Source organism: Canis lupus, chromosome 14 (genome assembly GCF_048164855.1).
Source record: "Canis lupus baileyi chromosome 14, mCanLup2.hap1, whole genome shotgun sequence".
Lineage (NCBI taxonomy): Eukaryota > Metazoa > Chordata > Mammalia > Carnivora > Canidae > Canis > Canis lupus.
The window spans coordinates 60,623,005-60,866,647 of record NC_132851.1 but is presented as its reverse complement, the minus strand read 5'-3'; the positions used below and the strand labels follow the sequence as shown (position 1 = coordinate 60,866,647).

At 35.7% G+C, this 243,643-nt stretch overlaps 3 protein-coding genes, 1 long non-coding RNA gene and 2 pseudogenes across 5 annotated transcripts; 4 read left to right on the top strand and 2 right to left on the bottom strand.

Annotated features, from left to right (window-relative positions):
• Positions 1 to 9,616: 9,616 nt before the first annotated feature.
• On the top strand, positions 9,617 to 30,714 carry LOC140603562 (transmembrane protease serine 11B-like; annotated as a pseudogene).
• A 10,798-nt stretch (positions 30,715 to 41,512) lies between these two features.
• Positions 41,513 to 58,343, top strand: LOC140603512 (transmembrane protease serine 11B-like protein). Its single transcript, XM_072773907.1, has 10 exons — positions 41,513 to 41,694; positions 47,835 to 47,950; positions 50,318 to 50,436; positions 50,535 to 50,602; positions 53,063 to 53,223; positions 53,924 to 53,962; positions 54,667 to 54,841; positions 55,813 to 56,072; positions 56,548 to 56,690; positions 57,498 to 58,343. Exons 1-10 carry the CDS (start codon positions 41,687 to 41,689, stop codon positions 57,657 to 57,659), a joined length of 1,251 nt encoding a protein of 416 aa, XP_072630008.1. The 5' UTR covers positions 41,513 to 41,686; the 3' UTR covers positions 57,660 to 58,343.
• A 10,739-nt stretch (positions 58,344 to 69,082) lies between these two features.
• On the top strand, positions 69,083 to 162,871 carry LOC140604155 (transmembrane protease serine 11F). Its single transcript, XM_072775241.1, has 11 exons — positions 69,083 to 69,245; positions 87,473 to 87,553; positions 119,737 to 119,888; positions 121,791 to 121,909; positions 139,858 to 139,925; positions 141,774 to 141,937; positions 144,163 to 144,201; positions 148,159 to 148,360; positions 152,531 to 152,790; positions 154,798 to 154,940; positions 159,196 to 162,871. Exons 2-11 carry the CDS (start codon positions 87,543 to 87,545, stop codon positions 159,352 to 159,354), a joined length of 1,317 nt encoding a protein of 438 aa, XP_072631342.1. The 5' UTR covers positions 69,083 to 69,245; positions 87,473 to 87,542; the 3' UTR covers positions 159,355 to 162,871.
• LOC140604156 (uncharacterized) lies at positions 79,790 to 157,868 on the bottom strand. 2 transcript variants are annotated; one of them, XR_012007183.1, is made up of 3 exons: positions 157,209 to 157,868; positions 125,098 to 125,173; positions 79,790 to 80,551 (listed from the first exon to the last, which is right to left on the bottom strand). It is a non-coding gene; the product is annotated as an uncharacterized lncRNA (long non-coding RNA). The 2 variants fall into 2 exon arrangements; XR_012007182.1 differs by lacking the exon at positions 79,790 to 80,551 and adding an exon at positions 122,851 to 124,513.
• On the bottom strand, positions 128,141 to 138,126 carry LOC140604333 (CUE domain-containing protein 2 pseudogene; annotated as a pseudogene).
• Positions 162,872 to 171,897: 9,026 nt separating the features above from the next.
• On the top strand, positions 171,898 to 219,621 carry LOC140603511 (transmembrane protease serine 11G-like). The gene is made up of 10 exons (XM_072773905.1): positions 171,898 to 172,006; positions 191,508 to 191,629; positions 192,967 to 193,085; positions 195,582 to 195,649; positions 196,263 to 196,423; positions 211,148 to 211,186; positions 212,369 to 212,540; positions 213,746 to 214,005; positions 215,469 to 215,611; positions 217,736 to 219,621. The coding sequence occupies exons 1-10, from the start codon at positions 171,996 to 171,998 to the stop codon at positions 217,895 to 217,897; spliced, it is 1,257 nt and encodes a 418-aa protein (XP_072630006.1). The 5' UTR covers positions 171,898 to 171,995; the 3' UTR covers positions 217,898 to 219,621.
• Positions 219,622 to 243,643: the final 24,022 nt, after the last annotated feature.

The window sequence follows — 243,643 nt, the reverse complement described above, 5'->3', positions numbered from 1 at the left end:
ACAGAGCCTGTGAAATGCAATTAGAAGATGTTCCCAAGTTGACACTGATTCATTAATCTATACCTCTTTGGCACAGCTGTAGCCAGCTTAAATAAACACAATCACTATAATGACTGCCCCACACATACCTTTGACTCCTATACTTCTCTTTTGCTTCACTGACCTATGGCACTTGCTTTTTAACCACAACCCTGATAAAATCCAAATCTCCACCTACTCTTTTTCTATACCACGCCATTGAACATGTTTGGAGAAAAAACACAAAACCACACCGACAGGTCTGACTTCAAACTCATGATCACAAATCTCCAGTACACTCTCAGCGCTTCCCCAACATCATGTGACACTTCGTTGTTCACCCTTCTATTCTTCCAGATGTCTATTTCACATCTTTTCCTCTCCTCCATTCCCCCTAACACCTCCTTCCTCATCCCCACTCTCCACTGATGATCTTGGTTCTCACCTTCCCTGAAAGTCAAGCATCCTGAAGAAACCCTCCGCCCACCTCTACTCACATGTCAGCAGCTGCTCCTGCACACTTGGCCTTCCTGCCTGTTGCCCCAGGTGCTCTGAAAGGCAATCCCTCCACCCATACACTAGATCCCAGCTTCTCTCACCTACTTAAGTAATTTGCTCCAGCAACTCTTCCGTCCCTTTCCTACATAGTCAGCTATTTTTTTGTGTGACTTCTTTGATCTTAAGCAAACAACAAACATATATAAATCCCCAAAATTATTTTGACTCCACTTCTCCACCAGCTGCTGCTTCAAGTCTTTGCAGGAAAGCTTTTTGAAGAAATCGGTCTATATTTACTATCTCTTAATACCTCTCCTTCCCTTATTCCTTAAGCACATTTCAATCAAGCTTTGGCTCCATCATTTCACTAAAACTGCTCTGCAAGGACATTAATAGTCTCCATGTTGCTAAATCTAATGGTAGAGTTCTCATCTTAAATGTGTCATCAATAGCATCTTGCACAGTTGATCTCTGCTTCCTCCTTCCTAAACCTTCCTTTTCTTTCAGGGCACCACATATTCCTGATTTCCTGCTACACTCAGACTTTGTACTCACAGGCTAGTCTCATTTTCTGGTTGCCCTCCTTGTCCTTAACCCCCTAATGTTCGCTGACTCTAGGGCCAAGACCTTGTTACTTTTCCTTGGTGATCTTCTTCAGTCTTATAGTTTTATTTAATTTTTAAAAAGGTTTTATTTATTTATTAGACACAGAGAGAACAAGCAGGGGGAGTATGAGAGGGAGAAGCAGACTCCCTGCTAAGCAGGGAGGCTGACATGGGCTCAACCCCAAGACTGCTGAGCCACCCAGGTGCCCCTGTGTCATGGTTTTAAATACCATCTACATGATGGCATTTCCAGGTTTTTGTCTTTAGTCCAGACCTCTCTCCTCAAATTCAAATTTCTATGTCCAATTGCCTATTGGTATCTGCATTAAGATGTCTAATAACCCTTTCAAACATAATCTGTCTAGTTTCCAAACGTGTTATATCCACTATCTGTCTCTGCACAGTCAAGTGCCATTCTTCCAGTTGTTCAGGCCCTAAACCTCTGAACTCCCATCTTTCACATCCCACATCTAAAAATTTTCTAGTATAACAATATTCTCTAGAATTTTGTCTAAACTCAAGCTCACTTGTCAGTTTGTAAATTAAACACCTGCTTCCTTTTGAAAAGAATATTATTTGCTACTTCTTCCATTCTCTGAAACTCCAAAATTCCAGAGACATTAGCTTCATTAGTTCAGTAATCATTTTCAGCTATTCTTGTTACTGTGGAATAGAGTTCATTCTGGAAAAATGAATATGGAAACATTTATAATAGCAGAGTAGCTTCCTAAAATCTTTCATTCCATTTGAGCTTCTGCCATTTAATTCCTGTTCGTGGTTGTACAAGGCAGCTTAGTTAGCCTATAGTTTATTTTATTGGTTCATTTACATCATGCTTTGCTTTCCCTAAGTATAGCTACCGTCTGTCACCACACAACACTATTACAATACCATTGACTATATTTCCTATGCTGTACCTTTCATCCCTGTGACTTATTCATTCCATAACCAGAAACCTGTATCTGCAGCTTACTCTTAAGACATCAGTTGAAAAAATCAACTTGTCTGGGCATTTAGTGGCACTCAAGAATTGGTCTCTGGTTTTCTCAACTGCTAAAATTTATATTTCCAGTACAACCTTTTCAATGAATTCCAGTCTCATATAAACAATTGCCCATTCAACAGCTCTGTATAGACACCTAAACACCCTCTCTAATGCAGCATGTCTAAAAATGAGGTCTTGATTTCCAATTTCAATTCCACATATTTTTCTGAGTGTTACCATCTCAGTGGCATCACCATGCAACCAACTGCTCAGGCACCAAACTTCCCACCACATTCAATCCATCAGCAGATCCTGCAAGCTCTATTTTCAAGATATACCAAACTTCAACAATTTCTTACTGCCTCTTCTGCAGTCCCCAAAACAATTTTTCTCACCTGGATAACTTCAACAGCCTTTTAAGTTTCTGTCTCTTGCTCCTATCCTACTCAGCGCTGACATTCAATTTCTTGCTTCACACAGAAGTCATTCAGAGCCTTTTGAAATATGTTTGATCATATCATTTTCTGTTTTAAAATCTTACAATGGCTTTCCACCAAACTTAGAATGAACTTCAAAGTTCTTATTTCATTTTATAAGGTTCAGTAAAAACCATTTTTCTTTGGCCATTACCTCTACAACTTTTTATTTTTCTGCTCTTTCTCTAATTCTTCAACTACTTTGGCCACTTTGCTGACCCTCAAGCATTTCATGAATTCTTCTGCTGCCACATTTTTGTTTTTTCTGCTTTTTCTACTGGAAAACTATTTCCCCAGATAGTCATGTGATTTCTCCTCCTCTTCATTTCATCCAAGTCTCTGCTCAGAGGTCGATGTCTCAGAAAAGCCTATGTTGACCACTGTAACTTGTATAATAGTTTCTGTTACCCATTTTCCTTTTATTCTATTTTACATATCTTTATAGCAATCATTTCTGCCTGACATTACACACACACACACACACAAACACACACAGTATAATCCAGTATAATCTCATTTTAGTTAATTATATCTATAAAGATTCTTTTTCCAAATAAGGTCATATTCTGAAGTTCCAGTTGGATGCAAATGTCTGGGGGGCAATAGTCAACCCAGCACAGTCCCCAAGACAAGCCACAGTCTTTTTGTATCCTTGGAAGCAACATCCTATCACCTCAGTAGCATAGAATTGGTAGAAATGTTAATAAGCCAATTCTACGCTCAGGGGAGGAGATTACACAGTGTGCAAATCCCAGGAGGTTGAGACCATTGAGACCCATTTTAGAGGCTCTCTCCCATGAGCATGGACTTGGAAGAGATCTTTGGAAGTTAAGACTCCACCCTACTGCTGTGATGATCTTAGCTTTGGTTCTCCTGAAAGCAGAACCTGAAACAATGACTTCCATGCAAATAGTTTCCTGGAAGTGATCCTAGAAATGGGGGATTCGGAAGGAATAGAGAAGGAAAAACCAAGACTTGGATGTGTTATTGAATTGGCACCTATGGAGGAATGGTGTTCTATCCCACAGAGATTTCTGAAGAGGCCTATAGAATACTACTCAGAATTATCCATCTGAGGAAATAAAGAAGGAACATTTCCCCTCACTGACTGAGAACTGACCCATGGTGAATTGCCTATTTGCATTTCCAGGTTGGGCAAATGGATTGGTCGATCTGGCTCCCATGGGCATCCTATGCTGAAGTTTTTAGAAGAGTCCTATGACACTTGAAGTGATGTCAGACAGAAGGTGTCTGAAGTCTATGCAGAACTATTTGCCATACTTGCATTTGGAATTGAGGTGAGGCCTAGAAGATATAAGGCAGTGCCCAAGAGATTCATGATAAAAGGGAGAGGCTAGAAAAAATTAGAAATTTAATGACAAAAGAGTTTTCTGTTTGAAGTCAGAGATAGTTCATCTACATAACCATCATATGTCTTCCCATTTTAGTTTTCCAGACTAAAAACTATACTATAACTCTTCTCCTGAGATCCAACCATTTCCTGCCCTAGAGTTATTGCTGATCAGATTAACTAACCATTGACTTACTCCCACATATAAATATTCCAATAAATATTCACATATACAAATATAATAGTCTTGTGATAAAGACATTGGTCCTAAGATATGGGCTATTAATTTATATCATAGTCTTTTCTTTTTTTATATTTGTGGTCCTAAAAAAATAAAAAGAAAATAAGCCAAAACAATGAAAGTGATTATCATCTCTAGATCATTGCTAACAGAAATATAACATAAGTCACACATGTATTTTAATTCTTTCATAGACACATTTAAAAAAGTAAAAAGAAACACGTGAAGTTAATTTTAATGATATATTTTAAACCCAATTGTGATATTGTGATTTATAATAAGAAATAGATATTTTGCTTCACAAGGGCCGAGGGTGGGTGGTCCCAAGATGGGCCATTTTGGCATGAAGATTATTCTGAATTAAAAAAGCAACTAAACCCCAGCAGATTCAGGAAGAGCCCTTCAATCCCCTCCTCAACTGCCTAGAAAGAATTTAGAAGGTTGATCTGCTCTAGGAAGAGAGTTATCACCATAACTCTGTTATTGTATAAAGTAGGTATGATTGATAGGAAGGAACCCAGCAAAGCCTTCCCTTTATTTCTTCAGACCTGCCTAAGGTGTGCCATAGTTTACTTATCCTGAATTGCAATTTCTCTTCTCTTTCTTTTTTTTTTTTTTTTTTCTCTTCTCTTTCTTTATAAACCCACTTTGCTGGCAAAATAACCAGCCATTTTATTTTTGGGGTCGACAAGAAAGCCCTAGTAGATCAAAAAACTGGACTTACTTTATTATTTCTGAAATAAGATTTACTAAGGATTATTCAAAGGCTGTAGTGTCCTAAAAATCATTTTATTTCAAATTAATTTTTTACTTATAGAAAGTTGCAAAACTAGTAAAAAGTGTTCTCTTAAATTACTTGCCCCATTATGTTTAATGCAAACATTTTGTATAACCATAGGACAACTATCAAGAACAGGAAATTAGCACTAGTACGATATTATTATTTAGACTACAGACCTTATTTGAGTTATCAAAAATATCTGGCAGGTAGGTACTAATAATTTCTTTCACTACTTTCAGAACATGTAAAAAACCCACTAGTCTTGTCCTTTCAGGATTAAAACCCTTCACAAGGAAATACAGTAACATTGTTAGCTCCTGGATTTGTTGTTGTTGTTAAAACTCATTTGAATACTCTTAGAACAATGTTTTTCACGTTTTGGTGTCTATAAACTTACTAAGGATATTTGTCAACAATTTGTCTTGGGCCCCATCCTTAAATCCATGTACAGTTGGGATGGGGGAGCCTAGGAATCTGCATTTTAAACAATCATTTGCTGGTGGATCACTCTTTGATGAACATGAGCTTATAGGCAGATTAGCAGAAATCAGTGTGGTATATTGGAGGGGTTTTGAAAGATCCTTTATCAACTTGATTTTTTTTTTTTTTTTCTTTTAAGAATGACTCACTAGGGGCACCTGGATGGCTCAGTTGGTTTTGCTTCTGTGTTCTGCTCAGGTCATGATATCCAGTTCCTGGAATTGAGTCCTGCGTCAGACTCCCTGCACAGTGGGGAGTCTGCTTCTCTCTCTCTCTCTCTCTCTCTCTCTCTTTCCCTATGCCCCGCCTCCCTGCTCATTTTCAATCTCTCTCAAATAAATAAAATCTTAAAAAAAAGAATGATTCACTAATACATTTTAAAAGAAGTTTTAGTATCAATTCATATATTTTACTATTAAAACATGCATGCATTACCTGGTAGAACACATAGGTTATCTATTCTTTTTTCCTGATATAAGTTGTTGTCCTATGAGGTAGCTACATGATGCAAGAGAGAATGGGAACACGATATAGGGTAGAACCCCAGTAGCCACAAACCCTATAAAGTGTCTCTAAGGCATTAAAATCAGTCCTACTGGCATCTCAGCCACTAGAGGTAGGGAATCAAATAGCTCACACTCAAAAGAAGTTAGTACAGCACCAAAATGTTCATACCTTCCCATTTTTTCCCCTCAATTTTCTACAGTCTATTATGCAAACACACATCAGTTGTTGATCCTAAACTCCTCTGGTGTACAGATTCTACATTTACCACCACTCCTGCCGCATTGTCCTCCTATCTACCTACTGGCCACTTAGAAACTTTGTAGGGCCAATCAATCATATATTCTAATACTATAAGGCATTACATTAATAATTGGGATATCATCTTAATAATATCTTTTTACATAAGCATATAGAGTTTAGTAATTTAATTTTGTGATGTTCAAGAAATTCAGATAACATTTTCAAGGAAACAACTTGTAGCAGAAAGCACGCACAGCAGTGATGATTTTATCAACACTAAAATATTTCTCTTATTAGTTCTAGCACTTCTTGTGGTGTAAATGAATAGATACTACTGATATCAGTTTTCTTCCTGTAAAGGGAAGCAGACTGATAAGAGCACAGAAGCTATTTTATAGTAGATGCTAAAAGACCACATCACACCCATAAATGCAGATACTCTTCTCTTACTATTTTTGTAATAATGAACTAAACCAAAAATCTCCAGAATTTATGGTAAGAAATATTATAATATATATTATTTACTGAAATCTCATATTTCCAGCAGTATCTATATATGGTGAAACTTATGTCTGAAGGGAGCATATAGAGTAAAATTGCTGCCTATAAATTGGGAAGAGAAGACAGTATTGTCAGAAAATGGAGAGAAGGGTAGTCTTCATCATTTACTAATGATGTTAGGGATTGACAGTAAGAAGTAGATTCTAGAATTCTCTTGGATTTTCTTTGGAATTGGAAAGTTCTGTTTGTCAGATGATGCATCTTAACTATCTGGTAATTGGGGTGACCATATGTGTTAGCTAATTGGTTTTATCCAGAGAAAAATAAAACTTTTCATACCTTTGTGATAGGACATTGCAAATATGAGCAAGGTACCGCTGAAGTTAGGCTCCTACCTTCCCACAGAAACTGGAGATAGGGGTGTCATCTCTTGAAATATTTCCATCTCAAAGATAAGACTTCAGGTCTTTGAGAAAGATATTCCTGGATCATAAAGCTGACATAAAGGTCTATCTAGGTTTTTTAAAAATGTAACTTAGGTGTAGAAATGAAACAGCAACTGCTATAATTTAAAAAATAAAACAGGGGCACCTGGGTAGCTCAGTGGATTAGGTGTCTGCCTTTGGCTCAGGTCATGATCCCAGGGTTAGGATTGAGTCCCATGTCAGGCTCCCTACTCAGCAGAGAGTCTGCCTCTCCCTTTTCCTCTGCTGTTCTCCCTTCCTCATTCTCTCTCACTCTTTCTGTGTCAAGTAAATAAATAAAATCTTAAAAAATAAAAATAAAACAATTGGCACAGTATCTTTAAGCCTTTGTTGTTATCATCTCTTTCCTGAACAAAGATACTTTATTTTCTTTGAGTAGATGAAGATTGTGTGGCTACTTTTTAAACCATCTAATTTTTTTTTTTAACATCTAATGCATAAGCCAAACTTGGTACAATGGACCTTCAATGAGGATCAATGGGACATCTATGTGATATTTGCTTTGTAAGTGCCAAGAAAATGTGGTAAGCAAGAATTAAAATAAGTCTTAAAAATAATGCTTTGTTGTGGTGTTGTTTTTTTTTTAGAATTGCTTCATCTGTTTTTCATTGTTATTAAAAATACTTTAAAAATAACTTGTTAATCAGTGATCAATAAGGAAATTGCTAATATCCAACATGAAAATTTCAGCTTTTAGCAATTTGATTTTTACATCTGCTGAAAACATTACTTAGATTTGCTATAATTTATTTAACCACTCGTATATTGATAGACACTTTAGCTATTTCTGATTTCCCCTAATTAATAGAATGCTGCAGGGAACATATTTGTATTTGTTAGGTAATTAATAAAATAAATAAAAAATCTTAAAAAAACAAAACAAAACTAGATATTCTCTCTCATAAGTTCCCAGAAAATAGATTCTATGTCAGAGATTTCTGTTTATGTGTTTATTGAATAGAGTTCACTGAAATAACACTGCTAAGACAGTGAGGTAAGCAGTATTGGCAAGAGGAGAACTTGCCATAAGGCTTTTAATCAATGTCAGACAGTGCTTTGAAGCTGACATATCTCCTTAGACATACACTGGCCTCTCTGACATGTACTAAATTGAAGAAAAGACTCTAGGGCTTTGAAACCAACTCCTCCCTCACTCATTGGCCAATTGTGACAGTACTCTTGGGCTGCTAAACAGAATATCATAGACTGGGTAGCTTGTAAGCAACAGATATTTATTTTTCACAGCTCTGGAGACTAGGAAGCCCCAGATCAAGGTGCTAGGAGATTTGGTACCTGGTGGGAACTTGCTTCTTGGTTCTTAGACTGCCATCTTCTCATTATGTCATTACATGGTAGGAGGGCCAAGGGAGGTCCTCAGGGTCTCTCTTATGAAAAAGACATTAATCTAATTTGTAAAGGCTCTGCCCTCATGACCAAATAACATATCAGGACTTCTACAAGTACTTTGTAGCTGAGCTATCTACATCCTTTCTTGCTGCCCTCCATACAATGGCCCCTCTCTAGGCAAAGTGATCTCCCTAAAACAAAAATTGATTAGATCATCCCCCTGCTTAAAATATCCAAATAGCTGTACATTGGTTTTAGGATGAAGATATCCTAACATGGCTTACCAGGCCTAATAGGATCTGGTCCCTGACTATCTCTCAGCTTTATCTCAGGCCATTGTCCCTTATTCAATGCTGAAAGCCACATTTGCCTTTCTTCACATACTCTTGAGCAGTATCCACTCTCTTCTTTTCCCGGTTTCTTATGGCTGCCACACACCTTGGCTTGTGGTCACATCACTCCAATCTCTGTCTCCATCTTTATACCTTTCTCCTCTTATGTGTCCAATTTCCCTCTGCTTCTCTCTTATAAGGACACATACAGTTAGATTTACAGACCACCTAAATTATTAAGGATGATCTCTCCATGTTAAGGTTTTTAACTTATATCTGCAAAGACTCTTTTTCCTTATAAGGTAACATTTCCAGGTTCCAGGGATTAGGACCTGATATCCGTTGGTAGCCATTATTCAGCCTACTACAGCTTCCATATAAATCCACAAGACATCACATGTAGAGTTATAGTAGCATACAACTTGATTTCAGGGAGCAGAGAGGATGATTAATTAATTAATGATTTGGAATTGGCAATGATGGGCAAGGAAATATCCTCTTCACTTATATGGACAACGGTAAAAAGGACTGGGGAGAAACCACTTTAAATGGAGGTGAAGAAATCTTTATACTGGAAGAAAATCAGGTTCCAACTAGAGCAAGAAGATGATGTTTGGAGAAGAAATTGAGGACATGAAGATTTTGCAGAAATCACACTGTGACTTCCAAAGCACACCCCAGCAGTCTTTAGAGAGTTGGAGAAAGGAATAAGAAGGACTCATATTAGAGAATGGGACAAGCCTGAACTGGGAGTTTAGAGATTCCTGAGATGAGTGATGTGAACAGTGATAAAGGGCAAGAGGAGATTAAACCTGATGGCCTTCAAGGCAATTGTGGTGAAAGGGGTGTAAGAATTGGCTTACAGAGAAAGAAGGTGGGAGGCTCTCCAAGAATATAGGAATCAAATGAGAAAAAAAAATATCCAGAAAAACTGAGTTGAATCCTTATCAAAATCAAGTGGGAAAAATATTTTCTTTTATAATTTTTATTAGTTACTATACTGTATGAAATTATTAGTTTTGTTTTATTTTTAATGTTTTAATAGCAACAGTGCCTCCAGAAAAGTAATCTTGTATTTAAAAATAAATATGAGGACAGTACTAAATAAATTGCACTCAGTATGCCATTTAAAAATGGATGTTTTTCCAAAGAGAAATATGTAGGCAGGACTCCAGATGGAAATCAAAGTTTACACCAGGAACTAAAATCTACCTCTGCAAATGGAATAATTCTGAAAGCATAATTAGAAGATCTATGTTAAAAAATATATATTTAAGGGAAGAGAACTCAATTGCCATTTGTGAAAGCACTCTTCAAAAAAACAACACAAAATAAAACTTGTGAAGTAGTATAAAATATTGGTAGTTTCAGAAAGCTGAAAACATATTGCAAACCATAATAAAGGGTATAGAATCTATAATTTGAGTAGTTTTTTTCTAAAGTACTTGCTAAGTATTCACTACTAAGGAGAAATTTGTGTTTAATTGAATCAACAAGATCAAATTTATCACATAAGTATATTTACCACTATAAAGATTTGAGACTAAATGTTTGACTGGTGATAGTGTATTTAAAATTCTATGTTTTGTTAATAAGTTTATTATTATAAAACATATAGGTTAATATGTTTTGAAATAATGAATACTCATTTTCTTTTTATGAAAATTCCACTTGAAAAATGCATTGGAATATGTTATCTCTTGGACATGTCAGTTTTCTTGGAAAAAGTCATTTAATTATAATAATATTTACATGTGTTAAAACATATTTGGTTTCTTTTTCTTTTTTTAAAAACAGATTTTATTTATTTATTCATGAGAGACACACACAGAGAGAGGCAGAGACATAGGCAGAAGCAGGGAACCCGATGTGGGACTCGATCCTGGATCCCAGGATCATGCCCTGGGCCAAAGGCAGACATTCAACTGCTGAGCCACCCAGGCGTCCCACATTTTTTATTTCTTTTATCACATGTTATCTCTTTAGGTGCAGATGAATTCTTTTTTCTGTCTTTTATATCTATCTCCAAAGTACCTAACAAGGTGCTGTGCAGTGTGGTAAATTTTCAGTACTTATTGTTGCCAGGGTCTTTATTTTGCTTTCGTACAGACAGAATTCCTTTTTAAATAACTTACATATTTTTATTTTTTCAGAAACTTGCTATGGAGTATAACACATAGAAAAGAATACAGAAGACAAATGTATAGATCAACGAACTGTCTGTCACAAAGCAACACTCATGTAATTACCACCTAATCAAGAAATAGTGCACTGCCAGAAGCAACATCCCACCTCCCCCCTAAAAAAATGTCCCCCAAGCAATGTGCCTTTTTCCTCTAAAAAGCAAACACTATCCTGGACTTCTAACGTTATATTTAAATCTAAGTGTTTGAATATTACAGAAATGGAGAGTACATATTATTTTGTGTCTGATTCTTTCATTTGTGAGAGTCATCTATGTTTCTGCATGTTTTGAAGTTTTTTTACTTGAAGTGCTGTAGAACATTTTACTGTATGAAAATACCGCAAAGTTTGTCGTCATTCTATTGTTGGTGGACAATTGGGTTTACACCTTGGAGCTAAGGTGAATGGTGTTGCTGGGAATGTTCTTATATGTAGTTTTGGTGCACATATGTATGCCATTTGTGGTGGGTTTAGAATAGTAGTGAAATTGCTGGCTTATAAGGCTTGTACAAATTCTGTTTTATAGAAACTGCCAAGCTGATTCCCAAAGTGGCTGCACCAATGTACACTCCCACCGGCTCCTCTACCCATCAACCCTTGGTATTATTAGTTTTTTTTAGTTTAAGCCCAAATGATCAGTATATAGTAGTTTTTTAATTTCCATTTCCTTGTTGAGTAACAGAGTTGAACATCTTTTTGTATGATTATGGACATTTATACATCTTATTTTTTTCTAAAGTGTCGATTAAAGTTTTTTTCTTTTTTCTATTGAGAAGTCTGCCTTTTAAAAATTAACTTACAGGAGAGCTTTATCTACTCTGCATATAATTTTTTTTTGTCAGAAAAATATATTGCAAAGGTAGTTTCCATTCTGTGGCTTGCATTTCAGATTCTTAACGGGTCTTTTGATAAATAGAGGAGTTCTAAACGTAGTCTATTTTATCAATTTTATCTTTTATGGTTAATACTTTTTGTGTGAAGACTTTGCTTTCTTCAAGATCATAAAGATCTTTTCCTAAATTGTCTTTTAAAGATTATTATTTTACCCTTTAAATTAAGATTTATGATCTCCCCAAAGTAGGAATATATTTTTTTCCCCTATAAAGATATCCAATTTTAGGCATAGAGCATATATTTACACTTAGGATGTTGGCTTTCCCATAGCAGACCTTGGATGCCATTTTGGACTCTGTTTCCTTTATACTCTCAGATATCCTTTTCAGCTTCTAAGACTCCCAGCATCCTTTGTCACAAATAACAGCTCCAAATAATAGGCTAACTTCTTTATGTTTATCTTTACCTAGATCTTGGCCCTGAAATCTTCATTGTCTTGTTAGCTCTATGATCTCTTCAAAAGAATTTTAACATATATTTTATTCATCTTTCTTACTATAATTATCAGAAGTGTTGGTCTAAATTGCTTGTCCATCATTATTGGAAATTCTAGTCCCATTTATTTAAAAATATAGTCTTGGGATCCCTGGGTGGCGCAGCGGTTTGGCGCCTGCCTTTGGCCCAGGGCGCGATCCTGGAGACCCGGGATCGAATCCCACGTCGGGCTCCCGGTGCATGGAGCCTGCTTCTCCCTCTGCCTGTGTCTCTGCCTGTGTGTGTGTGTGTGTGTGTGTGTGTGTGTGTGTGTGACTATCATAAATAAAATTAAAACAAAACAAAACAAAAAAAAAAACAAAAGGAAGAAGAGATACATATGAGGTCATTGATGTCTAATAGAAACACTTTCAAATCTTTTTTGTTTTAAAAATATCTATTTGACAGTAAACTTTATATAACATTTGTATTTGTTACAGATGATATTTCTATTAGCTGTTTCAAGAGATCAATTCCCGGGCAGCCCCTTGGCTCAGCGATTTAGCGCCACCTTCCATCCAGGTTGTGATCCTGGGAGACCCAGATCAAGTCCCATGTCCGGCTCCCTGCATGGGGCCTGCTTCTCCCTCTGCCTGTGTCTCTGCCTCTCTCTCTCTCTATGTCTCTCTCTCTCTCTCTGTCTGTCTCTAATAAATAAATAAAATCTAAAAAAAAAAAAAAAAAAAAAAAAGAAAGGAGAGATAAATTCCTGGCTCTCAGTGAATTGGTAAAATGGAAAGTTTATTTCAAGTTCATGCAAAGTCCAAAATGTGGTATATTTGAAAAAGGTAGGTAGCAATTCTTATGGTAATGATTATGTCAGCTTTGGAAACTTAAGTTTTTTTTCCTAAGAATTTGTTTACCTCATATAAATTTTAAAATTTATTTGCAATAACAGAGTTATTTCCTACCTTGTTTTATAATGCCAACATAACTTTGACTACAAACCTTAACAAGGACATTAAAAGACAGGAAAATTGTGCCATCCTCTCTCAGAAAGATGGATGTAAAAGTCCTAAACAAAACAGCATATGAAACCCAGTGATACATAAAATGTATGTTAAATTGCAATCAAGTTGAGATTATTCCAGAAATACAAAGTTGGTTTAACACTGAAATATCAATTAATGTGACTTACAACATGGATCGAATAAAGGTAGAAAAGAGGTATGGTTATCTTAATTATGTAAAAAAGCCTTTGATCAAATTCAAGTTCATTTATTATAAAATATATCAAACCAAAAACAGAAGATAACTTCCTTAATCTGATAAAGTGACAGCAAACATTCTTTTGAATGGTGAAACACTGAGAGCCTCTCCCTGAAATTGAGAGCAAAGGAAGGATACCTGCTATCACCATTTTTTTCAACACTGTACTAGAGTTCTGTGACACAAGGCTAAAACAATGAATCAGGCAACCAGTTGGCCAAAACAAAATAAAAAAATAAGCAATGGAAAAGAAGTAATAATTCTATTCTTATTTGCAGATGACTTGATGATGTAGGTGTATGGTAAATATTCAAAAGAATGTTCAAATTTTAAGAAATCAAATAAGTTTTCTGGAAAGAAGGTCAATATACAAAAATCAATTTTATTTCTATATGCCAGCAACAGATATAACATGAAATTTAAAGAATAATGCCATTTACAATAGGACAGAATAAATCAAATACAATTGACCTTAGAATAATTATAGGTTTGAACTGCACAGGTCCACTTACAGATTTTTACAGCACTATAAATGTATTTTCTCTCCCTTACAATTTTCTTAGTGATAATTTTCTTTTCTCTAGCTTACTTTATTCTAAGAACATAATGTATAATACATATAACATACAAAAGATGTATTAACTGTTTGTGTTGTTGGTAAGGCTTCCAGTCAACAGGAGGCTGTTAATAGTTAATTTTGGGGGGCTCAAGTTATATGTACATTTTCGACTGCATGGGGGGTGGGATGGTGTCAGCACGCATAAACCCTTTGTTGTTCAGGGTCAACTATATATGTACTCAATGCTATAAATTTCCTTCTATTCACTGCATCCCATAAATTTTGATAAGTTGTGTTTTGTTTTCATTTAGTTCCAGATGTTTTAAAATTTCTCTTGAGGGTTCTCTTGAATGACTGATGTTATTTAGTAGTATGTTATTTAATTTCCACATAACTTGGGATTTCCAGTTACCTCTCTGTTATTGCTATATCTAGTTTAATTTCATCATGGTGTGAGAGCTGACACTGTATGATTTCTGTTCAAGGTGTATTTTGTTGTCCATAATGTGATCTCTCTTGATAACTATTCCATGTGATCTTGAGAAGAATATGTACTCTATAGTTGTTGGATGAAGTAGTCTATAGATTCAATCATATTCAGTTGACTGATGGTGTCAAGTTCAACTATATTCTTACTGATTTTCTGTCTGCTGGATCTGTCCATTTCTGATACAGATGTGTTTCTATGTAGGTCTGTGGTGATGCATTCATCTATTTCTCCTTGCAGTTCTATTGCTCTTTGCCTCATGTAATTTGACACCATAGTTAGGTACATACACATTAAGGATTGTTATGTCCTTTCAAAGGCATTCTTCATTTCTGTTATAGTGTTGTTTTCATTTTTTTTAACCTCTAGCATTTCATTGTTGAATTTCCATCTCTCCGTTTACATTTCCCATCTGTTCTTGCATGTCCTCTACTATATCCATTAAAGCTGTCAGCATATCAACCATAGTTGTTTTAATGTCAACCATAGTTGTATAATAATTCCAACATCCCTATCATGTCTGGTCCCGATGCTTGCTCTCTGTCTCTTCAAATTGAGAGGATTTTTTTCTTTTGTTTTTTAGCCTTTGGGAATGTCTTGTAAATTTTCCCTCATAGCCAGACATGATGTACCAGGTAAAAGGAACTACTATAACTCCGAAGAGGAAACCCAAAATGAGTATAATTATTCTCACTGGTAATTAGGGAAATTTAAATGTAAATCACAATGAAATACAATTTCATTTACATCAGAGTGAATGCAATAGTAGTTATATTAAAAATGATACCCTGTGAAAAATCATTTGTCAGAAACTTCTGCTGAATTGTAGCTGATGTCAACTGAGGAAGAAGCCAGCATAATGGACCTGGTCAAACACAGAGTTAGGATTATCCATTTACCACAAGGCTGTTTCTTGGGTACACCTTCTGGTGACCAATCTAGGAGTAGGTTATTATTTTTTTTCTTTAAACACATAAGCCAAGATAGTTTGTGATTCCCTTGATGACTCCTATCTTGAAACTATAGAAATATGGTAGTCATTAATACTAGTCAGACAAGTTTCATCGTATTTGTTCTCACTGTCCCTGACAACACCACAACAATCAGAGTACTATGGACAGGTAAATGGAATTTTAGTTTGGAGATTAAGTCTACAAACCCTAGCAAGTTATTAGAATATTTTCTAGCTTTTTGTTAACTTCCTGCTCTCTCTAATTTAGTTTTTTTCTGGACACCGCTAAAAAACATACTACTGTTTCTGAGGTCTAAAGGCTCTGCAAAGTCAGAAAACTTCAGGAAGTTGGAAAAAAGTAATCCAATCAGCAAATTTTGCTTACTTTTTTAAAAATAAGAACACTACAATTTTTGTTCTCTAATAATATAATTTAACTCATATTTTCTAGTAAGAAAATATTTTCTTGGAAGTAATTAAAAAATATAAAATCCATTATAGATTTTTGGAATAATGTATTTTATAACCCAGGTCCTGAATTGGCAGCTGGTAGACTGCAGAGGGTCCTCAAAACTTCATAGATTTTCTATTTTTTTTGACTTTATTTATTTATTCATGAGAGACACAGAGAGAGGCAGAGACATAGGCAGAGGGATAAGCAGGCTCCATGCAGTGATCCCCACGTGGAATAGAACCCCGGGACTCCAGGATCATGCCCTGAGCCAAAGGCAGACAGACGCTCAACCGCTGAGCCACCCAGGAGTCCCACTTCGTAGATTTTCAAATGAATTCCCTCTATAGGCTCTCTACTTTTCCAGAATTGCAGAGGAAAGTTAGAGGTGAGGCCATTCAATCCATTTGATCATCAATTTCTCTTATTCACAACTCTTTCCCTAATAAAGTCCTCTATGAAAAAAAAAAAGATTTATCTTCATCAAACTTGGGCAATTTTGCTTTGGAATCTTACTTTAACGCTCTTCACTGTATAAGAAAATTCAAGTGCATCTAATTCAAGTGGCCCATAAATGAAATTCTAATAAATGAAAACTACAGTTATTAAAATGCTTTGCAGTTTAACTGCTAATGCAATATCAGAAGGTGGTTATAAGAAATCTGATCTAGGAAATGATATCTCATATGGACTGTGGATATAAACTATAGTGAGACTAACGCTTTAAAATTGTGAATCATACAGTTACCATTATTTTTATTGACATTATTGTAATTTGATTAAGTGGAATGTTTGATTATGCCAGAATAGTGATAATCCCTTACTTAAATTCCATTCTATACAACAATGAGGTAGGTATAGTTTAATTAAGTATATGGAGTTGATTAAATTTATTGAAGATTAATTTTTAACCTTTTTTTGTTGTTGTTAAATTGTTCATTCTGGAATGCAGAGTTATGTCTTTAAAAATGGCCAAATTAATTTGGTAAAAGAGAAAGTAAATTGTTTCATGAATGGAACTTTTAAAATATTTAGAACATCATTTAAATAATTTCAGCTATTAATAAAAAAATAATCAATTCCTAGAGTCCATGCATCACATTTACTAGAGGAAAGGTTGAATAAAACATAAATTACCGTGATTTTGTTAGGTATAAAAGTATTTCCTTAATTATTTATGATAGGAAGAAATCCATACAGAAGGGGAAAAGAACCATCAGTGCTATAGTCAACAAAATGTATTCTTTAAGCTGTAACATAGTAATTACTTGTATAGAAACCATTTCAGGCTGGTTCAAGTCACCATTCAGGCTACATAATGTTAAAGTCCCTTAAACTAATTTGCACGTCTCAGACGAAGCTACCAGACTAAGTTACAACTGGCTAATCCAAAACAAATTTGAGACCTCAATATCACAGAAAACATTTCTAGTTATTAGAAGACCTTTATTATCAGATAGTCATAAGGTTAGAAATAGCTATTAATTACCTTAATTGAATATTCCTTTTATGTTTATTCCCCGGGAACTCCAGATGCTATTCATCTAGTGTAAGAAACATAATACCTGAGTAGCTTGTTTGCTCTGATGAGATTAAACAGCAGGATTCCAATATGAAAGCATACATGGAATGCACCTGAAATAGGGAGTTTCTTTGAAGAGCTTTGGCAAATAATTCTGGTTCTGGGAAACACTAATTAACAAGTCATCAAAGGAGTATAAAGAAGAGGTAGGATTAAGAATAGAGAGCAGAGCAGAGAGGAAATAAGACTGGGTGGAGTTGCACAGTTGTGTCATAAGGTAATATTTTTTTTAAAGAACTTATCTACCTAAAAATAAACTGGTCCTAGAGGGATCAAAACATAAAGATTCTAATATTCATAGGGAATATATAATGGGCTAAATATATCCCCTAATTACAAATTCTTCTGTTTTGTAAGTTTTGTTTAGGACAATGTGGAATACAAAAGATTGAGGATGCAGCTAAGGCTGTTCTGAAATCTGAAATCAGATTTTTATGTGTTTGTTATAGCTCTTCCTCCAAATTAGCAATTTCATGACATCATGTCTTTCAAAATATGAAGGATAACTAGTGTCCGAATTTCATATATATTAGACTGAGGGTAGCCATAAGACCTAATTGTAAACCTAGACCACTCCATTTGGATAATGCCAAGTCACCATATTTTCTGATTATTTTTCATCTAATTGATTGGTTTTGATGATGAAACTTACCTGTCTCTTAATTTATATTATACAAATAATCCATTTTATTGTAGAAACATTAGGAAATGTAGTTAAGAAAAAAGTAAACAGGGCACCTGGGTGGCTCAGTCAGTTGAGTGCCTTCAGCTCAGGTCATGATCCCGGGTTCCTGGGATCAAGACCCACATCAGGATCCCTGCTCTGGAAGGAGTCTGCTTCTCACTCTACCTCTACACCCCTCCCTCCCTCTGTCTCCCATCAATAAATAAATAAAAGCGGTTTGGCGCCTGCCTTTGGCCCAGGGCGCGATCCTGGAGACCCGGGATCGAATCCCACGTCGGGCTCCCGGTGCATGGAGCCTGCTTCTCCCTCTGCCTGTGTCTCTGCCTCTCTCTCTCTCTCTCTCTCTGTGACTATGACTATCATAAATAAATAAAAACAAATATTAAAATAAATAAATAAATAAATAAATAAATAAATAAATAAAATCTTAAAACAACAACAAAAAAAGAAAAAAAGACAAGAAAAAAAATCTACCCATAATCTCATAACATGGGATAACTGTGGTAGACATCATGATATTCCCTTCCACATTTAATTAAAATTTGTAAATGGTTAAACTACATGTTTGTTTATACATGTATATGTGTCCATGAATATGATGTGACTATAGCCACAAAATACAGACTACACCTAGTGTTTTGTAACCTGCTTTAGATAAATAAAAAAAGCAAATCAATTTCTCTCCAGCAACATGAGGATAGAAACCACATAGATCTTGCTCACTGCTTTATCCCCAGAAGCTAACACAGTACTCAAATCTGATTTGTTAAATGAATGAGCATTAGGGTCTATCCTCTTTAAGTTTAAAGGCTTCTGCATTTCATGCTAGCATAGAGGCCTAATCATAATTTATAAATTACGTTGCATGAGCTGAAGGAGAGCCAGGTAAATTTAGAATATCTATCATCTGATTTGAGCAATTTTCTTCCTTTCACAGGTATGGCATATCCTCCCAGAAAAGATCTTGGCCAGTATGGATAGTGATCCTTATTTTTCTTGGAGTGACAGCAATCTTGGAAGCAACTATTCTTGTTCATTTTCTGGCAGTTAGTCAGTATTGACTATTTTTCATTTTCACCCTTACTACTAAATCTCCTTTTATTTTTAGAAATTGATAAGAAACAACATGAATATTAAATTTCTTCATGGAAATTTTCTCAAATCTATTTACTATGTTATTTCAATATAATAATTCTCTATTATTGAATACCCGGATTTACAAATGTTTTTGAATCAAATGCCTCCTTGACCCACTCCGTAACTTATAATATACTTAGTAATATACTACCAACTATGAGAGTATGTGCAAGACTGAAAAATTCAATATTTTGGGGCCAAAATGCATTGTCCGTAAAGGAGCTTGTGCAGAAGGTTAGTAGTTGAATTGTTATACATTTTAGTAAACATATCTAAAAATTTGGAAATCCCTACTCTTTTTAGCTCATTTCTGTTTTTTTTTCTGAAAGGAAATTTTATTATTTTATTTTTTTAATAATAAATTTATTTTTTATTGGTGTTCAATTTGCCAACATACAGAATAACACCCAGTGCTCATCACATTTCTGGTTATTAAGACATAATTGCTAAATAGCAATGGATAATTCATAAGTGCCTCATTTAAAAAAAATTAAATTCAATTTAATTAACATGCAGTGTATTATTAGTTTCAGAGGTAATTTAGTGATTCTTCAGTTGCATAGAACACCCAGTGCTTATTACATCAAGTGCTCTCCTTAATGCCCATCACCCCACCTACCTCCCCGCTAGCAGCCCTCAGTTTGTTTCCTGTAGTTATGTGTAAAATCATATGGTATTTGTCTTTCTCTGACTCACTTATTTTGTTTTGCATAATACCTTCTAGTTCTATCCTTGTCATTGCAAATGGTAAGATTTCATTCTTTTTGATGGCTGAGTAATACATATACCACCTCTTCTTTATCCATTCACCTGTCAATGGATATCTGGACTTTTTCCATAATTTGACTATTGTGGACATTGCTGCTATAGCAGCAATGGGGTCTAGGTGCCCCTACAATTCACTATGTTTGTATCCTTTGTATAAATATCTAATAGTGCAATTGATGGGTCATAGGGTAATTCTTTTTTTTTTTACTTTTTTGTGGAACTTCTATACTGTCTTCCAGAGTGGCTGCACCAGTTTACATTCCCACCAACAGTGTAAGAGGGTTCCCCTTTCTCTGCAGCCTCACCAACATTCATTGTTTCCTGAGTTGTTAATTTTAGCTATTCTGACTGGTGTGAAGTGGTATCTCATCGTGATTTTGATTTGTATTTCTCTGATGCCCAGTGATGTTGACCATTTTTTCATGTGTCTGTTGTCTATTTGTATGTCTTCTTTGGAGAAATATCTGTTAATGTCTTCTGCCCATTTCTTGACTGGATTCTGTGTTTTTTGGGGCAATGAGTTTGATAAGCTTTTTCTAGATTTTGGATGCTAGCCCTTTATCTGATGAGACAGATATCTTCTTGCAAATATCTTCTCCCATTCTGTAGGCTGCCTTTTAATTTTGTTGATTGTTTCCTTTGCTGTGCAAAAGCCTTTTTATCTTTATGAGGTCCCAATAGTTCATTTTGCTTTTGGTGCCCTTGCCCTTGAAGATGTGTTTAGCAAGAAGTTATTGTATCCAACGTCAAAGAAGGTGCTGCCTGTGTTTTCCTTTAGGATTTTGATGGATTCCTGTCTCATATTTGGGCCTTTCATTCACACAAATGTCTCATCTAATAGATAGTAGAAGTGACTGAATGTTTATAAAAATTTGATCTTTATTTTTAAAATTAACACTACATTCAGAAAGCTTGTTTTTAAATCCTTAAATTTGTGTAGCTATTTAATGTTTTCAAAGAAATTTGACACCCATTATTCCACTTGATCCTCATAATAATCTTTTGAGCTAGGGAGGATAGAGGGTGTACATCATCTAGAAAGTGAATGGGAATGTTTGTAATGTTTCCTGTATCAGAAGTGGTTAGAAAGAGTAACTGGGTAATCACTAGGCTAAGAATTTAGATTACGTATGAAAATTAGGTTTCAGGGCAGCCCCGGTGGCCCAGTGGTTTAGCGCTGCCTTCGGCCCGGGGTGTGCTCCTGGCAACCTGGGATGGAGTCCCACATCGAGCTCCCTGCATGAAACTTGCTTCTCCCTTTGTGTCTCTGCCTCTCCCTCTCTCTCTCTCTGTGTCTGTCATGAATAAATAAATAAAATCGAAAAGAAAAGAAAATTAGGTTTCATCTACAGTACACACTCAGATGGTTTGTTAGTGGTTGCCTGGATTGCTGTTTTGAGGTGAATATTGAGGGTATTCCTGGCTTCAGTGGGGCAGTGACATCTATTATCATATGAAGAAAGGGTGGTGATCACTTCATCAATACTGGGTAGTTGCCATTTCTAGAATGAGTGAATATCCACTCCCTTTCATTGCTTTCCTCTTCCTTTCTCTCACCCTCTAATTATTTAAAAATCTGGGTCAAACGTTAATTTTGAGACCAAGATATGAGGGACTAAAGGCTACTTGTTATTTTAAAATTCTTTGAGTATTTCTTTGTTTCGCAGGAAAGATTTTCTATTACCAAGGTGATTTTCATATTTCTGGAGTTACATACAATGATAGCTGTGAGAATGGAGCTTCACAAGTCAGCACAGATACGAGCAAAAATATAGAGACTAAGGTAAGTCCAAGATTTCTTTTAATAATTTCATAATAAATTTGTTTGGAACAGATATGGTGACTACTTTGTTTCTTTCTCTTGACAGATGTCTGATGCTTTTTAAAATTCTAGTATATATAAGGAATATATCAACGCTCAGGTCATCAAAATTCTGTAAGTACAAATTCAATCAGGATCTTATGGAAAGGAAGGTAGATGATATGTCACATCAGCCATAGTTTTAACAGCAATAGAAAAAATACAAAGAGAGAAGGAAAGAAGGAAAAAAAGAAAGAGAAAGAAAGAAAGAAAGAAAGAAAGAAAGAAAGGTAAAGAAAGAATTCTCCATAAATTAAAATGCTATTGCAATTAAACTTCTGTTCAGAGTAGGAACTGTTTTGTACAAATCTGTAATCTCCATACTTGAAGGGGAATTTTAAGGTTGTTGATCGCAGTCAGCCTCAACTGACTACTATGATGAAGGATAATTGTAACTTTAGAAAACAGAACCCCATCTGATTATTTTGCTTCTCACATACTAGCCTCTCCTTCTCCCATCCACACCCATCTGGCCATACCTTTCCTAAAATAATCTTTTGGTCTCTTTAGTAATCATTATCACTATAATGACCATGAAGCAAAGTGAATTTAAACATCATTTAAGATAACATTTGTCCAAATATGTCTTTGAAATATGCTTGAGTTTGGTGGTAGTCAGGAGGGTTGCAGAGGGGAAGGGTATCTGGAGCATGGGGGATGAGGGATAAAGGGAGAGTATACTTATATTTTGGTAATGGCCAGTATCCATTTTAGGGGAATTCTGAACTTCCAAAACAAAACAAAAATATCCAGCTGGACAAAAAACCCAACCAACTAACCTACTTACCAACAGACAAACAAAAACCTTTAAAAACCCTTCTATTGAAAATAGAGTTGTGGGTATTTTTAAAAATTGTGATTTGGTTTGAAAAATCTCCCAAAATGAATTAATCTCCTTCCCTAATTAATAAAAAGGATTAATAAAACATATAATATATATAAAATATATAATTATATATTATTATAATATATTCATATATTATTAATTTATAATAAATAAATATATATATATATATATAAAATGGAGAGTCTCTTTATCCTATAGAGGCATCTTTCTGAGCTTTCCCGTTGTACAGATCTATTGGGGTAGAGATGTATAAGAAATTATAGGTAGAAGCTTAGTCTGGCTCCTGAATATACAGTAGGTGTTCTTTTTTGAATGCTGCCTGGTCCTGAATTTATCTCTTCATCTAAAGTTATTAGAAAATATCTGTACAGGGATGCCTGGGTGGCTCAGCGGTTGAGCGTCTGCCTTTGGCCCAGGGTGTGATCCTGGAGTCCTGGGATCAAGTCCCACATCAGGCTCCCTGCATGGAGCCTGCTTCTCCCTCTGCCTGTGTCTCTGCCTCTCTCTCTCTCTCTCTCTGTCTCTCTCTGTCTCTCATGAATAAATAAAATCTTTAAAAAAAAGATATCTGTACAAAGACATGGTTTTTACTGTTATAATAAAATCTTACATCAATCATTTGTTGGCCAGTACTCAGTTTCTCACATATTGGAAATATTCTGAGTTCTAGTTTGTAGTTCACATCTTTTCACATGACCAATACCTCTGAACCAGTTAGAAGATTTTTAGAGACCCTTGCACTTTATACACTTTGAGACAATATCTGTGTACTGTTCTTTAATATATCTAATGGAAATAATATAATTGAAATATAGGAAATTCAATGTGTTCACAAAACATCTACAAAAATAAAAAAAGAGCACACTAGAGCATTTCAGTTATTTCTAGTCCTGATCGCAATGGCTCAAATGTACAGTTGCAGCTGACATTCAAATTTCCTCCAGCAAAGAGGAATAGCATGAAGACTGCAATTGAAGCTATCTTATATCAGATATTGAAAGACAACATGGCATCCTGGAATGCAGTCTCTAATTCCATTAGACTCATAGGCATTTCACTTTTTCCCTTTATTTTCTATTACTTAGGTTTCTGGACTTTTTGAAAGAAAGTACTAGGGAAAAAAATTAACCAGGAGTTTCAGGAATTTGCTTTGGGAAAAAAAATATACTTCTCAAATTCTGGTATGCCTACCAATGAGTTGGCATATAAGGGGCAGTGGCGTAAAATCTTTGACAAGTGATAGGAAGGAAGGCTAAATGTGGGCTTGCATGTAAACTTGGAAGGCTTCACATTTATGTATGAAAAAGGGGGTCAAGGATCCTAATTGAAGTATTATTCCTCCTTTCCCTCTACTCTTGTCAGGGTTTCATTATAGGAAACAGACTGTGCTTACTTGATCATTCAGTGTGGAGATTGCCAGGTAAGAAGGGAGTTGGGGATACGGAGTTCTCACTGCTTCTTGTGGAAGAATGGGAATGATACTAACAAAGAAAAAAATTGTCTAGAATAATGTTCTAGAAAACAAAGGAAGAAAATGATAGGATCTTGCCTCAGTACAGAAAGTGAAGTCTGTAAAGATCTTGAAGATCTTGCAAAGGTCTTGAAACTCTCACTTGGATTGTTAAAAGACCTGTTAGGTGATAAGCATGTAGTTCAGAGCCTCGTTTTGTGGTTCTCTCAGATTGACAGTTGATCCTAGTGTCCTTGAAGGCTACCAAGGCCGACAACTGCCAGTTATAGCTCCTTTGCCTCAGAATACCTGTCACCAGTTGACCACTCATGAGAAGTGAGTTTGAGATAGAACTTCTCAAAAGAACACTACGATTGCTATGTGGGTAGCAGTTGCTAAAGAAGGCTGCCCTTCTATGTCTCAGGGGTTTAGAGTCAGCACTTGGTGGGTCTTCTTGTAGTTCCTTACTCTTTCTCTTTAAAATCTCTTCCCAGGGGCACCTGGGTGGCTCAGTTGGTTAAACATCTGACTCTTGGTTTCTGCTCAGGACATGGTCTCAGGGTCATGAGATCGATCCCTGAAATGAGCTCTACACTCATCCAGGAGTCTGCTTCAGACTCTCCCTCCTCCATCTGCCCCTCCCCCCTACTTACACTGTTTCTCTCTAATAAATGGGTGAATCTTTTGAAAAAAAAAAAAAAAGTCTCTTCCCAATAGGAAAGAGACTTGAATTTAAGTCAAATTCTTAAAATTTCATAAATCAGCCATAGTTATGAGATGACTCTAAAGAGAAGAATAGGCCCAATGAAATGAAAATTTAATTGGAATTTTTTCCTTTGTAGATAACAGTATTTCAGAGAGATGAGAATTATCATAAGGAAAGATATCCAAAGATAATTAATTCCGTGCCCCTCTTTTAGTGAGAATATAAACTTCTCACCTTAGTAAATATTTTACTGCCACTATTACAAAATTGAGAGCTTTGTTTATTTCCTTTTCCTCTTTCCTATACTACCTGGTAGACATGTGGAGAGATGGTTAAAATATAACAAGTAGGAGAGAGAGGGGCTGGTAACTGATATGTGAACTAGTCTGAATAGTTAAATATTGAGTGTAATTGGGCTAGGAAAGTTAGCATGTATGTTCTTGGATTGAAGATAATTGCTTAATGATATTTTATTTTATTTTTTTTTTTTTAATTTCAGAAATTAGCAAAGCTAATGTTGAAAAAATTACCAACAACTGTAAGTTTAGAAACTATGATAAATTTAACACATTCCACAAATATTTCTCTATCATTATTCTAAAAAGTGTCTTGAAATATATTGTTTGGAAATCCATTAAATAGTCTGCCAAAATTATTGTATAAACCAGATATATATGGAATTTCATTTTGAAAAACACTGACCTATGAATTTTAACATTTGTAAGGAGTTGTCCAAAAGAATGAAATGAGAACTGATTTCAAAGAATTGAATCATGAGTGAAAACTATCATATCTGAGTAAGTTAAAATAAAAAAGATTGAAGGTATAAAAAGACAACTTAAGATAATAAGAAAATATAAAAGTAGGCTATATCAAATACATTTATTATAAGATAAAAAAATAGTTCTGTGTCTTTTAAATGAATTCTTTTTAGGGCATCATATTGCCCACAAGATACATTTATGCATTCATTTATTCAATGGATTATTTATGGCATATCTATTATCTACATGGAACTTTACAGATAGCATTTCATATGCTGTGTAAGATGCCGACATTATGAAGTAAAGTCTCCACCTTCCAGAAATTTGCAATCTACTTGGAGAGACGATAATTGTAACAAATAGATAAAATAAATTTTGTCAAAAGGTAATTGAGGGATCCCTGGGTGGTGCAGCGGTTTGGCGCCTGCCTTTGGCCCAGGGCGCGATTCTGGAGACCCGGGATCGAATCCCACGTCGGGCTCCCGGTGCATGGAGCCTGCTTCTCCCTCTGCCTGTGTCTCTGCCTCTCTCTCTCTCTCTCTGTGACTATCATAAATAAATTAAAAAAAAATTAAAAAGGTGATTGAGAGTGAAAAAGAGGATAAGTAAAAGTTACCAAACCAAGACGAAGTTGGGTACCATGATCACGGGATAGTCCAGAGAAGGCACAACAAGCTTAGTAGATGCTGAACAATCATTCAAGGGTTTCAAATAATGTTTTAAGATGTGTTTCTTGTAAAGCATAATCAAAGATAGTTGCTCTTATGTAAATAAATCCTTTCTTCAGGTTGTGGAAGACCAACCAACAGTATCACAGCAGACAACTGAATTGTGAATGGGAAGAATGCTCTGGTGGGGGCATGGCCATGGCAAGGCAGCATGCAATGGAAAGGTCAACACAATTGTGTGGCATCTCTTATCAGCAGCTGGTGGCTATTATTGGCAGTTCACTGCTTTGCTGAGTGAGTGTGAAAGTCTGGCTAAATGTAAGATTCAGGTACAGGCCTATTTTTTTGATTATTTGTGGGGATTGACCTAAGTGACCTAAATATGTGAACATTCACCAAGGCCAAATGAAATTTATAATTACCTGAATAACTGAAGAGGAACAGAGGCATTTAAATTTGTCGAAAAGGAAGGGCACCACGGTGGCACAGTTGGCTGAGTATCCAACTCTTGGTTTCATCTCAGGTCGTGATCTCAGGGTGAAATGGAGCCTTGCATCAGGCTCCATGCTCAACATGGAGTCCGCTTAAATTTGTCTCTCCCCCTCCCTTTGTCTTCCCCCCATGCTTGCACACGTTCACTCTCTTTCTCTTTCTCTCCCTCTCTAAAATAAGTAAAGAAATCTTTAAAAAATTGTCAAAGAGGAAAAGTGAGTAGAAGTAATTCACATTTTCCAAATAGCTACTTTGGCCTGACGTTAAATACTTTATTTACATCATTTTATTTAATCATAACAATAAATATGCATGGAAGGTATAATTTAAAGATGGAGAAACTAGAGTTCAGAAATGGTGCTGTAACTTGGCAAAGGTGATACAGCTACTAAAGAACAGAAGTTGAATGTGACCCCAGGTATGGCTGACTCCAGTTACTGTGTGTTTATTTGTCTTGCCCTCTAGGAGTTTACTACCTAACCAAAGATATTTGAATGAGATATACTGGAGGTACTCGTCAGCATAGAGTAGTAATATACCACATATACAATAACACAGTAAATTCTGTGAAAATTTGATGAGGAAGGAAAACATAGCCAGCTGACAGATGAAGATGGTAATATATGACCCAGACCCTAAAGATTAAAGATTTGATTGATAGGATGGGTAGATGGGAAAGAACAATACGCATTTTGAATTTGGAAAACCACCTTCTTCAGATGTCTTAGGTGGAACAACAAAAGTTGTGTTCTCTAGACAGTAAACAAAAAAGAGCAATTTGAAGTAGAGAAGATTTGTTAAAAGAAACATTAGAAAATGCACTCCAGGGATCCCTGGGTGGCTCAACGGTTTGATGCCTGCCTTTGGCCCAGGGCGTGGTCCTGGAGTCCCGGAATTGAGTCCCGCATTGGGTTCCCGGCATGGAGCCTACTTCTCCCTCTGCCTGTGTCTCTGCCTCTCTCTCTCTCTATGTCTATCATGAATAAATAAATAAAATCTTGAAAAAAAAAGAAAAAGAAAATACACTCCAAAAATTTGTTGTGTTGCCTGGGCACATTTCTAGTTGACAAGATGCTTACTTCCTGAGGAAGTCTTTCTTACAAAGCATGGTTGCAGGATTTGTCTTTGAAGCAATTTTCAAAAAGTAGTCCATAGATAGGGGACCACCAGAGGACTCGTTAGAAGTGTGGATCCTTAAGCATCACACCAGGGCTTTTAAATATAAATCTTAAGATGTGGAGCCTGAATTGATTCTAAGGCAGTAGAGTTTAAGAAACACATTGAGTGTATGGAGTCACTGAGGGTTTTAGAATGTGAGAAGGATTGAAGAATGTTGCCATTACATGAAGGTCTTGAAAAATAAAAACAAAACAAAAACAAAAATAGCACCTGACATTTTAAGGGAAGGGGAGATAAGTTAATGGGATGTTAAGTCCTAAACTGAGAAAGAGTTTCAGTGGGGAGCTAGAGAAATGATCAGAAAATTTAAATTAGAAACCAAGATGCCACGGACTTGGTAAACATAATAAGGTGATTGAGTAAGAACAAGTGGCTATTTTTTTATGTACAAAGATGCCCAGAGCCTGCCACAGGCTCTTGGAATCCAGGGTATTCGGCAATAAGAGTGATTATGGGCCCCATCCACTGAGGCAGCTCATATGACTCCTACCCAAGTCAGAAACTGGTGAGGCTTTAGTAGTAGAAAACATCAATGGCTCTAGTTAGGAGGATTTGCAGAAATCTGACAGCTCTAATAGTCCTGAGCACTATTTTATTTGCCACATCTCTGAGTCAAAGACATCTTTAAAAATAAAAATTTAGCGTTTTCTAGTGTTGGTGGTGAGCCTACTTCATGCCTTATAGTTATGAGATAATGACACTATGAATGCTGTTGTCACACAAAAACTGCATGTATTTTAATCAAATTTTGTCTTCCAGGAAAAATAATTCAGACGATTGGACTGTCAATTTTGGAACTGTAGTAAATAAAGCATATATGACACAGAAAGTCCAAAACATTATTTTTCATGAAAATTATAGCACGGCTGGGGTTTATAATGATATTGCCCTCATGCAGCTTGCTGAAGAAGTCTTTTTCACAAAGTACATTTGTAGGATTTGTCTTCCTGAAGCCAAAATGAAGCTCTCAGAAAATGCCAGCGTTGTAGTTATAGGATGGGGAACACTTTATGTGAACGGTAAGTTTTTCTGTAAAAAGGTAATAGCTTTGTGGGAATAATTATTTAAACCATCAATCACTCTCTTATGCAATTTATCACTCAGTAAATATTCCAAAAAGAAAACCAAGTGGTGGAACCAAATTGTCTTCAATTTCTAAAATACCTCTGGGGATAAAAATTGGAAAAATTGGAGTTATGTGTGAGGCAGCCAGCTGTAATAAACACCAGAAAGGGACCAATCTATGTTGAGACTGGCCTGGCTCTTGCTGACCAAAAGAATCTACTTTATTCTATAGATGTTCTTTGTCTCAACAATCAAGGATTAAGATCCCCATAATATGCAGAATGTATTGCCTTTAGGTCCCCTTCCAGTGATACTTCAACAAGCCTCTGTGAAGATTATTGACAACAAAGTTTGCAATGCTCCACATGCATTATCTGGCACCATGACTGACAAAATGCTATGTGCTGGATTTATGTCAGGAAAAGCTAATGTGTGTCAGGTATGTCTAGACATATTATCAAATCATTTTCTCCCTAACTACTAATTAAATGGAAGTTTTTATAAACAAAATGTTTTGTGTGTAGTAATGATTTCCATAGAGTAGCTTATTTTGATCCACATAATGGATGTTTATTAATCCCAGTTATGTATCAGACACCAGCCTAGATGCTGGGAGGCACTGGTGAACAAAATCCCTCCTCTCATGGAGTTTTCAGCCTAGGAATCCATACCAAGGATAATACTGACACGGTAATAAAATAAATTTGGCCTTATTTTCTAGGCAATCAGCAGAATAGAATGCTGCGTCTTCCTTATCAGGAGATATGGCAGGAGATCTAGCATGTGCACATGTCACCCATTCCTCAGGCTTCATTATGCAACAGCCAAATCATTTTCTTCATAGTCAAGGCTAAACTCATTGGAAGGTCTGCCCAATCTAGCATATGGCGGCTGTAGGCGATATATTCTGGTTTGGAGTTGCCCTGGGTTTTGAAGAAACCCAAGTTCCATAGTTTGTTGTTATTGTTGTTTTTTTTTTTTTTTTTTTTTTTTAGTATTTATTTGAAAGAAAGAGACAGAGCATGGGCAGGGGGAGGAAGCAGAGGGAGAGGGAGAAGCAGACTCTCCACTGAGCAGGGAGCCTAACCTGGGGCTCGATCCCAGGACCCTGAGTTCATGACCTGAGCTGAAAGCACTGACTGAGCCACTCAGGCACCCCTAAGTTCCACAGTTCTGAACCTAAAAGAGGATGGACTCTTTTCAGAGCCTAGAGTCTTTTGGTAAGTCCAGAGAAGCAGTAAAAAGAAATTCTTTGATGGGACAAGAAACATGTCTTCCTATCTTCTTCTAGAATGATTCTGATGGACCACTAGCTTACTTGGACTCTAGAAATATCTGACACCTTGTTGACATAGTAAGCTGGGGTGATGGATGAGCTAAAAAGAATAAGCCAGGCATTTATACCTGAGTGACTGCTTATCGTGATTGGATTACTTCCCAGATGGGGCTCTGAAAGAAAAGTAACTTTGGAATGGAATATAAAGACAACAGTAGGGTATTCCTATCCATTGCTTCAAGTCTTTTTCTTTTGATTGTTGATAAATCCTTTTATGTCCAAATACATAAAGGTCTTCATCAATATTTAATTATACCAATAACATTATCCATTCATTTATTAATTTAAATAATATAGGAAATAGGAAGAAAAAAAAGAAAAGATGGCCAAAATATTTTTATTAATTGCCTTGTTCTCATTTATCTTATCATTATATTCAGAATTTTACCTTAATTTATTTTTCAGAAATTAAAAAATACACATTTTGTTAATATAAGAACATATATGGGTCTAGCAAATAAATTATTTTTCATTCAGTGCATAAATTATAATTGTATTTTATTAAACTGGAATATGTCAAATAAATAATATACATTCATTTTTTATTTATATGTGAGATAGTTTGTGTACCTTGTATAATCATACAGTGTTGGAGTGGAGAAGGCATATGAGCTAGAAGAAGCTTCTCAATTTATAGACAAGGAAACTAAAGACTAGAGAGGAAAAATTATTCTCTTAAAGTCCCTCTTCAGTGGTGACCCTCACGTGAACTTCCTCTGCTAGAATTTAGATCCAAAATTAGTCAAGAGTTTAAAAATAATTTTTAGGTTGCAATGATTTATATGACATTTTCTTCATGTCATCTTTTTGTCATTTTTGTTTGCCTTCCCTTGTAGCAAAAATAATGTGAGGTCTCTAAGGGCAGGGGACTGTGTGACACCTCCTGTAATAAATGCCCTTGCAGTGCATATACAAATAAGTGTATAAGGGCTGACTTAGTAGTCTATGCAAATAATATACCTTTTATAATTTCCCAAAATAAAATAAGTAGCTAAAATTTTTGAAAGCAGCTAAAATAAACTAGAAAAAAATACTCCTTTCTTCAATTACTTGTGACGTTACTCTTTCATTATGATAAGGTATGAATCAAATGATATGTATGATGACAAACCAATCCATAGCATATTTATTGAGCACCTAAAATGTTCCAGGAGCTATCAGTATCTTCTTTCAAGCATGCTGCATTTAGTGAATAAAGATGGGCAATAAACATATAAACAATAACATAAAACATATAAATAAGAAAATACTGGGTTGTGATAAATGTAATGAAGAAAACAAAAAGTAATATGATAAACAAAGGTGAAGCAGATGAGGGGTACTTGAGACTGGACAGTCTGAATAACTTTTCCAAGAGAGTAGCATTTGAGCTGTACCTAGGTAATGAAGAAGCAAAATATATACCCGGGAGAAGAGAAATCCAAAGGGAACAAGTGTAAAGTCTTTGAGATAGAAATAAGAAGGTAGACGTGTGGGTAGAAACAAGGCAAACATGACTGAAGTCTTGAGGGTAAATGAGAGATGGTAGAAAGGAGCATATGAAGAGGTGATTGGGGACCAAGTCAAATAGGGCTTTGTAAAGACCTTGGATTTTCTTTTACCAGCAGTGAGGGACCCTGGAGTTTTCTAAGCAGATGCGGGAGTGAGATTATCTAATATCATACTTTGGAGGATCGCTTTAACTTTGATGAAGAGAGTCGGCTGGAGTTGGGAGTGAAGGTACATAATGAAAATCAGGAAGACAGATGAGAAAGCTGTTGCACTTGTCCTGGCAAGAAATGAACGCATATTCACCCTCTTCCTTGGGGTTCAGGAACTTATCTAGGTAGGATAATATAAGGAATCCTTTCATAAGGCAACTCAAGGTGGAAGAAAAAGGGCATAGACCTATTTAGTATAACACCACTATTAAGAGATATAAGAGGTATTATTATTGCCTCTTTGTCTTGTAGATACTTAATTCAGAAGCCAGATACCTGCGAACTTATTTCCTTCCTCCCCAGCCTTATGAGCTTAGTGTCTTAGTTAGCTTGGGATGCTAAAATAAATCACCATAGACTTAGTGGCTTCAACAATATACATTTATTTCTTATAGTTTTGAGGCTAGGAAGTCCAAGATTAAGGTGCCAACAGATCTGGTCTTTGGTAAGGACATGACCTAAGGCTCCAGCTTCAAATACCATAATATTGGGGATTAGAGTTTCAACATATGAATTTTGAGGAGGCGCAAACATTCAGTCCATAGACCATAGATCTCAGTCTGTTTCTGGTTTCTTCTGGGGGGAAAATCAGTTAGAACTGAGTGGGTGATTACCGCAGCACAGAAGTGATGGGAAGTGTTAGAGTTTTTATCTTTTATCTAGCTTCAAATTAGCCAACTAGTTTTAGCTTTTTTTTTTCCCTAAGATTTTATTTATTTATTCATAAGACACACAGAGAGAGGCAGAAACAGAGGCAGAGGGAGAGGCAGGCTCCCTGCAGGGAGCCTGTTGTGGGACTCAATCCTGGGACTCTGGGATCTCAACCTGAACCAAAGGCAGACGCTCAACCACTGAGCCACCCAGGTGCCCCTAGTTTTAGCTTTAAGAAAGAACTATTAATAATGGCTTCCTTGTTCAAGGATTGTATTTTTTTTTTTTTTAAGATTCATTTGAGAGAGAGCGAACGAGCAAGAGTATGCATGAGTGAGGAGCACAAGGAGAAGGAGTGAATCTTCAACAGACTCTCTGCTGAGCATGGAGCTTCTACTCAAACTCTGGGTTCCCATGACCCATGAGATCATGACCTGAGCTGAAACCAAGATTCAGATGCATAACTGACTGAGCCACCCAGGTGCCCTGAGAATTGTATTTATAATAGAAATATCTCCCATCATTTTCTCTCTGTCTTAGGTCTTTTAACTCATAAGCCAGTATTTTGTTCAGACTTTCATATTAATGCATTAAAGGAATACCCTCACTGAAAAGTGAGCCAGAAAAGAGAAGGTGAAGTGATGCAAAATATAGATAATTATTTTAAATTTATTTTTTTTAATTTAGTCTTAGACATAGGCCTATGGTCCAAAGCACTCTGGAAACTCTATTCCACTGACTGGAGTTTTTCTTGCATAGCTCACAAATATCTTCATGTTCTCCTTACTGAGTTTAAATTTAAATACTATGATCAACCCTTTACCCCCACTGCCCTTGCCCCTTTCTCTATACACCACTTAGCCTGGCAAAACCACAAATTTGGTTATATCCCACTCTCCAACTTTCTGGTATATGATACTGTTTGCTGACAGCAGCTGGAGAAAAATGCACACCATGCTGACTAGTCTCACTTTAAAATCATGATCCCAAACCTCAAATGGGTCCTTAACACTCCTTGAAAATCATTCTGGACTTCTGTTGTCCAATTCCCTCTCATTCTCCTAAATAACTCCTTCATTCCTCTCCTTAACTTCCACAGTTTCTTCTCGTTGACAGTTTTGCTAGCACCTGATGATTTTGCTCATTATTTTACCAAGAAAACAGAAGGAATCAGATGAGAGCTTCTACTAGTGCTTACCATAAAAATCCATTAACCTATTTGTTTCTTGAAAGTCAATAGAGACAAGTGAAGTCTGGAGCTAAATTGCCCGTGTTCAAATCTTAGCTTTGCCACTTACCAGATGTGTGACCTCATGCAAATGCTTGGACATCACCATGTCTTGTTTTCCTTGATATGACATGGGGATAAGAACAGTATCTACTTCATGGTGTTGTTGTGGAGTTTTGAAGAAGTTAACAAATGCAATGCATCTCAAACACATAGCAAATGCAAGATAGAGATTAGCTATTATTGTCATCTGTCTGCCCTTTTGTTACAGTAAATCAACTGTTGGATCAACACCAATCTAAGGCCAAACTCTACGCCTGTGATATCCTATTTCCATAGACCCAGTAATTCTATAAAATTTCCCAGATAAAAACAAAGGTCTTTTTTAAAAAACCCTATATCTCCTTCCTGCCATATTTCTCTACAAATATGGTTGAAAGTGTTGTTTCACCTCTTTTCCTTCTATTTTCCTAAACTCACTCCAATCAAGATAGCGACTCAGATACTGCTCTAAAACCACATTTCTCAAGATTATCAGTACATTCCATGTTGCCAGCTCCAATGCTCAATTCTCAGTCTTCCTCTTACTTAGCCTGTCAATAGCTTTTAGTACTATGGATCATGCAGTATTATACACTTGCTTTTCCCTTATTATTTTTTAAAAAGATTTTATTTATTTATTTGAGAGAGAGAGAGAGAAAGGAAGAGAGAGAAAGAGAGACAGAGCGCACACAAGCAGGGGGAGTAGCAAGACAGAAGCAAGCTTCTTGCTGAGCAGAGACCCTAACGTTCTGTTCCAGGACCGTGGGATCATGACCTAAGCTGAAAGCAGGTACTTATCTGACTGAGCACCGAGGTGTCCCTTCTTTTATTTTTTTTTAATCGGAGTGTAGTTGACATACAGTGTTATATTAGTTTGAGGTGTACAACATATTGATTTGACAGTTATATATGAGATGTATATATGTATATATATATACATATAATAAAGATATAATAAATATATACATTATGAAATGCTTGCCACAATAAGTCACCATCTGTTACCATATAAAAATTTATTACAATACTATTGACTATATTCCCTATGCTGCACCTTTCACCCCATAACATTTATTTTATAAATGGAAGTTTTTACCTCTCAATCCTCTTCAACTAGTTTGCTCGTCCCCCTATCCTCCACCCCTCTGGCTGCCACCAGTTTGTTTGCTGTGTTTATGAGTCTGTTTCTGTTTTTTGTTTGTTTGTTTTGTTTTTTAGATTCCACATAAGTGAAATTCAGATTTGCAGTTTATAGCGATTAATTAAAGGATTCCAGAAAAGACAATTATATATTATTATATAATATGTTGTGTTTTCTACAATTATTATATTTAATTATGAAAAGAAAACCTCATCATATTTTCTTATGTTGTTTCCTCAAAATATTTGTCTTCATTTAAAATTTGTCATAGTTGATACTCATGGTTCTGTAAAGAAACTTCTATTTTCTCTAAAATAGAGGAGTATGTATCATGTGAAAATTCAATTAAATAATCATCCCTGATTTTATAAGCCTATGTTTATGCTTTTTAAGTCGCACTTATCTCTGAAAAAGTCATTCAGCAGGGCAGGAATTACTAGCCAGAGTAATGAGAGATTGTCCCCACATTTTTCTCCCAAGTCATTTGATGAAAAGAATTAGGAGGAATCAAAGCAGCCACAATCAGAGCAGGGACAAAGTCTTAGTCATCAGGGAGAATTAGTATAAGAGCACTTCTCTCTACCGCTTACCATTCTACTCCACCCTGGTCTCAACACCCTTAGAGAATAAAACCTACACTCTATTATGATCTGCAAATCCATTAAAAGTATGATTCACTTTTCCCATTCCATAGTCAAGACACAGCTCAGGAGTTACCTTCCACCAGGAAGCTTTTCCTGATATCCCTGGGGCTGGTGCTCCAGATTGCCCCAGGCATACGCCTGGTTGTTACACTTTCCACAAATTGTAAAACTTCTGTTTATGCATCTGAATATCCTACTAGACCCATGAGTTACTCGAGGGCTCTTTCCCATCTCTGTGTTCCCGGACCTGGGGCTGGTTCAGCAGAGGTAATCATCCTGTCCAAAGGAACGACGCCTGATGCTAGAGACGTCTCTGTTTTATTTCCCATTGTGCCCTTACATTTCACCTGTTCTTCAATCACACCGTTAATGGAGATTTCTGAAACATGCTATCCTGGACCATTCCAGATGTTGTACTCCTTGCCTGGAATGTCTTTCTCTGACAAACCCCCCTGCCCGGTAAACTCCTTCCATTCTTTAAAAAGTAGCTCACACATTTGTGAGATTTTTATCCCCTGTGTTCTCATGGATTTGAAGCTTATTGCCATCAAGCTATCATCTCCTCCTGGAAAGTCCTACAAAGCCAACAAATACAATTTATTTTTAGTCAATATTAACTTGGCCCTGACTCCCTGAGAAGTTGTATTCTATTGCCAGTTCCAACTTTTTCTTCTACTCAAATCATATAGAGTATAAACTTTTATTTCATTTCAACAATATTTGAAAAAGAATTTTGGTTATATAAGCAATGTATTAACATAATATCCTTGTGAAAAAAATAAACCCATTATAGATCAAGCTAAAATTTCTTTAATCACTATTTTCAGTTCTGGTCTCTATCCTTCTCCTTGGGCATAATCATTGATTTGTGAATTTTTCCAGATCTTTTCACATATTTATTTAACATTTCATAAATAAACACTTGCATTTAAGTACATATATTAGCATCCACTTAAAATGTGAAGTATTATTTACTGTTTCTTTTAGGTATTTATGGTATCATGTTGAATTATCATTCTGAATTTCATATTTTTACTCAATATTTCTTGAAGTCTTTTTATATTGATCTACAATTATATCAGTCAGGCTCAGGGCAGGAAAGACTTGCTAAACAGAAAGAAATTTGAAGCAGAAAATCACAAACTTCAAAAGTTGTGAGAACAGCTGGGGATAAAGGCTCCAGGCTAAGCCTCAAGGATAAATTTAATGAATAGTAGAGAACTGATGCCAGGGGAAGGGACTGTAACTGGCATCTCTCAATTTAATAGCTAAGATCCAAAGATCAGAAAGTACCAGCAAATTTTTGTATTGTTGATGGTATCCTTTACTGTGCAAAAGCTTTTTATTTGTTGTGGTCTCAGTTTAATTTTGCTTTTGTGTTCCTTGCCTGAAGAGATATGTCTAGAAAAATATTTCTGTGGCTCATGTAAAAAAAAATTATGTCTGTTTTCTGCTAGGAGTTTACGGTTTCAGGTCACACATTTAGGGTTATAATCCATTTTGAGTTTATTTTTATTTATGGTGTAGGAAAGTGGTCCAGTTTCATTCTTTTGCATGTAGCTGTCCAATTTTCCCAGCACCATTTGTTGAAGAGACCATCTTTTCCCCATTGTATATTTTTGCTTCCTTTGTTGTAGATTAATTGACCGTATAATCATGGTTTTATTTCTGGGCTCTCTATTCTGTTCTATTGATCTATGTGTCTACTTTTGTGCCAGTACCATATTGTCTGGATTGTCACAGCTTTGTAGTGTATCTTGAAATCTGTGATTGTGATACCTCCAACCTCATTCTTTTTTCTCAAGATTGCTTTGGCTATTCAGGGTCTTCTGCACCACAAAGGAAACCATTAACAAAACAAAAAGGCAACCTATCCAATGGGAGAAGATTTGCAAATGATCTATCTTGTAAGGGTAATATCCAAAATATATAAAGAACTTATACAACTTAATACCAAAACAAACAAAAAACAAGCTCAAAAGATCCAGTTTAAAAATGAGCAGAGAACCTGAATAGACATTTTTCCAAGAAAGACAGATGGCCAACAGACATGTTAAAGTATGCTCAGCTTACTAGTCATCATAGAGATCTAAATCAAAACCACAATGAAATATTAACTTACACCTGTCAGAGTGGCTAGAATAAAAAACATAAGAAATGACAAGTCTTAGTGAGTATGTGGAGAAAAAAGAACTCTAATGCTCTGCAGGTGGGAATGCAAATTGGTGTAACTATTGTGAAAAATAGTATGGAAGTTCCTAAAAAAATTAAAAATTGAATTATCATTATCATAGGATCTAGTAATACCACTAGTGGGTATTTACCCAAAGAATACAAAAACACGAATTCAAAAAGATATATGAACCTCTATGTTTATTGAAGCATTATTTACAATAACCAAGATATGGAAGCAACTTAGTGTCCATTCATAGATGAATCATAAAGAAGATATGATAAGAAAGATATAATGGAATATTATTCAGTCACAAAAACAATGAGATCCTGCCGTTTGCAACAACATGGATAGAGCTAGTGAAATAAGTCAGTCAGTGAAAGACAAATATCATACAATTTCACTCATATGTGGAATTTAAGAAACAAAACGAATAAAAGACAAAAAAAAAAAGACTCTTAAATACAGAGAACAACCTGGTGGTTGTAGGAGGGAAGGCGGGTGGGGGAAAGGGTGAACTAGATAAAGGGAATTAAGAGTATACTTATCTTGATGAATACTGAGTAATGCGCAGAATTGTTGAATCACTATATTTATACCTGAAATATGACATTGTATATTAATTATACTTCAGTTTAAAAAGAAAAAAAAAAGTCAAGATAGAGGTTAATGTTGGAGGAAAGTGGGAAGTTAAGACCGTGATAGAGTACTGGGGGAGCTTTTGGATTGGCAGACAAAATTCTGTTTTCTTAATAAAGATGGTGAATACATGGATGTTTGCCTTATACCAACTCAGTTAATTCATTAATTCATTAATATAGAAAAAAAAGAAGGAAGGAAGGGAGGAGAAAGAAAGAAAGAAAGAAAGAAAGAAAGAAAGAAAGAAAGAAAGAAAGAGAAAGAAAGAAAGAAAGAAAGAAAGAAAGAAAGAAAGAAAGAAAGAAAGAAAGAAAGAAAGAAAGAAAGAAGAAAGAGAGAATGGAAGGAAAAGAAAAGAAAGGAAAAGAGAAAGAAAAGAAGAAAGAAAAGGAAATAAGGAAGGAAGAAAGGAAGGAAGGAAAGAAAAGAAAGCACCAGCACTGCTGCCATTACCACTGCAGCCTCCTGACACCCACAAGCTGGTCTGGTCTCTGACTACTCTAAATTGTTTCTTTGGTCCCAGAAAGCTGAAGAATGGATAGTGAAATATCCATGAACTTTTACCAGAATAAATCCACAAGTGGTCTCATTTCTATCTCAGAAGGCATCTGACATGCTTCTCACTTCTGTTTCACGTGAGTGCATCTAGCTGGCAGAACCTAAACTGCAGCCAGCATTCTAACTGCAAAGGAGTCTGGGAGATGTCATTTTTAGCTTTCCAATCTCTGCAGTAGAAAAAGGGACTTTAGAATGAAGCATGAGTAAGTCAATCCACCATATTTACTATAACTTCATTTCTTTTAACACCTGAATAACATTCCAGAATAACAATATGCCATAGTTTGTTAAACCATTCCTCTACCAACTAATAATTTATTTCCATTTTTTTTTGCTATTGCAAACTTTGTAATAAGCATCCTCATATAATCCTGTTTGATTACCTATGCCAGGATAGAAATCTAGGTGGATACCTAGAAGTGAAACTGTTGGTTACAGGGAACTTAGGTATAGAATTAAACAGATGCTCCCTCTAAAGTTGCTGCCTCGATTCTAACTCCTACCGTCAACATATGGGAGCCCATTTCCCCACATTCTTCAAATCCTACCATCCACAGGACATACTTAAATATAAATCAATACAGCATAGCAGATGATTAAATCTAAAATTACTAATTTTATAATTTATAAAAGTACAATAAATAGCAACCAGAAAAAAGATATCAAAAAGAATAATGCTTTATAGGGAAAGCTTCATGAAGGAAGCGGCAGTTAAGTTGGACCATGAAGCATGAATAAATATTGAATGGGTAGAAATGACAACCCTGAGAGTATTAAACAGCATGAATAAAAGCATGGATATAGGAAAGCACTTGCCATTCAAGGAACGAAACTGTGAGAAATGGCTTAACTAAAGTCATACTTTATATATTATTTATTTATTTATTTATTTATTTATTTATTTAGAGTCCTACTCTAGACAAAGTCATCATTAAGATAATACAGTGTCAAGTACTTGGTAAACATGGTCTCAGCTGATACATCCACCTTCCAAGCATGACATTGTTAGATTGCATTTTTACATATAAGAAAGCTGAGGCTCAAACAGATTACAACACGCCCTTTGTTTCACCAAACTACCATGGAACAACATAAATAAAAAGAGATGATGCTCTAAAGAGTCTTGAATATCAACCAGAGAAGTTTATATTTTATCTTGAAAACAATTGAAAGTTTTGAAGATTTTAAGCACAGAAAAATGTCATGAATTTGTGTTTTAGGAAGATGAGTCATGCTAATTAACATTATAATTCAGTTCTCTGTTCCAAAGCCTCCTTCTCCTAGGGGACTTTCCGGACCACCCTAAAGATAGTCACCCTCTGCCCTCCCAACACACACGCCACTCTCTACCCGATTATTCTGCTTCATTTCCTTTATTACATATCTTGGATTAAATTCTGCATTTACTATTTTCTTGAGTGTTTGCCTGTTTTTCTCATAAAAGTATAAGCTTTATGGAGGCAGGGACTTTATTATATTCCTTGTTGTAATTCTACTAGGAACAATATGTAAACCTGAGGAAGTTTACAATAAATATTTATTAAATGAATAAATGGAGTGAATAAATGATTAAAGATATGAAAGTTGGTGCCAAGAATCTAGATATTTGTATCCAAAATATCTTAATGACTTCCTGATTTTTTGCTTCTGTAAGAATTTGGTGTCACCCAAAAACTTAATCCATATTCATTTAGTAAAACAACTTTTGACTAGATTCATTAGTTCCATTTTCTAGAAATAATTACCAAGAGAGAACTGATATTTCTTACACTAAAACCTATCTCCATCTGTAAATCCATTTCTATAAAAGTATATATACAGTCCCAGAGAGAATTTTTAGACCAAGCATGTTTCAAATGAGTAATGCTGTAGTAGAATTATCATATAAAAAAATGTATAGTTAAGTCATTTGTCAGAGACTACTCTGATGGATAGAGGTGGTTTCACTGAGGAGGAGTCCTGCTCCATGAAAGGGCTGGATGGGATCTGAGTCAGAACAATGATTCACCAATCTGTGGTGGTATTTCTTGGGTGGACCTCTTAGGTAACCAATCCAAGTTATGTCTATTCTTTTTCTAAGTATCCAACTCAAAGAGAATTTTCATTTCTTCCTTTAAACCACAGATCCACAGATGTCATCAACACTTGTTAAACGAGTTTCCTTTTAATTGCTTTCTGCTATTGCACCCAACCCTTAAAATCCCAGGTATCATTGTGGTTAGCACATTTACCTGAGAACCACTGACCTGGACAAAAGAAGTACAGAAGTTTCCTTTATCTTATTAACACCAACAGCTATTATATCAGCACATTATGTATAGGTAAGTGGGTGTTCGCTTGCTCAAAATTCTGACATAGTTACAATTAACTGTTTCTCCAATATGACTCCCACCCACGGGTTGCAGTAAAATAGTTGAGTTTAGAGGGGGATTTGTAATGCTTTTCTACAGCATTTTGGATTTTCTGCGTGGAGACACCCCTGTAACATATATGTATTTGTGTCTGGAATCTGTAGTTTTATGTCATGCTTTGGAGAATGCTTCAGAAGGTTGGCAAGCAGCCTAACATCCTGTGAATGAAAAATGTGTAATTATTATAAAGTAAAAGGAGGAAGAAGAGGGGAAGCATCTTATAAATCAGATGTTAAATTGCTATTGGTGGTGATGATGATGTGACGACTCCTTTGTATTTGTTTAATATCTTGTGCTTTCCTTTTTTAAAAAAAGATTTTATTTATTTATTTGAGAGGGAGCACAGAAGGAGGGGAGAGGACGAAGTAGACTCCCCACTAAGTCTAGCGTGGGACTCATTCCCAGGACTCTGAGATCATGACCTGAGCTGAAGGCAGCCGCTTAACTGACTGAGCCACTCTATCTTGTGCTTTCTAAACTGCTTTCATAAATACAGTCCTGAATCTCACAGTACCATTGCTTCATTGGTGTTTTCTATGGAATCATATATAAACTATGCATTTTTATCTGTAAAATGTTCATAAACTATAAGAGAATCATGTATAGACATATGCTATTTATTTTTAAAGTATCTAACTAGATGATTATTATGTTAAGTGAACAGTGATTATTAATGCCACTTAAAAATACTTTCAGTTTACATTTTCATCAAAATACAGTCAACCTAATTATAAAATATTTAATGTTCAGATAACTGTAAAATATAAATGCATGTCTTATGCAAATATTTCTCTAACATTTTGCATCTTGAGTCAGTTTTTTAGTTAAGACATGCACACACGCATGCATATATAATGTACAATATCATTATTCATTTAAAAATGTTACTAGAGGGATCCCTGGGTGGCCCAGCGGTTTGGCGCCTGCCTTTGGCCCAGGGCGCGATTCTGGAGACCCGGGATCAAATCCCACGTCAAGCTCCCGGTGCATGGAGCCTGCTTCTCCCTCTGCCTGTGTCTCTGCCTCTCTCTCTCTCTCTCTGTGACTATCATAAATTAAAAAAAAATTAAAAATGTTACTAGAAAGAGTATACTCACTGTGATGGTCTATGGTAACAACTTTTTTTTTTAACTAAATAATTTACTGTTGTGCAAATTCTTTATTAGATATGTCGTATTATTCATAACCCTGATGTTTTCTAATTAGCCACATCTCTGATCTACCAGTAAAAGCAAGGGTGATCATACACATTTAATAACTAGAAAGTAAACAACATGATTATTTTGTTTTTGTTTTGCCTATAAGACAGATAAAACTTTGCTGGAAGGATGTGTGTGTGTGTATATGTGTGTGTGTGTGTGTGTATATATGTGTGTGTGTGTGTGTTTTAATAGAGCATCTTTTTCTCCAACACTTTAGCACTTGTATAAAGTCTTCACCTGAAAGATTTCAAAGCATTAATCCATTGTTTCCAAGTACTCCTAGTCACCTAGAAAAGATTCAAGCCCTAAAGTAGTGGTTAACTTCACAGATTGAGGCATTAATCTGCCCAGAGGAGCTTGGAGGGATTTGGAAACATGGTTGTTTCTGCAGATGCTTTTGAGGAGACCTTAGTCAATCTTGTGGTTGCATATGGGTGCCTGCATAATGAATGGCCAAGAGGAAGAAAAGGTATACTAGAGGTAGAAGTAAAAACTTCAATGCTATATTTCATCAAATTCAATTGTTTTCTTAAGGTTAGTTTTCTAGAACAGAGTGGAAAAAGTCTGAGAAGAAAGTGGTGTTTTAGATCCTTGCCAAAGGGGCATTGAGATTTCATGGCCAAGAGTTTGTTGTTGTTTTTTGTTTTTATTTTTTGAGGCAAGATATAATTGATATTCTGTATCTTCTTTCAGTAATTCTCCCTATGTGGTTTTTCAGAAGAATTTATAGTAGTATAAAGTACCAGAAATGTTGGCTAAATTGTTGAGTGATTTTCCTGTGTGGGAAGATTGGGGAGCCAATCTTCCAATCTGTGGGCCATTTTTAAACAGATATTTAATTTGTGTCACGGTGTACAAGATCTTTAGTTTATCAGTTAAAGGTAGCTTCAACTGAGAGAAGCATCTGGACTGCTGTCAAGCAATAATCAAAATGGAAAAAAAGAATAGGAAATGGAAATATAAAATTCTACAGTATTTTTTCAGTGAAAGATAAATGGAAATTAGGAAGTTTTTTCAGTCCTCTTTTAAGCCATAGTGTCTGGATGAATTCCTAGATACCTTATCTTATCACATTTTAATAGATTTAGATTTATTTCTGTACTTATAAGAATACCAATCCTAAAACTAATTGTAAAGATTAAAGGAAAGAAAAATTGCCCAAATCTATGTGAGGTCCTGTCCTAAGGTAAAGATTTAAAAATAAAACAAAGCAAATCAAGAAATGTACGAATAAATCCCCAGTCAAGAGACTTATAGGAAAAGAATTCGTGAGAATTTATGAGAGACAGAAAAATAAGGAAAGGGTGTGGAGCAATGATTAGAGAACCAAGAGGTAGGCAAAGTAGTTTTGGTGGAACTGAATACCTGGGAGATGAGGTAAGTGCTTACCCATCATTGAAAGGTGGACAAGAGTTAGAATTTTACAGTTAAGAAATATATACTGACAGGGGCACCTGGTGGCTCAGTCAGTTAAGCATCTGCCTTCAGCTCAAGGCTCAGGTCATGATTCCAAGGTCTTGGGATCAAGCCCTTTGTTGGGGGAGTCCCTGCTCAGCAGGCAGCATGATTCTCCTTCTCCCTCTGTTGGCTGCTCCCCCTGCTTGCACTCTCTCTCCCCCTCCTCCTGTTAAATAAATAAGTAAAATGGTTGTTTTTTTTTAAAGAAACATATGCTGATAATTTAGTCTTTTGAGTGATGTTGAACAATGAGACTATAAAAAATCAGAAAAGGCATGAAAAAGTTGAGATAAATTAGTTGTAGTTAGGATGGAAATGTTTGCCTCAGAAAGAGAAATGTCAATTCTATACTATATTTTATATAACAAGCACTAAATTTAGTAATCCAGTTTCACAGCTTTGTTTGTTCCCTGTTTTTTGATGACTCCTAAATTAACCCCAACCATGGTTCCTCAGTTAATTACTAGACTGACATCTCCATTTGTGTTGTGGAAATTTAAATGTCTCTTAAATTTTAGATATAAAATATTTACCATTTCCCTCCAAACTTACCTCTCCAAGACTTTGACTCTTTTACTATTCGAGATAAAATCTTACGTCATCTTTGACATATTCCTATCCTTCACCAAGATAGTTAATTACCAAAAGCTGACAAATACTCTACTATAAATGTTCATCACTTTGTTTCTTTTCTTACTACCACAATCCGGGATGCCATCACTATATTCCCATTGATTATATTAGCCACTTTGCTCATTGGTCTTCCTCTTTCATTTTTCTTCCTCCTTTAAACTGTCATCGTGCAGATTGCAGATTCATCATCCTAAGCACTGCACGTCCTCATCTTAGTCATTTCCACAGATAAAGTAAAAACTCTTTTGATTAGCACTGAAGGCTTTGCATAATTTGTATCCCTCTGATCTATTTATCCTTCATAATCTCATTGTCCTCACTATCTCTTGGCTTCATTTACTCAGTACTTCAACCAATATAATCTATAATGGGTGAGACCCCACAATATGATCTGGTCATAAAACAATAACAACTTCAACAATAATTAATGACATGGACCAGACCATAAAATGGTCTTGACTAGAGGTGAAAAAACTGCCATGTAAAAATAAAAAATAAAAAATACTCTCAATGTCAATCCATGTTAGGGTGATCCATGGAAGACCTCAACAAAGAGGAGATGAGAGAGCTGAGTGATGAAGTTGACTGGGAGCTCACTGGGTGGACCTGAGGGTGGACATTTTAGGCAGAAGAATCAGAGTGTGCAAGGACATGGAGGTGGAAACGAGTTTGGTTGTTCATGGAATTCTGAGCAGTTTGAACTGGCTGCAACATAGATTAGAAACAGGTTGAAGAATGAGACGAGATGATATAGGGATTGCCTTAGAACAGGGGCACAGTAACAAGAAGAAAAAGCAGAGTGTGGGGTATAGATGAAGAGAAGTTCACAAATGTGGTGATGGAGTTGTAAATATTCTCTTCTGATGCTTTTAATTTTCTCAGTTGGACCAGGAAGTAAGGTTATCAGCTAAGATTGAGGATGGGGCAAATGGTGCTAGAGGTTTGAGGGGAAAAAGAAGTATGAAAGAGCTTTCAAAGAGAGTGGAAAAAAAATCAACAGAGGATGTATTAACACACACACACACACACACACACACACACACACTAACTTGTTCTTCTGAAAGCATCAACCCAATTTTATTTTTATCTGAGATCCAATACCTCATACACACTCCCCTCCAAAGCCACTTCTAATCTGAAAACCTTGATTATAGGCCTGGCTAGATTAAAGTTTTCCAATTTTGCCATGAAGATAGCATATAGTTTAGTAAGTATCTTCATTAATAAGAGTGTTAAACTGCAAATTCTCAGACTTTTTCAGAATTTGAATTCATTAGATCTGAGGTAGTGTCTTGTAATCTGCATATGCAATAAGCACTCTCAGGTGATTTTGATCAAGGCTGTCTTCTAATCACACTTGGAGGAGCCCCAATATTTAAGACAAAATCTAAACATCTTTGTGTGGCAACAAAATCCTTGTTGTTGCCTCTGTATGAGGATTTTCCAGAGAAACAGAAACAATAGGATATCTCTTTCTCTATTTCCTCCTTCTCCTCTCTTTCTCTTTTTCTTTATCAATAGATAGATAGAGAGGCATATAAATAGATATATAACCATAGAATCTATATATCTAAGATAGAGATATTTTATTTTAAGGAATTTCTTCACACAATTGTAACATTGGGTAAGACTGGAAACTCAGGCAGGATTTTTTTTAAAAGAGAGAGCTCTTTTTTAAAAAAAAAAAATTTTATTGTTCAATTTGCCAACATTTAGCATGACACCCAGTGCTCATCCCATCAGGCAGGATTTCTACTCTGAAGGCAGAATTTTTTTCTTCTCATGAAAAGCTCAGTTTTACCTCTTAAGGCCTTCAACCGATTGGATGAAGCCCACTTACTTATAGAGGGTAATCTTAAAGTCAACTGATTATAAATGTTTATTACAGTTACAAGATTACTTTCACAGAAACATGTAGACTCATGTTTGATCAAACAACTTGGCACTATAACCTAGCTAAAGATGACACTTAAAATTACTCATTATACTGTCCAGCTTCATCTTTGGCCAAACCATGACATAGTCTGCGGCAAGGAAGTTGAATTGCTGGCCATTCTTTGAGCACTGCCTGTTGTTCCATCTTACTAGATTGTCTTCTCATGCCTCTTTATCTGGAAAGTTACCCAAATCGCTATTTCAATTTAGGCAATACCTATTTGTTATCCAAATGAAACACGGTGAAAATACCTAACTTACTCTAGGTTGATCATAGCATGCTACTTTACACAAGATCTCTGTGAACTATAACCATAAATAAGCTAGTAAGAAAGAGGGACACTGCTCTTACTCAACATAACACTTCATATTTGTATGTGTTCTATGTATATAATAGGACGTAATAAATAAAATGGAATCAAGATCAGATTTCAAGAATGATGATAGGCTTTGGTATAAAGAACTCCTAAGACATTTCTGTTTTCCTCCCTTCTTCCTCTCCATCCTGGCAAGGGCTTCACTTATTGATACTAACTCTGTCACTGGTGGGAGGGAACAAGGCACCATTATACTCCTGAAAAATAATTTCATAGCACAGATCCAGAGAGGTTCTATTTTAAACTTCTTTCCTTTTTTTCTTTTCCTCCCCATCTTTCTTCCCTCCTTTCTTTTCTTTCTTCCTTTCCTTTCTTTTCCTCATACTTCTGCTATTACGATGCTTAAATTGAACTTCTGGGGGTGAGCAAGAAGAAAAAAGTAAAGATATGGAACGACTGTGATTTTTTCTGATATACCTTTTATATTCATATCTTTTATTTGCAGACCAGTCATAGCTTCCCGTCCATCTTTGCCGCTATGGATGATTGCCCTCATTGTGTTTGGAGTATTGGCAATCCTGGGAATAACTATTGGTCTCCTGGTTCATTTTCTGGCAGTAGGTTGGTAAAGAATATATTTTTATTTATTTCAGTTTGTTGTAAACTTTATTTCCATTTCTACCAAAGACATAGAGATAATTGCAAACAATAAATTACCTATCTTCCTTTAAAATGGCCTTCAGTGACCCAAGACCCAACACCTACGGAACACTTATCTTCAGTTTTTAACACAAGACGCTGGAGTAGTCTTGAAGAAAGCACCTTAATTTATGGACTCTCTGAATTATGATGTAGTAATCCTGACTTCTCTCCCTTGTTTATCCCAATTCACCTCTAGCAGGTTGCTTCAGCTGGGAGATAGAACACACACCAAAAAAAGGCACATTACTATGGTTCACTTTTATTTTCACTACTGTCATTCTGTAGGGTCAAAATAGGATTCTATGGAAACATGTCTCTCTCCCAGACCTGAAGTCTCATTATTCTAATCATAGAATCATTGAAAACTTTTGGAAAGACCTACATTCAACTCATCTTGGGAAGAGATGTATCTATCTCTATATCATTTCTCACTCTAGTGTGTAGTTCACATTTTGGAGAATATTTCCTTCATAGTTTTCAGTCTGGAGTTGCGGTTTTCTTTTGTTTCCTTGGAAATGAGCCCCTTACCCTTGTCTTTTGGTTTTTTTATAATCTTAGAGGAAGGAGAATGTAAAGGAAGTGCTTTTACTCTGTCAAATTTAAATAAAAGTGTTCCCATAATTTATGCTTAAACTCTGTCATTGCACTCCAGAACACTGTACAAAAACAAAAGTGTGTGTGTGTGTGCACGCACACGCATGTGTGTGTGTGTTGTGTGTAAGCTGTAAGTTTTCTTTACAGAAATAAGTTCCAAGTAATCAAGTCATGGAAAAGTTATAAAACAATTTCTTTCTTTCTGCCCCTTATCCATCTTTCTCAATTCATATTGTCATTTGAACTACCTAGAGAAATGGGAATGTTAATTATAAGGTGCAGGTGTGCCTTATGAATATCCCATCCCTAAAGGGTTGTTTTCATTTCACCAGGTGCCAACAGAGCTCAGTGACTGATTTCACAGTGACCTCAGCATAATGAGCCATCTCTGTGACCCATTAGGAGTACTGTACAGAATTAAATTAATATTCAATTCCTTGTTCTAGTGTGTGCTTTCTTAGTCTTAAATGTCTTAGACATAAAATATTTAGTTTTCCATTGGCTCTTGGAAAAGTGCACCATGCAGTTATAATAAAAAGTTTGTATCTTGTCAATTCATACATTGAGGAATATTCATGGCAGCCTGATTATCATAATAGGTAGAAACACTTAAGAATCTAAATAAAGAACTGAAGGATGAACTGTGAACACTGAATTATAAAAAAGAAAGTTGAATAGTTTCAAGATATATATATTTTTTATTACTTATGGTAAGACCTACCATTGCAAAGTTTGATTTCTACAGTTAAAGATCCATGACCCCAGACAGACTAACTACAATGAACAATGTTAGTTTACAAATTATTATTCATAAATAATCCATTTCCAGCATTTTCTTTAGAAGTTTCTGATTTCTTTTTCTATCACCTTTCTCACTGTAAAATATTTTCACCACATTTAAAATAGTAAGTCATATTGTATTTTAATTATGGTGCTTTCCTTCTCTACATTCATATAGAACCTGTAAACAATTACCATTATCATTCAATTACATCATATTATTACCTCATGTAATGATTTCATTCATATTGAGCCTGTCTCTTCCATCACATAGTCTTCAAAGGTAATGCAAAATAGTATTAATACTTATTTGGTTCTTTCTATATGTTATGGGCTGTATAACAACTTTATATCTATCACATCTTAGAGGTAAGATGTATCATATATCAAATGGCTTAGTATCTATGAAAATTTGGGAAGGAAGTATAATGGATTAGGTGTGTACTTTGTAGTCAAATCAAATTTTGATCCTTGGCTCACAGTAGCTGTATGATATCAGCTAAGTTACTGAATATCCGAGACCACATTTCTCCTGAAAAAAAAAAAGGGTATACTTCATATGTTTTTTTATAAAGTATCTTCCCATGGTATATAATAAATGGTAAAAATCTTTACTCATAGGCTGGTGGTTATGTGGCAGAAATCTCAATTATAGTGTACAGTCCTGTCTCAATCAAGATATTACTCTTCTTTCTTACCTTTGTATATATCTATATCTGCTGCATTATGGGCCTGATAAACACTTTTCACAACACCGAGGACTTCTAATCAACTGTGCCAGAAAGACGTACAGACTTTATCAATGTCAAATATGAGCACAATATTTACTAGTTGATATTACTGTGTAATCTATATTTGCATTTGAAATCCATTTCATTTAAATAACTCTCGGATCATGTTTTTATCTCACAGAAAACACGACCTACTATTACCAAGGTAGCTTTAAAGTGTTGGATATCCCATATAACAGAAATTATCAAAAAGAGACATCACTGGAAAATAACTATCTTAGCAAAATTCTTGAGACTAAGGTAAATTAGGATTTTCCTATATTTATTTCATTGTTAGTTCACGGAAATATAAATATATTATTGGAATTTGATATTTGATTCTATGTTCTCTTTAACAGATGGTTGATGCATTTCAAAGTTCTAGCATTTACAGACAATATATTAATTCTCAAGTCATCATGCTGATGTAAGTAACTAATGATAGTTAGAAAAGAGATCAGTCTGTACATACATACATATTTCTAGTACCTCTGTAAAAATAATTTTGAGAGTCAAAAAGCCAATAAGTTACTAACAAACAGAATTATTCTAAGCTAAATGTCAGAATAATTGTTCAATATAAAACCAAGCAAAGATTGGGCTATCCAGCTTATTCATTAGATCTATTGAGAATTTATTATTCATTAAATGCCTCATCACTCAGGTTTCTTAAGACTTTATATCCAGCAGATAGCAGATGATCCCTTTGACCAATGTTTGATAGTCTAACATTTTTTATTTAGCAGTAGTATAAATACAGACCCTGTTTTCTCATATCTCTCTGCTTGCAAGTCAGCTAAACACCTGTGGAACTACCCAGAGTTCTTACAAGGTAGAAAGGAGCATATCTACACCAAGCTGTGATGACAAGGAGGTCCTTTTAGTCCATAACAAGGAGTAAAATAGGCAACGTGTCCTCTGCATGTGGGTTTAACATAGCATGGAATAGCAGAGGGAGGCTTAGAACAGGAATTAATCAACCTGAGCTCACCTTTTGCCACTTGGTAGCCCGAGAGCCTTGGGTGAATCATTATATGACTTTGAGTCTGCTCACCTATCTGGAAAATACTGAAAATAGCACCCTCACTGCCCCTCTCATAAACCTGTACTCAGGACCAAAGAAGATGTGTATATAAACACATTTCCAATGAATTGCTTTTACCTTCATCAATGCCACCAGACTATGCCTAGCCCTTTTCCCCTTGCTCCTGGAGTTCGTGAGACTCTTGAAATTGCAGAACATGTCAAGATCTTAACTAGTATTAACCTTGAGTGTTGATTTTAGTATTGGAAAGAGATTGGAGGCTAAAATTGAAGGGCCCAGGTATCTTTCGGAGATAATTGCAACCACTGGAAAGTTTCTGCTTTGTTCTCCCATAAATGGAAATTTAGGTATCCATAGGCAGTGTGGGCCCAAACGTGATGGAGAGGTTTTAGGATAGAGATTTTCATTTTGGTATACCGTTCTATGGTAATCAAACTTGTGTGATCTGAGTTTTTCCTAGAGCTGATTACCAATTTATATGACTAAAAGGTTAGTTATCTGTCATGGAGAGCCAAAGCATAATAATGCCACTTCAGATGTTAGCCTCAAAGCTGCTTGACAAGCCCTACATGTTCATTAGTTAGCCTCTTAGGTTTCTCACATCTTTATGTCCAAATCAATCTTTCCTGAAGACCAAAGTCAGATTCATCTTCCTCAAGCATGGTTTTATTCAACAACTTCTCTCTACTGCTACCCTTTGGCTAGCATTGAAAGTCTTCCTCCATCTGAGCCCAATCTCCTGGACACTGTTGTCTCTGTGACTGGGTATAGGAAGACAGTACAATGTAAAAAGCCTGTGTTATAGAGTCAGTTGTACTGAATCTGTTCTGAGTTTAGTAGCTATATACCCTTGCACATATTAGGTAACCTCTCAGAGCCTCCATTTTCCTCTGTCCATAAAATGCAGATAATGACATCTATGCTACAGGGCTGTGATGGAGGTTAAGTGTGATAATAAATGTGAAAATAAGTACCTAGAACACAGCAGATGTTCAGTAAATGCTAATTAATTGTTGCTATCCTGTTCTTCTGGAATAGCACTCCTCTTTTTCTCTGTCCGATGAAATTTGCTGCTTGATAATGAAGTAATAATAACAATGTTTTAAGGTCCAATGTGTATGTAATCTCTTCCATGAAAATTTCTCTGATTCTTTGAGTAAAAAATGACTATCCTTCTTCTATTTGCAGATAAGATAAAATAAGTATCATTGTTTCTTCCTAATTTATTGTAGTATTTTGTATACATGTCATATTTCCTAGAAATCTGGAAATTCCTGGAGGATAGGAACTATTTGTTAGTTACCCTTGCATCACTAGTAGCACCTATTCCAGCTATTTGTCTATAGCAGTTGCTCAATAAATGATTGATGAATACATGAATAAGTGAGCCCAGTTCTTATGTGGTACTTTTTTTTTTTTGGTACTTCTTTTTTAAAAGAAGATTAATTTATTTATTTTAGAGACAGATTGAGAGCACGAGTGGGAGGGGCAGAGGAAGAGAGAATCCCAAGCAGACTCTGCACTAAGCACAGAGCCCAACTCAGGGTTCAATCCCTTTTACATGGTACTTCTACCCTGTGCTTCAGGCCTTTCCTATTTTTCAGATTTGTAGAACTACTTGTCCTCTAAGATGAATATCATAGCTGCATGCATACTGCCACCAAATAAATGTAGGCAGATGGATGATCCTGTGATTACTTAAAAGTGAAGGTACTGCACAAACCCATAAAAAGGCAGAATAAGTAAAAATTTGAAAGACCAGAGAATGAGGAAGGAAACGTTATTTTTTGGTAACATATGAAATATGTTTATCTTGTTGAAACATATTTATCTTGTTTCCAGTCCTCATAACAGCAGTGTCACCGCACATATATGGTTGGTATTCAAGGCTCCCAGATCAATGAAGGAAAATACAAGAAGAAGAATTGAAAGCGTCTTACGCCAGATGCTGAGGAACCATGCAGGCTCTTTGACTACAGATCCTAATTCTCTTAGGCTCATGGGTAAGCTTATGTATTGAATAGGAGCAGTGATACTCTCATTTTTTTTATTTCTAACATAAATTACAAGTACCATGTGCAAAGCTGATACTCAGTTTTTTGAATGAATATGTCATTATTTTATATCAGAGCAGTAATTTATGTTATTGAGAACAGAATAATCAAGTCATAATAATGCCATATCTGAAAGCAGTTCTGGGGGAAAAACTGCTTCTCATTATAAAACAAGTAGTAAAATTTTGAACAGTCCCTATAAGTAATGGTGTGTCTTAAATATTTTTCATAATCTCCTATAATTTTCAAAAATAGCATACAATTTGCCTTTATGAGATAAGTCACTTTTTAAAAGTTATTTTTGTTTACTGACAGGAATCAGGTTTACTTGTGGCTCTTCCTCTTCTAAGAAAAGATACTGGCAATTTTCCATCTTAGATAATAAAGAATACAGTTTCAACTGAATAAAAAAAGGTCTCTCATGTGGAACTATGATGGTGGTATTTTCGTATCAGACATTCACATCTAGTAAAAGAACAATTCAAATAATCTGATATTCTGTCCTTTCTACTGACATTTTATCCTGATAGTCAAAATTGTTTCTGGACTGTTCTACAGTGTTGAACCTAGCATCTTACCACATTGGCCCCACAGTCAATGGATTAATGCTAGGTATTATATTTACCATGAGCTTTTTGTTCTATTTCAGAAATCAGTAAGGTTGATGCTGAAAAGATTATCAACAACCGTAAGTCCAGAAACTTCTTATTTAAATGCGCGAGATGGGGATGCCTGGGTGGCCCTGCGGTTGAGCGTGTGCCTTTGGCCCAGGGCGTGATCCCGGAGTTCTGGGATGGAGTCCCACATCAGGCTCCCTGTGAGGAGCCTGCTTCTGCCTCTGCTTATGTCTCTGCCTCTCTCTGTGTGTCTCTCATGAATAAATAAATAAAATCTAAAAAAAAAATGTGCGATATGGTCTAAGACATATAGGATTTATTACTGTTAGCTAGGCATACTTCTAATTAAGTTCTTTACATACAACTCATTTAATCTTCACAACAATCCTAAAGGTAGATATTATTATCATCCCATTTGAGACCTGGAGAAACTAAAGCACTAAGAAGTGAAATAATCTGCCCAAGTTCATCCAGTTTGTGAATGGTGTGGTCAGAACTCAAATTAGGGTTTCAGAGACTGTGGACTTACCCATGACTTTATGTGCCTCCCACAGCTGTCATAATCTCCAAGTGCTGAAGTACCTTGGAGATACTATGCTGGGTATGGAGATGATCCAGGGGCTGCTAGTGATTCCTATGCAGATTACATCCTGTCCTCTTCAGTGCAAGATATTGTCAGATAGAACCATACTAGAATAACTCAGCTCACTCTCTGCTTTATAATCAAATAAACATTATCTTCCTTCTCTCAATGGAACAAAACGGACTCTGACAGGCTGTGGGATACGAGCAAGGATGTCAGCAACATATGATAGAATCAAGGGAGGTTCCAACGCTCAGAAAGGAGAATGGCCGTGGCAAGCAACTCTCAAAAAAAATGGCCAACACCACTGCGGGGCATCTTTAATCAGTGAAAGATACCTGGTGACTGCAGCACACTGCTTTCAAAAGTAAGTTTACCATGTTGCCCAAGACCAGGGAGACAAAAGACCCTGGAATAGCTCCAGTCTTCACCTGTTATCCCAGCTTAACTATCAGTAGCACTCTTGTCTCAAGTGTTCTCGTTTGGAAGATAAATTATATAGGAAGCCATTCTAAGATATTCCTGCATTACCTGTAAGGATTCAAAGAGTCATTCATTCTTGATACTACATTTTTTTTTTTGATACTACATTTTTTTACATGATTCTTATCTCTCGTCACTTCATACTCCAGACATCCCTAACTACTCATAGTTGCTAAAACACATCATCCTGTTTCATACCTCCCTCCTTCTCTGCACATGCCTGGCCACTTCTCTTTATCTTTCAGGCAACTATGACTCAGCTCTATAGTCTTACCCAAAATGCTACTTTCCCTAAGAAATCTCTGTTCCCTAAAGCATGCAGATTTAAGTTACCCTGTTTTGTTGCCCTGCTAATTATAAACAAAGTACTTAAGCAAATTATAGCTGTGTTTATGCCTTTCATTAGACTTGAAGTCATGACTATTAATTTAAATTTCTATATTCCCTTTGCTTTACATAGTATATGGTATAGAGACTCAAACAAGATTTTTTTATTTTTTATTTTTTATTTTTTAAATTTTTATTTATTTATGATAGTCAGAGAGAGAGAGAGAGAGAGAGAGAGAGGCAGAGACACAGGCAGAGGGAGAAGCAGGCTCCATGCACCGGGAGCCCGATGTGGGATTCGATCTCGGGTCTCCAGGATCGTGCCCTGGGCCAAAGGCAGGCGCTAAACCACTGCGCCACCCAGGGATCCCAAACAAGATTTTTTAAAAATGAATTTAAAAAGTCAGACTGTCACTACTAATGAGCAATAGAGCAAGGGAATATTGTCATGAAAAGAGTACATTTTATGCAGGCCGTATTTCTATTATTTTGAAATAAATACAAAATACATAATTTTTGTTTCTTTAGGACAAAAAATCCAAAAAACTATACCGTCAGCTTTGGCACCAGAGTAAATCCCCCTTACATGCAACGTTATGTTCAACAAATTATTGTTCATGAGGACTACATCCAGGGTGAACATCATGATGATATTGCGGTTATTCAGCTCAGTGAGAAAGTCTTATTTCAGAATGATGTACATCGAGTTTGTCTTCCTGAAGCTACACAGGTTTTTCCACCAGGTGAAGGAGTTGTTGTTACAGGATGGGGAGCATTTTCATATAATGGTAAGTTCAGTGAAGGCTTAACATAGTGTTTGAGTACAAAAGCAGCAAGAAAAAATAGTGACCAAGGTACAAAGTCAAAGGCATCCTTTACTTAAGGATGCCTAGTTCTTCCAGGAAATGTCTCGGGAAATCATGCATATGGAGTTATGGCTTTGCAAATTGCCTTAGTTTGGAGCATTCTGTGGAGACCAGTTGGTTGTAAGAACTCCCCAACATGGAGAAACTAATTGAGAAAGTTCTGGGTCAAAGATATAAGAAGAGAGGTAAAGACATAGAAAGGCAGCATTGAAAAGATTTCAAATTATTCTTTGAAAATTTCTGCTTTATTGATTGGGGTGAGGAAACTGAGTGGACTTTCTAATATTAAGAATGAGCAAGAGTCAGATATAGGTTTTATGCACAGAGGAAAGAACAAGTTTTCCATCCTGTTCTGTTTCAGAGCAGCTCTTTGACTGGTAATGTTTACTTCCTTTAGGTAAATACCCAGAGGTACTTCAGAAGGCACCTGTGAAGATTATTGACACAAACACTTGTAATGCTAGGGAAGGATATGATGGTTTAGTATCAGACACAATGTTATGTGCTGGGTACTTGGAAGGAAATAAAGATGCCTGCCAGGTAAGTCTGGACACTAGTCACATTGGCCACACGGTGTATAAATAACTGCTGTTATTTTAGGAAAATCCTCCATATGGAGACAATTCTACGCCTCAGTTAATTTGCACTTTGGCAATTCTGTTAAACTCTTTCCAACTTTGGTGCTAAAGTAATTCCCCACTACATGCAACATATGTTTATAAGTGTTTAACAAATAAGTTGGCCAAGCACTGACTAAAGTCTTTTATAAACAATTTATTTAATCCTCGTCACAACCTTGTGATAGAGATACTATCATTATCATTTTATAGATAAGAAAACTGAGTCAGAGAAAGGTAAAGTGATTTGCACAAGAACACATAGCTAGTAAGTGGAAGAGCTGGAATACAAACCAAGGTAGTCTAGCATCACAGTCCATAATCTTAACCATATTTCAGTAAAGGACTAATCTCAGGAAACTTTCAACTAATCTCAGCCCATTTCTCTTACCTTCTTGGACTTCTCGTGGTTGGGGTCCTGACTACTTTTCTTAGATATGAAGCCTTGTTCTCCAAATACATCTATAATATTTGTCCCCCAAAAGCTTTCTCATAGAACTAGACCTTATAACTTATCAGTTCATGTGTTCAAGATTCAGGTCAACACCAAAGAGTTCCAGAGAATATATTCCAGCCAAAGATGAGGTGAAGGGTGATGCAGGGATTTACACCATACATTTTTCCTAGAGTCTGATTGAAGCATGAATCAAAAACTTTATCTGGGCTTATTACTTAGTAAAGTGTCTGGAAGTTAATTCTCATAATGATCAATATTCTTTGTTTTATTTAGGGTGACTCCGGAGGACCACTAGTTCATCCCAATTCTCGAAATATTTGGTACCTTGTTGGAATAGTGAGCTGGGGAGAAAAATGTGGTGAAGTCAATAAGCCAGGTGTCTATATGCGAGTGACTGCTTACCGCAACTGGATTGCCTCCAAGACTGGTATCTAAGAGAAAAGCATCTTTAGCAACTATCTGAAGTCGTTTTTGCCTGAGGTTACTCTCAACCTTATTTAGTATGCATTTTAAATCAGTGTGTATAATGGCTGTTTTGAAAGAACTGTGGCCCCAAGGGAATATTTATGAACTTTAATTTTAAGCAAACTTGCAAAACAACAAATCTCATATTTAGTCAAGAAGGCCTAAACAAAGAAAGTGCTCCTATCAAAAAGGACTATTACTATTTCTCTATTGCATGAACCCACATCATGGCTGTGTTGCCATAGCATAAAGCTCTTGGTTTTAGTCGCTCAGACTTTCTGGAATTATGAAAATATATCCTTTTCCATTGTAAGTTATCTGGCAGCGCTAGGAGAGACTGAAACTAACACTTTCTGAGGGTTGGGTTGGAAGGTGCTCTCTCTGCCTTCATGTCATAGCATTTGAGGAAAGGGTATGGTAGTAAACTGATTCTGGCCAGAACTGAGGCACCGAATTAGAGTCTCTTGTTTGTACGAGGGTCTTCAACTCTTGAAATCACTGTGAAACAATTTCGCCATCAGCAAAACTCAGCAAAACACATTTTAGACCTACAGAGACCAGGTACACTAATTCTTCAGTGTTGATACAGGGTTTCTGGAAATTCTTCATTTATAACACGTGTATATAGAAGTAGCTATGAACCTGGAAAATGTATAATGTGTTTTAATTAAAACAAATTTGAAAGCAGACTGTCTTTGTTTAATGACAAATTTCTTTCTTTTTTTTGGTGGTTTTCTTGTTTTATTTTTATTTTATTTTATTTTATTTTTCTTAATGGTCTTTTTCAGGTGGCTTTTTCTTTTTTTCTGTTCTTGTTTCCACTTGGTCCATGGGTTGAGAGAAGGTTATAAGGTAGTTTAAAAGCTATCTTCTTTTCTTTTTTTCAAAGATTTTATTTATTTATTCATCACACACACACACACACACACACACACACACACACACACAGAGGCAGAGACACAGGCAGAAAGAGAAGCAGGCTCCATGCAGGGAGCCTGATGTGAGACTCAGTCCTGGGACTCCAATCATGCCTTGGGCCAAAGGCAGATGCTCAATTGCTGAGCCACTCAGGCATCCCTAAAAGGCTAAGGGAGAAGCTCAGGCAGGCCAGTGAGGATGCAGAGGGTGAGTACCCCATAACTAGATGCAAGAAGCTCCGAGTCATTGCCTGAGGATGAGGCCAACCCAGCCAGGGTTTAAGCCTACCAGCTTGAGAAGTTTGGTTAGGTGATGACTTGTCTTCTGGATGAGGAGTGGTAATGCCAAGGCAGCTGTTTTATATATAAAATGTTATTGACTATTTTAAAAAATCAAGTACTGCCAAGTGCATCATGTCTACTCATATGCTATTTAAAACAGATGGATAGTTTTGTGGGGTTTTTAAAAATCATAGAGGAATGTAGCTAGTTTCCTATGCTTGTTAGCTTTGCCAAGTCCATATCCTGGATCCCCAGTTATATTAGTGGTTCTCAAACTTTGATCTCTTAGGATCCCTTTACATTCTTCAAAATTACTGAGAACCTCAAAGAATCTTTGTTTATATACAGCCTGTATCTATTGATATTTATCATACTCAGAATTTTTAAAAAGATTTTATTTATTTGAGAGAGAGAGTGAGCAAGAGAGAGCATTAGCAGGGGGAGGGGCAAGGGAGAGGGAGAAGCAGGCTTCCCCCTGAGCAAGGAGACTCTTGATTCCTCCCTGGATCATGACCTGAGCCAAAGGCAGACACTGAACTGACTGAGCCACCCAGGTGCTCCTATCACACTAAGAATTAAACTGAAAACTATTTAAAATATTTAATCCACTAAAAATAACAGTATTAAACTCATTGCATTTTAACATAAAGCATAGAATTTTTATTAAAAAATAGTTCTATTTTCCAATAGAAAAAAATGAGAAATATGGCATTATCTTTAATACCTGGCTTACTAGAAGATGGCTGGTTTCTCATGTCTGCTTCTTCAGTTAATCTATTGTTTTGTTGAAGTATATGAGAAAATCTAGCATTACACAGGTATGTAGTTGAAAAAGGGAAAGGATATTAATAGTGTTTTCAGATATTTGTAAATGTTCTCCTACGAAAATACACCAAATCTCAACAAGTGGTCATTTCTTCCATGTGGAATTTAGCTAGATCAATGAACTTTTTATGCTCTGTTATATTAAAATCAGTTAGCATGTTTTGCATTTTCAATGAATCTTTTATCCATGCATGCATTTGTAACAGTATTTATTGGTCATTTTGAGTTATGTAGATGCTCCAAACGTTGATGCTTCTTATTAATCAGTATAAACATAATCATATTCATTAATATCAGAACTGATCCCATCATAAAGTCACTAAGTATCAACAGGCACATATAAATTTATCAACATTTATTCTTCATGCTAAATCTCATATTTTATCATTAGCAACAAATACTGTCAGTTGTTTTCATTAGGACAAGTTTCCTTTATTTCAAGATAATTTTTGGCAAATATTGATTCTAAATAACTAGTTTGTCAGTCGTTCTTTTCAAATAAAATCTTGTTCCATGACAAAAGTGGTGAGTTCAGCGTGTGAGTCATACTATTGTTGAAGGCCTTTATTCAGGAGAGCCATTTTAATTCAATATGTAGCAAAAATACTTATGTATACTTCTCATTTCATCATTCAGAATGTTACAAAGCATCCTCAGCCTTAAGATTTTATAGTTTATAATTCTTAATGTTTTATCCAGGGAATTCTTAGATAAAGTTAAATTTTTTTTTCCCCGTGACTGTGTGGCAGTGAAGAATATAGTGATGTCAATACCTTGATTTACTAAGGTATCAGCAGTTTCAACCACTATTGCTTTTGCACCACCAGTTTAATTTCAGAGATCTCTTGAAAGGGTCTCAGAGACCCTCTGGGGTATCAGACCAAGCTTTTGAAACCATTGAGCAATGCTAATTTTTCTAAAGGGAAGTATCTATGATAACCACAAAATAATTTTGTCCATCCATAAATAACCAAGAGTCTTTCATCCATACATATGTACAAAGAAGTATATTGAAGAGGCAGCTAACCCAAGAAGAGGGATGGGGGCAATTGAAGCTGAGATAAGCCATAAAAGATGAACAAGAAGAAATCAGAAAAAGACTTCTTGGTGAAGGGGTGGAGGTACTTGGGTGGGGCATCCAAAGCAGAGAAAACATGCTGTCAAACACTGTGACTGAATACAGCCTCATTTGCTAGGATAGGCTAGATTACTGTAACACACACCTAAATCTGCATAGCTTAATGCGTCACAATTTGTTTCTCACTCATAGACTGTTGGCAGTAGGATGAATTATCAAGGCAGCTGGATGAGCAATTCAGGCTGCTCTTAACTGTGACTTTGCCATGTGAACATGTAGCCTCCACAATCTCCATGGCAGAGAAAGAAAGCTGCTAATAGATCCACTAACAGAACTGAAAATATATCCACAAATGGTCTTAGAGTCTTAGACAGAACTCCTCAAATGGCCCCTTAAATTTTAAGGAGGCTGAGAAATGTGAGAGAACACTTGGATATTTGGAGAGGTATTATTAAACTAAATTGGCCTAACCTAGTTCCACAAAACAGACCCCTGGAACTAATTTCTACTATCGAAAAGAATAGATAGTTTCTATAGATAAACAGTAAAGTGTTCTGTTAATCAACCAGAATGATGACTTATAGGCAGAGTCACACTAAAGTTTCATACCAAAAAAGAGTAGAAATAGAGCTGAAGGGTTTAGACAGTAAGCAAGAGATTCTTTACAGCAAAATGATCAAAAGCTCAGTCTGGTACTGGAGAGCTAACTTTTTTCCTTAAGTGGGTAAAAGAGGGAAATGAAAACAGGTATATGCATTTGCTTTCCACAGATGTGTTAATAAAATTTGTGTCAATCCAATTTATATAAGCTCAATTATATTTTAAATTCCTTAAAATAACCTTGTATATAAATAAATATATTGTTTATTTAAATACATATATTATAAATAAATATATTATTTTGAATTATTTTTCTATGTAGGATATATGTATTTGCTTAAGGAACAATAAATTTAGTTTTTATGTCCGAAATCTGGGCTTATTAAAGAACACCTGTGCTCTACCATTTCTCCCGGCAGAGGGCACTGCAACCCAACCATCAAGCTTCACAGTTTCCATAAATGTCAAACTTACAGAGTAACTTGACAACTAATAAATGGGCAAAGTATAGTCCTGTGAGGAGGCAGGGGAAGACAAAGAAAAAACTTCCCTTCCAGTCCTTTTTTATGGTAAACAAAGAATATAAATTGAGATGCTTAGTGCATGTTCTGATCAATTTGTACCAAGTGTCAAATAAATGGGGATAGCTAATAATAGCCCAGAGGGCACAGTTTTCATAAGGGTGCCATCACCTCTAGCAGGAGTTAAATATGGTTTTGGGAACCATATTTATTTTTTTATTTTTATTTTTTTAAAGGATTTATTTATTTATTTATTTATTTATTCATGAGAAACACACACACAGAGAGGCAGAGACATAGGCAGATGAAGAAGCAGGCTCCCTGCGGGGACCCCAAAGTGAGACTCGATCTGGATTCTGGATTCTCAGATCACTCCCTGAGCCAAAGGCAGATGGTCAAACTTAGGGCGCCTGAGCCACCCAGGCGCCCTAAGTTTCATTTTAAAGGGAAGGATGAAGAACATTCTTGCAAGTGACATTATCAACTTTCATGACAAATAAAGATTTACATAATTGACTAATAAATTCTAAAACCACATGATCTAGTGGAGGGAAAGTATAAACACACAGCAAATTCAAATGCATGGCAGCAATAACAACTGCCCGGTTTAGACCTTGAAACTGTTTCAAATCTACAGTTGCCTCTCTGACCTGCTCCAGACAATCCCAGGCCCCGCAAACATCAGCATGCTTCCTCATCTAACTCACAGATGTGTTCCCCTTTCTCTGTCCATTCATTATTTAACGGCATTACTGTTCTTATACATTATGCCATATTCAACTGGGTTTAAAGCCAAACAGCACATTGAGCCCAGTAGAGGCACATTAGAGCAATAGTTTAAAGCGTGGACGCTGACATCATTAGACCTGTGTTGGAATTCTGTCCCTGCCACTGCACGGCTGTATAAACTTAGCCGACTTTCTTACATTCCTCAGGCCCTCATGTAAAGTAGAAATGATAATGGTTAGTACCCAGGCTTGTACATAATGCAATGAATATAAGGCATTTAATGCAGTGCCTAGAATATAGTAAATCACCCTCCTCCCACAGAGAATGGTGATTGATTGTTACAGAAACTAGATGTTGGCAGGATAGTCCTTATTCTGCTTTTAACTTGCTTCATAGCACCAAAAGCAATCTGGAAATATATTATGCATTTATTTTACTCTGTCTCCTCTCTTTGACTATAAGCTCCCGCAAAAGCAAGAACTCTGTTGTATTCACTACTATCACTCCAGCACTCCAGCATCTAGAACAGTATCTCTACGTGGTGGGCCTTAGGTAAATATTTGCTGAATAAATTAAAAAAATCTACAAAGTACTCATTTCAAGCACATACCACAAGGCAGATTGATTATATGTTATATATCACCATTTTTAGTGAATAATTCAAATTAAAATAGCATCAGGAGACTCTATATTTCCTCTTTATAGTTATCATCGACTCTTTGCCTGAAATGAGAATTCATTAATATGAGGTGCTACTGAAGAATGGTCCCAAATTATGAAACATGTAAGAGGGAAATAAGTCTTTGTTCTGAAAGGATCCTGCTTAAACATGAGAAAGAACATGCTTCTGAGGTATAAGTACATGGCATAGCTATGTGTTTCAGTGCTCAGATGATAAAGACATTAATCAGAGCCTCCTCTAATCCAAGACAGGTTAAACCTCTAATACGTTATTTAAAATTAGGTAATGTGTGTTGTCACTTGGATGACTCAGCATTCAAGTGACAATACATTTCGAATTCCTGCAACCTCAGTCATCATAAGACAATGATCAGATTGCTTACATGCTCGGTATAGCAAGAAACAAGATCTGTGTTTATGTGTTAAGCAAGCAGGTCATGCGAGGATATATTGACCATTTGATGAGAAATTTGGTGTCACCCAAAGTAGTCAATACACAGCATTATGTCAGGAGATGTCTGAGTTTTTAATATAAGTGCTGCATTATTTGATCCCCTGTCATGTTTATTGGACTCCCTAACCTTTATTCTGACATTTGCAGACACATATCAGTTAGATCACCACTAATTATAGGGCAAAAGTTGATAGCTCCACTAAAGTATTCTGTGTGTCTGACCTTCTTTCTCCCCAGAGTTTGATAGGGTCCACTTCATTTTCTTCCTATAACAGGAATGGAAATAGTGGTCATGCTGGTTTTTTTTTTCTCTCATGACTGGTTATTATTCTTTAAACAGTATATTAGCAAATTTGCTCTGGATATTGACCATTAATAAATAGCATGATTAACATAAATCACAATAGTAAGCAAACAAATAATTACACATGGGACAACCTGTTTATCCATATACTCACCTATTGCTACATCAGAATTATTTCTGATATGCCTGTCCCTAAAATATCCTAAACTCCACCTCTTGCAAATCAAGTAAGAGATTTTCAGTGCTAATTACCTGAATAGTTAGATGTATAACTATAAAGCACAGAAGTTAGAATCAGGAAATCTGTCATAGCTCTTCTATTGGCAACTTCCTTTACTTTCTTGGAGCCCAATAAATATAATTTCCTTTTCTGTTCCTCTTTGGCCTCTCAGTCAAGTAACTGTAACCAAGCCCAAAGAGATTCTGTTTTCACAATATAAAACTGCTGATGATATTTTTTAATAAGGTAATTAGGATTTGACTTCAGGAAGAAAGGCTAATGGTAGGGGATCTTAGGGTCACCAATGATTCAATGAGAAAAATTGTATTCCAGTCCCAATTCTGTTAGTCATATTGTGGCTTGAGAAATTGACTCAACCTCCCTGATTTTAGTTTACTTTCCAGATTAATGGGAATAATAGCGTATAGACTTCACAACATTGTTAGGATTAAGGAAACAAAGTACTGAAAATGCTTAGTATAGCAACAGGAAATCAGCAATCTTGATTAAATCAAGAACTGTTCTGAACTCTATTTTGTCATATCCCTTTTTCCTCAAATATTTATTTTGCATGCAAATACGTATGTCAGTATTTTCTACCAGTTACATAACACCAGTTGATTGGGTCTTTTTTGTTGTTGTTGTTTTTATTTTAAGTTCAGTTAGTTAACCAACAGTTATGTCACTTTCAGATGTATGATATAGTAATTCAACACCTCCATACATCACCCAGTGCTCACCACAACAAGTGTGCCCCTTAATTCTCATCACCTATTTTATCCATTGTTCCCACCAACCTCCACTCTAGTAACCATCAGTTTGTTCTCTATAATTAAGAGTTTATTTTCTGATTTGCCTGCCTCTCTCTTTGTTTCCCCTTTGCTCTTCTGTTTTGTTTCTTAAATTCCACATCCGAGTGAAATCATAACGTATTTGTCTTTCTCTGGATGACTTACTTCACTTAGCATTATACTCTAGCTCCTTTATGGAGTTAATGTCCATGTGGACATTGGGGTAAGCAAGTTAGGTAGTAAGTATGGGTGCCGCACTGGTTCCCATAGGTGTCCCTGTGCTCATGCTGAGGGGCAAGGTTGGGAAATGACACCTGCCTGTTTGTTCCTGGAGGGTTCTCTCTGAATGCTGCCTTTCTGGGACACATTTCAAGATGAGCAAATCACCTTTCCACTGTATGCTCCAGGCCCTCTTCAGATCACTGTTTTTGGGCTTTCTGTCCATGGGTTGTTTGCCTGCCTTCTCTCCAAGAGCAGTGCAGTGCTTTCCGGGCTCTGTCCCAGCAAGCTTGCTGACCTTTAAAATTCTAGGCTTTAAGCCCCACTGGTTGCCTGAAATCACAAAATTCTGCCACCCTTGCTTTCCAAGCCAATGGCTACGGGGAATTAATTACCTTTCCCGGGGACTCCCCTGCGTGCTAGGATGTCTCTTGCCCTTCCCCAAGTCCTCCGCTTCCTCACCACCATGGTGGCCTTGGTCTGTTTCTCTCCCAGACTGTGTCTCTACACTTCCTACCTTCTCAATGCGCCCTCCCTTCTGTTTTTAGCTGTGGAGTTTGTTCTGCCATTCTTCAGTTGATTTCTGGAATATTTAGGATGATTTGATGGTTCTAGTTGTATTCATAGAATAAAGCAAAGTGCTCCTACTCTGCCACCATCTGCCCTCTCCTTTTAAATAGGATTTAAAAAATATTTAGAAAGGCACATTTCAAGCATTTTAGGATCTGTTTAATATGTTACAGAATCTAAATTACTAAATATATACAGTAAAGCCGTATCTAACAAGAAGTAAGCAATACTAAAATAAGATTTTCAAACTTGCAGCTGCAAGTCCTAGAAATCTGATATAGTTATATTCAATTATGAAATAGGTATTTAGCTATAGGTATCAGCATAATAAGAAATATCCAAGAATATTTATTGAGTCAACTACTATTGACAGTTAATTTGGAAAGATGAAATTTCTACAAACCCAGCCAAATGGATTCCTTTTCCTGAATTCCTTCTTACTTGTTTTTTTTTTTTTTTTTTTTTTTTTTAAAATATTAAGTTCTTTTTTTTTAAATTTTTATTTATTTATGATAGTCACAGAGAGAGAGAGAGGCACAGAGACACAGGCAGAGGGAGAAGCAGGCTCCATGCACCGGCAGCCCGACGTGGGATTCGATCCCGGGTCTCCAGGATCGCGCCCTGGGCCAAAGGCAGGCGCCAAACCGCTGCGCCACCCAGGGATCCCTCCTTCTTACTTGTTATGGAAAATAACGTGGGGACTGTATTGTTTTCCTTGTTGTCATCTTCATTAGGTTTGTCCTTTTCTTTCTTTCTTCTTTAAAAATAATTTTAAAATCAGAGAAAAGTTACAAAAATATTATGAGAACTTAAATTTCTCATCACACTGCTGTTGTAAGCATTAAAGAGGCAACAATCCATGTTTTCACTCTACTAATAAATTAACAAATTATTATATATGTATGTACATACATATATGTATGTGAGATATATAGAGTTAGAGATAAGCTATAAAGGCTAAGAAAAATAAGTAAGCAGAGGTTGAGAATAGAGAGTGACAGAGCCACTATTTTAGAGAACATGGTCAGAGAAGCACCTTTGATGAGTGACATTTGAGTAGAGATGTGAAAGAAATGAAGGAGCAAGACTTGTAAGTATCTCCAGGAAGAGTTTCAAAGAGGGAGAGTATAGAAACTACAAAGGCTGAGGACAACATAGCTGGAACTGAATGAAAATTAGGTTGGAAAGAACAAAGTAGTAGAGCAGGATTATATATGGTTTTCTAAGCTAAGATCAAACTGAATGTTATTCTAACTGTGCTGAAAAGGCACTTGAGGAGTTTATGCCAGGCAGCAACATATTCTGACTAATATTTCAATGAGATCACTCTAATTGTTGTATTCAGGTTAGATTGAATGGGACCAATCATGGAAGTCGTGATACCAGTTAGGAGGTAATGCAGTACTTCAGATGACTGATGATGAGGTTATTGATTAGAGTGGTATTGGTGAAGATGGTACAAGTGGTCAGATCTGAATTTTGAGGATAGAAACTAGAACTTTCTAATGGGGGATCCCTGGGTGGCGCAGTGGTTTGGCGCCTGCCTTTGGCCCAGGGCGCGATCCTGGAGACCCGGGATCGAATCCCACATCCGGCTCCCAGTGCATGGAGCCTGCTTCTCCCTCTGCCTGTGTCTCTGCCTCTCTCTCTCTCTCTGTGTGTGTGACTATCATAAATAAATAAAAATTAAAAAAAAAAAAAAAAAAAAAAAAAAAAGAACTTTCTAATGGATTGGATGTGGAGAGGAATCTAGGATGGCTTCAAGGTTTTTGTCATGACCAACTGGGTGAGGAATGGTTGCAATTTACTGAGACTGAGACTGAGTGAGAAGTAGCAGTCAGGAAGGTTAGGGAGAACTAATCGTTAAGGTTGGGACATGTTAATATAAGATGCCTGCATGAAATACAAGTGAGTGTGTTGAGCAGAGATTTAGATATGCAAGTCTGGAGTTCAGAGAAGGAATCAAGACTGGAAATATAAGTTTGAGAACCATGAACATATAAAGAGTATATTTGAAACAAAGAAAATCCATGGAAGTTAGAGAGTAAATATGATAGAGAAGATATCTGAAGGCTGAGCCCTGAAAACTTGCAAGATTGACTGGCTGGAAACAGTAGGGATTCAGCAAGTAGTTTCTCAGTCATTGCCCTGTAATTAGCAGTTGTTGAGGAGTCATGTAACTCCCAGTTGATTCATGTTTCAAGTATTAGATACAATCTACTAATGTCACAGGTACACTAAGAGCATGGGGTGGCAGTAATTTGAATATATTTCCTTTGTTAATTAGGAATAATTTAAAGGCAAAAAGTAGCTACAGATTTTTTTCCTTTGGGTATTTGATCAACAAGCTTTTTTTTTTTTTTTTTGAAGATTTTCTTTATTTATTCATGAGCGACAGAGAGAGAGAGAGAGAGAGAGAGAGGCAGAGACACAGACAGAAGGAGAAACTGGCTCCATGCAGGGAGCTTGATGTGGGACTCGATCCCTGGACTCCAGGATCATGCCCTGGGCCAAAGGCAGGCGCTAAACTGCTGAGCCACCCAGGGATCTCCAATCAACAACCTTTTGAATCAGAGGTTTTAATCAAATACTAAAAATACTGTGAGTAATTTAATTTATGTAATAATGTTTGCCAAATCCTTCAAATTTTTAGTGCCTAAAAGCATGCCTTACAGTAGTAGAAGCTGAATAAATATTAGCTACATACTGTAACTTTTCCCTGGCAGGTACTTAAGAATCGCAAAGCCATTTTATGTATTGACAAAGAACACTCAAATTATTAGAGTAGAGGTTATTTCCTATTCATTTTCTTTAGCTGCATAAAGGAATATGAATAAGAAAAAAGGTATCTCTTGAAATAAAGATCCCATATCTAAATTCTTTCATCAGTATTTTAACTTCTGACTTAGTGTGAGGCTTGGGTCAAACTGCATAACCCTCTTATAGACTGAGCATAATTTTTTCTTTCTACATGTTGGAAGCTGTAAGATTTGACAGGATTGTGTACTGTCCTCAGAACTCTCTGATAGAGCCAGCAATAATGCTAGTGGTGATTATAGGGGTGTTAGAATGATGTCTCAATTGACCAGCTGTTGTTTTTAGCATGGCCCTATGATTGGCTAAAAAAGATGGCATGTGACTAGTTTTCAATTGGCAAGAACCCTTTTGAAACTGGGGCTCTTGTCTGACTCAGATTGAAAGGGTTAAGCTCTAGGAGAAGGAGGTTAACTGCATTGTCTGTCGTATATTTCGGATGTCAGAGAAAAGATTCCAGAGTTGCATTCTAGGATCATTTCCAACAGCTGCCAGCCAAAGAAGTAGAAACTGTCTAATGACGGAACCACTTCAATACCAGAAACTACAAGGTATGGAAACAATGGTTAAAAGGATTAAAGACATATTTTAAAATCCATTTACTTTCCTCCTATGCCCTGTTATATTTACTATGATATGATTTCAAAAAATTCACTTCTCATGCTTACATTTTAAATCTGTCTTTTTCAAATTTTATCCTCTCTTGAATGATTAGGCATTTCAATTTATTGCATTATTATGTACTTACAGTCAATTTAAAAAAATATTGTGGGAGGTTTATAATGGCATTTATGTTGTTTGAAAACTTAATTTTTTATTTTTATTTTTAAAGACTTTATTTATTCATGAGACAGAGAGAGAGGCAGAGACACAGGCAGAGGGAGAAGCAGGCTCCATGGAGGGAGCCCAACGTGGGACTCGATCCTGGGTCCTCAGGATCAGGCCCTGGGCTGAAGGCCACGCTAAACCGCTGAGCCACCAGCGTTGCCCAAAAACTTTAATTCAGTGTGTACCAAAGACTCCTGGGAACCCCTGAGATTCTCATGGGCTTTTGACATCAAAATTTAAGTATCATTAGTGGTTTTGCTATGTTGACATTTGTACTGATTGAAGCGAAAGCAATGATGATTAAAACTGCTGGACCTTAGTGTGAATCAAGGCAATAGCACCACACTGCACCCCACTGCCATTGTTTTTTGATTTCAAGCATTCCAGAAAAAAAGAATTCCAGTTTCACTTAAGAATGTTATTGATGAAGAACAAAAAGTATTAATTTTATTAAATCTTGACCTTTAGGTACAGCCCTTTATTAGTACACCTGGTGACAAAATGAAAACACCTCTGCTTCATACTGAAATGCAATGGTCTTGAGGAAAGTTTTTAGATATTTGAAAAAAGCTGTAAAAGCTACTATTTAACATACAGCATCATTTTTACTTTAAAGAGAAACTGACAGACAAACTATGGTTACTTAGGTTTAGTTTTTTTGGCAGGTAGCTATTAAAAATTAATAAAGGAAGCTGTGACTTCAAAGAAAACAATAATTTGTTGTTTGTGATAAAGTTCAAACTCACTAGTGTAAATTCAAATTTTTAAAAACTTGCATGATCCCCTGTAAATTTTACGGCTTTCAGTATACTTACTTTTTATAATGAGATTGGTGTTGGTATTAAGAAATATGGAGAGCTTTTGATATCATATAAATAAATGTGTCAATACTTGAGAGATATGGATGATTATGTGAATTAAGTGAATCAGTTCTTTAAAAAGAGCAAGTGCATAATATTACAAAATCATACACACTTAAAGATCCACTCAAAGTAGAAAAATACTGATGGGTTTTAACATAACAAAGTACAAAAATTTCATTGATATGGCCTCAGATTCTACAGGGCAACAACTAACCTTTAAGAAATTGCCATTTTTCAAGTTTTGCTGTAAAATCAAGAATATCCACAATTATTTGAAAACCTATCATAATACTCTTTCTTTCCAATTACATCTCTATGTGAGATAGAATTTTCCTAAAATACTTCAATCAAGACAATTAATGGCAAACCAAGAACAAATAGACATTTCACATTTTTTTGAAAATAAATCTTTTAAAAATAAAAATGTTATTTTTAAATGGTTTATTTTTATTGTAAATAAATAAATATTTTAAATTTCTTAGTTTTAACTTCTAATACTGCAAGTATTGATAGTCTGCATAAACCATAGCTATTTAAGGTCTTCAGTAATTTTTAAGGGCATGGGGTGGTCCTAAGAACAAAATATCAGAGGACCACCGATTTGTTTCTTTTCAAGGGAGAAAAGAGTAGCAGGTTTATGTAATGATATGGTGCTAATTCATTAGCCTTGAAGCTAGATTTTAAAAATATATAAGCCCACAAAAAAAGCTGTTTCTTTTTTTCATTTAGTGACTCAGTCCATGACATATTTAACATAGTGATTATGTATCTAATAACTGTGCAGATCAGAAACTTTAAAATGTATAATGCTAGTGCTCTCAGTGATATATTTTGTTTATTCGTTTAATTAATGCTTATCTCCTGGATCCCTGCATTTAACATAATCATTTCCACAATCACACTGCATCTTGAACAAGGTATATTTTTGATGATCAGAACTTTGTTTGATCCTACTACAGATAGTCTTAGATTCATCATAGGTCATGGGATTAAAATCATGGAAGTATAATTATTTTAGAATTTAAAAAAAAAAGAGATGGGATGAGGTAATCCAAACTTTCTTTTGACAAAAACAAAAATAGAGGCCCAGAGAGGGGTAGATAACATACAAGGTCAGTATGTGACTAATTCTGGAACTGGGATCTGGTTTCCTAGTCAAAAATATTCTTTTCAGTATACTGGTATTTATTCTCTATCTCCTGATATGTGAAACTTTTGCTCTTGAGTGCAAAATATTGACTTACGATGTTAACCACAATTCCAAAAACTGGTGATCTTTGAAACTTTCACCCACTTCTTCAGCCCAGTGAGAGTGCTCAATTTTATTAAGTTCATGTTTGAGGTATTAAATCACCGGTAGAAAGATTCAATGCTGAAAATCAGATTTGGAACTTTAGCCTGATTTTCCAGGTAGTACTGTTAGTACTGTCCTTGTTGCTGCCTTACCTGCTTTGTAAAACCATGCATTATTTACTGTGATTATTTGGGTAACTGCTAAACTGAAGCCTCTGAGAGATTATGTGTGGAAAGCATTTGAAGAGCCACAATTTGAGAACATTCTGAGGTTTATACCTAAAGGAACATTAAACATTAAAATTGTCAGAATTTGGGATCGCTGTGTGGCTCCTTGGTTTGGCGCCTGCCTTTGGCCCAAGGCACGATCGTGGAGTCCCGGGCTCCCTGCATGGATCCTGCTTCTCCCTCTGCCTGTATCTCTCCTCTCTCTCTCTCTGTCTCTATGAATAAATAAATAAAATCTCAAAAAAAAAAAAAGTATTCCATTTACTCAGTAATTGTGTTATCAGTTTTCATGTATAAAAATAAACCATTTAGCCTTTTGTATATTTTTCTGCATATCTTTGTAGTATTTTTTTCTTCTCTTTAAAATATGTGTAGCTTTCTTTATATGGTTATTGAACATTTCTTAAGGACATTACTAGTTACATTCACCATTTTTGCTTTGTGAAAAGATTTTATTATTTACAACTGGCCAATACTGATAAAGTTATTATTGGCCATATTTACTTTTTGAATCAATACACTTTGAATTCTTTGATTATTTAGCTAATTAGTCCTTAACTAACTTGGATTTTCTTTCTAGAAAATCACATTATCTTCAAATAATTTACCTACCAGCCTTTCAATAATTAAATGTCCTTTTACAATTACTGCCATATCATATTATCACGAGCATATGGAAAACTGTTAAATAATATTGAAACCCCTCATTTTAATAATGAGAAAAACCATCACTTAGGAGAAATGATAACCTATATTAAAACTAGTTAGAGAGGCACCTCAGTGGCTCAGTGGTTGAGCATCTGCCTTTGGCTCAGGTACTGATCCCAGGGTCCTGGGATCAGTCCTGCATCGGGCTCCCCACAGGGAGCCAGCTTCTCCCTCTGCCTATGTCTCTGTCTCTCTGTGTCTCTCATGAATAAATAAATAAAATTAAAAAAATAAAACTAGAAAAAAAGTGTGCATATTAATCTGTAATCAGTCCCTACAATCTCTACTGAAAAAGATTTAAGGTCATTTTCTCCCTTGGCATAAGATAACTGAATTGTTGTTTATGTAAAACACAGAATAAATCATCCTTCAAAATCTTTGCCTAAATATATTTCATAAAATTTTAGCTGTGTATAGTAAATTTTTGGAAATTGTGTAATAATGGTTAAATCCTTGTTTACAACTGGTCTCTATCATAAACTGAAGAGTACATAAGAGAGAAATAATTTGTAATATTTGAGACGTATCATTAAGTATAAACTTCGCATCTTGCTGTTATTAGGTATCTAACTATAGTTTTCATGAGGAAATCCTGGCCAGCCAACATTGCATCATGACTGGTTTCATACATAAATTATGGGCATAAAATAACTCCTCCAGTGAGAAGTATTTGAATAATGCATAGATAATGATAGAGATACGTAGGGAATTAGTACACTCACCGGAGATGAATGAAACAAGGCACAGGGTATAAAAAGGGATGGAGAGGGGTGCCTGTGTGGTTCAGTTGGTTAGGCATCTGCCTTCAGCTCAGGTTATACAGGATCCCAGGCTCCTGGGATCCAGCCCGACTTGGGCTCCCCGCTTGACAGGGAGTCTGCTTCTCTCTCTTCCTCTCCCTCTCTCAAATAAATAAATAAATCTTTAAAACAAAGGTATGGAGATTAATGGACTTCAGTGTTACATGAATTTGAACTAGAAATTGGCCAGAATTCAATGAGAATAATAGTATATTTTCAGACAGGGAGTAAGGTTAGAGAAGAAATTGAAAAATGGTACTCAGGGCCAGTCTTGGAAATGGAAATTCCAGAGTAAAGTTGGGAGGTCTTTCAGTGATATCCACCCTTCAGCCTGGATATTGGCTTTGATTACTATTTTCTCTGTTGTCTGTGCCTTCTAGTAAAGAGGCCAAAGGAAGTTAATTAGCTCTTTCATTTCTATTTTCACCTCTTGCTATCAGAAAGCTAGTTTATTTCTAATTTTAAATCATATCTAGTTCATGGGGCCCCAGGGGAACTATTTAATTCATTTTAGAACAGTCTTGGTAGTTTTAGTTTGAATGGCTAAGGATCAAATCAGAGTGATATTTTTCAAACTCAGTGCCATTACCTGTTAGTAGAAAAGACTGTCTTGTGAAACACACACACACACACACACACTCACACACATATACACACAAATATAGATGTATGATACTGTGATATAAAATGTATTTTTACTGTAGAACATAATAAAAATTTGGGAGAAAAAAAAACTGCACTAAGATGTGTCAGAAGCCTCAATACTGAACCGGAAAAATCTAATGTCCACAGGATAATTTTAGAGCATAATATAGGAGGTAAGGTGGGGGTGGTGCATCAGTGGGACTAGTCCTCCCCCAGCAGGGAGGAATATTTTATCAATGCTGTTGTTTAGAATTTCTAGTGCATGATGACATTAATGAGCACACCAACTTTAATCAGTTTCCTTTTGCTTTGAAATTCTTTACAGACACAGTGCCCTCCTATTTGCTTCATGCAGAATAGACTGCTTCTATATAACCCCTGGCTTCAGACTTGGAGTGCCATTGCTTCAGAGCAGCAATGGAAGTTCAAGTTATTACATACTAGAGTCAATCTCTTTTTATCAACTTATCAATGAAGATTATAAGCCACTTATGAATAAGATATAAGCCACTGTAATACCTAAATCAGCCACTAAGAAAGGAAAGAAAATGTTTAGAGGAAATGGCTGTCCTGATTTCTCTTACGTATAATTCATTGGAAGATTCTTTTTGCTTAGCAGCTGAGAAAGATGGAATTCATAAAGAGTTCTGAAAAGCTAACTGCAATTTTTATGCAGAAATTTTTTTTTTACTTCCAAAATTAAGGAGAGAGAAAAAAAGATCACATTTCCAATTTCCAGAAGTTATGTAAAAAATAAATATAGTTGTAGTTTGGAATGGAATAAGATAAATCAGCCAGTGAGTGGTAATTGGACACCTACCATAGTAGGGTCTATACCAGACACCAGAAGATATCTCAGAAGTAAAAGATCCACTTTCTGGTCTCTAGGATTTTGTATAAAGTTGAAGAGACAAAACTACAATACATAATAGCCAAAAACACAAAACCATGTCATAGATTTTTAAGTGTTGGAGAAGTCTACCACTGGAGAAGCTAAGAGTTCTAGAACAATATACCACTTTTACTAAATTATTGATAATGAGAATGATGTAATGTCAATTGACTACTCTTGTTAGATACTGTTCCAAGTCGTCTACATTCATTATTTCATTTGCTATACTAACTGTTCTAGAAGATAGGCGCTATTTTCATCCTTCTCCCACAAGTGAAGGAATTGAGGAACAGAGATTAAGTGACTTAACCAAGGTCACAGAGTCAATGGCAGAACAAGAATTTGAATCAAAGCAGTCAGTACCCAGAAATTGCACTTTATTTTATTTTTTAAAAATATTTTATTTATTTATTTGAGAGAGAGAGAGAGAAATAGAGAGAGAGAGAGAGAGAGAGAGAGAGAGTGAGCACATAGCTGTGGGGGAGGGGCAGAGGGAGAGGAAGAAGCAGAATCTCCTCTGAGCAGGGAGCTTGGATGTGGGACTCCATCCCAGGATACTGAGATCCTGACCTGAGCTGATGCAGATGCTTGACTGAGCCACCCAGACATCACAGGAATTGCACTTTAAACTGCAACTTTAGGGCACCTGGGTGGCTCAGTTGGTTAAGCGTCTGCCTTTGGCTCCTGTCATGATCCCCGGGGCCTGGGTTGAAGCCCCACCTTGGGCTCTCTGCTCAGCGGGGAGCCTCTTCTCCCTCTCCCTTTGCCTGCTCCCCCTGCTTGTGCTCTCTCTCTGTCAAATGAATAGATAAAATCTTTACAAAAGTAAAATAAAATAAACTGCTACCTCAAACAGTCAGAGATTTCATTAAGGAGGTGGTAATTGAGTTGAGCTTTTACAAAGTGTCATACTGAAGTGAGAGAAAATAATAGGGAGAACACTCTAATGGGAAAGAGGTTTAATAACAGAAATTACAAAGTCAGAATGAATATTACATGTCTTAAGAATGACAAAGCTTAATTAAGCTTAAAGTTCATGATACAATGTATCATGGGAAATAGACTTGGGATGAATTTGATTCTTAGAGGATTTTAGAATTTCATTGAGTACATTCTTGATAAGATAGAAAATACAGAAGCTATTATAAGCTTTCAAAAATAGTCACATGATGAAAGTCATGTGTATGGATGATTAGTCTTTAATGAACATGAAGGTGAAGTGGAAGGAGAAAAGAACAAGAGACACAGAATTCACCTGGAAAGCTGTAATAATAGTCTTAAGTTAGTTTAGGATGGGAAAGGAATATATGGACCAAAGAAATAATTTGAGGGAATAATTACCAAAATCATTGGCTACATAGAGAATTAAGGTGAGTACTGAGTCAAAGATACCTTTTGATTTTTAAGTGTAGGTGATTAGGACATTGGATGGTGCCACGTACAATGACAGAAAAGCTTGGAGGCATGAAGATTTGTTAAGTTTGAGATACCTGACAAGACAGTAAACATTCTCTAAAAGCAGGGTGGTGTTATATTTAACCAATTTAGCCTTAGCAATATGACAGGCACAATGCCTGGCACATACTGGATGGTCAAGAAAATGTTTTTTAAAATGCCTAGCACATAGTAGGTGGTCAAGAAAATATTTTTTAAAATATATGTTTGAATATAGTAATGGTAAAGCAATGAAACAAAAACTCAATAGGCAACTATAGGACTACAACTTTAATGAGGGAATAAAGTGGGATATAGATTGAGGAATTGTCTGAGTAGAGGAGAGTCCTATAGAGTTATGAGGATTAATTAATTTTTGAAAGAGAAATCTGTTTTGAAAAAAATCTGGAGGATCTGTATAGAAGCCTCCTACTTGAGGTCTTAAAGGACTACTTTCAATCTAAAAATTATGAAGAAAAATAAATTATTATTTTGCACATGTGTCAGAATAGTCTCTGCATTTAACCTTGTTGAGGGAGCTTATGGTGTGTTGATCAGTTTGACACATCCCTTCTTTCAAAGTCACTGATATATATAGCTAATACACAAGAATGTAGAATACATTAGTCTGTCAAACTCAGATCCAATATCATTTGATGAAGATGAGAATATCTCAGTCTGCTTAATTGCAAATGAGAAACACCTAGTATTTTTTGAAAGTGCACACTGGAAAATGTTAGATCATATTCGTAGTTTATGTTTTAACATCTAGGAATGGTATGCACCAAAACAATGGCAGTGGTTAATTCTGAGTGGTATGGGGAGAAAAAAGAGACTAGAAGAGTAGACATTAAAGAGACTTTAGTAATATCTTTAATATTTAATTACGTTTTAGCAAGAGGCTGGATGTATCATATTATTTAAAGGTATTAGAAACAGGGATCCCTGGGTGGCGCAGCGGTTTGGCGCCTGCCTTCGGCCCAGGGCGCGATCCTGGAGACCCGGGATCGAATCCCACGTCAGGCTCCCGGTGCATGGAGCCTGCTTCTCCCTCTGCCTGTGTCTCTGCCTCTCTCTCTCTCTCTCTCTCTGTGACTATCATAAATAAATAAAAAAAAAAAAATTTATAAAAAAAAAAAAAAAAAAAAAAAAAAAAAAATAAAGGTATTAGAAACAAGAACATACATTTTCTCCTATACTTCTCTGAAAGAACTAACACTTCCCAATAGGTCAAAATTTTGTTTGTTTCTTTATTAACCTTTTCCATCTTTTGAAGAAAGTTTATCTAAAACTAGATATTTTCATTCATAAACAATTCACTTAGTCAAAATACATAAAAAAATTGCAATACATTAAAATATGATGAAAGCAAAACAACAAATGATAGTGCCAATGTCAACCAAACCCCTAGCCTAGGATGGCATCTGTGGACCTGGCATCCAACGCTGAGTGAAAATGCCAATCCCAATCAAGGAATTATTTTTTTTTTCTGATTCATCTCTAGACCCAATTTATTTATTTAGTATATTTTTTTTTATTGGAGTTCGATTTGCCAACATATAGCATAACACCCAGTGCTCATCCGGTCAAGTGCCCCCCCTCAGTGCCCGTCACCCAGTCACCCCATCTCCCCTCCCATCTCCCCTTCCACTACCCCTTGTTTGTTTCCCAGAATTAGGAGTCTCTCATGTTCTGTCACCTTCTCTGATTTTACCCATGCAAGGAATTAAACACTAGTAGTGCATTGCTTCTTTTTTCATATTCTGTAGATGAAGAAATACATATAAAATAAGTTCTAGCAGTTTCCTCCCACACCTCTGCTAATGATATTGTGCTTCACCCCCTTATAGAGTGTGAGCACTTCTCTTTGAAGACTAGATTGTACCACACACACTAGCCTATATATACTCTACATGTCAATAACTAGAGGTATGTTGGTAAAAATCAAAGCTTACTCTTGGGATGGTTCTTCAACATTTCTGGAACAAGAAATATTCCCTAGAAGTTATCTCAGATGCAATCAACAGAACTATGTAAGGAAATATTGTTAGAACAAATCATATCACTTCTGGGATTTACCCAGTCTAGGGCAGCCAATCTTGGTTTATCAAACTGAGAAAACTGATCTCTCTAAATGTCATCAGGATATTGATTATTTCATTCAACAAATTGACAGTAGACATAAACATTTCCCTAATTCTACCTTCATTCCCAGATTGAATGTCTCAGACTACATCCTTCCATAGTAATTTATCAAAGTAATAAATAAAATTAAGAGTAAGCTGAACTTTTTAAACATCCCATTTATTCTTCCAAGTTTTACCTGCAAAGTTTTGTGGGTTTTTTTTTAATACTTCCAAAGTTGTCCTAATAGCCTAAATAGACTAACTTAGGTCCCCCAAATTGTTTACTCATGTAATTTGAAACTGCACTTTCTATGAGTTATTATAACATTCCGCTGAAGTCTTTAATTTATGTGTAGATGGGATAAAGCCATTTAATCAATTAATCTAAATTATTAGTCAAAGGTTACAAGGCAAATTTGTAGTGAATTTACTAAAGAAACAAATCACATGAAAATGTGAATGAGACGTGATAGAATTCTTATATACAGCACTTGGGAAGTATTGGAACACATTCAATTCACATTTGAAAATACTTAATTCTGGAAGCAAATGTTGCACAATTTTATACTTATTTTGTGAAGTTCAACTGTAAATGTTCAACTTAGAAGAACTCTCTTGATTTTGGGAAAAAACAAAATCAAAATCAGACCTGTTCTACCTTAGATATCAGAAAATTAAAAATTGAATTAAAATGATAAATTTTGTTTACTGTAATTATTGATAGTTATTGAAACTCTTGATTCTAAGATACGATAAGACCAAAAAGTGGGATGCCTGGGTGGCTCAGTGGTTGAGCGCCTCCCTTTGGCTCAGGGCATGATCCTGGGGTCCCAGGATCGAGTCCTACATCAGGCTTCCTGCAAGGAGCCTGCTTCTCTCTCTGCCTATGTCTCTGCCTCTCTCTGTGTGTCTCTCATGAATAAATAAATAAAATGTTTTTCTTTTAAAAAAAAGACACAAAGGACGTTAAATAATCATGAACTGAAAGAACATTGGGAGAACAGTGCATAATTTATAGCTATAAATATGATTTGACATCAGAAAACTGGACTTGTGTTTCTAGAATATTCTGTAAATCCTTCAACCTTTTTTGTACTTAACATATAAAACAAAGCAAAAATTCCTTCATATTTCTTTCTCATCCTTCCTTCCTAATCATTAAATTGGAGCTAAGAATGAGTCCAATAAATTATGAAAATGAGTAAACTAGATATGTCTATAACATATAGACTCATATTTGTATCTATTTTACAAGCTTTTACAGAGATTAAAGACTATCTTAGTTGGCATGATATGAAATGTAAGGTCGATGATATTTTAATTCAAATATAGATTGAAATAAAACTGTGAACATTCACTGACAGGAAATGTTGCTTGTTTGGCTTCTCTAAATCCTGGAATTTTCACTATAGTAGTCAAGTATGCTACTGTAGCATTTGTACGTCTGCCCTGATGACTGTACTTTATTATGATCTTTTGCTTGATGTTTGTCTTCTTTGCTCACTTGTAAGGTCTTTGCAGATGGAAATTAATCTTGTTTGCTACAGTGTGCCTAGCAATTAGCACAGTTTGGCACAGACTAGGTGTTCAAGAAACATTAATGATAGTATGCATGAATAAAATGAGAGCTTGGGTCCAATTTCCTAAGGGATTTAACTGAGGAATTTCTGGAGATGACAAAGTATCATGATTATTTTGGATGAGCACATGTTTTGAAATGAGAACTATACAGATATACCTATTCAATAATTAAAGTTTTTTTAAAATGCAACCATATAAGATATATGATAAATCTTAACGTAAATTTACATTGTTTCATTAAAAATCTTGTGAAAATTCTTAATTGTATGGGTAAGAGTATGTATCTGTTGTAGTATAGATTGGATTCTTTCTTCTCTTGCTTTTCCTCTTCTTCCTTCTCCTGTGTGTCTTTCTTTTTCTGCATCTCCTTCTCTGTCTTCTGCTCTTTCTCTTATCCCTCCTTTTCCTGCTTCTCTTCCTCTTATCATTTCTTCTAGAGTCTGGGACATTAATTTTTACCTACAAAAGGTAGTACAGTTACACATATGGAAGGAAAGAAGAAAGAAAAAGAAAAGGAAGGAAGGGCGGGAGGGAGGTAGTACAAGTGTACATACATCATCAGAACTGTCCTGAGAATTTGGAAACTTTTTTCCACATAGAAAAACAGCCTTCCCTATGCACATTCCCTTGAGACTTCCAGGAAGAATAAACTGTCAACCATATAAGGAGTATAAGACCATCAGATTAGAGTTGGGTTGGGTCCTACGGGTAGGATAATTGGATATAATCGATCAACATTATCTCAAAGATCATCAGTTTCAACAGTTCTCAATGTGTCTTATAACATAGAACCTATGATGAAATCTGATGAAAATGATAAACCTTGCCTTAGAAAAATGTATACATGTGCATATGAATAAATTTTATAGTAATTTCAGTAAATCCAACTGAAACATATTTGTAGTCCTTGGACCTAGTCCAAACTCTGAAATTATCTAATTTATCTATCCATCTATCATCACCTACCTATATATCTCTTAATCCATCATCTATGTACAGAATGAGATCTAGAGATGTTACCTGCATTGTTCAGACACACAACTATGAGGTGGCAGTCAGTTCTGTCACCAGGGCACTTAGCTTCCTGATCATGTTTTTTTTTTTTTTTTTTTTTTTTTTCTTTTTTTCTACTCCTCATCCTGGAAAGGAGATTAGAGAGAGAGAAGGGTGGGGTTTGTTGTTGTTTCTTTTTTTTTCTTTTTGCACATCTCTGGCATTCTTATAGTTGTTTTTAAACAGTTACTAGCCTTTATTCTAAGAAATAGCCTAAAATAGTCTATAAAAGATTGTTTCGGTCACAAATTTAGTAAAGAAATTATAGGATGTATTTAATCACTACTGTATGATTCCCGTGGTTCTTCCCAAACCTTTACTGACTCTCCTAGAGGAAACAGTATCAGCTTCTCTGTTTCTATTAACCTCATCATGTTTCTAAGTAAGAAAATACCCTAACTGATCAAACAGATAGCATTGTGCTGCTAGCAAAGGTTAAAAAAAATATTATTCCAGAAAAGAAACAGATTAAATTGTGCAGCAGCATTTTGGCAGTGCTCACAACAAAACTACCACTTGTGGCTAGCAAGCCGCCAGCTGTCCCCTGGACTATTAATTTTGTACAAGTGGAAAATGAGTTGAAAACATATCATGGCTCTAAGATAGAATGAAAACCAATAAAAAAAAAAAAAAGAAAGGCAATCATGACTTGTTTAGTCCAGGAAATGCATCAGTTTTGGAGGAAGAGTTTTCCTGGACAACTGGATCCATATACTTGAGAGATGAAGCAAAAACCTAGATATTCCTAGTGGGATCCCTGGGTGGCGCAGGGGTTTGGCGCCTGCCTTTGGCCCAGGGCACGATCCTGGAGACCCGGAATCGAGTCCCACATCGGGCTCCCGGTGCATGGAGTCTGCTTCTCCCTCTGCCTGTGTCTCTGCCTCTCTCTCTCTCTCTCTCTGTGACTATCATAAATTAAAAAAAAAAAACAAAAAAAAAAAACCCCTAGATATTAGATATTCCTAGTTCATCAGTTTGATTTGGGAAATCAGTATGGAATAAATGCAATCTTACTTATAGTCATAAGCTATGCTCTTCATAGTATTGCATCATGATGTCAAACATATCATCTATAAAGCTTTTCAACATGGATTTGTTTTCTGTTGCTATTCATGAATTTGGCCATTCCCTGCTCATTGTCCATTTCAGTGATTCAGGGCATTAATTATCTGATCTTTCTGATGACAGAGAAGCATATATATTCTCTGTGAAGACCCAGGGAAACCCTTCCTTATATCATTTTTGCATATTATAAGTGGCCATTTTGGATTTTGCCATTTGATTCTGATGCTGTATCTATGCTCAAAGAATTTTTAAAGAAAGACCCTTTTGGTGGAAGCATCCTTGGCATTAGGAAGTTTGTGTTTTTTTCAATTTTTCCCTTAAAAACTATCCTACCAGCTAGCTCAAGGTGCTTACCAAGTTGGAGATCAAGCTCAAGTTTTTTTTCTTTCTAAAGATGACAGGTTTTAATTAGTCAGTAGTTATAGACTACTAACATATAATCTCAGGGACTTACATTTTTAGACTTAATCATGTGAAAAAGCTCGTACAGATGTTATAAAGCTATTTATCTACATAAACCTATTCTTTTTATAAGGTCAGAGTTAAACGTATCATGAAGATATCTATCTGTGAACTATAGATATACTGAAAGTATAACAAAAGAATTTCCAAAATTTTAGTTGAAGTTGATATAGTGTTTTATAACCACAGAACCTAGTAATTTTTTTTCTGAGTTAAAAAGTTTGTAAATAAAATATTTTCCAATAATGTTACCCAAAGAATGAAAATAAATGACTGTTTGATTTTTAGAAACAGAGTCTAAGTGCTACTGATATCAGCCAATTCACTTCTGAATAACTACTTGCATATCTTCTATTTCCCAACTTTTAGCTGGACGATAGATAGATCACAAAGCATAAAAAAAGTGAACTCTACATATAAGAATTCAGAAATATATTTTATAATTACTTGTAGAATAATTTGAGTAGCAATATTTTTAAATATAAAGACTGATAAATTGTTTTAGATTTATAGATTTAGATACATATCAGCAAGGACATCACTTAATATGTTATATTTGAATGATAATAGAATCTGTCTACAACTTTGAAGATGGTTATAATGAAGTAATCAGGCTATTGATATTGGTATAAAATAATTTCTTTTGTATGTAAAGTATATAATTTGCTTACAAATAAAAGTTTTCTAAAAGAAACAATTAGGATCTGGGGAAAAAACAAACAACTATTGGCTTAAACACTGGCTCAAAAAACTCCAAGATGCATTCTTTGGGATGAAAAAGAAAGGCATATATGTCATCTTTTGATCTTCTAAATTCCATAATTTAATGAGCACATGGAAATTATACAAGTAAATAAGTTGACCTTAGAGTGAGTGTCTCCAAGTTTTGTTACCTCAGTTTTCTGGGCAAATAATATTAGTTCTCATAATATACTAAAGAGAGGCCATTCATTTGGTCTCCTTTTCCGTAGGTCAGTGATACATTCATTCTAGTCCATAGAATTCCTTATCAACCTTGCGGGTGCCATCTTCTATCCATGTTATCACCCTTTGGCAGTGCTCATACTTGAGAAGGTGTAATACTCCACTAAATCCTCTTATGCTCTTTTTTTTTCCTTTATATATTTAGGTCTTTATTTCTACAATGCTTTGCAGTTTTCATTGTACAAGTCTACGCATAAATTGTTAAATTTATTCATACATGATTCATGGTTTTATTTTTTATTTTTAAAATATCTTATTTATTTATGAGAGACACAAAGAGAGAGAGAGAGAGAGAGAGACAGACAGAGAGAGGCAGAGACACAGACAGAGGGAGAAGCAGGCTCCGTGCAATGGGAGCCTGATGTGGGACTTGATCCGGGGTCTCCAGGCCCTGGGCTGAAGGCGGCGCTAAACCGTTGAGCCACCCGGGCTGTCCTGATTCACGGGTTTAGACGTTAGTTTAAACGGTATTTAACCCCAATAAAAAATGCACAGACAAAAAAATAAAGAGATTCCAACATCACATTAAAAATTTTTATTTTCCAGGAATATTTTTGGTAGTGTATAGAAATAAACTTAATTTTTGTATTGGCATTAATACCTTGGTAAAGTAACTTATTTATTCTAGAAATTGTTTTTTTAAATTATTTAGGAGGTTTCCTTCCTTCCTTCCTTCCTTCCTTCCTTCCTTCCTTCCTTCCTTCCTTCCTTCCTTTTTGCCTTTAATTTCTTTTTCTTGCCTTACTTCAATGGCTACTATAGTGGTTTGGGTGGGGTTTTTTTGTTGTTGTTTTTGTTTTTTTTGTATTTTTTTTATTGGAGTTCGATCCTCATGTTCTTGATTCAATGGCAAAATAGTGTGCTGATTGCCTTAATAAGTGCAAGATAAAATTTGAGGTCACTTATCAAATCTTAGGCTATTAGCAAGTATGAGGCTAAATTATTTCTTTGTTATAACTCTACTAAGTTCAAAATTTAACTAATTTATTATAAAATTTTGCAATTACAGGGAAATGTATACAAATCTTTTAGATTCAATTCTAAAAGTTATCTTTTTCCCATTCCTTTCTTTTATTTTGGGCACTGAAGAAACATGATCAGTTTGGGAATATCTTAACTTTCCCCTTGATGTCATGATGTAATGTCATCTTATTATTGACTTTCCCTATTGACATTTTGCAACATACATGCATTGCATTGTCTTTTGACTGATAATAAATCAATCAACAGTGCAGCAATAGAAACCAGTATTGTGCCTGCACGTATGCAGCAAGGTGGGCTGAGGGTGCTCCTAACCAATGAAATAAAATTCACATGTAGTAATTTCACTTATATAGTAAAAATTACTAGTGCTTGCCAACCTCCAGAATTAGCTGATAGTTATTCAGCCTTGTAAGAAGCATTCATTTAAAACTCTGCATATGCTAATTACTTAGAACCCAATACATCAATATTTTTAATTATGTATTGCAATTAAAATTAATTAAAATTTAAAAATTGTGCAGATGCAATATATTACTAAAAAGAGAAGCCATATAAACAGAAGAGTTTTGAAGTCATTGAAAACAATTAGCAATATAGCACTAACTTTAGAAAAAAATGAGAGTTGCAGAGAATAAAGTACCCAATATTTTTATGGGCTTTATTCTGAACCAGGCAATATTTTAAGTCTTTTACATTTATTCTCTCATTTAAACTATGTATGAGTAGTATCCTCATTTTACAGAGGGAGAAACTGAGCTGTAGAAAGGTTAAGAATTTTCCTAAAGTTTATAGTTGGTTGATGACAACACCAGGAAATGAACCCAGCCACTATCCAGAGCCTAGTGTCCTGCCACTCCACCACAGTAAGGATATTACCTCGGAGAATGAAGAGGAGTTATTTTATGTATTCACTGAAAGTAGAAGAAGGGGGAAAAAAAAACAAAACAAGAACAATCAAAGAAATAGAACCTTTGCAATCAGATAGAAGATCATTTGAGAGAATGGCATAGGAAAGAAGAATCCTGAGGGAAACAGATGAACCTTTATTTTTGAATATTTATGAATGTAAGAAATATATGCATACCACATCTCATTTCAGACCCTCAAAGCTGGTTCTTGTAATTACATGCTTCTTGTATAGAAAAATTTCCTCCACTTAAGCGAGAGTTTTTCTCTGTATTATTATTTATGAACATGAAGAGCTGAGAATATTTTATAACATTTAACAAATTACAATATTAATTTATACAAATGTAATATTAATTTATTAGTGAGAAATATTTTAATGTAAACATTAAAAACATTTTAAATGCATATGTATATGATACTAATTTCAAGTTAGCATAGTACTTTATATAGCAATAATAGTGGGTTATAGTCATATATTAAAATTAATGTAATTTCTCTAGCACTTTTTTTTAGATTTTTATGATTTTGTACTTTTAGAAAAATTAGATCTCCAAAGAACAAAATTACTTTTTGATCAATTAAGTTATAATTTTCAATTTAGGTAAAAAGATTGAATAAGTTTTGTGAACTACTTACTCAGGAATTTTTATTCCTTTTCAAAATTATATTACATACTTTTTTGTCATATTATTGATGATTACACAAAATAACAATCTGGCTCAGTTTTTCTGTTTCTAAACTGTCTTGGGAAATACATTTCGTATTAATGACTTTGGGGAATATTATGATAGAAATGTTAAGATTAGATTCGTATTATTTGTAGTATTTTAGATAAAGGTATTCTGTGTGAATTACAAAGATAAATATTAAAGCTTTCTTTTTTCTTTAATATCTCCTGGATCTAATCATTTAAAAGTAGCCCTTAAAATTGGAATATTCCTTCTGAAACTTTACTCATCTTCATTAGAAGTTCATATATTCAGCCCCAAATCTCTGAGATCAAATGCAATTATCCTGAGGAATTCACACACCATTAAGATGAACTAAACTGTGCTTTTATTTTTTTTTTAATTCCTGTTTTTATTTATTTCTTTCAGGGAGAGAAAGAAGAGAAAGAGAATAAATGACTAGGGGAAGGGGAATAGGATGAGGGCAAGGGAGAGAATCCTAGGTAGACACCATTAGCTCAATGTGTGGCTTTTTCTGACAACCCTGAAATCATGACCTGAGCTGAAATCAAGAGTCAAACACTTAACCAACTGAGCCAGGTGTCCCTAAGATATTCTTAATGATAAGAAAGAAGAAAAAAGGCATTGTTGTTGTTTTTAACATTCTTCTTTTGCCTTTGTGGGGGAAAAATAAATTCTTTCAATAAAATCTGTAATCTCTAGAACTAAAATGGACAGTATGAGAAAAAGCTAATACAGCCCTTATTTTATTATGAGCAAAATAAGTCCCTATAAGGTAAGAGACTAGAGCAGGGTCATACAATCAAGGTGGCAGAGACAAGCCCCCTGCCTGGCCCATAGCTCAGGTCCTTACCACACTTGCTTATCTCATGGTTCCATGAAAAGGAAGAGACATAACAATTCCCGTGAAGAAGGAAGAAGTACCATTGACGTACTGTAATGTTTTGTTGGTATTTTTTAAAAAAACAAATTGGGGACACACCTCAATGCTGATCATACCTTCCCAACTGGAAAAGTGTGGTCTTCTGAATCATCAACAATTGCACGTTGTGTGCTGTCCACTGCTTGGAACTCTCTGTGCTATGAAGTATTAATAATGACTTCACTGAGTTGAACTGGCTGGCACAAAATTGATTATGTTCTTATCATGCTATATCAGGACTGTAGCTCTCAGCCACTAAACCTGTCAGACTTGTTTCCTTTCTTGTTGCCAGTGACTCTTATTATTTTCCAGCCTCCCAGCCCTGACCTGGCTGATAGAGATCAGATGGTGACTGGATACAAGCTGCCCCAGCACTGGGTCCATGATGTACGCGTAAGTACTCAGCTTTTCTCAGTCGGAGTTATCAATTGGGACACAGGTTCACAATTCCTGACACAGGCAGGACAAATATTGTCTGGTGGACTGTGCTTTAAAAATAAGGGTTTTTTTTTTCTACGTGTGTTACTGTATTTTGGATTAAAGTTTTATTTTGTTGCTATTTCCACATATAAGAATTTCTTTAAACAGAAAGGACCAATATGATCCTTTCTTTCCAAATAACAGAAATAGAAATGATATGCAGTAATATATTAACTCATTATATTTAAACATTTAGGAAAAACTCTGCTTCAAAAGAATAATTTATAATAGTTTATTTAATTTCTTTAGTATGATCAATAGCTTAGTATACATTTTTGTGGTAATGTTGCTTTGTGAAGTATATTCTGGGAAAACTTGAAATATAAAAGGAGACTTTATTGAAATTTCAATTCATAATTCAAAATAAAAAAAGTATGGCGGCAGTAAGATTATATGTATCATGAATGAAGGATGAAAGTTCAAATATTTACATCTAAATATCTAAATAATTATTGAGTTAACAAAATCTACACTGTATGTGACATTTTTCATAATTCAACTCCAAAATAATTGATCAATTAATGAATTTAAGGTAAACAAATTTGTATACGTATATATAGTTAGGAATTTCAGGCTATCATTTTACAGACTCAGAAATGAATTACTGATATTTGATGTTAGTGATTTCAAACACTGCATAGTCTACCCTTGCTTCTCAAAGAGGTTCTTGACCTCTCTATAGACACCAATCTCCCAGCTGATCTGCAGACTGATGTTTCCAATTTAATCATGATTCTGTGATCATTATAATTGTACAGTCATTTGATTTTGTCTTCAATAAAGTATAATACTTTAAGCCTGTAGGCTCCAGCACTCTTAAATAATGAGTGTTCTTACCCTTCCAAAATTACTCTGAAATAATAGCATGATCCTGAGGAAGATTATCTATTTGATGCATGAAGTTTCTCCCCAATGTCCCTTTCAGGACAGCATGATATGGCATATTATCAGTACTTCTCATCAAGTATGGGAGGTGTATGTTTCTCTTCTCTCTCTTTTTTTTTTTAAAGATTTATTTGTTTATTTGAGAGAGAGAGAGAGAGAGAGAGAACAAGTGGGAGAGGCAGAGGGGGAGAGAGAGAAAGAATCTCAACCAGGTTCCACACTGAACTCGGAACCTGACATGGGGCTCAATCTCATGACTCTGAGATCATGACTGAGTTGAAATCAAGAGTCAGACACTTAACCAACTGAGCCACCCAGGCACGCCATGAAAGGTATACTTCTTATTAGATATGAGAAAGTGTTATTTCTTCTTCTAAAATATTTATTTATTTATTTATTTGAGGGAGAGAGAACACGAATGTGGGGGAGGGTCAGTGGGAAAGAATTTCAAGCAGACTCCCTGTTGAGAGCAGATCCCCATTAAGTGCAGAACCCAGAGACCCTGAGATCATGACCTGAGCCAAAATAAAAAATCCACCATTTAACAGAGCCATCCATGTGCCCCTGAAAGTGTTATCTCTAATTCACCGAGATAAGGACAGAGTAGGAAAAAATGTGCATACAAAAAAATTACTTTTATATATAACAAACATTCATATAGGTATAATACGCAAACAATTTCAGTTTTAAAGAATTAGCAAAGAACTTGAAGTTCTCTCATTCTCATTTTGCTTAGAATTGTGTAGTATTGCTTTTCTATCAGCCTGATTCTACTCTTCCCAATAGCTATTCACTCACTTTACCACACTAAAAGTGTCATTACAGACACATGAAATTTCTATATTGAAGCGTCATCAGCTTTTTTTTTTAAAGACTTTATTCATTTATTCATGAGAAACACAGAGAGAGAGAGAGAGAGAGAGAGAGGCAGAGATAGAAGTTAGAGGGACAGGGAGAGGGAGAAGCAGGCTCCATGCAGGGAACCTGATGTGAGACTTGATCCTAGTTCCTGGGATCACGCCCTGAGCAGAAGGCAGATGCCCAGCCAGTGAGCCACCCAGGTTCCCATGTCATCAGCTTTGATCCAGAGCTTATAATTCTGAGGATTTTGAGTATCTTTTAAATTTAATTTTATGTTTATTTATTTATTTTAGATTATTAATTAATTAATTAACTAATTAACTAATTAATTAAGTAATTAATTAGTTAATTTATGAGAGAGAGAGAGAGAGAGACGCAGAGACACAGGCAGAGGGAGAAGCAGGCTCCACACAGGGAGCCAGATGTGGGACTCGATTCTGGGTCTCCAGGTTCAGGCCTTGGACTGAAGGCAGCGCTAAACCGCTGAGCCACCTGGGGCCACCCTTGAGTATCTTTTTTAATTGGATTCTAGATCAGTATTATTTTTAACAATAAAAAGTGGATTGCACCATAGGGATAAAAAGGTTAGGGAGTAGGTTCATTGACTTTCTTAGTAAAGGTATTTTGCTCAAGAACAGTCTCAGGCTCAAAGAATGAATGAATTAGATGCTACAGCTTCTTAGAAGTTTTGTTTTTCTCATTGTGGTAGAGTAGGAAAGAGTACTAGCATGAGATTTAGATGTGTTCTAGATCCAGCCTTGCACTCATTTGTCTGGATAAGTCACTTACCTTCAAGATTTCACCTCTTTTATATGGAAAGTTCACATTAATAGAAATGGAGGAGGAGTTGTCACCATTAATGAGATTTGAAATAATTTTTGTGAGTAAGCACAAAGATATTTTATTATTTATAATTTGGTTTATCTTGGTATTATTCATTTTGTTTTATTTTCTTCGTTAAATAACTGGAAGTAACATCTGATATTAACTTTGTTATATTTTTACTATATCATAACTAGTAAATCTAAGTATTGTATTGTGGAACTGTTGTTTTAGATGTATGATTATGCATACATGTGTGTTCCATGCTGTGATGTGGAACATTTCTTACTGTGGAACATGGTCAAAAACATTTAAAAACACTGCATTAGCCTTAAAGTCGTTTTCAATTCTGTGATTTTGAAAGACTTAATAGCTAGTTAAAATGGAGGACATTAACTTTCTTGAGGCTCTAGAGACCATTTGAATTATCCTATAGATTTTTTTTCTCCACTAGTCCCTATATCTGGTGCCTCCTACAGGTGAGGAAGAAATCAGAGATATGGTTACCAGCAATATAGATACTTCGGTGCCAGGAGGCCACACCCTGATGGCACAATTGGACAAATGTGAAAAAATAAGTATAAACAGAATGCTATGGGAATATCTGCTTAATCTTATAAAGGCTTCTCTGAGGAATTGAGTGTAATCTAAAAAAAAACAACTATTTGGAATTAGTTGGAGGAGAAGGAAGTAGGGATTCTTGACTGGGAGAACACAGCCCGTGTAAAAGTCGTGAGACTTAACACACAGTAGCAAACAGATGTTGGAAATTATCAGAAGAAATGCATGATCAGACTATGAAGCGCCTTTTGTTTCAGATTAAAATCTCTAAACTTTATGAAGAGAATTGAGTAAAAAACTTAAGCACAAGGAAGAAATGATCAGATTTGTGACTGAGAACCATTAGGGTAGACCAGAACAGTCTGGTGGTTCTACTGTCTTTTGGTACAGTTGCAGAACTAAGTGAAGGGAATGGCATGGACACTGCCTACGTACAAGTTGATTCTTCTGCCTAAAATGAATGTTCCTTCTCACAGTTGATTAGACTCCATATCTTCCTTGAAGATTCTAATTAAAATTACTGCGAAATTTTTCTCCTACCTCACATCGTATGTCTTAATTATTTCTTGAAACACAGCCATCGTGTTAACAAAAGATCACTTTAATAGGGACACCTGAGTTGCTTAGTTGGTTAAGCCTCCAACTCTTGATTTCAGCTCAAGTCATGATCTCAAGATTGTGAGAGCAAGCCCCACATTGGGTGCTGGGCATGGAGCCTGCTTAAGATTCTCTCCTTTTAGCCTCGGTGTCCAACGAAAGATGAATGGATAAAGAAAATGTGGTTTATGTATACAATGGAATATTACTCAGCTATTAGAAATGACAAATACCCACCATTTGCTTCAACGTGGATGGAACTGGGGGGTATTATGCTGAGTGAAGTAAGTCAGTCAGAGAAGGACAAACATTATATGTTCTCATTCATTTGGGGAATATAAATAATAGTGAAAGGGAATATAAGGGAAGGGAGAAGAAATGTGTGGGAAATATCAGAAAGGGAGACAGAACGTAAAGACTGCTAACTCTGGGAAACGAACTAGGGGTGGTGGAAGGGGGGAGGAGGGTGGGGGGTGGGAGTGAATGGGTGACGGGCACTGGGTGTTATTCTGTATGTTAGTAAATTGAACACCAATAAAAAATAAATTAAAAAAAAAAGACAAGAAAAAAAAATAATAATAAAGAAGATAACTATAAAAAAAAAAAAGGAATTGAATAAAATTCTAGACTTAAGGAATTAAGACCCGAAATGAATAATGTAGACAATCATAGTCAAATTAATCAGATACCCACTAGTATATTTATAATATAACTTGGAATACTTTTAATAGAACTGGTATGTGATTGGTTTTGCTACACACCAAACATTACAAATCATTTTTTCATTTGAAAAAAAAAAAAAAAAAAGATTCTCTCCTTTTTTTTTTTTGCCTCTCTTCCATACTCTCTCTCTAAAAAAAAAAAATAATAATAATGATAATAACAAATATTATATATACTTGACACCTCTCTGCATGCTTAACTGCTTGTTTATAATTAAGGCCCACAGTTGAACAGACAACTTTCAGTATTCCCAGTGCCAAAACATTGCCTGGCCCATTGTAAACCCTCAACATTTGTTTGTTGACTTACAGTAACATATACCTAAAGCTAAAGAACAGAGACTGAGAAATGAGGAAAGGTTGGAGTAAATAGGGCTCATTCTCATGACCTGAGCTGAAACCAAGAGTCAGACACCCAAGAGGCTACACCACCCAGGCACCCAAAGTTTACTTTTCATTACATGTCTATTCAAGAAGGCCTAGGGGATATTTGAGATCCAGTAATTCAGAGGGTAAATAAAAAGCTAAGTAGTGGAGAGAATTCATTTGAAGTAAACTTATGCTATGGTGCTGACAGGGATTTATTGTAGAAGAGATGAAAGCATCACATAAATGCCTATAGACTAAATTTTAAAGTTTTATTTATTCATTAATTCAACAAATGATTATTATTCTAACTTATAACATACCAGTAGCACATTACATACACACATAATATATATATGTGATTATACATATTATACATACACATGCTATCTATTGTGAGTTCATATCATGTGTGCATATCACATGCACATAAATAAACATACACATAGACCTGTACATGACTACAACAAATATCCTCTACTTTTATGGTGTTTACAATTTAGAAGAGACATGATAAGCAACTAAAACAAATGGCAATAAATTTAAAATGTGTATGTCTGAGGTAAAGATTTTGTATTTTTTTTCCAAAACCTTTTTCTATTTAGCCTTATTTCTTTTAATAATTTCTTTCTTTCTTTTTTCTTTCTTTCTTTCTTTCTTTCTTTCTTTCTTTCTTTCTTTCTTTCTTTCTTTCTTTCTTTCTTTCTTTTTTTTTTGTGGTATCTGATTTAATAAACACACTGCCTTCTAAAAGACAACACCCCATCCTCTCATAGAATTCCTTCAATCTGGCAATTAAGGTGCCTGTAGAAGGCCTTTCCAGCATTCTAAAGGTCAGCTGCCTCCAGATGTTGTGCTGTGTGCTACAATAATCAGAGGTCTAGAATCAGTGATAATGCTGGTGGTGATAACTGCTGGCTTTTTTTTTTTTAAAGTAGACTTTTCGTTTATATGATAACACTCTATGGCCTACTTTCATTTGCAGATAAATGAAAGCTAATTTGTGAAATGCATTTGAAACATTAAATATTGAAAAAGTCTCCCACTATCCTTAAAGAAGATCTCAATAGGATCTAACCCTTTTAACACTATTCAACAAGTGTAGGAAGACATGGAAACCAATACCTTGACCAAGAAAATAGTTCTGTGTTGCTGTGTCCAGTTACTCTCAGTAGTCTTTAAAAAGGGTATTGTGTTTTTGGAGTACTGTGGAGTTAGATGTGTTAGGATAATGCATGGAAATTTAGGGGGAAAATAGCAAGAAATTCTTTATGCCCTTGAATCATATATTCATTATATTATTTCACTATTTATGAAGCATTTGAATGCTTAACATTTCAGGAACACGCACATTCAAAATTCAAGTTGAGAAGCCAATTCAAAGACATGAGAAATACTTGCTGCACTTGCTGTTTTGGATTCTGCACATTATATTTTCTTCCAATAGTGTATATGACTAAACTTTGACTTTCAACTGATTTCTTGTAGTTGCCAGTACTAAAATGTATTTGTCTTTGAATTATTTTGCAAAATTTTAAAGATTTTATAATTAATTGCTTATTATTGTCTAATATTTGAAAATAGGCTACTTTAAGACATTCAGTAAATTTTTTTTTGAGATTTTGTTTATTCATTCATGAGAGACAAAGAGAGAGAGATAGAGACAGGCAGAGAGAGAGGCAGACTCCCCATGGGGAGACTAATGAAGGACTCTATCATGCAGGACCTTGGGATCATGGCCTGAGCCAAAGGCAGATGCTCAGCCACTGAGCCCCCAGGCACCCCAAGGCATTCAGTAATTTATGTAACATTATCATTGGGTAAAGATAGCAGCCTACAACTTAGGTATTTTATATAAAATAAATTAATTTAAAATATAACTGTAGAAAATTACAGTAGTGTGATCTACTAGTGGGAACCATATGAAATGGCCGTTTTATGGGTTAAAAACGACTTAATACAAGAAATTTCATATGGTTCAAACTAATCAAATCTCTTCCAGGTCTTATTTCATTTATCCTAGTATACATATATGGTATAACTTATACAACTTTAAAATTACACAATTTAAAGAAACTATCAAGTCAACATTTGAAAAATCCTTCATACTATTTAAAAAACACTGGCTTAGATACAAGAATGTCAAATAACTTTGAGCGTACATCTCATAAAGGTGAGATAAGGTAAAGCAAGTTGGCAAGTATTAACTCCTGAAAACAGTTTTAAAAAAATCCAGTGCAAAACAGATTGTAGGGTGTGTCTATATACTACTCTAAGTAAAAGAGGCGTGGGTGGGGTGGGGCGGGGAGAATCCAGTTACCTATTTGATCTACAAGGTGTCAAATATTTGCCTTAATTTGCGTGTATCTCGAGACCCGTTTTTCATCCATTGACAGTTTCTTGCATATGCTCTGCATTGCTTCTTTTCATAATCAAACAAACCTGAATAAGCGAAAGGGCCTAGAATGAATGAGACCTTTAGTGGCAGTGGGAAATCATAAGAGAAGCGATACAAAGCAAGAATCTATGGCTTCATCTTGATTAAAGTTTTAAAAAATAGTTTAAAAATCAAGTCAGTTAGGGGCACCTGGGTGGCTTAGTCAGTTAAACTTCTGCCTTCGGCTTGGGTCATGATCTCAGGATCCTGGGACTGAGCCTGCTCAGCTGGGAGTTTGCTTCTCCCTCTCCCCATGCCTCTCCCACTGCTCATTCTCTCTTTCTCTCTCAAACAAACAAATAAATAAATAAAATAGTATTTCAAAATTTTTAGTTGAAATAAATAAATAAAATCTCTAGAGAGAAGTCAGATCAGTCATGTTACTCCCATCTTTCACCCTGAACTCATGATTTTGGTCATACGTGTAGTCATGAACAAGTTGTAGAGACCTGTTAAAGACAGGGTTGGACATATTAGCATAGACACCGCCTCGAAACTACGTCAATGTTATCATTTTAGCTCTCCTCTCTACTAAGTCAGTGAGGCATTTCCTGCCCCATTATGGCCCTGCCATCTGCCTTCTCCTTCCTCCTATCATTCATCCTTCCATAGTCATCTTTCTCCTTGACGGTTACTAGCCCCTGATTATACTTTCATTTGGAATCTCAAACTTTGATTGCCTTAGTGCCACTGGCCACCATTTCTGCTACTGGAAAGATAGAGGAGGGATGAATTTATTTTTCTGTATTTTTCTATTGCTTATACGTCATGTCACTTTTAAGAACATATTAATTCATAGGTTATTGTGTTTGGGTACATAGGGTATTATCAGATAAAATTGTTGAGAAAAGTACCTTCTTCACCTTTTTGAACTTTCAGTAAAGTCATTTCAAGAAATAAGTCCTCTTTAGAGGAAAATATAAACTTAGAATCTTCACCTTCCATGATTCATCTTTTTTGGGGCAACTATTTCCTGTTTAAGACTGCTCCTGCATTCTTTACCTTTTGAACCAACAAGAGCTGCAAGAATTTAGTTAGCACTTACTACTCCTTTAAAATGGACAAAACCATTCATTTCTCTTTACTGCTATTTATTTAACTTGTCAGCTGTCATCTTTCTCTTCCTGACAACAGCTTTTAAAATAATGTTAAACATTACTTATAATGAAACTGTAGCAACATGGAAGGATACAGCTTACTAACTGGCTTTGAGAATGGCTTTGTTCATACACTTCTGGATTTTGAATCATTTCTTGTAGTGTTGTGTTGATCTATTTGTATTGTGTGATTTGTCCTGACTCTCCCAGGGCTCTCCATTAGTTGGAAATTTGAGGTAGAGTTGCAGTTAATTATCAGGGAACATAGTAAAGTCAACTGACTGTATTCTTACTACCCAATTCAAATGAGCTAAGCTACATACCTTTATATGTGAAATTTGTAAACCAGAATTCAAGTTCAATAATCAACCTACGTTCCCTCAAAAAAAATTTTTTTAAGTGGATTAGGAACTCAGGAAATGCTCAATATGCTTATCTCTAAACTAATGGGGGATAAAGGGTGCTATATTCATGACTGTCTTTCTGGCAATGATTTAATACCTTTTAAATAAAATGTACTTTGATTCAAGTCTAATGTATTAGGAGTTGTTCTGGGTGCCTGGAACTGGATTATCTGCCTTAATTATGTGTTACTTATTCACTAGAGTAAATTAAATAAAAATATTTAGAATGGAATCTGCCCAGTAGAATTGCATTTTCTTTGATTCATATACTAATGTTGTGTTTATAGTACTAAACTCTTTAATTGCATAGGAGAAAATACATGGGAACTGAGTTCCAAATCCTATAGGATACTTAAAATATGGCTATTATTATTCATGCAGCTATGAAATGAGCTTTTTTATCTGGCTGTAATTCCTTTTTAGAGTTTTATCTGTAGCCAGATGTATTATTATAATAAATTGATTTAATGGATTTTCATGCAAATATAGAAGTAAATTTCCATTGATTCATTTTTAAAAATTGAAGTAGAATCTATCAGATTATAAAATAAAATAATGGAGTCTTAGGTATTCTTACACAGACAAAATTTAATATTTACACTGTTTAAACTATATACACAGTTTTTAAGATTTCTTTAAAAGTTCAGAAGTTAAAAAAGTTCAGAAGTTAAAATCCACTGACTTTATGTAATTCCATAGCTACACAGTATTTCTTTAAACTACTGGGAATTAGATGGTTTTATTACAAAAATTAACTACTTATTAATGAACTACTTAATGTATACTCAGACCTTCAAAAAATAAAAAATGGCTACTTGGAAAAAGTACAAAACTAATGAAATAGCATTTGAGTTGCATGATACTTTAATTTGTCCATAATAAGGCAATTGAACATATGAGGGGAAAATTCTGAGAATGAGAAGGTTTTGAACTTCTTTTTATCCAATCTAGCACTCCAACTTACTCATTACCTCTTCCACACATGGCCCTTCAGAAATGTGACAGAAAGATTCTGGGACATGTTAATTTTGTTTATTTAATATGCAAATTATATTAATTGCAAATGAGAATATTGTTGATCTCTTTTATCTAGGACATTTATATCTTAATCATACCTCCTCCCACTAAACTAGATTGCAAAATACCACTGAAATATAAACCTTATACCAGTCAGTCATACAGGAAGCTAAGTAAATAACACTGGCTGCTTATCAAGAGTAACTGCATTTAAAAAATATATATTTAGGGGCACATGCCCCTAAATAAAAAATATATATTTAGGGGCACAGTTGGTTGAGCATTGAACTCTTGGTTTCTGCTCAGGTCATGATCTCAGGGTCATGACCTCAGGGTTATGAGATCTAGCCCTTTGTCAGGTTCTGTGCTCAATGCAGAGTCAGCTAAAATTTCTCTCTTCCCCTTCTTATGCTCCTCCCCCTTCCACATGAGCTCTCTATCTAAAATAAATACATAACTCTTAAAAAATTAAAAAAATATATGTATGCATTTAATTATTTATTTTGTCAGAAATTACGTAGCAATAGCACATTCTGTCTGGTTTTATTTATTTATTTATTTATTTATTTATTTATTTATTTATTTATTTATTCCAAGTTCAAATTTATTGTAACAGCATTCTATAACTAGTCTTTGAATAGTAGACAAAATATTGAAGATTTTTTAAGATTGGCATACCAGAATGTTTCACAAATATACAAACTATTTGTCAGGTGACTGTAAGCTTAGCAGATTATGAATTTTTTTAGTCACTAACACCATTTTAATTCTGTCCCCTAAGATATTTTTCCAAACTCAGTCACAAGTAGCAGGATGTGATTTCCCAAGAAGCCCATTATGCTGTGTTGAATGATGATGAGTGAAATCATTTTGGTTGAAAGAAATGGGCTTAAAAAGAAAATTTATTAAGAGGTCATTAGACTATTTCATAAAACAAAACAAAAGAATTGACAGGGAAGATACGGACCCGGCATAGATCCAATCAGTTGGATGAGTTGTAGAAGGGAAGTGATATGCACTTTCTAGTAATTTAGCGTTTTCTTTTCAATTTTTTTAGGTCAATATTTTAAGAGAGATTCATTTTAGGTCAATATTTTAAGAGAGATTCATTCATATTTGAGGGAAAAGTGAATGCCTTGACTATTACCTGATTTAAAGTTCAAAAATTTAATGGGAAATTCTTGTTGTTCTCCTTGCCATTAGATGACATGTGCTATTATTTTTCTACAGCCTTGGGGACAAAATAAAACCTCAGATCAGATATTCTAGATTCGATTCTGGGACGTTATTATGGTTGTTCCTAATTGTTGTGTGTCAAATGTTGATTTATGTCCTCTTTGTCCTCAGGAAATACTGGCAAAGTGTGAATCTGGAGTTCATTGTGACTCATTCATAACTGAAATTTTCCAAGCAGCCAGATTTTCTAAATAACTGCCATACAAGGGCCTTTTGGAAATATGAAAACAGAAGACAAACCTCTGCCCTTTAGGAGTTTACAATCTTGGAGAAATAATATTTACGCACATAAACAAAAAATAAGTTAGCATGTAATCAATGGCTGAACAGAAAAATAGAATAATATAAAATAATAATTTAAAATATAGGTGGAAAGAATAGAAGAATGTTAATAATATGCCAGGATGTTTATATATAATGATTACACAGTAATTTGGAATTTGCATACCTTTTGTCTATATAGTATCCATGTTAATACTGTTTTTCTTATATTTTTACAGTGACTAAATTTTAAAAATATTCAGAGTAAATGTGAAGAACTTTGGATATTTTTATTATTAGTCACTAATTAACTTTATATAATATTACCCAGATTTATGCAGCTCATTTTGTATGCTTACAGACAAAAATGTTTGTGGAATTATTTTATCTTTTTGCTACTGCAAAGACTGTTCTCTTTCATAATCACTGTGTTTCATCCATACTCATCTTATTTCAGTATTTGAGTTTGCCAAACTTCAACTCCCCCAACATTGCTGCTTCCTCTGCCTGAGCTCTTCATTCTAACCTTCACCTAAGTAGATCATCCTTGAGGTTTTGGTTTAAATGTTTTCAGAGGAATCTTCCCTAATCCCCTATACTAGATAAAATTTCCATGTTATATGCATAAAAAAGCACTTTGGATTTTCCTTAGCATTCTCCATTGTGGTAATTATATACATATTTTTTAAAGTTTCCATTTCTCCCCAGGCAGTAAACTCTATGGATATATCTGGTTAACCATTCAACCTTCAACCAGTAAAAATTTTCAATAATTATTTTTTAATGATATATAAGTATTAGAATTCTTTACCAAGAAAAATCCTTAAGACTGATTTCAAAGAATTGCTAGAAATATTTGTAATTAGCATATCAAACATTTATAATGGGTGCTTCCAAACTGTATAAAATATGACAAAGTTTCTTTCTTCACTGGGTTACAGAATTTTCTTTTTAAATATTTTTGTATGCATGTAATACTAAAGCCTGTGTCTTGGGGTGCCTGGGTGGCTCAGTTCACTAAGCCTCTGCCTTCAGCTGAGATCATGGTCTCTGAGTCCTGGGATGGAGCCCTGAGTCGGGTCCCTGCTCAGAGGGCAGTTTGTCTCTCTTTATCACCCTTTGCCCCTCCCCACCACTCATTCTCTCTCAAGGAAAGAAATAAAATCTAAAAAACCAAAACCAAACAAAACAATAAAAACAAAAGTCCATGCCTGAACTATCAAACACAGGGGAAAGATAGAGCTTGAATTGAGTCTTTAAGTTTGGCGAAAAAAACCCCAAAACAAAATCAAAAGCCCTTTCCATATTCTTGAAAGATACTTAAGGCTGTGGAATGAACATTTGAATATGAGTATTAGTTTAGGAATTTTCAATTACATTTTCAATGTGACACACAGTGTCCGGAGGAAAGGAAAAGGGACCATCTCTTAGTTTGACTTATTTTAAAAGAAAGGAAGTCTTTCCTAGAAATCCTCAACCAACTTCCCCTCCTACATAATGGACCAGAATGAATTGGCATGTTCACTCTTGAACAACCATTGGTCAGGGGAATGGAACTATCAGGATTAGCTAACACAAATTATGTGGGGATGAAATAAATGTAGGGATGTGCATCAAGAAAATTTTTGGTAAAGGATCAATGGTAATTAGTAGTTCTTTTTATAACTCAGTGAAAGAGGAAAACATGAACCAGAAAAGTTTTTCAGTGAAGATGCCCAACTTTGTATTCAAGATAACATTAAATAATTATTGGATATTACCTGTATTAGGTATTCAGATTTCTTTTTTGGTAATATCTTTCTCTTTTTATTATGACAAATATTTGTTCAAAATTTCAAGAAGGTGCCTTTACCTACTATCATGTTAACAGAAGAATACAAAAAGAGATTTGACTATGAACATGATATGAATACTGTTTTTTTTCCCTTGAGAGTAAGTTCAAGGAATCTTTAAGCGATACCTTCAGATACCCAAGATAACTGAAAAATAAAGATTTCTAATTACAAACTTCCATTTTCCAGTTGGGAAAGTGATAGGTTTCCTCAACTCTCTAGAACAGACATTTCAAAGTAACAAGCACTGAAAAGTTCTTATGCCACAGGGCAAGATTTAAGTGAAGTGTGTCTTTTATGATTTTTCTCTCCTTCCTTGTCATAATTTAACATGTGGAAATAGAATGGCCTACGCCTTGCTGAACCTTTCATCTAGTGATCATCTTACTAAGAAGGAAGATCCTAACACGAAAACATAGCAAGCAAAATATATGCAGGATTTTCCCAGAATGCTTGTCACAGATGCATGGACCCCACCAAGATATATGTTACAGAAGAAAATCAGCACTTCTTTTCTTATGTCTACATAAATCATTTTTGTTGAAGATTTGTCTGGCCATGAACTTCATTTGTAAGAGCCCATCCAGCCTAATAATGTGTTGCCAATGGCAACTTCAGGAGACGTATCATTTAATAATCTGCGTTGTCTTCCTGTTATCAACACTATAGATTAAATATACTACAACATTTTTTAGTTGCCATTTATGGTTTCAATATATATATTTTTGAGGATTTATTTATTTTTTTTTAGAGAGAGGGAACATGAGTGGAAGGGGCAGAGGGAGAGGGACAGTGAATCTGAAAGCAGATTATACACTAAGCCCCTGTAAAAGGGCTGGATTTCACACATCTGAGATCAGGACTTGAGCCAAAAACAAGAGTGAGCCGCTTAAACAACTGTGCCACCCAGGTGCCCCTATGGTTTAAATATTTATAAATGTATACAAATTCTCTTTTTCTCCATCATGTTTCCTATCAGCACATCCACTTGTAATAAGTTTCATAAATGTATTATCTATTTCAGAAGTCCTAATTTCTCTTTGGCTTAATTCTATTTTAAAGGGATGATCACTGTTTTTAACACTTTGAAATCTGGTAAACAAGTTTTTAATAATGACACTGCTCAGTCTTAACTTTTTCCGGATTAGAGTCTAATATGTCTACTCCAAGCTCATATGGCAACTCTAGGAGCCCCTTTGATCATTTTAGTTTCCTTTCTTTGGGCCTATTCTGTGTCCATTAGCATTTTCCTTGAGTGCAGTCAATATAATTAGACATGATGTTCCAGAGGATTGAGTTGCACAGTTCTGTGAGTTTTGACAAATGTATAAAATCAAGATATAGACTATAAGCATTACCTTAAAAAGTTACCTGTGCACATTGATAGTTGATCTTCAATTCCTGCTCTAGTCTCTGATGATCACTGGTCTGAATTTTGTTCCTATAATTTTGTCTTTTTTAGGTGTCATACAGATGGCATCAAACAGTACTCTTTTGTGTCTAGCTTCTTTCTTAGTTTTTTGTGTGAGATTTTTCCTTGTTGCATAGATAACAATGTGTTCGTTTTTATTTCTGAGAGGAGTATATTGCATGGCTATACCACAGTTACTTTATCCATTTACTAGCTGATGGATATATGGTTGTTTCAAATTTTCGGTGATAATTGATTTCACTGTTTTTCTATTTTCAGTTTCATTAGCTTTTTGCTCTTCTCTTTGTTATTTCCTTTTTTAACTTTTTCTTCGTTTACTTTGCTCTACTTTTTTCTAGTGTCTTAAGGTAGAGGCCAGATTACTGTTTTATTATTTTCTAATAAGAGAATTTAAAGCTATAATTTTTTCTTAAGCACTGCGTTAGGTGCAACCCACAAATTTTAAATGATACCTATTTTTCTTTAAATTCAAAATATTTATTTTTTCCCAAGATTTTATTATTTATTTATTTATTTATTTATTTATTTATTTATTTATTTAAAAAAGAGAGTGCATGAATGGAGGGGGGAGGCAGAGAACCTGACGGGCTTGTTCCCAGAATCCTGGGATCATGCCCTGAGCCAAAGGCAGACACTTAGTCGACTGAACTACCCAGTGTTTCCTATTCAAAATATTTCTAACTGTGACTTCTTTTTAATTCATAAGTCATTGAGAAGGCTGTTATTTAACTTTCCAATATTTGAGGGATTTTCCGGATATCTTCCTGTTATCAATTTGTAGGTTAATGAATCTATTATTTTTTAATTTGTCGAGGATGAACCAGATTGTGTTTTTTCTTGGTAAATGTTCTATATGCAATGAAAAGAATATATATTATGCTACTATTCGGTGAAGTATTCTGGAAATATTAGCTAGGGCAAAATGGTTGATTGATAATGTTCCTAAGATATTTTATTTCCTTTCTGATTTTCAGTCTATCAGTTCTATCAATTATTAAAGAGTATTGATGTTTCAAACTATAAATGTGCATTTGTCTATTTCTCCTCTGAATTATGATGGTATTTGCTTCAGGTATTTTGAAGCTCTGTTATTAGCTGCACACACATTTAGGAATGTTATATCATTGTTATGTTGGTTAAATGACCCCCTTTATTATTATGCATCATCTTTAGTTCTTGGGAAGTCCCTTGATTTGTAGTCCATATTTGTCAAATTATTAATAAGGTCACTATACCTTTCTTTTGTTTAGTTTTGTATAATATAGAATTTTTCTATCCTTTTACTTTTAACATATCTTTACATGTATTGTAGCGTTTTTGTAGACAGAATATAGTTGGGTCTTGTTTCTATAACCAGTCTGATAACTTCTGCCTTTTAATCAGAGTTTTAAAAATAATTTGCCTTTAATGTCATTATTGATATGGTTGTATGAATATTTGTATGTATTTATTTTGTTTCACGTTTTTATTTAAATTGAAGTTAGTTAACATATAGTGTAATACTAGTTTCAGGAGTAGAATTTAGATTCATCACTTACAGACAACATCCAGTGCTCATCACAATGTATTTAAATCTAACCATCTTGCTAATTGCTTTATATTTGTTTCATCTGTTCTTTTTTCCCTTTTTACTCTTTTCTGCTTTCTTTGGGACTAGTCAGCTATTTATTTTTTCCACTTTATCACTACTATTGCTTATAATGCTTTCTTTAAAGTTTTAACTTCCTCTCCATGATTTATAATATACATCTTAAGTTATTACAATTTATTTTCAAATAATATTATAGTATAGTAAGCTTATACTGCATTCTTCCATTTTCTTCTCCCATCCCTTGGGCTATTCCTGGAAAACATTTTAGTTTTACTCATGTTATAAATCCCACAGTGTATAAAGCTCATAATATGTTGTTACCAATTTTGCTTTATACAATTATCTTTTGAAGCAGTTAAAATAATCAAGTTATTTATGTCTACCACTTGCTATTTCTTAAACGCAGTAGGCACATTCCTGATTTAGAGTCATTGCACAAGATATTGGCTCTGCTTAAGAGAACCTTTCCCTACCATGTGCATGTCTTAATGTCTTATTTCTTCACTTTAATATGGTCTTGCTCAAAGGCCAGCTTCACAGTGAGAGTTTCCTTAACCACTCTATTAAATATTTTACACCTGCAACCTAGTTTACTATTATGCATAAGTTGCCTTATTTTTCCCCAATAGGAGTTATTACATCTGATATGCTATATGTTTTTTAACTTATCTATCTGTCTGATTCTATTAGAACATTCACTGTAGCTTCATGAGAGTGAGACTATCTGTTTTGTTTACCGACAGGTCCTTAGGCCTATACCACATAGTAGGTGACTATTTGTTCAATAAAAAAAGGTGAAAGGGGAATGAATACTAATAGAACATTGCTAGCATTAAAAACTTGTTTACTAAATTATTGTTCAATATGTGAATGTGTGTGTGCTTTGTCAAACATTTAATTTTCAAGTAAACAAACTTATTTTAAATATCAGAGGCTACCATGACATTTGGTCATTATATTGCCATGACTCTGTTTTTAATAATGAAATGGAAGTGTATCTAAAAGAGACCAAAATGATATTACTTTGTTATTATAAGCCTGTAAAACAGGTTTTGAAAGGATGAGTTTTCAGTGTTAATATTACTGTGACTAACCTATCCTATCTGTAGTTCCATCAAGTGAAACTAAAACATTAATTTATAACAAAAATTTTACTAAAATGCTCATTGATGGAATAGTTTTTTTTAATATTTATTTATTTACTTATGATAGACATAGAGAGAGAGAAGGACAGAGACACAGGAGGAGGGAGAAGCAGGCTCCATGCCAGGAGCCCGACATGGGACTCGATCCCGGGACTCCAGAATCGTGCCCTGGGCCAAAGGCAGGTGCCAAACCGCTGAGCCACCCAGGGATCACCTGATGGAGTAGTTTTATTAATAATCCTTTCTACCCTTTACACTAGATTTTTAAATATTTAAATACAAATTAATGGTGACAAAGCTACGATGGGAAGTTCTCTCTGTGAAGAAAACTATTCCATGGGTCATGACTAACTCTCCTTGGGATCATTCTAATACCAACTAAAAGTTGTGATGCAGATACTCTATAAACTGATTCCAGTTAAAATGTTAAAGTTAAAGGGGGCCCTGGGTGGCTCAGTCAGGTAAGCAACCAACTCTTGATTTCAGCTCAGGTTATAACCTCAGGGTCATGAGATTGAGCCCTGTGTCTGGCTCCACACTCGGCATGGAACCTGCTTAAGATTCTCTTTTTTCCCTCTCTCCCTCAAAAAAATTAAAATTAAAATAAAAAAAATAAAATTGATGTAAAAGATAAATTTTTAGAGTTAGAATGTCTCTGTCTGGGTGAATTTAGAGGAGCATTTATTTCCCTTCGATGCTGATCCACTGCAGTGAACAAGAAAAAATTGAATGTTCTATTAAATCAATGCGAGACACAGCTTCTTTCCTTGAGAAATTTATACTATGCAGCTTTGTCTCCTGTTTAGCTGTATGTATATATGGAAAATAATGAAAACAACTGAATACACCTTTGATACAAACTTGTAATTCAACTTGACAGAGGTCTGTGCGATAAAATACTGAAACATCTATAAATGATAATAATCATTTATAGAAAGGCAACTCTTAAGTTAAATGTTAAGTTCATTTATTCATCAGATGATTACTTGATACCTACCATGTATCTGAAATTAAATTAATGTTAAGTTAAAATGAAGTTCATTTTAATGGAAGAGACAAAATAAATTAATATATATAATAATTTGCATAATGATAAGCACAACAACAATAAAACAAAGAATAAAGGGATAGAATGCGATATAGGCTTTTTAAAATTAATCAGAGAAGTCCTCTCTGAGATGATTTTTCAGTGGTCACCTGAATGAAATCAAGACATGAGACACATAGATGTCTGGGCAAGGGATATTTCAAGCAAAAGAACTTTTCTTTTTTTGGTTGCTTGTTTCAAGTTTTTGTTTAAAATTCTAGTTAGTTGACATATAGTGTAATGTTGGTTCCAGGAGTAGAATTTAGTGATTCATCAATTCCATATAACCCCCGGTGCTCATCCCAACAAGTGTCCTCCTTAAGGCCCATCATCCATTTGGCCCATCTCCCTGCACCCCTCCCGCAACTCTCAGTTTGTTCTCTATAGTTAATAGTCTCTTATGGTTTGCCTCCTTATCTCTCTCTTTTTTCTTCCTTCCCCTATGTTCATCTATTTTGTTTCTTAAATTCCATATACAAGTGAAATCATATGGCATTTGTCCTTCTATGACTGACTTATTTCACCTAGCATCATACTCTCTAGCTCCATCCATGTCACTGTAAATGACAAGATTTCATTCTTTTTGATGGTTGAGTAATATTCCGTTGTATACATATGCCACGTATTCTTTATCTATTTATCAACCAATGGACATTTTGGCTCTTTCTATAATTTGGTTATTGTTGATAATGCTGCTATAAACATCAAGGTGTATGCGCCCTTCTGAATCAGTATTTTTGTATCCTTTGGGTAAATACCTAGTAGTGCATTGCTGGATTGTAGAGCTTCTACTTTTAACTTTTTGAGGAGCCTCCATACTGTTTTCCAGAGTGGCTGCGCTAGTTTGTATTCCCACCAACAGTGTGAGAGGGATCCCTTTTCTCTGCATCCTCTGTTGCAGAGAAACATCTGTTATTTCTTATGTTGTTAATTTTAGCCATTTTGATAGGTATGAGGTAATATCTCATCATGGTTTTGATTTGCATTTCCCTGATGATGAATGGTTTTGAGCATATTTTCATATGCCTGTCTCTTACCATTTGTATGTCTTCTTTGGAAAAACGTCTATCCGTGTCTTCTGCTCATTTCTTAATTGGATTATCTGGGATTTTTTGGTGTTGCATTTGGTGTTCTTTATAGATTTTGGATATAACTCTTCATCAGATATGTTATTTGCCAATATCTTCTCCCATTCTAAAAAAGGAATGCCTTTTAGTTTTGTTGAATGTTTTCTTCACTCTGCAGAGTTTTTATCTTGCTGAAGTCTCAATAGTTTGTATTTGCTTTTGTTTCCTTGCCTCCAGATATGTGTCTAGTAAGAAGTTGCTATAGTCCATGTCAAAGAGCTTGCTGCCTGTGTTGTCCTCTAGGATTTTGAGGTGTCCTGTCACATGTAGGTATTTCATCCATTTTTTTAAAAAAATATTTTATTTATTTATTCATGAGACACAGAGAGAGAGAGATAGAGACACAGGCAGAGGGAGAAGCAGGCTCCATGCAGGAAGCCCACCCGACATGGGACTCGATCCTGGGTCTTCAGGATCATGACTAGGGCTGAAGGTGGTGCTAAACCTCTTAGCCACCCGGGCTGCCCTCTTTAATCCATTTTAAAGATATTTTTGTGTATGGTGTAAAGAAGTGGTCCAGTTTCATTCTTCTGCATGTTGCTGTCCAGTTTTCCCAACACCATCTTGAAGAGACTGTCTTTTTTTGTTAAATATTCTTTCCTGCTTTGTCAAAGATAAGTTAACCATAAGAGTTGTGGGCCCATTTTTAGATGTTCTATTGATGTATATGTCTGTTTATCTGCCAGCAAAAAAAAAAAAAATTCAGTTCAAAGATTCAGACTTGGGATCCCTGGGTGGCGCAACGGTTTGGCGCCTGCCTTTGGCCCAGGGCGCGATCCTGGAGACCCGGGATCGAATCCCTCGTCGGGCTCCCGGTGCATGGAGCCTGCTTCTCCCTCTGCCTGTGTCTCTGCCTCTCTCTCTCTCTCTCTCTCTCTCTGCCTCTCATGAATAAATAAAATCTTAAAAAAAAAAAAAAGATTCAGACTTAAAACTTTAATGACTCAAGGTAAAATATTACTAAGCCAGAAAAACTAGGAGATATGACAGCTTGAATTATAAAAATTTGAAGATGTAATTATACACATAGTCATTTTCTTTTTTTTTAAAGATTTATTTATTTATTTATTTATTCATGAGAGACACAGAAACAGGCAGAGAGGAGAAGCAAGCTCCTTGCAGGGAGCCCGATGTGGGACTCGATCCCAGGACTCCAGGATCATGTCCTAAGCCAAAGGCAGATGCTCAACCACTGAGCCATCCAGGCATCCCACACATAGTCATTTTCTATCCCTTTATTCTCAATTCAGTAGACAGTAGGCAGCTGGAGAAGATATTTAAGCAAGAAAAAACATCATCAAAAAAGTACTTTCCAAATATCTCTGTTCAAGGGTGTTGGATAGATCACCAGGGAGAAAAAATGAAAACAAAGAGATCAGTTTAGACTCTATTATGATTGTTCAGTAAGGACATAGGCAGAACTTAGCACAAATCTTTGGGTTTAATTATTTGTGTATTTAATTATCAAAGACAGATGTGTACAACACAGAAACAATTTGAGATTTGGAATCATAGTCCTGAATTCAAATCCTTATCTTCATTTATGCCAAACTTACCTTGCCCACATTAATCTCAGTCTTAGTTAATTCACCATTAATGAGACTATTAATAACTAAATGGTAAATTACTAGACAAATTTGAGATAAAATTATCAATTGTCCAACACCATGATTGACAGAGAGGAGTTGTTGCAAAGTAGAAAACACACATATCTGCCTCCTTCAAGATGACATCTGGGGGACATCACTGAGTGAGTTATAATTTCAAGTTTATGAGTAATATTAAATACAATATTTTCACTGACTGCTTATTATTTATAAGGCACTGTGCTCAGTATTTAATTCATATTATTTTTTAATATAGTACAGAGCCATTATCCCTACTTTTCAGATGAAGAACTGAAGATTATCAAAAAGTTTTCTGCTATCCAAATATTAGGCAATCTGTTCCATGTTCTCTTAATACAGTAAGCAATAAAAAAATACAGTAGGCAACAATGTCTGAACTGTTATGAGTATTCCTAAAATTTTTGGAAGGAGAATGTGTTTATTAGAGACTCAATGTGAAAGAAGGAATAATTTCACAAATACTGAACTGAGATGAGTGAAATTGTGCTAATAGATGTATAAGCTTCAACTATAAAATGTGGACTTAGGCAAGCAAGGTAAAAGCTGTGTTCTGGGATCACAGTGTTGAGCTTTAGTTATGTTACAGTATCGCACCTAGTACAATACAGAATTTACATAGAAACCACTTGTACTTGTTGAGCTTCAACCTAAATAAGGCATGAAAGAAAAATGAGATCAATAGGCATGATGACCATGGTTCTTTTGAGGGGACTTAATACTCTCTTTGAAAAATGGTTAAAAAGTTGTTTTTCTCCATTCTCATCCTTGTACTCCTACTTGAGCCATTTCATTTTTCGAGGCAAGAAAGATAAGAATGCAGAAAAACACTACTGAAGTGAGAACCAAAATTAAATAACCATACTGAAAGGAAGAAAGACACTTGGCTTCAATTATACCTGGAAAAATTGTTGTCGTTGTTGTTTTTAAATAAAAATCAGCAAGCTAATGGCATTTTAATAATAGCAAAAACATTTACAGTATTTGTGGCACTTCTATGTATATAGTCTTATTCTATTTTCACAAGACACTTATGAAGTCGATGTTTTTAATGAAATAGATACTATTATACCTATTTTGCTGATTAAAAACAAACAAATTGAAGTACAGAAAAGTTAAGTATCTTGCCTAAAGTCACACATTTAGTAGGCATTACTGGAGGCTTAAAGGAAAAAAGCTCCAGAGGGCGCTTGCAAGCATTATATTATATCTCAATTCCAATCACCCAAAACAAACTTTATGCCTTTTAACCGACCGTAGAGAAGACCATAATGAAAGGTCATTGTTGGTGGTTTAATTCCACTATGCCCTATGTCCACAACTAAACACAGGAGAGAAAGGTCTAAGTCTATGGACATTGCTGAGTTTTACCAGTTCCTTTGTGCATTCAAAACTGCATTTAAAATGAATATCACATTTGTTTTCTGTTGCTGTTTCTCTCCATTAATATATGTACATCACTATATGCGCATCCTAAGAAAAATTGTTAACCTCAGTTAATCCATATCATCAAAGAGGTACTACTTATCATGGCATTACCAGAAATGAAAGCTTTTTGGCAAGAAATAGAACTGTTCCCAAACAGAAGATGTAATGTGTATCTGTGCTTCAGGTTGAATAGAAATACTTTAAGACATGTATAAGATATAAAAAGAATTTCCCTTCAGGGATGCTGCTGAGGACACTGGATTAGCACATAAATATTTATGTTGTACATAGAGGCGTATACATCATTTACCTTAAACTTGTTTATTTACATTTCTTTAGTACCAAGGATAATCAGATATTTAACTTCTCATTCTGATGGCATTAGCTATCTGATGGATTCACTTCATGCACTTTGAATGAATTGTACAGAGTTTCTTTGTAACATTTTAATGACATTAAGAACAAATACAAAGATATGTTCAATGAGGAAGTTATGTGAAAGTGATCAAAAAGATTGAATAATATTGGTCATACTCTGTTAAAGGATATTTATTAAAGGATATTTATATAATCCTCAAAAAATAACCTCTTTTGCTACTTAAACCCTTAGCCAACTCATTACCCTTCCCTTTGTGTTACTGAGTCAAACTAACCTTATTCAACATAAATTCTTGGCTCTATTTCTAATTTTGAGAGACATCACTTAATTTTAAATCAAAGCTAAAGCCTTCAATTCTGAATGAAAAAAGCATATTTATAAAGTTCTCAGGGATCTGTGTTTTCATCATTTATGTTCACCTATTATACAGTTCCTATATTTTTAATTCTTGCAAGATGTTTGGGAAATGCTTTCTCAATATGTCCCTAATTATCTTCCCTAGTCAGTAAGGAGATTTAATCCTTTCGTTTGGCCAACTGATGGAAGAAACTGGAAGTGTTCACCTAATTTTTTACTTGACAACAGGGAGTTAGGTTTGTTAATCAACAGAGCCTATAATGGTGCGAGGCATATAGTAAGTGCTCAATAAGAACCTACTGAATGAATTACATGTGACAGAAGGATCAGATTCATTTTATATGATCCCAAGGAAACATAACTAAGTGTAATAGATGTAAACTTTAGGAATGCCTTCCTAAAAACCATCGTCAGGTTACTTACAAAGGCAAAAGGAGCTTCCTCAAAGAAGTTAGGAAGGGAAAGTTTTACAAACAAGCTGGGCAACATTAGAGTATTGATGTGATAAAGAGGAGTTTAGCACTGATAAGTGATGTTAATAATGTTATATTTAACTATGAATTCTGAGAATCTATGTGTTCTGGGTAAAATCAAGAAAGGAGTCTTCATATCCTTACCACCATACATTACAAATGCATTTGTATCTGTAACCAGTTTCAGAGGAAGCAAGTCTCTTTATCAAGACTATCTTCTCTAGATCCCAGTTTTTCCTACCTCTTCTGATACCCTATCACAGAAAGAGAATAAATGGCTCATATCTATGTCTACCACCTGCCTGCTAATTCCTTACAGATTAAAGCCTGCTCAGGAGTTTCCTTCATTGAAAAGACTTTATAGACATGCCACTTGAAAAGGTGATGCTTGAGTGTATGGCAGGCAGGTAAAGGATATGGCAGGCAGGCAAGTAAAGGATAGAGAATTGAAAGTGAGAGAGGTTATTAGGGGCTATGTGACAGATTGGCTGCAGGGGGCTCCATCCTGGGGAATCTTCAGGGTTATGTTAAAGAGTTTTGTGTCAGTGTGAAATTTAGTAGTTAATTCTTGTGAATGTGTCTCAGCGAGGAGATTACATAGTGGTAGATTTCCATATACCCTCTCCTTTCCAGAACAGCTCTGTTTTAAATTAGTGTTATATAGTAGAGTTCCATGTAAGCATTAATTTGAGAAAGGGGTCTCAGCCCCTTCAAAATGTTTCTTTCCCCTGCTCAGGCCAAACATAGTGGAACCTCCTTAACTCTTTCACATTTTGCACCAATTCACTGTAAATTCTTTTTTTTTTTTTTTTTTCATCAGAAAGGCCTTGTCAGCAAGGCCTTTAAAATTCTGAATCCAATGATATATTCTGATCTTTTCACTTGCCAACATTCTAGTCAAAGCCACTATCATCTCCCACCTGAACTTCTGCAGTGGTCTGCTAACCAATTTCCCTGCTTTTACCCTTTATGCTACCTTCTCCCTCTACCCCAGTGTATTGTCCACAGAGCAATCCTTTTAAAAAGACCATTCCATATCACTGACTAAAACTCTGTAATGGTTTCCCTTCTCACTTAATAATATAAAGGAATCCTTATGGTGCCTTGCTTGGTTATGATCTGCTACATGACTCTCGCTGACCTCAGCTTCTCTCTTCTGCTTGCTCACTTCATACTGGTCACATTGACCTTCTCACTCTTCTGTCAACATACCAAACCTGCTCCCACTTCAGGACGCTCATACTTACTGTTCCTTTTGCTTATAGTACTTTTCTCAGACAGTTGCATGACTTAGTCTTTCACTTTGTTGTATCTGCTTGGTGTCATCTTTGCAGAGAGGTCTCCTCTGATTGCCTTAATCTACCCTACCTCCATGCATTCTCTATTCTCTTACCTGACAATTTACATTTATTCATAGTTTATGTGTTGTTCACTGTCTGTCTTCCTCACCAGGAGATGTGAGGACAGACAATATGTCTTCAGTCCTGCTATATCCTTACCACCTAAAATAGTGCCTGAAACAAGTAGATGCTCTATGAAGGTATGTTGACCGAATGAATGAAGTCAAAGTTGCCATATTAATAGTGTGCTTGGCAATTATAATAACCATAAAATCTTTTTCAGGCAGAAAATGTGTGATCATTCTCATGCAATTTTTGTAGTTATCTAGAAAATGAAAGATTTTGAGGAACCTGGTGTATTTTTGAAGGATACACAAAAAGTTACCCGTATTTGTAAGAATTAAATTAAATTACTAAATATTGTTGCTCATGTAGCTGCTTTCACAGAGGTGGAGCTACCATTGCTAATATGATAGTATGGGGGGAGGTTGCCTTTGGGTGCTTAGAAGATGGCAAACATAATTTTGAAGATAAGCTATAAAGGGGGATAGATCTTATGCTGTATCTAAAAATCATAGGTCTACAAAAATTTTTTAAAGGCAGTTTGGAAAGCCCATGAAATTCTTATCATCAATATCCTAGAATGTCCTATATGCTTTTATATTACATTGCATTATGTAATCGGATTTAATGGGATTAACATACCCGTCCCCCTGCAATTTATAGAACTATTATACATTACAGTATAGAAGCAGGGTGCTATCCAATTTCTGCCCACACTCTGCAACTTTGCCCTTCTCCATTTCCTGCCAAATCAGTCATGTCTAGTTGATAGGGAAGCTAATTTTGATGACTAACTCATATTCATAATTCTTCTAGTTTCCCACCACTTTGCTAGTTCTTTATGCTGCTGTAGTCACTTACTATGACTACATTTTTAATATATGCTCTCATGTGCTTTTTGAACAAAACCAAGGGCATTTCTTGCCAGAGTTCTTTTATTTATGTTCCTAGTCTTAAAAATTCTTATCAAAACAAATTTTGCCTTATGAAAACACATGTCATCACTAAAATGACTATATTGTTGATTGACTTAATTTTTAACTTAAATATAGTTGATATATGATGTTACAGTAATTTCTGGTGTACAGTATAGTGAATCAACTTCCCTGTACATCATGCTATCCTCACCATAAGTGTAGCTACCATCTATTACCATGCAACACTATTAGAATAGTATCATAGGCTATATTCCCAATGCAGTGTCTTTTATTCCAATGACTTATTCATATAACTGGAAGCCTGTATCTCCCACTCCCCTTCACTCATTTTGCCCAACCCACTTCCCCCTGCTAACCATCAATTCTCTATAAGTTCAATTCCTCTTAATGTTTTTCTATTTATTCATTTGTTCTGTTTTTTAGATTCCACATCTGAGTGAAATCATAAGGTATTTATCTTTCTCAGTCTGACTTATTTCATTTAGCATAATACCCTTTAGGTCCATCCATGTTATCACAAATAGCACAACCTTATTCTTTTTTATGGCTGCAAAATATTCCATTATACACACAGACACACACACACATATACACATCTTTCTTATCCACTAATGATAAGAGTTTAAAATCTAAAGTAGATAAAAAACTTATACAACTCAATACCAAAAAAACAAACAAACTCAACAACAAAACCCCCCCACAATTTGATTAAAAAATGGGCAAAGGATCTGAATAGACATTTTCCAAAGACATACGAATAGACGCATGAAAGATGTTCAACATCACTAAACACAGAAACACAAATCAAGAAACTACCATGAGATATCACATTATACCTGTCAGAATGGTGAAAATAAAAAAGACAAAAAATAAGTGTTGGAAAGGAAGTGTGAAAAAGGAACTCACATGCACCATTGGAAGAAATGTTAATTGATGCAGACACTGGGAAACAGTAGGGAGATTCCTCAAAAATTAAAAATAGAAATAACAATCCCACTACTGAGTATTCACCCAAAGAAAACAAAAACACACTAATCCAAAAATATATATGCACCCTTATGTTTATTGCAGTATTATTTACAATAGCCAAATTATGTACGCAACTCGTGTCCATCCACAAATGATTGTATCTTTTTTAATGCTGCAACAACACAACGAGCTCTTCTTTTTTTACCATCCAACATTTTGTCAATTTTTAAAAAAGATTTTATTTATTTATTCATGGGAGACACACAGAGAGAGATAGAGACATAGGTAGAGGGAGAAACAGTCTCCCCTAGGGAGCCTGATGTGGGATTTGATTCCAGGACCCCAGAATCACAACCTGAGCCAAAGGCATATGCTCAACCACTGAGCCACCCAGGCACCCCTTGTCAGTGTTTTGATTCATATTTTCTGGTATTGCCAAGTCTTCCCATAAAAAGAGATTTCCCAAAAAGAATTGCACTACCATTAGCTGAACTGAATTAGATTAAGCCATTAATATGGTTCTCCCAAATCTCTTTAACTCTTCTTACTTCTCATCCTCTATCCAAAATACATGAATCATTTTCTTTTGTTGATTTCATCAAATTTTTATGAGTGATAGTGAAAAATACTATTCATTGGTGAGTTTTCTTTGACTTCCAAGTAAATTCTGTCATCATATTCCTGTTTAAAAAGGTGCTTTTATGATAATGAAACATTGTTCTGCTTGCAAGCAAGGTGTAAAGAGGAACAGGATATATTTAACCACTATCAGGTGTTACAGAATGCTCTTGACCTTCAAGGGCCTGCTCAGTTGTCACATCTTCTAAGAAGTCTTTTCTGTATACATTTCTGTCCCTTTCCCGTTACATTATTCAATCCTTCATGTTTACTTATCATTGTACTTGGTATATCTATTATTTTTCTTATAACACTGTATTGATCTTACTATTTTATATATTTCAACTCTTCCATAAACCCCTTGGATACAAAGTGTATTTTTTTTAAGTTCTTGTATCTCCACTGCTGGGAATATATTAGGCACATAATAAACGTTTCTTAAATAGAATTGAATTAAGTATAACAAAAGAGCATATAACAATCCTGCTGACCAGATTATACATCATGTGGCTCTGGGTATGTTCCAAATTTAGTAGAAGCAGAGCCTTGTCTAGATATACTTGACATATATTATATATCAATAAGCTTATTGCCACATATGATAATGTGATAATGTAGTTTTGGGACCTTTAACCATGAACTTAAGAGTCACATAGTAAGACTATGAGAGAAAAAAAGTACTGAGAAAACGTCTAGTCTATGGAAGTTCAGAGAACATAGATAATAAGTGAGTTTACGAGGCATAAACTAAGCTTTGCCTCTGCATCAACAAATAAAATACTATATTTATATATACAGTATAAATAATAGAGAAATTTCATTTATATAATATCTGTTAGTTATTATTAAATGCCTACTATATATATATTAGCTCTGAGAAGCTGAGAATTGGTCTATCAATGTAACAGCAACAGCAACACCAATGCTAAACCAACAAATAATTATTCAGTAATAGCATAAATGCTTTCCAGTGACATAAATTTAGAAAATCAAGCACACACATAGGTACACACACACACATCAACTGTAATATGAAGTCTAGGAATGGGAAAAGCAATGTCAATGTATTTCAGTAATGAACTGGTTCAAATCCCAATTTCATAACTGAATTAACTAAAACAGATTAAAGTTTAAAAAGAGGCAGGGTACTGTTTCAAAACACATACTACAAAGTGTCTCAAATTATTGGCTTAACTCTATCAAGCAAAGTGACAGGAAGAAAATAAATCCTAATTATTAATTTAAAAATTAACCCTTTTGGGCAGCCCTGGTGGTACAGTGGTTTGGCACCCCCTGCAGCCCAGGGCATGATCCTGGAGACCCAGGATCGAGTCCCATGTCAGGCTCCCTGCATGGGGCCTGCTTCTCCCTCTGCCTGTGTCTCTGCCTCTCTCTCTCTCTTCTCTGTCGCTCATGAATAAATAAATGAAATCTTAAAAAAAATAAAAATAAAAAAATAAAAATTAACCCTTTTGCCATCGACTCTTTATTCCATCTAGATAATATCTAATAGCTATTTTTGGTGATTAAGCAAGTATAGAAGTTTTACTCTAGCTTGGGGAGATCTCTCATCATGTAAGTGTCCTCTTGTGACTGGTACAGTCCACTTGAGCCATATATGCTTACATATATTTCTTTCTTTTTTTTTTTTAGGAAAGATTTTATTTATTTATTCATGAGAGACAGAGAGAGAGAGGCAGACATAGGCAGAGTGAGAGTCAGGCTCCCGTAGGAGCCTGATGCGGGACTCGATCCCCAGACCCTGGGATCAGGCCCTGAGCCAAAGGCAGACACTCAACCGCTGAGCCACCCAGGTGTCCCTGCTTACATATATTTCAGTTTAACTCTTTAAAAGGATACAAATGAATTAACTTTTAGAATTCTGGAATAAGAATAATTTATGCACAAATGGGCTATCTTCATTTTTATGATTTATTTTTAATTCATTATTCCTTAATCTAGTCAAAAATACTATAATTTTTCCATATATCGTGATATCATGGTTTTTGAACAGCTTTGTTTCACTGATTCTCACATTAAGACCAATAATCTAAACTATGTATGGAGGCCGAAGTCTGAGGAAGTGGGAGATATCTTAATCATACAATAATCTCCCCATTCTGCCTAACAAAAAGGCACTCATGCCATTCAATGTGCAAATATATAATAAAAATGGCCTACTTCTTTCTGCATAATTCTACTTAAACTACATTAGTTAGAACCTCAATTAATTTGTTATAAAAGCCTCCATTTTAAGAAAAGTTCTGTAAAAGTGGAGAAAAGCAACTCCATTTCAATTGCTTAAATAAAGTTTATTTAACTTTACCTTAAAGTGTAAGACTGAACTCTCTGATAAATGTCATATGTGCAACAGTGAGCCATCTTGGATATAGTAATCATAGAGCTTATTACAACTCGTTTTGAGAGTTGGCATGCTTTCTCACCTGTTTATTTAGGTCTGATTACAGTGCTGATTACAGGCTCTCATCAAAGAGCCTGCTTCTAGAAGACATAACTCCAAGACTTAATTGTTCATCTACACAAGTGGGATGATGGAGGGGGGATGTATTAGAGGTTATGTTTGTTCTTTTCATCAGGGCATTTGTGAGTCTGTCTGCAGAGAAAGGTATAAGATTGAACTTTTTTATGTACATCTTATTGGCCAGGGATAATGTAGTTGGTCTGCTGTATCTACCTGAGTTAAATGGAAAGAATGAAATAGCTGGGCCCTGGGGCAGGGGAGTTCCTGGGGAGCCCTTTCACAGCCATTCTCAGTTTGCTACAAACTCATGGGTCTTGTGAAGGTGAGCCTCCCTGGTTTTCAAAGCTAGATGCTCTGGGATCTTGTCACTCCAGTTTTCAAAGTTGGGGTGCTCAATGTGGGACTCAAACCTTTGCTTCTAAAGGAGAAGCTCCAGGTTTTTAGTTCCTTCCCAATTGTAGGTCCCCCCTGCCAAGGGTAGGGTTTATGGTGAGATGATATCTCAGCTTCTCCTACCCACTTTGATGTGGTTTCCCTCTCGCTTTCTAATGTGCAGTACTCACTCAAGTAGTTTTCAGGTTTTTTCAGAGTACAGTGTTCCATATGTAGCTGTGAATTCTGTGTGTCAGTGAGAGAAGGTAGCTCAAAATCCTCCTGGATCATCCTTTTGAATTGGAACAACAGTTGGGTCTCAAAATTCTTTAGCTTTTGTATGCAAATGATTTTTCAGATCTAGGATCTAGAGGGTGTGCCTTTCATTCATCGTTCATTTATTCAAAAAGCAGAAACATTTATGTCAGGAATAAAAAAAAGTCTTCTTTACCATGATGCAATGTTATCATGACTTAGAGTGTGGCTATAACTCCCCAAATTTGACAGAATTTGATTCTTGTCATTTCTTGCATCTTTAAGGGCTCAGGTAAAAGCAGCCAAATTTTCCTTTTTAGGAAAAAAGGAAGAGAAAAAAAAATGCAGCAACCAAAATATCCACAAACTCAATCATCAAGAATACTTAATGCCATAGATTTGTATATGGAGACTTCGAATAGGGTGAGGAAGGAGGTATTGTATATGTAGATATTAATAAATCTTTGTTAATTCTGGGCTGTGTGGTGCCAACCTTAACAGTTGTTTTTATTATCTTGTTTAATGAATAAAGCTTATAACAAATATTGTTAGATAAAATTAAAAATATGAAAACTAATAAAAATATCTTACTTTGAAGATATTAAATGTTGAGAGGAATTTGGAAAATAAAGTAGATAAATACCAACTTTCAAGTTGGAGAAAGATAATTTCAATGGTTTAAGATATTTTAGTGGGGAAGTAGTACATGAGTAGAGACAGGTAAAAGTCAAGTGGAAATAGTCTTCTTGGGGACTATAATTCACAATTTGTGATTTCTTTGGGAGGTGCTAATAAAATGCAAAGAACCATGATCAGGTCTTCAAAAATAATATTGCTATTTTTAAAACAAATCATTAAGAAAACTTTTAAGGTCATTAAAAAAGAATTCATATTAAGATTTTTATTTTTAATCAAGTAGAACTGATAAGATTATTATATAACTCCATTGCTAGAAACTCCCTTATTAAAATATGTTATTTATAAATTATTATGAATGTTATTTATAAATTACCTTTTTAATAAGTGAGTCTGTGTTCCACCATCCAAATTTCAAATTGCCAATATGTCAGACAAAATGCTGTAGGAAGATATTCTCACTTGAATGTCAACATTGGTAAAACTTTAATCAAAATTTATATTGTGATTGGGGTATTGGGAAAGTGCATACAAATTAAAACCTTGTGTTCTTTTCAAGATCTAAGTATTCTATTGTTAGTTAGCATTATGAACTATTTTCTTAAAGGAACATAACAAATGGACATATAGTGAAACCATATGACTTTCTTATTGTCTTACTATTTATTCCTATTATCACAGACCAGTTGAATTTTCAGAAGCCGATTACCCACGGGTTGAATATCAAAGAAGACAGCAATTTTGGGATCCTATACGTCTAGCTCTTTTCACATTGGCAATTGTAGCAATCATAGGAATTGCAATTGGTATTGTTACTCATTTTGTTGTTGAGGGTAAGTATCCAGGTCACATTTCTATTGCCTAAGTCCTCTATGACTTAGTATCTTAAAATTCCCTCTTGTTTAAAAAATGCTATTTGCATGATAGTAAAATTTTAATTACTAATCTCTTATTGATGTTAAATTATTGTTTGCTCCAGTATTGAGTTCAGTGTTACATGTTTGCAGCCAGTGAGGTTTGCAATATGCATTATTACATGGATAGACACATCTAAAAGCAATATAGTTTTGGGGCACCTGAGTAGCTCAGTTGGCTAAGTGTCTGCCTTCAGTTCAGGTCATGATCCCAGAGTCCTGGGATCCAGCTCCCTGCTCAGTGGGGAGTCAGCTTCTTCCTTTTCTCTGCCCCTCCCCCCACTAGTGCTTTCTTTCAAACAAATAAATAAAAATCTTAAAAACGATATAATTTTATTTTTTTAAAAGATTTTATTTATTTACTCATGAGAGACATAGAGAGAGAGAAAGAGGCAGAGACACAGGCAGAGGGAGAAGCAGGCTCCATTCAGGGAGCCTGACCTGGGACTCGATCCCAGGTCTCCAGGATCATGCCCTGGGCTGAAGGCGGCGCTAAACCGCTGAGCCACCCGGCTGCCCGCGATATAATTTTTAAAATGAGAAAGAGTGGGGAATCCCTGGGTGGCTCAGCGGTTTAGCTCCTGCCTTTGGCCCAGGGCGTGATCCTGAGGTCCCGGGATCAAGTCTCACATCAGCTCCCTGCATGGAGCCTGCTTCTCCCTCTGCCTATGTCTCTGCCTCTCTCTCTCTCTCTTTCTATCATGAATAAATAAATATCTTTAAAAAAATGAGAAAGAGTGAACAGCTTAATTTTTAGAATAAAGACAAATCACATGTGCTGAGTTTCATATGCCTTTTTTCCCCCAAAACCAATATAAGGCAACTGCTTAAGCTATAGGCAATCAAATGATCTCTTTGCTTTGTTTCTGCATCTTCTCTATATAAATCTCTTCTCACTCCTGTTGATGGACGGCTCCTAATGACTTTAGGGTTGGTGCTACCCAACTGGAATCGCTATCTGCTCAAATAAACTTGAAAATTTGAATTTAAATGGCCCTCCGGGATCATAACCTGAACTGAAGGCAGGCGCTTAACCAACTGAACCACCCAGGCATCCCAACCCAAGTGATCTTCTAACATCAGCAAATAGTTGATCACTGTTAGGATCACCCAGAACAGGTTATTTAACATGATTAGGATAAGGATAGAACAGTGGAAGGCTTAGGATAGAAGTAGAAATAAAAAGTTCTCCAACTTCCCTGAAGAGGTGTGGCCAGGGAGGAAGAAAGTTGGAAAATGACTCCACAAAGCCTAAGATGGGGTTTCAGGGAATATGATTAAGGCTGCAAAACAATCAAGATTTTTTTTTTTTTTAAAGAAAAGACCATTATTATGATCTGTTTTCCTTGACAATGGCAGTTTTAGTCGTATGTACATTGCTGAGAATTGAGAGGTGAAAACAATAAATACTAATACTTATTGGTGACATGGAAAAAATTGATAACCTGCTCAATGTATCTTTATAATACAGCTTATCTAAGATGTATATATCATAATTCTTTGGGGGAAATTGACAATTTTTGCATGACTTTCAGCAATCCCTTTCAATATTTATTTTCCATATTGCACGTCCAATTTTGTATGAAAATTCTGATATGCATAAACACTTAAATAAGGTATTCTGAAAGTGTATTTGGAGGCCTGAATTTTCTATTTTAGCTGGATACAGTGACAAAGCTACAAAATATTTTTTAAATGTCCACAATTACTCTTGTACCAAGAAGAAATAAACTGCACTATAGTAAACCTATTTCCTGGGGTTGGAGAACAAGAAACTGATTATATTTAAGCATGAATCTTTTGTTTATGTTTACCTTTCAGATGATAAGTCATTCTATTACCTTGCCTCTTTTGAAGTCACAAATATAAAATATAAAGAAAATTATGGAATAAAAAGCTCAAGAGAGTTTATAGAAAGGAGTCATCAGATTGAGAGAATGGTAAGTCCAACAGAAATTTTTAAAGTTTATGAATGTGTTTTTCTGTTTCACTTTCAGTGTGGTTGCTATAAGAACTTAGCCTCTCCATGCCTAAATGTCTTCTGTAAAATGTGGTTAATGTCTAGGCCATATGGTTGTGAAGATTAAATAACTTAATATATGTAAAATACTTAGAATAATTTTATATACCATTAAACATACGTTGATTAGAGTAGGCTACTAATTAGCAACTAAGAAAACTGTTGGTTGAAACAGATGTTTGTCCTATTTTTAATTCTTGATTTTCTGTCCTGGTTCATTTTCCTTAAATTTTTTATATTTTATTTTATTTTATTTATCTTATATTTCTATTTTATTTTATTTTATTTATTTTATTTTATTTTATTATTTTTTATTTTATGAGAGACACAGGGAGAGAGGCAGAGACATAGCCTCTATGGAAGGGAGAAGTAGGCTTCCTGAGGAGAGCCCGTTGCAGGACTCGATCCGGGACCCCGGGATCACGCCCTGAGCGGAAGGCAGATGCTCAACCACTGAGCCATCCAGGTGTCCCTCCATAAACTTTTTAAACACAAGAATATATCAATGCCATGTTTGCCTTATCATTTTGTTTATTATGTTTTTAAAAGCATCACAAGACGTGCATCTATCTATCATCTCTCTCTCTCTCTCTCTCTCTCTCTCTCTCTATATATATATATATATATATATATATTTTTTTTTTTTTTTTTTTGAGAGAGGGAGAGATTGGGGCAGGGAAGGGCAGAGGGAGAGGGAGTCTTTTTTTATACTAAATTTATTTTTTACTGGTGTTCAATTTGTCAACATACAGAATAACACCCAGTGCTCATCCCGTCAAGTGCCCACCTTAGTGCCCACCACCCAGTCACCCCTACCCCCCGCCCACCTCCCCTTCCACCACCCCTAGTTTGTTTCCCAGAGTTAGGAGTCTTTCATGTTCTGTCTCCCTTTCTGATATTTCCCACTTATTTTTCCTCCTTTCCCCTTTATTCCCTTTCACATTATTTATATCCCCCGAATGAATGAGACCATATAATGTTTGTCCTTCTCCAATTGACTTACTTCATTCAGCATAATCCCCTCCAGTTCCATCCACGTTGAAGCAAATGGTGGGTATTTGTCGTTTCTAATGGCTGAGGAATATTCCAGTGTATACATAGACCACAGCTTCTTTATCCATTCTTCTTTTGATGGACACCGAGGCTCCTTCCACAGTTTGGCTATTGTGGCCATTGCTGCTAGAAACATCGGGGTGCAGGTGTCCCGGCGTTTCACTGCATCTGTATCTTTGGGGTAAATCCCCAGCAGTGCAATTGCTGGGTCGTAGGGCAGGTCTATTAACTCTTTGAGGAACCTCCACACAGTTTTCCAGAGTGACTGCACCAGTTCACATTCCCACCAACAGTGCAAGAGGGTTCCCTTTTCTCCGCATCCGGGAGAGGGAGTCTTAAAAAGGCTCCATGCCCAGTGAGGAGCTCAGTGCAGGACTGGATCTCACGATCCTGAGACCATGACCTGAGCCAAAATCAAGAGTCAGACACAACCAAATGAGCCACCTAGGTGCCTGTGTCTATGATTTTTGATATCAATCTCAAATCTAGTTACGCCTCTCATAGTTTGTCTTGAAAACTATGCATTTTCAAGGCATTTCTAATTTTCAAAGTATATGAGACAAGCTAAATCTTTACCTATCATAGCAGAAAGTCAAAAAGAATAGTTTTCCATTTTTTGTTCCATGAAAAGCATGTCCGTGAAGACCATAGATTTGTTTAGCAAAACCCAGCATATTAGCCTAGACTGTACTCCTTAAAGCTTATTAGAGTTACTTGGAACAACGAAGTTATAGCTCTATAGAAAGAAGACTGAATTAGTATGATTATTTATGATTAACCAAAGATCCAATCTCAATTAAAAGATGACTTTAGCACTTCAACTCTTCACTCATTGTACTTTCCTTTCTCTGAATTATTAGTAATGTAAAAAAGTATTTGTATTTTATTTATCTTTATATAGGTTGATTCTAAATACTGAAAAACAGTGAATAGTATTTTCATTTCCATAGCTATTTAAATAGTGTTTGTTGAGACGTCTGGGTGGCTCAGTGGTTTAATGTCTGCCTTTGGCTCGGGGTGTGATCCTGGGGTCCTGGGATAGAGTCCTGCATTGGGCTCCCCACAGGGAGCTTCCTTCTCCCTCTGCCTATGTCTCTGCTTCTCTCTGTGTGTCACTCATGAATAAATAAAATCTTTAAAAATATAGTGTTTGTCATTTAACAAAATAGTGTTTTTTACAATTGCGTTGCCGCATAAGAATGTTCCCAAAAGCAATTCTGAGTAGAACTCACTCATTTATTTTAAGTCCTCCCCCATTTTACTATATCCTCAGATATGTTCAAAGTCTATTTCTTTAATTCTTCTTTCTCAAAACTTTATGCATTCTGCTTCAATTTGAACTGGTTGCCTTCTAGGTCCACTTCAGAGAGGTAACCTGGGTCCAAACAGGATTGCTCTAGTTTGTGAGAGCCATTGCTTCTTGCATCCCATATTTTCCTTGATATGGTGGGTTAAGTCCTCAAGCACCTTCCTTAAGAAAAAAGTGCATGGGAGGTAACATTTCTGAATTATTTTATGTTGAAAAATTCTTTATTCTTTAGCCCACTAGAGTGACAGTTTGAATATAAACCTTTAAGTTGAAAATCACTTCCCCTCAGACCATCTGAGGCCTTGTTCTATTTTTATTACTTGATCACTACCCTTACAAGAAATTGTGTTTCTCTTTTTTTTTGAGAAGCTTTTGTACTTTACTTTTTGCTGAAATTTCATAATGATGTGTCTCAGTATTTGATTTTTTTTCTTTCATTCATTTTTGTTGGAATATCATACATTAGAAAGTGTGTAAAACATTTTAAAGAACTATTAAAAATAAATATCCAAGAACCCAACCAAATTTCAGAAATAGAACTTTACTAGTACCTCTGAATCCTCTATATGTCCTTCCCCCTCTCTTCTTCGTAGTTAAAAATTTTTTTGAATTTGGATTTAATCATTCTGTGATTTTATTACCTATTTATGCATACTCAAATAGCATATTATGTGATTTTACCTCTTTTGAACTTTATGTAAATATAATCATATTGTATCTCTCTGTGACTTCATTCTTTCACTCACCATTATGTTTTTGAGATTTCCCCATTTTGATGCACGTAGATGTAGCTCATTTGTTTTCACTTCGGTGTAGAATGCCCTAGAAAGAATATACTACTATTTATTAATTCATTCTATGGTTGACAAATATTTCAGCTAATTTCACTTTTATAATTATGAACATGCGGCTAATTAACCTGCTTACAGATTAGTCCATGCACTCCCAGTGCATGTGCAAGAGCCTTCATAGGTCATAAACCAAGCAGATCGTTTGCTGGGTCATAGGTTATGCTCAGACTCAACTGTTATGTATATATAATAGTAACTCATTGTGAATTTAATTTACATTTTCCTGATTATTAATATGGTTCATCAGCAGTTATTAACCATTTGTATTTTGTCCTTTATAAATACCTACTCATGATTTTTTGCCCATTTCTTTTTTCTATCTTTTGTGTGTGTGCATTTTTTTTTTTTACTTAATGTACAGTGTAATATGCCCAGTTCCTATTGTATTTTATCTTTTAATTTATTCTTAGAAACATTTTTGGGGGAAAAAAGGAAACTGGGGGAGAAATTAATCCCTCATTTTGGGAAATGAATCTTTTTCCATTTTGTGGCTTGCCTTTTCATTTTCTTAATATTTTAATGAACAGTGTTCTGAATTTTAATATAGTTAAGTACATCATTCTTTTCCTTTATTATTAGTGTCCTTTGTGTTTGTATAAGAAATCCTTTCTGATCTTGATGTCACTGTCTTAAAAAAAATGGGTTTTCCTTTTTTGCATTTAAGCCTTCTTTATTCTACATGGAATTGATATTTGCATATGTGTTTGATTTAGGGATTTTAATTTCATTTTTCCCCTCTATATGAATAAACATTTCTCTTAGCACCACTGACTGAGCAGTCAGCCTTTCTGTGGTTGATCTGCCATGCCGTCTCTGCCACAAGTCAAGTTTCCATATGTGAATTGGGATGTTGCTGTGCTCTCTAATCAGTTCCATTGATCAGCTTGTTTTGCATTTTGTCAATACCACAATGTTTTAACCTCTATAGTTTGACAATAAGTGTCGATGCCTGTTACATTAGTTTCCTAGTGTTGCTGTACCAAATTACCATAAACTAGTGGCTTAAAACAATAGGAATTCATTTTCTCAGTTATGGAAGCCAGAAATATGAAATCAAGGTATAGACATGTCTGGTTTCCTTGGAAAGCACTAGGGAAGAATCTTTCTTTGCCTCTTTCTGCTTCTGGTAGCTTCAGTCATTCTCTGACATGTAGTTAGATAGCTGCAATCTCTGTCTGCATCTTGACCTTTTCCTCTGTGTTTCTCCAGTCCAATAAAGGCATTGGATTATTAGATTAGAGTCACTAGATTCAAGATGTTCCTGGATATCACATTGGTCTTATCTTGAGATCCTTAGCATAGGATCTGCAAAGATCTGCCAAATAAGGTCATATTCACATGTTCCCAGACTTAGATGTATCTTTTAAGGGGGCCACCATTCAACCAGTACACTTGAATTTATTACCATCTTCTCTAAGTATGACTTGGTTATTCTTGACCCTTTTCTTTTCTATATCAGGTAATACACACACATACATACGATACACACCTTCATATTAGGATTTTTATTTAACTTGCTTCAAATCTAGAGGTCTAGAAAAGTAATTGACATCTTCATTTATTTATACATATTTACCATAAGTTTTATAAAGCTTTAAAATGTTTTCCTTAAAGGTCTTATTCATCTTTGGCTAGATTTAATATTAGAGGCCCTTTTTTGTCATTGTTATTTGGTATCATTTTAAAGAACATTTTCTTACTGGTTTTTACTGGTGTATAGAAATATGACTGGCTTTCATAATCTCTTTTCATGCCCTCTTCTCTTTTGTAATTGGTATTTCTGAGTGCTGAGTGTCTCCTGAAGTTTTTAGAGAAGATAGGCTTTCTTCTTGGCTGTGTTTCTGTGATTCATATCAGAGGCAGTTTTGTTTCCCAACAGATATTTGGTAATTTCTGGAGACCTTTTTTGATTGTCACACTGGAAGGAGGATTGTTATAAGCAACTAGTATCTAGAGACCAGGGATGCTGCAAAACACCCTACAAATCAAGGATAATTCCCTACAAAAAAGACTTATCTGGCCCAAAATGTCAATACTGCTGAGGGTGAGAAATCCTATTCTAGTCTGTGACTTCCCTCATCTGACTTTGTCAGTTGTTTTTCCTTCATTTGTTGAGTTTAGGAAAAGAGTTAAATCTATCATCTACTAAAGATATCTCTTTGGTTTTTATCAGTGCTCAGATTTATCTCTATTTACATACCTTTAACATAATTTTAATGGGATTTTCAAAAAGTAGGAGAGAATATATAGTTAATCTACTATCCTAGACAAAAATCTCCTTATTTGCATGTTATCCAAGCTTACCATTTAAAAATCAACTAGTTTTTAGAATCAAAACTAAATATCCTTCCATAAGAATTACCTCCTTGTAATTGTGACTAAATATCCTTCCATAAGAATTCAAATCCTTGAATATTTTATTTTCCTTTCTCTTTCTCTCTAGTTTCCTTTTCACTATATCTCATTGTACTTTAAATTTCTCAGAGGACAATGAATACAATTAAAATTTTATACATTGTGGATTTGTGCATAATAAGCAAGCAGGATTTTTCTGGTTAGTTCCAATATCTTTTATGATGACAACAATTTATTGACTTTTTGTTTTTTGTCATCAGAGACTGTTAAGCTAATACCTCCTCAGAAATGTGAAGGATTCTTTTATATTGCTTAACTGTAATTTTTTTCATTCTCTTTCACTTTCCTTTTATGAAGCCAGTTTCCTTACTTCCCCCCTCCCCACCTACCCTGAGGACCACCTTTACTGTGCCTATGGGAGCTCCAAGAAGAGGTCAATACTGTGGGGCAAGGGAGAGGAAAGCAGGGTAGAGAAAGGGGACAGAAGTTAGGACAGGCCCTGTGTGGGGGTATAGGGCTCCTGCATCCTTCTGGGATCTGAGTCTAGAAAGCTCTGACAGAGTGGTGAATGCCTCAGTGGAAACTACTTTCTGGCTAGCATGAGGTTAATATGTGTGGCTTTCATCTCCTTCAGCTCAGGGTTCCACACATATTTGAATTGCTCCCCTTTGGTGCTCACTACCTGGTTGTTAATGTATCGGATCAGCTTTTTGGAGGCCTCCCTGGGAGCCATGTGTTGGTAAATCTTCTGATCCTCTGTGCTATCCAGTATCATGTACTTCTGCAGGAAAAAGGACTTCAGTTCATCCTTTTGAGGGCCTCTGAGGCATCTGGGCAAGTCCTGGTTGAGGTCAGTACAGGCTAGAGTCTTCTTCTCCTTCCCCTCTACCAGCACCTGCATAACTTCTTCCAAATCTCTCTGAGCTTTGGGCCTGCTCCACTGAGTAGGGAGGGAACACCTTCAGGAGTACAGGCACCCCTGGCAACAGCTTCTCCTCAGCACTGACTGCCTCATGCTGAGTATCTCCAGCATCAGCAGTAGGAGAGGCCCCAGTTTCTTCTTTGAGCTTTTCAGGCCACTGCAGGGGCTATGTGGAGATGGGCACCAGGCCTTGGACATCAGAGCTCTGAATTTGCAGGTTATCTTTTTTCTTGGCACCACTCAACTGCCCTGAGAGCTTCTGCATCATGTCCCCTTTTGTACTCCTTGGAATGTGGGCAAAGCCAGGCCATCATCATCTCAGTGAAAGCCTCCATATTGAAGTTCTCTTCTGATGACCCTGATGGGCCGAGGTTCTCCAGGAGCCCAAACACATCGGAGAAGATGACCTTAGCTAAACCATTGAGGTTAGCCCTTGGGAGGTGTGTCTGGACAAAGGCAAGGAGGATTTCACTGACAATCCTCTCCAGCCCCAAGCTCTTTCTGCTTCTGCTCTGTCAGACACTGCCAGTAACTTTTCCAGCACATTGAAGCTCTAACCCCTCCCAGTTTCCTTACTTAAAAAAAAAAAAAAAAAAAAAAAAAAAATCTTTCTTTAGAAAATTTCCTTCAGCGTCTCTCCAAACCGGGATTTGACTTTTATGATTATGGGAGATAATGGTGAAAATGCATAGGCTATGATTCATTCATTCATCTATGCAACCACCCATTAAGCCATCAATTAATTTGTTTATCCACTTATTCATGTATTTTTAATGAATGTTTAGTGCTCTTCATACTTCAGGATTCTGTCAACTGCTGGACATACCAGAAAATGTGATTTCTTTATTGGTGACCAAGATAGTAAATAAAGCATTGTATCTATCTTTAATAATTTAATAATATTTCAAATTATTAATAGTTATTATTAATAGTTTAAATCATTGTTCTTCAGCAAATTTTAAACTACATTATAGAGGTATGGTTGACAGGTAAAAAGCTGTGCATATTTAATGTACACAACTTGATGAGTTTGGGAAGTATGTACCTAAGAAACCGTGATGGTGGTAACACCATTAAAGACATAAATATATCCAACACCTTCCAAAATTTCCTCCTGTCCCTTTTATTATTATTGTTATTAATAGTATTATTAATTATTTTGTGTGTGTGTGGTAAGAATACTTAAGAGCCTCCTTGTTTCAAATTTTAAATAAACACTACAGTATTGTTAGCTATAGACACTGTGGTAGTAGTCCTCCAGAACTTATTAATCTTGTGTAACTAAAACACTAAAACTTTGTACCCTTTGACCATCATCTACCCATTTATGCCTCCCCTCACACCATGGCAACCATGATTCACTTTTTTGCCTTTGTGAATTTGACTATTTTACATTCCACATATAATTGGAATCATATAGCATTGTCTTGCTGTGTCGGGCTTATTTCATTTAGCCTAACATCTTCCAGATCCATTTATGTTGTAAATGGCAGGATTTCCTTGTTCTTTAAAGCTGGATAATATTCCATTGTGTGCATATATCACATCTGCTTTATCCATTTATCAACAAATGAATATTTAGGTTGTTTTCATATCTTGACTATTATGATAATGCTACAATTTGCAAATAGTTTCCCCCATTCCATAGATTCCTTCTCATTTTGCTGATGGCTTCCTTTGCTGTGTAGAAGCTTTTAATTTGATATAATCTCACTTTTTTATTTTTGTTTTGTTTTATCTTTATTTTTTTGCCTGATTTTGGTGTCACATCTAAAAAATCATTGCCGGGACCAGTGTCAAGGACCTTTTTCTCTATGTTTTCTTCTAGGAGTTTCATGGTTTCAGGTCTTAAATTTAAGCCTTTAATCTATTTTTAGTTGATTCTGTATATGGAGTGAGATAGGGATCTAACTTCATTCTTCTGCATGTGAAAAATTAGTTTTCCTAAGACAATTTCTTGAAGAGACTATCCTTTCCCCATCATGTATTCTAGGTGACCTTGTCAAAGATTAGTTGACCACATATGCATGGTTTTATTTTTGGACACTCTATTCTGTTATATTGGTCTATATATCTGTTCTTATGCCAAAACCATACTATTTTGATTACTAAAACCTTGTAATATAATTTGAAATCAGGAAGTATGATGCCTCCAGCTTTGTTCCTCAAAGAATTCAAGATTTCTTTGGCTATTCAGGGTCTTTTGTGGTTCAGTATATATTTTAGGATTGTTTTTTCCATCTGTGAAAAATGCATTGTTATTTTCATAGGGATTATATTGAATCTGTAGATTGCTTTGGGTAGAATGGACATTTAACAATATTAAATCTACCAATCCGTGAATGTAGGATATCTTTTCACTTATTTGTCTTCAATTTCTTTCATTAATGTTCTACAATTTTCAGTGTACATATCTTTTACCTCCTTGATTAAATTTACTATTACATATTTTATTCTTCTTGATACTGTTGAAAATGGTGTTATTGATCTCTGGGTTGTGAGATCAAGCCCCAGATTGAGCTCTGTGCTTAGTTCAGAGTCTGCTTGAGATTCTCTTCCTCTCCTTTCCTGCCACTTCCCCTCCTCATGCATGCTCACTCTCTCTCTCAAGTAAAATAATAAATAAAATCTTTTAAAAAAGAAAATGGTATTATTTTCTTAATTTCTTTTTCAGATAGTTCATTATTAGTGTATAGAAATGTGACTGAATTTTGTATTTTGATTTTGCATTCTGCAGTTTTAATGAATCCATTTATAAGTTCTCACAGATTTGTGTGGGGGGGTATGTGAAATCTTTAGGGTTTTCTACTGTAAGCACATTCTGTTAACAGAGAGAGTTTTACTTCTTCCATTCTGATTTGGATGGCTTTTATTTGTTTTTCTTATCTGATTGCTCTGGCTGAGATTTTCATCACTGAGCTGAATAGAAGTAATGAGAATGGGCATCCTTGTCTCATTTCTGATTAAAGGAAAAGCTTTTAGCTTTTCATCATTGACTATGTTAGCTGCTATGTTAAGGTACATGCCTAATTTATTAAGAGTTTTTAATCATGACAGGATGTTGAATTTTATCAAATGTTTCTTCTGTACGCATTAAGATGATCATATGATTTTTATTCTTCATTCAGTTAATATGGTATATTAACATTTATCAATACATTTATGTTGAACCATCCTTGCATTCCAGGGATAAAACTTATATGATTATGGTGTGTGACCTTTTATGTGCTGTTGAATTTGGTTTGCTAGTATTTTGTTTAGGATTTTTGCATCCATATTCCATTAGGAATATTGGCCTATACTTTTCTTGTAGTCATCTGGTATCAAGGTAACACTGACCTCATAAAATGAGTTTAAAGTTCTTTTTTTTTTAAAGACTTTATTTATTTATTCATGAGGGGCATAGAGAGAGAGAGGCAGAGACATAGGCAGAGGGAGAAGTAGGCTCCTCACAGGGAGACTGATGTGGGACTTGATCTCTGAACTGGGATCATGCTGTGAGCCAAAGGCAGAGGCTCAACTGCTGAGCCACCCAGGCATCCCTAAAATGAGTTTAGAAGTGTTTCTCTTTATTGATTTTTTTAGAATAGTTTGAGATTATTGGTATCAATTCAAGAAAAGTTTGGTAGAGTTAGCCACTAAAGCCATCTGGTCTTGGACTTTTCTTTGTTGCAAAATTATTCAATTTCTTTTTTGTTATTGGTCTCCAGATTTCTTGTATCTTCATGACTTGATTTTGATAGGTTTCATGGCTCTAGGAATGTACCCATTTCCTCTATGTTATCCAATTTGTTGGGTTATAATTGTTCACAGTAGTCTCCTATCATCCTTTTTATTTCTGTGATATCAGTTGTAATGTCTCCTCTTTCATTCTTGATTTTATTTGATTCTTCTCCCTTTTTTCTTAGTCTAACTAAAGATGTGTCAATTTTGTTTACCTTTTCCAAAAGCCAACTCCTAGTTTCATTGATCTTTTCTATCATTTTTCTAGTCTTTATTTCATTTATTTTTGCTTTGCTCTATTATTTCCTTCCATCTGATAACTTTGGAATGTTTTTAGTTTTTTTTTTTCTAGTTCCTTAAGGTCTGAAATTAGGTTGTTCATTTGAGACTTTTTTAAAAAAGATTTTTTGTATTTATTTGAGAGAGAGTGTGTGAAGGAGAGCATGAGCAAGGAGAGAGGGAGAGGAAAAAATAGGCTTCTGCTGAATAGGGAGCATGACACAGGGGCTTGATCCCAGAACCCTGGGATCGACCCAAGCTGAAGGGACACTTTGACAGACACTTAACTGACTGAGTCACCCAGGTACCCCATGAGACCTTTCTTTTTTCTTAATGTAGGTGCTTATCTTTATAAACTTCCCTCTTAGAACTGCTTTTTCTGCATTGCTTGTTTTGGCATGTTGTATATTCATATTCACTTTTCTCAAGATTTTTTGCCTGTTTTTAAAGATTTTTTTTTTTTTGCTTTTGATTTCTTCTCTAACTCATTGGTTACTCAGGAATGTGTTGTTTTATTTCCACATAATTGTGAATTTTCTTATTTTCCTATTGTTATTGATTTCCAGTTTCTACTACTGTGATCAGAAAAGATAATTGATACAATTTCAATCTTCTTAAATTTATTGAGACTTGTTTTGTGTCCTAACATATTATCTATCCTAGAGAATGTTCCATGCACACTTGAGAAGAATGTATTTGCTGCTCTTGGGTGGAATGTTCTAACATGTCTCTAGGGCCATTTGGTTTATACCATTGTTCAAGTTCACTGTTTCTGCATTGACTTTCTGACTGGATGATCTATTCATTGTTTCAAGTGGGAATATTGAAATTCTCTACTATTATTTTATTGCTGCCTATTTCTCCCTACATTTCTATTAATACTTGTCTTATATATTTAGGTGCTCCAATGTTATGTTCAGCATAAGTTTTTTAAAGATAGTTATTTTCTTTAGTGTCATTCTCTACCCCAAGGCTCATCTGAAATCTCAGAGCCAGATGTGTGATAGGTTTTGCCACAGAACTGTTTTGTTTGAAAAATGGATTTATATTTTGATAAACAATCCATTGTTATTAGCAGAGTTAAAATTATTAATACAGTAATTAAAAAAAGATAATAATTGTTTTCTCACTAAGAATTACTACTTTAATTATGTTAAAATCAATGAGTGAAGTATGACTATTTAATTCAATGTAATATAGCAAGGAATTACTGAGTACCTATTCTAAGACTAGCACTGAGCTGGTTTCTCATTCTAATACAGACTGATCCTCACTTTCCTCTTGGAGACATTCAATAATGAGTGCACTTTCTGTAGATTCCACACCTAAAGGCCAGTGCTATGAAAACTTGTTTTTTTAATTTAAAAATAAATATAAACAATGTTTGAATACCTTTTGCAGCCTCAATGAATCATTAGCTTCACTTTGAAAATCAATGCTCTGAATAATCCAAAAGGTTAATACTAATTACATCACAGAGGTAATTTCACCTCGAGGTAAGAGGCCTGGGCTGTTTGTGTTATACCAATAAGGACTGCCCAAGGAAAGTGGACACAAGCTCCCAGACATCAGTAAGTAAGGTGCTCAAGTCAGGCAAAGGCAAGTCTCTGGAGAAGTGTTGGTGTGAGTTATTACCAATCAACACTTATAGATCCTGGAGCATTAGTGCACTTGCCCAGTAAATGTAGTTTAGATAGGGAAAAATATCTGCTACAATTCCATTTTTACCACAGTTTATCATCTGTGAGTGAAGTCAGCTTCTAAATAAATTTCCTAAGAAAGAGGAAAATTTTTATTTGCTTGTAGGTGACAATAAAATTCCCACTGGCCTAGGCCTCTGGATCATCCAAGATATGATCCTGATTTTGCTTCTTTTTCTTTTGTTGCTCTGTAAATTCTCATAATAAACAGGACAGTTTGGGTAGAAAGCAGAAACCCAATGAACACATCAAAGATAAAGAAGGAAAGAAAGAAGGGGGAAGGAAGGAGGAAAAAGGATATGAGAAAGGGAGGAAGGAGGGCAAGAAGATTATTGGAAAAATCTAGAGATTCATTTGACTTCAGGTATAGTGGGATTCAGAGGCACAAATAATGTCAAGCTTTCTCCATGTGGCAGATGACATAGCTTACATCTACTTTATATTCACACGTTTCCAGGTATTAACTGAAGCGGGAAAAGACAATTTTTCATAATAGCACTTGTAGGAAAATTTGAAGAACCAATCTAGCTGGCCAAAATTGGAATATCTCCTCAACCCTACACTAATCACTGTGACCAAGAGAATAAACCTGTGCCACCTTTGTGGTAAATGGGAGAAGGGGCAAGTTTAGCTCCACCTGGACCATATGGAATGAGTTCTCTATAGGAAAAAAGGGTTCTCTTAGCAGAAAAAAGGGGATGTGGGGGGAAGTGCCAGTGAGTATACAATAACTCTAATTCTAAAATTTTAATCTCTAACCCACATATCTCTGAACTCTAGACTTGTACATTCAATGGTCTACTTGACATTTCCACTTGGATATCTCACAGGCATCTTGATGTTATATCTAAATCCAATTCTTAGAAGTTGTTCCCTTTCTCACTCTCTAATTCCTATTTCTTTCCACTCAACAAATGACATCACATCCATCTAGTTGCTAGAATACTATTTTCCCTCATCCTCATGTCTAGTCCATTCACAAGTGATGTTTCTACTTCTAATTCACTGTCTCCATCCTGGAACTAGCTATGCATTACCTCAAATAGGTAGCTCACCAAAATCATTGCTTCCACTCAGGCCACTTCTAATATCTTGTCTACATGATCCTTTGAAAACATATTATATATTATTTTGCTTAAAATTTCATAAGTGGCTTCCAAACGTGCATAGAATAAGATCCAAGCTTTTTGTGAAGTCCTCCAAGGAACTTAGTGCCCTGGCTCTGACTGTTATTCCCCCAGTGTCTATACTCTCTTCCTTGCTTACTGTTTTCTAACCATATTGGCCTTCTTTTTGCACATTCTGTTTTTTTTACCTGGAAGATTGTCTCATGATCTTACTCTTTTTGTTGCTTATTCATTCTGATCTTTCAGATACCACTTAAATGTCCTTCTTGGAGAACCCCAGCCATTTTCCTCCATTACTTTATTATATTAGTTGTCTCTTGTAATTAATTTATTTTTGTTGATTACTATCTGTAATCAACTCATATATTCTATGAGTCCAAGGACCATAGATTTTTGTTTACTGATTTTTATCCAGTGTTTTCACAGTGCCTTAAGCATATAATATTCCTAATCAATTGCACTGAGTGAATAAATAAATGAGTAAAAAGGAAAGGGAATATAGTAAAGGAGTCATGAAGAGATGCAAAAGCTGGCATTTTTCCCTTTGCACTGTTGTTTACGATTAACCACAGCTAGAGAATCAATCAATTAATGAAAATGTTATTGTGCACCTATTTTGTGCAAGACTGTGAAGAATGCCAAGGTCTAAATAGTATAGTCTCTTCCTTATTGGAGTTTGTATTATGGTTTATGTATGAAAGCCTGTGCACAGAAAAAAAATAGAAACTAGATAGATTAGAAAACAAGATGATATGGCAGTATGAGAGCTGTCATAGTACAGAATACAATTGTCAAATATATATGATGTGAACAAAAAGTATTTTAAGAGTTCAGAGGAAGGAAAAATCCCTTTGAGCTAGCAGGAAGTTTTCCTGGAGAAGAAAGGGACTACGGATTTGTTTTATTTGTGTATTCATCTTCTGTTGTTACATATTCCCCTGACAGTCGCAGAAAATCTGCAGAACTTGCCTGACTTATTTTCATGGGTGGACCTGGAAAGGGATTCCCTAGCTGGCATCCAGTAACTACTGATCTTTCATGAAGACTTAATCTGCATGCAGTTCCCAGCCAGAGGGAAGGGGCAAGCTCAAGCTTGTGGAAGATAGTAACTGGATATACTATTAGTCAGAGTCACAAGTATTGTTTCAAACATGTCGTTTTGTTTTTTGATGCTGGAGTTCAAACCAAGGACTCCAAGTGGGATCTGATTTTAAGGTGAGATTTTCTTCCCATTTTAGCTGAGATTCTATCTTGGTTTAGCCAGAGTAATTTAAAAAAAAAAAATCTATTCTTTGGTTTGGACCATAAAAAGGGAAGGATATAATTAGTTTTTGTAATTTGGACTAAATGTAACATTACTGAGTTCTCAGTAGAAAAATATAAGCAGCAAGTTAATTTTCTCCAGAAATTGCTTATAGTGATGAATAGATGTCTGAAAAGGAACAGTTTTTCGGAAGCAGAAAAACAAAACAAAACAAAAACTCCCAAGAGATGATCTTTTTTTTTTTTTTACAAAGTTTGGATTCAGGAAATAAAAGATGTATTTGAGGCCTTTTTAAGGGTTTCCTGCTGCAGGTCTTCTCTACCCCTCACCAACCTAAACATCTGTCATCAGGTATATAAGAAACTTCAGGATCTTCAATGTCACTTAATATACTTAAGAACACAAGCTCTAGAGCCAGGTTTCCTCGGTTCATGTGCCAGAACCAGCACTCCGTATGCCACCTTAGAGAAGTTTACCTGGGTGTCCTGATATAGTTTCTTCATCTTTAAAATAAGGCTGATGAGAATTTAAAAAATACTTTACTTCTAAGTAGTATGAGGTTTAAACAAAGGAACTGGCTCATGCATACCGCGTAGTATGGACTTAGTACAAGTAAGCTATTATTAGTCACACCAATACTGTACTATACCAAGAATTCACCCATTTTTAAACAGAGGTTGACTCCTCAGGGGAAGATAGTCTTGCTCCGAATCACATTTTAGTTTGAGTAGAGTCTTAGTACTTTCTTATACTCTGGTCTGACAGAATCAAGGCCCTTCCCCAAATGCTATCATGTGTACAGTTCAGAATTTCAGAAGACATGTATATAAAGTGCTAGAGACCTTAACATCGGACTTTCTCCCTGTTCCCCGAGGTATGGAAATAAAATGAGCTCAGAGAAGCTTAATGAAATCATCACTCAGAAGTGATCCAGATCCCTGGAGTGACCTACAAAAGGATTTCACCACTGGAGGCTCCTGGCTCCCGCCTTGCTTTAGATTCCTGTGGATTTTTTTAAAATTTTATTTATTTATTCATGACAGACAGAGAGATAGAGAGGCAGAGACACAGGCAGAGGGAGAAGCAGGCTCCATGCCGGGAGCCTGACATGGAACTCGATCCAGGGTCTCCACGATCACACCCCAGGCTGAAGGTGGTGCTAAACCGCTGGGCCACCAGGGCTGCCCTCCCGTGGATTTCTATTTATACTTGGCAACATGATTTGCAGATAAAACAGAACAGTGTGTTGTTATCTTCTTCTCTTTACCATAGTGTTGATTTATCTTTTTTTTTAAGATTTTATTTATTTATTTGAGAGAGAGACAGAGACAGAGACAGAGACAGAGTCACAAGGAGAGAGAGAAACAGGCTCCATGCAGGGAGCCCGACGTGGGACTGGATCTGGGGTCTCCAGAATCACACCCTGGGCTGAAGGCCGCACTAAATCGCTGAGCCACCCGGGCTGCCCACATGCACTGAATGTTTACTGTGGGCCAGGCAGTGTTCAAAACACTGAAGGTAAAAAGATGGATCAGACCCACTCCCTACCGTCATATAGCTCACAGGCCAGAGTGGGAAGGAACAACTGTATGGGAAAGGAACACACCGGTATGATGCTGGGGTGGCCCAAATAAAGGAGTGTTGAACTTTGGGGAGGGCAAGTCAAAGAAAACTTATTTGTCACCGGAGTGTCTGGATACTGACAGAATTGTCATTAAAGGAATTGCTAGAGGGAAAAAAAAAGTGCATTGTAGGAAGAAGGAAATGAATGTGCAAAGCCATAGAGGTATGAACCAGTCTAGTGAGATTAGGAAAGAGCAAGTAGTTCAGAAGATAAGAAAATAGTCTTTGAAGGTAGGGGTGGGGCAAGGGCTAATGAAAGCGTGAGATTGTGGAGCTCACGCTAAGGGAAGCACAGAGCTTGAGGCAGGAGTGTAACATGCTCAGTTTTGCACTTCAGGCATATCACCTGGTTGGTAGCATTGCTGGGGAGCAACTGAGAGGAGAAAGGACAGAGTAGAATCACATAAACATGCCAACGAGGGGATAGAGGCCCAGGCACAAGTTTTGGCGGAGTTGATCTTAGACCATAGTGGAATTAGGTGAAGGGAGGGAGATTCAATATTTAGTAGGTAAAGTCTACTGAGCATTGTTACTAGTTTAAAGGAGTCAGGGAGAGGGAGAAATCTTGTGGGGTGGGAGGCAATATTCCCTCTGCCCAGAGGGTGTAGTATTGGGGGTGCAAGATTTACCAGGAAGGTGGGTCTTACGTAAACTTATGTGGACTTGTAATTTCTGATTTCTGGCTCTCAGTCTAGTGCTTCTTCCTGTGAGGCACTACCTCAGTAGTCTTTCGGGAATTAGGTCCTGGGAAATCAGCTCACTGAGCATCTAAATCCTTCAATGTCACAGGCTGGAAAAGCTGAGTAACGAAATGCTGACCGCATGAAGTGTGGTGAAACTTATTCCCAAAGCTGATATGAGTTGTGAAAGCCAACCTGTCACGGAAAGGTGACTAACAAGTGAGGGTGTCAGAGTCAAATAACACGCATTGTTACTTATTGTGACAAATGCTCTAGTAATGGGATAATCATTTAAGAGAGCAAAGAGTTAATACAAATGGTGGACTAGGTGCCACATTTAAGAATAAAACAAACTTAGTGTGGGCTTTCTTAGAAGTGAGGATGCTGGGGTGCCTGGGTGGCTCAGTCAGATAAGCGTCCAACTCTTGATTTCATCTCAGGTCATGCATGATCTTAGGGTCATGAGATCCAGCCTCGCATCAGGCTCCTCAATGGGTGTAGAGCCTGCTTGGGATTATCTCTCTCACCCTCTGCACCTCCCCACCCTGCTCATGTTCACTCTCTTTCTCCCTCTCAAAAATATAAATTAATTAAATTAAATTAAAAGTGAGGATGCTATGCTGCCTTTAAAAATAGCACAGATACTTAAATTCACTTGACAATAGTCAAAATGAACATTATCAATAGTTTACTGTATGCCAGGTAAGGTGTGAAATGTGTGATAAACATTACTTCATTTAATCTTCAAAAAAAACTCTATGAGGTAAATATTGTTTTTATCCTTTTTTACAGGATAACTGTAACAATTTTGTTAAAGTTTTCATTTCTGCAAGGATTAAAATCTCTTTTAGTCTTACCACTATGATAAACCAGTTCCAATCTGGGAATAAACCAAAACTGTCTCTGCCTCAACTCTAGAAAAACCAAGAAGTAACTAACTGTTTCATAACTAATACTTCTCTCATTTAATTTTTCTAACCAGATGTCCAGGATATTTCGACGTTCTTCTGGAGGAGGTCGGTTTATCAAATCTCATGTTATCAAACTGAGGTATGTAAACTTAGTTCACAACTTCACACCCGTACCCTTGAGAAACACTTGATTAACATGACTGCCCACCTCCCCCAGCCAAATCTTTGCAGAAATATAGATACTTCATAAATCCTGAGCAGTCCACCTTATGCTGCATAGGTATTTCCCAGTCACAATAAGAAGAGGTAAAATGCCCAATGTCAAGAGGCAATGTCAAAGTAGACATTGGAAGGGGAGGAATGGCACAGGTGACACACTTGCGCCTTCAGCTCAGGGCTAACGAGAATTTAGATCAGCTCTTTTTAATTATCCTCATTCTACGCCTAACCAACAACAGATCACGACTTTCTGTGTAATAAGGTTTTTCCTTAATGCCATTGCATTTTTATTATTTCTAATACCTTTTCATTTTTACTTCTGATAAAAGGCAGTATGCATAAATTGAACATATGTTTGTTGTAAGAGACTCAAATAAATTATTAGAATCCATCTTGAATATACTTTTTATATCATGTCCAAAATGCTTGACATTTACTGGAATAATATATCTTGTTTTCTACCCATTTTTAAAAAATGTTTTATTTATTTTATTTATGAGAAACACACAGAGAGGCAGAAACACAGGCAGAGGGAGAAGCAGGCTCCCTGCAGGGAGCCCGATGTGGGACTCGATTCCAGGACCCCAGGATCACGACCTGAGCCAAAGGCAGACACTCAACTACTGAGCCACTCAGGCACCCCCCACTCTTTTTTTTTTAATTTTATTTATTTTATTCATGAGAGAGAGAGAGAGAGAGAGAGAGAGAGAGAGATTTTCTACCCATTTTGATGGAAAATTTTAAACTTTTTCTTTGGCTATCAATCCATATTCAAATATAAGTATTTGTAATGCGTACTTGTCTGTCTGCTTCACTTCTTGATGGTAAAGTACATATACACATGGTTAGGGAGCTCCTGCCTTGTCTTCTCTCCCCCTCTCCACTTTTGTTCCTTCTTTACTTTCTCCCTTCTTTCTTCCCTCCCTCCTTCCTTCCTTCTCTGATTCTTTGTTTTAAGGTTAAATTTTCCTCTGAAGGGCAACTGGAGGCTTTCTAGACCTATACATTACAGTATAATATGTGATCCCTTTATCAAAGGATTTCCTTTAATAAGTACTTTCAATAATTATCCACTTAAAAACACATATTAACTGACCGTCAAATCCCAAAATATAAATGGTTTAACACAGTAAAGGTTTACTTCATCTCCATAACATAGTCCAAAGAGTCAGAAGTGGCAACAGAGATGTGGATGCTAGGAGGGATGTAGAATGGAATTGGCTACCGGATTCTGCATCTGGTTGGCAATACGGGAAAAGTGAAAGTATGAAGGATGGTATGGGAGGTTACAGAGGCCAGGTTGGAGGTGGGGTTTGTCATTTCTGTCCACATTCCATTGTCCAGAATTCACTAGAGCTTCAATGAACTGCAAAGGAGGTCAGGAAATGAAATCTAGCTTTGTGCTCAAGAGGCAAACGTAACTGGGTTTCATGAACAAAAAACATTGTCTCTGCCATTTCACTATTGAAAAATGATGTTGATTATGATGGTCCAGACTGTCTTAAAAAAGCAAATTAAATTTAAACAAGTGCATATGAAGCATGATTTCATGAACATCTCTTTTCCCAACCCCCTGCAGATTATGAGCTAAGTAAGGAGCAAGAACAGTTTTTTTCAGCTATGTATCTGAGCCAGTATTTCTAGAGATAATTTAGAAATCTGATGTACACCTATTTCATCCACTCATTTTAAAAACTTAATATGAATCTTAATAGATAAAAATAGTTAATGATTAGAGAGGTGGCTTTATCTGCTTTTTTGCTTTCAGCCCAGATGAACACGGTATGAAAATTCTTATGGTGCTCATGTTTCGATACCCATCTACTGATAGTGCTGAGAGAATTAAGAAAAAAATTGAAAGGATTTTATCTGAAAGTCTGAAGACAAAGCAGTTGCCTTTGACTATAAACAGACCATCCTTTACACTCACATGTAAGTCTTTTTACCATCTTTGTGGTTCCCTTGCAGTCCTCTTTATTTTTCATAAGAATTTAGATCAATGTCTTCTCCCATTTTAAGACTTTACCACTGATACACACATATTGGTGTGGAGTAAAACTAAAATAAAAATTCACTATAAAGCAAAGTTTAATTTTAGGAATTTATTTTCATATTTGATGAGGGCTTTTGCTAAGGTTTCTAAGTTTTTCCCCATATATAATGTTGGATCTTTTCAAAAGCATGAGAGGGTAGGTATAATTTTCACCATTTTAAGGAAGTTGAGACTCAAGGAAGAAGTAAGTCATGGACCTAGGAAGCCTTGGGGCCAAAATTAAGCACAGGTGTTCTGACTCCCAGAGGTCTTTACAGGTCAGTTCTGGGGGTTAGCTTCTACAGTATCAGGGAAACAAACATCTTTATGAAGGTTTAAATCTGGAGGGTGAACCATTGACATGATCTGTGAAGAAGTTCTGTAGGTTATTTCCAGTTTAAAATGATGGGTCATTTATTTCCCTTATTTATCCCTCACAAAACAAAATCAGAAAACTTTTGTTTTTCCCTGAAAGTAGAAGAAAATGAGGTAAAAACGTTAAGAAATTAAAATTACTTCACCGCTTGGAATCCAAACTGAGAGGCATAATAATGTGTTTCAAATGCTAAATTCAAGGTCAGGTAGTGTGTCTTTTTAGTTCCTTACCCCTCCCCCCAAATGCTAGCCTAAGTATTACACATAATAGGTGTTCCAGTTGTGTTCACTGTTCAGATTAAGTACTGCAAGGGCAGCTACTTCTGATTTATTATCAAGAAATAAGTCTTGCCCTTTGGACTGGAAAGTCTTTTCTCCCTGAAGCATCAATGAATTTAAGAAAAATATTGTCTAAAGGTAATTTCTTCAATGTTAGAAATCTGGAAAATCCTTAAAGTCCATTTTGAGATAGAAGCCTCACACACATTAATGGCAACTTTCATGAAGTAATTAGAATTAGTGAAGAATATGGTATCCACCTTACGTGTTAATTATATTCCAAAGTAAAACATATTTTTCAGCATTCTATAAATGGCAATCTTAAATTAAATTTCAATTCCTGATAATATACTTGCCCCTAATGCAGGATCATTTATGCTAAAATAAAATATCCATCATAAAAGATATGTTAAAGGGGTGGTTTTTTTTTTTTTTGCAATTTTTTTAAAAGTAATTTTTACAATTTTTAAAAAAAATAATTTTTCAGACTTCTTGGTTATGTACACTGACTTTTTATTACACAGTTGTTTTAATATCAAAATAACTATATTCTATGACAATATTCAATAACAAAAATTCTACTACAAATATTTTTTTTCTTCCACAAATATATCTCTCATTAAATAGAGAGAAGTGAAACATCCAGGAAACCTCTGGTAGGGTTTGGGGCTCACATCCCTCTCTTGAGGAAGTCAGTGTTCCTGAGGAAATCATCATATACTTCCCTAATTTCTCTGTCAAATAAAACAAAACAAACATCAAACAAATGCAATGAAACTAAACTTAAATGAACACAAAGAGAAGTTTGAAGGGAAAAAGATGTCACAGAAGAGAGGCATAAAGTAGTATTGATGGGGCTCTTGGACTGGCTGGATGTCAAAAACCTTCATGCCTCTCATGGAACCTTCTACAATATTCATCATGAGGAAGAATCCTTAGCAAGAGAAGGCCAGCAACCTGCACTGAATGAAAGCCTATCCTTTTTAGACCAGGGCTACCACCTGGGCTGTGAGGGGCCTATGATGCCCTTAGCTCCCTGGAGCTTCTCTTTCAACACTGGCCACCAGGGTTATGCCTGACACAAATAGGCTGGTGCATCTAATATAGTGGGCACCAGTTGTGATGGGAATTGGAGGTTGTTAAGCAAGTTATACCGGAACCTCCAAAGAAGGCAATCAGGGACATTTATCCTTACCATTCTTTCCTAATTTCCTCATTTCTTTTTCAGATCTCATAGCAAAGGTTAGAAAACAACAGCGTCATCTTTTCATTTTAAAGTAAAATTATACATTTTGGACCAAGTCAAATCAGAATTATGTATATATTACTTGGCTATGAAAAATCTCATACCCTCTTAAAAGATGGATGCTTTGCATAATAAGCATTTCTTATAGTGACTATTTGAACAAAATCACATAAAAAACAGGGATATATTCTTCTACCAAGTAATTTAATGTTTTGTTTATTCCAGCTATTGACAGCAAAAAGATGAGAAATCTTCTCAACAGCCGTAAGTGCCAAAACCCACAATTAACTGTCTGTTTCATAGCAAAGATAATGAATAAAAGCCACAGAAAAGTTAGAAGTAGAATTTATAGTCTTTTTTGCTCATCTTTTGTTTTTGTGAACCAAATACTTGATGCTTTTATTATTGCTTATTTTTAATATTTCAAGCATTTACATTTATAATTTACACCAAATATAATTTCAAGGTTTTTTTTCTTTTTTTTTAAAGATTTAAAAAGTTATTTTAGAGAGGCAGAGAGAGAGAGCACAGAGGGGAGGCACGGAGAGAGAGAATCTTCAGTAGATTCCCCACTGAGCATAGATCCCTATGCAGGACTTGATCCCAGGACACTGAAATCACAAACTGAGCCTAAATCAAGAATTGATCACTCAACTGACTGAGCCACTCAGATGCCCCTACAATTTCAAGTTTTACGACTTGCAGGATGTAATAAAAAAAAACCCCACAAATTTCATAGAATTCTTGCTATTATAAGTTTTGTAACTAACATTGTTTTTTTAAAATATTATCTTTAAGTATTTCTCTTTTAATTTTCTCTCACAATTCAAAAGAATGTTTTAAGGTGGTAAGTAGTTAGGCTTTTTCCTGTTGAAATATCTCAGTTTTCTTGTGTTTTTGCTGAAATATCTGGCATGCACATTTTCTGCCTTCCCCATCCCATTTCCTTTATCTCAACTTCTTACAGGATTGTTGGGTCATACACTTTCCCTTATAAATTCTATACACATTGTTCCACTTTCTACTAGTGTTTTGTTGTAGTGGAGAAATCTAAGGATGCTGCAATTTTTATTCTTATGTAGGTCATCTCTTTTGTTCTGGGATGAATGTAGGAAATCTTTATCCTGCAACTTATCCCAAGAAAGCTAGATGTAAGTATATTTTGCACTGAATTTTGACTAGGACATTTTGAATGTTTCGAATCTGTATACTGTTTTTTTTTCCTGATTCTGGAAAAATGTTCTTCCATTATAAATCTGATGATTGATTTCCATTCCAGTTGTTCTTTTTTGCCCCCCTCAGGAACACAAATGATTTATTTGAATTCCATTTTCTGCGCTCTGTATCAATCATTATTTCTAGATCCATTTCAGGTCACTTTCTCTGCATTCAGAAAGATCTTATCAATTCTCTGCTCCCCACAGCCCTTATCTCTGTTGTCTGGTGTAACTTTTTCTCTTCTCCCATGTGGATTTCATATCTGCTATGACGTGTCTATGATTTGTTGAATTTATTTAATTATAGACATCTCTTGTGTTTTGTCTCCTCACTGATTATTCTCTCCCTTATGTTTGGCTACTTTTATTACATTAAGATCATATTTTCTTGTTCAACTTGGTTGGTACCAAACACATGTCCTAAAATGTTTTGTAAGAAATAACTTTCAGAGATATGTCTGTCTTCTGAGTTTATATATCATCTGAGTTGAGGGGCCCTAACCATGCTATACCATTAGATGCAGGCTTAAGTTTTGATCTTATATACAGAGTTTATGAAAACTACATCAACCTCCCCCTTTGCACCACCAAATGCAGCATTTACTGATGTCAGTGCTCTTCCTTTCACTGTTTAAATTGCTTTCATGAGGCATCTCAGTTTCTTGGTACTGTAACAAAATATCATAGATTGGGTAGTTTATAAACAGCAGAAATTGATTGCCCGCAGTTCTGGAGGCTGGAAGTGTCAGATCAAGGTGCCAGCATGGTCAAGTGGGGGACCTCATCCAACACGGATTTAAAGTATTATCATGCGGGCAGCCAGGGTGGCTCAGTGGTTTGGCACCTGCCTTCGGCCCAGGGAGTGATCCTGGAGTCCTGGGATCGAGTCCCACATCAGGTTCCCTGCATGGAGCCTGCTTCTCCCTCTGCCTGTGTCTCTGCCTCTCTCTGTGTCTCTCATGAATAAATGAATAAAATCTTAAAAAAAAAAAAACTAAAAAAAAAAAAAGTATTATCATGCCATGAGCAGAAAGGGCTATGGATCTCTCTGGAGACTCTTTAATAAGGCACTAATCCCATTCATGAGGGCCCCACCCTCATAATTAAGCATCTCCCAAAGTCCCCACATACAAATACTATCACCTCTAAGGGTTAGGATTTTAACATAAATTTGAGGGGTTCATATTGAGACCACTACATTTCCATAGAATTTCTCATTTGTCCTGTATCTCTTGGTAGGATGGTATGTCAAGAAATGTGGCTTCTGCATAGATACAGAGGAAGAAAAGTGTTTATGAGTCACAAAGGGATAATTTAAACTGTAGTTTCTGGTTGGCTAGGAACAAGTGCAGTGTGGTTTTATTTCCTGGGCTGGGGAATCACAATAGCAGTGAGCCAAAGTCTTTGTCAGAGCTTACCAGGATTTCTCCACACAATTCTAGTTCACAGGCTTGATAGAATTTGGGTAGTCCAAGAAGTTACTTTCAAACCCCGATGGATATTGTAGTTTCTATCAGAATTTATAATTTTTGTCTTATCTTTCCTCAAGTTGTGGTGATTTTGCTCCTTTTTCCTTTGAAAAATACCATTGACTCAGACTTTTCATCTACAAATGAGGATGACACCTATCAGAGAGAACTGTTATGAAAATTAGAGAAAATATATGTAACACGAATACAAGGTTTTTGCTCAAAACTAGTAGATATCATGTATATTAGTATTACTTCCATGTATATTATAAGAGGAAAGTGGGAGAAGAAGTAAGTATTAGGCACTACCAATACGACACTATATTACCCTAGAAATTCCATTTGTTCAATTTTATGGTCACTTTAAACTGGAGCTATTTGACTCTGAGGGAATTATGATGAATCTATAAATATGATTTCAGGCATCTATTTTTAACAAGTTTCTGGAAGAAAATTCCCCTTTGAAAAAAACTAGCATTTTTAATAAAAATATAAATAATTAAAAGGTATATTAATAGGGGTGCCTGGATGACTCGATTGGTAGAGCACGCAACTCTTGATCTTGGAGTCATGAGTTTGAGCCCCACAATGGGTACAGAGCTTATTTACAAAAAATAAAAATAGGGGCACCTCGATGGCTCAGTCAGTTAAGTGTCTGACTCTTGATTTTGGCTCAGATCAAGATCTTAAGGTCATGAGGTGGAGCTCCACATTAGGCTCCAGGCTCAGCACAGAGTCTGCTTGTCCCTCTTCCTTCCTCTTTGTCCCTCCCCTCCCCTTCCCACCTCCTTAAAAGATAAATAAAATCTTTTAAAAAATAAATAAAAAATGAAAATAAAAGTTACATTAATAAAATATATCAATATTCTTTCAAGTCTTATTAAGGTTGATTTGAGCTCTAAAAAATTAAAGGTTTGTTGTCAGGGAATCAGAATTTTTTAAAAACTAGTGTTTCAAGTTTTAGAAAACCAAAAAAGGTCATTATTAAGACTTTAAATTCAAGGCTTGCAAAGACAATGTATAAATTCATGTCAAGGGAGAATCATGACCTGCATTCAGTACTGGGCTCTCTCTCAGGAGCAAGAACACAAGCTTTGATGTAAATCCTCCTAATTTTATGTCACTCACCAGCTGAGTGACCTCCAGAAATTTATGTTCTCTTTCCAAGATGCAGTTTTCTCATCTGAGAAGTCTGTTGCTATAAATAAATCCAAATACTTAGCAGAGGACCTGTATGTAATGCTCAATAAGTTACTTCTCTACCTCTCTATTTATCCATCCATATATGCTTAATAGGGAGAGACAAGAAGTTAATCCCCAGACTGAATGCCTTGATGGATTAGTCAATATTTCTTCTGAACCTCAACAGGATCAGAAGGACCCCTGCAGACTAACCTCAGACACTGAGTCCCAGAAAAAGGTTAAAGAACAGTAGGCACAAGCGACTGCCAAAGCATCTGCACCCAATGCGAATCAGCATATGCCCTTTTGTCCTCCTTTTCATGAAAACAAGCTAACATGTATTTCTGTGACAGGCTGTGGAATAAGGATGACATCTTCAAACATGCCTTTATCAGCATCCTCTTCTACTGAAAGGATTGTCCAAGGGAGGGAAACAGCCATGGAAGGAGAATGGCCATGGCAGGCCAGTCTCCAGCTCATAGGGGCAGGTCATCAGTGTGGAGCCAGCCTCATCAGTAACACATGGCTGCTCACAGCAGCTCACTGCTTCCGCAAGTAAGTTCCCAGGGCTGTTGTGAGTCTTCTTGGCCTGGTCATCAATTGCCACCAATTCAGCGCTTGGGAAAAGCTTAGCTCACCAGTTTCTCTTTTACTCCATTCGGAATGGATCCTGCTCTGTCCTCTAAATGCATGATGCTTGCTCTACTCCTCATTCATGTGCTCCTTTCTCTCTTTTCTCAATATTTATGATGTTTGGTTTGTTTCACTCTTATGGTTCCAACCACGTATTTTCCTATATTATCATAACACTAGTGTTATCTTTCCTACTCTATCATAAATTATTGTAAGTGTCAAGACTGATTGTTACACATGTAACAAATATAAACTCTTCCATGTACTGAAGAAAAAAACTCAGCTGCTTCTGTTAACATTCTTTTTCTCTCATTAACCCCTTTATTCTCTGTCAACATCCACCATCACTTTATAGGCAAGAAAAAATGAAGGATAACACTCTTGGAGCTCTTCCTTTAAGAACCATGTGAGCTGTGTGTTTCAGAGAAGTATGTGTATGACGAGAGGGACTTGCCATCCTGTTTGACTGCCTTTCTGAAAACTCATCATATATGACTTGACAGGAGTGCGCTGCTTGGGCTTTCACAGCTATCGCTTCTAAGATTCAGCTGTGTTAGTTCACATACATGGACCTCCTGTTGCCCCAGGAGATCAAGCACAACTCATCTCTCCTCCCTGAGGCTTCTTTTAAACTCTCAAAGGACAAAAGCTCTGAATAAAGCCCTGGACAGTGGCATTGTTCACACTCTTTTTCAGAGGAAACTATGGTTGGTAGATGAGGGGGCTCTTTGCCATTCTTCCAAGAGTAACACCCAAACAGTTCCAAGGTGTCTACACCTTTCTTTATGGGTAAGAGGTATAATGAAAATGACCAGGGGATTTAAAGTGACTGTCACTCTATCAGAGAAAAAAAGGGATTCACTTATATACATTTATATTCCTCAAAATAATTAGCATCATGCTTTAGGGGAACTTGAGTTCCATTAATTTAAAGCTTTCTGATTTTGGAGTTCATGTAGTTCTCCAATCTTTGCACTTGTTTTGGAGGGTGTCATCCATATTAAGTTTGTTTTTTTTTTTTTAAGATTTATTTATTTATTTATTTGACAGAGAAAGCACAAGCAGGGGGAGCAGGAGAGGGAGAAATAGGCTCCCTGCTGAGTAGGGAGCCAGATGTGGGGCTCAATTCCAGGAATTGACCTAAGCCACAGGCAGACACTTAATTGACTGAGCCACCCAGGCACCCCCCATTTTAGTTTATAACTGACCTTTGTTTATATAAATTAGAGATAAATAAACCCAGAATGTCAACTTATTAATATCTAATGCAGAATATAAAATACAATGATTGAAAAACATGTCTCAGCAGGTCGAGTGAAGTCTCTGTGTGAGATATCATTTAACAGAGATCAGCCACTGAGTGTGATAAAGTAGGCATAACTGGTGACCTTCATAAGAGACACTAGTATTAGTGGTATGATGGGGAGAGGAATAAATTCAAGAGAGAATTGGAAGAAATACTTGGATTCTGTGAGTTTAGATACCACTTTCAAGGAGTTTTTAAATGAATGGGAACAGAGAAATTTGACCGTAAAGGGTGGTTGTGGACTCAAAAGAAGAATTTTTTAGATATTATAGCATATTTTTATGCCAAATGTGATAATTCAAAACAGTTGGAAAAGGTGATGGTCCTGGAGAAAAAGAGTTCAATTTTGGGGGTGATATAACTCTCCCAATGCTATAATTGCACCTTGCATTATACTATCATGAAAGAAAAATACAGTGTACTTTGAGGAGAATATCACAATTATCCAAGTAACTTTGAAATTATTATAAGTGTATTTTTCTACAGAAATAGAGTATTTTTAAGACTTGTGTTTAAGACAAATCTTCATACCCTTAGGTCCATGAAAATTGATCCCAATCTTTGTGCCACAGTGTGGGTGGGAACAAAGTTCTTGACAGCATGTCAGGAGCCACAGGCCATCTCTTTCTGACACTAACCCACTGGATATATCATTTACCTGAGTGAGTCATTTAACTTCTAAGTTTCAGTATCTTTATCCATAAAATATTGATTGAATTGAGTCTATTCCATGAGATCCCTTTTTAGTGGACAATACATGCAGGGATAGGGTATTTCTATTTGATCTACTCAGTCTATGAGCTCTTAAGGACTGACAAGTCATATATTTCTTTGTATCCTCCAGATTTCTAGTTTTCAAAAGGATGTTTCAGCCCTAAGATTTCTTTTTTTTAAATTTTTTTTATTGGAGTTCAATTTGCCAACATATAGCATAACACCCAGTGCTCATCCCGCCAAGTGCCCCCCTCATTGCCATCACCCAGTCACCCCAACCCCCCGCCCATTTCCCCTTCCACTACCCCTTGTTCATTTCCCAGAGTTGGGTGTCTCTCATGTTTTGTCACCCGCACTGATATTTTCACTCATTTTCTCTCCTTTCCCTTTATTCCCTTTCACTAATTTTTATATTCCCCAAATGAATGAGACCATATAATGTTTGTCCTTCTCCAATTGACTTACTTCACTCAGCATAATACCCTCCAGTTCCATCCACGTGGAAGCAAATGGTGGGTATTTGTCATTTCTAATGGCTGAGGAATATTCCATTGTATACATAAACCACATCTTCTTTATCCATTCATCTTTCCATGGACACCGAGGCTCCTTCCACAGTTTGGCTATTGTGGACATTGCTGCTAGAAACATCGGGGTGCAGGTGTCCCGGTGTTTTACTGCATCTGTATCTTTGGGGTAAATCCCCAGCAGTGCAATTGCTGGGTCGTACAGCCCTAAGATTTCTGCGTCAAATAAAATCTTCCTTTAAAGTATTAAATAAATAAAATAGCCTTCCCCATCTCTAGGTCTTTGTGATGCCCACCTCCTTTCTTCCTCCCACTCTTAGACACACCAAGCCTGCTCATCCCTGAGGGCAGTACAGAATACTTTGAAAATCACTGATCTTTCAGGTTTTTTACTACATTTAGAAGTTCTTGATTCACCAACACAGTAATCCTGCATGAACAAGGAAACCCCCTTTACGAATTCTTCTCCGTGTGATCTCCTTCTACATAATTTTCCTTTACACAGACAATTTCAAGATTCTATATATTTCACAGGGATAAGTAGAAAAACAGGAAACTGGGCTTTGGGAAAGAATAGGGAGGTAAAGAGAGTAGTACTAGAGAGAATTTGCTTGTAATGGAAGCTTGTGGGAGAGAAAAGCTTCTGTGTGGGGAAGATCCTCAAAAATGCTAAAAGGGACTGACCAGACCAGGTCAAAAGCAGGAGTGGTGGGGCAAGGGGAGAGTCTAACAGCATGACATTGAATTAGATAGATCTAGATAGTGTATGGGCAGAGGGTGGAGAAACAAACCAGTGTGCACATAAGTGTTTGTGAAGCAGGGAAGATCACACTTTGTGTCAAAGATCACAGTAAGCTACAGTATACAAGAGCAAACAAGTAAGTCATTAAGTAAGAATGGTTGGAATGTCTGATACAGATGGAAAATGCCTCCTAGTATCCATATTATCCAAAACAAATCAAAATAAATTTCTACACATTGCATTGAAATTATAGAAGAAAGAATCTGAAGAGTTTTTAACGAGGAATTAAAAGATTGGCAATTAATTATAAATATCAATTACTATTATTAATAAAAATAAAGCATGAAAATTCCAATTAGCTGCTGTGCTCCTTTTAATTTTAGAGGATGTAAAATATTTTTAAGGGCTTTTGTACACTCACTTGTCTCATTAATATTTTAAACTCTATTTGCCATAAGGCCAACAATGGCAAATTCTCCCACCAGAGAGATTTTTCAGGAGCATAATCCCAGTAGTTGGGAGAAATACAATCTTCATCTCTTTTTTTAAAAAAAGATTTTATTTATTTATTCATGAGAGACACAGAGAGAGAGAGAGAGAGGCAGAGACACAGGCAGAGGGAGAAGCAGGCTCCATGCAGGGAGCTGGATGCAAGACTCGATCCCAGGACCCTGGGATTATGACCTGAGCCAAAGGCAGATGCTCAACCACTGAGCCACCCAGGTGCGCCAAGAAATGCAATCTCAATCTCTTTTAAAAGATACAGTTGAACATCACAAACCTTACTCTTAAATTTTTTGCAGAAATAAAGACCCAAGGCAATGGATTGCTACTTTTGGTACAACTATAACACCACCTGCAGTGCAGCGAAGTCTGGGGAAAATTATCCTTCATGAAAACTACCACAGAGAAACAAATGAAAATGACATTGCTTTGGCTCAGCTTACTACTCGAGTTGAGTTTTCAAATATAGTCCAGAGAGTTTGCCTCCCAGATTCATCTATAAAGTTGCCACCTAAAACAAGTGTATTTGTCACAGGTTTCGGATCCATTGTAGATGATGGTGAGTAGTTCAAACTAATATACTTAGTACACATTTATCTTGAACTCTAAGGAGCTGTCCTAGGAATCCCTTTTCATACTTTTCGTAAAAATAATGTTGATGCTTCCAATGTGTATGGCCTAGAGCAGAACAGGATGGTATGGTTAGAAAGTAAAAGGAATCGGGTCCTTTTCCTTGAGTTCACAATTAATTGGAGCAGCAGTGAAAAAGAGGAAAGGCTAATAGAGAAGAGAAGAAAGGACAATTTTAGGTGCTACAAGAAGGGCCAAAATACTACTACGGAACTACAAGGGAGTAGTCTAAATTGTGTTTCCCAGAGGTTGAAACTCCTAGTTAGCATATACTTCAGATCACAATCTTAATGATAGCTTTTTAAAGATTTTATTTATGTATGTATTTATTTATGTATTTATGTATTTATTTATGGAGAGAGAGAGAGCATATGGGCAAAGGAGTAGTGGGGGAGAGGCAGAAGGAAAAGGCGAGGGAGAGAATCTTGAGCAAAGTCCACACTGAACGCAGAGCCTGACATGTGGCTCAATCTCACAACCCTGAGACCATGACCTGAGCTGAAACCAAGAGTCAGACCCTTAACTGACTGAGCCACTTAGGTGCCCCAATGATAGAGCTTTTTTCTTTCTTTTTTCTTTCTTTCTTTCTTTCTTTCTTTCTTTCTTTCTTTCTTTCTTTCTTTCTTTCTTCTTTCTTTCTTTCTTTCTTTTTCTTTCTTTCTTCTTCTCTTTCTTTCTTTCTCTCTTTCTCTTTCTTTCCTTTCTTTCTTTCTTCTTTCTGTCTAAATTCTTCCTCATTTTAATGAGGATTTCTGATGATTATAAGCATAAAGTGTGTTGTGAATGTTTTGAGAGTTTTCATTTTGGTTAGTTAATTTAAAATATATTTCTTTTCATCTGTCTCATCTCATGGGTGTTGAAAGATACCAGTTCTATAAATCGGAGACCAGAACTTAAGATTTCTAGGTATTAGCTCATTCCACACTGAAGAGAGAGATCAATTGTTTTAAAGTGGGAAATAAGAAATGTTTAAGGTTCTATCAAAAATCATCCTGAAGAAAGTAAGAGACAAATGCTAATGGATTTTACTTATTTATTTGTAAGTGAGCACAAGCAGGAGGAGGGGCAGAGGGAGAAGCAGACTCCCTGCTGAACGGGGAGCACAATGGGGGGGGGCGGGGATGGATCCCAGGACTCTGGGATCATGACCTGAGCTGAAGGCAGATGCTTAACCAACTGAGCCATCCAGGAACCCCTGGCTTTTTTTTTTTTTCTTGACAGAGCTCTATTATATGTAAAATTTCCCAAAAGCCTCATCTCCAACTGGACTTCATCAGATGTTGTTACAAGTCTCCTTTCGTGTTCTCTGCCTTCATCACTAATTTAGGACTATTCACCAACAGCTTCAATCTGGAGTCCTAAGCTACTTCCTTTCCTTCATGTAACCTCCAACCTTTCTCCATACTGGCATGAGATTGCTAACATATCTTGGGCATTGGTTCTGTTCCCATGCTTCAAGACACCCCTAAATAACGTACTATAACATAGAATAGGGCAAACAGCACTGTGCAGCTCATGAATATCTGCTTGAATATCTGCTTGAATATCTTTCAGAAAATAAATGTACTTCCCTGAGACTTAATTTCCTTATACAGAAAAGGGTAGCAATTGGTCAAGATCAGTATGGCGAACCCTCTTCTCATGAAAAAAAAAGAAGTGCATCCACGAACACTATTACATATAGTTTTGTAGGGGTTCTAATAACTTGAAGATTCACAAATATGATATAATATTGGAATGTGCATGTGTATAGCTCCTTGCATTTAGACATTTATGAAACAACATAAATCAGGCAATAATTCATTATAATTAATGTTAATAATCTTTTGTTTTTGTTCCTAGGAATATGCAATATATGTGTTTTACATGTTTTAGATACAGTTATATTCAAAGAACACATTTTCTGTTTGTATGTGTATGTTTGTTTGTGTAATAGGACCCACACAAAATAAACTTCGGCAAGCCAGGGTTGAAACCATAAGCACCGATGTGTGTAATAGAAAGGATGTGTACGATGGCCTGATAACTTCAGGAATGCTATGTGCTGGATTCATGGAAGGAAAAGTAGATGCATGTAAGGTAAGTCCAAAGCCAACGTCAAAATTTTGAAAGGAAAATTTCCATTAGCTATTTCTAAACTTGGCATGTATTTCCTCTGGGAGAGGAAAAAAAAAGTCATCTCTTTCACCAAGAATTCAGTTTATTTAATAATCATAATATTAAAAAGTTCTTGTATCGAGTGTTTACTGGGTACCAAGCCAAGAGCTTAGCATTTTTTATATATTGTTTTATTTAATATGGTGAAATCGAAGAGGTACTATTATTATGCCTATTTTGCAAATTAAGAGATTAAAGTCTAATTGCTCCCTATTTCTGGTTCAAACAATTACTGTTCTATTCTATTTTTTTTCTTAAACAAAATTGGAAACAAAAGACAGAGAAATCTCTCCTCTGAAGACCATTTATTCGGCTTTGGCATCATCTCTCGTGCATCTTGTTTTCATTCCCTGGCCTACAAGTCTCTCTCTTGATCCCTCTCTCTCTACAATGATCTTGATACTTGAAACAGCTTTCCTCTCCATCCCAAGCCTGTAGTACTAATGTCAATCCCACGATTGAAATCTTGGATTTTTAGTTCCTAGTTTCCTAACCCCCAGTGATCTTCACTTCTCAGTCATCATTTCTAGAGTCACATCTTGAGCCTTGTCACCCAAAATTGTTCCATGTCCAAAAATACTAATTCCCCAAATCTTCCTATTTAACAACTATCTTCAATCCTTCTGGCCTGCATTTTAAGCTATTCCTGCTCCTTAGGCCACGCTCTTTATGTTGCACCTCAACCTACCAGTCCTCATTCCCCAACATACACAGCCACACATATGTATATAGTGTCCTTTCTTTGTTTTATTTTGTCCTTTAGCTTTTATCACCATCCAGTATATAATCTATTTTATTTAGATGGTTTATTTTCTGTCTCTCCCACTAAACCAGAATATAAACTTCATGAAGGCACAGGTTTGGGGGGTCTATTTGATTTACTACTATATTACCAACACCTAACACAGTGCCTGGCACAAATATTTGTTGGCTGAATAAAATGTCACTTTTCTTCGACTTCATAAAGATATATAGACCATTGCTTCTCTGCTTTATCACATTCCATTCATTCTTTCTTCCACTGTCAACTTGACCAACTTAGATTTCACTATTAATCATTCTCTGAACACTTGCTAATATCCCAAGTTCTCTTCTTGATCTCTCTTTTCAGTGTTTCTGTCTGACAAAATCCCAAAGCTGGAAGAACTCAATTACTTAATCTCTCTTTCTCTCTCTCTCTCTGCCTGTACTTATGAAGTCATATGCTCCTGGAAAAATTATAACAGAACACATTGGTACCACTATACGTTCTGGATAACAAAAGTGACAATCTTATTTTTGTGTTTTTTTTCCAAATCCACCTTCCTCTGAATTTTCCCTACACTTTCCACTTTCCTTAACTTTTGGGATTTTTTCTACCATTTTTTTAAATTTTTTATTTATTTATGACAGTCACACAGAGACAGAGAGAGAGGCAGAGACACAGGCAGAGGGAGAGGGAGAAGCAGCCTCCATGCACCTGGAGCCTGACGTGGGATTCAATCCCGGGTCTCCAGGATCGCGCCCTGGGCCAAAGGCAGGCGCCAAACCGCTGCGCCACCCAGGGATCCCTTTTTTCTACCTTTTTATTCTCAACTGATTATTTGTTTTCCAGTTTTCAAGGAAAAATAGAAGTCATAAGTAGAGGATTTTCTCATCTTCCCAGCACCAAGCGGCAGACCTGTCTTCATCTGAACCCCTTTGCTCCACCTTCAGCTTAGGTCATAACAGGAAAGTGACCTCTTCTCAGAGGCTGATCCCTTCTCTGCTCATTTTCTTCTTGGCCTTTTGGGGAAGTTTACATTAGCATTGTTTCCTCTCTTTTCATAGTCAAGATTTCTCTTGCAACTAGATCCTTTTCTATTCAGCTCTCTTTTTTAGTTTTTTTTTATTTATTTATTTTAAAAAATACTTTATTTTTTCATAGAGAGAGACACACACACACAGGGAGGGGCAGAGACATAGGTAGAGGGGGAAGCAGGCTCCCTGCGGGGAGCCCGATGTGGGACTCCAGGATCATTATCCAAGTCAAAGGCAGATGCTCCACTACCGAGCCACCCAGGCATCCTATTCAACTCTCTTAAGTTAAGGCAAAAAACAAACAAACAAACAAAAAAAAAAAACCCAACTTTTTCTTGACCCATAATGCCTTCAGCTAGCACCACATCTTATCTCTTGACTGTGAAATATTCGGGAAATGTTCATACTCACTGTCTCAATTTTCTCAGCTCCCTTCAAACCATTTCAGTATAGTTTCTGCTGAATCACTTCATCAAAATAGCTCTTCTTGAGGTTTCCACTGATCTACCAATGACCTTCAACAAATATCTTTTTGTTTTACTCTTTTTTTTTTCATCTCCTAGCACCTTCTAATAATGCTTACCACTCCCTCTTTCTTGTCTTCCTTGGCTTGTAATGATTTTCATCTTACATGTCTGTCTGCTTCTTCTCTCTTTACTTCCCTTGCAGGCTCATTCTCTTAATCCTTGCTATTAAATTTTGGTCTATTCTGCCCCTCTTTTTACTGTATACTTTCTCCCTAGAAGACCTGACTTTCTTCCTTAGCTTCATATGCCATCCTTTGACAGATGATTCATGAATTTATACTTCTAGTCCCAACCTCCCCTCTGATCTCCAGATTTACATATTCAGTTCCTACTTGACAACTCCCCTTGGATATTTCAAAGATATCTCAAATTCAAAGTGTCACACCTGTCACACACTCTTCTGCTCTCTGCCCCTTCAACCTTATCCTCTCTTTTTTTTGTCTCTATGAAAGGCATCGCCTTTCATTCTATTTAGCTAGAGACTAGAAGGCACTCTAGCATTCTTTCTCTACCCCTTACCCAATTGATTACCTAATCCCATGGATTTCACCTCCTTAAATATCTCTGTCATCTCTTGCTTCCCTTGTCCCACTTTATCTTCACCACCTCCACCTCCCGCCATCCAGAGAAATTAGTCATCCAGCTAGTTTCCTTATATTTACCTTTATACTCCTTTCCTGCATTAGTCATATGAAAGCCACAATGATTTCTAACAAGATACTAATCTGATATCCTGTTAAACTCCTTCTTAAAAAACTTTAGTGGCTTACCTTCAGTCTTAAGATAGAAAATATAACTTCTAAGAAGGACCCACATGGTTCCTCAAGGACTAGTTCTCCTGACCTCTCCATTCTCATCACACAGTACTTGCCCCCTTGCTGTCTTCTCTTCAGTCCTGCTTTTGTTTCCCCCAGACTTTTGTGTATGCCAGGCTCCTACATGCCAAAGAGCATTTGCAATGCTGTTCCCTCTGTTTAGAACATCTTATATCTCCACCTTCCTTTTCATGCTTAAATCCTTTAGATATTAGCTCAATTACATCTCATCAGGAGATGAAATATGTGGGCTTGTTTAATATTCTTTTTATAACCTAAACTTCAAGTTTATGAGTATAGGGAACATTTACTTTTGGTCATGATGAATCCTGAATGCCCATCAGGATGCCTGGGACACAGCTGGAACTCAATAAATACTTGATAAAAGTAGTTGGTAAAAGGATAAATGAGTGAGGTGGAAGAGGCACAGAGAGGTTAATTATCTTACCGTAAGTCACACAGCCAGTAATTAACAGAGCTAGTCTTGAAACTTAGCAGTTCAATTACCAAGACCATACTTTCAACCACTACATGTATATCTGTTTATTTACTTAATTGTCCTTGTTCCAAAACAGATTTAAGAGGGCTTATATGAAATCCAACAAGCAAACATAAATTAGAATTAGGTGTATGAAAGACAAGAAGACCAAGAATTGGTCTATAATATAGAGTCTAACTTTACTCAGAGATCATCAAAGCTTTCCACCTATGCTCATGGATACTAACTTTTATATATATGTACTTACTAAATCATGCATAAGTTATCTAATCAAACTAGAAAAAAATCCAAAGATATTGAACCAGAAATAGTGTAACCATTCCTTATGAATGAGGTTTAGCCTTTCTAGAAAACAATGCACTTTAATGTCTTGGACAAAATTTTAACTCAATTCAGAGAAACACATCATATAATTTATTTCTAGTCTGGCTGCCTGTTCCATGTACCAATTTCCTTTTTTTTTTTTTCCTCTATGGAAGGGAGATATTGCAGTGACTTTCTTCCTGAATTAAAAATTGGATTTAATAATTTTAAATGTATTTTTGTTTTTTCTCAAGGGTGATTCTGGTGGACCACTGGTTTATGATAATCATGACATCTGGTACTTAGTTGGTATAGTAAGTTGGGGACAGTCATGTGCTCTGCCCAAAAAACCTGGGGTCTACACGAGAGTGACTCAGTATCGAGAATGGATTGCTTCAAAGACTGGCATCTAGTGTGAATTGTCCATGAATTATATCCATGGCACACGAAGCTGAAGTCCCTGCATGTTGTGTATTATTTATAGTCATGTGGTTTGGATCAGGTTTTTTTTCTGGATGTCAAGAAATCCTCTGACTCAGACTAATTTAATATCACAAGGTGGTCTTTGCATAGAGAACTCTTTCTACCCTGAGGGAGGAAGACACAGCAAATGGCAATTGAACCAACTCTTCACTCTTCACAAGGGAAACTGATGCTTATTAATAAGATGAGTATTTACAAATCTTTTCCTCTGATGGAAGATAAGAAACATCATTTTTTCACAGAATATGAAGAGCTCCCAGGGCTGCCAAAAACTTAATATATAATAACCTGGAGCATTTGTAACTCTTGTAGCAAAACATCATTCCCCGAGAATTCAGAGCTTCAACATTCTAAAACTAATGGCTGGACATTCAATGGCTAGAATGGAGAAGTATGGACTTACAATATAACTTGAACTCCAACCTGGGTTTGTAAATAATAATACAAAGGATTATCATTAACAAGAAGAGTTGCCATTTAAAACATGTTTGAGTGTATCTGAATGTATTGTTAATATTGTTATACACATAAGCACTAGCTTCAGGATGCATGTTGTATTGCTAAGAAGCATTTTTGATTCATTGTTTAACAGCATCTTGCTGTTCATATATCTGTTGAAGTTGGACCAGGAAGAAGACAAAGGAAGAATCTTGGGAGCATTTTTCCATGTGGACAAAGAATATAAAAAGAACTAATGGGACATAGGCACACAAAGTTGTTTCCAAAAGATTAATAGGGAGAATACTCCTTAGATTTTTGGTGGAATGAGCTGTCCAATTATTTATTTAGAAATATTTACATCAGCATATTGTAACTGGTGCTTTTGTAAGTCTTCAGCTCTCTGACAGGTCAGATATCTATCAGGTTGGGAGAATTGATTTGTATAAGCACTTAGAACAGTACCTCATGTATATTGAGCACTGTGTGGATGTTTCTTGTGTATGGAGGAAAGGAATGCCTCCATGAGCTTTAAGATAAACTAAGTTAATTTGTCAAATGAGTGAATGACTTTGGGGCTTAAATAGAGCCCAGAGTCTAGTGATAGAGACACAGGCTTTGGGGCAGCCCCGGTGGCGCAGCGGTTTAGTGCTGCCTGCAGCCCAGGGCGTGATCCTGGAGACCCAGGATTGAGTCCCGGGTCGGGCTCCCTGCATGGAGCCTGCTTCTCCCTCTGCCTGTGTCTCTGCCCCCCTCTCTCTCTGTCTCTGTCTCTATGAATAAATAAATAAAATCTTTAAAAAAAAAAAAAAGAGAGAGACACAGGCTTTGGAACCACCTGCCCAAGCTTAAATGTTGGCTCTGCCACATATGAACTGTGTGTCCTGGCACCAGTTTCCTAACATCTCTGTGCATCAGCACTTTCATCTCTACAATAGAAATAAAAATACTATCTACCTCATATGGTTGTTATGAGGATTAAATGCATTAATAGAAGCAAAGCACTTGGAATAGTGTCTGCACACAGTATCTCAATAGGGACTACCTACTATTAATTATTATTAATGTGCCTTGGACTCAATGAAACAATATGCTTTTAAAAAGCTATCCTTTAAAATCATGTATTTGATGTCAGAATGCTTAAATTACACTGTAAAAAAAACCCTAAGTAAAATACTCGATTTTTAAAATCATTTTTGATATCTCCGTATATTTGCGACTATGTCTGTCATAGACACAGTTGCATGGTACATGGTCGGCTGTCACCAGGGTTATGACTAGAAATGCAGCAGTATTCATCCTTAGGGCTCAGATGTGAGACCACAAGTACTAGATTTGTTCTGATTTATCAGAGAAAGATCTAGCCTTTCTGTTTCTTTAGTGACAAAGTTTTGTTAATTTTTATGTATATGTGTTTATCTGTAATATATGTAAGCAAGATAAATCTAACTTTAAAGTTTTCCTAGTTATTATTTACATCTTGATATTAAAATACAATAAACACAAAAGATCATCCTTGTACACTTTCCTTTTAAAAAGAAAATGTCACCAAATTTCTGAATTGATGACAATTAATAATTAAATATCAGTAGAAGAGCAGAGTAAAAACTTAAATGTTTATAGTTTCTTCTATATGCAGAGAAACACCCAAAGCTTTCTAGAGAATATTTAGTAAATTTAAGAAATACTTGATTCAAGACTGACCTTTTTATATTAAAGCTAAACAAAATCTTTGTTAAAAACAGGAAAACAAATCTGTATATAAAATAAATAAATTTCTACTGTGTAAGTTCTATAACAATGAATATATGCTTTTGTGTAGCTATATTTACATTTCATAAGATTGATAGCTTTTTTGCATGTATCTGTGAAACTGTACACTGACTTAGATAATCAATGCTCAATTCAATTCAAGATATTTTAATGCAAATGAGAGGAATAAGTACAAAAGGCCATTAAGTAAATCTGAGAAATGGAAAATAGATTTTTAAAACAGGATATACATGCCCTATTTTTAGCTTGCTATCTGACCTATTGAGTGTTGTTATAGGAATCATGCAATACCTTTTACCTCATGTTTTCCATCTATCAAATGAGACATTAAATGATCTACCTCATGGCATTGTTGTGAGGCTTTCCTGTTGAGTAAGTTGAAAAGTTGAAGAATGTTTAAAGCCTGCAAAAAAATGCAAAATGTATTATTGTAAACTGTTATCAGTACAGACGATGCTGCAAATACATGGATTGTAAAAAAAGTGAGGTTTTTTTTACAGTATTGACATTTTTATTTTTCAATAGTATTGCCTTATGAATTTTGCAAAAATATTGTGGTTTTTAAAAAAGCAAACCTGCTTTTGCCTCGTGTTGTCAATGTTATAGTAATATTCATGTCTTAAAAAAAAAACAAAAAAACTACAATTTGTTTGATGCATTGTTTGAAAGACAGGTCAAATCTATTAAACTGACAGTAAACAATACAGCACAAAATCCCTGTAGAATCCTGATGGAATTTGGGGTGCCATGAAAACTAAAGGGTTAGTTTTAGTGCTAGAACAAGATTGGACCAAAATTTTTGCAATATTTAACCATCTCTCAGTAAAAATCGTAGTTCGACAACAATAAGAACAAAAATATATTAATGGGAATCTACCCTTTTCAACTGAATAAATCTGTCACGTTGTTAATATGTTTGTTTTGGGGGGCTCTGTGTTTAAGGCATTCCTTCATGTAATAATGAAAACGAAAAATAACCCTCGGCCAGTCCAGTGTTCTTCCCACTACTCTCATCTGAGTTATGCAGGTGTCACCAGCCAGGAATATTGCAGTTCTAGAAGTCACTGGAATTAGATTGTTGTAATCAGTGTTTCTCCATGCAAAAACAAAGCAAAACAAAACAACAGTGAGATAAGTTAAATTCACATGGTTTTCAGCAAAGCATCATTGGATGAAAACAGTTTTACAACTAGGATAAACAACACCACTTAAAAGTATACCCAACTAGGGATCCCTGGGTGGCGCAGCGGTTTAGTGCCTACCTTTGGCCCAGGGCGCGATCCTGGAGACCCGGGATCGAATCCCACGTCGGGCTCCCGGTGCATGGAGCCTGCTTCTCCCTCTGCCTATGTCTCTGCCTCTCTCTCTCTTTCTCTCTGTGACTATCATAAAGAAATAAAAATTAAAAAAAAAAAAAAGTATACCCAACTATACCTAAAGAAATGAGGGTAATTTTTATGCGGCAAAGCTCCAGAGCTGGTTAATTGACAGTAATTTAAACCTTTAATATGGTAGAAATTAATATTCTATACTATTTTTAAGTGAGGAGTAGCAAAAGATTTTGAACTCTACTAAACAACAAATGTCTATTTTTCTCTTTCCTCTTTTTACTGCCTCAAAAAATCTGTTTTATAAACAGATAAAGCTACAGAAAGCCCACGAAAATGTAGTATATTAAAAACTTTGATTAAGCTGTTTTTGTACATACCTACAATAAATATTCTTTTACAGGTTTCAATATTTTCTTTGTCTTTAAGTTTTAATTGTAGCTAATAAGAATGAGAGTAATGCAATCATATCATACAATTAAAAACAAATAAAACTTTATTTCCTACTGCCTTCAATCTCTGCAATGAGACATTGACCTATCTACCTCATGATATTTATGAAACTTCCCTGTTGAATAATAACATCCAAAAGTCAGAACATGTTTAAAGCTTGTTTGAAAAGTGCAAAATATATTGCTAGGTACTGATCACACAACTGATGACAAACTTGCACTAAGATTGTCATCATGTTTTTATATTGTGTTACCGTTTTCATTTATCCATACTATCGCTTTGCATAGTTTGCAAATACTATTGTTTTGTTGAAATTATATTTAGCATTTTCTTGAAAAGAAATAGCATATAATGCCACTCATATACATTATTTTTAATATTAATTTATTGCAAAAAGAAAAATAGGCAAATGAAATGGTTTTTCACTTAATAGCTTTATAATCCAGGGACACCTGGGAGGCTCAGTCAGTTAAGCATCTGACTCTTGATTTCAGCTCAGGTCATGATCTCAGGGTCATGAGATCAAGCTCCCCATTGGACTCTGTGCTCAAATATTTAAAATTACTTTTAAAAGTTATTATACAGTTGACCATGGAAAATATCAAAAGTAGTCCAAAGTAAGCATTTAACAAAGTATATTTTTAAAACTCTGCTTTGTAACATCTTAGTCTATATTCTGGATTATTAAAAGTTCTGTAAGTAACAAAGCTATGCAATAAAGAGAATGCGAAGCAGTTGTCATAGCTTTCCTGTGAAGTTCTATTTTTATACACTTTGTTCTATTGTCAGAATCTATGTCCCACCTTTTATTTTAAAATGTGGTTTCATAGAAAAGGAAATCATCCTGTTAGATTTTCTTCTCTTTCTACTCCCAGACTTAGGTGTTCTCTGTAAAAGATGTTCAGATGCCCACTTTTCAAATATTTCCAGAGAGAAATTTCATAAATGCATGAGACTGCCTTCTTAATGGTTTTAATAACCACTTTCTTTCTTTTTTTTTTTTTAAAGATTTTATTTATTTATTCATGGGAGACACACAGAGAGAGTCAAGACAGAGGCAGAGGGAGAAGCAGACTCCCTTTTGGGAGCCTGATGCAGAACTCGATCCCAGCACCCCAGGATCATGACCTGAGCCAAAGACCTGAGCCAAAGATGCTTAATCACTTGAGCTACCCAAGCATCCCTAATAACCACTTCTCATCATCTGTATAATCGACCAAAAAGAAGAGGTTATAAAGCAACCAAAATAGTTTTGAGGGGTCTTAGGAAATGCAATCCAGGAGACAGAGTGGACAGAAACTGAAAATGTGCTCCGGATTGTAAGCAGGCGAATGCAGTTACAAAGGCAAAAACCACAAGGTTACATAACTTGTTTTGAAGGAATTATGCTTGGTGCTGGCAGAGCTAAATTATGTAACACATTTATTGACTATTTAGCTAAGAGGTGTTACAAAATCTCTATTTTGGTCCAAAGTAGAAAGATGTGTTCCAGAGGGTGGGCCAGGAGCAATTGACAAGTTGCAGCTGACAAAAGTAAAAAGTCCATGGTGTTACCAAAATTGAAAGAGGAGGCAAGCATAGGCCTGCCTCCTGAGTGTCTTCCTGACCCTATTTCAAAGAACTCTCAGTGATGCTTACTTCACCTTTGAAATCTTTCACAGTATTCAAAACAAGCACCTTTTGCTAAACCTCAAACAAATATTTTCCTGTTTAGATCTATGTGGAGACTACTGAATTTTGGGGATAAGTGTTCAATCCATTAGTGTTTGTCCTACAAGAGATAATTCTTAGGGAAAGAGCATTAGGAAGTTGAATGAACAGGCTGAGATGCCATGAAGAAAAGGAGAATTTAAACATCAATAGAATCTGAAAGTAAAAGAGAAGCTTTTGGAAAGACAAATATTAAGCAACAGCTACTTGATAAAAGTTTCAGAGAAAAGTGAATAATAATAATAATAATAATAATAGTTGGACTCAAGGACTAAAGGCCCTTTTTTTTTTTTTTTTTTTTTTTTTTTTGCTTCTGAAATATTTTATTGGCTGTGTACAAGTGATTGCATATCATTGTCTGAACCAGCAGGAAGTCAACTATTAAACATACAGTTTTCCAAGTGAAAGGCAATTTAATTTTACCAGGAACCAATGTCATCTTATATCCCAAGTCTCCAACCAACTTTCCAGTCCCTTCACCAGGTGTCTTAAAATCTGATTATTCTGAATTACTAAACCCATGTTAGTTTACACTAAGATTCTGTGGTTATGCTACATATTCTTGTTCCCCTTTGTTGAGGGAAGCCTAAGCTTATGTTAATAACTTGCTCAAGGGTTATAAAGTGATACAGGTAAGAACAGATTAACACATTTTAACTGCAGAGTCAGGGATTATAGCTATAATGATCTGACTTTTAAGAATCTTTTTTTGTTGTTTTGTCTTTTAACAGATTTATCAGCAGGTTGCAGGGGAACATGGCCTTGAGGACTAAAATAGTAATAATAGTTGGACTACCAAAAAAAAGTATTTTTTAAAGTAAAAGAAATGGATGATTGATATATCCCCTTAAAAGAATACTACAGGAACATAATAACTAATACTTTTTGAGAAAGAGAGGGCACATAATTGTATCAGCTTAACTATTTCTATTTTTTTTTAACTATTTCTATTTTTAAAAATCTTCCAATCCTTATATATTCTGACATATAGTTTAAAAAGTTGACACACAGCATATATAAAATTATGTGTTTTTTCATCTGAGATTATATTATACATTTTTCAATGACTATGTGGTTTGATATAATCATCATTTTTTTAAATTGAAGTTCGATTTGCTAACATATAGTATAACACCCAATGCTCACCCCATCAAGTATCCCCCTGAGTGCCTGTCACCCAGTCACCCCATACCCCCATCACCTCCCCTTCCACAACCCTTTGTTTCCCAGAGTTAGGAGTCTCCCATGTTTTCTCACCCTCTCTGATATTTCCCACTCTTTTTCCCTCTTTTCCCTTATACTCTCTTTCACTATTTCTTACATTCCCCGTATGAGTGAAACTATATAATGTTTGTCCTTCTCTAACTGACTTACTTCACTCAGCATGATACCCTTCATTTCAATCCACGTTGAAACAAATGGTGGGTATTTGTCGTTTCTGATGACTAATATTCCATTGTATACATAGACCACATCTTCTTTATCCATTCATCTTTCGATGGACACCGAGGCTCCTTCCACAGCTTGGCTATTGTGGACATTGCTGCTATGAACATTGGGGTGCAGGCATCCCAGTATTTCACTACATCAGTGTTTCACTACACTATCTTTGAGGTAAATACCCACAGTAGTGCAATTGCTGGGTTTAGGGTAGTTCTATTTTTAACTTTTGAGAAACCTCCACAGTTTTCCGCAGTGGCTGTACCAGTTCACATTCCCACCAACAGTGCAAGAGGGTTCCACTTTGTCCATATCTTCTCCAACATTTGTTGTTTCCTGTCTTGTTAATTTTCCCCATTCTCACTGGTGTGAGGTGGTATCTCATTGTGGTTTTGATTTGTATTTCCCTGATGGCAAGTGATGCAGAGCATTTTCTCATGTGCTTGTTGGCCATGTCTATGTCTTCCTCTGTGAGATTTCTGTTCATGTCTTTTGCCCATTTCATGATTGGATTGTTTCTTTGCTGTTCAGTTTAATAAGTTCTTTATAGATCTTGGATACTAGCCCTTTATCTGATAGGTCATTTGCAAATATCTTCTCCTATTTTGTAGGTTGTCTTTTAGTTTTGTTGACTGTTTCTTTTGCTGTGCAGAAGCTTTTTATCCTGATTAAGTCCCAATAGTTAATTTTTGTTTTTGTTTCCCTTGCCTTCATAGAGGTATTTTGCAAGAAGGTACTGTAGCCAAGTAAAAAGGTTGTTGCCTGTGTTCTCCTCTAGGATTTTGATTGATTCTTGTCTTACATTTAGATCTTTCATACATTTTGAGTTTGTCTTTGTGTATGGTGTAAGAGAATGGTCTAGTCTCTCATTCTTCTGCACATGGCTGTCCAATTTTCCCAACACCGTTTATTGAAGAGACTGTCCTTTTTCCAGTGGATAGTCTTTCCTGTTTTGTTGAATAGTAGTTGACCATAGAGTTAAGGGCCCATTTGTGCATTCTATATTCTGTTCCATTGATCTATGTGTCTGTTTTTGTGCCAGTACCACACTGTCTTGATGATCACAGCTTTGTAGTACAGCTTGAAATCTGGCATTGTGATGCCCCTGGCTTTGCTTTGCTTTTTCAATATTCCCCTGGCTATTTAGGGTCTTTTCTGATTCCACACAAATCTTAAGATTATTTGTTCCAAATCTGTGAAGAAAGTCCATAGTATTTTGATAGGGATTGCATTGAACATGTACATTGCCCTGGGTAGCATAGACATTTTCACAATATTAATTCTTCCAATCCATGAGCATGGAATATTTTTCCATCTCTGTGTCCTCCTCAATTTCTTTCAGAAGTGTTCTATAGTTTTTAGGGTATAGATCATTTACCTCTTTGGTTAGGCTTATTCCTAGGTACTTTTGCTTTTGGATGCAATTGTAAATGGGATTGACTCCTTAATTTCTCTTTCTTCAGTCTCATAGAAATGCCACTGATTTCTGGACATTGAGTTTTGTATCCTGCCACATTGCTGAATTGCTGTATGAGTTCTAGCAATGTTGGGGTGGAGTCTTTTGGGTTTTCTATATAGTTATCATGTCATCTGTGAAGAGGGAGAGTTTGACTTTTTCTTTGCCAATTTGAATGCCTTTTATTTCTTTTTGTTGTCTGATTGCTGAGGCTAGGACTCCTAGTACTATGTTGTAATCATCATTTTTTAATCGCTATCTTTGAATTGCCACATCAAATAGTTACTCTACAGAGACCTGGCCCAGAAAGACAGGTTTGCCTGCTATCAACTAAATTTTATACCAAGCTCATGAACTATAAACTAAGGCATCCTTCATGAACCCTCTAGTACTGAACCAAATGAAGAGCCCTGTAATCACCCATCCTTTCCACCTTTGTTTCTTTCTCCTTATGCCTGTGGCTTCTTCTACGTCTCCTCATATTGCTCTTTGTCTTCCCTCCTGGTTTAACATTTCTCTACTACCCTCTTTCTCAGTTGGTTCCACTGAGAACCAACTTGCTTCTTTTTATTAAAATATTCCCAGATCTTCAGCCTCTTCACAGAATGTCCCCCCACCATCTTACTGAAGTCTGAATGTCCCCATCTAACACGTCTCCTCACGGGCTGCCTCTCACGTGATTGCTTTTTTTCTCTAGAGTCAAAATTCTTCCAACATATAACTAAAAGCTTCCAAATACTTGTATAGTTTTCCAACAATTACTGCTACACACTAATATAAAAACATAGTATTTTTAGTACATAGGCTCATACTCTAGCTATACTGTATATTGCCCCTCCTAATCACTGCCAACCTCTTGATCACTACCCATATTTACTGAGGTACTGTTTGCTAAAATAACCCTCTCTAACTCTTGTCTTCATTGTGGTCAATTTCAACATCCAAGTGATGACCCACACTTTGCCTCAATTCCTTGAACTTATAAAACTAAATGACTCTAACTTCTATTCCACTTCCATCATTTTTTATCTGGATTTTTTGAAGAACCTCAAAATGATCTGCCTTCTTCAATCATGGTGTCCTCTAGTCCATTATCATGCACTTCTGTTTCAAATACTTATTTCTCCATCTTCTACAGAAGAGATACTTAATATACTTAATACAGTGTCCAAAACTTGGATAGAAAATAAATCTTAACTTTATTTTTATTAACTTTTAAAGAATTTGACTATTTCTTTCTATTATAAAATAGGCAAAAAAACCTCAAACAAAAATAAAAATAGTAACATAACCTATATCAATGACTTTGTTGCCAAAAGAGATACCTTTCTTTCATTTAAATTATTACATATGTATCAACATATGTTTAGTTTATGCTCATTACAACAAATTATGTTATTCAACATTGCTATATCCTGTGATTTACTATGTTTATAGAAAAGGATATTTATTACTCCATCACAAATTTTTAAAATTTCCAGTAACAATATTGTTATATGTTGGCTTCTTTAGAATTCTGTATATTCTATGTTATGCATCTAAAAAATAATATCATGAGAAGGGATCCATAGTCTTCACCAGACAACCAAAGATGCTCATGGCATAAAAAGAAATTAAGAACTCCTGACCTATGGGGTAAAAAAAAAAACTCCATTTCTTCATGCACAAAAACTTCATGATTCTTCTCTTCCTATTTTCCATTTTAATCTCTCATCTTGGTTTCTTCCCTTCAGTTTTTAAAAAGGTACTTCTAGTGCTTTAAATACACTGTAATGTTATATACACAAATGAATCCTTTTGCACAGATGTTTTCCCTTCTTATCATATTAGCAAGTTTGCTTTCTGAAACTATTGTACCAACTGACCATATCCTTGGAGTAAATGATGTTAAATTTTCATTAAAATTGACCAACAGTATTCATCATATAGTTTAAAAGATAGAAAACAATATTTCGGGATGGCTGTGTGACTCAGTGATTGAGTGTCTGCCTTTGGCTCAGGGTGTGATCCCAGGGTCCAGGGATTGAGTCCCCCATCAGGATTCATGCAAAGAGCCTGCTTCTCCTTCTGCCTATGTCTCTGCCTCTCTCTCTGTGTCTCTCATGAATAAATAAACAAAATCTTAAAAAAAAAGAAAAAATATTTTCTTTTAGAGTTGCAATTAAGCAGAAATTCTAAAATGGTCCTCCAAGATCTTCTGCCTTGAACTCATTGTGAATAAGATGAGGTACGTCCATGATGATGTTACATGGCAAAAGGAATTTGATAGATATGATTAAGGTTACTAACCAGTTAACCCTGAATTAATTTAAAAAGAGATTTACCAGGTAAGTCTAATCTAATCCTTCAGAAGTAGAGCATTTTCTCTTCCTGGTAGGAGAAATGTCAGAGATTGTAAATGTGAGAAGATGCACTAGTGCTATCTTGAAGATGGAAAGTACCATGCATCAAGGATTGCAGGTAGCCTCTAGAAGCAGGGCAGCCCCAGCTGACAGGCAGCAAAGAAATAAGGAACTTAGTCTTTCTGCAAGGAACTTAATTCTGCCAATGAACTGAATGAGCTGGGACATGATTTCTCACCATAGCCTCTACAAAGGAACCCAGCTAAGCTCACACCTTGCTTTCAGCCCTTGAGACAGTAAGCAGAGAACAAAGTTGAGCTTGCCTGGATTTCTGATGTGCAGAATAAAAATAGATAATAAGGGGTTGTTGTTTTAAGTGGCTTAGTTTATAGCATTTTGTTACACATTAATAGAAAAATTGACAAAGATATAAAACTTTATTAGCTAATTTGAACATTTTGTCCATATGTTCATTTATTGATTGTAATTATCATATGTTCCTGTTTTGGCAAAACTTTCAAAACAAAAGAGGGATGGAAATACGAGAATATAGATTGTCAAATTGACTAAAAGAAAGTAAGTACCCAATGTCAAAGTGTTTGCAGAGGTTCTGGTAGGTGTATTAGAAAACATCAAAATTTCTGGCCTCAAATCTTTCACTCTCTAACATTAGAGAGAAGTGGATTTATAGACCTGAGAATTAACAAAACTAAAACTAGATGCCGGCCTGAAGGGAAAGCATGGGTTAAGGGTTATTCAGATGGTGTGAAAGCCAGGCAAACCGAGGATATCCTCCTGGAGGAGTCATCTTAGAGTGTAGGTTTTCAAAGTCTATGGACTCTATTTAGACAGATTCTGGTTAAATTACTTGAATCTTACAGCCAGGCGGATTTTGAATTGAGAACGATGCTAGAAAGAAGGGAAAGGAAATTTTAGATGTGTAGGCAAAGACAAATGGGGAGAAAAGGACTGTATAGATAGAAAAGAAAACCCAAAGTCAAAGAAGGTTAGATGCCTCTGTAGCTACAAAGGAGAGCCTATGGAGAGAAGATAATTAGCTGGTGAAGCCCTTAAAAATGGCAATTGGCTCAAATACATTTTCATTTTCCTACCTTAAAGCTGGAACCCCTTTTCGAGTACACAAAATGAACTACTAGGCCACACATAGTAGTACAGATACTATTGCACTAAGAAAAAGAAGTCAAAGACTAACAAATGTTTTATAGAAACCTCTGAGTGTATTTCATGCTTGCCTTTCAAGATGAACCACAGAGTCTGAAGACCAGACTTGTAGTGACTCAGAACAAAGAGTGACATCTCTTGAAAGACAAATCCAAGTTTTCAAGGGTGTTGCTTAGGTTTTGAACGCAATATTGTTTCTCATTTATTTTCATTAGCCAGAACCAGGAAATTCTTAGTTCCTGCAACAAAGACTTATCAAGTGATTCTCTGCTCCAAACTCTACGATTGGTTAAAATTTACCCATCCCAACTTGTTAAACTAGTTTATTCTAAATCCTTAAGCATTTTTTAAGTCAGCTTACAAATCTGAAGGAATGCCCAGGATGCCATTCATTTGACAAGAAAGCACAAGCAACACTGAAGTGGAGGAGTTTGCGTTCCCAGCAGCGTATGATGTATCAGTAAGTTTAACTTGATTTCCTGTTTGAAAAAGTTGTTTTAGGTTGTGGTCCTTAATTCTGAAAATTATCCTGAATTGGGAATTTAACAGATTTTTAAAAATTAAATTTAACTTAATAAGCTGTTAAAGAAAATAATGTAGTCATTATTACTACTAGTAATAATGATTGACTAGTATGATTATTACTAGTCATAGTAATCTTTTTATTTCAGGTATCCATGCTAACAATTTCATACTTAGGATTTGAAGAATTTAAAAAGTTGGATTTTAATTGGAATTTTTAACGTGAAAATGAGATAATCACAGAGAGGAAAAGAAAGGAAAAACAGAGCCTGAAGTAACATTATGGAAGTTTGTAGGAGTGGAAGGATGTGGTAATCCAGACTCTAGGATATATAATGCCATTTGTGATCTCTCTAAATTTTACATTTAATTGACACATTGAAGAGAGTGGAAATATACAAACTGTATAGGGAGTATTGTATTTTACCCTGATTCTGAAATTGATAAACATTAAAACTCCAAAAAATGAATAAGAATCTTAACGTCCTTTGAGAAGTCCTTTGCTTTTTAAAAATAAAACTTTAGGGCAACTGGGTTGCTCAGTGGTTGAGTGTCTGCCTTTGGCTCAGGTCTTGATCCCGGGGTCCTAGGATCAAGTCCCATAACAGGCTCTCCATGGAAGCCTGCTTCTCCCTCTGTCTCTGCCTCTCTCTGTGCATCTCTCATGAATAAAAAAGTAAAATCTTTTAAAAAATAAAATAAAATAAAATAAAAACTTTAGGGATACCTGGGTAGCTCAGTCAGTTAATTGTCTTCAGCTCGGGTCATGATCCCTGCATGGGGCTTCCTGCTTCTCCCTCTCCTGCTTCCACTGCTTGTGCACATGTGCACTCTCTCTGTCAAATAACTAAATAATTTTTTTAAAAAAAAACCTTAAAGAACAATATAAGAACAACTTATATGTAAGAATATCAAAAGAAAGTAAGGGCAAATAAATAATCCTAAAATTTTTGTATTTTAATAGACTTAGAATGAAGTCTATAGAAAATAAATCTTAGATATTTTTTGTTCCCACTCCCATCTAATCCATTCTGTATTTTTTAATATTTTGAACATTAATTCTTTCTGTAAAAATATGAGTCAATTAGTACAAATAACTCAAGATAATGAGGGAATTACAAAAGTCTTTTCTAATGTTGTTTAGAGTTCCACTATATCCTTTTTTGGTAATAATTGGATGTTATTTATAAAACTCAATTAAGCATGTGTGGATTTCTGAATCACAATCCCCCAACAGATTTAATTCTCTACAATCATTCAAAATGTTCCCCTTTCTGGCTCCTCACCATAGATCCACAAGCTAATAGGTTTATCTTGTTAAAAGGCAAAGGAACAAAATAAAGGAACAAAAACAACTTTTCACATTTAATTGATACTATTTCTAAAATTGAAACATATTAGGATTACTTTTTAAATGGAATGTAACAGAAGTAAGATGATGATCATTATTAATATTATTTTTATTTTTACTTAAAAGTATCCCCATTCTGTAGGGAAAAAAGTGGTGATTCCATACAATAAAGGTAATTCCATTAATCCTATTTTCCCCTCTTTTTGCTCTTCAATTTCTTTAATAATTCTATATTTCCTCAAAAATTACTATGTACTGGGGTGCCTGAGTGGCTCACTCAGTCAGTTAAGTGTACAACTATTGATTTTGGCTCAGGTCATGATCTCAGGGTCTTGAGATTGAGCCCCACATCAGCATCCATGCTAGGAATGTAATTGGATTTCATATCATGTTCAGAGATTCTTTTTTACACAGAAATATTTTGTTTACCCATCTAGTAAGCCACTCTGTATTTAGATGTAGTGATATAAATAGGTGTTAATACATTTATAATTTTTAGTCATTGTTTTCTTTCCTAAAACCGAGTAACTATGAAATAGATTCCTTGGATTATCATATTCCTACAATGAGGCTTTGAATAATTTTACATTTCTCTTTGCCTCACAGAGATGTTAGTCTTTTTTAATTGAGATATAATTGATATATAGCATTGCATTAGTTTCAGGTGCACAATATGATTTGATATTTGTCTATATTATGACAAGACCACCACAATAAGTCTAGTTAACATCCACCGCCACACAGTTATAACTTTTTTCTTGTGATAAGAGCTTTTAAGATCACTCTCTTAGCACCTTCCAAACATACAATATAGTTGCCTTCCTGTAATTTATATATCCATGAGTTAATTACTTTATAACTGGAAGTATGTACCTTTTGACACCTTCACTCATTTCTCCCCATCTTCCTTACTGCTTCTGGCAACCACCAAGAGTCTCTTTTCATATACTCATAACCATTGATGGATTTTAAGTTCTTTCCCACATTAAATCAAGTCTGTGTTTCATACAATAAGCATAAAAAGACTATGTCCGGTGATTTTTAATTTGGAAACAAAAGTTGTCATTTAAATGGCATATGTCCCTATTTTCTGTAATAGTGCCTGGGGCTCTAGGAATTCAGCACTATCAGTGTAAGACAAGGACATGATACAAAAAAAGAAAAAAAGAAAAATAATGAGACAACAGATGGCCCCTAATCTGAGAAGGAATAATTAATATCTCTGAAGTAGCATAATTCCAAGTTTAAAAAAGCAATTGAAGTTTCATTGGAACACACACACAATATACATGGATATACATTTGTATTTTCTTTTTGATATATTTTTTAAAAATAAGACTTAATAAGATACAAACATCTGTTTTTCTATGGTTAAACATTTTTATAGGAAAATGGCGTGCTAGATTATTGTTAAACTTCTATTTTTTTATTTTTCAATCTTGGTAAAATGGACAGATATATTGTAAACAACACTATTATAATGAACATCCTTCTGGCTGATTTTGGCACACATTCAAAATTGTTTCCTTAGGATAAGTTATCTTTTGCACTTTCACAATTTCTGGAATGGCGTTCCTTGATTAGCAAACTGCTCTACATCCTAAATTCTTTTCTTTGCATATTCTCTTATACCCTTAGAAAACTGAAATATATTTCTTTCCATACGATACTTTATTTTTTACAATCATCTCAACTAAGGGTTTATTACTGAAGATTTAGTCTTTATCCTCCTCACTCTCTAATGCCACCGGGGACCATTACTCTCCACATCCCTGTAAATGCCCTTGCAAACTTCCTTGTTCCTCTGAGGTTCACACAATTTACTCTCTGTCCTCTTTCTTTCCTCATGGCAGTTCTTATGGATCTGATTATGATTATGATTATGATTATGCCCCCCACTTTATTGAAGACTGGTACTTGCTTTCCCATCTTTCTCTACTTCAAGTATCACATCTACTCTAGGTAACATCAGTGCCCATGTGCTTGATATGCAACACTCTAGTCATTTATTTCCTTGATCTCCTAATCTCTATAATATTCTCTTCAAATATTACTCTCATGTCCACACCCTAGACTTTGTCATGACTTGGAATTACTCTTTCTGAATCATAACTTTGGACAACTATCTCTATCCTAACCTTCCTTCTTAAAGCTTTAGTTACTTCTAATGTGTAAGAGTATTTTTTTATTCATTAGCTCTTCTAATCTGTAAATTCTTTTTTTTAAGATTTTATTTTTAAAATAATCTCCATACCCAACGTGGGGCCCAAATTTATAATCCTGAGAATAAGAGTCACATGGTCTACCATGAATTCTTTATACCCATTAGTTGCCACCCCCAAAGCATACATACACCCACACACACATGTTCTTTTTTGTTTTTTAATGGCCTTTATGTTCATGATTTCAACAAATTTTTAAAAACATTTTATTTATTTACTTGAGAGAGATAAAAGGGCACTTGAGAGAGCATGAGCAGGGGAGAGGGGAAAAGGGAGAAGAAGAAGCAGAGTCCCTGCTGAGCAGGGAGCCTGACACAGGGCTCAATTCCAGGACCTTGGGATTATGACCTGAGCCAAAAGCTGATGCTTAACCAACAGAGCCGTCCAGGAGATCCTCAACAAATTTTTTAATGATGCCAAACTCCATTAAATTCAACTGTCCTGTGTTTCTTTTTTTATTTTATTTTATTTTATTTTATTTTATTTTATTTTATTTTATTTTATTTTATTTTATTTTATTTATTTATTATGATAGTCACAGAGAGAGAGAGAGAGAGGCAGAGACACAGGCAGAGGGAGAAGCAGGCTCCATGCACCGGGAGCCTGATGTGGGATTCGATCCCGGGTCTCCAGGATCACGCCCTGGGCCAAAGGCAGGCGCCAAACCGCTGCGCCACCCAGGGATCCCTGTCCTGTGTTTCTTTCATCGTTCATACCTCGATAAATTCTAGAGAGTCTATGACTATCTGAAAAATGACACATCCCTGCTCAGACCACTGAGGAATGCTACAGAAAATTCTCAAATTTCCAAGAGATGCCAGTTCATCTGAGGACTGAGCTCTAATCAGCATTCCTATTACATCCCCTTAGTCTGTACTCCCATTTGCCACAATGACTATTTCCACTCCTTCAGCTTCTTCAAATTTTCAATTCTCACCACCTGTCCTCTCATGTTTCTACTAATGTGATTCATTAATTAGATGGAAACTCCTTCAACTTCCTGACAGCAAACCAACAAACCTGCCTATATCCATTCATACTCTAAGAGGATGCCTATAGTGTGTCCAAGTTCCCGGATCTACTAGGCTTAACCATAGGAAAATGTCAATTCATGACCACTTTTGACCTCTACAAATGGCAATTTCGTATGTGAGAACCTCATAGTTTAGAATCCAGGACCCTTCAAATATCCCCCCAACCACAAGATCTCTGTGACTGGTTAACACCATTTTAAGTATACTCAAAATTGTCCCATTCACAAGGAAAAAATTTCTCCATCCACCCCATATGCCTTGATGACTGATCTCTCTCTTCCCATCCAGAGTCAAACTCTTGGTAAAAAAAAAAAAAAAAAAAAGGTTTATATCTGTTGTTCTGTCTTTTCAGTCCCAATTTTTCCTCAGATCCACTGACATTTGGTTTATAATATCACTACTCTGTTCCTTCTCCTGTCCTAGGTCACCAATGATTCACTACTACTTAATCTAAATTTTTATCATATTTGATTTCTCAACAGTATATAACACTATGGATCACTCCTTCCTAGAATATCCTCTATCTTTCATTATTATATCACCCTTTACTTTCCTTCTTATTTTCCTCTGTGGTTTTCGGACTTCTTTATTCCTTGCCCATATCTTAAACGTTAGTCTTCTTTAGGATTCCTCTCTGAGCCTACCTTTTTCCCTATTATTTCGATAGGGAAAAATCTTGAGCACCTGCCATATTCCAGGTGCTAAAAATACAATAATAGATTTGACACAGTACCTGGCTTGCTCACTGCTATAATCTCAGTTACTAGAAGTACCTGGCATTAATATAAACATGGAAATTATTTTTAAATGGTAAAGTAAAACTGCTACATTAAAAGGAATGCATACTGAATGTAATTTATTCGTTATAAGTTAACCTACCTGCTCCTTTTCATATTTGTAACATATAAACTTTATTTGCCATCCCACTTTCATTTTGCTTACAGAAAATTGATAAACAGATTTGATCTCTCATAAGCCTTTCCATCTCCTTTTAAGAAAAAGTTGTCAAATTATTGTGTTTTCTTTGATGATGTCTAGTTCTGCAGGTCATTTTGTGAATATCTCATCCAAAAACACAAAAGTAAAAAATGAAAATCAGTCAAGATCATGTGGAACGGATCTAATTTTCTTAGCTCCAAGAAGTTTATAAACTTTAATTTTCTTAGCTCCAAGAAGTTTATAAGCAAAGTTATCAATTTTTATCAAATGTTATTATCAAACAACTTAAAATAGTGAAAAAGGCAAAATTTATATAGACAAGGAAATTTTTAAAAGAAGAGTTCTCCTCCTGGTGCGGCATTTAAGTGAAATACAATGTTGTTTTGTTTGTTTGTTTGTTTGTTTTTAGTTTTTTGAATAGTTTTTTGCATATACAATATTTTAAATGTAGAAATATTTTAAAGAAATAAGTAGTTTGCAATAATTATTTATTATTTAGACTTATGAAAGAGCAGTTTGTAGTCTGAAAGTAAATATTGCCCAATCTATCCACAATTGATCTTATTGCATGAATTCACAGCACAGTCATATGCTGCTTCTAAGTTTACTAGCCATCTCAGAAAAAGTACCTTCCAAATTTCCTAGCTTTTGACATAATACTGAGTTAAAATGCAGTCTTAATCCTAAGTTTTAGTAAATGAACCAGACACAGAATTTCAGACTCATGCATAGGGGGAATAGTGAGTAAATACTGAGAATATATCTTATGCAGACCAAGAACCTAAGTAATAATAAGATGAACTCAATGTTATTTTATTTCAACAATAACAACGAGTATACTCAACTCCTACCAAAGACTAAAATTGTAACTGGGTACATGGTAGGAGGTTAAAGAAAACCCGATTCCTGGTAAAAGGAAGATTGAGAAAACAATAAATAGTAACAAATGTAATGCAATTTAAGATTCAATAAATGTTAACTACAGATATAATCAATGTACTTCAGCAGCATTACCTAATAGACTAGTACTCGTGCTGGTGATATATGAAATGACTTTAGGTAGTATTTATTTTAATGTATGAGAGAGAAAATACAGCTACTATATCAAACTCAGTATTAGGTGGATATTACTGCTTAGAGATGGGCTACAATATTTCGTTTTAAAAATTTAAGAAAATTGAATTACAAAATTGACCTATATTAGTGCTTACAGCAAAAAATGATAATGATTGCAATTGAAATTTGGAAAACAACTCAGAAAAAGAATTAATTGTAAACAGGACAAAATTTAAGCACTTCAAATAGAGCAGCTGAATAAGGTCTTAAAGATGAGTACATATTATGTAAACAGGGAAGTGAGAGAGGGCAATTCTAGACTGGTATCTTTAACAATGAAGAATGCTTCCTTCGTTAATGTAATAGGTGTTTTGTTCTGTTTTTGCCCAAGTTGACATCCTCAAGAAAATGCAAATTAGAAGCCCTACTTTTTAAAACAAACTCTCATTTTATGGGATTATTATGGAGGGTACTTATACACTTCAGCACTCAGAGAAATAAATGATAAGCAAGCCAGGGAAAGTTTTGACTTTTAAGTTTCATTGTTGTTCCTTTTTATAATTACAACAACTAAATATTGCTTTGATAGTAACTACCTGAACTTGTCAATCATTTCAAGTTTATCAAACGGAATCCTCTGTAATTCTTGTAATTCAAGCTCAAATGCCAACTTTTTGGCAAAATAATCTGTTCTCTCTAAATATTCTCTATTTTGTGAAGAACTAATACATTAAAATCCAGATTACTGAAATACTCCCATTCCAAAATAAATACCAGATTAGAGCAAATAGCATGGAAGAAGCATCGGGTTGGAGATCATCAGAACACCTGAATAAAGATTCCTCTAGTTAATAGCTATGTATCATTAGACCATATGCAAGATCTGTTTTTACCACTGTACTGATATTTGAGATAAACACCATGAAAACTATAAAAGATTACAAATGTAAATGGTTATCACTGTTAATGGAATCCAGTGAAGGTGCCATTGAGAATATGGGCAGCCCGGGTGGCTCAGCTCAGCAGTTTAGCGCCACCTTCAGCCCAGGGCCAGATCCTGGAGACCCGGGATGGAGTCCCACTCAGGCTCCTTACATGGAGCCTGCTTCTCCCTCTGCCTGTGTCTCTGCCTCTCTCTCTCTCTTTCTCTCTCGAACAAAAAGAGAGAGAGAGAGAGAGAGAGAGAGAGAGAGAATGTACTAGTAGGATTTGATAATGACTCTAGTGCCAAATGCAACTGTATAACAAATGACCAGGCGATTTTCTAGGGGTTTATTATATTTTTCTGACTTGGATTCCTACTCAAGTTTCTGAAAACAGACCTAATAGAATGGTTTATTGTGTCCTACTTATAAATGAATTGTCTCTTCCCCAAAGGATTTTAAGTCTCTCCAACAATAATAATAATTTTCTGTCCTCTCTTTCTTTTGGGGGTGCTCTAAAGGTGATAGCCCAGATAGCCAGTGACATCACTATCTTGAGACACATGATTCAGGAATGCCTCTCCTAGATGGTCTGCTGAATGGTTTGACTATAAGTCTTTGGTTGCCATGGTTACTCCACAAAATACTCAAAACACTTAATTGCCATGTACTACTTCTCCGAGTTTTGGAGTTCTTCCAGATTCTCACACTTGGACTGAAAATAAAATTGTTTTTTAGTAAAATTCCACTCAGCAAAATTTACTTCCCTGTTCCCAAGCTTCTGTTTTACTAACATGCCCTATTGGTCATTGCTGTAGTAATTTTGGATTAGGACCTGTGCTCCACAGAGGAAAATGTTCATAAGTAGAAGGCAAGGAACTTAGGTGGGCTCAAATCATTAGCACTTTTATCTTCTTGAGTAAATCCTTATAACCTCAAGTGAAAAATGGGCAAATCATATTTACCACAAGAACCTTACATAGTGTGTGTGGGGTGGATCAAGTGTTACGGGGTATGCTAAAGCTCTTTAAAAACTCTAAAGTGCTGTATAAATGAAAGCTATTATCATCATTATTATTATTGTTACAATTGACCTGTGCCTCACCCTTCTACCCTTCCACTGCACCCTTTGTTCTTTCAAACCTGTTTGAAATAAGGTGGGGCATTTTTGAGTAAAGGATCACTCCTTATCTTCATAGGGGCCCTAAGACTCTTAGGGGCCCATGAGGCTCTGATTACACTATGTAAGTTTTATCAAACACAGACAGAAAGAGCTCCCAACAATTAAGACAGCTTATCAGATATATATGAATGCCATTTATATTGAACTGAAGTAATATAGTCACTCTCTGGCAGGTATTTTGCCACTGCAATGTGATGATGAGTAATAGGAAACTGGGGCCACGAGAACTATCTGTACACTTGGTTACCATAAAGACAGGAACTCCCAAATGAATGCAACTTCTATGCAGTGGCTAGACTGCCTTGGTCAGAGCAGAGTGTTTACACTTTTCTTTTTTCTCTTTCTCTTTCTTTTTCTTCTTTATACTTTTCAAACCATCCCATTTTGTTCAGCAGGGTCAGCCAGTCTGCTTCATTCAAGCCTGATAGCAATTGCTAACCTCAAGCGAGCACTTGCTATCTCTTCATTCTCATACCTCCATAGGAGTCATCTGCATTTTAGAGGTTAATAAGCTCAGGCTGTAATAAATGAGGTGAGTTCACATGATTAGTGAGTGCAAAGGCATTTTGTCTGAAAACAACTAAGGCTCTTTCTAACCCTCACATGCTCTCTTCAGAGAGCTCGTGAGGCTGCTGTGACCAAAGCAACCTTTAAAAAAATAATAGTAATAATTTGAGAAAGATATTGCTAATTTTCTGTTGAAGACTATGTGATACTTGCAGGATTGGCTAGAAGAGGTGGAATATCATGTTAAAATGCACAAAATAGTGTAACACTGTGTTGTCTTCAAATATCTTCTTAAGAGCCTAACTCATAATAGTGTCTGATGCAACCCAAGTTATCCAGAGAACTTTCTTAATATGTGACAGATCACATACAGACCAGATTAGACACGTGAGTGGGCTATTGAGAAAACCATCTGGGTCCTGAAGAGAAAGTGAAAGATTTTTCTCCTAATTATCTAGATAATGTCTTAATTCTTGACTTCCTCTTTTCAAAGTGATTCTGACAAATTATAGGAGGATGAGACTAGACCCGATCTTTTCACTCGTTATCCCATATGCCCTTCACTCAAATTTCATTGTCTCTGCAGAAAGCAAAGCAATGTCAGTCCAATGAATAAACTAGAATTTGTTGCCCATTTTGGGCCAAACACTTTGTTTTACATTACTGTTGTAACAAGAAGAAAGGCAGAGAACACGGGCAGAGAAATAAGAGATTTTTTTTTAAAAAAGCACAATGGTGATGGCAGATGGGTCAGTGACTTCTATCTTCTGATTATCTCTATTTTCTCAGTGAAATGCTTTTAAAGCCATCAGTTGAGGGTGAAGATGAAAGAGGAGGTATTGCAGACTTGAGAAGAGAAGGTATGAAATAATCATCTATCTCTCACAGTAGGAGAAAGAATAAGAAGGCATGATGGCTAGGAAGTACTGAAGCCAATTTGAGGTAGTGCTCCTACAATTTAAAATGAGACTCATAAGCAAAATTAAGCTTTTTTTCCCCAGCCATATTTGTATAAACACAAAGTAGGTATAAAGTTGTATTTAACCAGGGTTGGAGTTTTGCCACATGATTATGACATAGAGAGAGAAGATTACAGGACTGAGGGTATATGCAAGGAATGAGTATACTTAGGGACCATGGGATTTATGCCAACTAAGAGAGCAATGCCAACATGATGGTGATGGGAGACAGTGTAAAGATAATAGGATGAGTGGATTATGAGTCCCAGGGGGGTTGAAGTCAGGGTATTAACGCAGTGGGCTGGAAAGAAGAGTGGGGGTAGTTGCAGAGTTGGATGATTAAAATTTATATTATGGAGATATTGAAGCTATGGGTAACTATAAGATATAGAGCATAGTGCAAGACTGGGAAGCTGAAGTAGTGAGGAGGACAGAGTGGCACAGATAGCCAAAATATGAAATAGAACATGGCCCATACAACAAAATGGCAAATAGGTAGAAGAAACTTCAAGGTTGTTTCTACCTGGAGTGGGATTACAGTGAAAGGAACTGACTCTTAAAAGAGGGAGAAGACATTCGAGAAGCACATTGGAAGGTTTCCAGAAATGGAAATACCAGCTGCTGCAACAAGAAAGGGTAGGAACACAGAGGAAGAAAGGATATTTAAGGCAGCAGGGATGCTGTAAACAAAACAGAAATGGGCAAATAAAAGGAAGAGATTGGCACATGTGATGGGAAGGAAGAACCCAAAAGTAAGTTAGACAGTAAATGAAAGACCCTTCTTTCAAAATTCTAAATTATGTCATGATCTTCCTATATTTAAAGTTGTCCAGTCATCAACACTTTGCCATCGTCATCTTCAGGGGCCCTGTGATTTGATCCTTGCTTGTCGCTCTGGCTGAATCTTTTCTACTCTTTCTTGGACCCACTGTGATCTGGAACCCTGGCGTGATTTCTCCCAAGAACTCAGCCAAGCTCACCCTGTTCCATCTCTAGGAACTTGCTGCCATCTGGTTGCTCTTTCCCAGTTCTTTGAGAAGCTTCACAATTAATTTCTCAATTCATCTTCACAATTCACCTCTCAGCTGAAATGGTGTCTCTTCAGGGATAATTCTCTGCTACTCAATTAAGCAGCCTCTCTCCCCAGCCTCTAGTCACTCTCTCTATCTATTGTTTTGTTTTCATGAGTTGAAACTTATTCTTTGGCTTGTTTTATTTTTATTTCTCCTTCCACTAGCCTGTGAGCTTCATTAAAGAAGGGAACTTGCCAGTCTTGTTTGCCACAGTTTTTCCAGCAGCAGAATCAGTTCTTAGCACATAATGGGAACTCTATAAATATTTCCTCAATAAATGATTGGATGCATGAATGAATACTAACTCAAGACTTATGGTCTGCATAATGAGAAATATCTGAGGGTTTTTGAATGAAAGAATCACACTATTAGAACTGTATAATTGGAAAATAATTCTGGAAGCAATGCTGTAGAATGTATTTGAGGGGAAATTATCTGGCAATAAAGAGATCTATTAATAGCCACTGTGGTTGTCCAGATGAAATACACTGAATGCCTGAAGTAGGATGGTGTTAAGGACATGCAAAGAAGGGCCCAAATGGAAAAGACAATTCAGAGGTAGATTGACTTTGTGAAGCAGTTGTGCAGAGGGAGATGGCCTGTGATTTCGAAGTTTAGAGAGTGGGTAATCTAGAAAATTATAGATCATCTTATTAACACATATATTTCCTTTTTAAAAATGTGATTTTAAAAAGTAAAGGGAAGTAAAGAAGAGTACAATAAGAAACAAACAAATTAAGTAGAAAGAGGGCGATACAATAAGAACAAAGCAAAGAAACAAGTAGAAGGAAGAGAATCAAAAGCCACTGAAGAAAGGCAAAGAGAAAAAAGAAAAGATTGGTGAAAATGTGGAAGAATTATAACATTTTTACATTGTTGATAGGAATGTAAAATGGTGCAGACATTTTGGAAAAGTTTAGCAGCTCCTCTAGATGTTAAGCATGGAATTATTATATGACCCAGGAATTCCACTCTTAGCTCTACATGAAAAAGAAATGAAAACACATTTCCATACAAAAATTTGAACATGAATGCTCAGAGCAGCATTATTCATAATACCCAAAAAGTAGGAACAATCCAAATGTCCGTCAGCTGATGAATGTACAAAATAAAATATAGCATATCCATAAAATGGATAAGACAAATATAAAAACAAATGAAGTCTTACCTCTCCCTATGTAAAACAGTATGGAGGTGATAAATGCTATCACATCAATACATTTTGAAAATATTATGCTAAATGAAAGAAGACAAATACAAAATATCACCTATTATATGATTCAGTTTATGTGAAATGTCCAGAATAAATAAATCTGTAGAGGCAGAAAGTACATTAGTGGTTGCCTAGAGTCAAGGAGTTAGGAAAAAATAGAAAGGGGCTATTAATGGGTACAGAGTTTCTGTTTGAGGTGATAAAAGGTTTGAAAAATGATTATAGTGATAGTTGCACATCTTTGGGAATATACTAAAAACTGTTGAATTGAACACTTTAAATTAGTGAACTCTATGGCATATGGATTGTATCTCAATAAAAGTGCTAAAGCAATAAAGGAAGGAAGGAAGGAAGGAAGGAAGGAAGGAAGGAAGGAAGGAAGGAGGACTCCAAAAGACTCTGGAAGCTCAAAGTATGTTTTGATTAAATGTAAAAACTCCTGACAGTTATAAGTTATTGTTCACTGAACCTGTCAAAGTTACCTTCCTACCATTACCCTTCCCTTTTGACACTCATGTGACTTCTCCAGCAGTTTCACATCTTTCTTTCAATAGTTCCTATGACTCAAGAAAGGCTTTACTTCATTTTCTTTCACATTTTAAATTTTACTTTATTTATTTGTTTTTATTTAAATTCCAGTTAATTAACATAGTATAGTATTGGTTTCAGGAACAGAATTTAGTGATCTACTACATACATATAACACCTGAGTGCATCCTAACACGTGCCCTCCTTAATGGCTATCATCCATTTAGCCCATCCCCCAGTAACTCTCCTCCAGCAACCCTCAGTTTTTTCTCTATATTTAAGAATCTCTTATGGTTTGCCTCCCTTTCTGTCTTTATCTTATTTTATTTTTCCTTTCCTTTCCCTATTTCATCTGTTTTGTTTCTTTAAACTCCACATATGAGTGAAATCCTATATTTCTCACTGGTCAGATACAGTGACAGTAGAACTTGTTCATTAGAAAAAATTTGTAGCTAATATATCTGTGCATGCTTCAATGTTCAAAACTAGTCCTGCTTTCTTGTGGAGGTCAAAAGTTGTTGCTAAATAGCAGTAGGAAAAGAGATGACTAAGGATAAATGAAGCTTAATTAAAAATATTAGTAAGACAAGGGAAAATGTACCAATAAAACTGAAGCAGTATTGGCCAAAGTGGGTGCAGTACTGCTCTGGCCAATCACCTTCTCTTCAATGGCCCTTGTCAATGGGCTACGCATTCTTTTTGGTCCTTATCAGGTTTTGATTACTTCAATACATCTAAAATTTCCTTCAAGGAATAGTTTCCCATGGACCTCACCATGTAAATTTGTGTTAATGAGCAGAGATTTGAAGAGCAGCACTCTCTGACCTTGATTATCCCCTTTTGAACTTTTATCAGCCAAAATACCAGTTATTTTAATTATGACATCAGTCAACTTTTCATTTATGAAACATTACGTCTTTCTTATTTGCATAATGTGGAGTTATAGAAACAAGACACACAGCTTGTCAGAACAAGAAACATAAAAGCAAGCACAAATCTCCTTATTTAATCTTTTGCACAACTTTTAGTTAGTATTTCTACTCACATCACAGATTTTATGTAAGTCTTATCATATCTGGTGGTACAATTAAATCATTATCATCATCACTGCTAAGCCACTGTTATTATGAATAATAACACCGCCACCTTGTGATATTTGCATAACAACAGCTTTCTTCCAGAGTTATTCTACCTTCCTTGGGCAATGGATTAAAAATCCAGCCAGATGATTCACCCTTCTTGTCTTGTCTTAAACTTTCTCATACTCATTATTGTAGTTCTTTCCCTACGGATGTTCCAAAATGTGATTATCTGATAATGCCTACTTCTGAAACCTGAGATTTCTCCTGAAGGCTCTGGTAGCCCCCCTTATCCCAAACTTAGATTTTCTTATCTGCCAGAATTCTCCATGGAAATTTTCAGGGCTTTGCTAGGTTCTTAAGTCTTAAGGGACTTCCCAGTCTGTGCATAGTTTCTGGCCTGTGTTATTGCCCAAGGTCCTGGCACCAGTATTTATTTCTTTCCTTTGTAAGCAACACATCTACCATCCAGCACACACTTTCATCAGCTCATTCCACCTCATCTATGTACAAACTCCTTGGTATCCTTTCTCTGCAGCTTTTGATAATAAAAATAATAAAATAACCAAAACTCCTAAGTCTTCACCATGTTTTAATTACTATTCTAAAAAAAAAAATACTATTCTAAGTGTTCTTAAGTATATTAACTCATTTAGTCTTTACAATAATCCTACAAAATGGGTATTATTACCCCCATTTGGTAAAGATTTGATAAAGGGAATCTTTACCAAAGAGGTGGAATGACTGTCCAGGGTCCCACATAAGGGGAACCAGAATAAGAAACCAAGTAGGCTGGCTACAGAACCCACACTCTTTTTTTTTTTTTTGTATATTTTTTTTTATTGGAGTTAGATTTGCCAACATATAGCATAACACCCAGTGCTCATCCCGTCAAGTGCCCCCCCCAGTGTCCATCACCCAGTCACCCCATCCCCCTGCCCACCTCCCTTTCCACCACCCCTTGTTCGTTTCCCAGAGTTAGGTGTCTCTCATGTTCTGTCTCCTTCTCTGATATTTTCTACTCATTTTCTCTCCTTTCCTCTATAATCCCTTTTACTATTTTTTATATTCCCCGAATGAATGAGACCATATAATGATTGTCCTTCTCCAATTGACTTATTTCACTCGGCATAATACCATCCAGGTCCCTCCATGTCAAAGCAAATGGTGGGTATTTGTCATTTCTAATGGCTGAGGAATATTCCATTGTGTACATAGACCACATCTTCTTTATCCATTCATCTTTCAGTGGTCACCGAGGCTCCTTCCACAGTTTGGCTACTGTGGACATTGCTGCTATGAACATCGGGGTGCAGGTGTCCCGGCGTTTCACTGCATCTGCATCTTTGGGGTAAATCCCCAGCAGTGCAATTGCTGGGTCAGGGGGCAGATCTATTTTTAACTCTGAGGAACCTCCACACAGTTTTCCAGAGTGGCTGCACCAGTTCACAATCCCACCAACAGTGCAGGAGGGTTCCCCTTTCTCCACATCCTCTCCAACATTGGTTGGTTCCTGCCTTGTTAATTTTCCCCATTCTCACTGGTGTGAGGTGGGATCTCATTGTGGTTTTGATTTGTATTTCCCTGATGGCAAGTGATGCGGAGCATTTTCTCATGTGCTTGTTGGCCTGTGTATGTCTTCTTTAGAACCCACACTCTTAACTACTATGAACAACCTCTTTCAGAGACAATGAACCCTTCAAATCATGTGGCCATGGCTCTGGCAGAAAGAAATCCCTTTATCTCTCATCTTTTAATCCCTGAGGAAAAATATTTTGGACATATAAAGCATTTAAAAAGTTCCAGGAAAAATAATAGATGCCAGTAGAGCTGTCTAAAGGGAAGGACTTGAATCTATACCTTGGTAAAAAATTGTGACATTGGCTAACACTGATAAGAGCAAGAAGAACTCATTCCTTTCTGCTGAGCTTTAGTTCAGGAAATACCTCCCCATGAAGGTCTGGATAATGAGCCACTCTGAATGTAACCAAAGGTAGAGGAAAGATCAAAAATGCTTTGACTCTTTGTGAAAAGTTTCCTAGACACTGCTCAGCTTTGCTTTGGCACAAATACCTCAATGGTGAGGTCACTTATAGTTTTTGTTTGTTTGAGTGTCAAAGGCTTCTCTGAGGCTGGATTCTCCTACACTACAGTGAATCTGTTTTGTCATCTGGATGGAATAAGTCTGACTAAAATTAAATTCTTGGAATTAGAAGGATTAGGATGAGGGAGAAGCCAGAAAGGAAAGAGAAGGAGAGAATTGTCCTTTAGAGATTTTTGTGTAAGATTTGTAATTGTGGGGCAGCCCGGGTGGCTCAGCGGTTTAGTGCCATCCTCAGCCCAGGGCCTGATCCTGGAGACCCGGAATCGAGTCCCATGTCAGGCTCCCTGCATGGAGCCTGCTTCTCCCTCTGCCTGTGTCTCTGCCTCTCTCTTGCTCTCTCTGCGTCTCTCATGAATAAATAATAAAAATAAAAATCTTTTTAAAAATTTGTAATTGTGTCTTGGGCAGGAGGGAAAACGAGTGCTTAAGCTCGTTTTCCCTCCTGCCATATCTGAAGAAATTCATCTCTAGCAACACTCTGGGCTGAAAAGAGTTTTGTGTTAGAAATAGTTTAGGGTTGCCTCCTCTTTTACGACACACTATTTTATTTAGTAGACAAATATTTACCAAGTACCTATGAGGTGCAGGCTCTACCAATCTGGAATAACCACTGATACCAGCCATTGAAATTCATCAGTGTGTAAGTTAAAATTAGATTAGTACTGAAAAGAAATCAGGGAGAAAACTTATTTTATTTTTTAAAAAAACATCTAGGATTAAATATTTTAGAGCATGTCTCTATAATTAAGAAAATGTACTCAATCAGTTTTTCAATTTCAACGCATACATAAGACTATAATTCAGTCACAGTGATGTTCCTGGTGTTAGAAGTTCAACAGGAAACCACACCCTCTTGATAATGAGAATTCTGTTGTGACATAAACTTCCTTTCTATGAATGTTTTTCCATATCTGACTCAGAGGAGAAGACAATGAGAAGGTGGGCCCCCTATTTTCAAGCTTTAAAAAACTATCATTATTTTCCAATTATTATTTCCTCCAAAGAGAAATCATTAGTCCTTTTCTGAAATTCTTTTAGAATTACTCCACAACTTTAGTAGCAATTTATATGCACTGTGTTGTTCCTCCCCTATAAGACTATAAGTTCCTTGAGAGGAAGATCTATTGAAGATTCTGCATTATATTCCATTATATTCCATACATGTTTACTGAGTTAACTAATGAGCACATGCATTAATTAAGTTTACCTCTATTCTCATGCATAAATTCTACTTTCTCATGAATGTCCTTGAGAAATCCTTGTCCTTGTTTCATGTTATTTTACCTTTGTTTATGCTGTTCCTCTGCCTGTCATACCCATCATTCTTGCTGATTCCTCCTTCTCTGCCTCCAAAAGCCGATTCAAAGGATAAGTTCTTTAAGGTAAAACCATTTGTACCACTCATTTCTCATAGCTTATTGGATAATTCTGTCATGACATTTATCACTTGAATTTTACTAGTTACTTAGCCACTAGATTACACGTTCTTAAAGATAGGAGACTATGTCTTATTCATCTTTGAATCCCAAGCAGAAAGAAACTCAGAAGAAACTTGGTAAATGTTAACCGAATGAGTTCATGATTATCCATGATCTTCCGTTAATAAAGATGGTGAATATTTTCGTCAGCAATTTCCTTACCCCAGCAGGACCCCAGCTCTTCTAACGATACTTTATATGTTTGCAGATTTTAAGACTCATGTCTTACTATGAACCAAAGAGTGGTAAGCACTTTGGATCCTTCCAGAAACACAGCAGGACTCAGAATTAGTACTAACTGATTGAGGTAGTTATCAGAGCTCAGGTTGATGGTTCTGGGGTGAGGAAACTGCCTGTAGCTGCTTTGCCCAGATATAGGAATAAAGAAGTATCCCTACTTTTTCCAGATTATTGATGCCAAAAGTCCCACCCTCAGTTGATATCTTCAATTATTTAGTGGGGATCTACTTTCTACTTTACCACAACCAGCTACCAATCCAGAGAAGGTGATTCTTTCTTCTGCTTTTCCATGTAGAACTTTAACAGATCAAGAACTGCTACTTTTAACTTTCAGAGCCATATTCTTGCCCATTTCTCCTGATGATATCTTCCTAGACAACCTATGCCAGTCAGCCTCATTCTAGCCTACCTCAACTCTGTAATTGTTCAGATTTAGTCTTTCATGCTTTTTGCCATACTTACATACTTTGGTACTGTTATTGCTTTGGCATTTTTCCTTTAATTGATTCCTTATTTACTCAAGTAAATATAGCCTTATTGCATCTAATACCATCTATTAAAAATCACAGGTTTGAAATCCTATAACCCTATGAAATAGATATACATAAAATACATCAGTGGTTCTCATATCACAAAGTTCCTGGGTCCAAAGCTCTGAGGGTCACTATTTATTTGCTTGTTCATTATATCAATAATCTTTTTGGTTTACTTACTATTTCTTCTTTACAGTTCTGTTTTCTTCAAACTGTCTTATTTTAGATGCTCTTCATATGCATTACAGATTACTTGTTTTATAACATGGGGATTATAGGATTAAGTGTAGAGTTCTGAAAAAAGTCCCGAAAGCCCAAAATCTAGTTCCAAATCTCCCAAAATTCAATTTTGAGGTTTTATCTTTATTATTATTTGAGTATAGTTGACACACAATGTTATATTATTTTCACTTGTACAACTTAGTAATTTGACAAGTTTATGCATTATGCTATGTTCAACACAAGTATAGCTACCATCTGTGCCATTACATTGCTAATACCTTATCAGTGACTGTGTCCAACTTGGAGGTTTTGCTAATCATTCTGAGCCTCTGTTAGTTCATGCTAGAATGTGAGGAGTGACCCAGATGCCCTCATTCTTTGAGGTTTTTTATTTATTTTTTTAATTTATTTTTATTTTATTTTTTTTCTTTGAGGTTTTTTAGATTTGAAGCACATGAACCAAATATATATTGTTAGTTCATTTACAAAGAAAAAAATATTTCAGAATACTAGCATAATGAACCAGGAAGTCTATGAAGCAGTAGTCAACTATAGTATAATTCTGACTTTTTAAAAATATAAAGTCAAATACCAATCAGTGATATTTTTCATTGATAGGATTTTTATATTTTTTTTATAGAACAATATATTCAGATGTTACCAAATGCAATATGGGCTAAACATGAATTATAGGGAAAAAACCAAACCAACCTTTCTATATCAAAACTATGCAAAACTAAGTTTTTAGTATTTAAGTTTTGTTTGACTTTAATATACAACTCTCTCTCTCAAAAGGCCTACAATACTGGGTAGAAGGACAAGTTCACTGAGACCATGGATGACAGCCCTTATTGTCATAGCTGTTGTGTTGGTTCTAGCAATAATCATCGGTCTCCTTGTTTATTTTTTGGCATTTGGTAAGAATCTTTCTCATTGTATTCTTTTGAAAATTTGAAGATCTACTCAATTTATTTCAAAACCTAATAATATTCTCTAATATTTTGGAGTGTAATTTTCATTGCAATAATATTTTGCTTAAATGTATGCAAATTTTGCATAATGCAGTACTAATTTACATAAACTTCTCTACATTTGGGAAATGAGTATCCTTTTTGTATAAAAATAACTTTCAGCATTTAAAATTTGAACTGGTTCACATAATATTATCTCTTAAATAATGCAATACATCTTATGTTATTATATGGCTTAATAATGCTTAATGTACTGAAAGTAAAAACATTTTAGTAGCAATTCTGACTTCAAGGTTAATTTATGAGAATATATTGCATTCTATCATGATCTAATTAACAGCTTAAATTTATGAATTATCACTAATAAGTAATAATTTTATCATAAAACAATTGACAGCCACATGACTATGAGAATATGTGATCTTAAAAATGGATTAGAAATAGTTGCAAATCATACATATGATAATGGATTAATATCCACAATATATAAAGAAGTCAAATAACTCAATAGCAAAAAGCCAAACAATCAAATTTAAGAATAGGCTGAAGACCTGAATAAGCCTTTCTCCGAAGAAAACATACAGATGGCCAATAGGCACATGAAAAGATGCTCACCATCACTCATCATCAGGGAAATGCAAATCAAAACCACAATGAGATATCACCCCATATCTGTTAGTGTGGCTAGTATTGAAAAGAAAAAAAAAAAAACAAGTATTGGCAAGGATGTGAAAAAAAAGGGAAAACTTGTACAGTGTTAGTGAGCATATAAATTGGTACAGCCACTATGGAAAACAGTATGGAAGTTCCTAAAAAAATTAAGAATAGATCTACCATATAAGTCAGCTAATCTACTTCTGGGTGTCTGAAGAAAATGAAAACACTAATTCAAAAAGATAAATGCACCCCCAAAGTTCACTGCAGCACTATTTACTACAGCCAAAATATAAAAACAACCTAAGTGTCCATCTATGGATGAATAAAGAGGATGTGATATATATGTATATATATGTGACATATATTCATATACATATACATATGTCACACATATATGGAGTATATACAATTATTATGTTGCACACCTGAAATTAATATAATGTTATATACACATTTTACTTAAAAAAAAAAAAGGTTAGAGAGAGGTATTGGCCACAGCTATTGTATGTTTAATTCCCAAGAGTTCATCCTTATAGGACTTTTTTGCATGTTATTTCTTCTACTTTGATATTTATACAACTCAACTGAATTAAAGAGAAACTATCCGTGTTTGTTGTCCCTTCCAGATCAGAAATTTTACTATTACCAAACCTCGTTCCCGATCCCCAGTATTGAATATAATCCTGACTTTTCAGTTGAACACTCAAAAATGAGACGAGACATGAAACAAAAAGTCAGTGATGAGGTAAGTCTGTCATCATTCCAACTCTGACAATACCATGGTGAAGAAGGTTAAAATAAAGAGATGAGTTGAGAACATATCAAATTGTACCTATGCTGGTGATGCCAGATAAAATACAGAATGCTCAGTTAACTTTTAATTACAGATCCTCCCCCAAATATATTTCATTCAGTGTTTTAAACATGTTTATATGAAAAATTATTCATTGTTTGTCTGAAGTTAAAACTGAACCATATTTTTGTCTACTAATCCTGGCAACTCTAACCAACATTATCTCAGGATAATTGGAGAAATACATTGGACAAAGAATAATTGCACCAAAGACCAAATAATAGAAGATCGACAGAAAAAGTGAATAGCTCAAATATAAAAAATAAAATCATTAGAGTTATCTGAAAACATAACTCCATCATTCAGGCACAACATTACCATGTATGTGACCTAATATGTATATGACCCTGACACATTTCCCATTAGGCAACTTACACTAAACATTTATTCCTGAAAATATACCACAGAACCATACAGACTAGCTCTTCCATTAAAGGCTTCAGTTGTGCACATAGCTTCTACCAAGCCTAGCACTGACCAAAGATGACAGATCATTCTTGCCAGGTTCACAAATATCTCTTAATCCATTCCCAACCAAAAGCAGAAGCTAATGAAATGAGTTAAAGGATGCAAGTGAGTAGGGTTAGCATGTCTTTTCAAAAATACATCCAAAGGAAATTTTGATTAAGGAAAAAACGATCAGGGCAGGGTATTATGTTGTATAAAGCAATATGTTGAATAACAGTCTAAACTTTGAAGTAAGGACATCTAGATACATATTCAAATTTTACTTCTTGATAGTTTATGAGCTTTGGAAAAGTTACTTGACCCTTCAAAGCTTCAACTACAAAACTTTACCTACTTCTCAGTTATTCTGAGAAATGGTATGTTGTGAATAAAAGTATAAAATTTATATCCGAATAAATATAATCATCTGTTTTCTGTGTTCTCACAGAACTTTCATACACCTATGCTAAAGCGCTTACCACCTTGTTACATCATTATTATTTTGTATGTCAGTGCCCCTCTGAATTTGTGAAGGGCTATGCCTATTTATTCTTATATTCCTGGTGCCTGTAACAGTGTCTGTCTGCCACATGGTAGGACCATAAAAATACACTTCAAGAAGATAACCATAAACAAAAGGCCAACTTACTAGAATTGGCCCTCTCCTGTAGAGTATAAATGGAGACAACATAAATAAGGGAAGTACAGTAATTTAGACCACAAGTTAGCGTTTTGTTTTTTTTTTCTGTGAGATGCCAGATAGTATTTTCAGCTTTGCAAGCTATTTGGTTTCTGCAACTATTCAAATCCGTCATTTGTAGTGCAAAAGCAGCCATAAGCAATACATCAACAAATGAGTATGGCTACGGTTCAATAAAATTTCTTTATGGACACTGAAAGTAGAATTTTGTTAAGTTTTAAGATATCACAAAACATTATTATTATTCTTATTTTTTCAACTATTAAAAAAATGTGAAGACCATTCTTAGATGATGGTCCAGGCAAAAACAGTGGCTGTCTAGATTTACCCTATAGGCTATAATTTGCTGACCCTGATTTAGACTGTAAGTTACAGTTCTAGGAAATATTGTCCTGGAATAAGTTATTAAAAACATGCCTAAAATGGATTTTAGAAACTTTGTGTGGAGTTCAATAATCTCAAATGTTTATATGCTAAATTGCCATGGGTAATACATAGTTTACAAAGCTGTGATTTTAGAGAAATAACAAAAAAGTGGTGAAATCGGAAAGAAAATGGAAGGAGGCAGACAGAAAACTTACAATTATATATAAGATCTATAAAGGTCATATATAATATATATATATAAATGAATGTAGAAAATATGGAAGTACATAACCAACAATGCAAATAGCAGGTTCTCTATACAGCAATTTAGAAATGATTTTGTTACTTTTCATTATACTTTGCTGTATTGGTTGCTTTTTATAACTTTTTACAATGAACATGTATTTGTTTTGTCAAAAAATGTACATGTGTATATAAAACTATTTCCTTAAAAACAAATTTCCTTTCATAATCAGCTAGAAGGAAATCAAGTGGTCATTCATTTTTTAAAACCTATTGACTTCTTAATAAACATGCTCACCAACCTATCCAATATGATATTTACATGGCATTTTACCAGGAAAAAAATGACAAATCAAGTTAGTTGAGTGAAAAGTATATATTCAACACACAACCAGTTTCAAATTTGGCAGCTCTCCTGATTTTTGAAACTAATTATTGAGACTCAGGTTTACTTAAGGTTTGACATATGGTAACAGGACTATGTCCAAATGAGCTTTCTGAGGATAGCTGCAAACAAATTTAGAAATAAATGTTATTACTGCAGGTTTTATACAGGCATTTATGTGAGATGTTGAAATGTGTGATTTCAAATCTCAAAAAGTTCTACACTGTTGGTTTTTTTCTTTTCTCAGATAGATAAGATATTTCGAAGATCCAGTTTAAATCATCATTACATCAAGTCTCATGTTGTTGACTTTAGGTAATCACAATTAATTAATTTTTATGATGAAAGGAAACTTTATATTACTTATTTTTCATTGTTTGATTTATGGATAGTATTCAAAAATGTTAGATTTACCAAGAGCAAAAATATTTTAATATTATTTCATTTAATTGTTATTCCTCCTGTACAGGGTACCTATAGAGAGAGAATTTCTTAGCTTGGTAGTGATACAATATTTTCTACTGGTTGTCCTCTTAAAGACTTTTGCATTTCAGTTAAAGAATCTTACAATCTTTGAACAGTCTTCTCCATTTTACTTACTTTATTTTTTTAACAATAGATATTATAAATTTTTAAAAAATCAAGAATAGAGTTGATTAACAAACACTTTTGATGCATTTTTTTCTGGAAAAGAAATTATAGAACTGTTAGATACTCAGCTTTCTCTGATTATAATCAAGTTTTACAAGCAGGGAATAATTTGGGTATTAACGTCTATATGATACAGGAAGGAGAGAAATCCATGACAGTAAAATATATAAAATATGTTGTATTTTCTTGAAGATATAGCTAGTATTTAAATACTAAGATATAAAATAATCATAACTATGGTTATGATCTCACTTATTTTGGTGTTTTTCTTTTTCAGGTCAAGTCATGATGGTTTGAAAACAGATGTATTGCTTAAGTTTCAGTTTGCTTCTAACAATGCAGACACGATAAAAAGGCAAGCTGACAAAATATTGCATCAGAAGTTGAAATTAAATGAAAGCTTCTTGAAGATAGATACTTCATTACCTTATCTTAGAGGCAAGAAATCCCATTTTCCTTCCTTTTTAGAGTTTATCATTTTAATGATCTTATCTATAGAGAAAGCTTCATTTCACCATAAAATGAAATTACTTTTCATTTTTGAATTTCTCATCTACTTGATAGTAAACAAATCCTCACACAACAGCAAAGAGCATATTCCTTTGATTAGTATGGAAATAATTATGAAACAAAAATTGTAGGATAACCCAAATATAATAATATTTCTTTTTTAAAAAGAACTCTTGGTGGAGTTGTTTGAATCAATTAAGCATGTATAAGAAAAAAAAAGAAAACTACACTCAGCTACTGATATAGTAACTATAGTGCCTGGTTCTTTCTGTTGCAATACTCTCTTCAATAAGAATCCGGAATGTAAGGGTAGTATGAACACAGAAATCATGATATGTGGGGCACAAACATGATTTGGTCTCCTGTGAAAGGAGACTTGTAATTTTTTTTCTGACACAATCATAAGCCTTCCTACAGCATGCAGAATAGGATTGGCCCAGGGCATAGAGGAGACAGAAGAAGAAAAATGCCAGACCTTCATGATACCTGTCTCTGGCATAAAGGTACCATGTCATTTGCAACACAGGCATAAGGAACTAGGTGATAAATGTTTGGGGTGTGAGATTAAACAAAACTCATAATTTCAAGGCTATTGCTAGCCTTGTATATATTAACTTTGAAGGTACTGTATTGTACAAGAATATGTGTAAACTATGAAAAGAGACTGTAAGGCTGACAAATAATTACAGTTACCAATAAGGTTTCCCTTGGTGCATTTTCCCTCAAAACTGTTCCAGAGGGCTAGAGCAGATATATTATAATATGCTAACAGAAGAGAAAATTGCATTATAGGTTTGGTGAAAGTCAAAAGGAAAAAAAAATAGCTTGAAGAACTTGAAGTTTCTGTGAGTAATGCCCAACATTCAGTTCTGTTAATCGTGCAGATAGAACAGAGTAGACTCTGAATCCAATGCACTGTGCTTTAGATAGCAGAGACAAGACTTTCTAAAGAAAACATTTTGTTGAAGGATGTAGTAAGTATGTGTGAAACTCTGATTTTTTTTTAAATTAATTTAATCTTGAGCTCCCATTAAGCCAAATGTTACAAATTTAAACTCCATCGTTCCTGGATCTATCTGCCCACCCTGACCCCCACTTTGTTATGTTAGGGTACTTAGGTCCTTCACAGTGTTGCTGGATCAGAGTGAGGGATGGGTCCATTCAGGCATCTACTGGCAAACCATCCATCTTTGGTAGGATCTTTGGTAGCCTATCAGAGCAAGTTACTGTTAAGACATTACTCATTCACATGGAACGTCTCCTCAGATTCATCATTCATCCTGAGTCTTCTGTGCTTGCCAAGGATGCTTGGAAATTAATTTGCATATATTTTAAAAATTTCATCTTTTTCTGCAAAAGACTGATAATTCCTTGAATATAAGAAATATGTCTTCTGTAGTTACAATCACATCCCAAGATTAGCACAGAATTCAGCACAGGGCAGGAACTTGGTATTTGTAAAATGTTCTATCTTTAACTCTGTAAATGAACTCATACTCTTGAAAGTGGGCAGGAAACAAAAGCAATCTTAAAATTAACAAACACCACAGAACACTGAGGAAATCATTCCTCTTTCCATGTAGAGCTTTAGAATTACATGGGAATACATAAAAAATTTTAAAAACATATCTTGGGTTTCATAGGGCAAGAGAAATCATTTCAGTATATACAGTAAAAAGAAAATGCATGGAGTGCATTCTATGGGAGCGTCTGCAGGTAGTGGTGGGAAGATCCTCAAGGCTAGAATTCAGGAGACCTGTGTCTCAGCAATAGTTCAGCCTGGGGTAGGTTGCTGAAACTGTCTCAGTTCCTGTTTTGCAAAATGAAAACAGTAGCAACGGTGAAACTTATCTTTTAGAAAAACTTAAAAATGCTTTGAAAAGGACTAGTATAAATACACTAATATAATGCATTATTATATGGACTTTTTCAGATATCTTTAGCAATTCTGATTCTAGGAAGTTGGATAATTGATAGGATGTCTTGAAAAAGGTAGCTGAAAAACTAAAACACACAGATGGCCCCAAAACACAAATATTGGAAGAGTCAGTTGGTTAATATCTTAAGTCTAACACAGAAGAAACAATTCTGATAATCTTTCAAAAGTAATTTATACAGGATCATAATAAAGCTCAAAGGGAAGCTTTGAGTTTAGCTTTCAAAGTCAATAAGTGCAAGTTCGAGAAATAGTTGCCTATGTAAATCTTCTTTTTACAACTGCAGAATTTAAAATGCTCATGGATATAATTAGGTGACTTTTCTCTAAAATGTCTAGCTTTGTGAAAATTTCTTCTCATTATATAGAAGTCAGAATTCTCTCCATTGAGTCCAAGTGAATAGATTTTTGAAAAAAAGGAAAGAAGGAAGGAGGGAAGGAAAGAAGGAAGGAAGAAAGCAGGGCAGGAGGAAGGAAGGAAAGAAAAAGGAAAACAATTAGTTGAAGAGCAAGTTAGCTAAGATTGTCAGTGTTTCATAAAACTGTACTTTTAGTCTTTGATTTTACTCTATGACAACCTTTCATGAAATTAAGTAATTATTTTATGATCCCCAAATATGTCTCTATTTCTGTTTCCTTTCATCATTTAAATACAAAAAAATATAAAGAAAAATACATGGAATTTACCTGTAGGAAAGAAAAAGAATTTTCCCTCTACCTTTCTGAGTTCTTGACTATAAAAAAGATCCCTGTAATAAAGATGTTACCAAGAAAAAAAGAAACAGAAGTTTATTAACATGGGAAATAACTAAGTGAAAATGAGTAGCTCAAAGAGATGGCTTAGAATCTGGCTTGTAGAACAATAAATTTGTGGAGAAATGACAGGACAAAGGAGAGCAGTTTTATATAGGCTTCTAAGGGCAGAGATAAAGGCTGGTTAGTAAAGTGCTATGAGGATTCTTCTGGTGCCTTTCCCAGGCTGATAAAGTCCAAAATGGTCTCTAGGGATTAACCTTTCTCATTCCTGGCAAAGAGAAGAGGAGGAACACCTTTGTAAATTTATGTTATACTTTTAGATAAGTTGGGGAAGAGCAAGAGGAATTTCTTGTATCTGCTTCCTAATTGCCTTTGACCCAAAAGAATTCATATGCCAAAGTGGCATATTTTGGATTGGCATAATCTGATGCTCCTCACATTCTAGGAGAGGGTGTAGGCGGTAGATTTTTGAAAAAATCTTTTATGTCAATTATGTTTGTTTATTTCATGATGTTTTTAAAATGTGTAAACTTTGCCTCAAAGTCTTTGTGAATTACCTCAGATCAAAGCCAAATAATATGTGATATCACCTTTACTTTATACTAGCTTAATTTAAATTTTTTTAAACATTTAAAAATGGTTTTGCTGGTCTCAAAGTTTTAAGCCAGTACTGCTTCTACCTTGTAAGTTTAGTACATAGCATATTTTGTGGCAAGTTTTATTTAGCATAAGAAGTAAACCAGAAGGATTTATCTTCAGTATTTCATTTAACACATTTTGTGTCTTATTTCCAATTAAAAAACTATACTATCTTCTTTAATCAGATCCAATATCCCATCCTATTGAAATAAATTTTGGTTTAGGTAGAAAAGTGAATATTTAGTAATAATAAGAAACAAATCACAAAAAAAATCACAAATTTTAAAAATCTAATACTCTAAATATCATACAATCCAAAAAAAACCACATTATTTTTATAATTTCTTGGTATACCCCTATAATACTTTACTGTTTTCCCCTTACATTTTTTGGACTGCATACTCTGATTAGTTCTTCAAATGACAATGTTTTATAATATTCTACAAAAAAGAATAGAAAGATAATTTAGACTTTCCACTGGGATGCTTGATTTATTTTTTTAATTTAAATTCAATTAATTAACATATAGTGCATTATTGGTTTCAGAGGCAGAGTTCAGTGATTCGTTAGTTTTATATAATCTCCAGTGCTCATTATATCAAGTGCTTTCCTTAATGTCCATCACCCAGTTACCGCAACCCTCCTCCCTCCCAGCAACCCTCAGTTTGTTTCCTATGATTGAAAGTCTTTTATGGTTTGTCTCCCTCTCTGATTTTGTCTTTTTTTTTTCCTTCCCTTCCCCTATGATCCTCTATTTTTTTCTTAAATTCCACATATAAATGAGATCACATGATAATTGTCTTTCTTTGATTGACTTATTTCGCTTAGCATAACACCCTCTAGTTCCATTCATGTCATTGCAAATGGCAAGATTTCATTTTTTGATGGCTGGGTAGTATTCCACTGTATATATATACCACATGCTCTTTACCCATTCATCTGTTGATGGACATCTGGGCTCCTTCCACAGTTTGGCTATTGTGGACATTGCTGCTATAAACATTGGGGTGCAGGTGCCCCTTTGGATCATTACATTTATATCTTTGGGTAAATACCTAGTAATGCAATTACTGGGTCACAGGATAGTTCTATTTTCAACTTTCTGAGGAACCTCCATACTGTTTTCCAAAGTGGCTGCACCAGCCTGCATTCCTACCAACAGCGTAAGAGGGTTCCTCTTTCTCCACATCCTCACCAACATTTTGTTTCCTATCCTATTAATTTTAGCCATTCTGACTTATGTGAGGTAGTATCTCATTGTGGTTTTGATTTGTGTTTTCCTGATGATGAGTGATGTTGAGCATTTTTTTTCATATGTGTATTGGCCATTTGTATGTCTGGAGAAATGTCTGTTCATGACTTCTGCCCATTTCTTGACTGGATTATTTGTTTTTCGGCATTGGATTTGATGAGTTCTTTATAGATTTGTATACTAGCCCTTTATCTGAGAAGACATTTGCAAATATCTTCTTCCAGTCTGTCAGGTGTCTTTTGGTTTTGTTGCCTGTTTCCTTTGCTGCACAAAAGCTTTTTGTCTTGATGAAGTCCCAAGAGTTCATTTTTGCCTTTGTTTCCCTTGCCTTTGGAGACATATCTAGGAAGAAGTTGCTGCAGCTGAGGTCACAGAGGTTTCTGCCTGTGTTCTTCTCCACAATTTTGATGGATTCTTGTCTCATATTTAGGTCTTTCATCCATATTGAGTCTGTTTTTGTGTATGGTGAATAAAATGGTCCAGTTTCATTATTCTGCATGTGGCTGTCCAATTTTCCCAACACCATTTGTTGAAGAGACTTTTCATTGGATATTCATTTCTGCTTTGTCAGAGATGAATTGATCATACAGTTGAGGATCCATTGTTCCATTGATCCATGTGTCTGTTTTTGTGCCAGTACCACATTGTCCTGATGATTTCAGCTTTGTAATACAGCTTGAAGTCCATAATTGTGATGCCACCAGCTTTGGTTTTCTTTTTCAATTTCTTTTGGCTACTTAGGGTCTGTTGTGGCTCCATACACATTTTAGGATTATTTATTCCAGCTCTGTGAAAAAAGTTGACTGTATTTTGATAGGGGTTGCACTGAATGTATAGATTGTTCTAGGTAGCATAAACATTGTAACAATATTTGTTCTTCCAGTCCATGATCATGGGATATTTTTCCACTTCTTTCTTCTTTCATGAGTGTTCTATGGTTTTCTGAATACAGATCCTTTGCCTCTTTGGTTAGATTTATTCCTAGATACTATATGGTTTTTGGTGCAATTGTAAATGGGATTGACTCCTTAATTTCTTTCTTCAGTCTCATTGTTAGTGTATAGAAATGCAACTGATTTCTGTGCATTTATTTTATATAGGATGCTTGATTTTTAAAAATATTTTGAAATTATTATAGATTCAAAGGAGGTTGCAAAGAAATCTAGAGAGAAATCTCATGCACTTGCATACTTCCCCCAGCCTTTGGTAATGTTAACATCTTATACAACTACAGCACAGTGCCAAAACCAAGAAATTGGCATAGATGCAATCCATAGAGCTTATTTAGATTTCACAGTTATATATGAGCTCATTTGTGTGTGTGCATGTATGTGTATGGGTAGGTATAGCTCTGTGCCATTTTATCACATATGTAACCTTTCATAACTACTACCACAATCAATATATTCAATTGTACCATATCAAGATTCCCCTGTGTTACCTCTTTATAACTACACCCATCTCCTCTACTCATCTGTAGCCTCTGGCAACCACTTATCCATTCTCCATTCCTATAATTATATCATTTCATGAATGTCATGTAAATCATACATTTTGTACCCTTTTGAAATTGACCTTTTCCCCTCAACATAATTTCCATGAGGTTCATCCATGTTGATGTGTGCATCAATAGTTTGATCTTTTTCATTGCTGAGTAGTATTCTATAGTATTCCACTGTTTGTTTAACCACTCATCCCTTGAAGAACATTTGATAGTTTCAAGGTTTTGGCTATTACAGTGAAGCTTCTATGCATATTCATTTTATGTTCCTATAAGAAAATAAGTTTCTATTTCTCTGGGACATATCTAAGAGTACAATTGCTGGGTTGATAAAACGATTTTGGGTCATTTTTGGGTTTTCTTTAGACTTTGGGTTTTGAAAGGAACTACCAAACTACTTTCCAGAGTGGCTGTACATTTTGCATTCCCATCAGCAATGTATGAGTGATTTAGTTTCTCTCCACCTTTGCCAACAATTGGTGTTATCACTATTTTTCATGTGGCTTTTCTGATAGCTGTATAGTGTTATCTCATTATGGCTTTAATTTTATTTTCTCCAATTTCTAATAACATCAAACATCCTTTTATGTGTTTGCCATCTATACATCCTCTATGGCAAAATATATGTGTCCGTGTTTTCTAATTGAGTTGATTTTTTTCTTCTTAAATGCTGAATACGGAGAACTCTTTATATGTTCTATGTATGAAGCCTTTGTCAGATGTGCAGTTTGCAGTAATTCCCACTAGTCTGAAGTTCGCCTTTTCAACCCATAAAGAGAGTCTTTCAGATAGGAAAAGTTTTAAATTTGATGAGATGCACTCAAATGAACTTTCATTTTTATGGATCATCTTGTTGGTAATAAATCTAACTCTTCCTCTAGCCCTGAGTCCCTGATAATGATCTCCTATGTTCTTTTCTGTAAATTTTATACTTGTACATATTATATTTTTTAACATTTTATACTTATTTCTGTAAGTTTTATGGCTTCATATCACATTAAAGCCTAAAATCCATTTCAAGCTCATTTTTGCATAAGCTGTGAGACTTTTTATTGTTGTTATTGTTAATAGATATTCAATTGCTCCAACACTGTTAATTGGAAAGGCTGCCCACCTTCCACTGAATTTACTTTTGCTCCTTTGTCAAAAATTAACTGGGCATTTTTATGTGGATCTATTTTTAGGTTCTACATTCTATCCCATTGATTTATGTGTCTATCCTTCCACCAGGATCATATTCTCTTGATTACTGCAGCTATATAGCAAGTCTAACATTGGGGAAGAATGGGTCTCCCACTTTACTCTTCTTTATCAAAGTTATATTAAATACTCTAGTTTCTTTCTAAAATTTTAGAATAATTTTGTCTATGTCTACAAAAAAGCTAATAGATTTTTATAGAAATTTCGCTAGACTATAGGTCAGTTTGAGGAGAATTGACATCTTTAGTATGTTGAGTACTTTTTGAGGTAAAATTCACATAACATAAAATTAACCATTAGCCATTTGAAAGTGTGCAATTTGCTGGCATTTAGGTCCTAATGTTGTGCAACCATCACCTCTACCTAGTTTCAAGATATTTTCATGGCCTCAAAGGAAATCGTATATCAATTAAAAAGTCATTCTCCCTTGTCTCTATGGTTTTACCTATTCTGTATATTTCATATAAATGGGACCATGTAATCTGTGACTTTTGTGTCTGGTTTCTTTCACTTAGCATAATCTTTCAGAATTCATGTTTTAGGATGTATCAATACTTCATTCCTTTTAAGGCTGAATAATATTTCACTTTATAGATATATTGCATTTTGTTTACCTAGTCATCAGCTGATGGACATTTGTGCTGTTTCCATTATTTGGCTATTGTGAATAGTACTGCTATAAATATTGGCATATAGTATTTATTTGAATACCAATTTTCAATACTGTTGGATATATACCCAGGAGTGGGATTGCTGGGCGATATGGTCACTATGTTTAACTTGTTAAGGACTAGTAGACTGTTTTCCACAGTAGCTACATCATTTTATATTCTCATTAGCAGTGTAAAAGGGTTCTAATGTCTCCCAATTCTCATCAATACTTGTTATTTTCCTTTCCTTCTTTTTTTTTAAGATTTTATTTATTCATAGAGACAGAGAGAGGCAGAGACACAGGCAGAGGGAGAAGCAGGCTCCATACAGGAAGCCCGACGTGGGACTCGATCCCGGGTCTCCAGGATCACACCCCAGGCTGCAGGCGGTGCCAAACCGCTGCGCCACAGGGGCTGCCCTTTCCTTTACTTTTTTTTTTTTTTTTTTTTTTTTTTGTGAGTGTAATAGGTCTGTGTGGTGGTGTGATAGGTGCCAAATTTTGCTGAATGTATTTCTGTATCAATTGACATAATCATATAATTTTTTCCTATAGCCTATTGACATGGTAGATTATACTAATTGATTTACAAACATTGAACCTTCCATACCTGAAATAAACCCATTTCATCACTGTATTATTCTTTATATATATTGTTGGATTCAATTGGTTAAAATTTTGTTGAGAATTTTGCATCTAAATTCATGATAGATATTAGTCTGTTTCTTTGTTAATCTAGTTTCAATAGCAGGAAAATGTTGGCCACATCAAATGAACTAGGAAATGCTTTCTTATAATTCCTAGAAGAGATTGTATAAAAGTACTGTTAATTCTTTGAATGTTTTGCCAAAGTCTCCAGTGAATCCATTTAGGCCTAAGGATTTTTTTTTTAATCTTTTATTCAATTTCTTTAATAGTAGGAATGTTCAAGTTATCTATATCATCTTTGTTGAGTTTTGGTAGTTTATGGTTTTTAAGGGATTTGTCCTCTTTAAATTGTCAAATTTATGAATGTAAAGTTGTTCAAAGTATTTCTTACTTTTTAAAAAGTTTTCGTGTGAACACTTATTTTAAATCATCGTATGCATATACTCACAGGACAGTATGGTAATCCTATAACTTTTGTTTTGTTTTTTGGGTTTTTGGGGTTTTTTTTTGTTGTTGTTTGTTTTAGTTTCAGAGGTAGAATTGAGTGATTCATCAGTTGCATATAACACCAAGTGCTCATTACATCAAGTGCCTTCCTTAATGCCCATCACCCAATTATCCCTTCCCCCACCTCCTCCCCTTCAGCAATTCTCAATTTGTTTCCTAGAGTTCAATGTCCTTTATGGTTTGCCTCCCTCTCAACTTTCATCTTATTTTATTTTTCCTTCCTTTCCCCTATGTTCATCCATTTTGTTTGTTAAATTCCACATATGAGTGAAATCATATGGTATTTTGGTATTTGTCTTTCTCTGACTCATTTTGCTTAGCATAATACCCTCTAGTTCCATCCTTGTCATTGCAAATGGCAAGATTTAATTCTTTCTGATGGTTGAGCAATATTCCATTGTATATATATCATCTCTTCTTTATTCAGGTTCTTTTGTGATATCCCCTCATTTAATTGCTGACATTGGTGATTTGTGTCTTTGTCAATCTTCTAGAAGTTTATCTTTTTATCTTTGTCAATCTTCCAAAAGTTTATCAATTCTATTGACTTTTTCTTACAATGAATGTTTTTTGTCCCATTGATTGTTCTATATTATCTTTCTGTTTCTAATTTTGATTGAAATTTTGATCTTTATTGATTTTTTTCTTTACTATTTCCTTCCTCTTCCTTGCTTTAGGCTCACTTTGCTCTTCTTTTTCTAGTTTTCTTTTTCTCTTTCTTTCTTTCTTTCTTTCTTTTTTTTTTTTTTTTTTTAGTTAGGAACTCAAGAATATCTTTTCTTTTCTAAGATAAACATTTAGTGCTATAATTTTCCTCTCTGTAATACTTTACCTGCATCTCATGATATTTGCTATGTTTGTACACTTGTATTGATTCAATTCTATGTAATTTTTTACTTCTTTGGTACTTCTTTTTGGGCCCATGTATTATTTAGTAGTCTGTTGTTTAATTCCCAAGTGTTCGGAGATTTTTCTCCTTACCTTTCTTTTCTTTTTAAAGATTTTATTTTTATTTATTCATGAGAGAGAGAGAGAGAGAGAGAGGCAGAGACACAGGCAGAAGGAGAAGCAGGCTCCAGGTATGGAGCCTGACGTGGGGCTCGATCCTGGGTCTCCAGGATCATGCCCTGGGCTGAAGGTGGAGCTAAACCGCTGGGCCCGGGGGCAGATCCTCCTTACCTTTCTTTATTGATTTCTAATTTGACCCCACTATGAACAGAAAACATATTCTGAGTTCAATTCTTTTAAATATGACACAAGATATGGTCATTTTTAATGAATGTTCCATAGGTGTTTATAAAGAATGTGCTTTATGTTATTGTTGGGTGGAGTGGTTTATAAACGTCAATTAGGTCTTGTTGGTAGCGTTAATTATATATCCTTGCTGATTTTATGCCTAGTAATGCTATCAATTTGTTGATTCTAAGTCCCCAATCATAATTGTGAATTTGTCTATTCCTTCTTTCAGCTCGCTTAGTTATTGCTTGATGTATTTTGAAGCTCTGCTATTTGTAAACATGCATTTAAAATGATTAAATATTCATAGTAGATTGATCCTTTTATCATCAAGTAATGTCCTTCTATGTCCCCAGTAATTAATTTTCTCCAAAGAGCACTTTATTTGATATTAATAGAGCCACCACTGCTTTTTTTTTTTTCTGGATTCATATTTGTATGATCTATTTTTTTGCATCCTTTTACTTTCAATTTGGAAATTTCAGTGTAAAAAACAAATAGCTGAATCATGTTTTCTTAATTATACTCTGCTATTCTGTCTTTTAATTGAGGTACTTAAACCATTCACATATTAAATATTGATATGTTAGAGCTTAAGTCATTTTATTATTTGATTTCTTTTGTGCTGTGTCTTGTTCCTCTGTTTCTTTTTTCCTCCCTCCCTGTCGGTAGCAGGAACATTTGTTTTAGGGTTCCATTTTTATTTATTTGTAATGCTTTTGAGTTTATCACGAGGTATAGCTCCCCTAGTGGCTGTTCTAGATATTAACATACATAACATCATAGACTACTGGTGTCAACATTGTATCACTTCCATTTTGGTCTCTTTGCCCCCCCCCCCCATTTTTTAGAAACATTTTTCTTAAGTATTTCCTCTCTATATATTCACATCAGATGGCACTGCATCTTTTGTTTCAACCATAAAATATATTTAAAGAAACCTATAAGGTGAAAAATAGTCTATTATGTTTATTTCTGTTCTTACACATTCTGTCTCTTTCCTTTCTGAAGGTACTAGCCTTCTCCTATTATCATTTGCTTTTTGTTTGGAGAGCTTCCTCTAGCCATTATCCAAGAGTAGCTCTGTTAGAAACTAATTCTTTTCATTTCTCTTCATCCTAGAATACATTTATTTCTAAATATAGTTTCAATGGATATAGGATTCATGGTTGATAGTTTTTTCTTTCAGAACTTGAAAAATGCTATGCCACTTCCTTTTGTCCTCCACGGTTTCAGATGAGAACTCTGCTGTTATTTGAATTGGTGTTACTTTATAGGTAATGTATCACTTTTTCTGTTTTTAAGGTTTTTTTCATTGTCTTTAGTTTTTAGTAACAATTACAATGGGTCTTGGGGTAGATTTGAATTTTTCTTATTTGAGATTTTCTCAGCTTCTTGAATCTATAGACCTCTGTCTTTATCCAAATTTGGGGAGTTTCCAACCATTATTTCCTTGAATACTTTTTCAGTCTCACACTCTTTTTCTTCTCCTTCTGGAATTCTGATAATATAGAATGTTAAGTCTTTTGTTATTATCACACAAATCTCAGATTTGCTCATTTTTTTCAGTCTCTTTTCTCTCTGTTCTTCTGAGTAAATACTATTTAATTTCATCCAAGTTTACTGATTCTATCCCCATCTCCACTCTATTGTTAAGACCACTTAGCAGCATTTGTTTTATTACTCTTATTATTATATTTTTCAGTCCTATATTTTTCCTTTTTGTAAAGTAGGCTCCACACCCAGCATGGAGCCCAACATGGGATTTGAACTCATAACCCTAAGATCAAGACCTGAGTTGAGATCAAGAGTTGGATGCTTAACTGCCTGAGGCGCGCTTCCATTTGATTTCTATAACTTCTATATCTTTGCTTAGATTTTCTACTTTTTCACTTGTTTCAAGAGAATTTGAAATTGATTGCTAAATTATTTTTCTAGCATCTGCTTTAAAATCCACATCAGATACTTCCAACATTGTATTCATCTCAGTATTGGCATCAGTTGATTGTCTTTTCTCATATAGATTCTGGTTTTCCTGGGGTTTGGTATGGTAAATAATTTTTGTTGTATTCTACACATTTGTTTATCATATTAGGAGACTCTTGATCATGTTTAATTCTTTTATTCTAGCAGGTAGTTTAATTATTTAGGTTTGGAGCATAGATTCTCACCTACTCTCAATGTTTCAATAAAAAATTAGTTTTCAGGGTCCTTGCACCACTATTCTAGTCTTCTGGAGTTTCCTTTCAACTTCTGCTTCCTCTTATCTCCTATGTGAGAGTATAATAGGTTTTTCTAGGCTGCTTTGTATTCCTGGGCCTTCTTCTGTGGAGGGGTGTAGTGGGCCTGAACCTATTAATGTCACTAGGTATATAAAGTTTGATGTTGTCCCTCTGGGTGTCAGTCTACAACCTGGTGCCCTGGTTGGGAAGTGGGGTTTGGGATGACCAAGATTTTCTTGCTGTCACTGCTACTGGCAAAATGGATAGCCAGCCCTGTGTTGTGAAGCAGAAGGTTTCGGCTCTTCACTAGGCCTTTGTTTTGCTTCATTCCCAGTATTTGGAGAGACAGAACAGACTTTTCTCAGGATTTCTTATTTATGCCTACTGATGGTTTTAGATTGCAGGACTTTCTTTGTCCCCAGTCCAGAGTATGTGTGAGATGAAAAGAAAACTAGGACACTCACTATATTGTTCTTTATTAATACTACCATTGCTCATAGCTCAAGTCCTTATAATTTATTATCTCCCATCATTTATCAGATGCCCGGGGCATTCACTATATGTAAGCAATTAGCTTCTCTCCTATGCATCTAGAACAGTATTACCTATGGATCACACTTGGAAGAATCGCCAGACACACTCAAACAAATATGGCATATAGCATCACCATGGAAGTTCATCATCAGTTTCTACAGATAGAAATGAGACTAGGCTAAAGTTACCTGTGAAGTAACCATAACTCCACCCCTCTCACTGATCCATAACCTACAGAATGTGACACTAGACTTTAATTGACCTTACAGTGAAAGGATTGTGTGATAAGATTTTACCTTAAGAAATATTTAAATCATGTCCTTAATAGCCTTGCTTCATAATATTATTGTGAGGATATAGCAATATTTGGTACAGTCCCTGGTATATAGGACTTAGTAAATTATCAGTTATCACTACTGCTCATTATTCATTAAGCAAATATTTTGAGAACCTAGTTGTGCCAGTGAAATTATAGAACATTTCAACTGGAATAAAAAGATAATGGTCTACTAAATAAGTAAATAAACAAAGTAATATCGAATAATATGAATTTACATACAGAGAATAGAAGTGGAAGGCTACTTTGACTTGTCATGGAAAGCCTCTCTGAGGAGAGGATTTTTAAGCTAAGATCTGAATGTTAACAAGGAACCAACCACGAGAACGGTCAAGGGAGAGCATTTCTCCCAGAAGGGACAACTGGAATAAAGACTATAAGAGCACCTTGGCACAGTCAAGAAACAGAAAGTCCAGGTGGATTCATTACAAATATCAGGGAAGCCACTAGAGAATTGTTATTATTGGAAAAACCTAATTCTAAGAGATTTATTCTAATAAATATAATAATAAACATAAGCATAGTTCCCTGCTGATGAACACAATGTTCCTCTATAGAGTCTGACTGATAGATTCATTAATTTGCAGGCTTACCAAAACTCTATACTGGTTTTTATCTTAACAAAAATGTGGATCTGGGTTGCTCATTATAGTATCTGGCATAAGAAACAATTCATATAATTTTGGGGAATAGTCACTGATCATATTTTCTTCTATTTTAGTTTATGATAAAATGACTAACATGTTTTGAAGATTTGTTAGTACATTGGTGGATTTCACTGGGAGCCTCCATGGAGATGTCAAGCATCTAAGATGCTTTGGGTATCTTTATCATATTACTAATGTATGAATGAGGACAGAAGGAAATAGTGTCCACCATAAAATAATACATACATGAAAGTAGTCCTAGACTCCTCTGCTTAACTTGCATTTTAATAAATTGTCATGGATAAATTAATTAGATGTAGTCCTCTTTTGTGACAAGTAATATCTTTCTCTATGCCAATGATTTTAAAATAATAAACCAGGATTTTCCTAGAGTCCACAGATAGTTAGAAGGAGGCTTTGATTTATATACAGGCCTCTCCTTTTTTGTAAGATTTTATTATATTGCCTTTAAATTAAGAAATTCCTAAATAATTCATTTCATTCCAAACAGAAACATTCATGTATGCAGGCATAATATTTTTAAATTATAATTGTTCCTCTGATGAGCAGTCCTCTTGTTTTTTCCAGATATGAATGAAGCACAAGCAGAGCACATTCTGAACAGCTGTAAGTTCGAGAATATCAGTGTAATGTTTGTAGATCAAATGCTAAAACTCAAAATAATGCTAGAGTTTCTCTATTTCCATGTTTACTATTTTACAAAAATATATATTTCTAAATAGATACATGACCTAATTTTTTATAAGGAAAAAAATACTATTAATAATTGGGAATATGTACATGGGCTCCTTAGAAATAACTTGTTATTCCTGATAGTAAGTTTCATTGATTACTTCTTTTAACAATTCCTTATCATTATTTTATTTTATTAAGATTTTATTTAAGATTTTAATTATTTATTCTTGAGAGACACTGAGAGAGAGAGAGGCAGAGACATAGGCAGAGGGAGAAGCAACCTCCACGCAGGGAGCCTGATGTGGGACTTGACCTGGGGACTCCAGGATCACGCCCTAAGCCAAAGGCAGACGCTCAACCACTGAGCTACCCAGGCCATCTCCCTTATCATCTTATCATATTTATTTTTATTTGGTTCACTTTGTTAAAGTAGAAAATTCTGCTTAGAATTAAATGACACCGGGGATCCCGGCGTGGAGCCTGCTTCTCCCTCTCCTCTCTCTCTCTCTCTCTCTCTATCATAAATAAATAAAAAGAAATCTTTAAAAAAAAATTAAATGACACCCACTAATTTTAATTATGTGAATTTTGACAAAGTATAGTAGGATAATGGTTATAATATTAGACAAGTATTTTAAGTGTACAAATGATATTTTTCTGCAATTAATAGTGTACATTTGACATTCAAAATTGTCAGATATTCCTGGAATAATTTGCCGTAAATAATAAAATAACCTAAAATATATGAAAAAACAAATCTTAAGCTGAAGCGGCTTTAAATGTACCAAGGAGAATATTACATAGTTTATTTTTAAAAAGTAATCATTTTTCAATTTGAATAATCATTCTATTATATAATTTTGATTAATTTTTCAAAGGCAAGGCAAACCTACAAATGTTTCCATCTTTAACTCTGTGTCAAATATGCCTACACGTTTATAACTCTGTTTAAAAATAACCATCCTATAGCTACACTTGTTGCAAGCGTAGCATAATGTATAGAGAGGTTGAATCTCTATGTTGTACACCTAAAACTAATGTAACATTGTGTGTCAACTAAAATAAATGAATAAAATAAAATATATAAATAACTATCTTATTTCCTTCTGACAGGTTGTGGAAGAGGGAAGGAGTTTCCTTCCATGGAAAGAATTGCTGAGGGTTATCCTGCAAAAAAAGCTGATTGGCCATGGCAAGCCAGCCTGCAAATAGATGGCATTCATTTCTGTGGAGCTTCTTTGATCAGTGAGGAGTGGCTCCTGACTGCTGCTCATTGCTTTGATATGTAAGTCCTCAGTCTGTATCAACAGGATCACCAATTTCACTTCCTTTTCTCACCTCCATTTCCTATAACTGTCATCCCCTTTTCATTCGTTTTTTGTTTTTAAAGATTTTTAATTTATTTGAGAAAGAGAGATGAGAGAGAGCGCGAGCATAAGCAGGGGGAGGGGCAGACACCCCACTCAACAAGGGGATGGATGAGGGTCTCAATCTCAGGAACCCCTGGACCCTGAGATCATGATCTGAGGCAAAGGCAGATGCTTAACCAATTTTTAGCTAGCCAGGTACCTCTACTTTTTTCATTCTTTTATGAGCATCTAGGCCTCCCACTGGAACTCATGACTGTGAAGCAGGCTTAGGGACAAATGACAGATACTAAAGAGTAGCAGAAAAGTTAGAGAATCTTCAGCTCCAACTGAAAATATATTCTCCAGCAATCCTAACTTTAAGAACAAGTCAACACTGTCAAAAGTTAAACACAGTCACCAGTTTTCCTAAGATATATTGTAGATTAAAAAAAAAAACTCTTCTAATATAGTATCCTGACCCACAAACTTACATCAGATTATCCCATATGAATATATTTAGTGCTGCACTGTTATTATTATATCTTTTTTGAAGATTTAACATAAGGCATATGTGGAGATAATAAAGAGATAATAGCTCTAGTGAAATTCATATAATATGGGAAATATTCTAGGTAAAATGTTAACTAAAAAGAAAGGATGAGAAAACAATATATAATGTATGGCTCCAATGTGACACCTCTCCCTCTCCTTTTCCCTTCATTCCCTCTCTCTTTCTCCCTCCATAGCTATACAGATGTTTATATTACTGCATGCGTATGAGGGTATATATGTGTGTGGGCATGTACATATGTGGATACCTATGTCTAATTTTATTTATTTATCTTCAACTAATCTGTATTACTTTTATAATCAAAATAACAATAATATTGTTTCCTTTAGAAAATACAAACTCTTCCTCAAGAGGAGTAATTGAAGCTACCTTAGAATGGGGGTATTTGTATCTGCTAAATAAAGCAAAGCAGTCCTGGGGGGAGAAGCCTCAAATAAAGTGGGAAGACCCATCAACTATCACCTTAAACAATTTGTCCTTCTACTGCCCCTATGTCCCATGCTGATTCAGGGTCCTGGGCAACTTTGAATCAGCAATGAATCAACCCTAATCCTTTTCATCTGTGATCAGTTACAAAAACCCCAAACTCTGGACGGCTAGTTTTGGAACAACTCTCAGCCCTCCATTGATGAGAAGAAAGATACAATCAATTATCATTCACGAAAACTATGCTGCCCATAATCATGACGATGACATCGCTGTGGTGAAGCTCTCCACCCCAGTCCTATTTTCCAGTGATGTGGGCAGAGTCTGCCTCCCAGATGCTACTTTTGAAGTCTTGTCTCAGAGTCCAGTGTTTGTCACTGGATGGGGAGCATTAAAAGCTAATGGTGAGTATCTCAATAAAAAAAAAAAAAAGCCTAAGCAAAAAATGCAAACCCATCTTCCATTTGAATGGAGACATAAAGTAAGATTCAAAATCACAGTATTGAAAATAAGAGATGAAATCAAGATGTCCTGTGAAAAGTATCACAAAACAACAAACAGAAAAACCCAGATATGGTGACTTATGAAAACTCTGGCTATAGCTGTTACACAGTATCTATGTTTAATGTCTTCTTTATGGGCTATTTTGGAAACTAGTTATAACTCTCTTTTCAAAAATTATTAAAGCATGTTTCTTCACATCCTTTCTTTTCTGTTGCTTTCTTTCTGAAACAGTATGTACTTCAAAATTCTGACATTGGGTGCAGGTTGTTATACTGTCATAATCTGAGAATTCTTTTCCTTGTCTCCGGGAGTCTGCTTTTTTCTATAGGGAATGGTAATGAGTACAAACGGGAATCAAATCCTTTGGGATTCGACAGTACCTATTGAAGGGAAGCAGATTCCTATAAAAATGAAATGGCAAAGACTTGGTAGATCAAGTACATAAATAAGACTACATTTTAGTAAGAGTCTGGAACAAGAATCAGAAATTCAGAGGCAGATGAAACTATATGTAAATTGTTTACCTAAGAAACAGATCATGTTTTATTAACAGCCCTTCTTCCTCTTCTCAATTGTCTTTGAACCTGTTGTAAACAGAATACCCATCTCCATATGAAGAACTAATACAGTCTTTAAAATAAAAGCTGTTAAGAGGTAATGAGGAGAACAGAATGATAAAAACATAAATACGCATAGAAAAGTACTTTTCATATATAACAAGTCAATAAATGTGTGGGTCATTAATAAAACATGATCTGTTCCTTATCTTGGTATTTATTACTTACCCTGGAATTAGTTCTGGATAGGCATTTGAGATCAAAGTAGACATGGTTCTTCTGATGAAGCAAGCGTATTCCATTTATTCAGCATTACAATGACTTTCTACGATACAACCTTGCTCTATACTGCTCTTCCTAAAGGATTCTCAATTCCCAGTATAGTTGTGTTCTTTTTAGAGTAATGTGGTAGATTTGCAGGTAAGGTAAGGTGAACTATCACAGATTATTCCAGGTGGTGAGAAATGCCCTGAGCTTAAATTTAATGTCATCTCCCATTTAGCTATGTGATCAATGAGTCATAACTGGGTAAATTTTGTTTTTCTCATCTGAAAAAGAGGATATTCGTATCTAACTTTGTTGGTTATTGCAAGGATTAAGTAAGACAGTGGAAGTAAATGTGCCAAAATGGTACCTAGCACATAGAAGGCATACAAGAAATATAACTTTAACCTTAGCATTGTCATTAAGCTCAGAGTCCTACAACTTCAAGACATATGCCTTATCACTGATCCATCATTTGTAAGATACAACAATTATCATAAGCAATAACATGAAAATTCTTCATCTACTTTTTTCTTCTTTAGGTCCCTTTCCCAATGCTCTGCGACAAGTCGAAGTAGAGATCATAAGTAACGATATATGTAATCAAGTTCATGTATATGGTGGTGCCGTATCATCAGGAATGATATGTGCTGGATTTTTAACAGGAAAACGAGATGCCTGTGAGGTAAGAATAGACGCAAATCCACAAAAGTGCATTTGTTGAATAGAGGTGGCGTTACTGACCATAGGCCAATGTCACTTCATATGACTCCATATAATTAAGTTGTGGAGGAGATAGGAGAATGTAAAGAGAGGGAATGGGAGACCTATAAGAAATGCTCCTCATTTAACATCCTATTATTGTTCAGAACCATATGGAAAAAATGACCATCAGTTGCAAATTAGGGCTTTGATTAGAGGGAAAAAAAATCCTAGAAGCAGATAGTATAAACCAAGCCAGAAAGGCACACAATCATTGCTTCAAGTCACAGTGATAACAATTGGGTATCTAATCCCCACTACATGTAAGGCACTATGGAATGGGGTCTGCAGATATCTCCATGGCCAATAGACCACCATCATCTTACCAGTGCTTAATCCTTTGGGCTTTAGCAGTGTACATTCAGATAGAATTACACTATTAGGGAAAAATATATTTATCTACACTCACTCATATTAAAGTGTCACTTCACAAATTATATCTTAAAATTAACTAAATAAATAGCATTTTCCCAAACCATACAAAACATTAATTTTAAGTATTCAGCATTTAAGGAGAATATCAGTTTTAAAGTCAGGGCACTTAAAAGACTAAAAATAAGTAACTAAAATACTAAAGATTTTGACTTGGGGTCCAACCGTTTAGCAGTTCTTAAAAGATTAGGAAATGTTTGACAATTTGATACGTACACCTGTGTTTCCTAAATGTATAGGAGGCACTATTGATCTGCCATTGGCTGTCTGTAATGCGATATAATAAACATTCATTCACTTATTCATTCAGGGTTTTTTTTTTCATTTTTTTGTAAGTTGCAAGGTAATGTGGCAATTACTGAAGGAAACATAAACATAAAAAAAAAAAAAAACCTATGTTGAATTCACAATGGATTTACATTCTAGTAATGTAGCACACAAGTAACAAAAAGAACAAAAAACCTAGGATTTGGCTACATATTCTAGAATATCAGATCTCCTTCCACTCACTTTACTTCCTGAGGAAAAGCAGAAACAACAGGGTGGTCCATGATACAACTGGATCACATTACGTCTGAGCAGGAATATAAATTTACACAAGAGCAGATGTTCTCTTCCATTGGTCTGTGCTTCCTTGCTTCCTTCATCAGTAGCAAAGTAAAATACTGAGGACCTAAATGAGATGTCATCCTACAGGAAAGGAGCTGAAGAGCATTGTGTTTAGTAGACCAGAGTTTTCATACTCTGTCCCCTGAGCTCTAAAGTGTACTAAGAAGCATGGAAAGGGAAGGGAAGAGAACTAAAGGCACAAGACTCTAGGACCCCTGGCCTGCTTCAAACAGGATCATTTAAAAAAAAAAATAAAAAACAGGATCATTTTTTTAAATATAAAATAAGTCTATAAGGGGCTTCCATATAATGCTTCATTCGAATGAATAGGTTCATTGCTAAAAAATAATTTCAAAAATTATTAATCTAAACCTTAGGTTAAAGATATCAGGGAAGTCCTCAAGATTCACACACTTCAAACCAGTTCTCTAGGGCTAGGGATTAAGTCTTCATTTGGAAACAAAAGCCTGTCTGTAATAAATAATGCACTTTGCCTGGGGTGCCTTTTGCATTTACCTTTCTCCTTTCAAACCTATTGCTGAACAACAGTATAACATCCAGGACAGTTTCCTATCGACTAGTGTGAATGGAATAGCGTGCAGTTCAAATTTAAAGTAAGTGATTATATCTAGCTAACAGGACAGGAGGTGACATATAGTTGAGCCTTGAAGTCATTTATGTAAGAATTGTATGCCTGGACTTAGGTTCAGTTTGTGCTTCCTGTTTAGAAAGAGCAAAACTAAAATCTACACAAAGAGAAAACTTAACTTTATTCACACTACCCTCCAAATGAAGACATCAACACAGATAAGCAAAAGTAGTAAGATAAAAAAAGAGTTGTAAGTGATATACTCTATTGTTACATTAATATTGATGGCAAGTAAAAATAGAATTCATTTTATACATTCAATTTAAAATATTAATTTAGTAGATATTCACAGGCTCATTAATTTGCATTTTTTACTCCTCTTAATTTATTACATTGTGTACATTTCTTCTTCTCTAGGGTGATTCTGGAGGACCTCTTGTTATAGCTCGTGATAGAAGCATCTGGTATCTTATTGGAATAGTAAGCTGGGGAATAGACTGTGGAAAAAAGAACAAGCCTGGACTTTACACCAGAGTAACTCGTTATCGGGACTGGATTAAATCTAAAACCAACATCTAATGCAACAATCACCTCTACATCCGCAGTGTAAATGAGGTCTCTAGGAAATTGTGTTTAGTATGTGTTGCCATGTATACTGTCATTGAGTTCAAGATACAAATAAGCGTAATCTGACAACACGCCTCTTAAACTGAGAAAAGCAGACATTCTTTTACATCATTTGAAGTGTTTTGCTAACCATGAGCGTACAAGATACTGTCAACTCCACAAATATCTGCCCACTGCTGCTAAGTGTCTCTCATTATCTCCTTGCTCATCTTCCTGTTCCTACTACATACTTCTTTTTTTAGAATAATCCCATTTAATCAGACAAATACCCACTGGCTAAACATTCTCTATTTTTCTCCCTGACGGGGCATGTTACCCTTCCCTGACTCCACAGTTTTTAACTTCTCCACTAAATAATCCTCATTAAGAATCTGTAGGCTCATGGTACTAGACAAATCAAGGTAATTCGTTTTGGCAAATGCTAACACAAATGTGGTGGGGCACTAGATGGGAACCTGGGACTTACAAGATGGCACTACTATGAGTCCTTCCCTTTAGTCCTCAGATGCACACGTACCTCTCTTTGAAACATGAAGAACATTGACTTTTACATTTACACCCAATAGTACAGATTTTAAACTCTTTAAACTACTACCTAATATATACCTTGAAACAATGAATACATCTGTAGACCAGACAGCAAAACTGGAAACAATGCCTAGCACAGGGTTCTGTTCGACGCTACCCCAAAATGCTTTTTTGATATTTAGGGGAAAAAAAAAAACAAAATTTCTTGTCCTTATTGTTAGGTGGAAATAAGAAGAGAAAAAGGACTCCTCGAGAAGGAGCTACTTTCCATCTCTAAAAATGAGAGAAGTTCCAAACCTAATGTAAATTTACTTTCCACTTCTGTTTTATTATATCTTAATGCATTTTATTTTCTAAATGGTTTTATTTTCAAACAACTTCAGAACATGTAAGGAACCCACAGAATTAGAAATCAGTATAAATTACATATTTGTAAATAACTTGAGAAGCCAGTATAAAATTAGACATCCACAAACAATTTGATACAAGATTTTGAAAAAGACCTTATTGTCTAATATTTAAATTTCCTATTAAGAAAGTGCTGGCATTCTTTGACGTATGGTATTTTTAGAGAATATTCAAATAATTTAGAAAGTCTCTGGAGAGATTTAACTTGTATGATAAAACAGTCATTTTCATATGTATTTAAGTGTATATTTTGTGACACTGTATATGACTATGGACTAGTATGGAACAAAACTCAAACCTCTTCTGTGCTTCTAAATCCTTGCTCCCCCCTCTCCATCATGATTAATTTGGCTAATGAAATAACTGCTGCGCTAAGATTTTCTTCTGAGTTTTATATCAGCTGAGAGTCTCTCTTGTCCCACATACATAATATTATATTGTATACATTAAAATATATTTATAATAATAAACTCAAACTAATTTTCTTTGAATCATGACTATATTGCATTATACTTTTTCAACTTTTGCCCTACTGACATTAGTCAAAGATAATTCTTTATTGTGAGGGAATGTGGCAGCTATCCTGTGAATCATAGAATATTTAGCTACATTCCTTACGGCTATACACTGTGCCAGTAGTAATCCCCACCAAGTTGTAACAACCATAAACGTATCCAGATATTGTCAAATGTCTACCAGGGGGGCAAAATCACCCCCTAAGAACCACTGCCATTGTATCAACAGAGGAAAAAATCATTATTAAAAACCTTACAACCACAATTTCCTTACATGGAATGTCTGAGAATATCTTTCTTCTCCCCCGCCCCTTTTTTTATAATGTTGATGTGTTGAGAGTTCTAAAAGATTGTCCATCACGATCACACTTATATCTAAACAATCCTAGCCAAATTAAGATCATTTGGAAACTGAACCTGTTTGGGAGGTTGTTTATACAGATCTATTGAGATAGAAATCTATCTATAGGTAGATCTCAATTGATGTGTATGGATATAGAGGAATCTATATAAATTTCTCTCTAGAGATTTGTCAAATATCTAAATCCTGCATAATCATACCATGTATATTCTATTTAATATTCTCAGAATGTATAAATAGATACTGCCGGGAAAGAGATTTACATATTCAGCTAAGGCAGAATGGCTCAGTCAGTCCTCCACTAGCACTGCAGAGTGGAGAATAGGAAGTGGATGGCATCACATCCACTAAAAACTGAACTATCCGATATGGTAGTCACCAGCCAAGGGACTATTTAGATTTAAATTCATTAAAATTAAATACAATTAAAGTTCATTTCCTCAGTCATACTAATATCATTTCTAATATAAAATAGCCCCATGAGGCTAATGGCTACCATATTGGGCAGCACCGATATACATTATTTCCATCATCATCAAAGTTCTATGGACATCACTGGCCTAGAGCACTGTATAAACACATAAACCACATACTCATTCATCTAACAAACATTTCTGGAACCTCTTGTGTCAGACATTGGATATTCTAGACATTGGGTATGCAATTGTATATAAAACTAAGTTCTGAGCAGCCTGGGTGGCTTAGTGGTTTAGCGCCGCCTTCTGCCCAGGGCATGATCCTGGGGACCAGGGATTGAGTCCCACGTCAGGTTCCCTGCATGGAGCCTTCTTCTCCCTCTGCCTGTGTCTCTGCCTCTCTCTCTATGTGTCTCTCGTGAATAAATAAATAAAATCTTTAAAAAAAATAAAACAAAGTCCTGTTCTCAAGACCATATAAAGAGGTAAAAGTATCTTTGGTAATGGCTCTTGAAAATAGCAAAGCCTTTGGGGAGTATGGCTGGCCATGTACAGCATGATGACTTCTAGACTCTTCTTCCAGTGTCATTGGCTCACTAGTAGAGAGTGTTCTCTGTATAAGCTATATCAGGCCCACCAGAGACCCACAGGTAGACTGAAGTGGTCACAAATGGGTATGGGTTTTTAACCTTCCTTAGACAAGGATCCCAGCACTTCCTCAAGCAATGGTATATTAAAGAATCAAAAATAGTTTTCTGGTGCTTTTTAAGTCAACAGAGAATTTCTTATTACCCAGGAAACTGTATTAATGGTAACCAAACAAAAGAGTAGCAAATAATAGAGGAGCATCAGAGTGACTTAGTCACACAGATTAAAAATGGAAAAAATATGTTAAGCAAGAAGCCAACCCAAGTAAAACGGGACTGGATTGCACAATCTGTCAGTATTGTTTCATTGTAGATAAATCCAAGAAATGTAGAAACAACAGATCACTATGATCCAAATCCATGTTTATTAAAAACACTGTAAGGCACAAAGAAACATAGATCAAATGTGTTACTATGCTGCCATCTCCTGGTCTACATAATTTTTAAATATACTTTATTGTAATTGCAATTCAAGCTCTAAAGTTACACAAGCTATTTTCCAACATAGAGTAGAATATAGAAAAATCTGGCAATCTCTCCCCAATTTTCTCCCGAGGTAATAGAAGTTTAAATTTTTGTATATCCTATAATATTGTTCTATTTCTACAAATATAAAGAAATATGTTTATTCACTTATAAAGGGCCTACCCACTTCTTAAAAAACGATTGTGTCATTTAATATGCACACACATATATTTGCATATATTTACATGCACTACATATATACATATACGCACAAACATATTCATTTCCTCAAAAAGAGGAAAAAAATATATAGTATCTGAGCTTTTGTTTCCACCAAAACAATAAACTAGCATAGGATACTTATTCCTTCCAAATCAACCAGATCAGATAAGCTTTAGAAGAAAGAGGCAAACATGGATTCCTGGCCAGGAAATAATAATAAAAGTAAGAGGCTAGGACACTGGGCCCTCTTGAATTGAATTATGGAGGGAGCATAGGTGTCTCAGAGTGGAATGAGAGAATAGTTGAAAAACATGTTTTAAGTTATAGTCTTGCGGCCCCCAACCACCCTGCCTGCCCTGTACTGCCTTAACAATGCATTCACTTGGGCGCCTGGGTGGCTCAGTTAAGCATCTGCCTTTGGCTCAGGTCATGATTTTGGGGTCCTGGGATCAAGCCCCGCATTGGGATCCCTGCTCAGTGAGGAGTCTGCTTCTTCTTCTCCCTCTGCCACTCCCCCACCCTCTGCTTGTGCTCATTCTATCATAAATAAATAAATAAAAATAAATTAATAAATAAATACATATCTTTTTAAAAAATCAAATAAAAACCTTTTAAAAACAATGCATTCACTTGCCTTTCTTTAGAGAGAGAGAGAGAGAGAGAGAAAGCATGGGGTCGTGGAAGAGAGGGGAAAAGGGAAAAGCAGGCTCCCCGCTGAGGAGGGACCCCCAATGCCACCCTCAATTCCCTCTCAGGACCCTGGAATCATGACCTGAGCAGAAGGATCTTGAGATCATGACTGAGCCACCCAGGTGCCCCACATTCACCTGCCTTTCATTCCAGAAACTAATCACAGCAATCCAGACTATCAATTTTGAGAGTATCAGGGCAAGCACTTACTAAGAGGAGAGATCTCTAGAAAAAGTGGGATCAGTTTTGTAATTTCCCCTGAGCACAAAAAGGACAAAAATATCAATCGAAGAAAAATATTCACTCAAGGCAGGCATATTGCTATTGCCTCCTTCTATAGTCCTCATGTGCTATAAGAGCTTTTATCACGTAATAGCACAATAGGAGACACTAGGAGAGTAGCATGCCAATTTAAATTACATTGACAACCTTTTTTTAGTAAGAATATTTTGTGACAAATCCCAACTTTATTTTTTTAAAGATGTTATTTATTCATGAGAGACACACAGAGAGAGGCAGAGACACAGGCAGAGGGAGAAGCAGGCTCCCTGTGGGGATCCCGATGTGGGACTTGATCCCAGGATGCCAGGATCACGCCCTGAGCTGAAGGCAGTCGCTCAGCTGCTGAGCCACCCAAGCATCCCAAATTCTAACTTTAAAAGTATAGGTTTGGGCATGAACAACTGTATACAATTTTTTGACATAGTGAATTACTGAAATCTATTTTTAAGGGCCAGATTTGTATCAAGAGCCATTCATATAGTAGATCTAACTGATAGAGATCAGGGCCTTTTTGAATCAGAGACACCTGAAGGGGGAAATGCCATCTTTACCACATTCAAAGGAGAGATTAGGCAAATTATTTAACATCTATGAGCTTCAGTTTCTATTTCTGTAAAATGGGTTTCATCTGTACCCCAAAGGAGAGTTGTTAAACATTAAACATTGATGATAATGTCCGGCTTTTGACAAGTACTGTTGATTTATAATTATTATAGTCTAACTAAATGGTTTTACTATTTTGATCATAGATTTGTATTGAAGCATAATTTATATTCAGTAAAATACACCCTCTACAGTGAGTAGTTGAGTAAATTTTGACAAATATATACAGCCTTAGAACCACCCCACAAACATAAAACACTTTCATCATCTCCAAAACTCCCTTGTAGTGAATGCTCTCCTGGCACTACCAGATTCTGCAAACTCTGATTTTTGTGTTTATAAAGCTGGGCCTTTTCTGGAATAGCATATTCATGGAATCACACCCCATGCCTCCTTTTGAGTCTGGGTTCTTTTATCAGCGTAATGGTTTTGAGGTCATCTCATTTAATTTGCATATACATTGCCATTCTCAAAGAAGAAAAATTATATTAAAAAAAGTTAAATAACTTAAAATTATAGTTAGCGAGATAGAAATCTGGCCCCAGCTTCACTTGTTTCAAGCTGTGTGTTTCACGTCTGCTATGTCATCTTGCCTTCCGTTAGCCTATAGCTTATTACACACTCCCACGATCAGTTCTGGAATTTATCTTCACATCCAGCCACTATTCCTCCACCTTCCTGTAAACAAAGACCGGGAAAGCTAACAAGCCAGATGACATCAGGGCACAAAGGGGAGGTCTGAGCAAACTGCCAGGTTTTGCCGTGCAGATGCCCAGAGTAGGTCACCATTTTATCTTAATACAGTTCACTATTCAGTTCTTACATGTATTTGTCACACAGTTTGGGGAACATTTTACATTACTCTTTCATTTAATTCCTACAATAGTCTGGAGAGATATCATTAATCCTGTGTACAGCTGAGGAAGCTAAGATGCAGAAAGGCCAAGCAGCAGCTATGTTCGAGGAGCCAGGATTTACAGGCAGGTGTATCTCTCTCCAAAGTCTGGGCTTTGTTTACCAGGCCTTCTGCTACCCACAATGGAAGCTGCCATTTATTATTAGACAGTATGCTGGGCAGTTTTATAGACACCATGTCATTTAATTCTGATGAAGGTCCTGCACATACATGGTATCAGCTCATTTCAAAAAGGAGGAAATTGATGCTCAAAAGGCTTAAGTAGTCTGTGCAAAAGGTTCCCATAACCACCAAGGAATCAGAATTCCATTCTAAGAGTGTGTGCCATGGTTCACGAGTCCATGGAGCACTGTGTCGGAGGAAAAGGAGGGAAAAAATGGAAGGGAAAAACGTAAGTATCTATGAGTGTATAGTTCAATAGAATCAGCTTCACTAAGTGTTTCTCTGTTAAATAGTAAGACAGCATAAGAAAATAAATTAAGGTCCTAATACTAAAAGTTAACATTTCTGGGAGCACCTGGTTGGCTCAGTTGGTTGAGTGTCTGACCCTTGATCTCAGCTCAGGTCTTGATCTCAGGGTCGCGAGTTCAAGCCCCGCATTAATATTTCTGTAGTGTTTCCGCTGCACAAGGCACCACTCTAAGCATTTTACATATATTAACATGTTTACATTACAGAAAACCTTATAAGGTTGTCACTAGTATGGTTCCATCTTACAGACATGAAAACTGCTAAGATTTGAACCTCACTTCTGATTCAAGAGTCTATGCACTTAAAGCATTCTACGGTTCTAAGGCTATTTTGAGTGTACTTTTCCTAAGTGTTAGAAGCAATAACCACTGAAAATCTTCATTTAAGATAGTGTTTCCCTGGGGTCCCTGGATGGGTCAGCCATTAAACCACTGTTTCTTATCTCAGTTCAGGTCATTTGTTTCCCAATCTTTTTATTTTCTTCTTTCTGGTAAATGTCTCTCTCTTGCGTGTGCTCTCTCTATATATACATTTATTGTGTGTGTGTGTGTGTGTGTGTGTGTACACACACACACACACAGAGAGTAAATATATTTGAAATTTGTATTACTTAGATATGAATTGTAGCAGGTGTATTTATTACATTAAGCAATTTTGGGGGAAAGTCTGGTGTGGTATGATTTTATTTGTATGTACTCTCAGAAGTAGATATTTTTTAAAAGAAAAATAATTACATTCATTAATAAATTCACGGGACGCTTGGGTGGCTCAGTGCTTGAGCATCTGCCTTTGGCCCGGGTCCTGATCCCATGATCCCTGGAGTCCCACTCCTTGCGAGGAGCCTGCTTCTCCCTCTGCCTATGTCTCTGCCTCTCTCTGTGTTTCTCTCCTGAATAAATAAATAAAATCTTTAAAAAAATAAAAATAAAATAAATTTATTATACTCCTTGGATACATGGAGATAACTATTCAACAAAAAATTAAAACCTATTTCTTGAATTACATTATGACTCTAGGTTTTAAGGATACCTATTGTGTTTTTTTTTTTTAAGATTTTATTTATTTATTCATGAGAGACACAGAGAGAGAGAGAGGCAGAGAGACACAGGCAGAGGGAGAAGCAGGCTCCATGCAGGGAGCCCGATGTGGGACTTGATCCCGGATCAAGCCACCCGGGCTGCCCACCTATTGTTTTTATTAAGAGCTTTTAATGTGAAGGCTTCTTTAACATACTTATATATCTACCAATAATCTTCTTTAAACTCTTAATCCTAGTGCATTCCTAAAGTATTTCTCATTCAAATCCTCACAACCAGTTTCTTTTCCTTTAACGAAATTAGTCAATACGAAAAAAATATGTTGCTTTCTTGTTGGAACTATACTATCTCTAGGCTGTTTTCTTCAAGCCATTCTATGGGTTGAAGTTTCTCTGTTCAGACTTGTCTAACTAGTTTCATTTCAATTATTTGTAATTTGTTTTAATTTCTTTCAGCCGTGGACCTCTAATACATCTAGACATGGCATGCAGTTGATTAGAAAGTCAAGCTCAGGGGGGTCAGACCTTCAAGATCATATTCTTCCTCCTGCAGATGATGTATCGGTAAGTTCAGTTTCATTTAGCAAATGGCTTGTTTGCTCTACTGTCCGTGGCTAGATTTTCAATATGTCAGAGCACTGCCTGTGAGGTGTCCTCAATGGATTCATTCTGCATGGGTCCTGTGAGATTTCTGGAATTATTATAACAGCTGCATTAATTAATCTCTAGATGAAATCAATATTTTTGTATTAAAAATCATTCTTATTATTTCATGTTGCCAAGTTCAACAGCTGGATTTTGGAAGTTATTGAAAAACCATATTGCCTTATGTTCTGATTGATTCTGGCTTTGGGAGGTTGGGAAAGATGTTCATTTGTTTTAAGCACAGCATCCTTTAAGAAATCTGACTGAAGGGGGGATCCCTGGGTGGTGCAGCAGTTTAGCGCCTGCCTTCAGCCCAGGGCGTGATCCTGGAGTCCTGGGATCATGTCCCACATTGGGCTCCCTACATGGAGCCTGCTTCTCCCTCTGCCTGTGTCTCTGCCTTTCTCTCCCCCACCCCCCGTGTCTTTCATTAATAAGTAAATAAAAATCTTTTTTAAAAGTGTTAAAAAAAAGAAATCTGACTTAATTTAGCTTCTATAGCATTTCTCTTTTGTTACTTTTCGTTATACCTTATAGTCAGTCCTGGGAACTAACATGGATTGGGAGGTCCGTAGCTGCAGAGACACCTGCCTTCCTCATAGAAATCCCAGGATTCCTGTGGGAAGAAGGGAAACAGGAGATCCAGACTGGGGAAAGCCTGTTTACTTTCTAAAATTTTAATTTTAAATATTAAAGAAAAAAATCTCAATTATTTCAAGGTCTTTTCTTTCTAAAAGGGGTTTGCTACATGCAAAGGAGAGGGAAAATAATATTCTTTAGGATAACTTTATATGCAATTAAAATAGCGATTTTAAATATCCATGATGACAATAATACCTCATTATTGCTTAGATTTATGCCACTTTCAAAACATTTTTACATACATTATTTCATTTGATAGTCAAGACACCCTTGTGAGATCAGAATGGGTATCATTAACTCCCATTTTAAAATGAGGAGTCTGAGCAAAACAAATTAAGGAGCTTCTTTAGATCTATGAAGTTGTATGATGACACAGTCCGAGACCTGCCATCCACAAATCCCAAGACTTACTGGACTTTTTCAGCATCCCTAGGTGGCAAGGATTCTAACCAGGGGAATTTCAGAGATGAGAGTTTAACACTAGCTCAGCCACTAAGTTAGTAGACTTCCCTGGGCTTGCTTCCCACTAATAAAATACACATTTGTTTTAGTTCTTTAGTGAGCACACAGTAATTGTAAAAGAGTTTCTGAGATCCTTAGACGGGGTTTACAGGCTTCACACATAATCAGCACTCCATAAATATTTGTTGAACAAATGAATGAGTACACACATGTAAATTCTAGTATAATATTTTGCTTATTGTTTAAAAATCATTGAATTAAAAACGTATATTTCATGTTTATGGAAACCATGATTTTGTAAAGAAATAGTTCCAAACTTTCATATGGCACATTCTCCAAATTATTCTTTTTTTAAAAAAGATTTTATTTATTTATTCATGAGAGACACAGAGAGGCAGAGACATAGGCAGAGGGAGAAGTAGGCTCCCCACAGGGAGCCTGGTGTGGGACTCAAACCCAGGACTCAGGGGATCATGACCTGAGCCAAAGGCAGACGCTCAACCACTGAGCCACTGAGGTGTCCCATCCAAATTATTCTTTTAAAAATATCAAGTACCATGATTATAGACACCAAAAGTCCTCTTTTCTAATGAATATTTGTGTGTTTATAGAAATGTTTTTGGTTTAAGGAAAAGATTACAGGAGTAATATTGGGGGTCAGTGCTATTGTTCAGGATATCTGTGACATTTGGCAAAGAAAGAGGACAGTGGGAGACACTGGATGTGTATGGTTTCTTTAACGTAACTTCATACAACACTCATCCAGGATTTGGAGGATTTGCAGGAAATAGCAAGTCACACTAATAGGAAGACTTAAGGACTGCAAAAGAGCAAATGCTTAATAATTACTATGATATTCTGTGTTTTACCTACAGTATTTCTACAATATATTTCATAGCCGTGATCACCATTTTTCTCTATTGATAAGAAATACAATGTGGAAGTTTTCTAAAAATATATTTGATTCATATCTTCACTGTTTCTGCTACACTGAAACTTGGATCTCTTCACTATAAGTTTTGGGAACATCTCTACATTTCAGAGATAGTCCTTAGTGTTCAGACTTTTCTATGAATACCCATTTGCATTTGCCTTTGCATTAGAAGTATCCAAACCCCAACTCTTTCCTATAAATTAATTGGGTGATTCATTCACATAAAATATCAATTATTTTTCCTATACCAAATGGCTTCACCTGAGATTACTGTCCTGTTCCCAAAAGTCTGGCATTGTTTTCTTCCTACAGCTTATTATCTTCAGCATTGCTTGTTAATAAATACAAATATTAGGGTTCCTTCTCATTATCATTCTTTAGAGAAAAACATAGTCCTAGGGAAAACGTTACAAATATTGATGATTTAAATTTTAATTTCATTAATTTTGGATACTCATGTCAATCAACTGTTAAATCACCAAGTTTATTCTCTAATATATTCAAAAATGCTATCTTCAGGGTTAAAACCAAAATAACGAAGTAAAACCTCCATTTTACCTACTGAACACTAAACTTTGTATAAATTGGCAACTACACTTTACTGTTTGATTCATTTTCAACAAACTCACAGTGCCTCATATGGACTACCTATTGGCTTATTTAATTCTTGCAACAATCCTATGATTAGATGCCTCTATTCTCTCCACTGTATAGATGAAAAAAATAACTGGCCATACATCACAGGCAAAGGAGTAAAAGGGTAGGGATTTCAGGCAGTCTGGAGACAGAATCTGAGCTTAATTATTAGTATATCCTGCTTTTCCTTCTTTTTGATAATTTTCAATAGACAATAACTTTTTGTTTTTTAATTTAAAAACTGAGTAAAAGATTCATAGCGCTAAAAAAGGTTCACTCGGTAGGGCTTATCTATAGTCAACAAATTGAAATATGTATTCATATCATTAAGAGTTAAAAGCTATTTATAGCATCTTCTTTGTTCTGCTTTCCCTCTTTTCCAATTATATGTCATACAGGGAATAATATACTTGTAGATAAAGCAGGCAGGTTGGCAGATATGTATATAAAGTATATGGAAACCCAGATGTTAGGAATTTATGATCAGATGAGTATATAAATCCTTATTGGGTGGTATTTTTAATTATATAATAACACCTGTCACTTATTATCTATTTACAAAATGTGAATCGTTTTCCATACAGTATCTCATTTATTGTTTGCAATCCTCATATGAGTTAGCTATTATTACCCTCTTTTAAAGAAAAAGAGAGGTGCCACAGATCATGATTGCCAACTTTAAACTCAAGCTATCCACACCATCCTATCCCCGATATATTCACAGGCCTGTGAAACATATTGGGCAATGACAACAGGTTGACCCACCAGGAGTCTAAAAATAAGCGACATTTGAACAGTATACTACAAAGGGCTTTCACATTCATTATCACCAAGGTCTGGTTACAAATGGGGCAGATAGCCTTGAAGTCAGACTGCTCGCTCAGGCCTTCCCTCTCTTCAGCTCTGTTAACTATTTTGCTTCACCTCTCTGATCCTTAGTTTCATTAATGAGCTGGTGATAAGGTTAGGTAAGGCCCACTCCACAAAGCTGTGATAACAATCCTATGAGAACTCCTGACCAGAAGTAGAAATTTGATATGTGCTAGAGCCCTTCATTTACTCAATCTATTGCCTCATGACTCTGGGTAGTATTTATTAACAGCACTTTACAAATAGAGAAACTGAAATTCAGAGAGGTTTCATAAACTTTTCAAAATATATCTCAAAGAATTACAAGCAGGAACTGTAGCCAAAGTCTTCTGATCCTAAAAGGTAGAGTCTATCTGTAATACCGGGACTTGGAGAGGATTTGTCTAGGCAGGTGAAGACTTAAAGGAATTTTTAAAAATCTTTGTCAAAGAAAAATTCCCTGTGTTTTCCTTTACTAAATTACTGAACTCCTTTCCTAGTCCACTACCACACTCACAACACTTCTGACACCAGCTATGTGGGGGTTTCCTCCGAGCAATTCTCCACACCATCCAGGTGTTATACAATTCCATTCTGGCATTAACTAGAATTAGCACAGGCTCCACCAGTTAAGGACTCAGTCTTATAAGACCTTCTCTGCCCCTACTTCAGACAGAAATCACAAGTCCAGGTTGTTGTTACCTGAGTTCCTGACAACTGACTATAAATTGGAGCTTCCCACAATCCGCTCCTCTAGTTTTTTTAATATGCTAGGATGGCTCATAGAACTCAAGAAAACAGTTTACCTACAGGATTACCAATTTGTTCCAAATGATATTAAAGGATATGTATGAACAGCCAAATGAAGAGATAAATATAACAAGGTCCAGAAGGGTTTCTAATGTAGGAGATTTTGTCTTTATAGAATTGGGGTGTACCACCCTCCCAGCACACGCTATACTAACCCAGAAGGTCTCCGAACCTCATACTATTAGGATTTTTGGAGGCATCATCACATAGACATGACCAATTATGAACTCAATCTTCAGCCCCTCTGCCCTACTAAGAGGATTATGGCAGGTGGGGGGTGGGAGAATGAAGTTGAAAGTTCCAAGTCTGTAACCATAGCTTGGTCTTTCTGGTGACTAGGCCCAATCCTGAAGCTATCTAGAAATCCACCCAGAGTTACCCCATTGGGACAAAAGACATTGCTATTAACCAGGAAATTCCAAGAGATGTAAGGGCTCTCTGTCAGGAACTGAGGTTAAAGACCAAATATTAGAACAAAATATGCTCCTAGTGCTCTTATCACTTAGGCATTACAAAGGTTTTAGGACCCTATGTCAGGAACTGGGGCCAGAGACCAATACATATTCTACTATTTCACAATTTTTAATGTTCATTTTTATTACTTTAGTAGAAATTTATTATTTGTGCTATTTAAAATATTTATAGAAAAGTTTACAATGCTTCATTTTTTTCAATCATATGGCACAAATTGAGACAAAAGCACTGTAGGTCATACCATGAGCTCATGAGGGTAGAATCCAAGTCTTATTCATCCATGCCTTTCTAAGCACTGCATGATGCCTTAAAACAAAATAGAGGTTCAATAAAAGATGGTGAAAAAAGAGAAAAAAAAAGAAAAATAAGTGGATAGAAGGACACATGGATGGATAATTGGATAGACAGATGGAAAAACAAAAGGACAAAAGAGGAATAAGAAATATTATAATAACTGATCAATTCTTAGAAGAAGTTTGTTAGGACATATTTATAGTATATAAGGCATTTGAATACAATTTATTTTTCACACATGCATAGCATCTCAGCCTGGACCTTAACCTCTAATCTGATATATATTTACGACTTTAATAAGAGGATTGCATCTTGCGCCGAAAACGTTAGGACTAAACCACACACACACACACACACACACACACACAAATGCACGTGCACACATACCACATAACATTTGATGCTATCTTTTCTAGTAAAGTACAACATTCTGTAATAAGTTTCTGTTTTGTTATTCAATTTCATATTCCTCCATTAATATTGTACTTGTAAAACAGCATCTCCATTTTGTTATCACTCTGGATCACAGTGTAACACATTTTTCTTGATTAATACTGCATTAAAAATATTTTGGGGGGATCCCTGGGTGGCGCAGCGGTTTAGCGCCTGCCTTCGGCCCAGGGCGTCATCCTGGAGTCCCAGGATCGAGTCCTGCCTCGGGCTCCTTGCGTGCAGCCTGCTTCTCCCTCTGCCTATGTCTCTGCCTCTCTCTCTCCCTCTCTTCTCTCATGAATGAATAAATAAAATCTTAAAAAAAAAGATATTTTAGGTATTTCCTAATACCCTTCCAATATGAGCTCTTTCCTGTGGGGCCACTCCAAGATGATCCTAAAATCTAAAATTCTACTTGTCTCAAAATTAATATTAAATATTATATATTCAATATTCTTATTAGTAAGATGCTCATTCTCTTAGCATGGCTGATTTCTATCAAGTGTGTAATAATAATAATAATAATAATAATAGTTCATATTTATATGGTATTTATTATGTTCTGGTCACTTGACATGGATTAATGCGCTTATTTTTCATATAAATCCTATGAGGTATGTAGTAATTTCATTTCCATTTTACAAATGGGAAGACTGAGACACAAAAGACCCAAATATCCTGCTTCATATTGCAGAGCTAGCAAATGGCAGGGCTAGGACTTGAACACAGGTAGTCTAGCTCCAGAGATTGGTTTATCATTAATGCTCTACCATTCTCAATTAGAAGTCAGTTCAATTATGTTGCATTAATTTAAACTAACATGTGATGGTGCTGTATCTTTAACCCAAAGTATAAGTTCTAATCTATTTAAGAAAGGCTTTAGGGGATCCCTGGGTGGCTCAGCGGTTTAGCGCCTGCCTTCAGCCCATGGCGTGATCCTGAAGTCCTGGGATCGAGTCCCACGTGGGCTCCCTGCATGGAGCCTCCTTCTCCCTCTGCCTCTCTCTCTCTCTCTCTTTCTCTGGCTCTCTAATTAATAAATAAATAAAAATCTTTTTAAAAAAAGTCTTTGCAGCTATAAACCAGCACCATAAAACTTCATATTTTGCTAATATCTGAAGGCAAAATACCTATCCTATCCTAGAATACAGTGAGAGAAGACCCTTTTAAAAAATTAAGACTGGAAGATCTAGAACAGACAAGAATTTGAAATCAATCTCACTCATTAGGGTTGGGTAGAAAAAAAAAAAAACAGGGCTGCAAGACTTTGGAGTAAATCCAGCTCAGCAAGCCAGACGTGATTAAGCAGGGAGTAACTGTGCAGAGAAGTGGCAGGAAGTGGGAGGCTCACTCCATGGGGATGAAGTATCCATGGGGATCCAGGAAAGGTGTTCTCTCTCTTTTTTTTTTTTTTTTTGATTTCTTTAATTGAGAAGTTCAAGTCCATTTCATATATTTATTGATTATTGGTACTTCATTTTCTGTGAAGTACCTGTTCATATCATTTGCCCAATTTTTTTCTTTTTTTTCTTTTCTTTTTTTTTTAATTGGAGTTCAATTTGCCAACATATAGCATAACACCCAGTGCTCATCCCATCAAGTGCCCTCCTCAGTACCCGTCACCCAGTCACCCCCATCCCCCACCCACTTCCCTTTCCACCACCCTGTTCGTTTCCCAGAGTTAGGAGTCTCTCATGTTCTTTCTCCCTTTCTGATATTTCCCACTCATTTTTTCTCCTTTCCCCTATAATCCCTTTCACTATTTTTTATATCCCCCAAATGAATGAGACCATATAATGTTTGCCCTTCTCCGACTGACTTACTTCACTCAGCATAATACCCTCCAGTTCCATCCACGTCGAAGCAAATGGTGGGTATTTGTCGCTTCTAATGGCTGAGGAATATTCCATTGTATACATAGACCACATCTTCTTTATCCATTCATCTTTCGATGGACACCGAGGCTCCTTCCACATTTTGGCTATTGTGGACATTGCTGCTATGAACATCGGGGTGTAGGTGTCCCTGTGGGAAAGGTGTTCTCAATTCGCTTTAGTTCATGCTTTCCTCTTTTAGCATCAAAATCCTTTTTTTTTCTTTTTTTTTCTTTTTTTTTTTTAAGAGGGGAGAGGCAGAAGAAGTGGAAGATAGAGAATCTTAAGCAGGCTCCACACCCAGCACAGAGCCCGACACAGGGCTCCATCTCAAAATCCTGAGATCATGACCTGAGTTGAAATCAAGAGTCAGTCGCTTGCTTAACTGACTGAGCCCACAGATGACCCAGCCTCAAAATTCTCAGTTATGCTCCCCCTTTTTTTTTTGCCACTTCCATTTCTGGGGCCAAAGTGAAAACGTTTCCTTAGATAGAAGAAGAAATAGAGTCTTTTCTTTTTCTGAGGTCCTCATTTTCCTTTTGAGTCACCTGAATTCAGCTCAGCTTGAATAATTTCATCATTTTCCACAAAAAATTTTCTTTGCTCTAGACTCACAATGATATTCAATTTTCCCCATCCTCCCATTTCCCCACCCCTCACTCCCACCCATTACTAGGAGTTAAACAAAGAAGGAGTATCAAAGTTCTGTTTCTCCTTTTTTTTTCAAATTATTATTTAAATTCTAGTTAGTTAACATATACTGTACTATTGGTTTTAGGAGTAGAATTTAGTGACATATCACTTATATATAACACCCATGCTCATCACAAGTTTCGACCTTAATGTCCATCAGCCATTTAACCCATCCCCTTTCCACCTCCCTCCATCAACCTTCAGTTTGTTCTCTATAGTTAAGAGCCTCTTACAGTTTGCCTTCCTCTCTTTTTTTAACCCCACTCCACTATGTTCACCTGTTTTGTTTCTTAAATTCCACATGTGAGTGAAATCATATGATATTTGTCTTTCTCTAACTTATTTCACTTAGCATAATACATTCTAACTCCACTCACCTTGTAAATGACAAGACTTCATTCCTTTTGATGGCTGAGTAATATGCCATTGTGTATATGTGTACCACATCTTCTTTACCCGTTTATTAGTCAATGGACAATTCGGGCTCTTTTCATAGTTTGGCTATTGTGGACATTGCTGCTATAAGTAAGCATCAGAGTGCGTGCACCCCTTTGATTCAGTATTTTTGTATCCTTTGGATATGTAGTAGTGTAATTACTAGGTCATAGGGTAGATCTATTTTTGACTTTTTGAGGAACTTCCATGCTGTTTTCTAGAGTGGCTGCACCAGTTTACATTCCCACCAACAGTATAATATGGTTCCTCTTTCTCCACATTCTCACCAACATCTGCTGTTTCCTATATCAGTCATTTTAGACATTCTGTCTGGTATGAGGTGATACCTCACTGTAGTTTTGTTTTGTATTTCCCTGATGATGAGTGATTTGAGTATCTTTTCATATGTCTGTTAGTCATCTGTATGTCTTCTTTGAAAAAATGTCTATACATGTCTTCTGACCAATTCTTGATTGGATTTTGGGTTTTTTTTTTTTAGTGTTTAGTTTGATAAATTCTTTATAGATTTTGGATACAAGCCCTTTATCTGATAAGACATTTGCAAATTTCCATAGGCTTTTAGTCTTGTTGATTGTTTCCTTCACTGTGAGAAAACTTTTTATCTTGATGAAGTTCCAATAGTTCATATTTGTTTTTGTCTCCTGTGCCTCCAGAGACATATCTAGTAAGAAGGTGCTACAGCCAAGGTCAAAGAAGCTTCTGACTGTGTTCTCCTTTAGGACTTTTACGGATTCTTGTCTCATATTTAGGTCTTTCATTCACTTTGAATTTATTTTTGTGTATGGTGTAAGAAAGTGGTCCAATTTCATTCTTCTGCATGTGGCTGTCCAATATTCTCAAAACCATTTGTTGAAGAGACTGTCTTTTTTCCCGTTGGATATTCTTTTCTGCTTTGTTAAAGAGGAGTTGACCATAGGGCTGAGGGTCCATTTCTGGGTTCTGTAACATTCTGGAACAGAATGTTCCATTGACCTATGTGTCTTTTTATGTGCCAGTACCATATTGTCTTGATGATTTCAAGCTTTGGAGTCCAGAATTATGATGCCACCAGCTTTGATTTTCTTTTTGACATTCCTTTGGCTATTCGGGTCTGTTGTGGTTCCATACAAGTTTTAGGGTTATTTGTTCCAGCTCTGTGAAAAATGCTGGTGGTATTTTGATAGAGATCGCACCGAATGTATAGATTACTTTGGGTAGAATAGACATTTTGATAACATTTGTCCTTCCAATCCATAAGCATAGACTGTTTTTCCATTTCTTTGTGTCTTCTTCAATTTATTTCATAAGTTTTCTATAGTTTTCAGAGCACAGATCTTTTATCTCTTTTATTAGTTTTATTCCTAGGTCTCTTAATGTGTTTTGGTGTAACTATAAATGGGGTCAGTTCCTTGATTTTTCTTCCACTTCATTATTGGTGTATAGAAATGCAACAGATTCCTGTACATTGATTTTGTATCCTTCCACTTTGCTGAATTTGTGTATCAGTTCTAGCAACTTTTTGGTAGAGTCTTTTGGGTTTTCTACATAGAGTATCATGTTGTCTGCAAATAATGAAAGTTTTATTTCTTCCTTGTTGGCTTGGATGCCTTTTATTTTTTTTTTGTTGTCTGTTGTCTGATTGCTAGGACTTACATTACTATGTTAAATAATAATGGTGCAAGTGGACATCCTGCCTTGTTCCTGACCATAAGAAGCAAAGCTCCCAGTTTTTATCCATTGGGGATGATATTAATTGTGTGTCTTTCATATATGCCCTTTTTGATGTTGAAGTATGTTCCATCTATCCCTACTTTGTTGAGGGTATTTTTTTTTTAAATCAAGAATGGATGCTGTGTTTTGTCAAATGATTTTTCTGCACCTATTGAGAGGATCATATATATGGTTCTTAACCTTTCTTTTACTAATATGGTGTATCATGTTGATTGATTTGAAAATATTGAACCACACTCGCAGCTTAAATGCATGAATTATTCTTTTAATATACTGTTGGATTAGATTTGCTAGTATCTTGTTGAGAATTTTTGTTTCTATGTTCATAAGGGATATTGGTCTGTAATTCTTTTTAATGGTCTCTTTGATTTTGGAATCAAGGTAATGCTGACCTTATAGAAAAAGTTTTCCTTCCATTTCTATTTTTTGGAACAGTTTGGGAAGAATAGGTATTAATTCTTCTTTAAATGTCTGACAGAATTCCCCTGGGAAGCCATCTGGCCCTGGACTTTTGTTTGTTGGGAGATTTTAGATTTCCGATTCAATTTCTTTGCTGATTATGGGTCTATTCAAATTTTCTATTTCCTCCTTTTTCAGTTTTGGTAGTTTGTATGTTTCTAGGAATTTATCAATTTTTTCAGATTGCCCAATTTGTTGGCACATAATTTTTCATAATATTCTTTTATACATTGTTTGTATTTCTGTGGTGTTGGTTGTGATATCTCCTTTTCATTTGTGATTTTATTTATTTGGATCCTTTCTCTTTTCTTTTTGATAAGTCTGGCTAGAGTTTATCAATTTTATTAATTCTGTCAAAGAACCAACTCCTAGTTTCACTGATCTGTCTATTGGGCTTTTTGTCTGTTTCTATATCATTTATTTCTGCTTTACTGTTTATTATTTCCCTTCTTCTGCTGGCATTAGGCTTTATTTCCTATTCCTTTCTAGGTCTTTTAGGTGTAAGGTTAGACTGTGCATTTGAGACTTTTCTTGCTTCTTGAGGTAGGCCTGTATTGCAATATACTTCCCTCTAATGACCACTTTTACTGGATTGCAAAGGTTTTGAACTGTAATTGTTTTCATTTGCATTTTCTTCTATGTATTCTTTTTCTTCTTTAATTTCCTGGTTAACCCATTCATTCCTTAGTAGGATGTTCTTTAACCTCCATATATTTGAGGTCTTTCCAAATGTTTTCTTGTGGTTGACTTCAAATTTCATAACGTTGTATTATGAAAATATGCATGATATGATCTCTATGTTTTTGTGCTTGTTGAGGCCTGATTTGTGATGCAGTATGTGATCTATTCTGGAGAATGTTCCATGTGCACTTGAAAAGAATGTGTATTCTGCTGCTTTAGGATGAAACATTCTGAATATATCTGTGAAATCCATCAGGTTCAGTGTGTCATTCAAAGCCATTGGTTTTCTATTAATTTTCTGCTTACATGATCTGTCCATTTATGTAAGTGGGGTATTAAAATCCCTGACAATAAGTTTCTTTATGTTTATTATTAATTGATTTATATATTTGGGCGCTTCCAAGTTGGTGGCATAAATATTTATAATTGTTAGAGCTTCATTCCTGTTGGATAGATCCTCTTGTTATAATATAGTACTCTTCATCTCTTTTTAAAATCCAGCTTGTCTTATGTGTGTGGTTATGCTGACTTTCATTTAACTCCATTGACTCTATTAGCATGATAAATGGTTCTCCAACCTCTTTCTTTCAATCTGTAGGTGCCTTTAGGTCTAAAATGAGTCTCTTGTAGGAAGCATATTGATGGATCTTGTTTGTTTGTTTGTTTGTTTTATCCATTCTGATACACTGTGTCTTGATTGGAGCATTTAGTTCATTTACATTCAGAGAGAGTATTGATAGATATGAATTTAGTGCCATTATATTACCTGTAGAGTTGGTGTTTCTGGAGATTTTCTCTATTCCTTTCTAGTCTTTGTTGCTTTTAGTCTTAATTTCTCACTCAAGGGGTCCCTTTAAATATTTCCTGCAGGGCTGGTTTAGTGTCACAAACTCCTTTAACTTTTGTTTGTCTTGGAAACTCTTCATCTCTCCTTCTATTCTGAATGACAGCCTTGCTGGATAGAGTATTCTTGGCTACATATTTTTATCATTCAGCATGTTGAATATATCATGCCACTCTCTTCTGGCCTGTCAAGTTCCTGTTGAAAGATCTGCTGCTAACCTTATTTGTCTTCCCTTGTGGGTTAGGGTTTCTTTTCTCTTGCCGCTTTCAGGATTCTTTCCTTATCACTGTATTTTGCAAATTGTACTACAATATGTCTTGGTGTTGGCCTGATTTTATTGATTTGATGAGTTCTCTGTATCACCTGTATTTGGATATCTGTTTTATTCCCCAGGTTAGGGAAGTTTTCGGCTATAATTTGCTCAAATAAGCCTTCTGTCCTTTTTCCCCTCTCCTCTTCTTCTAGGACTCCTATGATACACATGTAATTACACTTTATGAAGTCACTGATTTCTCTAAGTCTATCTTTGTGATCCAATATTTTTCTTTCCTCTTCTTTTCACCTTCATTTTTTCCATAATTTTATCTTCTATATCACTTATTCATTCATCTGTTTCTTCAGTCCTTGCAGTCATTACGTCAAGTTGGTTATAGCATGTTTTATTTTGGCCTGACTAGTTTTTAAGTGTTTTATCTCTGTGGTAAGGTACTCCTTGGTGTCTCCTATGCTTTTCTCAAGCCCAGCTAGTATCCTTATGATTGTTGTTTTAAATTCCAGTCAGGCATAGTCTTCTGTATGTTGGAAAGCCTGTTATGTTTCCTGCTTCTGAGAGTAATGGCTGTATTAAGAAGAGATCATATACTGTCCAGGATCTGGTTCTTCAAGGAAGTGTTTCTGGTGTGTGCTATGTACAATCTGCTGTTGTGTTTTGGCTGCTTTTTTCCTCAGGTCAGGCCTATGTAGAGTTTCTCCTTGTCTACATGAGGAGTGTTTGGATCTTGTCCACTGTGTGGCAAGTTTTAACTAGGTGTCTTTTGCTTGTTAAAAGAATCTAGGTCCTATTTCCCCTAGAGGTGAAACTTTGCAGCACTCTATAGTCAGTAGACTTGGTGAGTGCTGATAGGGGCAGGTGAGCCACTGTTGTGCTATGTGGTCTTCTGGGGGAGGGGTCTCTGGTGCTCTGACTCTCAGGCACACTTGCCCTAATTTAGAAACATCTGCAGAGCCCAGAGGCATGGGGCTTAGTGAAAGTGGCCCAAGTCTCTATTGTGGGTGCTATGCTGCTCATTGAAGTCCTTCCATGCTAATGGGGTGTGGGGGAAAATGGCATCAGCCTGCTCTCTAATGCCCGGAGTGAGTTCATGCTGGCTGCTATTCAGAAAGCCCTCATAGAAGAGCTACCAATCTTCCCTTTGTGTCCCAGGAATCCCTCCGATCCTTGCCTTCATCTTGTCTGAGTCTGAGCTGTCTGCCCATCTGGCAGTACAGTGCTCCTGTATTTTCTCTCAGGCACAACAGCTGGGCTTCCAAACTCCAAGTTTTAGGGATCCAGTGTGACAAGGACCTGAACTTAGCCTCTGGGGGAAGGTCTTGCCACAATATGTCTGGCGCTGATTTGTCCCAGATGGGCAGTTGCAAGAACATGCAGAGGTGTAGAGTTTATGTTAAAGCACAGCAAAAGCCAATGTCCAGATTAGTTGCCCTTAGCAGGCATCTCTGCTCATATGTTAATGAACAGGGCAGCTCAATGGTGCCTGCCAGCTGTTTTGTCCCCTGAAAGGCAGTGCCACCTCTCCCAAATACACTCCAAGAAGGGGAACTATCTCTCCCAGTGCCACCCAGGGGATCCTCAGAGCACACTCTCTGCTCCTGAGCCTCTACCCTTCTTTTCCACAGGAGCACCTGTAAGCTCACAGCTCTGTCTGGTGATGGCATGGACTTCTAAAACTTCAGTCTTTGTGCTCCACTGCTTGTAAAAACTTGCAGTAATCAGGCTTTATTGTTTTCCCCATCAATGGTTTTGGGGAAGTGTTTTTCTTGGGCAATGCCCTTCTCTGTTCCCCACTTCTTCAGTCTCTCTCTCTCCCTTCTTCCACATCAGGGTTTCCTCTCCTCCACGGTATTAGTGATTATTTTCTCCTCCAAATCAGGTCTCTGCATCTCCTACCTTCCATGATGTGGCCTCTCTTCTCCCTCTAATTGCAGTTTGTTTTCTCATTCCTCAGTTTATTTCCTGAGTGTTCAAAATGATTTGATATTCATCTAGCTGTGTTTGATAGACAAGGCAAGCATTACTACTCCACCATCTTAACTCCTCTCCCTTGTTTTTCTTTTTATAACCTCCAGACAAGCATTCCATGAGCATCACAGTGGTATAAATACATCTAGAGCTATGTTTTCTAAACTATTCTGTGGAACATCAGAATCCCACAAGATATCAGTAGATATTGTGCTGTTTTAAAAAGTATATTTGAAAAACTTTCATTTCAGTCCAATTTGATAACAGTTTTCAAGTATTTACTAAGAGTCAGATGATGTATACAGCACTGGGGTTGCATCCGTGAACAGATTAGAATATATACAAAACCAAGAGAAATATAGTGTTCACCTATACCTCCATTTAAAACCAGATTCTGAGACTTCTAGAAGTGAGGATTCTATCTAACTTCATTTAACCCATTTTTTCCAAACCTATTTGAATATGCTCTCTCTGGATGCTATACAGATTTCTATTTTTATGAATTCATAATATTTCCAGCTGTGAAAAAATTTTAAATGGATCCCTAAGATTCCCATCTCCTGGTGTACACATTTCTTCTCCCAATTATTCAAGTACTTATTTATGTGCTGTTGTAAGGGAATTTTACAGATATACTTAAGGTCTCAAATCAGTGAACTTTAAGATGGGGAGATTATTCTTGGTGGGCCTATTCTAATCATGTGACACCTTTGGAAAGAACTAAGCTCTACCTGGAGAAAGAGAGATTCAAGAGAGATTTGTTAGGAGGGTGATTCTCCACTGCTGGCTATAGAGATGGAATGGGCCACGTGCAAAGAATGGGGATGGAATTTAGGAGCTGAAAGAGAGGTCTGCGACAGCCAGCAAAAAAACAGGGACCCCAGTTCAGCTTCAAGGAACTGAGCTCTGGGGTGCCTCGGTGGTTTAGTCAGTTGGGCACCTGACTCTTTTGGTTCACATCACGATCAGATGGTAAGATCGAACCCTAAGTTGGGCTCCCTGCTTAGCTCAGAGTCTACTTGAGATTCTCTCTCTCCCTCTCCCTTTGCCTCTCCCCCTGCTCACACACACTCACTCTCTAAAATAAATGGATACATACATACATACATACAATCTTCAAAGAACTGAGCTCTGCCTATAACCTAAGTGAGCTTAGGAGATGATCACTACTGTCAGATAAGAAAGCTGCTTCAACCAACACCTTGATTTCAACTTAAGAGATCCTGAGCAGAGAACTCAGACATGACACAGACAGAATTGTGAACTAATAAGTGGTATTTGCTTTATGGTGCTAACTTTGGTAATTTGTGGCAATTGAAAATTGATACACTAGTGTTTGTTTTATGGTGCAAGTAAAGCAGGAAGAAAAAATGTATGAACACCACGGTTCATTGCATCTCTACTTACAATTAGGCTAGATTTCCAAGGCTTTACTAAGCCTATTTCTTTTCAAATCTGAAGTGACATGCACATTACTAGCAGGACCTCTCCAGAATGGAAAGTCAATGATGCATGTTTGCTTTCATGCATTTCTTATTTGTATTCATAAAAGTGACTCTGAGTTGAAAGTTTATTCATATAAGGATTAAGTAGCTGCAGCTTTGTCTCATGGCTCCTGAAGCTTTTGTAATTTGCTATTGTACATCTGTTATTCCCCAGACATTTTCTCAAAGGAAGAAACATCTTAATACCCCCATTCATTAGTCATCATTCCCCAGACTCCAAGGAGTCTGCAACTCCTTGTATGGGATTTATAGATATGACTGCCACAGCACTTGAAGCAGTGTGTCATTGATTATTGAACCACTCTTCTGCTAAGAGTCTCACCGTTCAGTCTGTAACAGTGTGAGTTTGTGTACATCTCAGTAGTAGGATATGATCTTCCTGTCACTGATTTTCTTCATTTGTCCTACTCAGAGGAACTCTGCTGTGATGGGAAGATAGATTTCAAAGCTTGTAAATCTCCTTAAGTTCTAGCTTTTCTTCTTTGTTTTTGTTTTTGAATGACTTAGAGACATACTAAGATTCTCTGAGAAAAGGAATGTTCAAATAAATGAAGAATGAATAAATGAGTGAATAGATGAATGTATGAATAATAAATCAATTTAAGAATTTTAATGTGCATTCAGTGGAAAAGCAATCTGGATCTGAAAAAAAAAAAAAATAGTGCCCTAACGTTAGAAGACATGAGTTTGAGATGACTGCTGTTATATCAGAGAAGTCATTTAATCATCTCCAGGCTCAGTTTCCTCACCTGGAAAATGTGCTGAATTTTACCAAGTAGCCTCTAAGTTATCCTTCCCTTCTGATTTTAGATTTTAAGCTATTTAAGAGGCAGTAATATTATACTACATGGAGCTTATGTTTGTTATTATATTCTGGCACTTTAGCTTTTGTCCATTGGAAGACATGCTGCCTTTCCATAGCCAGTTGTCTAGGTTCTTTTTAATCAGTCAATGCACACATTTTCAATATTTCCTATACTCAACAGAATTCAGATCTCTCAAGTTCCACTAGATTTATTAGGCAAATGTATTACTTTGGCCAAAACTATCATCTTCTTAAGTATTTAGGTCCATACACTGAATCTTTTGTGCTTGCATTTACATATAAAATATATTTATGTTCAAAAGAAAAAATTCCTATAAATCAACTAATATCTATTTAAAATTACATTCAGTGCAAAACATTGCACTAAACCTTGTGAGGAAATATGAAAAATACTTTCTACCCCCAAAGCTAAATGAAAGGGATAAATAAAGCTGACTACAATGGCAAATTGCAGAGAAGGTGCACTACAAAATGAGTTAGATGACCAGGACCCATCCTCTCAGTCTCTGTTATTTCATATGTAAAGCTGGTATAATATCTTCCTCTCATGGATTTATAAAATTCCCACTCTTTACCAGGTATCTTATTAAATGTTGATGATAAAAATATGAACAACGCTAGTCTAGCCCATTAAGGAGTTCACAGTTAAGTTTAGATTAATATACATGCAAAC

Bases quoted from the DNA above. Each gene is read 5' to 3' on its own strand.
- LOC140603512 (XM_072773907.1), top strand. The intron at 53,963-54,666 runs GTAAGTCCAGAA...GGACTCTGACAG, and splicing joins TGAAAAGATTATCAACAACC to GCTGTGGGATACGAGCAAGG. The intron at 54,842-55,812 runs GTAAGTTTACCA...TTGTTTCTTTAG, and splicing joins GCAGCACACTGCTTTCAAAA to GACAAAAAATCCAAAAAACT.
- LOC140604155 (XM_072775241.1), top strand. The intron at 119,889-121,790 runs GTAAGTATCCAG...TTTACCTTTCAG, and splicing joins TACTCATTTTGTTGTTGAGG to ATGATAAGTCATTCTATTAC. The intron at 148,361-152,530 runs GTAAGTTCCCAG...AATTTTTTGCAG, and splicing joins GCAGCTCACTGCTTCCGCAA to AAATAAAGACCCAAGGCAAT.
- LOC140603511 (XM_072773905.1), top strand. The intron at 193,086-195,581 runs GTAAGTCTGTCA...TTCTTTTCTCAG, and splicing joins AACAAAAAGTCAGTGATGAG to ATAGATAAGATATTTCGAAG. The intron at 214,006-215,468 runs GTGAGTATCTCA...TTTCTTCTTTAG, and splicing joins GGGAGCATTAAAAGCTAATG to GTCCCTTTCCCAATGCTCTG.